This window comes from Anomalospiza imberbis, chromosome 5 (assembly GCF_031753505.1).
Source record: "Anomalospiza imberbis isolate Cuckoo-Finch-1a 21T00152 chromosome 5, ASM3175350v1, whole genome shotgun sequence".
Taxonomy (NCBI): domain Eukaryota; kingdom Metazoa; phylum Chordata; class Aves; order Passeriformes; family Viduidae; genus Anomalospiza; species Anomalospiza imberbis.
In genome coordinates, this window is record NC_089685.1 from 38,528,627 (window position 1) to 38,816,984 (window position 288,358).

The 288,358-nt window shown below is 37.1% G+C and overlaps 5 protein-coding genes across 5 annotated transcripts; all 5 read left to right on the forward strand.

Annotated features, from left to right (window-relative positions):
- The first annotated feature begins 25,025 nt into the window (after positions 1-25,025).
- On the forward strand, positions 25,026-28,833 carry RPS16 (ribosomal protein S16). The gene is made up of 6 exons (XM_068190303.1): positions 25,026-25,125; positions 25,206-25,261; positions 25,991-26,092; positions 26,732-26,828; positions 28,453-28,500; positions 28,635-28,833. Exons 2-6 carry the CDS (start codon positions 25,214-25,216, stop codon positions 28,778-28,780), a joined length of 441 nt encoding a protein of 146 aa, XP_068046404.1. The 5' UTR covers positions 25,026-25,125; positions 25,206-25,213; the 3' UTR covers positions 28,781-28,833.
- A 5,190-nt stretch (positions 28,834-34,023) lies between these two features.
- OTOGL (otogelin like) lies at positions 34,024-124,401 on the forward strand. Its single transcript, XM_068191963.1, has 59 exons — positions 34,024-34,102; positions 34,829-34,862; positions 35,072-35,111; positions 36,147-36,245; positions 38,348-38,405; positions 40,113-40,211; positions 40,847-41,001; positions 43,728-43,849; positions 44,985-45,190; positions 47,907-48,034; positions 48,650-48,756; positions 50,799-50,905; positions 51,607-51,732; positions 52,436-52,544; positions 52,782-52,828; positions 54,174-54,319; positions 55,844-55,967; positions 57,597-57,774; positions 58,520-58,644; positions 60,439-60,648; positions 61,487-61,652; positions 62,780-62,854; positions 63,384-63,436; positions 64,116-64,278; positions 67,352-67,459; positions 68,501-68,639; positions 81,403-81,562; positions 81,798-81,820; positions 81,962-82,135; positions 83,795-83,914; positions 86,099-86,215; positions 88,969-89,125; positions 89,665-89,691; positions 91,121-91,288; positions 92,859-93,137; positions 93,754-93,871; positions 95,107-95,186; positions 96,078-98,884; positions 99,568-99,745; positions 100,580-100,722; positions 101,784-101,807; positions 101,947-102,039; positions 102,660-102,849; positions 105,078-105,292; positions 106,355-106,496; positions 106,819-107,004; positions 107,519-107,731; positions 108,608-108,712; positions 109,021-109,128; positions 109,508-109,609; positions 110,852-110,956; positions 111,045-111,085; positions 112,068-112,131; positions 113,079-113,257; positions 113,543-113,647; positions 114,458-114,577; positions 115,988-116,033; positions 120,159-120,238; positions 122,716-124,401. Exons 1-59 carry the CDS (start codon positions 34,024-34,026, stop codon positions 122,914-122,916), a joined length of 9,873 nt encoding a protein of 3,290 aa, XP_068048064.1. The 3' UTR covers positions 122,917-124,401.
- A 4,449-nt stretch (positions 124,402-128,850) lies between these two features.
- On the forward strand, positions 128,851-252,278 carry PTPRQ (protein tyrosine phosphatase receptor type Q). Its single transcript, XM_068190305.1, has 62 exons — positions 128,851-129,045; positions 131,479-131,616; positions 132,231-132,366; positions 133,409-133,663; positions 134,641-134,858; positions 138,159-138,345; positions 138,478-138,762; positions 139,074-139,358; positions 139,935-140,204; positions 141,322-141,582; positions 143,099-143,229; positions 143,408-143,537; positions 144,984-145,134; positions 145,633-145,739; positions 146,213-146,310; positions 149,024-149,186; positions 149,859-150,119; positions 151,834-151,994; positions 152,938-153,049; positions 153,735-153,961; positions 156,109-156,178; positions 158,173-158,372; positions 159,747-159,996; positions 161,154-161,282; positions 162,032-162,178; positions 164,277-164,449; positions 166,768-166,981; positions 168,662-168,814; positions 168,930-169,109; positions 169,887-169,994; positions 172,392-172,673; positions 173,416-173,598; positions 174,277-174,378; positions 176,664-176,784; positions 180,442-180,602; positions 182,167-182,312; positions 189,130-189,295; positions 189,766-190,056; positions 190,292-190,567; positions 191,384-191,535; positions 192,667-192,808; positions 194,411-194,680; positions 204,277-204,609; positions 211,122-211,243; positions 214,888-215,074; positions 217,297-217,541; positions 218,158-218,224; positions 218,801-218,959; positions 220,170-220,392; positions 220,841-220,914; positions 226,285-226,384; positions 227,155-227,283; positions 228,516-228,560; positions 235,540-235,621; positions 239,917-240,007; positions 241,416-241,492; positions 243,899-244,033; positions 244,150-244,275; positions 246,487-246,635; positions 248,408-248,543; positions 251,707-251,830; positions 252,120-252,278. Exons 1-62 carry the CDS (start codon positions 128,998-129,000, stop codon positions 252,155-252,157), a joined length of 10,182 nt encoding a protein of 3,393 aa, XP_068046406.1. The 5' UTR covers positions 128,851-128,997; the 3' UTR covers positions 252,158-252,278.
- Positions 252,279-273,686: 21,408 nt separating this feature from the next.
- MYF6 (myogenic factor 6) lies at positions 273,687-275,427 on the forward strand. The gene is made up of 3 exons (XM_068192005.1): positions 273,687-274,242; positions 274,485-274,575; positions 274,783-275,427. The coding sequence occupies exons 1-3, from the start codon at positions 273,727-273,729 to the stop codon at positions 274,899-274,901; spliced, it is 726 nt and encodes a 241-aa protein (XP_068048106.1). The 5' UTR covers positions 273,687-273,726; the 3' UTR covers positions 274,902-275,427.
- A 5,980-nt stretch (positions 275,428-281,407) lies between these two features.
- Positions 281,408-283,034, forward strand: MYF5 (myogenic factor 5). The gene is made up of 3 exons (XM_068190306.1): positions 281,408-282,001; positions 282,488-282,563; positions 282,698-283,034. The coding sequence occupies exons 1-3, from the start codon at positions 281,495-281,497 to the stop codon at positions 282,889-282,891; spliced, it is 777 nt and encodes a 258-aa protein (XP_068046407.1). The 5' UTR covers positions 281,408-281,494; the 3' UTR covers positions 282,892-283,034.
- Positions 283,035-288,358: the final 5,324 nt, after the last annotated feature.

Genomic DNA, 288,358 nt, shown 5'->3' on the forward strand with positions numbered 1-288,358 from the left:
AACATGCAGATATTTTTCTTCACAAAACAGATGAATACATCAGTCAAGGATTTCTTAAAAAGCAGTGTATTGCTCCAGTGACAGCTGACCCGTAGTGCTTTTCAGCAGAAGAAATTCAGTTGTCTCTTGACAGGAAGAAAATTAGCAACCTCTTAATTCACCCAGCAACCTGCAGCTTATACCAAAAATACTATAGGCTATGTATACTATGTAAGAATTCACAGTATTTCACAAATGCTATGTCTCTTACCACTAGGCTTACAACTGGGGCAAAAAGAAAATAATACAAACTCACTATATAAAAATACGTTCTTGCTATTTCTACATAAACTTTTCAGCACAAAAGCAAGATCAGAGCATCCGAGTGGTGAAGGGAGTGCCCAGTGTGGTACCCAGGCTGTGCAAAATTTGCTTTAGTCCAACTTTATTTTCTCCTGGTTGTGGAACCCTGTTGGGGCTGGTGTATAGCAAAGAGTTTAAAGGCTAGTGTAGGTGCCAGCGGTCTAAAAAGGGTTATTTTAATAGCCAGGATTATTGGGGCATAAAGGAACCACAAAGCCCTTCCTCACTGACTGCCTCATGCCAGTAACACACAGCAAGGGAGTGACAGAAGATGCTTATAGGATAGGAGGTTTTCACTGTTCTTTGGGAAAATCTGTGTGACAAATTCCTCGGGCATCCTGGACTCATGCAGGTGTGCCCTGGTTTACCCGTGCAGAGGTGTTACGGTTTTGGGAGACAACTGAAGTGCTTGCTGAAGGTTACTTTTTAAAGACATGACACTGACAAATTAAGTTCAAAGTCTAAGCAGGGCCCTTCCAAGTGGCAACTCTCCAGGCTGGACAGTTATAGCATTAACTTCTATAAATATTTTCAGGAGTTTCTTGCACTTCAAATACTTCCAACATTTCATCATTCCCCTTAAACAGGGAAAATTGCGGAATCCTTTTTTGGAGGCCAGAATAATTACATTCTCAGAAAATAATAATAACTTAAAAAAGAGGAGTTGGAAAACACTACAGGCATTGGAAAACAGACTATATGATAGAATTCAGTAAGTATCACAGTAAATACTGGCAAAAATGTTAATACAATAGCTTTCTCAGATTCTATCCTGGAAACTGATGTTAATACAAAAAGGTGCAAAAAGAACTTTTAAGATATTTGTTTAGGATTCTTCTTTGTAGCCAGAGAATAGTGTAATTTCAGCTATAAAACCTCTGCCAAGCTGTGTACATATCTCACTGTAAAGTGTGCCCTTCTTTATTTGCATGTCCCAAATAAAACCAACTGGAGCAAACGTTTTTGTTGCTTTACATCGAGTGCTTTTTCCTTCATCACATTTGCTTGCTACTTCTATTCCTGTTAATTAGCATTCTGGGATATTTGGGAGGAAAAAATGGGAAAATGAGTGTCAAAGAATTCTCTTCAGCAATAAAACTGATCACATTATTGCAGCAAGAAACTCACAAGGCAAAGTGAACAATGTGCTCATGCAGCTGGATATTTCCATGAATGACTCAAATAAAGTATCAGTTGTTTAAAAATGAAAACTCTTCAGTGAACTAACACTTTACAGTAAAGCCTACAATGAAGGTGTGCTTTCCTTTTTTTTTAATGCTGTGACTAAAGTTATTTAGATAAAATTTGGTGTCCACCCTCACATCTCTATGTAAAACTAAAGAAGTAAGACAGAAGCTGGAACAATGTTATATGGATTCAGAGAAAGAAGAGACTCAAACTGATAAAGATTCAAAGAGAAATTGAAAGGAAATATCAGTCTGGAAAACTGAATAAATGAGATGCACTGTGTTTGGACCCTGTTGGACTCTGTTTCAGACTCTCAGAATGCCTTCACTTGGCAAGGCACTACACTGCCTAGCACTATTTTTTGAGCTGATGCATGATATTGGGTTCACACATTTCTTAAATAAATTAATTCATCTGACACAGAGTCCTTTCTGTTTGCTACATGGATAAAAGGAAACAGATTTAGTGCCATTTATACCACAGGAATTGAATGCTCATACAAATGTGCTACTGGATTTATACTGAGCTTTCAGAAAGTCACAAAAAGAGGAGATCCAAAAGACTACTGGATGCAAGAGACTTTTTCTAAAACCTCAAGTGTTGGAAGTTCATAATTTCAGTTTAAGGAACATCTTTTGAATCCTGTATTTCCCAAGAAGAAAAATTTAAATGTTAAATTATAGTAGTCAGCTCTTGAGCTGGAAACAACTTGGAACAGGGTTCAGCTGAAGAATAAGAAAATAATTTTTTAACTTAATTTGCAGAAATTTTAAAGGCTTGGTGTACAGAAAAGCTAAAGTTCCTGAAAAACTGCATATCTCACAAGAGCATAGAGGGAAATATGCTTCTGGAGATGGATTAATGAGGAAAATTGAGACAAGGACCAATCACTGAGCATGCCATTGGTTGGTTGACATAGAGTGAGACAGTGGGGTCTGGATGGATCATGGTATGGCTGATCATGAGGCCATACTGTCACACTCTTTTACACACCCAAGTTAGTTAAAACAGGCTCAGACTTGCAGGCTAGAAGTGTGCAGGCTGCAGGGGTTCATCTACAGGAGGGCTGGGTGTCAGGGGTGGCACCACAGGCGCTGCCGAGGAGGCTCCCGCTGCCACTGGAGCAAGGACTGCTCACACTCAGTGTGGCTCATCCCGCTTGTCACACGGTTGTTTTTCTGTATGGTTACATGCTGTGTGTGCAGGGAGGTGTGTCAGGGAAGGAAGGTTATCCTGTGTCAAGAAGAGCTGTGGCACTGCTCTGTCCTTTTGCACTGGTCGGATGCACAAGCAGGGCCAGGCTGCACCCTTGGCATCAGGCACTGCAGGGCCTTGAAACCAGCCTGGGCACAGGGGGTGAGCTCAGCCACACCTATCCCTAGTGTGAGTGGCAAACCTCAACTTTCACATCAGGCTCCTGGACCGGAACAGGACTTTGGAATGTATTCCAGTGGCTTTCAGAAAGTGGAGCATCTCATATCAGCAAATATTTAAATGGTTATTTTTTAAACTAGATTTATAAATTTATATAAAATATTCATATATTTCTAAATCTATTATAAATCTATTTTTAAAAAAGAGCTTTTTAATCCTAGGTACTTACATCCAAAATTAATTTAAAAACTAATTTATTTAAGATAACATACTTGAATATGTATAATTAATATCTCATTTTTTAAATATGATTTAAATTTGTAAATCCAGAAATAATGGGATGTGGCAATTGGCATCCCAAAGCCATAACTGAGTAATGACTTCGTTGTGATTTCAAAAGAAGTCTGTTCCTAAACATACTGACCACATTTTCATGTACATCTAGGAAGCTCAAAAAAAAAAAAGGCATCAGTGACAAGACCCTGAAATTGTGTCAGTGGTCACAGCCTGACTGAGTTCAAGAAGAGTTTGGACAATACTGTCAGGTACACTGTGTGACTCTCGGGGATGGTCCTGTGCAGGGCCATAAGTTGGACTCCATGATCGTTGTGGGTCTCTTCCAACTCGGCTTATTCTGTGATGATAAGGTATTTTCATAATGATCAGCATTTGCAAAAATGCCATGCTTGAAGACTACGTAAGGTTCTCTGTATGTTCTAGTACTTCCATAAGCCTCGGGGGCCACAGGAACAGCTTAGACAAGATAAGTATTTTTCTAGCATCAGTACTTCACCATCTGTTTCCTCCTGCAAACACCATTCTCAGCAGGAGCCAAGCAGGGTATGTAGCAAGCAGTAAGAAATGACACAACTATAAAGTAGGAACACAGTATAGGAAAACATCTACTTATAGAGTGGACTGTCACCAAGGGAAGTAATTTTTGGGTTTTAGTGTAATAAAACAAAATAATTGTACCATATTGAACCTTTCCTGAAGTTTTAATACCAGATGCTAAAATATGAGGTACCTGATAATGTTTTTAAGTTAGATACAGTTTTTGGCATAAAATTAGATTGGACAAAATTGTGATTAAATATAATACAGCACTGCAGATTCAGGAATTCTTTTCAAGATCAGTAAGCTAAAGAAGAAAGAAGTCATGCTATTTTCACTCCTTTCCAGTTTCTATGGCTACTGAAAACCAAGCTTAGAAACTGAATGATGCATATGTCTAACTTGGCAGATGAATTAAAGTCTAAATATCACTGTAATAGTGTAATTCTGGACATTATTCTAGCTTCCTGTATTTGAGTTTCCTTTACATGAACTTGAGATGAGATAGAACATAATTACTTGTTAATTGCTTTTCATATAACAGACGGCAAGAAGAGATATATATATAGCACCAGGAAAAGTTAACAGGCATGAGAATATTGGTTTATATTCAAGCTGAACCTTCCACAGCACAATAATATATTTATGAATATCACTTCACATGAACTAAAGGCCCTGCATCTCTCTACCTGCCATTTGAAAACAGTGCAGGTCTCCCATGGATTTTGTGTTATCAGCTCTTATGGGTGGCTTAGATACTCCAGAGCTTCTCAAATAGCATCAGGCTCCCAAGTTAGGCAACTACAGTGCTCTCGCTGTGACTGAAATAGCCTTCAGGCTACTAGAACAACAGCTAAACAAATTCTGGGTTTATGCTCAGACAGCAGGTAGTGAACTAAAGGAATTACGCTGGGACATGCAGATCGCATTGCGGATTTAGTAGGCAATGAACAGAAAAATTCATCTGGGAAGGAAACACAAGAAAAGTACTTCAGGAAATGATGCACTGAACACAAAAAAGAGACATAGGTTTTGTGTTCTGATAAGATCGAGACAAGTGATGTAACCTGCATGCCTCTTGATATATCAGATCATACTGGTACAATTTACATGCACTGGAATGATTACCTGGCACATGATACTGGAAATGATTCAGTATTTAAGTAATGTAGCAGGCAAAGCTCCTTTTTCCTCATGGAAAACCTTGGCTCTCTGAGTATTCTTTTGTACGTATACTTTGTTCCTTTAAGGTGCTGTGCAAGCCACACTGAGACTTCATTAAACATGTGCGATTTTTAGTTCATAGGATCACATACAATTTCTGGATCCACGAAAAAATCACCCCAATATATAATTAATTGCTTAACAATTAATGCAATTTGATCTCATCTGGTTTGGCCCTGCTCTTTGCCGCTCTTATCCCTAAAAGGCTGCCACCCACTATTTGCTGCACAGAGGTGTTCCCCCTGCTCAGCTCTATCTATTGGTTCCCACATGTTTTGCCTGGAAAGACTTCATCTCTATTGGCCTTGTAGGGCAACACTACACTAGTACCACAGCTGCACATGGGGGTTTCTTCCAGTTCCATTCTGTTTTCTCATGGATAGCATATTTCTCCTTTCAGTAATTTCCAAGTTTCTCTTTTTTCTCCTTGTAAACAAAGATCTAAAGTAGCCACATTTTCTCATTTATTCTCTCTCCCTCTCTTAGAGCTGTCTATTCATCATGCTGGAGACAGTTTCAAAGGCAAACAGATTGTCACACTAATTTTCATTTGGCATTCAAATTTACCTAAATGAGAGGGGCTGACTGTATTAAATAACTTCTAAAACACTTGAAGAAGTTTGTAAAATGCTAACTGTTTTGAGTTCTTTTGAGGACAGAAGGATCTAGAAAAGAAACGTTTTGAGCAGCAGCAATCTGGATTAGGAGAGACTGCCAGTCAAAAATCATATGAAAGGAGCGTGGTAAGGAAGCAAGAGAAGTCCTTTCAGAACAGCTAAAGAAATATAAATATCCTCGATCCTTCCAGCTTGTGCTTCTTACTCAGCTGCAGACTCAGAGAATTTGGGAAGCAGCTGAACTGGTACTAGTGGCTTCTTCCCTGCCTTGGGGCTAACAGAAAACTGAGATTGCAGAGGTTCTTCTACCTACAGTTGCCACTGCAGTCATCTTTGCTAAGCAAGAGCAGCATTTGATGAAGGATTGGTACTTTTCCATTAAAAAACCCCAACAAATTACAGTTCTCGCTATACTGTCACTGCAATTGGCACCCCTGTAATCAAGCTTTTCACCAATGAATGGTCTTGTTTGGGTATCTTTCATTGTCAGTACAAAGCTAAAAGTGGAAAGAGTTTAACTAGGACACAGCCAGCCGATCTGCCAGTGGATATTTTTCTAAGGATTTTTGTCCACATGAGTTCTGAGTGCAAATGCCAAATGACATTCAGAAGAAAAAAGATTTAGCTGATAAAACTGCGCAACAGGGCTTTTTCTACTATTTTGGCTGCCTGTGGTACACAAATTACATTATACTTCTTGCTTGATTAAAAGGAAAGGAAGTAAAAGTGAGCGCTAACCTTCCTTTTTAATTAAACTGATTAAAAAGGATCATCTGCGTGTTTGTCTTTTCATTTCATATTTCACTAGCCAAATGGGTTCTCAAACAGAGCTGTGGTGCAAGATAGAATATCTCTAATGAGTAGCAACTTTTTTTTGCAGGTATCTACTTAGTTTATCAGGATGCCTCATTGTTAATAGTCTCCTCTGCCCAGGCAGCTGTTCCTGTGATATTAGAACAACATGTTCCCTCCAGGACAGTGTGTGGAGTTATTTCATGTCCAACCAGAGATAAAATGTAAGCTACTCAAAAGGAACTTACAAATCACCCTGTAAAAGGAGACTGCAGAGAGACAAGTTGCTGGTAAGAAGTGAGATGAAAGGGTTATATTAAGCACTTACTGACCATATTTCTCTTTCGCCAAGCCACATTATGCAACCTGTTATATGCAGAATACTTGCATTTTCTAAGAGCTGAACAAGCATTGCAGATATGTGCAGAGCAAATATCTGTATTGAAATGACATGTCAGAAAAACTAAGTCATTTTGCATGGAAGTCAGGATGTAGAGGGAACAGGTGGCAGATACAGATATTTTGGAAAGGAGTATGCAAGAGAATAGATTTAATCTGCATTGTTACAGGGGTCACTGGATATTTCCCTTCCTTATTTACACATATTTACTGAAAAGAGAGAGAGACCACATGGTAATATATTTTTAATCTTACATATTCCTGCAGGGCAGGGCTGTGAGGAGCTGGAGACCGGCTGCAGCATCACAGGAGCAGGAACTGGTAGTCCCAGGGGGTTGAAATAGCATCCTGGCTTGTGGGCAGCACAGGGGGAGCCCTGGGAAAGGGTCAGGGACCCCTAAAATAAAAAAAAAAAAAAATGGTTTGCAATGGGTGCCAAACTTTTAGTTAGCTACATTTAAATGAGGTAATCTCCCATAGCAGATCTAGGATTATTGTGTCTAAAGGTTCAGGATGAAATTTATTGGGAGACATTCTCACTAGCTGATTTGGAAATCGTAAACTTTCTTAAGTGCTTGTTGCTTTCTTTACCCTAGTACTCTGCCTCTTGGGTGATTTGTGCTAGGCAAATTGTAGCAGATGTCCTCTGCAGAGAGTCCTCTGACAAAAAGGCATTAAACACTTTAGCCTTTTCAGCATCATCTGTTTAGATCTTTCCTCCCCTAAATGCAGCAGACCAAAGCTTTCTCAGCCTTCCTCTTACCATTAGTGCAATTACAGAAGGATTTCCTGTTACTCCGTACAGGCATGGCCTTTCTACTGCTCCCTCCCTAACAGTGTTTTTCTGCCTTGCTGTTGCAGCCGTGCTGGGGTTTTTAGTGCTCTCCTTCTGAGCCCAGGTGGGTAACAGAGCCTTCCACAGCAGTAGCTTGCACTCCCATCCTCTGGTCTCACAAATTATTTGTTTCCCTCTGACTTTACCTGTCACTCTTTGAGGCTGGTGAAATCTGTTTATTTTGAGTATCTATAGCCTCATACTCTTTCTCTTTACAGAAAATAGGGAACTCCAAAACTTCACAAGTAGCCCAGGCTGTCCCCATCATGATCTCTAAAGTTGTTGAATAGTTAATTCTTGTGTATTATTTTCCCAAGTAGTTAAAGTACTTCATTACAACTCCTGTCCTCTGAATGCAGAAATGTAAAAACATTCAGAAATAAAAAAACCTTCACATCTCTTGCTTTTTTGTGCTGAAAGTGTTCCTCACTGGTACATTAGCATATGAAGAGGTCAGAAAATTTTATTTTATTTTTTAAAAATATAAGTCACTTCTGATACAATATAGTCAGATAAAGGTAAACACAACTCTCAGGTCTTGCAGTGTAATTGAGCAATGTGTTGGAGACATGAAAACTGCAGATAGATTTTAAAGAAGTTGTTTGTAGTTTAATTTTGATTCTCTTCAAAACTGCAGAATAATTTAATACTAAAGGATCTCATCTGTATTGCAATGAAATCAAGAAAGAATTTCTTGTACTCGTTGGTGGATTTTAGCTACAACTGCAAATACGGAGCAAAATGAGATGTTAAATGTTTTAAGTTAAATCTCAATAACCAAATTTGGGAGGAATATTTTTATTGTTTATGCCTACAGTATTATTATGCTTAAGATTCCCATGTTCTATTTTATTTGTTTTATAAGAAGCAGAGAGTCTTCTTAAAAAGCCTCACATGCAGAGACTTTGCAAAATGCAGATTATCTAAAATATCCCTCTAAACCACCAATAATAGCGTTTTAGCATTTGCTTTATTTAGTTTCACTACCTTTTTGAGTAATCCATACTGCTTTAGAAGCTTAACAAACAAATGAAAAATTATGATAGTCAACAAAATACCAAACTATTGGTGTAAGCAAACCTGTACAAGCATAGTTCAGATCTAGGGAAAGATGAAATACAATCCAGGAAGTAGTGTGGATAGCATGTCTAAATTATTTTTGTCTCTTCATGAGCAAGGTAGAAAACCACAAAAGATGTTTGAAAGAGAAGGCAAAGTAGTAGTTTTATCTCCTGCTCTTCATTTTCTTGGCAGAAAAAGCATTACAATCAAAACATGGACTGACATCTCCAGAACAGCAAAAATTGGGTGAATATTTTTAAGTGCAAAAGCACACTTTTCATAATGACTAACTGGATTAAAAAGTAACTACATCAGTAATTTTATGAAAGGAAGACACTTGACATCACAACAGCGAGGGGAAGCAAAAGTTATTTCTAATACTCCATAAACTGCTTGCATTAGATGTGCAGTGGCAGGATATGCATTAAATATTTTCAGATTCTTCCTTTTTTATTTTTCGGAGCACTTTGCAGATGAAACTTGCACCATTCTCAGCAAAGATAGGGCAGACTATGGTCCTGGGATGCTGTACAAAACCATTCTTCTGTTATTGGAAAGAGACACAGCATTTTTAAAAGACAAAGTGACAGGTTGATAAGGGTTTTGTTCTGAAATCACAGAGCAATGAAACATGTCAGAGAGGTGTGCTTCTTCCAACAGGTCTTGATTTAAAGCAGAGAGAAGCTGGGGGCTGAGCAGCCCAGCACCTATTCCTGGGAGAATGTGTGTTGGCATTCCAGCAGCTCTTGTTCCCGGACAAAAGGAGCTTTCACTTAAACTGAGAGGTATTGAGTAATGAGCCCCTGCACAACACAACAAACCCAACACAACTATCTCAGCAAGGCTCTGTTAAAGCATGGGAAATTTGCCATGGCCCCATGATTTTTCATTTTAATTGGAATAAGAAAGATTTCATCAACAATTACAGAGCACAGCAGCAAGAAATCTGTTTTTCTTTAGCAGCAGATATTGTGCAGGATAGACAAAGAGCTAAGTTAGGAACAAAACCCCTTTTCAGTGTAAACAGCTATCTAATCTGCAGAAGATAAAACATAGAATCAAGATCTTTCAGATACCAAATATATTGAAAAAGCAAAATCATGCCTTTTCCACAGCCCTAATATGGCTATAGCCAGTCTTCCTTACCTCTTATGAATTACTCTGCTAATGCTGAGGCAACTTCTCCCAGCTTCTTGGCATATTTGGACAAGGGTTTTCAAAGAGTCATTCTTTGACCTTCCCAGGTGCTGCTCATTTACAGTTTCATTTTATAGGTAGTAAGTCCAGTAGGGGTCAATGAGGACCACAAGCATTAAAAAACAGAATGCAGCTTAGGATGCTTTGTTATGGACCTAGAATTTTCACTATGTGAAACTAAGCATTTAAATAATATGCCTCAAAGGTGGTATAAGAGGCCATAATAATTAATTTTAAAGTTATAATTTTAATTAATACATATCATAGCCTACCAGCTATGTTGTCCAATGTCTCATAGCCTTTGTGAAAATGACACACTGTTAAGCAGAGGAGCACAAGACTCAGAGCAGATTAACTTGGTTCAAACGGGTTTTTGCTGCCCAAAAGACTATTAATGATCCTCTGTTTCCTAAACTGAAGGTCACTATTCCATCCTCTGAATGCATACCCATTTCCAAGCAGGCAGTGTAAGATTTGGGACCTGGGCATCAATGTGCAATACAAACCTATATCTGGAAGACAGGTGTCCACTTTAGGACACAGGGAGATGCATGTATATCTAAAAGTAATCTAAAACATACCTAGCAGATATTCAGCTAGAAATGCCTGCAATGACCAAAAGCCAAATTAAATAAAAATTTACAACCGTGCCACCGCAATCCAAATGTGAATACTGCAAGCAGTGGCAGGGATGTCCTAGAAGTACACAACAGATACTGGCCAGCTCCTGCGTGGTAACACCATATGGATCAAATTTTTTCACATTTGAAAGATGCATGTCAAAAAGATATGCTGAGGATTTACAAAAAACCCTTGGTTGGGATTAAAAAGGTGAATAGAATTATTTCTTACAATAAGAGTGGTGAATTAAATGAAATCAGTAGAGAACTAACTGAAAACAAATAGATTAATTCCTTTTTTAAATGCAGAATTAATTGAAATGAAGATTTTGGACTTAAAAGTTCAAAGGAGCTAAGAAAAATAGGTGAGATAAAATCACGGAATGTAGGTCCAGTGCTGCCTATTAAACAGGACAATCCGAGTGCAATTTATATGGGAGGAAGAGTTAATTGCTATTTTTTGTTGTTGTTTCCTATAGTTGGAAACAGCATTCTGAGATGTTTCATTAGCTGTACATGAGTTGAAAATAAGAAGTTAAATATATTGATTGAAACCACTATAGAAAGAGCACATTATTATCTTCATTACAGTTAAGAGCACTGATACCACACAGCTGATGAGCTATTTTGAGTGATGAACCATGCCTATTTTGTCATCCTATACCCTTCCCTGTTGTAGCACAAGAAAGAATAAGTTCTAATTCTCAAAGCTGAACTTACTGCCAGGTCCACATTAATTGTGAAAAACATAAGACTAATTTGGTGAAACAAATGGCTTTTGATTAAATAATGTTATGCAGAAACACCAAACAAATTAAACACACTATTTCCTAGAGGTGCATTCCTCTCTAGTCCTGGTAGGGATTGAATTTGAGTGTGCAATATATCATGTTTACATTCACTTCTGTTAATAATTTCATCAAAAATACACAGAGACTGGTAAATAGTAGGCTAAAGGGTAGGACACTAAGAGTGGCTGTCATGGGTTTGCTAAGCGGGAAAGCAGGAAATCGCCAGACCTCCCTTTCAAATTTCTCCCATGCACAAGGGACAGAGAAGAAGTATCTTTTTCCCATGGAAAAAAAACCCAACAAAACAACTTAAATTCTAAACTACCTCCTACACTTTCCTGAGAGTTAAAACCCTAGCTGCATGTTGACCAGCTCTTGGCTCCTCACAGTTACCCACTGTCAACCCTGAAATCTGTAGCACATTAAGAAAGCACAAGTTGAGGACAGCCCAAAGTAAAGTGAATTAAAATTATGACAAATAGTGCACAGAATATTATTCCCTTTTTATTCAGTGCTTTGGCAGAGTTTCTATTCTGAGATGCCAGAAGAACAGAGAAAAAAACCTGAAGGAATCAGGGAGAACTCATGTTAAAATAGCGTGCACCTTGATTTGAGCCTTAATTATCTTCTCTTCAAAAGGCAACTCTGCAAACAGCATGAAAGTATAAAGTGTGGTTTGAGGGAAAAAAAAACCCCACAAAACAAATGAATAAAAGTAAGAATGTATCACATCAGTCAATCTCTATTTCAGGAAGTGATGCGAGCAAAGTCCGCAGCAAAGTGGGCCTCCCAGAAATACTCTGCCACCCACAGCATTGTGAAACCTTCCTTTGGTGTGAAACACGGCTGGGCTTAGCTCCTGCTAGCAGCAGTTAGCTGCACCCCATGCAACCTTGCTGAAAGTTAGACAAACAACAACCAACCACTGTTATTCCTCCCCCACCCCTGCAAAAGTGTGTCTGATTAAACTACTGTTACAAAGCCCTAAGCCAGCAGAAACGAGTCCTGCAGTTTCTGATAGGAAAACTGCCTGCTCCACATCCCCCCAGAGGGAATGGAAAGGCTGGTTTACTTGAGAGCTGTTCATGTTTTGGATCTCGCCTCTTTTTGGAGCTCTTGACCTTCAACTTTATTGTCTGGGATTTTTTCCCACTTCTCTCATTTTCTCTCCCATCAGCTAATTTTCTTTATTTCTTTCTAGTTACAGTTTCCAAAACTGAACAAACAAGGAAAATACATGGTCAGGTAACAAAACTCAACACCTGACAATAACATTTAGGCAAAATTCATGCAACAATTACAGCTGATAAATTACTATACCACATCAGTTTTAATTTGGCTGCCACCATAGTAAGTCTTGCATGTAGAATTTCCCACTGCACTACCTCAGACCCAATACTTTCTAAGCATATCGACATGGACTATTTCCTGGCAGAGTAACGGCTGCCTGAAAGCTATTGACTAAGCAAAGTAGGACTAGAAGAGAGCACATTATTTGACATAATCTATCCTGCTCTCAGGATATTTGGTTGGATTTTTTTCTCCACTATTCCTTTGAGGCCACAGCTTTCCACTGCTGCTGCAGCAACGGTTCATCTGCTATTGCTTTCCTGCTTTCTGAGCAGGGCTGGTGGCAGGAAGCCACAATTGCTCCTTGTGTTTATCTCTCCCCATCTCGCAGCCCTGACAGAGTGAGTCTATTTGGATAGCAAGAAGCTGTGGTAACTAAGCAGCCACAAAATTTAAAAGGGACATTTCCAGCTACTTGCACTCCTAACAGTAAGTGCAAAGCAAGTATTTTATAATAGAATATTTTTTTAATGTGAATGGAATGACAAAAACAAATACCAGGTTTTGTGTGGGTGCCTTACTTACATAACCTTAAAGTAAATTTTCCTGCTTAAGAATAAAAAGCTCTTCATCCTAGAAATGGTTTTTGCTGACAAACATATTAGCAATAACGTCATATTCCAGTTACAATCTCTATGTATTTCATCTTGAGCCTTCCTGTGAGAAGTTCAGAGCCATGCACAGCCCACTTCTCTTCTTTCTCTAGAATGTAGCTCCCATTTCCTGATGGAATCAAACAGCCAGATCCACTTAACCCCTTCCTGGAATATTTAACACCCTGCCTCTTGAAGAACTGTTTCAACCAAACAGTAAGAGAAAACATTTGAAGGGGTAGGTCTAAAATGCAAGCTTCAAGCCCAGACCTCTGCTTTCCCAACAGAAGTAGTGCTCAGATCTAGGACTTTGGTTCAAGGTCAGCCAGCAAGTCAGGAGTAGACTCAGCACACATACTGGGATCAGCAATGCCTCTGGTCCTTCCTCCTGTGCTTGGACTACTCCTGTTGTTTTTGTATAGAAAATAATGACTGCAACACTCTCCAAGAATGACTAACAGAATGGTGATGAGACTGCTAGCAGTAGTTATTCTTCTAGATGGGTCACTAGAATTAAAGACAATTTTTTTTTCATCAGCGATGCTCCTGAAAAGTAAGATTTGATCCTATAAACATCACCACAGATTTCAGGTTTTTTGTGTTCATGCATAGTCCAAGGGTTCGATGAGATTAGGGTACAATTTTTATATCTCAAGCACCATCTTTAGTGGGCTTCCATTATAAACAATGAAAAACACATTTTAAAGAAAGGGCTATGGCTGCATTTTTTCAAAGGTAAACTCTGCCTAATCTCTGCACATGCCTGTCCTCTGGTCATCCTGCTGCCAGCACAGCCCCGCTGGACCTGAGGTGATGCTCAGTGCTGCTGCATGGGGTGAGGGCTGGTTTGAAGAGGTTTGTGCTTCCTTAGTTTTTCCAAATGATGGGCAAGATTTCCCAGTGCACTCTGTCTGCCTTTTACTGCTTCAGGGATGCAGAGTGGTCATAAAGTTTAATTGCTCAATTAAGCAGGCTTTACAGTTGCTCTGTGTTGCTGGAGTGCCACAAAGCAGATTGTGCAAACTAGTGAAGCTGGATCATAACTGTGTCGAAACCAAGACACACATATTTGTGTGTGTATGAGAAAAACATTCAATACCTGGGCTAAAGTATCCTAAATACAGAAGTGGGTATAGATTGTACAGGAAGGCACATGTTTCAGTGTTATGGAGCGAGTTACAAGCAAGAACCCTAATTCCCCCATATCTCTTTACAGGATGGCAGAGGGAGCCCCCAGTGTGCAACTCAAGCTGTCACAGCCAGAGTTCTGTTGAGGCTGCAAGCTGGAGGGGAAACACAGCAGCTGGGGCTTCCTTCCACTCTCTGGTGGCAGCAGAAATAACCTTCTGTGAACGAAGCACAGGAAAAAGGGAAAAAAATGCACATAAGCGTCCATGACAATTTGCAAATGAAGGAATCTAAACTCTCATGGGGAGTGGAATTCAGTGAAGGTGGCTGTAGGTGAAGGCTCAGACCACCTCTGCTTCTCATCGTCTGCTTGTCCTTTACCAGCTCCCTTTGGCAGCCCCACAGCTTTTGTCCCCACCCTCCACTGGCGGTTCCTGTGTCTTTTCAAGTCTCGGTTGTGGGTGATGCCGGATGCGTGTGGCTAAGGAGAGAAGGACAGCAAACACTTTAGGGTGGTGGAGGCCTCTAGAGACAACTTCACTACAAATAAATTCTTTGGTTATCTTAATGCCAGCAGGCATCCCAGTAAAAGTGGTTTCATGTTCAAGAAAGGTGCCTGCTGACTTCCAGGTTAATAATTTTTTTTTAATTAACAAAGCAGTTTGCTCACAACATAAACTATTGGCTAGAGCAGTGCTGTTCAAACTGCCTGCTATGGCTACCGAAGGAGCCATGGAACAGTTCAAAAGGGCTGTAGCTCACAAAGAGTTAATCAATCCACTATATTTTTATATTAAACTGTCAACAGTTCAAGCCAGTAAGTATTTCTTTTGGTAAGTGGATGTTGTGCAGGGCTTGCAGGATTTTCAGAAACAGACAGATCAAAAAGCAAGCCATGCTTGGAAAACCAAAATAATATAAAATCGTGAAATGGACAACAACACCAGCCTCCAGCTCAGACCCCATAGGATGGTGCCCATTTGGTGAGGCACTGGCCTGTGCTGGGATCACGTTCAGCTTCTGACTCTTCCCAACTCTATCCCAGTCCTCCTGCTCCCTGACAATGTCACATTGAAAAACATTGCTTTTGGGATCCACATTGAAGTTTATCACAATATTTTTTCAAGCATTGAGTCCATGACAGTAATACAAATCAGCTGATTTCTAGTCATTCTTTAGTATAGGTAAGTAGTGACAGATTTGATTTAGTACAATCACACTTCACTGTAGTTTTTCCACTGTGTTTGAGGTGCAGGTCTTGCTTGGTGGTGATGGAAAAGCCACAGGAACATTAGCATTCATTCTCACGGCAGCTGGCATTACTGCCAACCCGGTCTGCTCCCACTCTCCATACCACAAGGACACTCACAGCTACATTGGGCAGCACACTAGCCAGCTTCGCCCTCCCCATCTCCTGCCACCCACACACATTTAGATCAGTACTGAGTCTGTTCCACACTGCTTGTCACAACTCTCTGACAAAGCAAAGAGAGGCAAAGGGATAAAGGGTTAGGAGAGAATTAGCAAGGAGGGAAGAGATGGAAGGAATACATATGCGGAGTGGAATATGCTTAAATAGATCATTGACTACAGTTTTCAGTTGTGTTTCAGTAGAAAGCATTCTACAGGACTCCCAGCAGATGACACAAGTTGCAAAGGTCACTTTAAGTGAACTGATTTCAAATCTAGATCAGATTAGAACAACTGGAGGTCTGATCACTAGATGGTTATGCAAGAGTCACATGTGAAATCATCAGCTGCTCCTTATAGTGTAGCTTGAGTGAAACCCTCTGCCCAGCCTTTCCTCCAGAGAGTTAATGCAGGAATAACTGAAAAAAAATGCATTTTGAGATTTATTTTTCATTCTCAGAACATCCCATAAAGTGGTTGCTTCTTTCAGACATTTGGGAAAGAATAACTGCATATATTCTTTAGAGTACTATTATGTTGTTTGGACCAAAGCTACCTATTGAACAGTTGTCACATCATAACTCAGGGACATATGCCAACAAATTTGAAATCCAAACTCACAGACATTAACAGGAAGATGAAGAATTTAGATAAAATGTGCATTCAACCTCTAAGCAGGCAAGCCTGCACTGACATTGCTCTATATAAAGCAAGATTTCTGTTGCTACGGTTTCCAAATGGCCTCATTGTGAGCAATCAATAAAGGCACTGAATGAAATTGTTAAATTAAAACTGCAGCTCCTGATGCTGAAGGCAAGGACTCTGTGCATGTTCAGTCACAACTATAGGTTAGTTTGTTTAAGTCTTTGTGTTCAGAGGATTTGATCACTGCATAGAGCAAATTCATGCATGCACAGCCTGAGATCACACAGAGATGGTCTCTTTTTCTTTTTGCACAAATGATGGTTTGACTTTTGTGCTATTGAAAGGTAAATATCTGTCAAGATCATGACATACAACTAGCTGCAGAATATTTTGTTCAAAATGATAAATTGCTTTATCACATTTTAGTATTTTATTAAAGCACTATTAATATTATTTCTCTTACATATGAACTGTATGATGACATTTCAAAAATTAATATGATACAGAAAATTTCAAGTTTTGTATGATTTCGGTGAAAAAGGTATAAACACCAAGTACAGTCAAATTGAACATCAACAGATCTGAAACTGAATGCTATCTATGGATAAAAAAGTATTTATATCAGTTCAATATGAAGTGGCAAAAATATATAATTACCATTAAACATCATTTGGGATGACAGAAGATTGTGAAAAATTATGGTTTTGGCTTACCTATACAAAATGCTGCTGACCATGGAATGGAATTACATGGTAGAGATTATATGGGACCTTCTTTTCAAAATATTTTAACTCTTAAAATAAACAACTAGCAACTGAGTCCAGAACGCATAATAAACAGACTTGAAGAACTTTTAACCCCAATCTTAAAAAAAAAAAAAAAGGAAAATTGTTTATAAAAGAATAACTAAGAATAACAGTTTAGAGCATCTTTAAATCCAATGGAATGAATTTTTTAAACCCTTAATACCCTGATGTAATTGTCCCAAGCACAACCCTGGTGTGTCTGTGAGATACTTGACCTTTCAAACCCCTCAAAATAATGGAACTGGTAAAACAGAAAGGTTTGCTCCCCTTGATACAGACAGCATGCTAGATGGAAAAATAAATGTTCCAAAGATTTCCAATGATGATGAACAGAAGTCATAATTACAAAAGGTAGAGGTACTTTAAAAAGCTTAACTTTCAATTAGATATAAACTATGAATCTATGTCATTCTGCAAACAGAACTCAGGCTCCTAAGTTGCCTAAAGGCAAAGGTTTTGTATTCCTTTGAGATTTAGGCATCTTAATCACATATGTATCTTAAACATTTTTGAAATCTGGCATTCATTTCCAATCTAACCACTGATTTTTGTGTGGTATAAAATCACCAGAGTTAGTATTTCTATACTTGCCTTACTCTCCAAACTCCTTCATTTGACAAGACTTTACAAGCTTAGCATCAACAGTATTTAATGTATAAAACTAGAGGCACCAACCATAAAATCACAGAATCATCTGTGTCAGAAAGGACCATTAAGATCATTGAGCCCCACTATAAACCCAATACTGCCAAATCCAACACTAAAGCATCTCCCAAGTACCACATCTATACCTCTTCTAAACGCCTCCAGGGATAGTGACTCTGCCACTTCCCTGGGCAGCCTGTTTCAGTGCCTAGCCACCCTCTGGGTGAAAACCTTCTACTAATATCCAACCTAAACCTCCCCTGGCACAACTTCAGGTCATTCCTTCAGGTACTCAAAGAACAATGGACTACTGGATGAGACTTTATTTGTATGAATGGTCCAGTCAATCATCATAGGACATATATATAATTATTTTACTTTGTGTGTGAAACCTTCTTTAGAAGAACAAAGTACCTTACAAAATGTGAACTTTGTCTTCATAAATAAAAGCATCTGGTTTGCTGTCTAACCATCTGGTTTGTCTAAAGTTTATAGTCTCCTGAGTGTTATTCACAGGCCCACATATGAGCAAGCCTCCACAGACATTTTTATTCGGTAAAAGTTTTCCCACAGTCCCTCATTTTTTTCTATCTGTTTTTGATCTTGTAAAAAAATGCCACTTTAATACGTGTGTTGTAATACTGCATATGTTTGTGTTTCTGTGAACTAATCTGTGCAGATCTCCTAGTGTGTAGATATTATGGGCTAGATTCTCTTGGGAACATTGGAGGAATGAACTACAGAAGAATCATTTGGAGATACCAGACTGTATGACTTCTGTGCGGTCTCTGAACAAAGGCCTAGGTGAGGATGGATAGATTACTTTAAAATGCATCAACTATTAACATGTAACAAGGCATTGAGAATTGTTTCAGTTCAATAGCTACAGCTGGTAATTGGCAACAACCACTTTGTCAGACAGGTATTCTGCTGTGTTTGACAATTCCATGATTCCTGACAGCACGCAGCTAGCTGTGTTCAGCTCTGTGTCAATAAAATGTGTTATTATTTTCCCTTAATTCTACAAGCTGAACAGTCACTACGTTTCTGCCTGCTCTCTCTGTTCCATAAACACAAGATTTTCCATCCAGAGCCCTTAGAAAGCCTTGCCAAAAGGGTTCATTCTCCTTTAGAGTTCAACTGCTCCAGTTTCTGAAGAAAATGTCTCAGTTCTCTGGTAGGTCAGTAAGTACACAACAGTTCACGAGCTCTGATACTTCTGCCTAATCTGCTCTCTTACCACAGGCAATGGAAAATGTTTCACTTGAAACAACAAACATTCAAAATCAGAAATAGAAATTACCTCAGTAGATATTAATATAACTTTAGAGAAGTCTATCACTTTGCTGAAACATCAGTCATCATTTAGAGCAGAAAGAAAATGTTGCATATTTTTCTCTAGTTGATAACAATGATTGCACCTTTTTATCTATTAGAAGTCAGCAACTTTATGTACTATGTCAAACGTGTGATTTAAAGAAGTATAGACATATGGATTATGGAATGCAGTACTATATTTGCAATCTGAACATAATTAAGCCAACTGGAGCAAAACACTTGTATTTTAAGTGTGAAATAGGTGTCTATTTTTACAGTCATTCTTCCTCATATTTCTTTAATATAAGAAAGTAGAAAGGATCCAAATAGCCCTGCAGAAGTTAAGACCCAGGACTTCTCTTTCTACAGAAGAGTTGAGAGAGGGCAGCTGGATCCCACTGGACCCTGCTGTGTTTAGTTTCTAAAAATGGGAACTAAACTGAGAAGCAGCCTCCAGGGGCAGCAAAATACAGCAGGAAGCTTGGAGATGCTGTTCTGTTCTAAAAAAATAAATTGTTTCATGTATGTGATTCTATTTACTTCTTTGCTTATTAGTGTAGCTTGGGGGTGCTGGGCTGTTGCCAGGTCAGCTTCTTGCAGCTTTGATTCCTGTTGACATACAAAAGTGTGAGTGTGTGAGCTCACGCACACATACATAAAAGCAGCTTTTGTGAATGCAGAGAAGAGTTTTAAGTAATTCTAATTTGCTGTTAATAGATTTCACTAAAGCCTTGTATGCTGCAAGAGAGCTGCACCATATATTCAAGTCTAAATCCTAGATCATTCAATTTTAGCCTCCATCATATAGACAGATTCTAAAATGAGCCATAACTTTCCATCTGGAAAGTTAGTGTGTTAACTGATTATACAAACTTCCAGCCATTGTAAATAGGATGCATGTTGCAAATTTAAGTCACAACTTTTTTCAGATTTCAGCAACCAGCCAGGTAACAGAGCTAAAACAATGAGCCTTATTCTTTGTCTGTATGTTCAGATACAAGATGGGCTTTGTATTTCTATTGTTTATTGTACTGAAAGCCCTAGCTTATTCATTCAGAATGAAAGTCAAGACAATCATTAATTGTGATTTTTCCCAAGTAGCAATGCTAAGCCTGGTCCTAAGTAAATTACTGACTGTATTGCTAATTATTTACATGCATTGAATTTCAGTGTGAATGAGCCTATCACATCCTATCAATTTCTACATTACAAATCATCTCATGTTTTCAATCTCAATGCAAGATTAACACTTTTAACCTGTGAATGGGAGACAGTAATCACACCAATCAGGACAACCCATATCCTTATGTTCCAGAGCTTATGCTACAGAGCTTCATTTGAGAAGGATAATTAAACAAAAAATTTTGCTTAAAATTTTAAATATATTTTTAGGAAAATATATTTATTGCTATGAAAATCTTGTGTGACCCATATTTGTTTTCAGACCATATTTCCAAGAGCTGGGAAGATTTGTTTTCTGGCATGCATCAAACATTTTTCCATTGGCCACAGCATTCTTGCACTAATTGAGTTTAGAAAACCCTTCAGCTGCTGCCTGGATGAATACAATCCGTGAAAAGCAAGCCTCAGAAATAATGGGATCCATTAGCTACTTACACTTTATTATCAAACGTGAATCAGTTGCAAACTGTAATATGAGAACTATATTCTGGTATCCCAGACCTTTTAGATTATGAGATCTGCCATCAAAAAGGGATGTCAGTATCTTTCTTCCAAAATACTTCATACTTCCCAGTGAAAGAATCCACTAATTTTCAAAAGATACAAAATTGTACAAGACGAACACTGCATTCTGAAGAGATGATTTTGCTGTCTGAAGTAAAAACGTCAGAGAATTTGCTTTGTTTATCATGCATGAAATCCGAACAAATCTGTTCCCCAGTTAAAATTATCCACTCTGCTAAAAAACCACACAAATCCTACAAAGTAAAATCAATTACAAATTGAGACATTTTGGAAGAAGGCGTGGATCTTTTAAAATGTGATTATGGACTATGTAGAAGAATGTTTCTTTGTATTTTCCCCAAATGTTCCTTTACTTTCACAATAATTTTATTTCCTATGACAATATATGTAGAAGTAACTGATTGTATTTTGCCATAGCTCTTATCTTTCTATTAATGTTTTAGATAATACATGAGCAAGATAATCTCACTATTTCTCCCATTATTTTTCCACTGAGACCATTTTCTCTCCTTTTTAAACACGAGGAAATTTAGAGCCACGTTACAGCTGGCCTTGTTAACATACTGACCTTGACTCTTTGTTGCCTTACACTCTTGGCAGCTACATAATTCTTTGCTAAGTGGAAGCTAAAATGCCATCCTCTTTGAATGTTTACCTTCTGAACATACATGTGAATTTGATTTCAAAGAGGACAAGATCTGAGCGGAGAACCATCATCATACTTTTACGTCGAAGTCCAGTCACTTGCTGTTTTAAATTCTGAACTACATAAAATCCCAGAAAAAATAAACCCCACACAAGCACATAAGTCACAAAAATCTTCAATATATTTGACTCCTGTGTTGCCAAATAAATTCTGAGCATTCAAGTAACAAGTATGTTTAAATTTAAAATTCATGGGTTGCACTGGATCGGCCTGACAGTGCTGGTGGGCAGTGAGTCCACAGGTTTCCTACTGCAGCTTTTGGACTGCAGTGTGGTACTATGCTCTACACTGGCAAATTTCCAAAGAAAGATTCATTGCTGCTCTCCTTAGCCCAACTCACTGGCTCTGCTCAGCTCACCTCTGTCCACCTCCTGCCATTCCCTTCCAGCCCTCCTCCCTGTGGAGCCAAGTTATATACACAAGGTTTGTGCTCCTGTCACGAAGTGAATAAACAACTGGAGATGCTGTCAGAGACATTCCTTACAGTGCTACATCCTGCTACCATACCCTCACTGTTTCCAGAAAACGGAGAAAGCAGCACTGCATGTGGCTGGTCTGTGGGAGATGAGCAGGTCACAGCAGCACCTTATATCATAGCCTGCAATGAGGTCAAAGCAGCCCCAGTGGAGGAGGTCAGGTAGTGAGACTCTCAATCCCTTAAAGCCTCACTAAATGCCCATGTAAAAGATTTAGTAGTTGTATGAATCTTGTTGCTATAAAGATACACAACACATCATCTGTGTAGAATAGAATGACTGTGAAATAAAGTACTTACATTTCAGTAAAATCCAAATAGTTTTCCTTCTATTAGGAAATAATAAAATGCCCTATATGTAGTTGAGTACAAACCTGCCAGCTTTTTATGAGATGTTCTTTCTGCTAAGTGTGGTTTACCAGCAAACATGCCTTCATTTCTCTGGGTCTGATTATTCCCTATAGGAGTCTTTACACTGGTGCAAAATCAGGTTAACAAAAAAAAAGAAGGCCACCAAACAAATGCCTTACATTCTACAGGTGCAATTATTTCACAAATAAAAAGGAAGTGAATACAAGAGTTTGTAAGTGATGCTTGCAGATTCTTACCATGTATTCCTTTTGAAGTCTGAGATACATTACCATTTTAAAGTACTCTGTGCTCAGTAAAATTAAATAGGGATATTGTTAGTGCTAGGACTTTTTGTAAAAGTATAGTATCTTAACTGAGGGGTTTATTTTCCATTCTGATATAATTTTGGTGTTTTTTTTTTTTTTTGCTTGTTTTGTGCTAGTCATGTTCCAGTTAACTCTTACAGTGTTACAGCCTACAACCTCTTAGCTCTTATTCCTGTTTTTATGCTAGAAAGCAAATGGAACAACCAGCACAAAGCCTTTAACCTTATCTTCCAGGCAAACTTATCACTATATGTTGGTTATTGTCTTCTTTTGCTAATAGAAGGCAGAACGATACATATATGTAGGTACATCCCTGGTTTTCACACAGGCTCTTCTAGGATGATAGTTTTCAGTTCCAGAAAGAGCGTGCAGCAGATGAACACCCAAATGAGGATGAATTTTAAAGGACCTAAGAAAGCATGCTCCCAAAATGCAAGTTTTATACATGTTAAAAATACCTATTTAATGGTATACTTCATATTGAAACACAGGTTGTCAGTACCAGACCTTAGATAATGCCCACAGAGGAAACAGATTTAGAGTTGCTTTCTTTTTCTTTAAAAGTTCCCTGGACACCCAACAAAACTGAATTGCTAATGGCTCACCTTTGGGTTTATCATGAGCCTTAGCTGAACCTTTTTGTCTAACTGGGTTAATTAGGTATTATGTTTTCTCTTTTTTACCTAAATAGATTTTATAATGTCTTAATATTCCAGCTCCTGCAGCTGCTTTCATTGTGCAAGTTAAAGATCTCTCTCATGCTGAGCCACCTATTTTCACCAAACATGTAAAACCTGTATTGGTTCTGAAATTTCCACTCATCTTCAAGAACTAACTGAAACTGGCCAACAAGGAGGTGACCATTCCCCTTCCTCCCATGACAGGGAAAGACTGGAAGATAGACCCGTGTGACTGCATAAACACTGTTCCTTAGGAAACAGCCTTAAAAAATTAAATCACTTTTTGGATCACATGTTAAAGCTTGGTACAACTGAGGGTTTGGGATGTGCTAAATCTTACACGTTCTGCACAGTCCCATTCACTTGAACAGAACTAATCACTCAAATTGCATAAAGCTAAGTGCTTGTTTAAATCCTCACATGACTCATGACTAATGTTCACTATTTAAAATCCTGTCCGAAGACAAAGGAACTGATTGTTTCATTTGAGCAGTCAACTTTCTAATCATCATAGTAATTTAAATCTCTATCATTTAAAATGTCTAAGAAGCGTGAGTGACCTCGCTTCATGAACAGATTCTCCTTTTGTCCTTCCAGAAAATTTTGCATACTAAATACTACCGCATTAGATGTAAAATATTTTCAGTCTGAAAGCGACTTAAATTCCATGCTTTACGACAGATATTAAACAAGAAAAAAACTGAGACAGAAGATAAATTTGATGGGGTTCTTCGAGTGCCCTAAATCTAAAGAGAACTCTGACTTGATCTTACAAAAAACCACCACTGCGTATTTAAGTGGGTATAAGGCAGTTTCTGAATATGTCAGTGTACAGTGCTAGAAGCGAATACAGGATTTACTGCTTTATCTTCTCCAGTTTACCAGAGTTATAAAAGCCACGGAGTTTGTCTCGTTGCATCTCCAGGAGGTTCAAAGAGCAACTCTAAGCCTTTCGGGCATGGCATCATTTTGTTCTACTTAGCGCAGAAGCCCACCTAGGTTCCGCTTTGTGACTGGGGCCCAGCAAAGCGCACTGTGGTGTCAGCAGCGGAGAGAGCCCCTGGCAGCGGCCCGGGCTCTCTCTCTCTCTCCAGCGGCCCGGGCTCTCTCTCTCTCTCCAGCGGCCCGGGCTCTCTCTCTCTCTCCAGCGGCCCGGGCTCTCTCTCTCTCTCTCTCTCTCCAGCGGCCCGGGCTCTCTCTCTCTCCCCAGCGGCCCGGGCTCCCTCTCTCTCTCTCTCTCTCTCCAGCGGCCCGGGCTCCCTCTCTCTCTCTCTCTCTCTCTCTCTCTCTCTCCAGCGGCCCGGGCTCTCTCTCTCTCTCTCCAGCGGCCCGGGCTCCCTCTCTCTCTCTCTCTCTCTCCAGCGGCCCGGGCTCCCTCTCTCTCTCTCTCTCTCTCTCTCTCTCCAGCGGCCCGGGCTCCCTCTCTCTCTCTCTCTCTCTCTCCAGCGGCCCGGGCTCTCTCTCTCTCTCTCCAGCGGCCCGGGCTCTCTCTCCGCCGCTCCCACAGCGCTGCCCGCAGCCGCGGCCGCGCCCCAGCTCGGGCCGGGCCCCGCCCTCCGCGCTGCCGCAAAGCGCGCAACACGGGGCGGAGGCGGCCGTGCTCTCTGTCGCGCTGCCGGAAGTGATGGCGTTGTGCTTTGCGGCGCGGCGCCCCTGATCCGAGGGCAGGAAGCCCCGTGCGGCCTTTCCGCGGAGCCGCCGCCGAGGACGGGTGAGTGTCGGGGCGCTCCGGCCGCGCCCGCCCGCGCCCGCGCCCCCGCCCGCGCTCACGCCGCTCCCTCTGTCTTGCAGGAACAGCCATGCCGGCCAAGGGCCCCCTGCAGAGCGTCCAGGTCTTCGGACGAAAGGTGAGGCGCGGGCACGGCGGCCTGCACCATCTGCTGCTCTCTGCCGGGCCGGCCCGCGCCTTTGGGCCGATCGCGCTCGGGGTGTCTCGGCCGCAGCTCCGCGGCGGGGCCGTGCGGCGGGGCTGGGCCGCGGGAGGGCCGCCGGGGGAGGGCCGCCGGGGTGAGTGCCGCCGGGGTGAGTGCCGCCGGGCAGCCCACGTGTCCCGCTCCGTGGCTGCCGGAGCGCGCCGTGTCCCTGGTGCGCTGCGGAGCTGCGGGGAGGGCTTTGCTGCTCTCGGGGGTGGGTGTGAGTGGTCTCTCACCGGAGTCTTACGGAGCGGCCGCCGCTGTCGCCCCAGTCCACAGCGGTCTGGCTTACCATTGTCGGTATCCGAGGGGCACGTTGTGAGGTGGTGTCGGGAAGGTAAAGTTCGCCCTGTTGGATGGAATGCTGCGTCTCCAATAATTCACGCTACCAGTCTCTTGTGAGAAAACGAACCACAAAACTACGGTATTGTAGAACGGAGGGGTATTTCCTTCGTATGCTATTAAGTCTTGTAACTGTAAATCAAACACTGAAACTTTTATTAAGATTCTGTTTTAATACTGTGATTATACCTGGAGGTGTAGGGAGAGATACTGTTTTGTGTTTGTCTAAGACTAAAACTGCTCTGTTGTTAAAATGAAATTGAAGTTCCTGCTGCTTGTGCAAAAATAAAACGCTGTGTTAATACACGTTTGGATTTTTAGAAAACTGCAACGGCTGTTGCCCACTGCAAGAGAGGGAATGGCCTCATTAAAGTTAATGGAAGACCTCTGGAAATGATTGAGCCCAGAACTCTGCAGTATAAAGTAAGCATCCATTCAGCTTCTGCCCTGCATCCCTTTTTATACATGTAATTGCTTCACACTGGAGGCAAGGGGCTTGTCCTACTGAAAGTGCACTTCTGTGATGGGGGGGTTTGCTTAACAGGTTTCACTTAATGTGAAGTATTTTTTGCACTTATCCACTTTCTAAACTGAAATGGGTGACTTAAAGCCCTCGTTTTAAAGAGGTTATTTAGAGCTTTATACAATAGCTGTTGAACAATGCTGACAGAATCTGTAACTGTCTGGGTAACTATAAAGTATAATAAGTAGTGAAGAAAACTACCTACATACTATTTCACATCTTCACTTTTAATGAACTTGACTTATTTTTTGTATATAGTTATGACATCCTAGTTATTTCTCTTGTTCTTAATTCCCATGTGCATATGGTTTGCTGCTAAGCTATTTGAAACTTAAATAAACCAAAGACTTCAGTAAACATGTCTTATGACAGCACTAGTCGACGTCAAAGAACTCTGCCACACGTGAACTTGACCTGGTTGTGTGCTTTTAAAATCAAGGTTCCATTTTTCATAGGATTCAATAACATCATGTTTGGTAAAGCTACTACAAGCTCTGACCCTCATTACAAATGAATTTTCTTTGTGTTTCGTTTCCCAGCTGCTTGAACCTGTCCTTCTCCTGGGGAAGGAGCGGTTTGCTGGTGTTGACATCAGAGTCCGTGTGAAGGGTGGTGGCCACGTAGCACAAATCTATGGTAAGGTTTTTGGTGGGATTTCTGGAGTGGGCTGGAATGGGTAAAGCCACTGTGGTGAGTTGACACTGGCTGGATGCCTGGTGCTCACCAAGCTGCTATATCACTCCTCTCCTTATCTTGATGGGGAGAGGGAGAAAATAAGATGGAAAACCCTTGTGGGTCAAGATGAATGCAGATTAATAAAGCAAAAGTAAAGGCTGTGCACTGAAGCAAAGGAAAACTAAAGGCTTTCATCAGCAGGCAATGTTCAGCCACTTCCCAGGAAGTGAGGCCTCAATACCTATAGCAGTTGCTTTTCCTTTGGTTTTACTGCTGAGCAGACATCCTCTGGTATGGAACATCCCCTCTGGTCAGTTTGGATATCAGTTGTCTTGACTATGTTTCCTCCAAGATCTTGCCCACTCCTAGCCTAATGGTGATGGAGATACCTTGTAGGCACAGCCTTGATGCTGTGTGAGCACTGCTCGGCTGTAGCCAGAACACAAACCAGATGAGAGCTGTCACAGGAAAATCATCTCAGCCAGACCCAATGCAGCCACATATTTAAGAGGCTTAAGTTTGGAATAGTGACTGGCCAAACTGTTCTTTCTCCACTGTGCGAATGTAGTTTCTCATAAGGGCATATTGATTATATTTTATCTTCAAAGCTGTAGCAGAATAAGCTGAGTGAAGCAAAATGAAGTTTTGATGAAATGCACAGGAACTACCTTTACATTGTGAAGTGACAGGATAGTTTAAATGCGGCTGAGCACAAGGATTTTAAGAGAGGTTTAGCATTAGAAAGTATATCCTTAGTTGTATATTTCCATGTTGCTCAGAAGCATCTTTCCTGTATGACCAAAGCTAGGCAGTTTTCCCCTTGCAGGGAAGGCTGGGAATATAATTGCATTAGCCGTTCCTAAGAGCTCATCTTTACAAAAGATAGATTTGTTCTGTTCTTAATTTGAATGTAGTTAGTAAAGTGGAGTTAGTAAAGTGTAGTTAGTAAAGTGGTTTATATGGTGCATATAAACCAGGCAAATTTCAGGCCCAAACTCAATACCATTTGTTTTTCAGTTCATATTTTCATCAAAATCCTGATGTTAATATTTTGACAGATAAGTGTAACAACATCCTGACAGTTAGTCCCATTCTCCTGGTTTGAGTTCTGGTAACTGTTACTGTGCTAGTTTGTTTGTATTGCTGTGTTCTAGCACTCAGACCATCCTGTTGTCCCTTTTGCAGCCTTAGTCTTTCAACACAGAATCAATTTTATCTTTGTTGAAAGGTATAGACATTTCAGAGAACTGTGTTTCTAAAGATTTTGAAAGTTGACTGCTTGTAGATAGAAAATGAACCTACATTAGTACTTGGGAGAGAAAGTGATCAGACAGCACTTGTGCAATTTCTTGGCTAGCTGGCAGCTGTCAAATCAACAAATGAACTGTGGGTGGCCTCTTGGCACAGATTTCTTAAGGTTTGCCAAAGTAAGGGTCACGTGGACTATGTGGGAGGGGGGATATTAAGGGGAGAAAGGACAATTTGGCAGTGAACAAAATAGCACATTTCTCAGATAACTGGCACTTTGTGTTTAAATTTTAAATAGATTTGCAATCGTTACTGATCTTTTATCTTTGTTTAACAGCTATCCGTCAAGCTATTTCCAAAGCTTTGGTGGCTTACTATCAAAAATGTAAGTAACTCTTAGTGTTTTATTAGCTTTAAGTGGAAATGTATGGCTTTTGGTTCTATTATTGCAAAAAGTATTAATATGGATTTGTTCCATATGGAACAGCTTAAATGAAAGATTTTTTTTTTTTTTAACAGATGTTGATGAAGCTTCCAAGAAAGAGATAAAGGATATTCTAATCCAGTATGATAGGACTCTGCTTGTTGCAGATCCTCGCCGTTGTGAATCCAAGAAATTTGGAGGACCTGGTGCTCGTGCACGCTACCAGAAGTCTTACCGCTAAAATTGGTCTCTAGTCATGTTGCAGACAATAAACAGAAAGAATTTGATAATTTTCATGTTTCTAAATTGCCTTTTCTTGGATGGGTAAATAGATGTTTTCACTGTGTTTTAACATTGATACACAAAGGGATTTGTATTGCAGTAGTATCAGAGCGCAGTTCTGTTTTTATCCTTTCATAGCAATTCTGAGAGGTAAGGTCTTAGGAGTAAAGAAAAACTTATTTTGAGGAATGTGTGGTTATCCAAACATGAAGAAGGCTCACATCCTGGATTTGGCAGGCACATGCAACATAGTGGTTCATGGACCATTTCAGTCTTTACCCTTCTGGTAGTTAACATCAAAACGAAAATAATTGCAAGGGAGGGAGGTGTGGAACTCTTGCATACCAGATAATTCAGCGGCTGAGTCCTGGACTAGTACATTTAAATGTAGGAAACTTAAAATAATTAAATATATAATGTTTTGTAAAAATAGATCAAGGATTTTGTGTTTTAAGATTAGGTCGGAGTGATTAATCCTTCAACCACGTGTTCACACAGTACAAGCCGAGAGGAGTAGCTGCTTATGTTACGAGCTAGGTGAGGCACTTTGAAAGCCTTGGAGGAAGAAAGGGTGAAAAAAGTGAGTTGGAAAGTAATTTTCAAAATTTCGGCTACAGGATGTGCATATTAAATGTAGGAGAAGTTTCAGATCCTGTCCATTTACCCAAGGACAAAAAGTAAATTCTGAGTAAATGTGGGATGGGCCAACAATAGTCTTTCAAAGACTCATTCTGTCCTTTGGAAGAGATGCAAGTTACAGAGTGAGGCTGTGGGTACAAGCTGAACCAACCGGTGTGAGTACAGCCCTGAGCTGTTTCCTGTGTTTGTAAACAAGTTTGGAGTGGAACTAGAAGAAATACTGGAGACCAAGACACTGAGAGCCCAGCTACTGCTCTATTGCTCTCCAAGCCTGGTATTTTAATGTCTATGTATGCTTGTATGGCAGGACTGGAATTGTCGTAAGAGCACCTTGGCTTGAGATTTTTAAGTGTTGGGCTTTTCTCCTTGCATGTTATTCTAATTTGCTTAATGGGAAATTTTCTTCAGTGTACTCAGTCAACACAAACCAGCTTCCCTTGTGTGTTGGGGAATTGGAATGAATAGTAAAATCTACCCTTTCATTGTAGTTTAATAAAAGAAGTGCTTACAGCTTTTTATTAATGTTAAGCATTTGTCATGTGGTCTCTGCTTTTTCAGTAGAATAGCATTAAAGGTATCCTTACAGTTATTCAAGAGTTAAATGTGTAGCAAACAAATTCCTTCTAAAAAAGGAATTCTGCATCCATCATCCCATTTTAGCTGTCAGTTTCTGCCATGAAATAACTGCATTCTGTAATTTGAATAGAAGTACAATGCTTGTATTCAAGCCTCTCATGCTCCTGTTGAAGCGGAGGAGACTTTTATGTTCTTTCACCAATTCACATACCTAGGTTATTTGGTTTTACACAAAGCAAATGGGATACTCCATCTCAGACTCCTGTCTGGCAAGATGCATGGTCTGCTTTCCTCAGTCCCCCTTTCCTGCACTCTAAGCTCTTGGGCTGCTGAAAACTGCCACGCTCGTCCTCCTGGCTTGGTTTTCCAAGGAAAAGATGCTATGCAGAGCTAACTTTGAGTCTGATCACTTGAATTCCTGAGTTTTGTGAAAACTTGGGTCTTGATGTTAATTAGCCTCAGCTGAGGGAAAATAGTCTCTAGTTGTTTGGCTGTGTGACTGAAAAGCAATGGCTCACTCATTGCTTAGGAGATGCTTCCTGGTCTGCCAGTTGGCACATACATACCCTATGCTGTGGCTTGTCCAAAACTGATTCTTGTCTGGCTGTTAGATCTGTGGAATGGAGGGGAAAAGATGATGCAAAGTTGTGGTGGTGTGAAACTTAATGAGGCAGGGGGAGATGGAATACCTGATGCCAGGAACCTTAGAGGTGGATTTCACAGTTATGAGGAAGCCTGATGAATCTGTTTTTCTGTTCACAGAACAGCTTGTAACAATTTGGGATTATTGTTTTACTGTTCTTTTGTGGAAAGGCTGAAAATAAAACTTGCATTGCCACTAATATATTCAGAGATGATATCTGCATGTCATTTCTTCAACCAGAAGACTTAACATAATAAAAATGCTTTCTGAATGGAACTCCGATCCTATAAAAATGCCCTGTTAATCCTGCAGAGTGATGTAATTCCCACACACTTGCGTTCTAAATGAGAAATGTTTGTAGAATTGGGCTGCTGTCTGCCTGGATGGCAGAAGATTTTTATTCTGAGAGGTTGCTTACTGATCACCCACTAGAGGGCTTAACTTCACTGGGAACTGTAACTACTGTAAAGTTTGAAGGTGTTTGTAAAAATGTCTCCTTTCCTCCTGTCCTGAGTCTGCAGGGATGGTAATCAAGCACTTGGCATTGAGCATCCACTCTGGCTAGAGAAACACATCCCCAGAGGAATAGTAAGAGTTTGGTCTTCAAACTATTAGGAAGGTTCTTGAGCAGCTGGAAGATGGTTCTCAGAAAAGAGAACCGCTCCCCTCTTATCATCCAGCTCTTTCATTAGTTTCACCAATGTTAATCCTTAGGAAGATCATCTGTGCACAACAAAATGCAGCCTCACTTGAATTCTCCATTGAAAATACCATGTTTTGTTAACAATGACAGTGGACCCCCTTTCAAACCAGGGTAAGCTTGTGCCCATGGCACAGAAGGCAGTTATTTCCTTATCCATTGTTACAGTGATGAACATTGTGACCTGTATATAAATTTAAGCCCTCTCAAACATTGTTGGAAAATTTTGAGAATTTTTTTTTACTTCAATGTACAAATATATTACCACTTAAACATTTAAATTTTATTTTTGAAGAAAAAAATCTGTAACTTAAAAATGTAACACTGGCATTTTTAAATGTGGACAAGTGTGTTCTATATTGTGCTTGTTTTCTTACAAAAGCAATTATTTTCTAGTGCTTTTTTTTCCAAGTTTTTCAGAAGTGCCAGTCTGGGAATATTCTAATACTTGTGTAGATAATACATGTCATTGCCTTGATATAATTTGATTTTTTAATCTCTTTCTTAATATAGTCCTCTGAGGTACAGTTCAGAGTACTTGGTTGAATAATTATTTTTCCTTAGCTGACATCGTTAATGCGCTTGGGACTTTGCTGTTTCCTACCTTGCCTTGGGCTGAAATGTCTAAACTTTATGAAGCCTATTGCTTTAACTCTCACAAAGTTCCTTTGCAGATAATAAGGCTTGGCCTATTTTTAAATATTAGAAATTAAACAACTGTGAAATACTACATATACCAACTTTCCTATAGAAAAATGGTTTAAAAAATTCCAAAACCAAACAAAGCTCACATAATTGCTATTTTGGATAGCTTTTTTTTTTCCTGTTAAGCCAAAAGAGTTAATTTCTATTAATATTACATTAATTTAGTTGTGAAACTGCATATGAAGCATAGTGAGAAATACACTCTTGAGAAAGGGAGGAATACCAGATCAGATTTCTCAAAGGAGATTGAGTTTTTAAGAGTTTCTAAACCAGACTTAGCTTGCCAGTAAGGTAACAGAGAGACTGGTAATGGAATTTGGAAGATGTAATTCTTGGTTTCATCTCTAGAGCAGTCTTGAAAGTCTATTTTCTATAAGTTCTCACATAAGAGTTAAAAGTCTGTGAGTGACTATATCAATGTTTCCATATGACGTAGGTATTCACTTTTTTTGCTTCTGTTTGTGGTGTGGAGTGGTTTTGGATCATACTGCAGGTACACATACTGCAGGTGCACCTGAGCTGAGATATGCAGTCCACCTGCAGACAAACAGCCAATCCATGGGAACAGACCATAGCTACTCCCATAGAGGTAAAAACAAAGCAACAAACTCTCTTGAAATGCAACTATGGAAATGTCAGCTTCTCAGACCCAACAGTAATAAAAATAGTTCTTAAATACTCCACACAGGGTATGTAGTAGTGTTACGCATCAGTTTCCAATAATTAGCCTTGCGCCATCAGTGATCCCAAACCATCACCAGTGCTGTTGGCTGCTCTGTGGACACAGGGTTTTGTCCTTATCCGTGCTTGCAGAAGCTGAGTTTTTATTTGCTTTCTCTTGTCCATATGTGGAACAGGAAAGGGAAAGGGCTGGAAGAAAGGATGGGAGAACTTTTTACTCAAGAGAGGCCATCAGCTTCTGAATTTTATTTGGTCCAACCACAGCTTCTGTAGCATGCTCAGAGGGTCTCACAAAGCACTTCCTAGGAAGAATGGAAAATAGGCAAAAGATAGGCTTTGCAAAAGAAAATGAGCAGCAACAATTTTGAGTAGCATTATAAGTGTTTTTAAAGCTGTGCTTTTCGATGATTCTGTTTACATTATGGCAGAGCAAGTAAGAGATTTTTATTTTAAAACATGATAATTTTTAATTTTTGTAAAATTATGTTTTTATATTTTAATGAAAATTAGAAATTAAACCTTTGGCCCTGTTGACTTCTTTCTCCTTTTTCCTAATGTGAAGTTTCCATGACATGATTTATTAAAACTAAAATATAATTATCCTCTGAGAAGCCTTTTGTGCTATAAGCAAACTATACCCAGAAAGGCATCCAGAATATTCTTAAAAAGCCAGATATATTATTTAAAAGAAGTGCATCTCTCTCCTTTCAAAACAGAGAAAAAGCATTAATATCTTAATATGTAAAACCATATAGTTATAATTATACAGTGGTATTATTTCAGGATCTTGCAAAAAATGTTGCTGTACTAGAGTAGAGAATAGCCCTCAGCTCAAGCCTCAATGCACACAAAGGTGTGTGACGACAGAAGGATCTCTCAAACCACCATGACATGGCAACATTTCTGTCATTGTCTGTGTTATAAAGGGCCAATTCAATTCAACAGGGGAGTAGTACTCGCAGGTCTGGTGGAAGTGTAACTAATACAGACTGTGCTGAGGCGCTACCATGCATTGCTAATGAGAGACATGAAGCCAGGAAGTTGTACGCAACACTCGCAAAGCTCCTGAAGCTGCATGTAGCTACCAAGCTTGATGTCTCCTGCTCTTTTGCTCTTTTACATTGCCTTCTTTAAAGTAATGAGTCCAATTATCTAACCTCCAAAGGATTTAAACACACTGTAAAATACACAGTTGTAAGATGCCCTATACTCAAAGCCCTTAATTTGGATAAATTCCCTTTTTCCAACTCATACTGAAATGAACATTGTAGGAAAGCTCAGTTTAATGTTACCATGGAGTATATTCTTACTTCATTCTCTGCTATCCACTTTGCAAGGTAAGAATTTTATATTTTTTTTTTTTGTAGTAATACTAATTTTTACAAACTTTTTCTAAATATTTTAATATTACAGCTAGTTTTAATATTACAGCTATATTTCTATCATTTTTTTGTGGCCTCTGGAATTTGTAAATGCAATTTAAACAAGTATATATCACCATTCTCTCTCACAGGTGTAGAAACTAAAATATAATTCTTTTTAAGAGTAGTTTTTTACGTCTGAATTTGTTAGAAAACAATTATTTATGAACAAAGTCTAACTTTCTTGCCTTTCTTTCTGTTATTGTCAGATGAGTAGCCTTTAATGGTTTTCAATGAGTTAAGATTTTATTTGAAGAGACTGCACCTGCAGTTTGTTTAAACATTTTTAGACTGCTAGGGTAAATAATTGCTCTTCTAGTTATAGAAATTGTCTTACTTTCTATGTAATGTGACTGGATCTTATATATAGTTTCCTTGCTACAATTATAACGATTTCTAATGTAATATTAAAAGGTTTTTGTGGTTTTGTTTGATTTTATTTGCTGGCTTGTTTTAATCATGGACTCATTTAAAATTATTTACAATTCAGTCTTACAAGCAACAGTCAGAAAATTATTTTAACTCTGGAGGTTTGATTCTGGAAAGCTCTGAGTACCTGTTCTGTTTTACCTGTTTACCTGTTCTATTTTTTTGTTCTGAGCCTCTGAAGAACTATGAACTCTTTTTTCTTCTTTATGGTAGCGCATACCAGAACGACAGCCATGAAAACCTGCAGGTAAAGACTGTGTGAGAGAATCAACTTAGGAAGGAGTGCATATAGTGCTACATTCCTTGGATACAGAGTTTGTACAAAGGTGCCCTGGAAAACTCAGGATTGTTAAACCCTAAAATTCAATAATGTTGTTTTAAACTTGACATTGCTTTCCAGAGGGAGAGTGATGCTGTAGAAAAAAATGTTTAACTTTGTGATTTTTTAATTGACAGGATCTTATTGCAAGCCTCCTCTTTTGAAAAGAACTTTGAGGTAAGTTTTTATTCCTTATATGTCAAGTCCTACAAACAGAGCAAGAATGAGCACATGCAATGCAGTGCAAATTAGAAAGTAAAATACAACCTTGAATTCAACGTGTAAAATGTCATCTTCATGTAGATTGGATGTAGAACACACTTTCAGAATGTTTACAACTCTTTCCCAAGTATTTACATAATGGGCATGGGTCCTCTGTTTGAAAAATGGAGGTCCTTATGAAAAATGGTACTTCTATGGTCTCGAGAAAGCTTAGAGGAATAATGGAATGAAAAAAGCATGAGATCATGATTTCATGACTGGAAAAATACATTAATTGAGTATCCATCTACAGTTTTAACTGCATGATAAAATCCTAGCTGCTATTTGAAGCACAGAGAAGTTAAGTGCTGTACAGCCTTAAAATAAACATTTTCAATACTAATTTTCACATAGAAGCTGAAATCCAAACAAAACCCAAACTAGGCAATGTTCCTGATCCCATTGAATTAAATGGGATCTATGCCATCAATTTCAATGGAAGCATCAAGTTGGACTTAGCTTTGTGTGTCTTATGACTTCTAATACATCTAGCGGATACACAGACATGTCAAATGATAAGCCATCATGAAGTGTTGATAGAACTAAGTGTGTTTTATAGTTTGATGCCTTTGTTTCTAAACTTAATCACAAATTAAAGTTGGCTCCAGCTGGAGAGTCATCTCTTGCTATCAAAAGTACCATCAAAGTATATTCAAGCAACACTCTGGGGAACTTGTAGCCACTGACATGCCGCATGAAGTAAATATGAAGCTGGTTTACAATTTTGTATCCTCTTGTGTAAGTCTGTTTTGCCTATTTATGTCTCTCCAAAGCTCCAGGTACCTCCCTGTCCAAGCAGAGAATGGAGTGCTGCCCAATTCTGTAAAATGAGACACTGACCCAAAAAAAAAAAAAAAATCACCTTTTTAAATGTTAACCCAAGAAAGACCTCTTTGATAAAGTGATTGTAATCAGAGAGAAACACTTCTCTCGGGGGACTTGCTTATTCAGGTTGCTCCAGGGACCTTTGATAATACAAGATCCTTTTTGTTTTCTTCCAGAACTGAGTCTAATGCAACTCGACAGAAAAGAGATCTTGTAACAGCCGAGGTAGGTTATACCTCCAAAAGCAGGAGGGTGGGGAAACCCTCCTCCCTTTTCTGCTCTGGGCCTCTGCCATCCTTACAAATGACCCTTTGTGGGGAGTTGGGCTGTGGTAACAGGAGGACAGTGAGGAGGAGCAGCTACTCCTCACCTGCTCATCCCACCTGAGCCACGGCCTAATGCCTTCATTCTCCCTCAGCAAAGCACCCAGTGGATGACTGACTCTGCCAAGCCGACTGACACACACCATGGGAAATAAACCCGGGGCGCCTCTGTCTTTTGTGGGGGTGAACAGGACCTGGAAATCTGTTTGTGTTTGTGTTTGTGAGAGGCACAATGGCCGTGCCACTGGCAAGGCTCCTTCCTGGACATGGTGCCCTGGAGGCTCCGGCCCAGCCCTGGTTCCCATCACCCTGGCCCCACGCTGCCTCAGTGCTGCATCCTAGCGATGTTGTGCTGAAATTCAATCCTAAATGGAGGAATCTTGTTCCCCCACTTGTACACACTTGGGCGATGGAGCCCAGCCAAGGGTTCTAACCCCTTTGAAGGGGATAGGCAGGAAGCCAGAGGCAGTCCCGCCTCAGGGTGTTCCAGGGAGCTTGTGGCCGAACCAGAGGTGATTTTCTCCAAGACCTTTGAGATCTGTGTGCCGCTACAGAAGGCAGCTGGTGTGAAACGCTGCACTGAGGGAAATCGAACCTCTGAGAGAAGCAGGACTGGAGGTGTCCCCAGAGGGCCTTCAGCAGGGAAGTGCTGTTGCACCAAGGACGTTCTGCAAAATGGCGCAAAGGCCAAAAGCAGCTTTTGTGAGGCAGGTGGCTTGGGGTCACTATCAGAAAATATGGGAATGGGTCTTGTTGTGCAGGAAGGGAAGGGACCCTCTGCAGCTAGCAATGGAACATTGGCACCAGGAATAATTTTGGTACAGGGGCCTTCCAGGTGGTGCTTCAATGAAATCTATTTCAGGTTGATTTTAAACAGATTGTACTACTTGGAAGCATCCCACAACATATTTCCATTTGGAAAAGGGAGCTGTTAGAGGCGTTGGCAAGACTAACCCTAAAATGTTCCTTGCACGGTGTTGTTAACTTGAGATCCATCAGTTCAAACTTGAGATGTGGAGAATGAGTGGAGTCAGGAGGGAAGAAAGAAATTAGCTTACAAGCAAAGACTAAAAAATTTCTTAGCTGTGCAGCTGAAAGCTGGCACTTAAGTCTGTGGGGACTGCAGAAAGGTAACTGTTTTTTCATAGAACATCAGATAAGAAATAATAAAAAACAGAGGAAAGAAGAGCTATTTAAGCAAAAAGGACCAGATTTATAAAGGAAGGGATTTAAACTGGACATGAATAAATGTAAGTAGGAAATATTTAAGTACTCAGCACTTCAATCCTGGTAAACTTTCCAGTCAGACTAGTGGAGGCAGAAGCCCCAGACTGCTTTCGGTCTGGAATGGGATCAGTTCTTGGAAGGGAAAATGTGATATGATGAGCTGCAATGTCAGAGTGTTGGGCCAGATGCAGGGCTTCCTCATAGTGTGAGGCTCTCTGTTCCTAACCAGGAGGCAGGTCAGGCAGATCTGCTTTCTCTTTTGTTTGGGATGAACCAAAATGCAATTCTGAAGGATGTCAAGGAGAACAAAAATTGCAGCTAGATTGATCATAATGGGATGATCTGGGTACAGCATGGAGTATGAGTCAGGGGAGTGGAATCAATAGAGGGAGCTCTTCAACTATGGGCATTTGAGTGAAGTGAAAGAGGGAGGTTGCACTCTCTCCCCTTCCTTTTCCTTCCAAATTTAAATGCAAAACTTCCCATGTGGAACCTTAGTGATTCACTGGAACTGGAGGGCGTAGATGAGAAGCCAGTAGTGATCTCACATAACAGCTGTATCTTTCCCCAATCTCCTAAAAAGCCACTGTGCTTCTCCTTCCCAGGCTACTTATCCCTCCAGCAGCACCTATGACTGTGCCATGCACTGGCTGAGATGCAAATTGCTCTTCTGTATTTAAAGTTCCAACCCAGTGTTTGAGTGCAAGGCCTCAGGCTTTTATCAATTAATTTGTAAACCACAAACACTCTGATTTTGCTTTTATGTTTCTCTGACAGGTTCAATCTGCCTCTCGGTTGCATCATCATGGGGCCCTGATGCGGAGTCCACCAGCAGGTCAGTGCTGTGCCCCTCACCTGCAGGAGAAGAGAGCTCTGAAAATGCTGCCTTCCTTCCCTGTGTTACCATGGGCTGTGGAAGTCCTCTTCTTCATGCCTCTACAAAACTATGTCCTGTCTTATTTTCTCATTTTATCCATGTTAAATATTAAAAAAAAAAAAAAAATCTGCTAAAATTGTACTTTCAAAATAAGGCCTTACAACCAAATCTGAACAGCTAAGGAAGCCAATCTTTTGAGATTCTGAGGGTTTTTTAAGCTTAGTTCTATTACAATTTTTAATTTCTGCCACTTTTTTTCTGGCCTTGTCTGAGGATGTAGCTGTATCAGAGAGGCTTATAACTGGTTGTGCAAAGGGAAAGGAGTACTCAGGCCATTGCCTGAGCAGCATGAAGCTGCTTCTGTAAGGATTTAAGCATTGGACAAACATGTAAAGAAAGCTCAAGTTTCCGAAATTGTTTTATAGAAAAGTTCACTGTACGCAACTTTGATTGGAATGTTGGTATCCTTCTTGGAAAATGCCTAGGCAGGTGCCTTCTTTTGCATTTTTTAATGTAAATGAATATATGCAATTTTACAGCTCAAAATTCTAAAAGCAGCAAAAGATTTCCCCATTAGTGCTGTTATAGAAACAATAGTTTTTGCTTTGTTGGTATTTTCAGAGTATCTATGTATATTTGGAATGCAGTTCTTAAATGGAAAAAATTCAAAGCTAAGCATGGAAAAGAATTTTCACAATGACAGATGATATTCCTAACCACTGGTAGCTTCTGTATCCCCTTTACTGTAAAGGTCCCATTTTTTCTCATTTAATGTTGCTAGCAGCTTTGCTGTGCCTCATTGGGAGAGAAAGGGCCTGTTTATTTTATTTACTTGCCGCCTTTTGCAATGCTTTTTTAATATCCATCAGCAACAGTGGAAGCTTTTGTTGCTGCTGTTTTAATCCTACTCCAAGAAGGCAAACAACTATCTGCAAAAACTGGTGAAGTTTTGCTTTGGGACTAGCTTTCTTCTCCACTTTTGGAGAATGATGATTTAGACCCACCTCAATGAATGATTAGTAAATGACAAGGAAGTCATAGACCTCAGACCAAACAGACTATAAAACTGTTTAATGCTTTTGGAAAAAATTACTAATTTAACATAAAACAAGCCATTCCCATGGAATCTAAAGTCTCTGACTCCAGTCACCTCTGAAGCAGAAATAACCTTTTAGCTGACTTTTTTTAGAATGCAAGGAAGGTTGTTTAGGACTGGTGTTGACTCTAAAATATATATTCTGGCCTGTTTATAAACTGAATGTACCCTTTGCATTAATGTTTAGGAGGATGAAGCTGAATATATGTATAAATTATGCTGAATTTAGTGAATTAGAATGATCTGTGTCCTGTATATTTTGAGATTAGCAGGACTGGGATTTGATTTCTTTACATGGGAACTTGACCTTTTGTTTGCTTGGAGGAGGTTGACCTTTTGCTCCTTTGTTAGTTTATAAGTCTCAAACCAAATGAGAACCTTGCTTCTCTTTTAACTAAGGAACACGAAGGATTAAATTAAGCATATCTTAAAAAATGGAGATAGTTGTTGATTAATTTTCTCAGCTAATATAGCTGAGAATGATTTAACAATAAAAAGATTTAACTGGGATCTCTCAACCTCTTTGCAAAATACTGTAGCTACTAAAAGGCTGGAATGCTTCCTTGCAGGTTCATGTTCTCAGGAGTGCCTTAATGGAGCAGCCTGCACAGGGGCAGGTGACTGTGACTGTCAGTTATTTCAGGCTCAAGGAAGCAGGTGCCAAATTGGTAAGTTTTTTGGGCCAAAATAGTTTCGTGTCAGCTTTCAGGGAGGTTTAGGAAACAGATTTTGAAAAAAATACTGATAGCAGCATATTTGTGATTCTTCTGTAACAGGACTCTAATTTGGCCAGTAGTTAGGACAATTAAAATTATATGCATTAGGGACATACAGAAAGCAACATCAGAAATGCCTACATTTTAGCACTTGGGCTGTAATGATATATAGATACCATAACAAATAGACCACAGTTTAGTATATCAGTAGCCAGACAGCTTTTTTTTTTAAAGTTAGATGAAAAACCAAAACCCACTGCATTTCTTTTAACAAGCAGTGGTTTATTGCAAATTAAATTACCTACTATTTAAATACACTAGTTTCTGGAATCTGCTGTGTGTAGGGATCAACAAGAATTGTCTTCCAGGATGTGCAGAGTATCTAAATCCCTTGCCTCTACTTGTAATTAAAATGTCTCCACTAAAGCAACTAAAAAACTTAATGATGATTGCACATGGCTAAAACTGCAGACTTAAGACTAAAAAAGAGTGCCGATTTTATTTAAAATTGAAGGCGTACGTTTATCTTTTGTACTTGCTAATTTTTGATGACCATGCTTCTTGTAAACTCAGTGTGTTCTCTCCAGTACCTAACACTGGTAAGGACCGAGATGGGATTTGCAAATCATGGGGACAGTATAATTTTGAAACATTTGATGGCATCTACTACTACTTCCCAGGGAATTGCTCCTATATATTTGCAAAAGACTGCAGTACTCTTGAACCTCAGTACACTGTTTGGGTAAGTATGTAAACATACTCTAGAAATAAGTATGTAAGTAAACATAAAAGTAAACAAGTAAGTATAGTAAGTAAATAATAAGTAAGTAAAATAAGTAGAGAGACAATAAAGGTACCAAACTGGGCATTAATTACTTATAAATATAATTTTTATTTCTACAGTTTTATTAAATATAAAACTGCGGAAATGTGGAAAACATCTGGAAAAGCCTAAACCTACGTGCAGTAACTCAAAATACTAATGAAATTATGATCAAAAGAGTCAGTATATTAAAAATAGTGTTTCTTTTTCCTCCAATCCTTAATAGGATATCTGCTCTCTCCATTCTGGGAGCAAAATGGGTCTTAAACAAGACCCCAGAAACTTCAATAAACTTCAGCTATCAGGCTGTAAAAAAATATTGAGTTGCTGAGTTGCTGAGTAAGTGCAAACAGCTTTTACTTGCCTAATAGCGAGGAACACGAATGTGCTAGGCCCTAATTCACAGCTATTGGCATGCTACGAGGATCTGTCTCCCTGGCCAATGGGATTTGCTCCCCATCCCCTCTAGGGATTTGCATTCTAATTCTGGATTACCTCTATGTCATGCAGAGAAGATTAACTGCTCAAAAGCTTTCAACTTGACCTATGTATGGAAGGCACTCTTTTTAGTAATTTCTTCAGATTGCTGAGTATCCATGGTTAATGACTGTGGGTCAGGGAGATTCAAACCTATAACCTCTTTGAAGAGGGATGCCCTATTTGTCAGGCTGGTGGTTACTGTGGGGAGACGATACAAGATCATTCTATTACCTTGTTCACAGTGGTTGGGATTTGGTGCTCATTGGGCAGGGAAGAAGAGACAAGAGGGGTCCTCATTTTGAGCCCGTGTGCGTACAGTGGTCATAGGCATGAGGGCAGATCTAGCTGCTGATTGCTGCTCTGAGGACTGTTTTTCATTTATAAACAGATTACCTCTTCTTGCCTCAGATAACAGCACTTAGTGAAGACACATCTACCATTAAAACTGCCATTTCTACCTACTCAAGTTACAGAGAGATGCTGTTACACCTGCCTTTCACAATTTTATTTTAATTATTTGGATTCTATATGCATCTGTGACCTCTTAAAGGTTTTCAGGAAGTGCTGTAGCAAAGTCCAAGATTATATTAAAATCTGGAATCAATATGTCAGTGGATTCCAGTGGCTCTGGAAAGAGAGAAGGTTCTATTCAATTGTTAGAACAAATGTCATGTTTTACTAAAAACTGAAAATGTTTACTCAGCAAAGTCATAAGTAATGTGAGACTGTAGACAGACTGGGCAATGGAGAGACAAAAACCTTGCCAAATCCTAACATTATGATCCTTCTGGCTTTAATAATCCACCCCTCAAGAGGAGAAGAAAACATAAGAATTATTTTGATTTTCCTGTATTGTGTTTCTGTCTTGGGATGGGTTCTGTCATGGGATGGTAGAATCCATTTGTTAGGACTAATAACTTTTATGTTGTCTTTAATTATGATTATCTTTATACATGTAAAAGCTCCCAATGCGTTTATTTCACTCAAAGAAAGAGTAACTGGTTTTTACTTTCAGATTTAATGTCAGTCAAGGAAGACTAATTCAAGCATTCATGAGCACTGAATGTGTTTACTCAGAGATATTTTCTTCAGAACAGTTACATTTACAGCCTCCATCACTCTGGTGGCAAAATATTTCCAATTACAAGTTTATTTAGTTTAACTGGTAATGTCAAGTAAACTGGTAATGAAATTCCCATCCTTCTCAGAGAATGATGACACACAGAGTCATATTTGAGTTATCTAAACTCTGTCTATATTTTAATCTGTGTAATGATAGGCATCTAAGATTCAAAACACATTCCCCTCTCTCTTCAATGGTGTCTAAAATAAGCTCATGGACTTTTGGAGCACATTTGGACATCCTACAGGTTTGGGTGGCTCATTCCCCCTGAGATTAATGAAAACTGTAAGTTTTGCTCAAGCACAAAACCACAGTTTTCAAGTCCTGAGAGTACTGTATTCGAGCAAGATAAGTTGATATGTGACTAAGACAATGCCCTGGCTCATATGTATAATGGAGAGAAGCACACTTCAGAAAAGTCTACCTTTCTCCATTAGCAGGGCTGGAAAGCCAGTGCAAAACAGATTTTAATAGATCCATGTAACTTAGATGCCTGCCATAATCTGTGGAAGAACTTCAAAATCTCAAAAGAACCTGAGTGGTTCAGGAGGGCATGCTGTAATTTATCTAGTACCAGTCTCAGCTGGCAGGAAGAGTGCTGCTATTACACTGAGATTCTGTATGGTTTGTAATCCTGTTTTATAGATCAGATCTCTAGAAACAGAGAAGTAAGGGTGTTTCTTCAGTGTAAGTAACAAGCTCCTACTTTGGCCTCTATAAGCTAGCTCACTACAGTGTCCCTGAAGTTTGTCAGTGTAAAATACTTGACTCCTTTATCCAGTATTTAGACCACTGGCCTGTGATGCTATGCACTATTAAACAGTTGCTGTATTTCTCAGTAGTATTGTGCAGTGTGAACGTTGAGTTTTGCATATCTTTGTAATTGTGACTTTGCAATATTCTGGGTATTTATTTTTAAAGCTATTTCAGTAGCTAGATAATAAAAAAATAAAATATCATATATGAATTTAGTAAAAAGGGTGCAAAATTGTTGAGGACAAGCATTTATTCTTATTATGTGTCTATTTTTTTTCCCTCAAAGGTTCATAACAGTCCTCATTGTTATGGTTCAGTATATACTTGTCATAGGTCTATCAGCTTATTTTTTTCAAACCAAGAAGAAATAATGATTTCAGGACATGAAGTAAGAAAAAGTGGAATCAGGTAAGTGTTCTAATGGTGAGTTTTAATATTTTATTGCAAAAAGATAATGTGGAGTTTGGGAAACTGATGATTCTTGCACAATCCAGATAAAATAAATTGATCTGTACCTTTATTGATCCCTTGCTGTTCTGTATTGAGGTTGATAGTGCTCTAGTGTGAGCAGCTGTGACAGTACTGATGTAATAAAGTGAGGATAGAATGCACTCCTTGCATTTACTGTATTCAACTTCTCAGCTGTAACCTAACAATTATTCATTCCTTCTTTTTACAGACAAAGTCTGTGTCAGGCGGTCCCAGCTAATCCCTGGTACATACTGATAGCATTTTGAACAAGGCCATCATTATTTATTCTTGGTAGCTATAGCTAATATAAGACATGATCTTCTAGATGAGTCTGAACTGGTTAAAACAAAGATCTAAAGCCCATTTGGGGCAAAAATTCCACAAAATATCTCTGAGATACATCAAACCTCCAAATTTACCTTTTTTTTTTGTAAGTAAAAGGATTCGCCTAAGGCTGTCATAAGTATATTTTACTGGTTGATAAAGTACGGAATTTTAAAGAAAATTGTTGAGGTGCTTTTGCCATTCCTTTTATAATGCCTTTAGTATCTGAGAATGGTAGCTACAGTAATACTGTTCAACCCAACAGAAGCAACTTTGCAAGACTAGGATTAGATCTGTGTCTATTATTGTCCAGTGATCTTTCACCAAAGGAGGAAGAGTTCCAACTTTGTCAGTGGTGTTTTCTGTACTGCAAGTTCCTCCTTTTGCTGATGTCTAACCCAGTGATGACCCAGTGCCCAGAGGGCTGCTGGTGGTCTGCTTGCCCTACGCAGCATGCTCGTGTACTCAAGTATTCCTCAATGAGGTGTGCCAGGCTTTGAAAGCAAAGATGCATTATTCTTTCAAGCGTATAATTGGTACAACTGATAGGTCTATACAGCAGAAAGCACTCATTCTTGATGGTTGATATAGAGAAGTAAACATAAGATAGGAAAAACCTGATGAAGAATTGAATGGAGTGACTGTGTACACTCAGGAAAAAGTGTTGAGTTAGAAGGGGATGCTTTATGTGGTATTTTTCTAGCATGAACCTCATCTGAGATCTTTGATGTAGACTATATTTTTCCAGGTTAATATTGCCTCAGACAGTTGGAAATGCTTTCATTGAGAGACTGGCTGACTATATTCTGGTGAAGACTACCTTTGGTTTTTCTCTTGCTTGGGATGGAAACTCTGGTATTTATATTAAGCTGACAGAAGATCATAAGGGAAAGCCTTGTGGCCTTTGTGGAAATTTTAACAGCAATAAATATGATGACCTGATACTTCAAAATAGTAAGTAAATAGCTTACCCTTTCTTTGTGTGAACAGTTTCCATGTTCACTTTAAATAAAATGCTATATAAATATAATGCTGTAAAAAGGCAGTCCTGTTTCAATTATTTCAGTAAAATAGTATATCTGCTCTACTTTTACTTCTCCTCATCATTAAAGATGCAAAGGGAAAAGGTCCTAGTTCAACAAAGTATTTATAAGTGCATTTAAACCTCTTGCTCAGCAAAACACTTGGGGTATGTTTATCCTAGCTGATGAAAATACCTTCAAACAATGAATACATAAACAAATGTTTATGTTTTTCTCTGTGTTTAAAGATGGAGAGAAAAGCACCATCTCGAGTCATTCTTTTATAGCAGCATCATAAAAATCCTAGTTGAAATAAGTAAATTTTCAAGCTGTTTCCTGGGAGTTCTTTGTATCTCCTTGTTGGTATGGTGGACTAAGGGCCTCTGACTCCCTTTTAGAATGAGGAGCTGCTTTGTGCTGTGTCTGAGGAGGAGATGAGTTTTTAAACTTGTATTCTGTAGCCTAGGTAGGGAATACTCCACGGGGACTTTTGTCCTACTTGAAACTAATGTGGAAAAAAAAAAAAGGAACAAGAAAAAGCTTGAAAATATGAGGGTTTTTCTCACTCTCTTATACAAACAAAATAAGATTATCTTACTGTTACCATTAACTGCTGAGAGAATCTAGTCTCATGGCTCTGCACGTTCTTAAATCACAAAAGGTATCCCACAGTAACTTTTTTCCCTTTATTTATGGTTGGTAGTGGAGCTTTTAAACTTCCTTGGGGAAGGAATGCTCACTGTATGCATCTTTGCAGAGTTCTTAAAAATCTGCTCAAGAGTAAATTTTACATACCTTTTCTGCCAAGAGAGCAGTAAGTTCTGTGCAGTAACTTCTGCACACCAGAGTACAATATGTTTAATAACCAGTTTAGTCTGCTGGTGTGTAATAATAGAGAAAAATAATATTTGGAGGAAATAATGAATTCATGTGATCTCTAAAATTCAGTAATTTCAGTATCTTTAGATGTATTATCTATTATGAAAGATTTCCAGCTCATATTTGTCTTAATTTTCAGAACAAAATTTTTTCACCATAATCATATCATCAAGCATTTTTCTTTATCAGAAATGATAGCATTATTACAGTGTACAACTGAGAGCCAAACGAATTACTTTAATCTTGAACCAGTTGTATAACATGGTGCCTTGACTCTGCAAATACAAAGCATGAAAATCTGAGATCTCCACAAGAATAGATTGCTAATTCAGATCTCTTCCAAGCTGTAACATTTTTCTGAGAATTTCTAAATCTTATCAATCATTTGATAAGATGATGTAATGATTTCTCTCTCCTAGATAAACTACTTCCCTGAGTAGTGTAATGGTAGCTCTTACATCTATCCTGAGTCTACCAGAGTCTAAATGCTTATCATCTGTAATGCTTAAATAAATAAGCTGCTGAGAGGCATATAATATACCATTTCAAAGTATAGTTTGAAAACAAACCTGTTTTCTATTTCCCTATCTTCACCTTTAATGCCATCTTTATATTAATTTAATATTCAACACTGTATCTGTGTATAAATTGTTTCAAGGACAATGATTTTATTTTGTGGCATTTTTAAAGACTGAGAAGTTTTGTCAAGCCATGTCAAAATGTACATGAAGTATTTTTAATGTTTTTGTAAAAGCAGAGTTATATCAACAGGTTCACCTCTAGATTAAGCCCCAGCCTTTTATGTTTGGGAAGGGTTTTCTGCATAAAGAACTACTCTGTCAGAGAGGAAGAAATATTCCCTCAGTCTTAAGTAAAGCAAACTGATGGTTAGGATCTTATAGTCATTTATATGTGGAGATCCAAGTATATATATCTCATTAGTGTGCTTTGTGGCTTTCCACATTGCAGTGTCCAACTTTGTACCTCTTGTGCTAGAAGTTAGATTAAGTCTTCTATAGTGCAGCTCTGTGAAAAAAAAAAACCCTCTAGCTAATTTCATTTCAGTATCTTGTCTCCTAGCGACGCGTGGATATAGATAACCATAGCACTGCCAGGCTCTTCAAAGTGGAGGCAATATATCCTTTTTAACCTAATTAAGAATGTAGAGAAAATGTGATATTTAGTTCTTGCTGCAAGTATACGGGAATTTTGTGTCTGTTTTTTTTACTGCCAAACTTCTTGTATGTTCGTGTATCTAAGCCTGTTGCCATGACTTCCAGTCATGCATCTTGTTCATTAATTCTTCCGTGCTCATGCTGTGAGGAGAGCTGGGCATCTTGTGTGTGTGTGTTGTAGGGCTTTTCTGGAATAAGGGAAAAGGAGGGAGATAATAGCACTAACTGACCTTTGTGAAACATGATGAAAGACTTAAATTGCTTCAAAGGAATGTATTTTTTTTAAGTATTCAATGCCTTACACTTGTCATTGTTTGTATATTTGTTATGAAATTATCAGTGATTGCACTTAAAATAACCCAAGCCAACACCTTGGCATGTGTTTTTTTCAATATTTTAATTTAAATGTAGTATAAAATGCAACCTGAAATAAAAAAAAGAAAGATATTACTTTTCTTTATGACTCGTACTTGGAAATCATCTGTAATTGCAGTAATGAACATATTGAAAAATTACTAAAATTTTCAAAGCTGTCTTATGTGTTTGTATTGACATTTTTTTTATTGCTGGTCTCCTAATGTTTTTATGCAGTAGGTGAATATACAGAAGACATTGCTGAATTTGCAAATAGCTGGGCTGTGCAAGCCTCAGATGATATAGCTTGTGTCCCTACTCCCTCAGATTTTTCCAGTCCTTGCTCAGCCAATGCAGAATCCACTGAGGTAAATAAATTATATTTGATGTATGTACATTGATACATGCATAGGTATACATGTATAGTCTTAATCTTCCCTGCCTACTGATGTTACAAGACTCTAACAATATACTCAATGTTGAGGCTTCGGGAAAGATTCGGATCAGGGCTGTTGCTAGGGAGTGCCTGAAGTTCTTCATATGTTTAGCTTAAAAGTACAAAGGCTCAGACTGGATGTGCCAAGTGTCACCAGTCTGCTGGCAGAGCTCTTCATTACAGCATTAAACTTGGGTTCAGTTTCCAGTTCTGGCATCTTGCACCTCATTATTTTAGTGATTGTGAAATACTGCAGAAATAGTTACAGGTCAGCTACTGTATTGACACAAAATGCTTTTCTTTGTCATTTCACACTTTTTCATCCCAGGTGGTTTAGGACCAGCATGTAGTCAAGCAGGCCTAGGCACAGAGGAAAAATTTTAGGAAGAATAATGAAGGAGATATAATAGTAAATTGAGAGAGCACCATGCTCAAATTTTAATGGGGATATAAAGGACCTTAGACTAGGGAAACAAAGCTAAAGAGAAAGATGCCTGTTCAGAAAGTATTGGCTAACTTCCATTTACTGATTCTCATTAATGCACAGGACATATTCTTCAAGTGCCAAATATTCCTACAGTTTCCTTTTCTCAGCTGTCATGAAAGTATAGATCCGTATTCTTATATTTCAAGCTGTATGAATGATCTTTGCAGGTAAGTACTGGAATTCTTGTGTGTTTAATCTTGACACATGAAATGAATGCTCAGTCTTTTGTGTGGGATCAGAATGAAAGAACATTGAGGGAAGTTGGGAAGAACCAAGTTCAAAATGAAAGAGACGGGGTTTCACAGGGGGTGATTTGTGTGGGAACAAAGGGCACAGAATCAGCCTGACAAGGGATATTTTGATTGCTAAGGGCTTACACAGATTCAAGGAAACACTAGACAAGTAAGTGTAAGGTAAATTCATGGAGAATCACTCATGACAAAAGATGAGTTGCTAATCACAAAAAAAACACGAAACTTTTATCTGGAGGCCCAGAAACAGAACAATGTGAAGATGATACTAGGAAGAAATCTCAGCTACTGGAGAGCTGGGCCATTTGTCAGACACAGTTGGACTGGTTTTTTATGAGTAACCACCATCATTCAAATTAGTAGAATTTTTACAAAATGGTGCCATTTACTTAAATTCAGAGCTGCCAAAAGAAATTCAACTAATTTGCTTTGATGGGAGTCACACCCCCTCAGCTGCTGGCATTGTAGGCAACCTGGTATCCTGATTAATTCTAGTCATGGAGTTAAAATTGTACTCCAGTAATTGAAGAGATAATTGGGCAATGTACCACTTTATTTTTAGTAAGGTTTTCAAATGAAGAAGTAATTGTCAGAAATAGGATTTTTTCCAGAGTATATAATTCTCAGAGTATCACCAGTTTAATCAAAAGCACACAGAAAGGATCTCAAGACTAAACATAAGGATCACTCAGTATAATCCATTACAACTTGTTAGTTCCATTTCTGATGAATGTTTAGTTTTCTGATTTACCACAGAGTCAAGGTAGAAGAATTTGTGTTTGTAGGCAAACACTGGTGTTGCTCAGAAAAGAGACGAGTTGCCTGTGTATGGTCTCTGTGTAACTCAGGAATTTACTATGACTTTTGAAGAATAATGAAAGACATTTTTTTCAAGTAGGATATTGAATCAGTGCTGTGGTGTTAAGGAGGGTTGGATTTTTTGTGAACAATCTGATGTGTGTTGATGTGAATTTTGTGAATGTTAAAAACCTTGAAGTTAGATCTCAGAAATTCATTAATTTAGGCTTATTTTGTTTATAAAAGAGACCTCTCTTCTTGTGGCTTAGTGTCAGTTTATGAAGGTTTTTTGTGCAGCCATAGAATAGTCCAAGTATTCTTTCTATTAAGACCCATTTAATCGGATTAGATAAGGGGACTTGGAGAGACTCTGATCACTGTAACAAAGAGTGTAGTGGTGTTTGATTTGATAAGAGATGTGTTGAAAGCAGAATACAAACACAATACAACGTATTCTTAAGACAATTAATTTTGGAAGCATGATCCTCTGTGCTAAGAGGCGAACTCAGTTGATCTGTCATAAACATGCTTATAATAGAACTGTTATGTTACGACTAGTTTATTTTGGCATCAAATCTTCCACAGCAAATGTGAGTTGTTCGACTTTCACAGTAACAAAAGTTTGGTGGTATTTCACCATATGTGGCTTACATCTGAATAAAACTTGACCTTGCCTAAATATTGATGGATGTCTTTTTACTTGATTCTGGTAAAAATGCACTGTACCACTTCTGCTGTATAGACTAAGGCAGAAATCTTGTCTTTGTCCAAGGCTGTGCTGTAAATCAGTGGATAATACTTCTGACTCTGAGAACTTCAGCACAAGGTCAGGAGTCCACTAATAGGGTTCTGAGATGGGGATCTTGAGACTGTTGAGTTGTCCATTGTCTTCAAGAAAAGGTCCTGTTTCTCTTTCACTTCAAGCAGGTCTTTTAAAAAATAATAGATAAGTGGTTTTGTTCATTGTTGAAACATTAAAATCAAATTATAAACCCACAATAGTATATTCAGTATAGCTCATTCCTTTTTATATTTTCCCTGTATGCCTTTATGACCGAGTGGTGTCAGCTATGCGTGAAATATCCTGTGCTGTGTCACATGGCAGAAATTTTTAGATGGGATTTGTATTCCTTGATTATTCTCTTATTTTATCATTTCAGAGTGGATGATGATGAAACATACTGCAGGGCAGTGACAGAGTATGCTAGAGCATGTTCTCACGCTGGGTCCCCGGTGCGGGACTGGAGGGATGACTTTCCTGCCTGTAGTAAGACTCTTCAATAAAGCATACTACATGACCTTTGAGATATCCCATGTATTCAGTTCAAATATTCCATCTTGAAAACATTTTCCCTTGTAGAACTCAAACCTGATACTCAAGCTGATTAGCCAGTTTCACTCTTGCTGGCAAACAATGAAGTCAAAGACTTGCTCGAGGAATAATTTAATTCCATTGTGCTATGATTTAGATCCATACAAAATTCATGTTTCTGTGGATTTCTTGAAACATTATATGTGCTAATCATATTCTAGGACAAAGAGCAAGCATCTGTGGAGATTTGTTGTTGCTCTTTGTCCCAGAAGACCTCTCAGCCTCTACTGGCCCTAGAACAGAATTAACGTACTTAATCCAGCTCCTTCTTGTTGTCACTACCACCCATCAATTGCAGCTCATTCTCATGCACAGGGCTTAGAACTGGCTGAGATATGAGCACATTCACAGAATGTCACAGATGATATAACTTATGAGAGAGATGATATAAGGATTTGCTAAAGAAAGACTTAAACATTGACAAGAGCTTCACCATAGTTCATCAGTTAAGACTCTTCCAAAACATCCATTTTATTTGATCTGATTACCTATCTATACTAGAAGAGCTGGACAATGTTTATTTGACAAAAATGGATTTTCTAGCATGGAAAAAGAAATTGCACTAATGTTCAGTATACTATGGGGTTTTATTTTAGCTGAGAAGTGTGAAGACACCTTTGTTCACCGTGACTGTATCAGTTGTTGTCCACCAACTTGCACATTTGAAAAGGATTGTCTTGGCAGCAATCTGCACTGTTTAGATGGCTGTTACTGTCCAGATGGTAAATATTGACAATGTTATTTCAAAAAATATGTGTAAAACTAATATCCAACATCTGTAATGATGTCTAAATATACTGTGGTTAAAGTTAATGCCTGAAAATTATGAATATTATAAATTCTGCCCTAGATGTTGTTATTGTCACTGTGATTCTGCCCTTTATTGTGTGATAACATTTATCTAGAATATGAAGGTTTCTCAGCATGCAATCAGTTAAAATCTGGAGCTGTTACTAGTGCTTCCTACAATAAGGTATTGCACAGATTTAGCCTACTTTATTTGAATTATTTAAAAATCTATAGAAATTTTGCTTAAACAGAATGGGTCATGCTCTGTACAAGAAACCAAAGTTTCTGAAACCTGTATGGGACAAAAATTATTGACTGGACTATGAACCATCCTAGTTCTAGACAGACTAAAGATAGTGGGATTTCAGAATCTTTTCATTTTTGAGTCTGTACAGTTTTACATGCTTAAGGCAAACATTTTTCATAAGGCAACGATTCAGAGTGACAACTTCTTATTAGGGAGCTGAGCTCTGGGCTCTCTGCACTCGCTGGGCAAATGTTTTTGCTGGTCCTTGTTTAAGACTGATAACATCACCTCCTGGGAGATTGGAATGTTTGAGTCAGATGGGGAAAGAGCAGTGATCTGGGGTTTGTTAATTTGTTTTATATCTCATTAATTAACTTGTTTCCCAACAGGTCTCATTATGGAAAATGGAACTTGTATCTCTTTGTCGAATTGTCCTTGTGTTTATCATGGAACTGCTTTCCCTGTAGGCTCAAAAATTGAACAAGAATGCAGCAAATGGTATGTGAAAGCCTGTGTGTTTCGTCTCTCTAGGACTACTGTCCATAGTTAGTTTAACTTAGTCACACTTAATTTTTAAATAATAGTTACTGATTATGTTTTACAGTCTGAGGCCTGTGTATCATTAAAATATACAGGGTATTCTGTTTGAATTCAAGACATAATAATTAACTCAAATCTACTTATTTTGTTAACGATCGGAACATTATTACTCTGTTTTGTGATTTTCCTTTTTAGTATTTGTGTTGGTGGCATTTGGAACTGCACTGATCATGATTGTCCAGGTATTTGTATTTCATTACTCTTTTCTCACTTTATAACAAAAATGATAAACTTTTCTAAAGACATCAGAACCATATATGATCCAAGGCTTTTGGCTGCTGGTTTAGAAAGAAAGATTAAGCAGGTGGATATTGACAGTAGCTGTGGGCCAGCTGGAATGAAGCTGTTATTTGCCTCATCATACTCATCCTGCATTTTCTCACATGCTTCCCCCACCTCTGTGTGTTGTTTTCAATCTCTTATTTATGCTTAGTGTTATTTGCTACAGATGGTGTATTTTTACTGCCTGTGTAGTACCTAGGCCAGGTATAAGGATCTTCTCACTTTCAGGTGCAACTTTATTGTAAGTGATAAGAAAACCATCATTCTGATCCTGTGGGCTGTATTTTCTCTCTTGTAATAGCAGTTCATGTTTGAATAATCATCCTTATCTTTAAAGATAGCATGTCTCTGTAATGAGTTACCCAGAGGAACATGCAGCAGGCAGGTGGTAAAACTCCCTTAGTTTTGTAGCTCAAACAAAGTTATACTATAAACTTGTGAAAGATTTTTTTTTTTACAAATTAAGGAGCCCTCTTTGAATGAGGTAATAAGGCTTAACAGTTGCTAAACTAGGCTTGAGAGTATGGATCTGTAATCTCAATTTCTATTGAGAAGCACTCTCTATGTCTTGTGTGTGCTGTATGTGCACGTGGGGGGTTCATTACGACTACTTTGGCCTGGCCCTAGGGACAGAGTTGCTGTTAGTACTGGGAGCAGGTGAGATGTTCTCCAACAAAGCACCTCCTGCAGCCAAAATGGATCTAGTTTGTGTGCTCTGATGCTATCCCATAGTGTGAATGAAAGTGCGGTAAGTGGGGATAAGCTGGAAACTTGCTTCATTCCTGATTTGAACTGGAAAAAAACCCAAAAATGTGTGCCCTGATGACACCTGCATCCCCTTCATACCTGTGGTGACAAGCAGTTCCATAATACCTAGAAGGATGGAGAAAGAGGCTTGTCCTCTTTCATACTGAGTCTTGGGGAAAATTGACAATTAGATTCTAGGATACTTCTGAATTGTTGTAAAGAGAAAAGTCCTTTGTATTTTAGTCATAGGCATCTCACCTAGTTAGAACCAAAAGATGCTGCACATGGATGTGTTCATTATGAGATGAGATGTATTGGAAATAGATGTTTCTAGCATAATTTGTTTCTAAATGCCTTTATTGCTAGCTAAATTAAAGTTAGCCTGGCTTTTATACTTAGAAATCAGGAGAAAGTTTCTTTTTTTTCCCTCTCTTACATGATTTGCATAATAATGATACATTGTTATGTAAGTGAACATTCTTTATACTCTCTCTCAAGCTGAGTGCTCCATCACAGGCAGCTCTCATTTCACGACATTTGATGGACGTCATTTTACCTTTCTTGGGATTTGCCAGTACATTTTGGTAAAAGGCATTGGAAAAAACAAATTCACAATCACTTTACAAAAAGCACCTTGTGGACAGGTAAGCCAAATTTTTTTTAAATGTTGAAATAATCAGGTCCATCCATATTTCAGGCAATCTTCTATAAGTTCTACTGTAAACTACTTGGTAATGTTAAATAGAAAATATAAAATGAAACCATCTTACAGCTTTTTTTTGTAATTATTTGTGTTGCTACATGTTATACTGCCCTTTGTAAAAGCTATTGCAACTTTAGAGGGATCAAGTCTAAAGAGTTACTCATTTATGCACATTAAAGTGGTGTAAACACCTTTAGTTAAGGTACCAACAGATGTCAGGCTTTGGAAAAGCTGCGTTTGGCAGAACTGTAGGTTTAATACATCACTATTTAGGCAAGATTTTTTTTTTGTAGCTTTAATTTGATATAACATATTTAATTTGTTGAAACAATGCCTTTTACAAAACCATCTATGAGACTGTCTGAAAATATTTTGGCAGACATTCAACAACAGGCTTTAGGAATAAAGGTGCTTATAAAGAGTGCTTACCTGTGAGAGTGGATTTAATGATGCTGTTAGGCTCTCAGGAGAAGGAGCCTTGAGACTCTGACTCACAGCTGACCATGTGCTGAGGACAGGGATGTCTGAACACCTCAGCAAGGAGCAATGCCCTATTCTGGGACTGTCTCTCATGTCTGCCTTTCAAAACCTTGATATGAGCTGGTCCCTCTCTGCCTTTCTTGTAAGCACATCCTTCTCCTGCACAGGTGTTGAGACAGCTGTTTCTGCATTTGAGGTGGTCTCAAACATGAAACATTTGGTTAGGTAGCCACTGAAAAATAAGGTTGCCACTGGTAATAACCCTTTGTAGAACACTAGGCACCTTGAAAAATTTCTGGATGAAAACAGAGGGGTCCCTGGGGAGCATAAGATGCTTGGTTTCAGCTAATTCTGTGTTGGCTTTTGTCCTGTATTTAGGTTCATAAATTCTGCCTGGACTGCACACTAAAATGATGCATGTGACATGCTTTATAGGTCACATTTTTTCAATAGTCAGATATTTATAAATTATTGTAATATCATACTAGACAATTTATGTCCTTTTTGTCTGTAATCAGAGATATCACTATATTTTATGTGTGCCAAAGTTTCTTTTTCCTGCATTGCTGCATTTGTGCTCTGATTGCAGCAGCTTGATTTAGATCAGGTCAGACTCTTGCTTTACCAATGGCTAACCCATCAATGAGCAGTACCCAAGGTGGCCATGCAAATATGAAATTTTCAACCCAGTATCAGTGCCTGGGGACCTCTGTTCACTTGCTATAGTAGTGCCGTAACAGCTAAAATGCATTCTCCTAGCATATGAAGATTATGCATAAGCAATGTTTTATGATGTTGTACATACAATTTTGAGCGCCTTGTTTAATGCTTTGAGTGATAATATACAATTGATTTACTTGTTGACAGTTCTGATATTTCCTTTCTATATGCTTTATCCTACCCCCCCCCCTTTGTTTGGTTCTGTTTTCCATGGTAATATTAATGTCATTACCTCTTTCTGATGGTGAAACTTGTTCCTACTTAGAACTTTGACCACGCCTGCATTGAGTCTATAACACTGGTTCTTGAAGATGATGTGAGGAAACAAGTAACTCTCACAAGATATGGTCAAATCCAAACTGTCCCTAACCAAGTTTTTAACCTCAATGGTAAGAAGTACATAAAGAAGAATATTACCAGAGTTCACATGCTGTCTCTTATATGCTCCAAAACTTTTTAATAATATCAATCTATGAAAAAGGAATTTCCTTAAACATAGCTTATAAAAGCGTACAATCACTTACTTCTTAGAACATTAGTAACAATTATAGAAATTTACTTTTATCGTCTGTAAAATAGTTCTTCATTATGGCTTCATTTCTTTGCATTTCTTATCTTACAGAGTACCTAGAAATTCCACTCATTTTGTTTGTATTTAGGGGGAGAGAGGTAAAAAAAAGAAAGGAAGTGAAGGGACCTTGATGCTAAGGTCTAGCTTGTTTAAAGCTTTTTAGACTAAATAGAATGGAATAGAATCCATGTGCTCCATAGGATTTATATTGATTTCACTGCTGACTTATGTTGTGATTTCAGACAGGTTACTTCATGGTTTTGGGAAGGATAGTAAAATAAACCAGTCTTAAGAGAATGTTATAAAATTAGGCACTGAAGGTAGACATGATATTGCTAAATTTTGAAATTTACAGTGAGCAGTTACTGGAATATTACTCTCTTTCTAAAAGAGTAAAGTGAGAGTAAAGTTCTTACCCAGCCTTCAGCAAAACAGATTTTTGGGAGTCCTGTGCTGGTGATTGCAGTTAGGTCTTTTCTTCATTGAATTTGTCCAGTCACAGTACTGCTTTTGGCATTCAGTTTCCTATGGCAATGAACTTCATAGCTCAGTTATGCTCTATGTTGACAGTTCTGCTTCATAATTTGATGGATAACTTAATTTTATTTCTTTTGAATTAGTCCCTACTCACTTTCTTGTCTCTTTCCACAGTCTGCAACAAATATAATCTATGAAAAGTATTTTGGTGTCACATTCTTGATAATTGTGTGTATCTAGTAAGTCTGATCCCCTACGGACATCTTTAAGGATTTTATCCTCCTCTCTTGGTTTATGCACCTGAGTCTGTGTGTGTGTGCATGTGTAGAGGCTGCTTATGAAGGTAGATCTACTTTAAGCCTTCAGCTGCAAGTAGACCAACAATGTGTAGCAAATGAATGCTGACTGTGACTGTGAAATTTCCATTTCCTCACATAATGGATTTTCTGGGAAGGAAAGCTGGGAATTTGATAGGGGCTCAGTTCACATACAGTCCAAGGAAGGAGCTATACTGATGTCACATCAATAGTGGTAAGAGAGAACCTGCTATCTAAAGATTCAATACACTGTACAGACATCTGTTAATTACTCTTGTAATATCACTGGGGACTAAGAAACAAGGAGTTTCTTGTCTTGCCTTCTCATTGCCAGAGGCTTGCAGTTGCATTGCTTTCTTCTAAAAAAAAATAAAGAAAGGTGCAAGCAATGGTTTCTAGACAACTCGCAGGTACAGAAAGGTGTGAGTTGTTTAAACATCAACAGTAGCTGGAATTCCTGATTCATGTTGTTATTGAAAATAAGCTCAGATGGAGAATAGGTGAGGATATTTGGCTGATGGTGAGGTTGTGCATAGTTTTTCATTTTATGTCTAAGTTTTCAAAATTTTTTTTTTTGTTTAACGGGCAAACCAGTACGACCAGGAAGTTGGGTTTCAGTGACTTTGTTTTTCTTTTTCTTTTGCTGTGTTCAGGGGCTATTGAAATTCAGAATATATCTTCTTTCTTTGTTCAACTGAAAACTAGTTTTGGTTTGAAGATACTGTTTGCTAAAGATGGAGAGAGGATCTATGTTCAAGTTGATGTCAGATGGAAGAGAAGAACATTAGGACTGTGTGGAACTTACAATGGAAATTTAAGAGATGATTTTCTGTAAGTTTTATGATGTGCATTTATATTGTGCTTAATAACAAGTGAAAACTTAGTTGAACATGACCATCTGATTATTTAATTTCATTAACATGCTCCAACTTTATTAAACTAAACAGTATAAAGTGTCTTAATTAAAATGGCAGTCACTTTTATAAATATGAAAGTCAAAAATTTAGGCGTTCTAAGATATTTTGCTAAGTAATTATAAGAAGATACCGTATTATTTTTAGAAGTTAATGGATGATGATATTATTTGGATGCACTTTTCCCTTTCCTGTTGCTCCCTTATCTTCAGAGCAAATATATGAGCAATGAGAAAAAGAGTGGATGATAATACTTATATCAGCCTCACATGGTTGACACTTACTACTGGTTGATTTTCCTCCCTACGTGAAGTTTTAATGCAAAAAAAAGTAATTCTGAACCACAGGAATATTTCAATTAGAAGGGCACACTATCCTTACTTTTTAACCTTATTTCCTCCAAAGTTCCTCAAGCTATAATGTCACAAATCTTGTCTGCATAACAAACTTGGAGTGTGGGAACATTTTAACATGAACAAAATATTGAGGAAAAAGTTCCACATGCCCTCTCTTCTTTTATGCCTCAGAGACAGAAATTCTTTTTGGCATGTAGACTGTTCAATGTTCAATACATCTAAGCCTTTTCAATGAACTTGCATCCTCATCCATGTACACCCTTATGTCAGCAGGATGCTGCTCAGTGTTGATATTTTCCTTTTCAGATCTCCAGCAGGGATGATAGAAGGGACCCCACAACTTCATGCCAATGCATGGAAGGTTTCTTCAGCTTGCTCCATGCCTGTCAATATCCCTGTGGTTGATCCCTGCAACGTGAATCAGCAAAATGGTATGTTTTCACATGGGAGTCTGCACTTAGCTGTATCTTAATATTATGGGACAGTTTTTTTCTTTTCTCTGTGAAAAAGTTGCACATACAGGTATTTCAGCTTCAGGTTTAGATGTACACTTTCTTTTCCTTTTAAACTTTTTTTTTTGGCATAGGCAAAGAACATTTTTCCATACATTTAGTATGTAAAATGAAGTAAGTACTTGATAAATAAAAGCTAGTTGGTCATTTAGTGCTGGGTGTACTGGCTATGAGCACAAAATTCTGCTGTCTACTATACATGGAGATTTTTAGCTATGGTCTTGTAAATTATGCTGGTTGAGAGGAAAGACTGATACATGTTTGTTAAAGAAAGTACAGGAGACAGTGTTGAGATCAAAAGTCCTGTCTCTGGCTTCTCCATGCCTATTGCATTAAAAGTTCTTTATCCTCCATCTATGTTCTCTGACAAAAACTGATGCAGACAATCTGAGAGCCTTGAATTTGTTCAAATTCCTGGGCAAAGATTTAGTTTTGGCTGGTTGGCGTGCCTATGGTTTGTGTTGAACTTTCACTGTCTCTTTTTTACATTGCTGTTCTTTTCAATTAATGAAAACAATGGGTAGACTGTAGTTGCCAATTCTGACAGAATGTAGTCTAATATTTTTAATATTTCAAACATCATATCTCACTAGAGATGTGGGATTTATTCATATTTAAAGCCTGTTGAAGCAAGGCTAGAATAACAGTAAATCTCTAACAATGTGGGGAATTCTAGGAGTTTTTATACCCTCCTTGTTGTCTGTCTTCTCAAGACAGCCAGATCTCTCAGCCAGATCAGCTCAGAGCCTTCATGCCTCACCCTCAGTTCTGTGCTAGCTCAGTGAAAGTGAAGTTTGGCATAAATGTGAGCTGCTTAGAGCAGGAGGGTGGACTGCATGACTTTCTGAGGGTCCTTTCCAGCCCGAATTTCGCTATGATGCTCTAATAATCACAGTGAAAAAGCAGTGGAGAGTGAAGTGATCCATACCACGCTACCAAGCACAGGCACCTTTTCCAGGTCTGAGATGATAGTGACCTGATTAATGAGAAAAAAAAAAAAAAAAGAAAAAGATTGTTTGTTTGGTTATTTATTTTGTCAGGTTTTCAACTGAGTTAAGTTCAGTCCTTGAATCTAGTTTACTGAGAGAGTCCAAAAAATGTGAAATTCTTCTGTCAATGTATGTATGTGGAAATGAACATGGAGGTTAAAGGAGATGTGCATTCTTTTAGCAGCAAAAGTGGCTTAAATATAATCCACATCACAGAGTTCCTTAGCTATTCCACCACTTGTGTTGGTAGTCTGCTTCAGTGGCCGGAGGAGGGTTTGTTGCTGCTAGAAGGTGTATGGCCAGTTTGGGATTTGCATGCCCTCAAGCTCTGCTTTATCATACTTCCCGAGACCACATGCCAGGAAGTACATGGCCATTGTTGATGTTAAAGCTAAATGAATGTCAAGTAGAAAAACCATATTCCAAAGTTTTTGGGGACACTTTAACTATTCTTTTGAAATATATTATTTTGACATTTAAATTTCCTGTGCTATAAGAGGGAGGCATAACTGTTTTAGTACAGTTATTTTTATCTTAAGTGGAGTTTGCTGTTGAGGGAGTTGCTTGTAATATCAATTTTAAAATATAGAATTTTACAGACAGATATGGTATGCAAGTGTTTATTGCACACCTGGCTATGTTTGATTTTCATATTCTGTGCTATTCATTTGATTAACTGTTATATTAAAATGGATCTGGCTAAAACAATGTCACCTTCTCTTAGCTGGGTATGCATCTCACTGTGATATCATCAACCAAGACGTGTTTGCTCCCTGCCATGCCTACATCAGTCCAGGGCTGTACTACCAGCTCTGCCGCTTCGATGCGTGCAAATGTGGAAGCAGCTGCCTGTGCAATGCTTTGGCGCACTATGCATATGTCTGTGGCAAGCACGGCATCATCATTGACTTCAGATCTCATGTTTCTTACTGTGGTGAGTAACATTTCCATAATGGAATATCTTTTAGAAATGTGTAAAACTACAAATTTCAATCACTCCACAAAATACAGGGGCTGGCTTCTTTTTCCTGGAAACTAGAATTTGCACCATGGCGTAATGGTGTTCTAGGGGAGAATGGTAACAGCCTTTAAATTTGGCAACTGAGTTGGAGTCCCTGAGCTACCTCACAGGGAGTTTTTGCCCTTTCTATTGGTCACAGAAAGAAATGGAATTCTTTCTTTGAAGGCCTAAGTCATATGGAAGCCCCTATCAGGATAAAGTAGTTAGGGAGTGGCTGGAGTAGAGCCATTCCCTAAGGAAAGGCAAGCTAGGCTGCCAGGGGCTCCCTGGGTGGGCAGGGTAGGGTGGGCAGTGATTGGACAAGTAGGATACCGTAATGATTTAAAACAAAGCATTTCACAGAATCTTGGAGTATCATGAGTTGGAAGGGACCCACAAGGGTTATTGAAGTCCAACTGCTGTATTTCTGGTTCTAAGCAATGCCTCAGCCTTAGCTAGACCATTCTTCACCTCTTGGAAGCCTGAATTAGTAGATGCCCAATTTGACATATAGAAAGAAAAGAAAGCTACTGTTTACAAAATAGATGATTCCAGTCAAAGAATTATTTTAACAAAAACCGACCTCAATCTAAATACTTTTAACTTAAGAAATTGGTAAAACAGCATATTTTTCTCATGCTTTTCAACTAAACCCAGTGCAACAAGAGACCACCTTGCTTTGATTTTTTTTGAACTTCCAAGATACACTACTTTGTTTTCCATTTTTCACATTTTAAGACTATGCTGTTCTTTCTCCCTCTCTTTCCTCCAGCTGTGATGTGTCACAGTGGTATGCTTTATCATCAGTGCTCTTCTTTCTGTAAACATTCCTGTGCTTCACTTTCTATGGTAAATATCTGTGCTGATGACTGTGCAGAAGGATGTAATTGTCCTGATGGGAAGTATTTTGAAGAGTCGGTCAACTTTTGTGTATCAATGTAAGTAATAAAAAAATAGAATATATGTATGGGCACATTTTCCTCTTTCCAGCAAGATTTAAAGTAGCTTTTCTGCTGTTTCCCTCAAGATGAAGACTGCCTAGAGAAGATAACACACAATATGTGAAGATTTAATATTCTGTCTTACTAATCAATACTGAGGCCTCATCTGTTTCTGTGTGTACATACATCTGCTTCATTTTAGAGCAGATATGTCAAACTGCTTTAGAGAAGGGTAGTAAAACTTTTTAATTTAATGGAATAGCATTTTCACTTGAAAAACTTGTTTTAACATTTGAAAAAAAAAGCGAGAAGGAATCTATTAAGCAATAATCCAAAAAGTAACGGATAGTATGGGAAGAGTGGCTAGAAGTGTCTTTTTTCTGTCTCAAATTGCAAACCTCTTCAGTTAATGGGAGGAAATGGTCAGTGAGAGAAAACAGTTTTTGTATGTTGCATACCCAAAATTTTACAGCTTACCACCATGGGTAGTTACAGAATTATTTCTGTTTATTGCAACATATGCTTTGAAAAGATCAGTAAATTTCATAATATAGGGATAAAGACAGTTTTAAACTATTCAAGAGTATGAACTAACTTCTTATTCACGTATTTTTACCTGGTTTCTAGGTAATTCTGTTGCTACTTCTAGCCTGTCTGGTTCTTATAACAGAATTAATGGATTTTGTTATATAATTGCTCTACCTCATGATTTTAACAATACTTTGAATGGGAACTGCATGTTTTCATTCTACTCCCATAATGGAGAAGAAAAAGTCCTTTCTATTAGAATAATGCACATAAAATTTTAATATTAATTAAAATAAATAAAATTTTATTTTCTGTTTCTAATATTTAATATTGGAAACAGCAAATAAAAAGTACAGAGATTGAGGAAAATCCTGGCTATGTTGAAGATGATAAAGAGTTTTGCCACTGACTTCAATACAGTCTGAGTATCATTAAGATTTTGTCTTTCAAAGATTATTGTAAATATAAGGATTTAATTAATGAATTAAGTTAATGTTATGATGAGACCTGCATATCATAACAGCTTGATAAATATAGGGCCCTTAAATCCCATTTCATTGCTTTTCAACCTAAATGCATGAATATTCTTTTAACAGATCTGGCTGTCATTGTCATTACAAAGGCAGAGCACTCCAGCCTGGAGAAACCCTTCCTACGCCAACAGGCTCCTGGTAGGTTTGAATGCAAGACTTTTATCTTTCTTTTATCACAGCTTGGACACATCTTTAAGTGGTTCGAGAATTTTTTTCATGTAGATTGAAAGTTTATTGTATCAAGATTTTTTTTACACACTTAGTAAAAGAGAGCCTAGTATAAATTGAATTATGTATCTGATTATTTTAGAAAATACCTGGAAAATTCTGTAAGCTATGGTGGATAAGGTTTTGTGTTATACTACCTGCATCCTAAATCACCTGGCCCTTCATTCTCACAGGTGTTGACATACTCAGCTTTTTTTTATTTCAGTGGAAGTTAGGAAATTACATAGAACATAAACTATGAATTTAGGCCCTCTTTACAGATGAGGAATTAGAAACCACCAAGAAAATACTGAACGTAACTCAAGTTTTTGGATTTTAATCCTCTTTCTCCTTCTAATTTCTGTTGTTCAAATTAGGTTGAATTGTATAATCTTTTTTAACATGGTGGCTACAAAACATTTTTTCCTTGAATAAACATGAGTTTCGTTTTCTTTTCTAGTCAATGTTTGAATGGAACAGTGAAATGTATTGAAGCCACTACAGAAAACATAGGTAATTTACCGTCTTATCCCATATGAAAGTTGCACAAATAGAGAATTTGATATTGAATAGTAATTTGTTTTTCTCCTCACATGTATTTAAATGATGAGATACATTATATCACAAAATATTTAAAATAGGAGGTTAGGAGTGCAAATAGTCTTGGGCGTTTTTCCCTCTTTTTCTGTAGCGCAAATTCTACTACTCAGTCACTTGGGAAATTAAAAGAAATAAATAACTGCATGTGACATCTAGGTCAATGTGTTCTCATGAGAATCCTATAATTAGACTCACTGTCCATGTTTAGGAAGCTTTAAGATCTTGATTTCTAGAAAGTAAATTTTTAATGCATTTCTAATGGATTTAGAAGAACCTCGAAAATGATGCCACTTCTAAGGGTTTTTTCAGCCTAAGGTGTAATGGCTCCGTCATTAAGAATGGACTGTGTGAGATCCAGGATGCATACATCCAGATGCTTAATATTATTGGTTTTTACATTAGAACATATATTAATTTTATGTGTCGGTAATATAGATTATGTTAAAGACTGCTATTCCAATTGTACTCTCATATGAACTGTAATGTAACCTCCCTTTGTATCCACATAAATAGATTGTGAACAAAAACAAATAGAAAACCTTCAGTGTAAAAGAGCAGTTGATCTTATTTAACCTTCATTTTGCATTTGAAGTTCACATATGCCCTGAAGGAAAAATCTACTATGACTGCAGATCTCCTGTGCCTGGGTTACCAGCGTCGGGTGTGAATTGTGGGATCTCTTGTGCGAACCTTGCCATGAACTTCTCCTGTGTCCCCTCACCACCCTGTGCAAGTGGCTGCATTTGCCCCCCTGGGTAAGCTTTGTTGGAACAACCTGGAGCACAAGCCAAATGCATATTTTCCACAGTTCAACTCTGCAATTTTTTTTGCTTTTTAAATTCCTGTGGTATCACACTTCTAATTTTGAAACTATTGTTCTATAAATTGTTGCAGATGCACAGTAACAGCTAAAAGGCCATCAGATATCCAGCTTACTACCATTCCAATTGGCTGGAATTTGGGACTATCTGGGCAGGAGATGTCTTCCACCATTTCCACAGTTTATTTTATTTGAATAAAAAAGCAAACATGAGAAAATATTTTGATGTAAACCATTTGTGCTCCTGCTTACTGCTGCCCAAGTCTTTGTCTCACCTAGTTTTCTGCTCAGGCTTACATTGTCGATGCCCAGCCTGGGGCAGGGAGGGCAGGTGTATGGACTGGTTTCTACCCTATTTCCCTTCATTCTCTCTGTCCTTTTTTTGTTTTCTCAGCTTGTGTTTTTGGATTTGGTGCCCAGAAACAGTCTGTTGAACTTGGCAGAGGTCAAATCCAAGTATAAAATCTAAAAACCTTCTATTCTAGCTTGTGTCAGGATCAATCACTACTCCTTCCATTTGTTTCCATTTCCTCCCCTGACACCTCCTGTGTGCACTTTCAGATTGAGGAGTCAAATATGCAGTGCAAATTTCTGTAATTGCTAATCATCTCATGTGGAGTGCTTGTTTTTCTTTCTCAAGTTTCCATTTTATTTCACTGTGTATGTAGCCAGTGGTGTCCTGACAGTGTGCCAGTTGTGCACAGATCAGAGTATAAATGAAGACTGTCACCACTCCCCTTCCAGCACCTTGTGATGTTCATAGATGACTAAGCACTGGTGAAGGTAGAGATTTCAGGCATAGCTATTTAAGATTTCACTAGTTCTTGCCTGGTATTCTGTAGTCCTTTAAAACCTCTGCCTCAACAGAACTTAGCTTTCAGGACCATTAGTGTTATGGGAATAAACAATTATTTTCAGCACAAAAAGTGCATGGATCTGTAAAAGTAATAAATTGGTAACAAACTGAAACATCACTGTGTTATTTGCATGAAATTAAACTAGTATTATTGACTTCAAAGTTCATTTGAAAATTTGAAGAAACTAAAAAGTCAAAAAACAGAGCTAAAGCCTGGCTTTCACAGTCATACTATTTTAAATGGAGTATTATTTGATTATTTTCTGAAATATAACAGGAGCAATCAAAATCCTAAGTTTTTGTCAAATAATAGAGTAAAACACATGAATTATTTTTATTACATAAGAGAATAAACAGTCTTTTTGCTACGAGGTTGAAAAATATGTGTATAACACTTAGTGCATTTAGTAATGTCCTCATTGTTAAATTGTACTTAATTATGAATTTCAGCCTCATGGTTTCAAAAAGTGAGTATGGCTTTTAACTAGGTAGGGGCCAGCTGTATTATCTTAAAAATTAGTTTCAAAAGGTCTCTTTTTTATGCAAGAAAATGTTAAACATGTATCTCCTGCTATTAAATCTAAGTGGACAAGTCATTAAAAACTTGTTGTGAGACATTTTACTGTAAGGTAGTTTATAAAATTTTCTTAAGTTGCCTTTCTTCTCTTTGGTTCTACTTTTCCACCTTATTTCTACTACTACCTATTGTTCAACTGAATGACCTAAACTTTTGGGGTGGAATCCTGAATTCCCCTGGAGACTGGCACTTTATTCTAGCACCCTGGGTATTTATGGTGCATGTAAAGTAGAGCAGGTTGTGCGTGGTATTGAAATGCTTTCCTTTGGAAAACCATGAAATGATGGACTCCAGTATGCAAAAGAATGGTCTTCCTAAAGTAAAAATGGTTTACATTTTCTATTGTTAAAGCTTTTGCACAACAGTTTTTTGTTCTTTTAGTCAGTAGTTGAAGAGGTGACAAAGAATTAGAAACGCTGGAAGTCTCTGATATACTTTAGATGTTGAATAATGTAACAGCCCAATTTTTCATGAAGAAATGAGCTGAGAATGACAGTAAATTCAAAGATACCCAAAGATAGACTGAAAGTCACCCTTATACTGAGCCGGAGAAAGGGACTTCATGGGGCTAAAATAATCTCTTGCCTTTCGGCAGCACCAGCAATACCCTTGCTGGTGTTATTCTTGGGAGACATTTAGTTTCTATTGACAAAGACTAAGTACCTTCCTAAGCCATCTGTTCTGGTGTTTTCCTATCCTTGAGAAATTTTCTGAACACTGGACTCTTTTACTTAAAGCCCATCACTGTTTAATGAACTAGTAACGGTTTGAAGAAAATGAAACCATGTATTCATTTCAACCTCCAGTGAAACAATCTCTAGATTGTACTTTGAGCCATGTGTTGCGTGACAGCTCCAGGATTTTTTCTCCTAAAGAACAGCACAAGGAGTGTCAGTAAAATTTTTGTTAAGAAAGTTAAAATTCCTAAATAGGTAGAAATGAGATAGCAAAATTGTGGTTGACCATATATCTGGGTTGCTTATTGATTTAATTAGATTTGACACTTTTTGCATTAAATGCCTGTTTTGTCTTAACCTTGTTAGTTGTTTGAGCTTCCCTTGTATAGGCAAGTAACCTCCACCACTGCTCTTCATAAACTGTGCAGCAAGTGCAATAGGCCAGCTCACTGTTCCGCACTCAGAACAGGACAGGCACTGTCAGTGCAGAGGAGCAGGCACTCCAGTCCAGCTGCTTTCCTGGCTCAGCAGGACAGAACAGCAGAGAGGGAAGGGCAGTCTGGCCGCAGCCTCAGCAGCTTGCGTGGTACCCAGACTCTATGGAGTTTTCAGAGAGGAACACCTACCCTACCAGCACTCCTGCATGGGAACTGCAGCCCACACCAACATACCCCTTTCCAGACAGAAGGAGAGCTACAGCTATGGGCTTGGCAAAGTCTCCAGTTGTGCTCAGTGGAGGTCGTTTGATTTGGACAGGTTTTGCTGATGAAACAATTTTACTTAGCTGGGTGGAAGACAGTTTGCTCTTGGTGGGGTTTCAACAGTACTCTACACATTCAGTTACACTGATCTTCTTTTGGATTTACTCTTCCATCTTAATAATTTTTTTGTTTTGAAGAATGGCTGAGCACAGAGGGAAATGTTATATTCCTGACAGTTGTCCATGCACCTGGAAAGACAGAGAATTTCTGTCAGGAGAAGTGATAGCTACTCCATGTTACACCTGGTGAGTTCATTTTGCATACTTTCAAATCATCTGGATCTAGACCCAAAGTGAAACTGATACAGAAAATGTGTTGCGTACTTTGAAAATCAAAAATATATATGCTTGTTTATTGATAGTTAGAGGATATATCTTTTATTAGGCTTACTGATAGGCTTGGATAAGTAGGAAGACTTTGGGTTGAATGCCTTTTCAGATCTGAAAAGGAAGCTGAAGGTATCCAAGTTAAAAAGCAGTCAAGAACAAATGCTTAATTTCACACATATATGTTAGTCTCTGAAATGAAGATGTGGCATTTTGCAGAATAGATTGTAATGAAAGACAACCAAAGAGAAAAAGAGAGATATGTTAATTTCCTAGCCAAAATATCTATAATCAGTTAAGTGCATATTTAATAATGAAAAAAAAATGGCATGGCAGCTTTTAATCAGTTAAAAACCACACTGGCAAATCAACTGAGGATTTACACTTACACAAGCAAAAATAGAGAATGCCAGTACTACTTTCTTATAAATTTGTGTAAGCCACTGAATGTAGCTGACAGGAAAAGTAATCTTGCAAAATATCGGCATTAATTTCTTAAACTCATTCCATATTTGTCTGATATCCTGAAATCTTACAGGTAGCAACTGGAGGTATTTTCCTTTGAAAATTTACCGACCTTTATCAAAATTTAGAAAAAATAGACTACTGATGTCTTATGAATGAGCACGTTGTGGCATTGTGCCTTATCTACACTGGAGGCCGTGATGGAAATATTTTGCATAAGCCCTGCAAAGTTTGAGATTTTGCATTTATTTTTAATGCATTTTTATTGTACAGATGGGCTAATAGCAAAATGTTCAGCACTTTCTTGCCATGGCATCACCAGTATCCTCAGAAGCGATTCACAGTATAGCTCTCTGTTTCAAGGTCTGAGAATATTATTCCATTCCTGAATTTCTGTGCGATTTGAAATAAAGAACACGAGAAAGCATTTTCTTGAAAATATACAGCAGAAGACTGCCATTAGGAGGAGATACTGATTGTTGGCTTTACTTGCAGTGTTTGTCAGAGAGGTGTCTTCAACTGCACCAGTTACCCCTGCCCTGCTGTGTGCACCATTTATGGAGACCGACATTATTACACCTTTGATGGGCTGGAGTATGATTATGTCAGTGACTGCCAAACTTATCTGCTAAAGGTAAGAGGATTGGTCATATATTTTCTTGTGTCCTCAAGAAAACAAGTGTTTTGAACATCAGGAGTTATTCAATATAAACAAACATTAAGAAAACAGCTGTAAAGCAGATGTGGAAGAAGAACCTGTACATGACATTTTGTGCTCATCTGTTTGAAATGGTATGTGGGTGTGTTCTTGCATATCTCTATGGTTTAGAGAAAAAGAAAAATCAATGTTTTTTCTATCTTAACCATGCTTTTGTCACAATGAGCAAAGAATAACACAACAGAAACTATTAGAACTAGGTATAATCCATAGATTGATTTAATAATTATCTATAAACCTTGCTTGATCTAGGTTTAGTAAAGAGCTCGGGCTGCTTGGAATTCTTCTTGAACATGATCTGCATCAGATCTGGATTGTATATATATAATAATATCAAACACAATGATTTCATAATTCAACAGTGAAATCACTCATTGAGATTGTCTGGCAGCTACATGCTTATGTTCCTCATAGCACACATTTAGAGTACATTGCTAGCTTTTTGTTTAAAAATACCATTACTTTGAAAACCATGACATTTAAAAATATAGTCTATTACTAAAACCACTATTGTTTATTATAAATGTTGCTATTTTAAGATTGTCTGTGTTCTCAGTTACAGTAATATGCTTAGAAGAATACTCATTTTCCTGACTGTCTAAGCTTAAGAATAAAGCATAGTTTCCCAGCAAAGACTACTGCAAATAGTTTATTTCAAGTATGTTTTAGTAGAGTATTCACAGCTGTGAAATAAAATACATTGGTTCCAGATTTTTTGTGTGTGTTTAAAAAGAAAAAAGAGAGATTTGAAAAAGAATAATACCTCACAGCATATTCCTGGCATGTATCATATATGATCAAAGAGCTCTTACTCTTAGAGATATATGAACCTTTGTACAAGCCTTCCTTCTTTAAGATGCAAAAAATAGGGGTTACTTTACCTGTAAAATCATCTATCTTGCCTGTATGATGATGTGGAAAGGTAGGTTGTCATTTCTTAATTCTTGTGCCATTCATTCAGAGAGGTTTTAAAGACAAATCTGTGCTCCTTTTTCAAACTTTAGTATGATACTGGAATATTTGGCTTTTGCAATCAAATATCACTTGTCACTACTGTGTAAGAAAGCGCCTATCTGGAAAGAAACCATGGGGGCATTTGGCATCCAAGAATAAAGCTGGCAGCCAGATAATTAAGGCACGCGGCACATGGCCAATAGGCCATTCTTCAGGTGAACATGACACAAATGATGAAAATGCTGCCTATACAGATCTGCTTTTAAGACTTCTCAGACTTTTTTTGCAGCTTTTCAAGCTTAATTTTTTCCCAAACTCAGCTAATGTGAGACAGTATAGTCTAATTTGTTCACAATTTTTCTTTCTTTAGTATATGGAAAGCTTTCATGACCTATATTGAAGGATTCTTTAGTACATATTAGGCACTGCATAATTATGTCTGGAACAGAAGATGTATCTGCAGGCTGATTTTTGACTGGGAAATGTTTAGAGAATTTTTAAGGGGAAAAAAAAAAAGAAACTGAAACAATGGATGGGATTTTATGGCATATGCCCCAGAGTTTTGAGGGAACTAAAACACACAACTGATGAGCTATGTGACATGCAACCCTGGAATAAGAGGAATGGAAGATGACAGGATAACCAATTATTTTGAAAGGACTTAATGACTAAATTTGACAGGAATAGAACAATATGTCTGTTTTATATATGAAGGAACTTAATAGAAATTTTAATAAAGAGAAATTGCAATGGGGGAAGTGTTTAATCACCCCATTTTTTTTTGTTTTGATAAAAGAAATTCATGCATGATGAGTCTTCAGAGTTATTCTGTGAAAGTAATATATGGATAAGGATAATCAAGTTAATATGTGTGTATTTTAGCTCAAAGACCTTTTGAAGAAATATTTCAAAAATATTTTTATAAACTACTCTCATATAGGATGAGAATGAATATTCTTTGAGACACAAATTCACAAAATCACAGAATGGGTCGTCTGGTCCAACCTCTCTGCTCAGGCACATCCTAGAGCACATGGCACAGGATTGTGTTCAGACAGCTTTTCATTATCTCCACACCTTCTCTGGGCAATCTGGTCCAGTGCTCAGTCACCAGCACAGTAAAGAAGTTCTTCCTTACATTAAGCAGAACTTGCTGTGCATTTCTCTCTGCCCATTGCCTAAACTGTGCTACCTGTTCTATAAACCATTTTTTTTAACACAGTCACAGAATCATAGAATAATTTGGGTTGGAAGGGATGTTTAAAGGTCTTCTAGTCTTCTGCCATTGGGGTGTGTGCTGTATGCTTCAAGTTTTCTGCCTGTACGGTATCACAGATCATAGATTTCACAGCTGCTAATACACATTCCATTCATTTAATGCTAGTTTGCAGTGCTGTTGCAAGGCTGATTTTTATGGATAACGTGAAATGCTCACCAGACTCCTGAAACTGAAGCAGCTACAGTGGTTGTATTATTGCATATACAGAACTGTAATACGACTGTCCTTTCCCTTTTATCTTTTATCCTTTAATCTTTTTCCTGTAAACAGTGGACTGCTTTACTTCTACTAACAGAAGTACCCTAAAGATGTTTTAGCAGGGCAATAAGGGAAGTTATAGCTACAATCAGTTTGTTGGCATATGAGCTCTTCCCAGATATAGAACTGAGTGCAAGAATTATAATCTGAATCCATCATCCCCAGAGGCATGATAATGTTCTGTTCCCATCCATGTTACCAGTCCTCACTGTTTGATTTGGCTGTTGGCCTTCCTAAATCTGATCTGTTTGAACAACTCTTTAATTTGTCATCGTATTCCACTGTACCAAACAAAGAACCCATCCTTACCTTTATTATGTTTTTAATAAGGAGCCCTTGTGTTCCTGTGGGAGAAAAATCAAGTATAAGCTTTCAGCCAATTATGAAACTTACTTGTTTTCAACATCAGTGTCTCCTGTCAGGCCTTTTTGTTTAAGGTGACTGTAAGTGCATGAAAAAGCCCTTTATAGCTAGTTCAACAGATTTGTCCATTGGGCAGAAAATGACAGAATAGATTTAGATCAGCAATTAAGAATATTAGTGCAGTAAGGTGTCATGAAATGATAAATTCACTTTTCTAAAGGAATTAGGAGTTACATTACATACTGAGATGTAAAGTCCCTGTATAGATGAATGACATTCACAGAGAAGACATCAATATTTATTTTTAACATTTTAAAATTTCTGTTATTTTGAAGGTTAAAAAAAACCTTAGCAGACCAACTCGTTTATCATTATCGATCATGTAAATACTTCATTTTGCTAATCTAAACATGAACAATAAAATTAAAGTCAAACAGTCTCTTATTTGAAAATATTTAAATATATTTTTTTCTTCCTTTTTCTTGCTTATTGTCTTATTTTGCTGTCTTTGGTGATGCTACATTCTTTCCTCCAAAAAAATGGGGTTATTTTTTGGGCAAACTTTTTACTAGTTGCTGTCTGTTTCTTCCACTTACCTGTTTCATAGACTTCTGCTCTTACAGTAAAATTAATGTCATTCTATGACAAGTGTTGGCCTTTTTTATTTCTGTGGTGGTTTTCAATCCTGCAGCTCAGAATTTTTATTAAGTCTTGAAGGGTCAGTGCACTTGGAGCCCCTCAGACATGTTCTCTTCTGTGAAACAGAAGAAAATTTTTTCTCAGAAAAAAATATTCCCAAAAAATTATTAGTAGCATTTCTCAGAAAAAAAATATTTTCTCGGCTTTGGGGCAGATTTCAAGCAGGAGTTCAGAGGGATAAATTACCCATCAGAATATTCTCAAATGAGAGGGTGCTCTGTTGCAATGCTCATCTGCCTTTTACAAAACACCCCAAAACCCCCACTGAAGTATTTCCACTAACCTTAGGTTTCCACTAACCTTAAGTTGTCAAGAAGGTCCTAAAGCACAGAAAGGGATGGACTTTTTTGATCCCGTATCTTGAAAAATGAAGGTCAGCATAACTAAGGCCTCATCCTCAAGTATTCCTATTTAATAGATTAGTCTTAAATTCAAAGTATGAGGTAAATATTTTCACTCCTTTTCACCTGCCATTAGAGGTTTCAGCATTTTAAAGCCACCTTTTTAAGCCTTTTTGGCGCAATCATGAAAACTCTTTTGAAGTCAAAGTTGGAGGATTATGAAAGCAACAACCATTTTGAGCCATTTGATCAAATAATCAGACCATGCCAATTAGAAGCACAGATGTAACTCTTTTGGGTCAGCAGACATTACATAAGAGCCCATTCAAGTTAAGTTCATTTAACAAAACATACATCAGCTCAGGAACCACCACTACAGTTTCCCAAATGATTCTCCTATGGCTGAGCAGTACCCAGAGCTAGATACCTGGACTGCTCTGGGCAATACAGCCAAGGAACTCTTCTCTTGCATTCCCCTTCTTTTGTAACTTGAAGCAAGTTCAAAGCTCTTAGTAAATTATACTTTTATTAGACTGCTTATATACAGAGGTTGTTTGATATACTGATAATCCTTTGGCCATTATTTGCTGATATATTTATCTTGAGTGGTAAATTTTTCAGATGATGACTGGGCATAAGCTGGGGCAATCACACAGAAAGCAAAAATTTTTCATTTACTCGTTTGACACATCTGAGGAGTCAGGATTTATCCTATTCTCCCTTATTGAATTTTTTGTGTAATTTTTCAAGCAGCTCTTTTTCAACATCATTTGTGCCAGGTAGCCAGACTGTAGATCCATTAAACTGGCAAAGCTATAGAATTAAATATTTGGCATGGTCTCTCTCATAGCCTGTTTGTAAAATAAATACATTCTTCTTGCTGTCAGTCACCCTATAGAGGATTAAAGCTGCAGGTTCATGGTTAATCAACATTGTCAAACTGACTATTCACAGTTAAGACAGATAGTTTCTTATAATAGATTCTGGAGATTTTAAGGGGAAAGTAAATAATGTTGAATTTGAAATTACAAATGTTTAAAATTTTACACCAGACTCTACAAGCAATGTTCTTTTTTTTTTTTGAGGGAATAAAACTGTACATGGGGTTTCAATCAGCGTGCCTTTAAATTTTTAATTAACATATCTAATCCTCAAGCCATATTCCCTTGTGTAGTTTCGTGAGTAAATGACATACCAAAATATTTCCACCTAAAATACTTGTCAAATAACTTATAGCAGCAGTAACTGCATAGAGATAACGATGTGTTGTGTGAAAATTTGTGCCCAAAAAAGAAAGAGACTACATTTCAGTGAACAAACTATTTACTGTGAATAGTTTGCCCTGCTCTAGTTGCAAAGAATACCAACAGTTTGCTTTTCATTAATACCATGATTTCAGAGGAAACCTTTCTGGATGCCCTCTTTTTTTTTTCTGGGTCTCTGGAAGTCCTGTAAGGGTCAAGAGCAAGCTCCCTCTGGGAGACATCCCTTTCCATCCTGTCTTCAGATGTACCTGTTTTTCTGTTTGTTCTATTCCTTCTGTGAGCAAAAGATCTGATTACAGTTGGCAACGGATTTATGCTCTGGTTCTATTTTGTTCAGATCAATGATTTCAGACTCAATTACCTCTACATGCCTTTCCGCCTCCACCACCTGATTCTCCAGACCATTAAATTATGCAGTGAATGAATCACTTTTATTCTCCAACAAAGGAAAGATTTCTTTCAATTTGTGCAGATTAACATGGAGGGCTTCCAGGAAAGGCTTGGGGAAAATATTCTTACCACGAGAATGGCAATTTGGAGGTGGTGTGTTCATAGCGTGATTCAGAAGTTGGATTCCCTTACTGAGGCCTTTGCTATTTAGTGACCTTTTGCCTTGAATTTCTGATTTTGGGATAATGTTCATAATCCAAAAGCCCTTTGTCTATACTGACTCCAGAATGTTTTACTCTTATGGTTACCTGAAAAGGCAGTTCACAGAATGCCTGCTTGAGGGCCTCTGGTGGGTTCAGCTTCATGAGCTCTTCAGCTTCATGAGCTGTTGATGATACAGCGCAGTAAAAGATGAGCAAAGCCCAGAATGATGTGCTGCTGTTTCAGAGCTGTGTGTGCAGCAGTAACACCCAGCTCTTCTCTGTGTTTGGAGGGGTTGGATGCTTGGGCCAGTCACCTGCAGGTGCTGCTTAGTTTATGGCCTCTGACTCTGGGTGTTGGTGAACTATGAGAACCATGATTTCAATTTATTCTGATTAAGGTCAGGATATGAGGTTTGGGGTTTTTTCTGAATATATAAAAACTAAACTTCAGCAGTGTAAATGAACACACTTAAATTTTTTTGTTATATTGAAAAACATAACAGCTATGTGCAAGTTTCAGCTTTTTAGCATCTGCAATCATTTGATGGAGCTCCTGTCCTTTATTTTCCTGTTGCACTTTATCATTACAACCAACAACAAAATATTAACATTTATCATGCACTTATTAATAAAACAATACTAACAGGTCTCACGTAAATACATGTAAATACATGCTTAGATATTAAAACTAGCACCACCAACTGTACTGCTGATTTGTAATTCAGAATAATTGATATTACAGAATGGTCACTTGGAAACAAATATTCAAATATTCCCAAATCTTCAGTCTTCAGAAGGTCTCATTTTTAATTAGAAAGGTATTACAGTAATATGACCTGTGCAAAAGCTAAATCTGGTACACAAGCAGGCAAAGTTAAGTAAATGAAACAAAAGGAAATATGCTTTAAATGGTTTTTTCTCAAACCTTTTAATATAGTTCTATTAAAATGCAAAAAAAGAACATCAAAGCCTTTTCAGTGATATCTCTCTAGTGTTTTCAAAATTAAGAAACACTGAGTTAGAACAAGGTTCTATTTTAAGTAGATAAAGTAAAATATTTGCTGTCATGTATTTTCATTATTATTAGATTAAAAAAATTATTTGGATTTTATTGTTGACAAAACTTCAGAATAGCCAACAGCTCTATATTGCAGTAAAATCTGCTAGAAAAAACCTCTATGTATCAAGAAAATATTATATAGTTATATGTTTTTCCTGCTGCTTGTATATATACATACATATGCATAGTTGTCACACATATTTTTGGAGTTTTTTGAGAGTTTATTCTGCCTGAGATGTAGCCTTTTCAGAAGTCATTTTTAAAGAAATAAGAAAGAGTTATCATGGATGCATTTGCAAACATCTGGAAGTTGTTTGAGGATAATTCAGTGGCTGGAATAATCTCACTCCTCTTGAATTTTCATCAGTGAATCTACTCAGTCATGTTGCTCTCCTCCTGTTCTACTCAACTGTGATTTAAAGCTAGAAATATCTTTTATCTTACATGTGTACTGCAACCTCCTTTGCCGTATTTTGAGTGAAAATACTCTGCAGCCATGTAAAAGATGTAAAGGAAAAGAAAATTCATGTGCATTTGCATAAGCTATTTGGTTCTCAGGTTCTTAGTTCCTAAATGTTTTTTTTTTTTTTTAATTATTTTTTTATAGTTGTATAAAAATACCTAACATTGGTTGGGAAAATAGTGGTATTACAATTTCTTTTCTCTCTTTTCTCTGTCGTGTAAGAGGATCACCTACTATCTTTCCCATAATATTTTTTCCCAACTTTCCTGTGGATTTCTTCCCAAACTGAGACAGTGTGTTTCAGTGCCATCTGTTGATTCCAAGCAATATTGCTTCATTGTTTAAATAGCTGTGGGAACGAATATTTGCTGATACAAATTAGTACGGGATGCGAAAACAGGTATCAAATAAATTTACATGGGCTGTATATGTAGTTCTGGGAAGGTGCAGAAGAAATTGGGTGCAGTGGCAAAAGAAAGGAAGCCTTTCAATAAGACATGCTTCTTAGTGTCAATCAAAATGAATTTTGCATAATTAATGCATTTTCACTGATTATCTGGAGATCAAGTCCACAGAAAAATGTCAGAGGAAACTAATAGAGCAAGAACAAGTTCGATGCCAAGGCATTTGTCTGCTCCCCAAAATAACTTATATATTTATGCCCAAATGCTCATTAAATCTGGGCTAAGATGTTTTACTTCTCCTGGATCAAGCTCCCTAGAAGTAATAGTTTCAAATGTTAAGTTCCTTCAGAAGAAACTCAGAGCAAATAAACCATGACCAAGCTAATTCTGACTTTCCATAAAATCTCCTGAAATATTAGATCTGAACAGAGATAAGGAATCTCTCTGAAAATATGTAGGAAGAAGAAAACAAATTCTACTTTTTAAACTATTTTATTTTTTTTTCAATATTTTTAGAGCTTTTTGCACTTCTCTTTGTGGCTATGTACGAAAACACCTAAAATATCATTAAGGCAAAAGAATATAGGCCTAATCTACCTCTGTCCCACTCCCAGGATGTCCTTCTATGCCTTTATGGCCACCTTAGTTTGCAATTTTGTAGGGAATAAATCAAAAGTAATGGCTAAATAAGGGTATTGAGAATGGAAGAAATGAGTCTTTACATGGAACAGTTAGAGAGATTTTGATGAAACTTTCAAAGAAATGAATCCAGCCAATTAAATTGTCTTCTCCCAGGCTACAATTTGACGATGTAAGCACACTACACAGAATTGTTATTGGTTAAAAGGGACAGATTTCTAAGAGGATATTGAAATAGAAAGTTTCTAACAAAAATAACTCTAGCATTCCCAAGCACTGCTAAAAAAAACCCCAAACCAACACCAAACCAGAAAAAGGAAAGCAGTGATTTGCTTTTTTGACTAGGAAGAAATATGGGAAAAAAAAGTGCAGTGAAGTCTAGAAAAAGAATGTCCTGAGAAGTGGGACTGACAATGAGCTTTTGACTGACTGCCCAGAGCTGTGACTCTGTCTTTTCTGTTGCTTGGCAACTCCATGTTATCACAAAGAAAGTGATATTAAGTTGGAACAGGCTGGATATGGTAATTTACGTGGGAAGATACTCTTGCAGTGGGAAAACCATTTTATTTCTAGTTTCTGTCAGCATAAGTAGGTTTCACATGATGAACTGTAGTACATCCCCTGCTGGGTGCATTTTACCTAAAAAGGTAAAGACTGACTCTGCCTTGGAAAGAGGCTGTGCAGAAAAAAACCCCAAAAAATCCCCCACCTTGTTATTCATTAGACCTGCTCCTAGTGTCTACTCAGATATTTCTTCTAGCAGTAGTGACAAAAGCTTGTTTTCATATTTGTTTGGATTTAGTGCAGATTAGAGAGATGGAACTCGATCATTATCATTTATACCATCACATTCTCTAAGAACTCTTGAGATTTGCTTAAGACCTCCCTGTCTTATATAAACATCAGAAGATGATCCTCGCTTTATCTGAATAGTCTTCTCTTTTGCATTGGTAATAGTGAAGTTTCAACTGCACTTTATTTCTTCCTTATTGAAAGAAGACACTGCATGTGCAGCAGCTGCAGAATAATTTGAAGACTGTGATAGAAACTGTCATTCAAGTTTGAATTTGTCTAGTACTGTATGGCTTGGAAAGGTGTCTATTGAGCTATATGGAGAGAACAGCAAGAAAATAATTTTGTAAATGTATGTAAAGCAAATAATTTTGTGAAAGCTTAGAGCCAGAACAGACGTGTAATCCATAATATTTTTGTCTTTGGGTTTAGATCTAAGATTTAATTAGGAAAAGAGAAAGCACAGAAGATTCAGGATTTAATACAAAGCCCTTTTTTCTTAAAAGTGTGATTTACTCATGACTCTGTTGAACTACTAGCACAGTCTCTCTGCATATCCATTCTGCATCATTTCTAGTAATTTTACACCATCATGCAGTCCTACAAGTAAGGAAGTACTTCACATGTCTTCAGGACTCCTTGTTCTGGCTTTGGTCAGCAAAACACTTCCTGGCTCCAGGCTTCTCTGTACTGCAGAGTTAACTTGAAATATAACTCAGTTTTTGCTCTTGGCTCAAATCCCAGCAATATACAAAAACTTCTGACTTGAGTATATTGATGCTGTTCAGCTGACAGGATTGGCCTGTACTGTCAGAAGGCACAGGCAGCAGCTTCAGTTAGCATAGAGAATATAGCTACCCGCTGCTGCCTCAAGGACTTGTCTTCATTGCCAAAAAAGGTGTATTTTTACTGTGGGATAATTAGCCTGATTTAACTATCCTTATTTAAAATCAAGATCTTAATTTCTTTTCTTACAGGGAAGACATTGCTTCCCTATTAACTCAGAGTGTCCCTTTTTGCTGAGGCTAAGCTAACTGAAAAGGAGTGACCTGTGCAATTAAAAGAGCTCAGAATGTCCTAGGCATCAAATAGACCCAGAGACTGCAAGCAAATCCTTCTCTGCACTGAGCCGTGGTGGGGAGTAACTCCTTTTCTCACTTTTCAGTTGCCCAGCACAGAATGTATCAGCTTGCATCCTATCTACCAAACTAATGAGATTGTCTCCTTTTTAATTTACCACATCACATCCAATAAATCAAAAAATGCTCTGGGCTGTTATCTGACTTGGAGAGGAATAATTGGTACTCACTCCAGCAGCAGGCTTGGTTTAATTAAAACATAGTCTATTTCCCAATAGTGACCAATTTTATTTTGAGTGCCACCTGACACAAATTTACAACAGAATGGAACAGATGAACTTTACTTTACCTTGAAGCTTTTAAAACTTTTAAACTGAGTTCCCTTGCTAAATCATGGAGATCTGATTTCCTACACCCCCTTGCCACTAAGCAGTTAGTGAATAAACTTTACCCACTGTAAGTGCTGCCTTCCAAGCTAACTGCTGGCAAGTACCATCTGTTTCCTAAGCCCTGTCATTAGGGTAACATAGGGCTTGCAGGCAGTCTCCCACAACTTGTGCTCGTCACATTCCCAAGCACTTGCTTGCTGTAGTGTTTTCTATGCCAGATAGCAGCATCCTCTGGCTTGTGGGCCATGCTAGATTAAGCATAGCAAAACAGTAGCACCTCCTCTGTGGGGCAAAAAAATACCTCTATACTTTCCATCATCTGGGGTTGGGTTTGTTTTTGATTTTAGATTGAAAGTGTTCTTTAAAGGGTTTGGTGACTTTTACTAAAAAAAAAATGACTTTTGACTTTTATTAAGAAAAAAATACACAAACTGCTTCCTATAGAACCTATGTTTTCTGCATGCAGTATTTCTCACTGATGAGGAGAAATTACTGATTTTTTAATTCTTTAATTCTGATGAGCACAGAATAAATAAGAGTACAAATATGAGACCGGCAAGAAAGAGTTAGGAGTAAGTAGCCAGCAACTTTCGGGGGTACAATGAGCAAGGCAGTGGCACATTGACCACAGGAGGGAGCAAAGCTCTGGGGGGAGATGCTGTGGGCAGACACCAAAGCGAGGGATGCCTCCTGTTTTGGCCAAGTGGAGCTCTTCAATGCTCTTGAATGCTCCCAGCATTGCTGGGAGCCAAAAGTAGTTCCCAGGAATGGGGAGATACTGAGAGCCACTATTTCCATCTTGCACACCATGCCCATTAGCACCTCCAATTAGTTTCATCTAATCATAGTCTCAGAGAGTATGTTCAAAAGAGGGTGGGAGCCAAAAGAGTTTTAGCAAAAAGTGAATAGTTTTGTTCCCGGCACAACCCAAGTGTCCCATATGAGACTACATTAGTCAGTGGGTGTTATTTGCCACTTACAAGATTTTTTATTTCATGTCTGTCTCAGGTTTCTGATGCATGACTGAATTTACTCAAAAATTGAACCAGATTCAGAAACAGTGTCTCAATATTAACAGTGGCTCATATTAGTGTTATGAAGTTAACTTTCTCAAGTAATTTCTATAAATATGGCTGCTTATTGATTTGCAAGAATGGGTACAGAAAAGAACAGGAAAGCAAATTAAAATAGGAAATAATAGGAATAACTCAACTTCTTTTTTTTTTGGTGGTAGTGTTAGCAACTGAAAAGACAGTTCATCTCCTTTATTCAAGTAAAATCTTAGTACAGGAAATTACAAGATGCAGATGTGTTTCCCTCAGGATACAGAAGAACCACAGAAGCTGTAGGTGAATAAACAGATGTGTTGAGCCAAGATGCAAAGGTGATTTTTTTGTGCCTAGAATGCAAAAGTAATGAAGGGGCTGTAGAGCTAAAAGATGTGGGATTGGGAAGGCAGTACATTTAAGTTTGAAGTACTTAAACACCAATAAATCAGGACAACAAAGTATTCAAATCTTCTAAATGTTAATATAACCCCACCCTCCAAACAAAAATATTGGCAGAAACCTTTACCCCCTCCAATAACATTAAGTATGACTCATGGTTTTGTGAATTTTGATGTGTGGTGGCCCAGAAACTGTTCTATCTATTACTGACAGATAGAAGGTTTCTCGGTTTTAGAAACATGAAAACAACTTGATCTCATGTACCTTGGTTTAAAAATAAAGCTCTTTTTATAGCATGTCTCAATTTCATCAACCACACTGTGCTGTAAATATTAGATTCCAACTATAAGCATATTTTAAAAGCCTAAACCAGACTCTTATTTTAGGGGTAGCCTGATCCTCTGAGTTTGTAAAGTCTTCAGCAAGAGGAGTCACAGCTGTACATAATGGCTTCTTGAGTTTAACTCCAAAGTTTGTGGGTTCAATTTTGAATTTAAAAATGCATTTCCTGATTTGGTGACTTGGTTAAATTTAGTTTTAAATGTGTGTAAATTCTAAACTATCCAATTTTTTTTTTTTGTGATGGTAAGCATAGAATAAATATGAAATGCAATTCAATGTCTAAGTAAAATGATTTCTTCTTAATGTTGCAGAGCACAGATAACTCAAATATATCTATAATTGCTCAGAACAAAAAGTGCTTTGACAATGATATTGTTTGCTCAAAGAATGTTTTCATCACTGTTGGAGACACTGAGATTTATTTTAGTGAACCTTCTGAGAAGCAGGTTAGTTATTTTCTTTCCTTTTTTGGTTGCCCTTTAAGATAAGCACTGCAAATTTACAGCTCTAAAGGAGCCTGTTTTTGGAAAGCATCTCTCAGTCTGAGTTAATGTAGTACAAGTGTCTAGGCCTGGGTAAAGCAGCAGGTCCCAGAACACACTTTTTTTTTCCTTTTTTTTTTTCAAGTTGTATTTGTCATACAAAGAAGATTGCCCAAAAGTCTCAAGGAATTGAAACATACTGGCATTTATGAGTTTCTTTCCAGTTGATTTAGAAAGAGAAACCAAAGTATGAAGCAAACTTCAGTGACTGAAAAGACAAAATATCAAAGTATTAAACAACAGTTCTACTAATATTATTGATTCAGCTATATGCTAAAGTATTCTTCAATATATACTCTGCTGTTATGTGGTAGCATTGCTTTAGTAGATCTTAATAAATATTCATTTGTGTCAAAAGACCCTAGGGGCACAAGAAAACAAATCTAACTATCAGCTCTGGAAGGCTGGATATTATACTGTGATACACTTTCCAGAACAGGACATTACAATTCTGTGGGATAAGAAGACAATGATGCATGTAAAAGTTGGACCTCGATGGAAGGTGAGCTGAAATATAAACCCAAGATTTTGTGTAGGTTCTCTATATTGCTAATGTGATATTTTATTGAATAACGGTGATAGTCTTTTCTTCAAGGCTACCTTTCCCAGTGGTACAGCTTGTTCAGCTGCTACTATTTCCCAGGTAAGAAGAGATGGAGAAAGCAACTTCTGAAGAGAAGGAGTGGTTTCTACATGTATGCTCACTCTGTTGCTCGATACACTGCAGCCTTGGAGATATGCAGTGATTCAGCTCTGACTCAGAGATACTTTGGGGGCTGGAAGGGAGGGGTAGTTTTTGAGTTACCCAGCTCACTGCATGTTTTCATTGGCTAAAGGCAATGTAAAAGACACTTCCGTGCCCAGTGACATGGAAGATGGCAAGTTTGTAGTAGAGATTGCATTAGACTGATATTGGAACTGCAACCTGGGATGTAGTAGAGGCTTCTGAGATGAACAGATGGAGTCACATGTTGGCTTTAATTTAAAAAGACAAAATGCAGAAAAAGATCTAGAAAAAAGCTTACATTTAAACCTAATGGATATATTGTGACAGGATTCAGTAATGATGCAAGAAAGAATTCAAGGCTCCTTTTTTTCCCAATTGCTCTTCTCTTTTCCATTCCTATATCATCATCTACCTTTGTGTTTCTGCAACTCAGTTATTGGGTGCTGGCAGAGTAACCATATCAGTGCAATTCAGAATTACATTACTCTTTGTTTCAAACATGAACACATGTATGAAGATGGGGCTTATTCAGCAAAAGAAAAAAAAACATGCTAGGCTAGAATACAGTATCAGATTTTTTGAAGTGTAAGTCAAAGCTATAATGACCATCTAATGTAGTTTTAAAGCAAAATTATTAAAGGCTTCTGTCCAAATAGGCATAAAATACTTAATTCACCTACAAGTTGATTTATCAGCCATGAATACACATAGAGAAAAAAAAATGTCTTCTGTTTTTGAGTAAGCTAGCAGGCAGCTGACTTCTACAGGTTGTATTTAGGAACACAAATACTTCCAGTTCTTTCTCTTTCCAATGACTGTTTCCTCCAGAGGCTCCTGTTCAGTAAGATGTCTGCAGTAGACCTTAAGAAAAAAGAACTCATTAGTGTGAGCCACAGCACCCTAAAAATCCAACTCTACTTTTTATTGTTGTGCAGGAATGTCTATTTTCCAATATATTTATATATGTATGCACATATACATAGTTTTTCCGTCAGCAGCATATACCCAAGGAAAGAAAGTTGCAGCTGTCTCTTTTATAATTGCTATTACAAATGTTCTAGCTATTGTGAACTAAAATTAGAGGCAGCATGTTTTAATGACAACAACTAGTCGGGCTTCACAATTATGAAATGATTCACCTGAACTTTTGACTTTTGGACTGGAATCGCTACTGAGCTTTCAGAAAAAAATATTACTAGATTCCAGTCCATTTTCACAGGCAGGCAGTAAGAGGTTCTGGAAAATAAGAAGAAAACCACTGATTTCTGTTAAAAGATATTTACAATATGGTACTCAGGCAGAGCAGAGGGTCAGATATTTTCAAAGGATAAGTCAGATTTACATTCACAGTTTTTACTTAAAATTTTTTATATTCCACGTGTGTCATTTGTGCCCATAACTGACTGCAAGTTTATGGATAAACTTCTCTTTCAGGGTAAACTAGCAGGCTTATGTGGAAATTTTGACAAATATACTTCAAATGATCTGACTACATCAAACAACATGGAGGTGAGAAATGCACAGGTGTTTGGAGACAGCTGGGTATTAGGACAGGTAAGTCCCATGTCCAATAAAAATGTATAGAAAAAAGATGTGTAAAGAAGCACATTATAAGCACATGATGTACAGATATTTTCTAAAATTATGGTCACTATATAAGAGGATATTTTAATTTTTGTGTCTGTAGATATGAAATGTGTTAATAATATTGTATGTCATAGCAAACAGACACAGAATTTAAATGATACCAAATAATGTCTTTAGGGAAGGATATGTTTTCCCCTATGTAAGACAGGGGAAATCTGGTATTTTTGATTCATCCCAGTTTTAAAAACAATTGTAATTTCTCTGGGGTTGGAGGCATCAGGATAGTGAAAGTAAGCAGAATCTGAATGCTGGAAAAAAGAGGCCTGGAAGAGTTTCTTTCTGAACACTGAAACTGAAATGAAGATTTGTTTTAGTGGCACTTTGTAAACAGAATAAACTGACAAAGTTGAGGTGGCAAGGGATGGGCAGAAAAGGCTCAGAACAGCAACAGGGACAACCCAGTATGGAAACGTGCTTTCTGAGGAGAAGGTAGGAGGATGCTGTAGGGAGTGAATGGTTTATAACACCATTTGGTGTTATAAATGGTTTATAACACACATTTATGGTGCAGCTCTGGTTTATAACACAGGAGAATAGGTATATCATTAATTTGTGCTGAGAAGATATACATTTTTATAGCCTTGTGGACCTCCTGAAAAATCATTATTTGTAACGCATTCCCTTTGGGTGTCTGTCAGGACCAGTTTTTAATCTGTTCTCTCCTTGACACAGTAGGAGATTGACCAAATATCTCTCACCTCATGGAGGAATGTTTTTGAATAAAGATTTTGAGGCTCCTCTGTCTCAATATCTCCCTTTGGATATATTTTATTCTGCATAAAATGTTTAAATTTCATAAACAAGCAAGGCAAATGTGTAGAGTTATACTGCTCATCTAGAAGGTCCTACATAAACAAATGTGTGAATACTTTATATCAAGTTCATGAATTTTTCTTTTTCAATTTATCAATTCAGCAGCTCCCTTAAAAAAGTGTGTAGTGTTTGCATAGCACATTAACTTGTAGGATTTTATAACTTTTGCTTATGCATCTCAGACTTGCACCATAATTTTTGGTGTAGATACATATCTATAAAATCTCATGTCATCTCCTGATGTCTATGTTTGCCAAAGCACTCAGGATCTTATGTTCAGCCTTGGTCTGGCTGGTTGGCTGTGCTCAGACAGACTTGACACTTCATCTGCCCCTGAAGTAGACCTTCAGGATTTTTTCAGAAAGGACCTTTGGCCTATTGTAAAGATGTATCCTGGTCACCATTTCTGAAAAACTGAAATACTGTAAATGAATATTTGATAGCTGGAGGCCTAGAACCCAGCTCTGCTACTGGGAAATGTGCTTGTATTAGCACTGTGAAGCAGGAGATGCTTCCAGGGCTTCTCCTTCCTGGGAGTGTCAGCACATATCCTCACAGCAGTCTGAGCACCTGCACAGGAGGGTAGCATAGGTGGGTGACTGCACTGCAGCTAAGGCTGCTGTGGGACACCCCAAAGATGCCTATGCATTCATTGTCACACCCTCCTGGTGCATTACACCCACCTTGCCTGCAGCACCAACACAGCATGGTTTCAGATGAACTCGTGTTCTCTGAGTGTCCCTTTCCTATATTATTCTGTTCTTTTTTTCTTTTTGAAGAGATCCTATAAGTGATGTTGTATCTCACCCATTTTTGAGTTATCATGATGATCTTTGACTCTATATTTTAATGAGTTGCTCCCTTCCTACCACTGCTTCTTTATTTGAACTTACAGGGCTAAAGCCATCTGTAGTATGACTCCATTTAAAGTCAGTGAAAACCACCCAGGATGGATTTGGACCACGTATTTGTTTGTGATGTTACAGTTGGTTGCTCTGGTAATGATTATAATGTGTCACAAAGAAAACATTTTGTCTTTATGCACTGAGCAGACAGCAGGAACATTTTAGTGCTTTAGAACAAAACAAAAAGATTCTTTTTTGGTGCAAATGTTTACAATTATAAAAACAAATCAAGGAAAGAAGATGAAGAAGATAGAATTGAATTTTTTTTTTCTGATTATGAAAGTATTGAATTATATGATACTATGGTGTACCTGAGTCTGTGATAAACACACCTACCTATAAAATATTTGTGGGTTTTTTGCTTGTTTTCAAGTGCAAGAGTCCAAATGAAACACTGAGACCATGTGAAGTACATCAGAGCAAGTTCCCTTATGCAAAAAAGGAATGCTCAATTTTATACAGTGATCTTTTTGCACCTTGTCGCAATGTGGTAAGTTTATTAAATATCCAAGATTGCTCTCATGAAAATAATAAAATTCCAGTAATTAATTTCTTCTTGCCAGTACCCTCAGTCTGAATGTGAGGATACAGAGTAAAGCCCTGCAATTATCTCTGTTTGGGTGGGCTATATCTGTGCAGAACTCCTTGTTCCTTTCAAGACTGGAATCTAAACATAAAAGTGGTTACAAAGTTGTAAATTAATCTACTGAATAATCAAGGTTCTAGCCTCTTTAGGTTTTATTTATACCTTTTGCTATGTAGGTAGCTAAGTTTTGCATATTGTAAATTTATATAAATTGAGGGATTCTAAAGTAAGTGTATGTATAATGCATCTACAGCTTAGTTCAAATGCTTTTATTGTGTTGTGTCCTGCTTTATGTAGAAAGAAATATGAGAGAGCAAGATTTCTGCTTTCAGGCTGTTGGTATTTTTAATTGTTTGGCAGCTTATTGTCTGGTTTTATCAAAACTCTGAGGTTTGGTATCCTTGTTTTCCCAATACCTGGCTGAGTATGAGTTAAAAGAGTTACAAGAATGTCCTTCAGTTCAGCCTAGACAAGATGGGGACGACACTATTTTGTGTGGTAATCTTTTATTTCATTTTAATCCACCCACTATCAATGCAAGACATGCTTTATACATTTTTCCTATTTCTAATTTTAGCTTCCCTATGGTATTTAGGTGCTTCTGTACACCTGAACAAGCAAGAACCACTATGACATTTCATCTCAGTCTCTTAATTTCTTCATGGGTATTAATACTAAATGAGATCATTAGCTGTCTCAGCTGAACCTCCTGACTTTCAGGACCGAAGCTGGATATCAACATGGTTAGGAATTTGCCTGTGAAGGAGGTTGCAGTAGTTTAACCCAAGAGATTTATTAATGTTGACTTAAGTTACTATGTAAAGAATTTTTTGAGCATGTGCCTGAGAACATAGTGATGAGTGTATTTTCGAAGTGGCAAATAATAAATAAAAATAGAACTTCTGAGAGTCTTTAAGAAACTATATTATTATAACAACTTAGAAAGACCATTTCTCTTAAATGTTCATTTTGTTAATTTTCTATATCTTATCCATGTTGTGATTAGAATTTGCAAATATTATGCCAGAAATTTAGCATAATTATGTTTAAAAAAATCTATGCCAGGAACATGTAATTTAATTTGTAGTCAAGTATTTCCACACATATGCATCTATCTTGTATGGGAGAGTAACTTCTTTCATGTGTTTTTAGAACCTATTAATCAGCATGTGAAAGTACAGCTCCTGCAAATGTAATGTAGAGTGACCTCCTATCAAGGGCATGCACAGCAGACTGCTGGGTGGGGAGCAGGGTGCCAAGAAAAAAGCCCGAGCAGAGGCTGACACTGGGGCCACTGAAAGAACAGAAAACATGGATGGGGGTTCCAACGTGCTTATTGTTGCTCCTGTTATGTGCGTAGAAGATCCTGCAGTGCATGCAGGCAAGCTCCTGTCTTGTGGGACAGGCGGCCTCGCAGTTCAACTCAGGCTGCAATACCAGTTTGCAGGGAGGCAAAATCTTGCATCTCTGGCTGGCAGCAGCTGATGGATTGCAGTTACCCAGATAAGGACTGAATTCAGCAGGGTCTGAGGACCGTGACCACAGAGAAAAAAGCATCTTCCTCCTAATTCCTGAACTCAGCAGGAACTTTGGCCCAAGGCTCCCAGTTTGTCACAAGAGCAGGATATTGCTTACCTATGGAGAGATGATGTTCTGCTGGCATGAGAGACAGATTGAGATATTTGGTGCCAGTTTGCTGTTAGGTGATTTCTACAAAGCTACTACTGACACTTTCAATGGAGCTAGTTCTCATGTGTGTCCCCCACATCCCCAGTGGTATCCCTGTTTTCAAAACAAGAAAAAGAATGAAAGCACAAGAACATCTCTCTGCCCTTGATCCAGTCCCTGCCAGCTTCTAGCAACTGCCAGCTGAGAAGCTGTCATTGTAATAGATAAGTACTGCTTTGTTACTGTGGCGGTATTTCTGTAATCTGACGTGTGCCATTTGAGTGCTTTACAGCTGAGCTAGACCAGAGACTAAGCTGAAGGAAAGCATCGCTTTAAACAGTCCATGTGTTGAGTAAGAACATTGTTTTGGAAATGTTGCTCAACATTACAAAAAAGAGATTTAAACTCAAGAAATAGTGTATCATGCAAAAGCATGAAATATTCTGATAGATTTTAGAGAACGTGGGTTTCTGATGTAATGGTGTTTTGTGGGCAAATTATATTAAAATCTTGATAAGTGCAGATTTTTTTTTTTTCTGCACAATTTTGCCAGTGGTCTTAAGCTTTCTTCTCCTGGGAAAACCCCCCTGTATAAATGATTACTTTAATTACTTTGTAATCAGAGTCACACCTATGATTTTGTTGTTGTTCATGCAAAACTGACAGGATGACTACAGATGGCAGTATTTGCCTTATAAAAGCAGAACTGCCAGCTTCAATAATTCTTTAAAATCGATGAACAGCGAGTGTGTGGACGAGCTTGCTTGTTAGTAATCACTGATTGAATTTTTTTTTTTTACCTTCAACTTAGGTATAAGCTGATCATTTGAAGTGTATATTTTGTGTAGGAATATGCCCAAATACCTTTGGAAAATATCTCATTTTTGTGTTTAATTCTTTCAGTCAGTCCAGAAGTAAAACTCCTGCTGCAACTGGAATTTGTACAGCTCATGCAATTAAGTCACCTGTTTTTGTTCTTTCCCCCCCAGATTGATGTGACTTCTTTTATCAAAAATTGCCACACAGATACATGCAACTGCAATCTTGGTGGGGACTGCGAGTGTTTGTGTACCAGTATTGCAGCTTATGCCCACAAGTGCTGCCAGCAAGGAGCAGCGATTCACTGGCGATCTCCTTTGCTCTGTGGTATGTACCTGGGCTGGCCATGCTCCAGAGCCCATCTCACAGGCATCTCTGACTTTTTGCTGCCCAATTATACAGATATGACAGAAGCAGGTGGATAATAATCATAGTTTACATCTCTCAAGCTGTCTCTGTGTTAGGTGTGTCATCCTTATACATCCAAATTTACTGTCTTTCTGAAAAGGGCTGGCTGTGCTTAGGGTGTGTTAGCACAGAGACTGTGGAAAAGGCACTGGTGGATGTCCAGTTTTTTGTGTAGGGCTCCAAAGAGACCCAGTCTGTTCTTTTCATTGACAGCAAGAAGGGTTCTTAGCTGTTTACTAATTCCTGCTTCAGGTTGGCCGTCACTGGATGAAAGTCTAAGAAAATAAAATCACTGACTGAAATATCTTGTGGGACCTGAAACTTCCTCTCCTGAAATGAGCTTTATATATTTGGGATGCAGAGATACATGGATTCTCTTGTTACTTTGTAATAATAATAATAGTAATAGTAATAATAATAACAGTAATAATAATATGCTTGTTTTCTTTTTCTTTTAGCTTATGACTGTGAATATTACAACCAAGGTATGTACTATTTGATATTCTTGTTTAAAAACTCAATTAGTTTATGGGCTTTTTCTTTGACTTGATGTATGTAGTTTTAAAATTACTTTTATTTTTAATGAGTGAAGGTTAGTGGCCCAGCTGTGTTGAATGATCCTAGTAATCCCTAATGCCTCCATTAACAAGTTCATAATGTTCAGTGTGGGGGGTGTGGATTGATTCATCATCCTACAACTTATGGTAGCAGTCAGAGAGATGCTCTAGAAGGACATTTCCTTGTGTTTGTACTGTAAATTTCAGAGCTGGGACCTACAATATTTGGACATTGATAGGCTATTGAATTTTGTGCATAAGTCTAACAATACTGTACTGTAAAAATAACAGTACCTTAGAATGAGAGTGGTATTAATTTAACAGAACTAATTCCTGTCATCCCCCTAATATTTGGATACTGTGCACATACTTTATAGGGAGCAATAGATGTTGAAAAGGGAAACTTGACTAATCACAATGAATCTGACTTTTAATGTATCCTTTTGATGACTAGGATGACTTGTGTCCTATAATGAGGATCATTATAGAGATTATTTTTTTCTCCTCCAGTCTGGCCTACTATTGTAGTAGGATGTAGATCTTGCTAGGTATAGCTGACTTCCCACAATTTGTAATAGGGAATTTTATCTCACTCAAAAAGGTCTGAGGACATGGCTTTAATGATGAACATCACAATAGTGGTCTTAAAGGTCTTTTCTGACCTTAATTATTCTATGATTCAATGAAAAAGTAGGAAGGAGTACTGGTTTTGGCTAATTTTCTCCACATAGTTAACATGAATTTAATAATATATTTTGTATTTGTGATGACAGTGGTGTTTTAGCTACTGCTTACATAGATTAAGGCTTTTCCCAGTTCTCATGCTGATCCATCAGTAAGCAAGCTGGGGCTGCACAGGAGGTTAGAGGGAACAGAGCTGGGACAACTGACTCTAGCTGACAAGAGGGATGTTGCACAACACGTGATGTTGAGTTCAGCAATAGAAGTTGCAGGGGCAATTATCTGCGACTGGCATTGCTTAGGGTTCATCTAGATGTTGGTCACCTGATGGTGAAGAATTTTGGCTTTTTCATCACTTTGTTTTCTTTTTGCAATTTTCTTTGGTTTCCTTTCCTTTTTCCTTATTTCTCTACAAACAAAACTCAATCCAAAACATGATTTAACTGTCTTTATGTCCACCCATGAGTTTTTTTCAGTTCTTCCCCTCTGATTCTTTTGTGATGTGTGTGGTGAGTGACCAGGTGTGTGGTGTTTAGCTGCCTGCCAGGGTTAAAGTCAAGGACAGAGTTATGCATGTTTCCACTACCAACTGGAACCAAGTGGAAAATTAAGACTTAAGCTTTGTATATTATGCAATGAAAAAATTTACTTTTCTGTTTGATTTTTCTTCCTGTAGGTCTTGGTGAAGGACCCTATATTTTGGCAAGTTTTGGAGTGAGTGACACAATTATAGGGGCTAATGTATCCAGCAGAAGGATATTTCCCTTGCCTAGAACTGGAGCACATGGAAATGTAATTTTCAGTTTCATGATAACTCCAGGTCTTTTCAAAGATAAAGATTCATGTAAGTGTTCTCAACAGTTTTGTTAATGGTGACAGATATATCTCAAACTATATGAATGATTTTTCCTGCATCTTCTAAATGTCCTCAAGTAGTCTACATATTTTTAGTTTTTGGAATAAGTGGCCAGTTTCAAAATGAATAAGGGATTTAAATTTTAATTTTTTTAATATTAGAAAACCTCAGTTCCAGCTTTAAAGTTGACTTTTCAGAAGTAATTTTAGAAATATTACAAAATACAAGTGAATAGAGTAAATTTGTGAAAAAATCCAATTAGTTTGCATAACTGGAAACTGGTGAATTTTTCACAAGTATCTGGCAAATATCAACACTTAAGGTCAATGCAGGACATTTTTGTCTCCAGTAAAATTGCTTCTACCTTGTGTTTCCACCTTATTTTTTACTTTTCCTGACCTAGAAAAATGTGCAACGCAGAATGATCAATCTATTTCTGCATTGTTAACAAGCAGCATCTCTATGCAACATAGAAGGTAATTTCTTAGGTGAACAGCTAATTCTAAACTCTATGTTTTACTTATCAGAGACTTACCCAAACTATGCAACAAAAATAAACCTGTTTAAATATTTTTCCTTTGGTATATATTTTTCTTTCTTCACATATGTGAAGATTGTGCCAATTAAATCAATAAAGATTTTGTCATTGCTTTCTCAAATAATGTAATGTTTTGGAAAAATGACAAACCCTCAAAAATCAACACAAACAAGGGCTCTCTCCACAGAAAATTATCAAACTAAGTTTACAAACATTTGAATGTTTATTGCCATGGGAAAATTAGGCTTTTAGATGTGATTTTGAAATGAAAAATACATACAACCAAAGAATTAATTCAGTGTTTTCAAATCCCCATGTAAAGTGGAAGTAAATAATTCATTATATCTGTGCAGTACACAGATGACTTTCATATGGAAATGAGGGATGAGATAATATTCCTGTAGATTAAAGCACTTCAGGACCATTGACAATCAAGTATGAAGTCAGTCTTCTTATAAAGCCTTACATTTTCAGAGATTTTTTTCACTCTTGATTTGTGGCATGGATAGAGCAAATGGAGGTCAAGTCTCTTATTTGGCCATAGATTTTCCTATAGTATTTCTGGATATGACTGCATATAAAAAAAAGTCTGACCTCAATGTTCTTACAATGTGATATAATTTACTAATGAAATTTTGGCCTTGCTAAGCTGTCAGACATTTGCCCAAACTTGAGAAAAACTCCCAAGATATGCAAGTTCCAGTCTGAGACTGCTTAGGAATCATTTTTGAAGGTTAGTAGCAGTCGGCTGAATGCAATTTTGGTCTGACTGATAAGTTCCCTGGTGGTTCTGGATTATATGATCTTTTGAAGTCTCTTTTAGACCCTGCACTGTTTTTCTAACTCTCTTTTTTGCAATATAAAGCTGATTTTTTTTTTTTTTTTTTTTTTTTTTTTTTTGTGAAAAGACGGTTTTTAAAAGGTCCCACTTAACAGCCAATATATGGTATTTAATCTCAATTATAAGTTGTTTTCTGTGAAAATCTCACAATTTTTATTATTTTTTTTCTTCTGTGGAAGCTCTGTCTCTTGTTTCCCTTGAATCTGCTGAAAGACCAAACTACTTTCTGTATGTACATGACAATGAAACCATCGGGTTGGAGCAGTGGCAGGCAAATGCCTCCTTTCAGAGACGAGCCACCTTCTTCCACCACCAGGGTCTCTGGAATCCAGGGCTCAGTGCCTTCGAGCTGCACAGTAAAAAAGGTTTTTTCATCATTCTCACCTCATCCAGTGTTAAAGTGGAAAAGTATGATGGTTCAGAAGAATTCAAACATTTCAGTAGCTTTAGTATTGAAGGTAAATTTTGCATAATCCACAGGGATAAACATTATTTTTCTGCTTGCCTTCAGAGCATTTTCTTTCTCGTATTTCATCAGCAATAGTAACAAAATTTTTTATCTTATTTTTAATTTCTCTCTGTCTTCCATTCCATCTCAAAATGCTATTATTTTTTAACTTTTGTAGATAGAATGGTAACTTTATCTTTGAACTACATTTCCATTGGCTTACTCTTTCAAAATGAAAGTGACATGTCACAAAACAATGTATGTTAATATCTCATTAGTAATCTATAGGTATCTATTATTTTAAATGAATTGAGTAATTGTATTGTCTGCAACCAACAGTATCTTCAATATATTTAACTGATCTTTTAGGTTATAAAACAGAGTATATTGTAAAAATGAATAGCTGTTTTTATTGTCAAAGCTTGAAGTGCCTTTTAGCTTGAACAAATTTAAAATAATCAAAACTGAACAAAATCTCACCTATTGGAAGGTTCTGAAAAATTTGTCTATTTGGTTTTCATTTTTCATTTATCTGACAATCCCAATGTACTTTATAGAAAAGGTTGTAAATTTAAATTGTTTATTGACTATTGAATCAATAAAAAACTCCTTTCTTTCCATCTCAGAACTCAGTGCTTCTGTGCCTTACAGAAAGATGTGTGAATGGCGATATGAATCTTGTGCTAATCCTTGTTTTAAGACATGTAGTGATCCTGAAGGAATAGCATGTAAATTTCTTCCTCTGTAAGTAAAATTAATCTCATATTGCTACTGTATTGGTTTTTGTAATAAGCACACCATATGCTTTCTGAAAATCACTGCTGCTGCAATATCCATTTAGTTTTACTATCCAGATTTCAATATCATCCTTATGAGAAACTCTCACAAGTCATATGAAAACATTTGTACCAAGCCTCTCATTTCCCACAGTTTGTATTCCCATTTAGATGCGCTCTCCAGCACCAGAGTAAGAGGGTTTGTATTTAGCCCAGAGGATTAGCTTCTGGTAGTGGTTAAGCAGAAAGCTGTTAAATTAAATGAAGGCTATTTCCTTCTGTGGATTTATAGTTACATCCTAAACCAGCACACCATGATGCTAAAACGACTGCATCTTTCTGGTGTTTATATGACAGAGATCAAAAATTGTAGGAATAGTAAGGGAGGAATACGCCCTCTCCTGTAAGAAGAGGGAACTTTTATACTGGGAGATGCCCATTGGCATGAAGGGAGGGATTTCAGAGGCGTGATGGTAGCTTGGGACTTACTAACAGATTTCCTGTCTCAGTGGTTCTCCCCTGGCCTCTATGAAACCACAGCAAACTAAAAGGAAAAAATACCTAAAAGCTCAAGGCATAATGTGGTGGAAAAGAAAGGATAGTTTAGATTTCAGACTCCCTAGGCATATGCAATTTACGATTAGTAATACCACTAATATGATTAATTTTCTCTGTTGGTATTCTTAGCTTTTTCCTTGTAGGAACACTGGTTGTTAATGTAATGATTTTCTTATTGAAAAGTCCCCCAGAATGAAAAAGACATGGGAATATAGTGACTTGTCTCCATTCTCCTGTGTTGAAAGGACACAAGAGAAAGGCTTTATGGAGTCAATCTAAATATTTTAATATCTCAAATGTACATATCTGGATAATGCAAAAGTCTTGTAGACAAGTTCATAATTCTGTGAAAAACCTTTCTGTTTAGGGATTTAAACTTCCACCTCGTTGTGGAAGAAAAATGGTCCAAAACTATCATATTCATCAGCCTATGCAAATAATTATTAACAGTTTAGAAATAGAATTATGATGCTCAATAACTCTTTGACCTTGAAATGCCTCAAAATGCTATGTTCATAATTTCATTGAAAAGTTCTCAGAGCTCTGATAAGACATTCTAATGGTTTGTTTAGCCAAAGTAAAATAATTTAAAATTAACTTATACTTCTACTGTGGCTCTAGAATTGACTATACAATATTTTAAAGGGTTGAAGGATGCATGCCATACTGTCCGAAAAACATGATCCTTGATGAGGTCACACTTAGATGTGTTTATCCAGAAGACTGTGAGTATACTTTATTCTGTTGATCTACTGTTATAAATTACTCTAAGATCCCAGGAGAGGATTAATCAAAAGCATTTTTTTTTAACTAAATGCTTTCTCAGAACATATTTCTGTTGAAGAATGTTTCTCTGGGACATAGACTCCATTCCCAGTCATCCAAACTACAATTTCTGCATTCAAAAAGTTGTATTTTACATTGAATTCTCATATTTCTCAAATAGTGGGTTATATATAACCTTTTGTGATTATGTTATACTCAGAGCAACTATATTTGACTATATAATGCTAGTATATTACACATCTGTAAGGGAGAGATTTCAAATGAAAGAAATACAGCTGTAGCAAAAAGTTCAGTCTTTTCAGAGGATGACACAGCACTAACAAATTCAGCTCACCTATTTCATAATTTCTGGTGTGTAAAGATACCACATTAATTCCTTATTCTGTGGGATAAAGTATTATTTTTACATTCAAATTTAATTTTAATACTGTATCTTATTTTATTGTACAAATTTTGAATTAGATACATTATGCTTGATATTTGCTAGTACGTAATTATCTTGTATAATATCTTCTAAGGATGTAATATACTTATTTCAAATATTTTGCCATTTTGGATTTACTGAATTTTCTATGGAATTGCCTTGATGCTTTGAAATTGCCCTGCAAAATAAAGTTTTTCACCAATAATAAAAATTTAACTACTTCATTTGCAGAGAAAATTAGAAAACATTTTGAGTCAGCTGAGTTCCTCAAAGTAATCTGATGACCTGGAACCATTGGCAAGATCTGATTTGCTAATATTTAAATGGGATTTGAGTAGAGATGGATTTTTTTTTTTTTTTACTGATAACCCATAAAAGACAGTTAAACACACATTTTTGCTTTTAGGCATACCTGTGACACCTACAAAATCAGAAATTGGACTGAAGCCTTCACTGTTAATCTCTCACATGGGTCCTACCACGGAGAGATTTCCTCAGACACTCCCTGTGTTTGTTACTTCAGGGAACAAATCAACTCTCATCGGTGTGACAGACAAAATAACCATAAATGCAAACACAGCTTCAAGGGGAATGGATATGTCGGCACAGTCTATTACAGACTTTTATTCATTGGAAGCTTCTAATGCAGCCACCTACTCAACATTTTCATTACCAAGTACAGTGGAGCCTTCTGATGTACTTCACAGCACAGCCAGCCCTACTGTCCTTTCCAAACCCATCCCTTCAACAGATTTTCCAATTCTTTTTCAAGCCTCAGCAGTCACATCACGCACTGTCCGCTCTAATGCATCTATAACTTTACCCATTACAGTACCAACTCCAACAACCCTGCTCAGTGCAAGTCCTATTCCGACACATTCTGCATTATTAACACCCACTTCCCTAGTGGTAGTTCCATTTTCACTCGAAACATCAACCACTCAGCTAGGACCAGTTCGACCTTCCTCAGCACTAACAACTTTAGCCTCCAAGATATCTTTGGTCACTACTGAGCTGCCTGCAGGGATTGGGAAGAGTAGGAGTCCTTCAGTAAGTCGTTCTAAGGGAGCAGAAATACACTCTGAAGTGTCTTTGTCTGCCTTGAGGGCTGACAGAGAAACTTTCACAAGACCTGTATTTCTTCTAGGTTCACGATGGACACTGAACACATCTACTTCTCCTATATCTACTTTCTCTGTTAGAACTAGGTCTGGCATTAGTCAAACTGCAGTTTACCCAACACCCAGTTCTGTACTGGCTTCAACTGCTCCTCAAATTCCTATGACTACTAGATTTTCTAGCTCTGAGACAAGTGTTCCTCAATTAATCACAGTTTCATATTCCAAAACAGGAAAACCCTTGTCTGAAACTTCTCTGATATCATTAAATGTTAGCTCATCTACCAGTTGTTCTCCAAAGCCACTTTCATCTTCAGTGCAAACTTCAACAACTGATCCCAAGCAGACATCTGCATTAAAAAAGGGCAGTATTTCTGCTGCTCTGCCAATAATAACTGTATCTTCACCTCAAGTTGTTTCTCAAAACCCTAAAAACACTTCTTCAAATCCTGCAACTTGCACAGTATCTACACCAGTGCATTCTCTGTTTACCTCCCTGAAGCCCAAAGCTATGGCAGGTGCCACTGTGGCCTCCAAAAGCTTTTATACAGTACCTTCTAGTGCCTTCACTCCTCTAATCAATACAAAAATCTTTGATAGGTCTGTAAGTAAAGCCTCAACAGAAAATAAGCAAATAATGCACACTGATTTCTTTTCATTATCATACATTTCTAAAAATCCAAAGAAATCTGTTACGTCTACAGCCTTCCCTCTCAGGACATTGGTATTACCCCTAAATTCTACATCAATAACCACTTCAGAACTTACAGAGTACCCAAAAAGTTCAGATACAGAAATGAAAACTGACCCTGTGGCTTCAGGTATTTCCATTTCCAAAAATCCTTCTTTTACAAGGTCATTATCTTTACTTACAACCGTGTTATCGACATCAGAACCATCTTATGTGACATCTCAGACTAAAAGTTCTTCATTGATTCCCATAGGCAGTAGCACATCATCACTAACACAAAATACAAGTGCTACCCAAGCATCAGTTTTATCTCCAGGTACACAAGAAACATCAAAAATTCCAATTATAGACCTTGCAACTTCTGTGTATTTTTCTAAATTCACTTTAAAAATAAGTCTCACTACCAACTTTTCAGCAGCATTAAAAGCATCCATTGTAATGCCCTCTTTACTAATGTCTAACACCTCTGAAATCACTTTAGAAAGCCAGCCCTCTGTGCCCTCACCTCCTCCTAAGACCACTCATATCTCTAATGTTTCTCTAGGAAAACAGAGTTCTTCAGTAAGCTCTTCAGAAGAAGATGGAACAATATCAGCCATACCAGCTGGAATCACTCAATCCACTACACCAATGATCACAAACACAACAGTGAATGCTACATCCTCAAAAGCACCTTATATTTATGCAAAAATGCTACCTAGCTCTTCAGCCAGTTTATTAGTTACTTCAGGCACCACCACCCTAGCCTCTAGGATTACTACAAAAACTGCTGATTCTTTTGTTGTCAATTTGGATTTTTATGTGGCTTCAGCTTCAGTTCCTACCACCACAGAAGCAGACAAATCTTTATTTACAACTGCAGTAACTCAAGCTTCACAGAGCACTAGAGAAACTCCAAAGATTAATATAATGGAAACAACTGGCACTACAAATCCATTATCACAGATAAAGAGTACTTCCTACATAGCATCGGAAGTTAAATACACAAATTCATTTGAAAAAACTGTGGATATTTCAGAAGATGGTCAGGCATCACGTGAGCAAAAAAATGCTACCAAGACAAAGACAACCACAACTGACAAATCTTCCTCACCTTATTTGCCAGTAACTGCACTTCAGAGTCTGCTTTTTTCAAGAAATTCAACCTCAGTCAAAAATATCTCTATTTCTGGAGTCCTGGATGTAACAACATCAGATAGGTCCAAAATCCCAACACAGAAACCCATTACACCTTATTTTAGTGTAACAGAGGCCACAGAGCTGCAAACCAGAGCTATAATAGATTTATCTCTTTCTAGTGGTGGAATGGCTCTGCCTTCCTCATCAGAAACGATGGCTGTAGCTGACAAGGCTTACTTTGGCACGATGATGCATACACTGATATCTACATCTTCTGAGTGTGTGGTATGATCAGTCTTATTTTCCCCTGTATGTTAACATATATATTAATTTTCAATCCATTCTGTTATTCTACATATGTAATACCAGAGATTTATAATAGTTCCTATTTTCTATTTAATTTGCTTGTTTTAAAATTCTCAGTTATTCTTAGAGGATAGTTTAGTTGCTGCTCTTACACTGTCCTGGTATATTCTGCAACTTGGATATATTGCTCTGAAAAAGATGCTTTAAAGCTATGTGAGTTTTCTAGATAGCTAAATATATTTCTGAGGTGCCAAAAAAGCCATAATCCTTGGAATTTTGATGTTTCTGCATGATCTTTCCCTGGCTTTTCTTCTTCCACATGTTTCTTTGTCATAGATTTTAAAATGATGGGAATGCATGATTTTTTGTTTCTTAAAATGCTTCAGATTATAACTGATTAAAACATGTACCCTCAATGTATAATGCTTTACATAGGGTATTCCATCAAAGCTGGATGGAACAGGAATGGTGTGGGTGAATGGACATGTATCATTGTCACTGGTTACAACCACACAAATACAAGTCATTCCAAAATAACTGATGAAGGGCAGGTAGACGTGCTGATTGTCTCTCAGAGCTGTGGGATGGACAAGTCATCGCTTGGACTTCATAAGGCCAATGAAGTTAAAGTTGACTCTGGTTGTTTTTTCCTTATGTGACAGCCAAGATACCTCGAACCTGTTGACAAATGTAGCCAGTATGTATGTGTTAATACGGCTTGGATGTTATACAATCTTTCGAGGAACTGCCCTAAGGATGTGCAGAAGCCAGATTGTGGTTTTCGAGGAATGCCTGTTCAAGTTAACACTGATAGCTGTTGTCCAGAATGGGAATGTCCCTGTAAGTGTCTCTTTTATTTTTAAATAAAATACGGAACCTTGATCTGTAAATGTCAAGTAATAAATTAAAGGGTTATTACAATGGGAATATGAGGTTAAATACTGGAATGAATTAAAAATAGCTATTCATCAGCAAAGCAGAATAAAATATACTGAACATTTTGGTACCTTTGAATTGACATCCTGGAGAATGAAAATATTTTTCTTTTTTAATTAAAACATTGAAATGACATCTCCAGCATGAAGGCCAGTATTTTTCAGCTGAGACTTTTCAGAATTTTTATTAGTAGAAATGTTAAGATTTCAACATTTTATGAGGAAAAATAAATTAAATGCTAGCTTTTCTGAGAGACAGAACCCCTATATTTCATTAACTCTAATTTCAGTTTTAATTCCTGCTTAGACACTGCAGAAACTGGCAGATGAGCCTGCCAAAGGAACAAAAAGGCTAAAGAGAAGTCATATTTAAAACCTTGCAGCATCAATGAAACTAATATTGCACTTTATATTTTTTCAAGTAAAGACAGAGAAGTCCCTTGTCAGTATCTCAAAAAAAAATATTTATGCATATATTTTATCTCACATCATGCAGATTCATTGACCTTGCCTGTAAAACATTGACTTAAATAAAATTTTTCACCAATTTAAGCATTTTTCCCTACCCTGGGCACACAGAAGCAGGTTAAGGTATTTCCACTGAGTAGCCTAAACATTTCCTTAGACTTATGGCTCAGTATGTTGTCTGCAGAACAAGGTCATGCTAGAACTGAAAGTTTTTAGAAATTCCCTGTATTTAATTTTGTGGTAACCTCATTAAATGACAGTTCTTTTTTAGGTCATTGTTCTGTACTGTCTGAACTGAGTGTTATTACATTTGATGGAAACAACATAGCCCTCTGTAATATGGCTTCCTATATTTTAGTCAAGTTACCAGGAGAAATTATTGTTGCTCATATTGAAAAATGTCCTGCTAATCAGGTAAAGTTCTTGCATTTATGCAATAATTATAATTGTTCCTTGAATTTTTTTGCATTATAGGTTAGAAATTATGCAAAAATATTTCAATTAAAACTTATACATAAAAGCCACACTCAATGAAAAATACCAAGTTATTTAATTTTCAAGAAGAATGCTTAATAATGCTGTCTAGATAAAAGAATTTAATCTTGAGTTAAATAGTAATTGTTGTGTTATAAGGAAATTCAAATGTAGATGCCTTTTAAATTATCAGAGGTGACATAACTTCTCAACATGCATTGCTTCTTTCAGGCTCTCCACACAGAAGTGTTCTTGTAACCTTGAATTTATACTTTACAATATGGTCAAAATAGTAAAATGTTTTTAATAGTCACAAAATATATTTAGTAGTTATTTTAGGAAAGTATTAATGACTTTGTGATGAGTTGTTCTTTGCGATTGTCTGACTCTGCATTGTCCATAGAGGGGATCCAACTACTTTATTTTTAGATTGCCAGTTTAGGTCGGGTCAGTCTCATCCTTAAGAGTCTGTACATACATTTCCTTTGCATTGTCCATAGCCCTGATTTGTGCAGGCCTTGAGCAGCTGGATTGAGTCCATCTTCAGTTTGTGGGTAAACCAGTCAGTGATGAGGGGCTTCAACAGGCTTCTTTCCTTCCCATCTCTTATTTATTCTCACTGGGCAACTGTACACTTGAAATTTAAGGCTGTTAAAGGTAACAGTCTTGCATTGTCTTAGATGTTTTCTATTAAATTGCTCTCTCATTTCCTGGTTGCAGTCTAGAGGTGGGAATGCAGAACATATATGCAGATGAGCTTTAGAAGTCTGTAGTTTTAGTTCTTTAAGAAATATAATTTGAAAGGACCTTTCAGCATATGCACTAAATTAGCATGAAAGTGTGTATTTTTTATTATTTATACAGAATATATTAAATTAGTTTAATTATTTAGCTGATTGTAGAAGAACATTAAAGACAAAGAAAATAATAACTTACTTTGCTAAATAAAAATGCTGCTGATTATTATTGCACTTCTAATTTATTTTTCATGTTTTTTCCAGAGTGCAAATTCAATAAGAAAACTAGTAAGTACTCCCTTATTTTGCTGATTTTAAAATGCACTAATAAAAAAAAATATTTAATTAATATAGAAAATTCCAATAAAACTGGCACAGAATTAGAAAAATAATAGTAACTAAATTTCCTTGTCACTTTTCTTTCAAGGTGCCACCTGCAAACACTTCAGGCCTCTGTTTTAAGAAATTAAATGTCACAACATACACTTGTCAAGTACTTATCAATCGTTTAGCAAGAAAAGTAAGTATATATCAACAGCATGTGTAGTCTTAAAAAATAGCTGGAGAGCTGTTCTGTTGTAAAATGTGATAAATCATTTAAAATAAAACACTACAGGATTAGGATTACTTTTGCAGATTAGGTTCCCAAAATTCATGGTGTACTAGAGGCAAAACAAACAATTTACATTTCTGGTACCATGCTTCACTTAAATGTAATTTTCCCATGTCACTTTAAAGTTCTTTTGAGATTTTAATGAAGCTGCAAAAGCAGTTATGCCTGAGACTATGCTTCCAGAAACCCTAGAACTCTAGAAGTGATAAATACTTAAGCTACTTTTCTTGCTAGTCAGTAACAAGTCACAACAGATGACTTTCAATAATTGGAATGAGGTTTTTGTTTCATCATATGATATGTGATAAATAAGATTTATTCTTTCCCTAATTACAAAAGATTTTTTTCCTCACGTCTACTTCATTTGCAGTTTTTGGAAGTGGCATGTGTGGGAAGCTCTCTAAGCACTGTGACTGTTATGTGTGGCAGAGGCTGTGAAAATAGTCTTTTGTTATAAAATAGAAATACATATAAAATACATCTTTGCAATCTGGCTTTATCTCTAAAATGTGTTTGGTTTATTTTAGGTAGTCGTGGATTCTGTAATTCAGTCATTACCGTTTTCAAAAGAAGGACTGAGTATTCAGGATACTGGTGCAATGTATGTGGTTAATACCCCAGCTGGTATTAGCATCAAGTGGGCTCATGTTACAGGCATCATAGATATACAGTATGGATTATACTCTAATACAACGAGGGAGACAGAAGGACTTTGTGGTGAGGCTATGGTGGCAATTTTTTTCTTATTCAAAAACTTACCAATTGAAATTTGCAACTCCCTTTTGTATCTGTGACCAGCTGTCCCTATAGCTCTCATTGTGACCCTCATTAACTCTGCTGGCAATCCTATGTGAGAGCCTGTGAAATACTATTAATTAATTAATAATAAATTAATCATTCTGTTTGAAAGTACTGTGTGATAATAAAGTACTTTCCAGACCAAGTAGTGATCAGCACATTGTATCTAAATAACTTCTAAAAAATTTACCTATTTATTTTACTTATTTCTGCCTGTTTTAAGAATTTTGCTGAAGCCAAGTAAAGAAAATTTTTAGTGAAGAAGTGGCTGCTAAAGAAGTTCAGGTAGTGATAGTATATTTCAGTGATTATGGAGGCAAGAATAACTGATGTTAGCAGTGGTAGCTTATTGCTATGGAAATACTGACACAAACTGTATCTTGGGAAGGGTCCAAGTCTTGTGAAGACAGTTAATTAAGAATCTGATTTTAGACCTCTTGAGGCCGTGTCTAAGGTCCAAAACTGTGCTGAGGTATCTCAGTCTTGAATTACAATGATAGTAAATGTAGCATGTTTCAAGCTCACCTGAAGCTTTTTTTATAACTTTGCCAGCGTGAATGATATGGAAAAGTGTAGGCAGGTGATTAAAATTACTTTAATTTTATCATAAATGTTCATTTCCCAGTGGTTTTTAATTTTACATAATCTACTTCATATTGAAAAGGAAAATGAACTTCTTACAGTTTTTTAAACTGCTATTAGTTTTAAAAGCAAGCAAAGCAATTCAGATATGCTTTAAGTGTTAATATAAACAAATCAAGTCTTTAAGATCAATTGCTGTCTTCTGCTTGAACAAAAGGAAAGTTCTCCTAAATCTACTGAGAAAAGGTGAAGGCTGGCCCTGCATCTTTTCCCAGTATCATGCCATCTTCTCTATGCATGCTGAATGAGTGGGACAAGATGAGGTCAAATGTAGAGAGAACTATAGAATAGTTCTTCTTTGTGTCATGAGAACATAAAGAGGAAGACTATGCAGACAAATCCAAACTTAGCTTAAAATGTTGCGCTATCTGATATTTTGCAGTAAAGTCGGAAATTTTCTTTAGTGCTTCTTTCCTGTCCTCTGCTATTTGTTCCTGTCTGGGATTCTGCAATCCTCTTCCTCTCATACTAGAAAAAGTTGTGGGACTATGTGGTAAATTTGCTTTATTTTTAAAGCTATATTGATTCTGCAGTTATGTAGTGTGGCCCTACAATTCTAATGCCAGCAGTTTGTGATCTGTGGCAAGAAGCAGAAGACCTAAGAATACTGGAAAGTGGTGCTACTAAAAAACATTTCTTACTTAAATGCCATCCTCTGTATTTCTCCATGCTGTCGCCACACCAAGCTAGTCCAGTTCTAACAAAGGACCCTGGAGAGCATCAGGCTGCAGGGCTGAAAACACGAGGGCAAGGGCTTAGGGTCTTTTTAACAGTGCAGAAGGAAAGTGAAAACAAGAGAGGAACTTAGCCTGATCAGTTCCTGAGATGTAAAACTAGTATGAAGATTAAAGTTTTGGCATTGCTCACTTGTTATGTGCTTAAAGAGATCATATATTTTAATTTATGTGTCAATAGAATAATGAATTCAGGTAGACAATGAATGCCAGAGGTCTGGGAAGGTAGTTTTTTATAGTGGTTTTGTATTAATAACTTGATTAAGAACAATATTTTCTCTAGATAAAGCAATTTGTTCATCAAAAGATTCTTTTAATAACTTCTTGCACTTAGAATGTTCAATTAAATCTCAATACAGTGTGAAATCATAGGTGATGAGCAATTAATCTCAAAACCATCTACTATTATTCCCAAGGACCTGACTGCCATTCAGTGGAATAAGATCAGAATCTAGCACCATGTCAGTGAGTTAGTTGCACTCAACAGCACATTTTTTGTAGCAGTTTTTCTCAGAAGTTAATTTTTGTGAAAGGTACAATGAGTTGTATTGTATGGTCTACTTGTTTTAGTAAGCCATTGAGCTGAGAACTAAAATCACAAGCAGGAAGATGGAACTACAGTGGACATACAGCTGCTTTAATTTATATGCTCAGGTGACTGAGTTTCACAGGTCAGCCTGAAGCAGTGTTGATCATAACTTATCAGGTCGCTTTTCTCTCCCAAATGAAGGCATGTTTGTGTGTGCTTTGAATATGATTCTCTGTCCCCAGGGGTTTGTAATGGAGATCCTAGTGATGACCTGAAAATGCAAAACATGACCTTAATTACAAATATGGAGGAAATTGAAATGTTCATAAAGAGTTGGGAAATTGAGAAATCACTTGATGTAACAACCAGGAGGCCAGTAAGAAACTGTACTGAAGATAGCTGCACATACTGTATGGAACTGTTAAACAGAAGCATTTTCATCCCTTGTCACAAGAAAGTGAGTATAAGGATCAGAAAAATTGCAGGACCAAATAACATAATAGTTGTATAATTAAGAAAAGAGTGACTTATACATGCACATTTTTCATGTTTTGCTTATTTTTATGATTTGACAATGGAATGGGTGGCTTTAATACCCCTGTCACGTTGTCCATTGTAAACACACATCTATACTGCTCCCTGTGCTATTATGCTATTTTTAAAAATTACTTAATGGGCATTTCTCAAAGGAGACACACTGGATCATCACGTCAAGATAAGCACATTCCAGAGATGTTATTTTTATTAAATGCTTCATGTGGATCACTAGAACAGAAAGCCTTATGCTTCTGCTGCACATAACAGTGATTCATGCAGCTGCAGACTTATTGGACTAAAGAAATTTCCAGTTAAAATATTTTGACATAGTCAATATTATGCTAACAATTTTGTAGCATTTCTTACAGAAATCATTATAATTTTCTTCTACAAATTGTACTTTCTCATGGGGATATAGCTGTAGCATGCAGCTATAGAGGTGGGTAGACCTCTATAGGTCGCTAGAGGTGGGTAGTGCAGCACAGCTACTTTCCATAACAGAAAATGAGGAAGCCCCAAATCTCTGAGGTCTAACTGACTTTCCCAACTTAATTAAAAAAAAAAAAAAGATTAATTACTCAAGTGGCCCTTTCTTTCTGAGAGATAGATGTTTAAAATAGGCTATCAGGTCCTACAGGCACAGAAACAGAGTAATAAGTAATTCATTCACAGCAGGATTGTATGGAAGGTACAGCAGCAATGTTTAGCTGAGATTGTTCACTTTTAGTTGACAGGGCTATGCTGAAAAGTTCTTTAAAGTAGTGTGACTCATTAGGACTGCATTCTCTGTCTACTGGTCAGCATAAAAAATTCTGGCAGTTTAAGTTCTGCAGAATGAGTGTTCTGACAAAAAAGATATTTTTAAATTTAGACACTGCCAGTGATTTTTTTCCCCTTGTGGCTGTATTCTCTTAATTGCTGATTTATTTTAGTTACAGGAAGTCCTTATACTTGTTAATTCCCAATTTCAATATGTTCCTAGGTGTCACCACAGGAATTTTGTGAGAAGATGTGGATCAACAGTACTAGTTTTTGGAACTATGAATGTGATGCACTTTCTGCATATGTGTCATTATGCAACAAGCACAACATCTGTATTAAATGGAGGACACCTGATTACTGTTGTAAGTAGACTGCCATATTTTGTACCCTTATGTGGCTTTAGTGATGACATTTTTTAGTGATTGTTCAGTGATAAGTTAAAATAATATTTCTTTCTATTATTCTTTTAAGTAACATCACAGCATTGGTAAATCAGGGTACAAGTTCTTAAAATGGGAATACATTATTTAGTTAGTCTCAGTTGAATCAGTTGCCTACCTAAAGTACTGTTTAAAGTATAAATGTGTGCTTTCTGTGCTAACTCACTTGTTATTACTACCTATTTAACCAATGAAATGCTAAAGGAATACAGAGGCACTCAATGTCCTTTTTTATTCCTTGCAGCATTGAGCTGTCCTGAGGGCAAGGAATACCAGCCTTGTGTGCAACCCTGTGAAGCCAAGACATGCTTGAATAAATGGTTTTATGAAGATTCTCCCTGTTCCTATTTAAGGGAAGACTGTGTGTGTAAAAATGGCACTATTCTGCATAGAATAGACTCTGACCTCTGTATACCAGAAGAAAAATGTAGTAAGTACAGTAAGACAGAGTAGTTTTGCACTTATGATAGTATTAACCACAGTTATATTAACAGCTCATGGTAAGAGATAAGCTTAAGCTCTGTGTCAGTCCTCAGTAAATATGAATCTGGTAAAGGTTCCTCCAACAGAGGGCCTACCTTCTTCTCAAGCTACAGCAGTTTGTGCTTTCAGTTAACTTGGCTTTAAGAGCCAGTGCTGATGTACCTCTGCTGGGTGAAAAGTGATGGTCATTCTTCTATAGCTTCCAGGCTTTCCTCTCTTGAAAACTTTGGAAAGAATAACATGGGCAGGTTCTGTCCCTTGCCCTTACCCACTTTCACCCATAGAAAAGCATTTGTTCTTTGGGGCTTTTAAAGTCATCCTCCTTTCTTGGATTCTTTTATTCTAATGCTCCGCAGCTGTATTATTTAATGCAATGATTTTATGCAAGTTATAGATGTTTGCAGGAAATGGGAGCTGTCTGCTTGTTGAAAGGAGAGAGTTTTTTTTTTTTTTCCTTCCAGCATGTACAGATAATAAAGGACAACCCCACTCTGCTGGGGAGATCTGGAATGGGTCCATGAGGGGGTGCTGCATGTATGGCTGTTTAGAAAATGGAAGCATTATTGCTATAGAACCTGAGTGCAGTGAGGATCCACCACCAGTCTGTGAAAGAGAAGGGGAAGTTCTACTCCATGTCATTGAAGAGAGAGCTTGCTGTCCCAAGAAAGTTTGTGGTACGTACCAACTTGTTTTCTGTAACAGAAGTATGAAATAAGTGCTTCACATTCACAGGCAGCTGACAAACTTTAGATTCAAGGTAACATTTTTTACAATTAATTTTCAAGTAGTTGTGGCTGGTTGGGCCAGGAATTGAGGCTTCTATTCTTTATAAGAATTATTAACTGAAATATTTCTTTCTTAGAAGTCCACCAGTTGAACAAAACTTCTGTTAAAAATTATTTTTAAGGTCTTGTATGGAATTCAATAAAAAATTTATGTATATTCAATGATAGAAGTTCAATAATAAATTTATGTATATTCAATGATAGAAGTACCTTGGTATTTGAGGACGTTGTCAGAGATTGCTTGCTTTTCTTTCTAGTGCTTTGATGTGATGAGCAGTGTCCTCTGATCTACTGCTGTTTCCCAGAAGCTGCTCTCTGGGAGCTGATCACTGAATACTAATATTCTGCCTAGCCATGGTTGTTAAGAAAAAGAATAAGCTTATTGCTCCTAAAACATTAAGCAAAATATATTAATTTCTTCATAACGTCTTTAAGGAATATGAGAACATACGGTCCAGATGACGTGGTGCTTTTGCTTACTAGATGCCTGTTACCAATGCTGTATTGTCCATTTGCTCAAGGAATATCAGTGGGACATTATATTTGGCTTCATGCATAGGGAGCAGAGCAAGTAAATACCAATTTGAAGAGGGTTATAACTGCTTGCTTGGGTTGAGCTCAAAATGATGGTATGGAGTGAACTTTAAGCTGACTTGGGCTGCTCTTGTTTTGTGGATCTCTGTATTAGATGGTATAAATAGCCTGAACTATAGGATTTGAACTTGTACCTGTTTAAAGACATCCATATTGTTTTTTATCCCACAGAATGTAACATGTCATTGTGTGATGCTGTTATTCCAACATGCAAACCCAATGAAAAATTAGTGGTAGGCTACCACCCCCTGTCCTGCTGTCCACAGTACCGATGTGGTAAGGAAAATACAAAACCACAGTTAGTGGAAATTTTTCCATACTTGTATTATATGTTGGAAGAAAATTTGCATTACAAGTTAACAGATTGTTAACGGAACGGGACACTGTAAATAGCACCAGGCAATGATGTATGTTTTTTTAAACATTCTCCAGTATTTTTTTGTCTTTGTCTCTGTGTTACTTCTGATTTACAGACAGTTTGGGGTATTTTGTTTTACTTAGCACATGAAGAATATATTTTCTTTATATTTTTCATATTGTTTCAATGACTTCTTTTAAAACAGTGCTTGTTTCACATCCTACAGAATGTGATCCTTCAGTTTGTTTTAATGCCTCCCAGCCTGACTGCAGAGAAGATCAGTTTGTTGTGGAAGCAAAACAGGATGATCCCTGTTGTTTCTCTCATCTCTGTGGTAAGAAGCCTCTAATATTTTTTATGGAGAGCTAAGGAATAGTCGAGTATTTACAAAACCAGACTGTAATTCTAAAATAAATAACTCAAGGCAGGATTTCTTGGAGTGAGATTTCACACAGATCTGGCAGACTGGAGCATCATTATTCTTGGATTGGGGGATTTTTTTTTCCTACATAATGTTGAACATCAAAAACTTTGTTTAGCTTTGTTCTAGCTTTGTTTAGCTTTTATATCCATAAAATCCTTAGAAGTTCTTTTATCTGAGTAACAAATGCAGTATCGCCTTTTATATAGTCTATTAGATGGAATTCACATGCACTAACTTTTTAGTATTTAAAACTTTTTACATGTCTGTTTTGCTTTTTTTTTAAATTTAGTTTGTGAATCCTGTATTGAACCTGTTCCCTTGTGTAGTGAAGGGGAAATTCTCACTGTAGACCTTAATACCATACACTACTGCTGTCCTCATTACTACTGCGGTGAGTGTAACTGTTGTGAGTTTGATATGTCACCAAATTCAGTAAAAATGACAGTGCATGACTGTGCAGGGATTTGTTTAGGTTTGGCAATTAGAGTGGGCTTCAGGTATAGACTGAGAGGTTGAAATGAGGATGTAGAGGTTCCAAATTTGACACAAAGTTCTTGGTATGCCCAGTGGTGGTCTAACAAGCCTAGTCAGTGCAGTCCGGAGAGGTTATTCAGTTCTACAGACAGAAATATGGTTATCTTCACAGTGATTTAAATACCAGTATATTAATGTGGCATTAAATCCCATCCTTGGAGTACAAATATACAATTGTTCATACGTTAAAACACATTTAATAAAACAGCTTCTATGTTGGTTTTCCTCTGTTGTACATTTCACTAATTTAGGCAGTATCTTAGCACTTTTAGCTCCTAGGGGAAGGAGTAGACCAAGGGTTTCAAATACTGCTGGGTTGACTACTTTTCAAACAATGAGCAGGGAGAAGAAAAATATTTGCAGTGTAACTTTAGTCCTTTTCATAGTCCCATAAAACACATAAATTGTGCTCTATATTTTAAAGTAACATCTACAAGTATAACTGCCTAATTTAGAATAATTTGTATCCTATTGCAGTCTTTCAGGGTAATTTCAAGTAATTAACTTCCATTAAGTTTGGAGTATAGTAATTTTTACTTCAGTTGTTTCTGTATTTTGGTCCTTTCCTTTTCCTAGCAGTTTTACCCAGGTGAAATTTTCTGCAAAGGCCTTTGGCATTTTCCCCCCCATTTCTGGCAGGGAGAAATTTAGATCTTAGTTTGTGATCTTTCACAGTCGCAGAAAGCTGGTTCTGATAAGGGAGACAGTATTTTCTTATTAGCATCATACCTGGGAGCTAGTTGCTCTCTTTTATGTTACAGAAGTGCACTTTACAGTGCATATCAAGTATATGTTTCCCAAAGAGTATGGTTTGAGTTGTCTTTGGTACTGGTTATTATCCTGAGTAACTCTGAAGTTGGAAGAATATTAAGTGATTCCTGTTTGATGTTCTCTGAAAAATTAAACATGTTCTAAGACAACTAAAATCACTTTTGAAAATTTTTGTTTAGTTTTTCATTCCAAGTATAGTTCAGATGCTTAAGAAACACAATAACATTTATATAAAATAGTTTTATTTTTAAAATAGTTTATCAAAATTAATGTAATCTGGAAAACATGAAGGAAAGTTGAATAAATTCTCATATGTCTTTTCATTTAGTTTGTGATGAAAATCTTTGTTCTGAGCCTCCTATGATTTGCACAGATGACATGACACCTGTGAAGGAAAAAATACTTGGGCAATGTTGTCCAGAATGGCACTGTGGTAATTATTGCTTTATTCCTTAGTCACAACTGTTAACCAAAACTAACAGTTAGCTAATTGATTAACACAGATTTCTTTATCTCCTCAGAATGTAGCTGTGAGAATGCTACCATGCTGACCTGTAAATTGGTAAGTGGTGTCTTTTAAATACTGTTAGTAATGATGTCGAACTGTCTTACTCCTCATTTACACTCCTTGTTTCAGTTAGTGGTAAAGAGTGAACAGGGACAGGGTGGGATTGCCCTGCAGTCCCAGCTCAAGCATGTAATTCCAAGTGTCTGCATAGTGTTGTCAACCATTCCTTGGAGAAATTTCACTTTGCGTGTTGTAAGGTGGAAAAAGAAAAAAGCAATTGTAATTTTATCCTGTTCAGTGTTGTCATGAAACAATATGCTAGTAAGGCTTTCCACATAAATAATTCACATTTAAAAAATAATTAATGAAGTATAAGCTATATGATTATATGTATCATCTGAAGAAATATGTCATTTTGTTAATAATTTATGCTTTTGATTAAAATGATTTAACATTATTGAATTTTGCTGATATGAGAAGTCATAAGTATTTTGGTCCTCATGTAGTTTTTCATAATAGGGACTGTGATCTGGAAAATAATTATGAGTGAATGTTCAAGCTCCCATTAATACCATAGTGGCCATATTTTCTTATCCAATGCCTGAAGTTTTTTCCTCATGTGAAGACAGCATTAAAAAGAACCCAGGCAAACAGGTTAAATGTAAAGTCTATTGAGGAATTTTAGATTTAAATAGCTTTCACCTATCTTTTGGAAGAAAATACTTAGGAGGCAATCTTTTGCTAATATATTTATTATAGAAATAAATTTGTATCTCAGGAAAAAATGCTGTTTATTGACTCTGCTATTTTATGCACCCCTACAGAAAATGAAGTGCTGTTTTCTGTTTTAAGAGATAAATACACTGAATAACTCTGAATTGTTATTGTTTCTTGAGTACATTGCAATTTTACTCTTTTATGAAACTAGAGGTGGAAGTGATGAAAGCAATATTTTACATTATTAGAGAAAATTTGTCTGTGTAGCACTACATTTAATTGTGCATGACTTTGCAAACTTTTATCTTTCTGTACTCAGGGAGAAGTTAAAAAAATAGATAGCAGTGTTTCCAGTGCTTGTGGATGCATTCACTACATTTGTGGTAACTTTTTCATATTCCTCATTGTTGTGTTTTAGTTTTTAGCTAAAAGGGTGTGCAAAGAAAGCAGAACTAAGGTCATTACAACCTTCTCAAATGTAAATGCTGTTTTATCTTAATTTGATGTGTGCCTAGCTAGTTATGCAATGATACTCTCGTTTCTGAATATGGTGCTTTGCCTGATAACCCATCCATTTTGTGTCTATTCTGGCAGAGTGTGGGAGTGTTGTAGAACTGCCCATGCTTTCAGAGTCAGATACAGTCTCTCTGGTGAGAGACAAGTAGGAAGCAGGCTGTGAACGGTAACTGAGTGTGAGCAGGGCAGCTGCTCCTAGTCCGCTTTCAACACAAATCGGACAACATCTTGCACAGAGCAGCAGACCTGCTCAGCCAGCACAAGAAGAGGTAGCCAGTCTCCAGATCAGAGCTCTGCTCCCTTCCCTCACTCAGCTACCCATGTAGAGTAGACTTCAGCTGCACTGTGCATGGGGGTGCTGAGGCAAGCTGCAGTCCTGGCAGTAGCCCAGGCTGAACTGCCTCCAAGAGCCAAGCACATATTTATGGTACAGCTTGGGCAGATTACTGGACCAGAGGTATTTGCAGACAGAGTAGTTTAATTGGCAGGAAGGCTACATTTTGTGATGTGCAGAGTAGCTGAATGTTAAATATTAGAACACTTTTAAAATAAGAACAACAGACTTCTTTTACTTCCATAGCAGGAACACTATCAGTTTTAGGCAGTTTTGCATTTTGCAGCATTTTCTAAGACTGAATGATCATTCCTCCCACTCTTGTTTGGTATTTAAAACCACAAACCAATCAAGTCTATAAGATAGAATACTTTTACAGTGAATAGGAATTTGCCCTACTTCTGTATTACCAGTGGTTCTGTTAATTTGTTTCATGATTCTTTTTTCCCCTCTGGTAACATCTGTTTCTTTTGGTTTTAGAGAAGGATGATGTGTGCATCTTCCAAGAGGTCACACTACTGAATCCTGGACAGTCAGTGATTCAGTATCTGGATGGAGACCTTTGTTATACTGTGCAATGTTTACAAGAGAAAGATCAGAACACAGGTTACAATGCCATGCATTTCACAATGATGAACTGTTCCCAGCAATGTGAAGCTGTGAGTATTCTTAAAATACAGGAATGATGCAATTTGTGAACACAGCTGCACAACTAGGATGAAAGTTTTAGTAAAGACTTTTGCTAGTCCCGTTTACTTAGCAAGAACTTGAGAATTTAGCAGTGATGATGTATATCTTGTGTCTACCTAAGTATTTTGAGAGGCAGTTTCTATCAGCCTGTGTAAACAAATCTGTCTGTCCGTCCGTCCGTCCGTCCATCCATCCATCCATCCATCCATGTTTTAAAAGTACTAGTTTGTCTTTTTCCTTTCCTTTCTTCCCAGCATCAAGTATATATTCCTTCCTTCAGTCACCATACTTGTTGTGGTACGTGTCAAAATGTGTCCTGCTCTTTTCATACAGATAATGGAACGCTTATTGTGTATGAGGTAAGTGCCTCTGAACAGAGATAAGAAGCAACTGTAATGATACAACAGAAAGGAGTCTGACAGGCATTTCTTAGTTAACTTATGCTGTCATTCTTGCTTCATACTTCCTTACTGCTGGTTAAACGCTTAGAGACTATTAATGATGTATGATTGGAAAGGGATGTCTTTATCTAAAGACCTGCCATTTCACATATGTAAATATCTTATTGCTTGTAATATTTCCTGTGAAGATCTGCAAATGTCATTATTTACTTAAGGCTGGATATGCTCTGACTGCAGAGCTGGGTTCAAATTGCAACTCTATATTAGGTACTGTGATTTAGATGTGTTGAGAGCTTCTAAGCCTACGTCAGGACTTCTATGTCCCCATCTTCTGAGGGCCACTCTTCTCTTCCTGTTAGTTACTACAGAAAGGAAAAGTGCAAATTGAGGCTCTGGGATTCAGGATCTTGATGGTGGGGTCCAGACTCCACATACACAGAAATTTAGATGTGGCCATGACTTGGTTCATACTTCCAATTGATTTCAGAGCAAAAGAAATTATTGAACTGGCACAAAGTCCTTTCATTCTGCGGTAGGACACCCATGCTCAGCAACATGCTGGAGAGGAGAGCCATGGCTCCACGGAGGAGTAGCCTCTGGTAGTTAGAGGATGGTCTTTCCTTTTTGCCACCCATGGGTGCTCTGCAGCAGACTTTCCACTCCAGTAGATGCTACAGCATGAGGGCATTACTTTTATAGACATTTCAGGTTGGGGATAAAGCTGAAGTGTTTGGCTTTCCTAACAAAGGCTTTGTTTTATATATTCAGGAAGGAAGCACCTGGACCTCCAACTGCACCAACTACAAATGTGTAAAGACTGCTGTAGGAGCTATTGTACTGGGGTCAAGTGTTGTCTGCCCCCCATTTAATGACACTGAGTGTACAAAGGTTTGTACTTTGGGTAAGGTAAGTGACAATAATTGCTCTGGAGTTTAGCTTACACTCCACAATGCAGGCAAACTTCATGCAATTTCTTTAAATTAAAAAAGTGGTAAGTAAAAACATGTAAATGAGTAATTTGCAGTCATTTGCTATATTACTGTTTTCTTTCCAACTGACAAAGTATCTGTGAGTGTAAAAGTTTGGCTTGGGTATTGTTGATGACTGCTTGTGGAATTGGAATCATGCATGACACCTCTATAAAAAGTGCTAATCACTATGTCTCACCTTATTTTGGAATAATACTTTGCCATGTTCATAGAACACACACAATAAATAAATCAGATCAATAAATCCAAAAATTGATCTGATTTTTTCTTTGAAGAACATGTATTCTTCACAAAGATTGCATATTTATTTACAGTTTAATTTCTAATTTAATAATTCTCTTATAATACTTGTAAAATTTTTCAGTTGCAGTACATTCTATATTTAATATGAGCTACAAATAATAATAAATATATGTTTAGAAAGGGTAAGTACCATTGCTGCCTTGACTACAGATTATACATTTAGTAGTAGTCCTACTTATCCCTTCCAATTTTTTAGAAAAGTTCCTATTTCCTCCAGTCTTGAAGAAGGTATTTTATTTAAACATAATGCCTATACTACTTTGAGTTAATGCTTGAGTTTCTTCCTTGGAACCGTTCTGACACCATCTATTAGGTTAAGATTTTTAAGAATTGACCCCTAAAATTAACTTTCTGAATCAGTCTGACATGTTTTTGAGAGACACTGAACATAGGCTTGAGCCAATAGCTGAGAAGAAAACTTTTGTCACAGGCAGTTCAGGATAATTCAGGAATATTTGAGTTTAGGTGCTCTTTTAAGAAGTTCTTGAACAACATATTCAATGTAACGAGGTAAAAAAGATATGCTCACATAAAAAGATAGAAGCTGAAAAATGTCTGTCTTTTGTCTGTTGTTATCCTAAGATATTATTAGCAATAGATAGCATCTATTTATCTTCTGTGGTCTGCTTGATATGCAGATCTGGGCTACTCACACGAATTTTTGAAACTATCCTAATAAATCTCCATGGTGGGGAAATAGATGGTAGTCGATTATATAAAAAACGTGGTTATAGAAACGAAGTGACTTCTTCAAAGGAAACTAGATCAGATATCAACTGAACAAAATTGAACTTCTCATCAGTGATGAGTTAATTTTCAGTTTCAAAGGCTGTAAAGAACTTGTGAAACAAACCTTCAGCTGATACATATCTGTGTAATTCTGTTGATTTCAGTGGCGCTAATTTGTATTAGTTTGATATCTTTAAAATGTGGAATGTCTTGAGATACAATTTCCCTTTGCATTGGGCCCAGACTTTTTTTCTATATTCTTCTTTTATTTTCCTAGAATGGAGGAATTGTGCAGACGTATAATGATGGCTGCTGCAAGACCTGTAAGTGATGAAGGCTGCAATATGTGCTAGTTTGGCTTTGGTTTTGGAGGGCTTATATTTTAAGCTCAGTTGCTGGGACCTAAAGAGGGAAAAAGCATGCAGTTCTCCCTACAAATCACATAAAATTTTTGTAGTTACCTAACTACTCTTATTAAAAGATCTTGCTTAATTTGTCTGCTGACTTGGTGATTTTTAACATTATTGTTCTGGAGTATAATCAAATCTCTCCAAATATAACCCATGGAAGATTAAAACTGTCTCAATTAAAACAATTAAAACATTCTCTTTATCATTAAGTTGGTTCTCAAATAGTGCCTATATGATCTTCACCTTAAAAGACAAGAATTTTTCCTCTTAAAAGTGATTCCTGATTCAATGACATTTTGCAATACATCTTCAAACTTAGCAATTTATTCTGTATCCCTAATATGTATTTTTAGGTCCAAAATACTGGGATGTTTTTTATTAAATCCCAAATGAGGAAAAATTAGAGTAATACTGATGATAGCAATGCTTGTATAAAATCAGCCTTTTAATATCTTGTAATACATTCATATTTTCTGTGTGTAACTTTAAAATATGATTAAATGTGACTCAAGATGACATAAAGGTTTTACAATTTATGCATTTTTAAAAAGATTGAGAACAAACTGGTTTTCTCTGCCATTTTGAAAAAAAAATTATCTATTTATATAATTATGCATGTGTGTATATATATAATACACTGTTTTGTAAAACTAATTCTGTAGAGCAAGGACATGTTCAACATTATAGAAAATCTTAACCCTCTGTTTTGGCCTTTTTTGTGTTCAACATTAGAGAAAAAGCAAATTAGTCTTTGGAATATTTGTATACAAACATTTACTTAATATTATTGAATAGCAAGTTGCAGACTTATAACTATATATTGCACAGTTATTTTATAAAACTGAAGTGCAATATATTGAATACAATTTGGAGAAATAAGAGGAAGTAGTGATATTTATAAAATACAGACCAATACCAAGTTTCCAAGCTATGTGAGTCTTAGAAAGGAAGCTGCAAATATTGTTGTTCCATTATAACCAAAACATGGAAAATGAAAGGTATTTTAATGCAACAGAATATGTTTTATTATTGAGAATCACTATAGAGAAGTAGCATACCAGAATTGTACTAAAATCTTATTAATCAATAATATTTCTCTCATGATATAAACTGTGTGAAAAAAGAAATCTGCCCCCCACCCCCAAAAAAAATTAGGTCATCATTATTTAGAAAATTAATCTTAAAATTATCAAAATTATTGACTGCTGGTTCTTTGTTGACCAGGAAGATTTATAATTTTGGCCATATTCTGTGGCCTCAGGAAAGGCATTGTTATACTTCAGAAATACTTGCTGAGGTGGCTGCTAAAACTGCCAGATATCATTCATACAATTAAATGCTATTTTTTCTTATTTTGTTTTATTTTTAACTAAAAGCATGTGCCCTGTGGTGAAGCAGTTAAGATAAGAGTACTTATGAATAGAGCTTGCAACACATTGGGATTTTAATGGGAGAAAATAAATTTTCTGAAAGAGCTTGATTTAATGCATGCAAAGTGAGTGCATATATTTAATTCTTACCTTGCCATAGACAGACTAATTCCAAAAGTTTGGTTTAAAAGGAAGCATTCCAGTTTTGTGTTAACCAGGAGAGTAATAAAGTATAGGCCATCTTTAGTGAGACTCGAAGCAGCTGCAGAGTTTCTAAATTGTAGAAGACAAAGAGGAAAGCTCATCATCTTTTGCTAAAAGAAAAATTGCAGTTGGCAGTGTAAGAATTAATGAAGTATAATTTATACAGAAATGTTTTTATTTCATGAGAATCTTCTATTCCTAATGATTCTGCCAGGTTCTGGATTGGGTCTATTACCCTTTGCCATTAGTCCAGTAGTGCCTACTGATAGTATTAATTGTGAACCAGGTATTATTTTTAATAATGTATTTTCTTCCTTTTTTTTTTTTTTTTGAAAATAATATAAGCACTGCTTGATATGTGTGTCATAGCTGTCATCATTGTTGGATATTACCATACAGTTAATGGTTCTGGGCCTGATACTGAGAGATGCTGATCCTCTGCTGGCCTCCCAAATCAGTGGTTTTCTAAAGCCCGGTTAAGATTCACTGCTCAGCACCTGTCAGAATTAGGTTCATCCATTTCTGGTATATGCTGTTGATGGTTATTCCTTCTGCTCATTGTTGAATCTGGTTTTATCACATGAACTTACTGTATAGGGTAGTTTTAATGAGAAATGTTACTTTAAAAAAAATCATAATTCTGAATACTGTTACCAAGAGATTATAAATCAGATCCCAGGTCTCTAAATTTAATGATGGAAGTCTTTTTCCCTTAAAATAGAGAAACAGTGTGTATTACTGTCTGGTCTCTCCTTTGCAGATATGGATTTATGCTGTATTTCTTCTTTGTCACAAATAATATGTTTTGTAGAGTTACGAAAGTATTGAGGGCAGGGGTGGGGAGGGGGACATAACACATACAATTGCAACCCCATGGCAATATACTCTTTTTATACCAGATATTACAGAATGTTACAGAACTGTTGCAGTACACTCATAATTCTTTGCTTTTTAGGATAGATGAGTCACAAAAACTCCAAAATGCAGATCTTTACAGTTCAAGGTTGAAGAGAGGAAAGTCTAGCAGCAGAGCTTTCATAAGATATCAGCACTTTATATGCTGAAATGTTAGATATACATCTCTATATGACTTGTAGCAGTACAAAGATTGCACTGTCTACATATGAGCTGGCAAACACTTTCAGATTGAATCACAGAAATTTTTAAGTGTTTCTGAGGAAGGAAAAGCAAGATGTTATAGTCTAACAACTTCTCTCATACAGTGATCTGCTAGTTCAGTAACAGAATTTTGTTTGATTCTTCAATGTACCTCTTAAAATCTAGCTGTAGTCTGCAGCCAACTTAATTATTCAGTACTTAATGGAGATGTGGTTGCAGAATATCTTGGTTACTCAGAGATCATTTATCTTATAAAAATACTCTCAAGTTTCTGGGGAGCAGAAGAGTTGTTTTTCTGTACGCCCAACCTTGAAGGAAGGTCAAGAAACTACTGAATAGTGCTTATTATTTTATATGCTGTATGTCCAGAATGGTTACACAGCAAAACTAGCAGTTCATTTTGATGGGTAGTGGATGAGGAGATCTAAATAACTGCTGTTACACAGATAGTAATAATGGTCTGATACAGAGTGAAGCATGAAAAATTATATGTTTAATTGTTTCAGTATGGTATTATGACTTTGACTATGTTTAGAAAAATGGCTTTTCACTCTACAGCTTTATTTTTTCAAATTAAAAAACCCCAAAACCCTCCTATCAATATCTCCAAGACTGAATATAAAAATTCAGTACTTCCCTCATCCTAGATCTGATATATGCTGACCTCATGTGCTACATGCTTCAGATCTGGTGATAAAAAATGCACCGTATTTAGCAAATAAATGCATGTCTTTCTTTCAAAGCTTCCTAAAAGGACATATTTCTCAAAAATATATTGAAATAATATTAATTATATTTAATTTTTAGTCATGAAAAATAGCATGAAGATTGTAATCACATTCACACCTTCACCTTGTTACATGTTAAGTTTTAATACGTTTTTAAAAGGCAGGATCAAATCCTATTTGCATTCAACATTCCATATAAAACAGAATTAATTCTAATACTATTAAAAATTGGGGATACAATACATTTTTTTCTAATTGCTTATATTTCTCTTGCCATACATGCAATTTAAAAACATATTCATAGTTTAGTAGTTTATAGTTTATAGTTTTATAAATTATGAAGCATATTAATAGTTTAAATTTTAAAAAATTTGTATAGCTTTTTTGGGGCATTTGATGCTCATATGCGCCCCCTAAAAATAGGTAATACTGCACAGCACCTATGTATTAATATATTATATTTAAAAAGAAAATTGTGGAAGTAAGAGTTTCTGAGTGTACATTAATGAAAACAAAATATAACTATTTAAATTATCTTAATATCTTTAATTTTTAAGAAGCTAATACATTACAGAAGATGTATTGATTCAGTATGCATTTTTTTTGTATTTTATCAGGCAAAAAGGAAGAAAGGATATGCCAGAAAATGACAATCAGGACAACCATAAGAAAAAATGACTGTATAAGTCAAAGCCCGGTAAGCATAAAATTTCAATGCTGGGCCTATGGCATGACAAGCCAAGCATTAGACAGTTGGTTATAGCTAACAACAAGCAACAAAAGATGCTGCTTTCTTCTCAAAAGCAGACCCTTGACTCCAGTAATGTTATCCTACCATAAATGGAGTAAAACTAGCTATTTCTATTACCGAAAGACTGAGCCCTACCTGGAGAAACATCTGGCTTCAAATGAAAAATACTGACTATAATTACTTTAACTAATGAAGGCACTGAACTCTTTAGTGTGAAATAATATCCTGCTTTAAAAGAGGAACAGAAATGTTTCAACTTATAATGTGATGAAACACTGCTGCATTCCTCTTTGAAGACTTTTATGCTCTCTGTCTTCTCCCTCACATAGCATAGGTTTCCATATCATAAAATCATAGTGCCATTAATTTATGGGTCTGCTTAAAACATCCTATTTCTCAGCTTTGGTGTGGCCCAATCTACAGACCCCAGGAAATTTCTGAGCAGCAAATGTGCTACTCATGTAGCACTTGGAAGGGAAGCAATTGACAAAGTATCTCAAGATTTCCAAAAGGCCTCTTGCCTCTGGCGAGATTTGGTTGAGAACCTAAGCAGTCATTAGGGAAGAGGTAAAATGCCAGCATATGTTAAAGGCCATCCTGATAGAAGGTCAGTGGTGACATGTTCAGATTTTAATTGTAGGAGTGCATGGCATATTTATTTAGTTTTAGAAGGATTGATAATGAGGGAGCATAAATATGGAGATGAAATTAGAGTATTTTGCCATAGTTAAGAGATGAGTCGGGAGAGCTTCAGTGTGACTTCAACAACCTAGGGTAAGAGACAGCAATACAACAAAATAAAGACATATTAAATGTCTAAATAAAGAATATTAAAATGAAAGATTTAATCAAACCTTATAGATTTTTTAAGCCAGGTGTAAAGATTCTTGCCCTTTATTCCAGTTCTGTGACCATCTCTGCTCTCCTGCAGACAAAAAGGCTAAGAGCTATGGCATTCAGGCACATGGATAGGCAGTGGAAACAAGCTCATTCTAGTGTCTTTTACGAATCAGTGTTGCAGTACAAGAGAGAGCTCTGTTCAGCTGTGGTTGCTGCAGAACTAAAGCATTCAGAGGGGAGCAACAAGAATGTTGGCCAGGTCATGTCTTGAATGGCACAACAAATGAAACCTTCCTTTTCATCATTCTGTTACAAACTCTTTATCTTTTCTTCCCTCTCTACCCACCTTCAAAAAAGACCTACCACTATCCCACCTTTATCTGTATTAGAGCCCCCTTTCCCAGTATCTCCTTGTTCCCAATTTCCTTGCTGGCTGCACATCCTTCACACAGTCCAGAATCCCTTACCCTTCACACAGAAGTACCTCCAGATTTTCATGTCCTCATACCCTAAACTCCCCTTCCTTTCCTCTCCAGCTTCCCCACTGTCACTCTTTTTCCATCATGTGATTTTGGCCATCAAATGGTGGTATCTGCTGTGACTGCCTGGGAACTACATATATGTTCTTGGCCAGACTACTGCTGTCAAACTTTGCATAGGGCTGAACATGATTGCATTTTGTAATTAATAACTGGGATTGCTAGTGCTTAGGACAAAGTCTTTTTTTTTACTCCTGTCAAATCTCAGGAAATTTCAAAGTTGTAAGAGTAATCTTTTAGTCTAATTTGTATGGAAATGAGATGTTTCATCACAGGCTTGGGAGTAGCTCAAAGCATCTTTCATATGCCCCTCCTGCAGAAGAAATCAGATTTAAGTCTGTCACAAAGAGAGCTAGACCTTGTATAGCCATCCTTGATTTCCCAGCATTTGAACTCTGCTTAAGTTTAATTAAAAATATATTTTTTCTTTCTGTCAACATATCAGCTAGGAAAATTCTTCACATAATGTAACAGTGAGAGACAGCTTTGCTCTGGTGAAGTCTAGAGCACAAGTAATTTTCTACCTAGTATGTGCCTTAGCTGGTTTGTTATTGCATCTACTTTTTGGATATATTTCTTTAAATGATAACACAGCCCTCAGTCACAAACAGTATTAATAACAAAAGGAAAAGCTTTTGCACTGATATGCTTTTTCTCTTTCAAGGAGAAAGATAAATTCCTGTCATTTTACTTAGAAGAATTTAACTTTTTATCAGTGAACATGAAATAGAAGTTAATTCAGCTGTGCTGTTCCAAAGTTATTAATTTTTAAATGGGGATTCAATTTTGGTATCCATAGCACAAAGTTGAAACAAAACACATGATTAAACAATAAAGAATAGTTTAATTTAAAAAATATTTTAAATATGGCTAAACTTAGAATGAATGAATTTTAGAAGATAAAATAATTTTTAAGACCTGAGTCCTTTTCAAATGTAAAAATGGGTTTAATCACAAAGAAGTTTGAAGTGTAATATTTTTAGAATAAAATTTGTGATTTCTAGTTTTAATTCTTATTCTTATTTTCTTTTATTTTACTCATAGGTAAATGTGGCTTCTTGTGATGGAAAATGCCCATCTGCAACAATTTTCAATGTCAATATTGATAGCCATCTAAGATTCTGTAAATGTTGTCGAGAAATTGGAACACGAGTCCTGACTGTGCCCTTGCGCTGCTCAGGAAACGGCACCGAAATTATGTATGTCATTCAAGAGCCTATAGACTGCTCATGCCAGTGGAACTGAACGTTGCTGTGGACATGATTTAGCTTTCACCAGACACAGTTTTTTGGTCATGGATGGATATAGTATTATGCAGGGAAATAGAAGAGGCATCCTTTATGCTTTATAATGTAATTTTTCTCAAATTTAGCAAAGATGTTGTTTATTCTTCAAATTGTCCTCAAAAATATTGGCAAGAATAGAAAGAAAAACATAAATCCTTTTGAACAAATTGTAGTTTATCCATCATTTATTTCTACTCAGTGGTTTTCCGATGAGGTGGTGAAAAAAGCTGGTTAGTATTTCCAGTGTTTTAAAATTTTGCATCATAGCTACCTATAAAACTTGAGAATTTCTCAAACCATTTTTCAGTGGTTCATTTACTTAGAGGCCTCCAGTTGAATACATCACCAGTCCTATGTTTAAATGGGAAAGAAGCATATTAGGATATTGAAAATGACTGAATTAGTTTATTTTTAAAATAGTGGGTTTAACTATAACATTTTTTTACCTTGCTCAAAAATCTATCTTTTGTGCATTAAGCTGTTGCCAATGATTGGATTCTGCTTACACTGTAAGTCACTGAGAAACAACATGACTGTGATCTGTAAGTACTTGTAGGAAATCTCCAGAGTATAGAGCAGAATCATAATATCTTGAAACCTTAGACTTAATTAATTATTATGTATATTATAAATATGAAGCATGACTAGGCAAAGGCTGAAGAGTGATAGCTTTTGTGTGTTAAAAGTATCTGAAAGCCATTTCTGCTATGAAGGTTTCCACTTTATATCCATTTTTAAAATTTTCACAGAAAAGAAATTGGCTGTTTGCTACTATAGAATACGATTATATGTATATATATTTATTAAAAGCCCCACAATACTGCACATTTAAATATTCATAATGGGTTTTCTCTTTGTTTTCCAGTCTAAAGATTCATGTTCAATATATTTTTAAACTTTTTTTTTCAATACAGATATTTAGACTATTGCCTGAATTTAGGATTCAAAATTTTTGAGTCCTGGAAAAAAAGTCAGGTAAAATAAATGTTTTGAAGGACTTAGGTGAGTTATTCATGCTCAATCAAGCTGTAAATATCCATGATTCAGCATCTTAAGGTGAATATCATCTCCCTTTTACTTGACATACTACATAACCTGCTTTTAAAAATAAAGGATACAAGTTTAAGCTTGTTTTTAGATTACTTTGCTTTGTAAACTCACTGAATAAAAATTATATTAATTATGACAGTATTTTCCTTATCAATTTTCCTTTTAACTGTGTCAGAATTGAAATTCTTGTCTAAAAGTTTGAAAATCTTCTGACAGTTTTGATTTCAAGTTGTCATAATTTAATTATGAAAAGATTGGATTATCACATGGGTTATTACAGTGAAATAAAAGCAATTAAAACTGCCTTAAACTCCAAGGCTATTTTTCTACTTTGTGTGACAAATCTTTAATTGTTTGCTACATTCAGTTTGATGGCTTATAAAGAAAAATAGCTTATACAGAGATATCTGTTGTTATTACAAGACTCATCTACTCATCCCTATCATTAAAAATAGTGATTTGGTTTAAAAATTAAGTAGCACTCCATTGTAAAGTATTAGCAAAATATTTAACCATTATAAAAAAAAGATCAACTAGTGATCAAAATAAAGTGAGACTTTGAGAAAGCCTATGGTTCATCTGCATGTTTTTATAAGGCAGATATTTCAAGTTGTATTATATACCAGGGTCTAGAAGCAAAATATTCTCTGATATTTCTGTCAGAATTTGTGCATAGAAACTTTCATGCAGGCAAGAAATAGAAGTTAAATCATAGTTATAGCTGTAATGCTGGTGTACTTGTATGGCAAATTAAATGACAACTTTAAAAAAAATCCCATACTTTTGATTTTTTTGAGATAGAAGTAGGTATCCCATACTTGCATTAAGAGATTTTTGACCCAAATCTACTTAATGAATTTAGCATTTGATAAAAAGGAAGCTCTCAAAATACAGCATTTTTCAATATAATAATCAAACATTTTCATTGAACAGCTGTGGTCTTTTATAAGCCATGTAAGCCATTTGCTTTTCTATGATTTAGAACTGTGTTTGTAATTGAAAAGAATTTAATAAACATTATTTTGCAGAGTGATAATAAATCAGTATTGATGCAATTAATTAAGCTTTGCCACTAAGATGAATGCTAATGCAAAACCTTAGGAAAGCCTGGAAATTAGAAAAGAAATTATGATTAAAATTAACTTCATGAAAACCTGCAATAAGATAAATGCTATTAAATTATTTTTTCCCCCTTAAATAATTTGTTTCTTAAATGCAACAATCAGTAGGGACTGTGTCAGGATTCTCCGTGAAACCTACAGCAAAGTCTTACATCTTCAGCGGAACTGGATAGGGTGGCTCTAAGATTGTCTTTCATTTTGCAGTTAAACTTCAAACTTGGACTGCTTTGGCTTTGTCAGAAAGCAAGCGTCTATTAAAACCCAGGAACCATTTCCTGGAGGGCCACCCAGCCCTTTTACCTCCAGGAAGGTGACACTGGCGGAATGTGATGTGTTTTGTGTAACGTGAATGAGCCCTTGCAATGAGCCCTTGCAGGCCTTGCACCAGAGAGAAGGTTTGAATGAGCCTGCAGTGTGGCAGGACTGTTCTGCTCCAAATGTTTTCTCTGTCTGCAACCTACATGTAACCACATATGAAGTTTATGGTTCTGTCTCAGCTTTCTCATGTCTCTTCAACTCTGCATTCCTGCCTCAAGCCCTATCCTCAAATTTTGTGTAACTCTGTCTGCACAGAGCTTGTGTCTTGTGAGCTTTGGAAAGCTGATCCAACTCAAATCTTATTTAGTTAAATACCAAAATTAATTAGTCTGTTTATTATTGACCAAAAGAGCTTTAACATCCACAGAGTTCCCTCCCTTCTACCTGCTCTGAAGCTAAGGCTAGCATAATTTTTACTCCCCTAAAAAGAAGGCTGGGAAGACATGCTCTGGAAACTCCCACACTGTCATTGAAAAATGCAAGGAACTGTGCACGATGCAGTGAAGGCTTTGTGCTGCAGTCCCACCATGACCTGTAATTTCTCCCATTTGTAATTGCTTCCAGGGGCTCTTTGTTCCTACATTTCCACTGTTCTCTTCTCCTACCTGTGCTTGAAAAGAATTCCTACAGTATAAAGGCTTAGCCATAAAACTGTGCAGATATTTAGGGATTAACATAAAAGTATCCCTAAACTTAGAATCAGACTGTAACTTAATGTGCTTCTATAAAATGGTAAGTCCATGTTAATTATTTTAGACTTTTGTAATTCCATTGCCTTTTTATCAGGTAATTTGTTAAGACCAACTATACAGGCAGCTAATATTCCCATTTTTAGCTAGCCAAATCTGTATACTAAAAATGAAAAGTAAAATGTAATTCCTTTTCATGATTTATTTCCACATTGCAGACACAGCTCTTCCCAAGTACATGCACCTGTATATTGGTGAAATTTTAGGGCAGTATCAGGCCTGAGGTTTGGTGTTTGAACAGAGTTACAAGCCACATAATGTACTGAGGCAGAGGCATTTTCAGCAACCCACTCTGAGATTACAAATGGTCACTGTGTTGTTCACAGTGCTTCAGAAGTGACAAAGTTCTGTTTCAGATGTGGCTCCTTTCTCCCTTCTTTCACAATCCATTTTTCCTGACACTAATTTTTTTTTTCTCTGGAACTTCTGCTCTGCTGATAAACTCAGCTTACAGCAACTGTAATTATTTTTTAATATTTATTTTATTATTATTCATAAGTCTGTATAATTCTTCCCATCTCTTTTACTTACGTCTTGCCTTTTACAAGAATTTAAAGGACAAATCCAATTTCCATAAACTACAGAGATTCACCTTTGTGTAAAAACTTACTGCCAAATAAACATGTAGCTATCACTCAGGAATACCATGGCAATGGAAAACATTGACTTCAACTAATTTTTTCAAGTTTTGTCTCATCAAAACCTTTTTCAGATGTTACCTTGAGATGTTGCTGCTGCTGTAATCATGTATGGGTATATGTCCAACGAAAAATCCCATAGGAGTGGTTTTAGGGGACAAAACATAAATGAGTTGTCACACGTGACCATAGGAATATATCCATCATGGAGGATAAAGCATGAAGGCCAGAACATTAACAGAAAATTTGTACAGTGTCACCTCCCAACTATTCTCTGGAATATATTTAAAAAAAAACCATCCACAACATTTAATTAAAAAATCTTTTGAGGGGTAGACTTCTTAATGCAAGAGAAAAAAGGGGTTTTATTGAGAAAAGGTTATGGTGGAGATGGTTTGTGCATAACAGTGTCTAAATTTTGTCTAAACTTTCTTTAAATGCCAAGTGGAATGTGAAACCTGCTTATAGAATAAGAAAACTTTAAAAATTATCTCTCCATTAACAGGTCACCAGAGTTTAAGGAGGAAAGGTATATTCAGAGCTGAAGGACAGTGGACTGTAACAAGTAAGATACATAGACTTGGCAGCCATATACTGATCATTTAAGAACTGTCATTTTTGCCTATTTGGAAAAGTAATTCTACTTATAGACCAATTAGGTGGTCCTATATCTACTGGAATCAGTGGTAAATAATTCCCTAAGATGAGAGATTTGAGAGTCTTGCTTCAAGGAGATAGTCTGAAAAAAAGTCTTATATGTGTAGTTTCTAGTTTTCCGAGTAGTTTTTGTATGGGGGAGCTTGAAGAGCTGCTTCTGTACTGATGTCACACTCTGGAGAAAACCAGAATGGTGCCACGACTTAATCACAAGAAATGCTGAATAAAAGGAATGTGTTTATGTTCTGGGGAGTGTTCTTTTGATTAAGGTGGAATGTGCCATGCACACTTAATTTATTGGGGTTAACACAGAGAGGACTCCTGCTGGTGTCTTGAAAATCACTTTGTTAATAAAGTCTCCCTATGTGCCTGATGATTACAAATTGCTCTGGAAAAAATAATTGAGCATGTCTGCTTTGCAAAACAGCTGAATAGGCAGTAGCTTACTTTTGTCATTGATAGCTAAAATAGCATTCAGCTGATTAGACCCATGTGCTCTGCTGCTCTGACAGAGGCATTTACTCAGTGTTTTGAGATCAGGGGTTTCATTGCAGTGACTTTTGTTTTACTATGTGTGTCTTTGAGTCTGGATAACATAAAAGCTCCAAAATGGTATTTTTCTTGTGAGAGTAAGCCTGCCTTGTTTACTGCAAGTTCTAAATAAAGCTTTAGTTGAAAATTTTATTCCTTATTTCATGATTCACAGTTCAGTAGGTATAGGTTTTAGTAAAAATTAGGAACAGCCCACTGAAAAACAAGACAGTATGTCAAGACAAAAGTATGATGTGATGATAGCACCTAAGAAAATACAAAGTATATAATATGATTGTTGCTCTTTTTTATGATACATGTATACCATGGCAATGATTTTTTAATTTATTTTAAAATCTGTAAACAATTTTTATCAGCTTATTAAACTGATTTAATTTCAAAGACACAGTGGAAAACAAATTTTTTATTAAAAGTTTTATTTGTGGAAAGGCTAGGGCACTGGGAATTATATTGAGGTAAATTCAACTTACCTTTGTAAAGTCAGAAGACATACCAATGGTTCTGCAGCTGTGCTTAGTACTTCTGCAGAAAATTGTTTTCAGGCTTATTTTGTACACTGATCACAGAATATCTGGATAGAAAGGTGTACTGTAGAAAACAACCAGAGTCTGAAGGAAAATAAGTAAAGGGTAGCACTGATTGCAATGAATTTTGAGCTGGTAATCACATAGAAACTAATTTTTTTACACGGAGGGGTTTTTAAATGACTGTGAACAACATGCACAGTTCACTGAAGTTAAAGGATCTCAGGAAACTTGATATGAAGCTTGGGAAGAGGCAGGGCCAGAGCAAAGACACACATCTCGGGTGCACCATTGGCTGCCTCTGTATCTATGTGAAGTATAAATGTCTGAATTAGTTTTTCCCTTCTTAGGGTATTCTGACATGATTTTGCTTTGTAGCTGTGGTGATACAAGCACTTAAGAGATACTGGGACTATAACATTTCTTTCTCTATGGATCAACCAATTCTTCTTCTGCTTTTATTAAAATATTTATTTAAGGTAAGGAAAATACTCTGGTTTTGGGGGCTGGATAACTAGTCAAAGTTGATGGTTTGTGATTTGGACTGGATTTTTTTCCCAGTGTTCTAGCTCTCTGTTCACAGGGAGCTCTCATTTAGTGCTACTGAACATTCTCAGGCTTCTTTCTACTTAAGTAGTTGGAAGCTCTTTTGAGATCTTTAATCTGCTTTATTGCCTGCTGCTTTGGGTTTAATGTTTTTCCCCAGAAGAGGGAAGAGATCCTAGCATCTTTAAGTCACCTCTGAGACAAGTATGGTATGAATTAAAAGCTCTAATGAGTTCATTATTATAGCTCTGACAGTGATAAAAAGCAGACCCTTAGGGAGGACTGAAAGAATAGCATAAGAAAATTACCTATACTGTGTGAGTTTTCCACCATTTGCAGCTCAAGATCTTCTTGAGATTGGTGTATTTGTAATGCCATTTGTGAGCTTCGTTGTAGTTCCCTTCTATGAACTTGAACTTCTGCAAACATGAATGGGCCTCCTCTGACACCTCTTGAAACTTTTAGTACTCATTTTAGTACTCTTGTCAGACAAACTACTTATTTTGTGAATAACTGTCTTTTTTCTTTCTTCTTTAAATCTGGAGCATACCAGCTGTGTTCATCCATCACAGCGCTTGTACTTGAAGAGAAAATGAAAATCAATCTCTGCACACTTTTGGCTACTTAGGATTTTATCAATCTCTGCTGTATTTCCCCTTAAGTGACTCTTTTTCAGACTGAAAAACCTTCTTGAGTCTTATGTTGAGACACAGTTGATAGCAAGAGTCAATAAGTTGTTTGTTGTTTAGGTCTTCTGGCTCCTATGTAGCTGGCCTGAAGAGAGATTTGAACCTTAGGTCTTTTTGCTCAATTTAATAATTTTGTTTTTATTTTAAAAATTGTCTTTAGATAAGGGCCTAAAATGTGATGGCAAGGCGCTAGCAACAAAAAGGAACATTCTAAATCCCTCTCATTAGGTATAAGTATGGAACAATTTTTGTGTACACTTGAAAATGCATTTCTTGTTTTTTAGGTCTAAGTAGGATGTATTTATGCATAGTAAAATGACACACAATTGCTGCTGGTGGAAAATTATCAAAAATAGTTAATTCAATTATTGCCAAATATATATTTTTTATCTTTAAAAACAGATTTTCCTACCCTTTGAATTGTGTTTTCAAGGAATGCAAGCCAGCTATACACCCGATACACTGAATTAAAAATCTTAAATTTTCCTGGAAAAATATTCCTTAAACAGTTTTGTGTATGCCATCAGTATTATAAGTCCATTGTGTCAGTTCATTCCAGAGGTGATATATACCATCTTGTAAAGGATTTATAGACTTTAAAGGCTTTATAAGCTTTACAAAGTTTATACTTCGCAATGGATAATCTAAACTCTGAGATATTGATAGATTTAGAGTTGTGTTAGTTATTCATTAGTTAAAGGAAGTAATGTTAAGCCAAACTGAATTCCAGAGCAAATTATACTTAAAAAATATAAACAATTGAGTATTTTTGCTTTTTATGGTTTGGATTTGGTTTGGTTTTTTGTTTTGTTTTGGTTTTTTTTTTTTTTTTTTTGGTTTTTTGTGCATGGTAGATTGCTTTACAGGACAACACAAACTAATTTAATAATAAAACTCCTAACTTTTATTTTAGTGTCCTAGGGGTTCATATGTGATTTTTATTTTGGTTTACTTTTTTAAACTAGATTTTAAGTTCATTACCAAGATGGCATTTATTTGTCATCTCAATTCATTAAGAAAGCAACAATGGACCACACAAGACAGAACTTCAGCATTTTATAAATATTTTCTGATAGGGATGGGCATCACATGCACCGATTTCTTTGAATGTTACATGTGATCCAGGTTTATCTTAAATTAGATCAAAGCAGCCCAGAAATGAAATTCAAAATGAAATTCAGAGAAGGAAGCTGCTTCTCTGAAGTGTTAAGCCAAAGTCCATCAAAGGCAGGTAAAATTGTCAGAAAGGTACTGTCAAAAAGGTAGAAGAATTGTGTCTAGAATGAATTCCCTTCTGAAAGAATCTGAAGCACTGAATGAAATTTGCATTGCCATGGCAAAATTATATTGCCAGGGAGGTGTTCAATAAATTCTTTCTTTACCTCTTGAAAGTGGTTGTGTATTATTCTGAAATAATTGAAAATTTTGAAAATGATGTCGCTAAAGTTTTTTAAAGAGAGAAAGAAAACTAGAACCTGTACCTGCAGAACTTGTAAAATATTAGGAGGTCTCTGTGTGTCACACAGTAGACCTGCTGTTACTGGTCCATGTAAAAACTATTGCTAGCTGGCAAGTTCTAGATAAAATTAATTAAAAATGACAGAGTTTAATTATTTAGTTACAGTTATGTTTGATGCATTTTCTACTAAGTTGCATTCATGTATGTTTGTGTTACAGGGTGCACAGTGTGTAGACTGTGACCAAGTGAAAAAGCCTCCTAGAATAGTTTTGATGGAGTGGACTGAACTGCCCAAAGGAGAGGATCCAGACTATTATATTCTGACATACCAGCCAGCAGATGCTTTCAGTCAAAAAGTATATTTTATCAATCTAAGCAATAAGTTGTTCCGTGTTATTTAAGTTGAAGGTAGCAGTATTTAATAACACCATGTGTTTGTTTGGTTTGTTGTTTCTTTCTAAAAAAAAATAGCAAATAAAGAGAAAGTTTGGAAAAAAATTATTTGATTTTTTAATTAATGTCATTTATGTGTACTCTTACAGAGTCCTACTGGAGCCAGTGGGACTCAAAAGACCCTTGAATATCCTGTTGAGTAAGGATGGATAGTTATATGCTCAAAGCTAAGAATATGCAAGTTCTTCAAGGTATTGTGGTTTGAAGGAGGAGTTTAACTTCTTCAGGAGATGCACAGACACTGCCCCTAGATCTCAGTGGGAAGGCATTATTCCTATTTTGAGTGCAGGATGTCCTGGAATTCAAAGAAAATATGAGTATTTTAATATGAAAATGTTTGTTATTTATGTGATTTCTAAAAGGCTTTGTTTCAAATGCATCAGATATTTTGCTGTGTAATTGCAGCCTCAAGTTTGGCACGCAGCAATATAAGCTCTCCTTCTAAAAGCTTCACAGATCACTTATAAATTGTGTTTTTATTACTCTCACTATATTCAGAAATTCTTTTAACTTGCAGAATGTAAGAAACATTTCTAAAGTTGAACGGAAACCTGTCAGTACTACAGTTCTGCTCGAGGAAAGCAGGAAGTATGATATTACTATAGAATCCCTGAAAAATGGCCAAATCTTAAGCGTAAAATCATTTAAAACACGTAAGTTGAGTAGCACAAAAGTATTTTGGTATCTTTATAGTTATTCTAACACCGAAGATTAAAAAGTAGGGGTTCAGATCCCAAGATTACTCATGTATTTAGAAACTTTGCATTGATATATGTTTTCAACCATGAAGTGTTGAAGGAATAATTTTATATAATGTGTTTGAGTCATGTAACAATTCTAAAATATGAGACTGATGTAAAAGTTTGTGAGTTTTTAAATATTACAGGTTTTGCTATACTACAGTAATTCTAGGAGAAGAAATTTATAAAAGAGGATCATGGAAAAAGTTGCCTAAAGCCTGGCAATTTTATAACAACATAGAGTCATTGTCATATAAATAAAAAAATTGTTTCAACTTTAGAACAGTCTCTCCTTAAAAAGGGTTAATAAGTATCTTGAAAATCTTAGCATTGTGAGTAACTGGGACAGACTTTCAGTATAAGAATGTATGAGTTTAGCCACTGAATTTATAAAAACATCATTTATAGCTGCAAATCTGTTCAGGACCACAAGTCCCACTGGTTACTAGAATGAAGGGGCTTTCCAGTCTTAATTTTGTCAATGAAAATAGCTTATAACATTACCTTTGTACACTTTGCAAGCTCATACTATTGCATATCTTTGCAATACAGACTTGTATCTGAATTCAAACAACATAGTTGGGAAAAAAATAGTAAAAGCATTGCAGGAACCCTCAACAGATGAAAGAACATTCAGCAAGCTACAAAACGTGGTTATGCTGCTATTGTGTTATTGCACTTAGCATCTCTTACTTAACTGATAACCTATCCATATGTACTTTTGCAATTAAAACACTCCTGGTAGTCTGCACTTTTATCTCTGCTTGCTTTAGACACAAGTTAACAAATAATGAAAATAAGAAAACATGACTTTCTTAAATGATGCTACATTTCCTTCTCTGTTGGGTCTATGCCTCATCCCTTTTCAAAAGAAGAATAATATTGATGAAATAAAACTTGGAGTTAAGAATTTCTTTGTGGCAAACACAGTATTTATTTTTTCATTGTCTACTAGGTGGAATTTCAGAAAATGACATCAAAACATTTGTGACAGCTACTACAGTGTCTTTTAATTGGAGTATGATGATCAAAGAATTTTCAGTTTCTCTTTTCCTGAATGGTACTTCTCAGATTATAAAAAGACCCAGTGGATTCTTTGTATGGAGAAATTTGACACCTGCTACCATTTATACATTTAAGTTTATATTTGAACAATTAAATCCTGAATTTGTAAATGTGTCTCAATCACTGGATATTCAAACTGAAACAGGTATATATTAGAGTTTCTTGTATTCATTGTGAATGCAAGTTAGTACTGCATATTTTCTAAAAGGGTTAAGAGTAAATTGTAAAATTCTGTATTTCATTTTACATATTTTAGTAGATATGGATGTTATTTCTAGAAAGAGGAAATAAATTAAATGTTAATGACATGGGGGTTGTTTCTAGTTAATACTTCTCAGTGTTTTAAGAGCAAGAATTCAAATTTGCATGTGCAAATATTTTAACTATATTTTTGCAGTCTAAAATAGAGTGAAGTCAATATTGAAGTTAAGCTTTGTAATTACTGGAGTGTATGGGTTGAATTTGCTATGTAGTTTCAATGAAAAGGCAAAGAAAATCCTGAGTTTGGTAAGAATTTGGAGCACTTTCTGAAGCATTCAAAATGATGGTGTTTTTATTGTTGAATGGCAAGCTTAGCTGTGCTGTTTTGGTAGAAGTGCTGTGAGGGAGACAAGATTCTGAGGATATTATGGCTTGGTTGTGTATCCTGATTCCTTTAAATGTGCTACTCTCATAATGCAACTTAGAATCTTTACAATTAGATACACAAAAGAAAGAATTATATGCAATCAAATTCAAGGAAATAATTTTCTTAGACGCAAGAAGATATTAAAACAAATTATTTGTTAAATTCATTTTTATAATTTAAAAAATTGAGTCATCAGAAACTAAACTTAAAAATTAATTTATTTTCTAGAGTAAGATAAAGATTAATGGATCTCTTCTATTTTTTTTTCTTCACTGGGTTGCAGTTGTAGCTTTTAATTCAGTCAATCTGATTTTTTAAAATAAACAGGGCTTTGAAGGAGTGTTGGTTTATAATCACTGAATGTTTTGGGTGTTGAAATAATGACTTAATTAAAGGCTATTGTCCTCAAAATAATGGTGTAATCATAAGAAATGAGCACCACTTCCATGAATAATACAGCATGTCTTTAAAATCCTGTCCTTGTTCCTCCATAGGCACCTGTACCCAAGGGTGGGTGGCATTCCAGAGCAGCTGCTACCAAATGGGTAAGGACAGCAAGCCATGGAAGGTGGCACAACAAACCTGTGAAACCTCTTCACAAGGGGCACATCTTCTTGACATAGAGAGTGAAGAAGAACGTGGGTTTGTGTTGTCATATCTCCAGAAAATTAGTCGAGTAATCATGTTGTGGACAGGTCTTAATGACCTAAAGGTCAGTGTATTTTATCATCTTTGCTATTACAGATATGGAAGCAGGAGAATTTTGAAACAGTGGAGCCAATCCTTTGGAATAAAAATTACTAAACAAAAATTACTAAACAGTATATTGATTAATTATTCATATAATTATTAGCAATTAGACAAAGAATCATTGTATCTTCCTATTTAGAAATACTGAAAATATTTAGAAGGCCATAGCTGCAGGAAAAAAAACCCATAGCATATACTTAACCTGTATTTTTTTTTCTTTTTTCTTTTTTTTTTTTTTTTTTTTTTTTGTGTGTGTGTGTGTGTGTGTGCGTATTTGCCGGGGATATTATTTTGCCTGAAGGTGGTGCTGCATTACCAGATTTTAAATCAGTCTACACATTACAATGGGTATCGAAGTCTGGCATTGGCTTTCTCAGTTTTGATGAAGGTCTGAAATGTTGAGCGTTGAGCTTAGTGAGGTCTGTCCAGTATAGATGGAGCAAGGTGGTTCTTGTAAAATATTTCCTGTTCCTTGTATTTGGGATATGAAAGTTCTTATTGCCACATCTGCTGTTACAAAATGATTCAATATGGTGTGGTGTGTGTGGCTGGGGAAGAAGTACAGACATAAATGAAAGTATTGGGAAAGCTCTTGGAAAGATGGAGGTGCCAGAAATGTGGGACCCAGGTTTCTGTGATTTGGTTTAGTGAAAACTTACTTTGTGCTAAGTGTAGAAGATTGGAAGAAAACAAGTGGTTTTTGTTTTAAAAAATCTGCAACCTGAAATTTAATTTTAATGTTGTTTTGGTAAAATTATTTGAAAATTATTTTACTGTGCAAATAGTAAAACCAAAGAAAACTTTATGTGTAAGAGCAGGAGTGGTGTCACATCACATGTCATAGAGATAGAAAAATTCCTTTTTGCAGACTGTTAAATAATGGGGCTACACGAAGAAGTCAGAGTGGGATAACATGCAGACTGAGGAAACAGATCTGTCTCAGTTAGAGAAGCACTGTAACCACCCTGGTTAGTAAGGCACCAGGAATAGATGCACTTTACATGTAATAATATTTTGTTAATGTGATTCCAAAGTTACTTCTCAAATTGCTGTAAGTTTTACACCGTAGTGATATTCCTTGTAGCCACCTGAGTATTTTAGAAATAAAGTAGTATTTGTAAGAGGCTGTTAGAAGCATTATAATTTTTCAAGTTGGAAAGAGTCCTAGAAAGTTGTTTTTTTAAGCTCTGATTACACAGAAAAGAGTCAATTGCCAATTTGAAATTTGACTGTTAGTCAACTGCTTAATCATTACATGCATTTTTATGTTTGTGGGAGTCAGTCAATTAAATGAACTAGATGAGAACCATATTTTAAGAATAACAAGATAAAATAATAAAATGCTTGTTTTACAAGAACTTCTTTCATAAATACTTGTACTTATTTAGTGTGTTCAAGTGCTGTCTGAACATGTTTCCATCTGAAACGTCACTGTTGTCATCTGTTCTCATCCTGTGAGAACTCTGGATTGTACTTGCACCAAATTGCACTTACCTCAGCAGTTCAAATATCATGGGACATACAGTACAAGTTGCAGGATTTCTTTAAAATCTGAGATTTGAATTGCAGATTCAATTATTTTTGCTTTCTCATTTGTATTTGAAGCATTATGAAGTTAAATCTCTGTTTTCAAAAAGAAATTTCAGAATTTCTATTTTACTCCAGGAGCCCCAGAACTTGAAATACTTGCTGAAAATGAGCTGGGGCTATAACCTACTCAGAAGATTCAGCAGCCTTAGGAAAACTGCCAAGCACTGTACACTGATAAAAATTAGCAGCACTGTGAGCAGGATTAGTTCTGTAGCATTTGTATTCTCACAGTTTCTCCTTCTTTAACACTACTTTGATCTATATCTGAATTCAAACCCCCTTTGATGAGGGTGATCATTCTGTGGAATGCAACAGAGAGCCTGGAGGTGTAGGTTAGTGCATGAAAGAATGGAGTGCTTTGGTGACACCCTCATGTCTGTCCTGACACTCGGTGCAGTTTGCAGCTAGGAAGTGCAAAAGGTAGCCAAAGACTGTTCACTTTGCTTTCTCTTGCAGGCCTTGCTGCAGAAGTTTGTGTTTTCCTGTGCTTGTCATTAAGTCTAGTGTCTAGGACGACCAGTACATTTAAAAAAAAAGCATTGATCTGTGTAGCATTTCTGAAATGGCAGACGATATGTACAAGTCCTCCTGAAAGACAAGTTCAAGTATTTCATACCATTGAAGATGTTCTTTGCTCTCTTGGGAAGTGAAAAATATCACAATATTTTATTTCATTTTTTCAACACAACAAATTAATTGAAAAAATAGGCTTGTTCTCAACAAATGTGATTTATCATTTTCTCGGAGAAATGAAAAAAAAAAGTTTTTTTTCTCCCTCTCCCCTGTTCTGACCATCTTCAATAAAAGAATAAACAGAAGTTTTAAAATTATGGTGGTACCTCAACTTTTCTCCATTGTAGTACTTAAAGCACTCACTTAGCCTGTAGGACCACAGACTTGCTATGTCTGAAAGCAGTCATGCCCTTTTACCTCTGGAGAGTGCCTCAATGCTATGCCTAAATGTTCTGGGTTTTCTATTAATCCCCTGTAGATGTTAGAATATGTTAGTGTAGTGCAGATTGAAGCCAGTGTCCCGCTGGAGGGCTCTGCCTTGCGATGCTGTAAGCAGATTCTGCAAGCATCTTTCCTCCAAAATGTCATGTTGTGCCACCCTAGTGTTTGTAGAGCTCTGCTGGAAAAACAGAGAGTACCTCAAAGGTTAGAAAGCTGAAGTGAGGTGAGTGAGTGTCCTAACACCTGAGAAACCAGAAAATAGGAGAAGGGGGAAAGATAGATAGCATTTCCTCATCTGATTGTGAATCTAGCTATGGCTTTTCAGCTAAATATTTTTGTTTTCAGACTCAATTTATGAGTATTTTTGACTGAGTGATTCTTTAAGTGAATACCCTTTTTAGAAAATTATCCATACAATATTATTAAATTATTAGATTAATAATGATTTTTAAAGTCTTGTTTGTAAAGATAAAACACACTCATGTGGCTTATATTATATTATGCTATGTTATATTATTATCTTGTAATCTTTTGTGATAGAAGGAATGGAATTTTAGATTGGAACCTTTATTAAAAATAGATGTATATAATTAACTTGTATATATGAAGTACATAATTTTTGGATATTTAGGAAAACGCTTGCAATGAGGGAAACCTTAATAATTTATAAATATTATCTAAAAATACCTGGGTTTCAATTTTATTTATTTCAATCTAGGAAGAAGGTCAGTTCTTGTGGACAGATGGATCTCCTTATCTTCTAAAAGATGGTATCTCATCTCTGTCAATGATACCAGAAAATCAAACTGACTGCTATGCCCTTCAGAGAGATCCCACTGGCCCAGACTATCTCTTCACAGGATTTTTCTGCTATGTACAGCTACCATATATTTGTGAATATGAATGTAACTATATTTATTCAATCTTTTGCATTTATTCTTAAAAGCCTTGCCCTGATTAAATTTATATTTAAAATATAAATATAAAAATAAAAGGCTTTAAATATTTTTTTTTTCATTTATGATGCTCTTTTTCAGTACCTCTGGTACCAGAAAACTTCATGTTTGATGTGCATGACGTCAAGACAACTGAAGCTGTATTTGTGTGGAGCAGTATGGACACGTGGCTTAAGTCAGGCTTTGCACTTATACTTAAGTACTATTTTAATCAGTGGAAACCATATATTCTGAACTTGCCTGTGAATACAACTCAAACAAAAATTGGGCAGCTGTCTCCAGGCCTTCGCTATAGTTTCTTATTAGCAGCAAGGAAGCCAGAAGGAGCACAGATTAGCTTAAGTCCAATTCTGAAGGTAGAAACAAGTAAGTTACAAAAAATAAACAGCAATAATAACCAGATAACCATACATATTTTACACTTTCCCTTTAATTTCACTGTTTCCTGTATTCTCTGTTTATCAATATTCACTGTCACTGATGCACTGTCAAGGTTGCTTTGTTAGATTTGCTCTAATAGTATATAGCCTGCATGTAAGTGTGCATTGTTAGATTTTCAAGCTCTATTTCAAACAAACAAACAAACAAACAAACAGGCTCAATAAAAGACCCCACAGTTATTGATTAAAGGAATGAGAAACTATTATCGTATTTCTGTTCCTAATCTTATTCAACAGGGCCATTGCACTCGCAGAAGTTAGAGGCTACGTATGTTTCATCTACAGAAATACATTTAAAATGGAACTGTCCACAGCATTCATACAGTGCTTCTTTTCATTATTCCCTGCTCAACATACTGGATACTGAAACCAACATCTGGGAACAGTTACCAGTTGAAAAAAGCAAGACTTCAATCGTCATACAAAATAGAAAACCTTATCATCAGTATCAGTTATATTTACAGAATGTAGCAGAGAAAGGAACTCTTAGCTGCCATGAGAAGCCTATATTAATCACAACAGGTGATGCATCCATTTTCTAGTTGTTTCATTTCACTAGACAGAATCTAAATTGAAAATACAAGGCATAAAGGTATTTTTAAAGCCATGTCAGATTGTGGTTGATGGGTTATTCTTCAGAACCTTCCAAAACTGTGAAAGTACCAATCCCTTTATTTATTTATTCATTTGCCCACTTGCTGCATATTAGTATGGACTAGAGAAGTGATATTCTGCTTGATAAGTTCTGATTTATAGTTTGAATCTTTAATTTTATCAAAGTGCAGACATTACCGTGATTTCTCAAAAATTTTAGAGCAGACTGTGTAATCTCTTTACTCCATATATATTCAGTGGAATGGAATGGAATATGCTTGCAAAATGAGTCCTTATGTGTTATGAGAAAACAGAAAATAGAATCTGCCTTTAACAGGTAGTTACCTGCAAATTATTTTAAGAAATAATTAAACTGAATGGTAGATTTAAAATAGTGAAGTTTTGGAAGAAAAAAAACCCCAAGAGACATTATTGTAAAGTGATTGTAAAGTGATAGTAAGTTTGATGTATGGTTTTATACTGACATCCTTTTCTTTGATTAAGCTGTCAGTCCACCTACAGCTGTTTATATTCACCCAGACGATGTAGAAGAAGAGAGTGTAATCCTTCACTGGAAGCTGCCACAAGAGTGTCAGGAATCCTACATTCAAGTGAAACCTAATTCAGGCATCAGTGAAACAAAAAAGTTTTTATTAAGTAATAAAGAAGAATTAAAGGTTGACGACCTAACTCCTGGAATGGCTTATGAAATAGCAGTGGCAAGTGTGAAAAATGGAACTATGAGCGAACTGAAGGCCATTCAATGCACTTTAAGTAAGACATTATTCATGGCGGAAACTACAGACTATAATACATATGTTAGTCTCACTATTGTTGCTATCACCTAATACATTTTGTAGATGAAGTCAATTTGCTTAATAGCCAAGGATCAAAACTTAAATATGAAATGTAGAGATACAGTCCTAACTTTGACAGCAAAGTTAACAATTTTTGCAAAGACAGTGCAGCCTTGGAAAACGTATTGGTACTATCTGTGATGGGGATCACAGCTGGAAATCCTGTTCCCACTGGCAAAAGAAGCTGGGTGAATCATTGATTTGCATTGAAATAGGAAAATATTGGAATGGTTGAAACAGATTATTGATTTTTGGAGATACATTAGTTGTTCTGGGAACTGTGAGAAAATATTGCCCTACCATTAGTGTGAGACTGCTAGGAAAGAATTAGAAGTAACAATAGCTGAAAATAAAAGCTTTGCATTGTTTGTTAAAGCATCTTTCCCATTGATGGGGAAGGGTTTATTGAGGGGTCTTTACCAAAATGTTGATATCTTTTTGGTGCAGTATAAATTTTTTGCATATGTGAAAGGAGTGGGCAGGATTTACTAATATATGTAATATATAAAGGCTGCAGCTGTCAGGTTATAGATTCATGAAATGCTGCATTGTCATTTCTTTCTAAATGATTACAGTATTTTGGAGGATAACAGTCTTAATTCTTTTCCAAAATTTTTAATATAAAATTATATTTAATACCACATTCACGACACAGATGGCAAAATTCTAGATGGGATCTTTCACAGCTGTCAGAGCCAATTGTAAGGGAAGAAAACTAAACATGTCAATGTTGTATCCATCAAATGCATCTCATTCTCCATGGTTATCTCCCTGTCCACATCTACATTTCTGTATAGTTTTCCAATTAGCCTGCTTACCTTCTTGGTGCAGTTGTGGTTGAGAAGGAAATTTCAGTAATAAATATTTAAAAGATCAGGTTGTTTATTGTTTCTGAGCAATGACATGCTATGGTCGCTGTTCATTTGCACTCGGCAAGAGTATTTCTCAAGGTAATTGCTTCAGATGCGTTATGTGGTTTTCACTTAATTTGTTTTCAGCTGGTTTAACATGTGGCCATTTTTTTTTACTTCTAGAGCCCAAGCCTGTTCAAATTGTAGTTCCTTATGAGCTCTATAGCAATGCTGTGGTACTATTTGTTCGTATGCCCGATATGGGAGTATTTGACGGCATATATGTTACAAGTAAAGAAGGACCTAATGCAACATTTATTTTAAAAAGTGATGGTAAAATAACTATTGAAAACCTTACTGCAGGAAGAGAATATGAATTCTGTGTCTCCACAAAAAGTGGAAAAATGCTGAGCTCCTTTTACCATATAAATGGTGTAAAAACATGTGAGTATTTTAAGTACTTATACAATTGCACAATATAAAATCTTGATTTTTGAACCTCTTAAAGTATTTTTTTATATTTCAGTGGAATAGAAAAGACATGCTATTAAAAAATCATCTTGATATATTTATGTAAGCAATCTGCAGTTTTACTAAGACTAGCTGGTTTTTAAACACGACCATAATTATCCCTTATAATTTCAAAACTTGCTAATTTGTATTTTTTATATTGTGTATAAAATGTCTAACAAATATTTCAGGGATTTAGGCTGTATTAAATTATTGTCCTTGTGGGAGACAAGATACATATTGGCCACTTAATTTAAACAAGTAGATGAGTATCAATGGGGTTGCTTCTGTGCCTTGAAATTATTATGTTTGTTCCTCCTGTTGCATCTTTAAGCAAATAATACATGTGTTCAAGTTCTCCAAGGTGATAAATTAATTCACAAAGACATTAAAAGAATTGTAGTGGACAGGACACCTCCTAGCAAGGTCTTTAGAACCACAATTTTAATAGAAACCTAAAAAATGTTTAAAAATACCTACTGAAAATCTGTGGTTTTACTTTCCTATTTTTTATTGTTTTCATACTTCCATAAGTTTTTCTCTTTCCATTTTATAATTTTCCTTTGAAATTCTTTTCCTACTCTGTTTCTTTCAGAATAGAAATGCTATAAAAGGAAAAGTTAAGATAGGATCTAAAGAAGTAAGGAAGAAAGAAGAGGAGGTTGAGGGCAAGACAGAAAATATCGTCCCCAAATACAGAAAACCTTGAAAGCTGATATTTCTTAAAATATAGTTATAATAAAAACTTGGGGTTTAATCAATCTTCTGACAGCATTTCCTAAATTTGGTGTGAAACTGCCTTACAAAACCTAGTCTTATTCTGACTTTTCTAGGGCCTCAAAAATTTGGAAGAAGTAAGAATCCTGACACCACACATGTATACAGATTTTCCTTAGAAGAAGTGTAAATTTTGGTATATTCCAGACAGAAATTGCTGTGATGGGGATGAAAGAGATGTAGAGAAGAGTGGAAATTCTCCTTTAATGTGATCAGAATTGTACCTAACAAGACTATACTACTAAGGGATAAATTGTATTTGTCTAGCCTGACCTACCCAGTTTTTCTGAGCCTTTTGACAAAATTTATGTGCATTCTGACCACTATAGTAGTGCTATTGGAGGGATTAACATTATCCCAGAGAACTTTCCCAGGTGGGAGTACCAACCCTGCTCTCAGGTAGAAATGTAATTTCCACCTCAAGTAATTTTAAGATAAAAATGCAAGTAATTTTCCTTAAATAGTGGTGTTACTGTATCTTTTTTCTTACTCTATGTTTTTTTCTTTCTCTATTTTGGAATTGCTGTGTGTCTGCATGCCTGAGATCAGATTTTACTCTCTGTTAGTCTGTTACTGATTATCTTCACTTCTATGTCTCCCCAGGAGATAAGAAAAGTGTTAGGTTGAGCAATGCCTGGGACTGAACAGAGAGGTGTTTTATGTTCCTCTGTAGGTCTGGCAGCTCCCCTGAATGTACGAGAGGGTCACGTCACTGACACTTCCATACAGGTCATTTGGGACCGCGCTGCTGGAGATTTCGAGCAGTACGAGGTTACCTGTACTAATTGTGCAAGTGCTTTCAAGGTATGCTGTGTGGAGCACCACTCATGCATATACACTGCAGCTATTTTTAAGTCTTCTATTTAGTAGTCAGAGGGTGAATGAAAGGCTTTATTTCCCATTAAAATAGTTGGATGTGCGGTTTATATACGATAAGCGAATTTTGTAAGCAGTTCTGTGAAAACTGTACTTGGTTTTCTAGGTCCAGAAGGTCAAGCAAGAAGCAGCAACATTTTCTAACCTCAGTCCTGGTAAGCTGTACAGTTTTGCAATTCGAACAGAGAAGGAAGGTTTCAGAGACAGTGTTTTTGTGACAAAAGAAATAGATACGGGTAAGACCACAAGGTTGTCAAATATAGTGCTTATTTTTCTCCATCCATATCTCTTGCTTTCTTCTTAAATTTTATTTTTGTCGCAAACAAAGAAGAGTAATTCAACCATCTTTGTAATTTTCTCCTTATTCTCTTTCACTACTATTTTTCTTATTCTTTGACTGCAAGAGACCATTAAGAATCTCAATATAGCTCCTGTGTGCAATGAGATACCAATGCTAACTTCATGTTGATTCAAGCAGCTCTACAGTCCAGTAACTGATACTTGCATAGTGTCTGGCTACCAATATTAGAGAAAACAATTATGTTTTCTTATACTTCTCTTTAATGCTTTAATTTATCTCTTTGTCTATGACTTTGAACATACACTTAAATGACCATAGCTAAATTAATTTTATCATGTTTTCTCATTGGCCTCCCCTTACATCACAAGTAAATTTGGGCTTTACAACATTTAGTTTTACTTTGAGTTTGGACATTTGATTCTCAGTAGTGTAGTTCTCCTCTATTCCAGTACTTCTACCTGGTGGACATAACCTCTCAGGCTATCAGATCTGGCATGCTATAGTTTCTTCTAAAAGGTCACTAATGTGAAAAAATCAAGCATAGTAGATGTGATTGAAAATGTTCAGCATATGTGATCAAAGATATGTAATGTTTTGCATTCAAGGAACCACTGAGTTAAAACTAATACGGGAACAATGTAAAATCATTTGTGAGAGAAGAAATAATAGAGGTGATTGTGGAGCAAGTAAATCATGGTTCTCTGACATTTCCTTTTCAAGAACTAAGGACTTGAAATTACAAAACAGAAAGTAGAAAAGGAACAAAAGCAGATGGTTGTTTATCAAATCTGTAGATAAATTGCAGAACTTCTTGACACAAGGTATTTTTTCTGATGATTGTGATCATAGGTTCAAGTGGAGACCAAAGACATTCATAAAAGAAAAATCTGCTGAGATTTACTACATAGAACCTTTGGTTTATGAAATCCTTGGGCTCCGTACTGCAGTCTGGGGGACTACTGAAAGGAATTATCACTCTATGCAATTCTTGCTTTTTCTGCAGATATATCCTTTTGGCCCCTGTTGAATAAAAGATACTGTGCTAGTTGGGACTTAGGTGTCTGCACAGTATGTTACCTCTTAGACTGACATTTCTTTTCTAAAAAATTGTCCATTTCTGAAGAACTCCATATCAGTGATGTCAGAACTGTGCTAAGCAGCATTACAGAGCAACAAACAGCTTGGTTCTGGATTTCCTGGATAACAAAAGTCACTGTACATGTTTCTGCAGTGGTAGTAGTCTGTATGTCCTTGAGACAAGGAAGAACGTAACTCATTTATGTGGAGTTTTTATTGCTTTCTGATGATGAGAGGCCTGTCATAAAGAAATGTGTTTAAGATGTATTTTTGAATCAATGCATTTTGTTTTATTGTCACACAGCACCAAGTGCAGTCAAATATCTGAACTGTAGCAGAGACTCTGAATCAGTAACTCTTACCTGGCCCCCAGCCCAAAGTATGCTTGATGGATATGTTCTTTCAATAAACAGTAAGGTCTTCAATGAGAAGAAAATGTTCCCTTCTGGTGTGAGGTATGATGATTACATTTTAAAAATAACTGACATGAACTCAAAGCAGGTGTTTCCCTGGATATTTAAAATAAGTAACCTGTGTTGTTATTTATATGCTATATATATTTGATGGCTTAGTTGATATACATTGCTATGCCCTTGTATTTTAAGAACTGCATTTTTAAATCAAATTGCAATTCTCATATGATGTGTTTAAGCAAAGAAGAGCACACAAAATACTGCATTGGGGTGAGCACCAGTAGAATCTCTGTGCCACTCTGGATATTTAATTCAATACTTTAAAACTTTCTAGTACTGGAACTTGCTGTGAACCATAGTGTAATGCACTCTATTTAAGGTTTTATAGTATTAAAATATTTTTTGACTCCCAAGATACAAACATATATACACACACATAATGTTTAAATAATATCCATAAGACTATAAAGAATTAACATATGAACATACATATTGTTTTAGAACCCCAAAGGACATAATCTCTTATTTTGATCTTTGTAGAATGCACAAATTTGAGCATCTTCTGCCAGGAACTGATTTCTTAATCAATATTGTGACAACCAATGGATTAAAAAGAAGTCGCCTTACTGTCCTCAAGATTAGCACCTGTAGGTTCAGTTTATTAATGACTTTTCATGGCTTCAGATAATTAAGGTTTTTATATTTTAAAGTATTTTCTAAGAAAAGCTATTCCTTATTATATCCATACATCATAACAATGCTTTTAAGTTTTTCATTTCAATCTAAACAACTTTGAAAGTGACTAAGTATATAAAAGTTTTTGAAACACAAAGTTTCCTCTTCATTAAGTGGGATTTTGCCACTAACTGAATCAGCAGTAGTGTTAGGATGATTAAAATTTTCCATAAAAATGAGAAAGTTGACAAAGTTTGACTTTATTTCTAATTCTGTTTCTAATATTAGAAGTGATTTTCATTTATTTGAAATTCTTTTTAAGTACAAAATGAAATCTCTTTCTAGATGGAACTATAAAATAATGAATTAAAGCTATGTATTCTGTAGATGTCAATGTCCTTAAAATAAATATAGATTATTTTAAATCTAAATTTTACATCCTCAGATCCTGATCCACCATCAGATTTACAAGTGTTTGGACAAGAAGAAAATGCAGTCTATATTTCTTGGAAACTACCAAGAGGAGGATTTGATATGTTTCAGGTGAGATGAGAATGGGAAGAAACCAATGCAATCTTTTTTTTTTTTTTGTAATTTCTCAATTAAATTATCATTCTGTGGGTGATGCAAAACCAGTAATAAATATTTATTTTTATAACCCATGTAAGTATTGGAAGGAAGTACTGATATTCAAAAAGGTCAGCTAAATATGTACTTACTATTACATAACAATTAAAAAAATTATACTTTTAATAGCTCTCAAAAACTGATTTTCCAACTAGTGTGAAATAAAAAAGATCACAGGTCAAGGGTTGAATGTAACTGCAACATAATGTTTTTTCTTATCTTTTAAAATTTGTACTGCAAATTAATTTAACTGAAGTGAAAAATAAAAAATTCCTCCCTTACAGAAGAAGGTAAATGTTTTGTTTAGAAAGTTAAAGAATAATTATGGGGTTTAAAAAATATATAGCAATTTATTAGACAAAACTGCAAACCTTGAACACCTGCCATGTCCTTCTGGCCTTGGGCAGTAAGTAGTTTAGGGATTTCCTGAGTGAAATTGGATAAACATAAAGAAAAATGGGGACTATTCCTGATTTTCATTTTGTTATTTATACTTCACAATTTTGTTATGCCCCGTTTAAAAAAAAATAGTACTTCCCTGTTCACCATACCATTTATGATTTTATAAACTTCATTTTTTTTCAATTTCTCATCATTCCTTATTTTAGTTCTCTGTCAAAAATGATCCACAATAGCATCTAAATAGCATGGATCATGTTTTGCTATGACACGCAGCCAGTCTCTCTTTTGTATCCTGGCTTCTGCAGTCTGTCTTGTATTACCCTTAGCATTTTGTAGCCACTGTATTGACATGTGGTCAACAAAACTTAGTATATTGCTGTTTTAATACATCACTTGAATCAATATGGATTGCTAGGTATAATCCTTCACAGTTAACTTACTTGAACGGGATATTCTTTGGTATATAACACTACCATGAGTCAAAGCATGTTTTGCAAATCATGTGTTGATGGTCTACATAATTTTTACCCCGATATTCAGTGCTCAATTCTTTTCCTTCTGCTCTTCCATTGCTCCAATTATATCCTAACCTAAACCTGAAATCTGAATATCCTTAGGATAGTTCCTTGACATTTCTTCTCTCTTCATTAGTGTAAAGCTGCATTGATCTCAATGGATAAGAGCAGCCAGTTAACCTCTCACACTATTTGCTGGTGAAGCCTGGAGCATGTTTGCGAATTTTAAAATTAAATTTAATTATCTTGTTCATATTTTGAACAAATTCAGATCCACTTTTGAATGTGATAATGCTATTTTTGCCACTCTGTGGAAAATAATGCTCATGCGTAATATTGATCTTTATGTCACGGTATTATTGTTCAGCAGCTCATAGAGCAATCAGCCACATTAGACAGTGCTTTGTCTGTATAAATGAGCTTATCTTTAAATCTTTAATGAGAAAGGCTTTCGTAGACTGGTTGCTTAGTAAGGTGCACCCGCATAAAAGGGATCGTTTTACTAATCATTTAAAATTAATCATCCCTGCTCACCGACTTTCTATGCAATATATTGTAGTTTGTAAAGTGAAGAGTGCACAAAAGGTACTTTCCTAACTTCTTTATACTAGATGTAAATCTTTCATCTATAGCTTTGCTTCTAGCATCTTACAGTGCTGTAATTCTAATAAGGTGATGACAGTTTCCAAGATTTTGTTTGCATAAACAGGCACTGTGCTGGTAAAATAGAGGGGAAATGGATCATTCCTCCCCAAATGAATAGCAGGTAACTAGCTCCCTGGATGAATAGCAGCTAACCCCAGTGCTTTCAGGTCACTACCATGTGTACAATGTCCCCTTTCTGCTGGAGGAAATGACTCGTGGCAACTGTGCAGGCAGTTGCAACCCTACTTGGTTTCAGTATTAAGAGCCATGCCTGAGAAATGTGTGGTGTTTGTTGGAGGTCCAGTGCCCTCCTCTGCAGGGCAGGCATGGTCTGCATCTTGCCTCTCACTAGTGTAGATAGGAATCAGTCTGCAGGGACACTCATTTATGTCCACAGAAAGAACTGCAGGAATTTTGTCACCTTAGAATTGTCTGGAAGGTCAGAAGGAATCCTCAGCCTCTAGGAGTTCAGTCCCCAGATTTCAATGTCTTGATATCTCCAGCCCTTTTACTCTCTGCAGTGGCTCTTAACAGATGAATTTGCAAGGTATAGCAGTGAACAGAGTTGAGTGACTGATCCCTTGGGAGTCTTTTCATAATCTCATCTCTGAACACTGCATGGGTGGATTTTTTGGTTGAATGGTTTTAGGTGTTGTTTGGGATTTTATGATTTTGTTTTGCTATGGGGTTTTATTGTTTTGTTTTCAGGTTTTTTTTTTTTGCCAGAAAGGTACAGAGTTACTTAATTGTTCAGTTTATCAGTATAGTTGTGAGACTGAACAGTCAGAGTACACTTTATTATCCTTCCTCCAAGACCAAAACCTGTAAGCCTCAACTTCACTTTGCTTATTCCATCTACTTTTGAAGTCATTGCTTTCACTACTGGGCTGTTAAGGAATGCTGGAGTTCTACATTGGTGGAACATAATATAAAGCTCCTTGATTATTTTTTATTTAAAATGTGGAAAGTATTCTAAATATTTTTATAGTAACAGGTAGTTGCCATCTCTGAGCATTACTTTTATGAACTTTAATAGTCTAATACAAGGACTTCTTTTGCTTTGATAGCTTTCATACTGTCTGATGAATAATGAAAAGCTGCTTACCAGAACTATTTATGACAGCAGAGTTGTAGTGAAAAATCTGACCCCTGGGACAGAATACATTTTTCAGTTAAGAACAATTAAAGGCTTGGATTCCTCTGTGGCTGTGAAGAAAAAAGTCATCACAAGTAAGGAAATAAAATTATAAATTGTCCTTTTGAAAGCAGGTAAATGTTCAGAGACATTTAGATCATTGTTTGTAAGTAACTCAAAAAGGTCAGAGAGCTCAAAATGAAACTTCAACTTTGGGAGGAAAGTTGTGCTTCTCCTTGTGAGAGTTGTTTAAATAGGAGCCTTGTACATAACTTGCTGGATTGAGGTTGAGGGTTTTAGACATGGCTAAAAATAGCTCTTTGAAAAAAGCTTCCAGCTCTGACTGTGTCAATAAGTGAACAGATAAATAGTTTTCTAAAATTAGGTGGCATATAATGTATTAGAAAACTTTAGAGACTAAAATCTGTACTTCTGCTTACAAAGTGTTCCATTCTCATCCTATTGTACCAGTGAGCAATATGGTCTTAGAGAAGACCTGATAAAATTGAAATTTTCTTCCATAAATTTCATAGTGCACACAGGAGGTACATCCAGAGGCTTTATTTAGCCTGTGCAACATGTGGGCACTCTTTTCTGTATATCCATAAGAAGAGTTCTAAAATTTGCATCCATATTTCAGGATGTTTTGAAGTCTCAAAACATTCATTTAGGTAAAAACCATTTATTTTTAAAAGCTGTTATTTTTTTATGTTTTAAGTACTAGGGATTAACATTTTCTTTATTAACCTCAATAATTTCTACCATAGAACCTGCAGGGATATGTGGTCTGACATTAAAAATGGTAAATACTTCCTCTGCAACTGTAATGTGGAATCCAACCAAGACTAACTTCACTTCTTATAAAGCATCTTTATCAAACAACACCTTCACAAAAAAGTTCAGAATTCCAGGAACGGTGACTGACTTCAGTGTTACAGACCTGACGGCTGGGGGCATTTACAATTTCACACTGAAAAGATTTAAAGGAAATATTGAAGGAGCTTCTGCTTTCCTTGAATTTGTAACAGGTCTGTATGGTTTCCTGCTTCTTCAGCAAGTGAATGGTAGCTGTCCCTAACAGTACATGTTTATCAGTGTGCATCTCACTTGAAATTTCAAGAGATCTTAGGTGTAATAGTTTGCTGTCGTCGTGGGCACATCTTACTTATACCCTATTCAACCTGCATGTAGTGATGTCTGTCAGAAACATAATGTCTTTAGCTGTGCTGCATTTCTTTTGACCATTTTTAGTATTTTGGATCTTATCTTGCAAAGAGATACACACAAGCTGAATTTTACCTTACAATTATTTCAATAGGTTGTTTTCTTACAGTGAGTGAAGTTAAACTGGTTTAGAAATGTTTGTAGAATTAAGGCTTTAGATTGTAAACTACACTCAGAAATTTATTGTGGGTCTGTACAAAAAGACCTCTATAAGCATAAAATCCAGCTTTAATGGAAGTTGAGATCCATGCAAATGATAGGACCAATGACAGCAGTAGGACTCAAAACTTATTAGAGTATACTAAGAGGAAGAACTTATGCTCTCAGTTAAACTTGCACAAATCCACATATATTATTAATATATTTTTTGTTCTGTTAGTGTTAAAATAAAAACATGAGCTAAAAATCATACATATAAGACAAATAAAGATGGAATATAAAATCTAAAGTTAGTATTTGGATATATTAATATTTCAGATTATTTGATGGCAGAACTGGAGTAATCTGAAACAATTATGTAACTTTGCATAGTCTGTAAAGATTTAATCAAAGATATATAATCTTAGCAGACTCACAGCAAATAAGAAAGGAATGGAAATCTTTCAGAGTTGAAGCTATACATTACTCAGACTGCACAGTATGACACTAATGTATAAACTACTAGAAGATTTGGTCTGAATTCAGAAGCACCATGTTAGAAAGGCAGAGAGAGGACTGAGTGCAAGGCTGAATCTGAAATGAGGCAAAGAGCATCACTGACTGGGCTTGCTCTGAGAGATGAGCATGGGGAAAGCTGATAGTTGTACATGAGTTCCAAAGTAAAAAGAAAACAGAGGAACATGGCCAGAGATTGTACAGGTGAACAAATTATATATGTAGATAACATTTTAATGACCTCCTGAAGAATTTAAAATCTGATTCATTATTAGGCTTAAAGTGAATAATACTTTAAATTTATATACAGTAATTTAAAGGTGCATTTAAAAGCAGAAGAAAATGGGATGTTGTGGCATGAGCAGGTGGAAATTTGGCTTTAATAAAAGAAGTAGGCTACCCAGATTTTGGGATCTTAACTGACTAGAGTTCATGGAATTACTGGGATTCCAAATACATGAAATGTATAAAACAGTTATCAACCCCGTGGCTTGCAGCACCACAAACACTAACTATATCTTGAATTTCAACTTTAGCAGTAGTTATGTCAGGAGTAGTGCTAACTTTAAGGTTGAGGACAGCAGAAACCCCAGGACTGTGCAGAGATTTTGTTGTTAACTGAGCACTGTGCAGAGACACTTGAGCTTGCTCTCTGTGAACAGGCATCCCAGCATAGTTGGGAGGCCATCAATGAAATCCCAGAGGTGGTGTAGCAACTGTAGGATCACACGCTGCCATATCCAGGCTAATCCTTTGTATAGCAAGTAAACTCTTCTTGGATGCTTTTCCATTCAGCTTTTCTACTAATATATTTTAAATGGAGTTATCTAAGTTAATGTTTTTTATTCCACAATTCTCTTTCAGAACCTGCAAAGCCAGAAGGTCTTAAATTCTTCAATGTTTCATCATATTATTTTTCACTGTATTGGAGACTACCGTATGGGCTTGTAGACAGATTTCATGTGGCTCTTGTTCCTGATCATGCTTCTGTTGTTATCCTAGATCTTGGAGTTAGGGAGTATCAAGTAAGTGCTTTTATTACAGGACTTGCAGGGCCAGCTTTTCCTTATTTGCTGTGCTGATGAGGAATTCAAGCTTTCCTCCTTAGCTGTTTAATGCATATATGAATATAAAAGTATTAATGAAAAATTGGTGGGATGGGAGCAAATTTCAACATCCACAGCTTGCTACCTAACAACAGGTAGTGAACTTACATTTTTTTTTAAATCTACTAGAAGGACACAGACCGTCATCCAAGGCTTCATTAATAGTTTAACAAGGGAAGGGCAGAGCTATTGAGTAGTACAGACTCATTAATTGTGTACTTGCCAGGAAGATCTCTGCTTAAATCATTAATGCAGGCAACATTTCACTGCTAAGCCATCAAAAAGATATAGGAGCACTTTTTGATTCTGCTGTCTGGAACATATAATATTGACAGAAATAATGGTTGTTCTGGATGTTTTGTTTTTGTTTTTCATTGGAACTGCAAAGATACAGGTATTTTATATAATTTCTTGATTAAAAAAATTAATAATTATGTTTACTGAAGAAGATGGGTTAGTTTAAGGGTCAAAAACTTATTTTTCAGGTTGCTTTTTTGTTCATTCTTTCAAAAAGGAGTTTTATAATGCTTGATATTTACTTTGATAATGATAATACAGAAAAACCTATATAGATCCATTGATAGGAGGCTCTGGGATAAAATTAATAGTTAATTTTATTGTTCTTCAATATTGTATGTTGTACACATCTTATGAAGTGTAGTTGACAGCAAAATACTATAGCTAACAGATGTAGAAAACTATTTTTAGTTATAAATTGCTCAAAATTGATTGTGTTTTTTTTTGTGCTTTGTTTTGTAGGGGTATTTTCTGTTTGTTTGTTTTGGGTTTTTTTTTGAGGGGAGAGGGGCTCATTTTTGTGGTTCATCATAAAAGGCTTAAATAAAACAATGTCCTATTTCAGGCTGATTTTTCCAATACTATTCCTGGAACAACATACAATGTTACAGTTTCTGCAGTTTCTTCTTCAGTCTATAGTTCACCTGCAAGCAGAACTGTGACAACAAATGTGACAAGTGAGTTAAAAATGACTGATGAAATTTTGTTCATTCTTTAAACTTAGCTTTCTTATGTTTATTATGTGCACAGTAATGTCCAAGAAATTATAATCAGTTTTGAACCGTCGTTAAAATTTTTCATCTTCTTTTACTATTTAAATATTCACTGAATCAGAAGTGTTCTATGAGAGCTTAAGAATTTACCAACTTTTGAAAAATTTGCTATTGTGTCATGCAATAATATCCAGACTCTGATTTATACCTACAGTGGTACATAAAGAAATGTTCAGAGCTATTTCCAACAAAATGTAGCCAAAGCAGATGTGTTTTTTTAAGAGAGTATAGTAGAGTGCTAGAATATGTCAGATGTCAAATTGGCATTAAACTCTATTTTTTAACAACGTTCTTGACCAATACATTTTTTACATTCTTACAGAAGAATGTTTCTGGTGTTCCAAAATTAACCTAATAATTTCTAACAGGACTCCGGCAAGAAAAAAATATTTTTATTCAGAAGTACATCAGTTTTTAGTAGTTTTATGAGGTTATGATGGCAGATGATTTAATTTCTCTGTAGAATCTGTGAATGTGTCTCCACTCTCATGAATCTTAATTAAAAATTGTTTTAGATGTGTGTGCTTGTGTGTGAGTATGTGTGAGTGTGTGTGCATGCATATAATTTTGTTTTAATGTTTTTTTTTAGATCCTGGGCCACCTGTGTTCCTTGCAGGTGAAAGAGTGGGCTCTGCTGGGATTCTGCTGTCATGGAACACACCACTCTATCCAAATGGGAGAATTCTCTCCTATCTGGTTAAATATAAAGAAGTCTGCCCATGGATGCAAGCAGCTTATACACAGGTCACAACAAAGCCAGATAGTTTGGAAGTTCTTCTCACCAGTCTTAACCCTGGAACGACTTATGAAATTATGGTAAAAGCTTTACAAATACCTCTTAGTATTTTGAATTCTGATTTATTGTAAATTGTATGAGTTTATAGTAGGTTCCTGAAGAGTTTTCTGAGGGACCACGTTACTTACTGTTACCATATAACAAAATATATTTGCCAGATATTTGTTTAGTTGAGTTTATTTGAGTAATGTTTTTGAAATCTATTTTAAAATATCCCAGTCAAACTTGCACTGAAATGTACCTGCTACTGATATTCATATTAACATATGGCATTATGTGGTAAAACATAAAAAGCAAAGGGTAGAATTTTTGGCCACATCTAAATCTTTCTTTATCTTCATTGAGATTTAATCTTTCAAGTTACTGGGTGACAGGTGTACTTTGCATATTACATGTAGATTACTAAATCATCTCAGCCAGATAAAAAAAAAACATGTCTTCCATACATGGAACTTGTTTGCACTCCTGATCCATCTCTGAATTCTTCAACAATAGATGACTTCAGGTGGGCAGAAATTAACTACTACTCTCTTGACAGTATTTGCCAAGCAATTCTTTGCCTGCTTTGCTCTTTCATAATAACCTTGTAACGTTCCTCTTTTCAATGCCAAGAATTAAATGAGGCCACGTGTTGATTTGCTTCATTCCAGTCTGTTGCCTTGAAGTGGCACACATGAGATAGGAGTTTCCATGTCTGTCTTAATACTAGTTTGATTTCTGACCTCTTCCTACAATACCTACCTTGAGATGAGGTAATAAAAACAATGTTTAGGTGAGGACATAGCTTAAGATTTACATGGTGCAATTTAAATACTGTCAGAATTTCAAACCCCTGAAGATCTCCAGTCAATTTCCTCAGCTATTGCAATATAACTGTAGAATTTATCAATGCCTAAGGATGTTTCCTAAGTCATTGCCCCTGTGAAGCATAAGTAGGTAGGGCTGGCTGTAGTCATGAGGTGGGAGTGCATGTATTTGTGCGGCTTAGGAAGGAGCTAGTCAGAGACACAGGTTCTTCTTGTCATTGTAGATTAAGTCTTCGATGCTACCTTGTATTCCTTTACTGTGCTTGTCTGCTGTAGCTTTGTCCTTTTGTTTAAACTTTAGTGTTTGAAAAGCCCACTGCTTAGTGCCAAGAATTGATTAGAACAAGTTTCCCTTTCTGGTCTGAGGCCTTCTCTTTTCTTTTGTCCTTTGCTACCCCCTGTGTGCTGTCTGTCACTTCTACATTGATCCACACTTAGTTTTTGCATACCTACCCCTTCTCACCCTGCCTTCCCTACAGTCTGCACTGTCAGCTCCCTAACCCCAGGGCCACAACCTTGTTGCCTTAAATTGCCAGCTATAACCTTGCTGGAGAGCTTTTCACTTTGCTTCTTCTTTCCCACACCTCTCACTGTCACTGTTGGAATTTTATTCATGTTTACCTTTTGTTGTCCCTTTTACTTCTTTTCAAAAAAAGAAGTTAGACTTCCTCTTTCTTTGTAAGTACTGGATGCCATGGCCCATCACTGAGTTGAATTGTCACCAAACCCTATATTGCAGAGCAAATGGTATTGTTGTTTTGTTCATCTCCATAAATTTTACCAAAGTCTCTTCTGTGGGAAGACTCATCCATGATTATGAGCACTGAAGCATTTCATTCATAAAGTGCATCTACACTCCCCCTGACCTATTGCCTTTCTACAAAAAGTCATGCTTTCCTTGGTTTCTGCTTTGAGGAAGGTTCACCTGCTCTTGCTAGCCTACAGGACACAGAGAAATAAAAGGCAACTTATACTCCTTTTTACCCTTTTAAGTTATAGTAAGTAAAATAGGAATGCAGAATCTGGGTTAAGTGTATTGTGATAAGAAAAAGGAGTGTTACTAATGTTACACTTGCTGTTGATTTTGTCATAAAATAGGGATCCTCTTTTTATGCGTGGATATTCACAGGTGGTTTTCTCAATTTCTTATGCTGTTACATACTTTTTCCCTTTTAAGTTTTTACATTTAAACATTGAGCATAAATTATACAACACAACTATAAAGGGCACATTCATCTGTATATTTATAGTTTAAAAGCTAAAAGTTGTATCTCTGTGTATCCTTAGGATTTTCATATTCCCTGAAACTGTATATACTGTAGATTTTCTAATGGGGATCCTTTATTTTTTTTTTCCTGTAGGTTGCTGCTGAGAACAGTGCTGGTATTGGAGTGTTTAGTGATCCTTTCCTTTTCCAGACTGCAGAAAGTGGTAAATTTAATAAAGCTGTTAATTATATTGATTAAATTTGCTCTAATTTGTTCAAATAAATTTCCACAATAAATTTCATACTTGAACGAATTCCAATGCATTTAGAACAAAATCCTTATTCTTATTCTGTCACTCAGTGACAAATGTTCATTTTGTTCTATTTGCTATCAACAGGATTTAGGGTGTGCCCATAGGGGTGTTTGTTGTAGACAAAGTCTGTTGGAGTTTTCCTATGCCAGTTTCTAGGTAGGCAGCTTCCAGAAAGCAAGGTCATAGCAGAGCAGAACTACCTATCAAGTGGATCCATCTGCTGTTGCCTGCAACAGTTCTAGGAGACAGATTTTGTTGTGGGATCATCTCTGCCATTGTCTGCTAAGTCAATCTGTATTTGTTTAGTGATGGGTTCTAAGAACTTCAGCACAGAATGTATTTTATTAAATTTTTATGTATTGATTCTGAAGGTAAAAAAAAATCTGAAATGAAAATTTGATTTTGATGGTTTTGAAGATTAAAACACATAGTCTGAGTTGGCACAATCTTTACTAATTTAATGTTTGTGATCTTGCTCATGCTCCAGGAGCAGTTGTGCCTTGGATGACAAGCTCATACACTTGTGAACCAGTCTCAATGGAATACAGAACTTGTGCTGCCAAGGCAGTGACCACCCATCTGTGTTTAGGCTGCTTTCTATTTCTGTGCAAACTGCAGAGTGAGGTATCTTAATTAATGGCAGAAATCATCACTCTGCACAAATAATGCAATAATTTATGAACGCAATATAAGGAGGACTAGTAAACTTGCTACATGGATCTATGTGAGATCATTATTCTTTATTCTTGGTAAAAAACCTTATTTCTGTGAGCTTTATTATTTACTCATGTTTGACAGAGGACAGCACTGGCATTTCTCCATATAAGAACATAAGCTTTTACTTTTGGAAGCATTTCTTTCTACATTTTTATTAAACCTAAAGTGCCCTACTATAAATGTAATTGGAAGGTTTCTTCAAATTATAGGTAAATTATGTGTCATCAGTATAACGTTTATACTTTTACTTTCTCAACTGTTTTTTGTTCTAATTCTTGCTTTGATGGCTAAGGAAAGCCAAACATCTTAATGAACATAAAGATGGGAAATTTAAAGTGAGAAAGTTAGCCAGAAGATAAAATTATTTAAATATAAAGGTTGTGGTTTGGGAGGAGGGGAAAAGAAGTAAACAATCTGGAAGAGATTTAGCAGGACTGAAAGCACTAAATATGAGACTTGGAGAAGCTGTCTCAATTCACCTGTGGAAGGTCTGTAATTGTGGAATGTCTTTGTTTTAAGAGTGTGAAAAGCCTTTTCTCCTTAGTACTAAGACAGCTATTGCAGAACCTGCTGCTGACTCTTCCACGTGTGAGCAGCACTAAGACAGGGCCACAGGTCTCTAATGCACAGGAGAGTTCAGCATGTAAAATAGCATGTAAAATCTAATTAAGATTCTGCATCTCAATCCTTTGTGCTGTGTTTAATACTGATGCTCTGACGAAAGGCCACAGAAACTGTGACTGATACAAAGAGCAGTATTTATGCAGTAATAGCTAGTATTCCAATTAAATTGAGTTACTTAAGCTATGTGCAGCAGAAAAGATGACACAGGTAAAGTGAAATACAACACCCAGTGTTATCAGATGTTCTTAACCAGAAAAAAAAAGGGCAATTTTTTTCTACTTCTGGAACAGTAAATGACTTGCTTCTAAGAAAATATTTTTAAGTTGACCAAACCAATTACTATATATTTTACGAGACTGAAATTACATTTCCCACTTAAACCAGACTGAAAAATATCTGGTTGTATATCAGCTACTTTACTTGTGTATGTGAATGTTTTTAATGTTTTTGCTTCAGAATTTGGAAGCTAGAGATGGCATTAAAAAACAAAGAGAAGAATTTGCTATTTTTCAACACTGAGAAGAAAGGTTTATCTCACTGCTTTTGTTTGTTTTGTTTTCAAGCTCCAGGTAAAGTAGTGAATCTCACAGTTGAAGCCTTAAATTCTTCAGCTGTAAATCTGATCTGGTTTCTCCCTCGGCAACCAAATGGAAAGATAACTAGTTTCAAGATTAGTGTGAAACATGCAAGAAGTGGAATTGTAGTGAAAGATGTCTTGGTTAAAGTAGAGGACCTTCTGTCTGGGAGGTTACCAGAATGTAATGTAAGTGCTATAAACCTTTTAAATTAGAAATAGACTCAACCCACAGAATAGAGTTTTACATTTTAAATTTGAGACATAAAAATGTGGAGGCTTGCTTTTCAGAAAGATTCAAAAACCTTACAGACTTTGTCCCAAGATGGGATAAAATGGATGAAGAAAAACCTTTCTGTTCAAAGTAGTTTAAATGGAATACTTTCATTTGAAAAGTTCAGTTTAATCAAAGTAAAAATGTTACAAAAAGTTAAGTTTGGCATACTTTTAACAGAAAATCATGAAATAAAAAATTTCTGGGTTTTCTCAGCTTTCAATTTTTAATTTTTTTGTTTTACACACTATTCAATTAGAAAAAACCAAGAACTTACAGGGGTTTTTTTGTGGTCAGTGAAGACATATAGTATCGTAAATTACTTATTTTCCATGTAGTATGATAATGCTTTTTGTATTTTAGAAATATGCTTTATTCTGTGTAGCACATTTCAATATTTTTAAAATACTTCTCATATCAAAATAAAAATTGAACATGATTAGCAGAGTGATTTTCAATAATATGGTTTCAGTCTGAATTGTTCTTATTGTTGAATTCAGACCTGTAACCATTGTATCCTTTTGGAATTTCTTGAAGAAAATTCTCTCTTCTAGATTTTTTTTCTCTTTTTCCTTCTTTGAGTACAGTTTTGCAATTACTGAAATGTCAAAACGTCAAGTAACCAAACATTTTTCCTTTGACCTTTTTTTTTCTAATTTCTTACACTTAGTGCTTTAATGAAAATGATAGTTTTAAATTACATAAATTATCATAAATTTGGTTTCAGTTTTTATTTGAAAGATCATCTTAGACATTGCAAAGGTTCCTGACACCAGTCTGGTTTGACTCAGCGCTAAGAAGGCAGGCTGCCACCTACTGAACCATAAGCATCGGTCACCACAATGCCTAGCAATTTTTCAGAGTTATCTTCTGACACGATGGATTAAGAAATTCCTGTCTGGTTTTATCCATGGTGTGTGGATATATGTATGTTATGCATGTGTATGCATATACACACATACATGTAAATGCAAAAGGACCTTGCTAGGGAACTTTTTCAAGAGAGAGACTGAATGTTGAGAAAGAAAACTGGGAATAATTAAATGAATCCTAGAGAGATGCTTCTGTTCAGTCAGATTTGAGATCTTCTTGAATAAGGCAGGAAACTATAACACTGTCACTAACAGGATGTCCTAGCACAGTCTGCCTAAATATGGAAACTGAGATACAAAAAGGAGAACCAATTTAGGGTAATTTTTTTCAAAGATGCTCTGCCCTTTTAATCTACATTTATTTACAATTATTGGTTAGAGATGTACCTTATTATGTTTCTTATTTTGTACTTATAGGATAAGAGTGAATCTTTTTTGTGGAGTACTACCAGTCCTTCAACTACTTTTGGGAAATCCACAATTCTTTCACAGACTACAGCAACTCCAAGTACAGAGGCAGCAAGTCAAATGAGCTCTGTTTGGAGTGAACCAATTAGTTTTGTTGTAACTAACCTCAGGCCATACACCACCTATCTTTTTGAAGTCTCTGCAGTTACCACTGAAGCAGGCTACATTGACAGTGCTATTGTCCGGACACCAGAATCAGGTACATTAAATACATATGGCTTTAAAATGGAAATAATGTTTTCAGATTTATGTGAAAAGCTTCAAAATATAGGTTTGATTTTCTGCTGCAAGATACTTCTGTCCTAATCTGTCTTTATCTGTTTTATGCTTTTGTATTTTCAGGATTACTTAATTTTACCTGATGGAATCAATTGAAAATGTATATACATATTTATGTATCTAATAATGTACAGTGAGTGAAAGTTCTCTTGTTGTTAGGAGTCAAAGATACCAAAATTTTGCTCAGGATAGATAAAAACTTATGAAAAATGAGAAAAATTCAAGAACTGCAAATAATAGAATAATAGTAGAAGAATTGAAAATAAAGATGCAGGGTCATAGCTGTCAGGCATAATATTGTAAAAGTATGTGTTTTGTGTACACAGAAATGCACTTTAAGCTTCTTTGCCTTTGTTGAGAAACAAGCAATAATAAACTGTATTTTTAATAAACTGTACTTATGTGCCAATCTGCACCTATTGCAGTAAGTCATTGAGTGATGAAGAAATCTTTAAGTACCAGGTGAAGTTGATTTTTGGTTACATGCAATGCACTGAGAAGCTGGAATTGGAAGCAATGGTCCATGAGCAGCACTTTTAAAATGGCTTAGGTAGAGGGAACACTTAATAGATCTATACAAGAAAGGCATTCCAGAGGAATGTTATTCTGGCTTTCTGTTTGCTAGTGCATCATTCTTTTGTTTGAAATGGTTTGATGTTACTTCAAACATTCATACATACAAAATAGATAGCACTGTCCAGATAAAAAGAAATTTCATTCCCTCCTAGAAATGTTCAGTTGAATTGCTTTGAGAGAATTTCAACAGCCTTAGTTTGCTGCTCTGTCTAGGGTTAATGAAATTTTGGTCTGTTTCTCTTCTAATGATTTCAGGGCTAATTTCCAGTTTATTTTTCACCTTTGTCTCTTAGAGATTATTTTCATACTATCAACACTCTTAATACCTTCCCTGAGAATTACATTAAACCATAAATTAAGTAATTTTAATGATATGCTTCTATGGCTTCCCTTCAGAATATTTCATGTTTATTGTTTGAAATGAATTGTCTGATATGGGGTTCTTGGACATCCTAATATAGAGTATTTTATGTTCAAAGACTTTTTCCAATATTGTTTAAGTTCCAGAAGACCCACCACAGAATTTTGCCAAGAGCAACATTACAGCAAAGTCTTTCTCAGTAATGTGGGATCCACCAACCATAGTAACAGGGAAATTTAGTTACAGAGTTGAGCTGTATGGACCATCTGGTAAGTCAGAGTTGATGCTACCATTTCTTTTGATTTTTTGGTGATTATTTCCTTACACAGTCTTCTGGGCCTGCCAATCAAAAATGGATACTCAAAAGCAGTGTTATGTATCCCTTTTCACTATTATATGTTTTAATGGTTTGTAGATTAATTTTAAGGGAAAAGTCAGTCCATCATGAGGAAGAGTATAAAGTTAAATTCACATTAGCTATTCCTAGGAATGGAGAAAATCAACTTCTCCTCAGTCATTCAGGAGATGACAGATTAAGCACAGCTGAATTGCTGTGTTTATATATCTAAATCTTTACTTTTTTCTCTTTCTGTTAAAGATTTCTGGAGAATTTTCTTTCTCATGCAGTATGCAATCATCTCTTTAAGTCTGTTTTGATGTTTTTGCATTTTTTTTTAACTCAGACATGTATAGATACAGAAATTATAGAACTGCCTGTAGTTAAGTAAGACATAAGCATAAACTGTATTCTAATGTTTTTATGGGACCACACAGGAAAAGTATGACACATTTTTAAAAATATCTTACTCTTAAAACTCTTACCTCTTTGAAGGGGCTTGTTTGGTTGGTTGGTTATTTTGTTGTTTTATTCCATATATATTCAGTATTATTCCACTGAAATTGATTCTCAATTAGCTATTCCCCAAACAAATTTGTCCTTTCATTTGTTCATCATACTAGAAAGTAGCCACAGACTGTTTCTCTTTTAGACCTAAAATCTCTTTGTTTTTAATTCCAGGTCACATTCTGGATAACAGTACAAAAGACCTTAAGTTTGTGTTTAGTAACCTTGTGCCGTTTACAACATACGACGTGTACGTCAGTGCTGAGACAAGCGCTGGGGTGGGGCCAAAGACCAACCTTACAGTTTTCACTCCTGCAGATGGTAAGCTAGCATAGAGAGACAAAACAAATGGATTGAACGTGATAAAGGGTTTCAGTTTTCCCTTCAGAGCCTTAAAGGTACTTTGCAAAGGAGAGATTGGATGTAAGAGCACTACAAGAGAGGAGAAAAGATTACAAAATACTAAAGAAAATAAATCAGCTGAATATTATGTCATTTATTTCTTTGTTTTTGTCAAGTTCATACTCTGTAAGTACATTTATCCACTATCGAAGGTCTTCAGAGATTGTGAAACAAATTTCACAGAATTTTCTAGGTTGGAAGAGACCTTTAAGATCATCGAGTCCAACCCATGTTCTAACACCTCAACTAGATCATGGCACCAAGCGCCACATCCAGTCTTTTTTTAAACACATCCAGGGATGGTGACTCCACCACCTCCCTGGGCAGATGATTCCAGTATTTGACCACTCTTTCTGTGAAAAACTTCTTCCTTAAGTCTAGCCTGTATCTCCCTTGGCGCAGCTTGAGACTGTGTCCTCTTGTTCTATCTGTTGTTGCCCGGAGAAAGAGACCGACCCCCAGCTCACCAGAGCCACCCTTCAGGAAGTTGAAGAGAGCGATAAGGTCACCTCTGAGTCTCCTTTTCTCCAGGCTAAACAATCCCAGCTCCGTCAGTCGTTCCTCATACGGCTTGTGTTCCAAATGTAGTGTCTTTCTAAACGAAAGCAGTTAATTTTAGGAACAGTAATGAAGTTGCAGCAAGACTCCCGTTAGATCCCCCTCTCCCCCGTTAGATGGCAGCAAGAAGAAAAGAAAGCCAGCGCAGATTCCCGCTGCTGGCTCGAGCAGCCCTGTCGTTCCATATCAAACCTCCCCTGTGACTCATCCTCAGCAAACCCAAGGCCCCGTCTGCGGTGGAGCCACCCTCAGCAGCGAGGCAGGTGCCACATGGAGGGCTTGTCCCGGTACAGCCGCGTGCTTGGCTCTGCCGCTCAGTCAGTTCTGTGCAACTCTGGTCCCAAATAGTCAACGCACCAGGTTAGAGGCCTTGGCGGCAGGGAAATGCAGCTTAGTCTCACACGTGGGTGCGATTGTGCGGGACTCTTGGCCAGCATTTGAGGATACAAAGAGGAAAAACTGAGACTTGATGTGTAATAGAGAGGCGGTCTCGAGACTTACTTCTGTCTTATGTTTATGCCACACAATACAAATTTAGAAAATCTCTGCCTCAGGATTGCTGGCGATGTTTGTTGTCAAGGTGTAATGCTTGTCAAAGTGTTATGGGAGGAAAACCTATCTTTATTTATTTGTCATATTCTTTCCTGAATGATCATCTTTTGGCAGCTCTCAGAGACAATTTCCAGAGATGACCTACCTCAGTACAGGTGCTCATCTTGTGTTGAAATGCACTGACAGAAGCCAAGGGAATTTTGGTGGGTTTGGGGTACTTTTAGCATAACACAGAATGTCTTATTTCAATGCCAAATCTAAAAATCACGCTAATACAAGTAATTTCAAAACTGTCTTTTATTGAAGTGTATTAGGAAAAACCCCCCTCTTTTTGTATCAAATCTGAATATCGTTCTATTGAATATAAATGTTTTTTACCTCTGGTGATCCTATGGAAGTGGCAATATAATTAAGACAAAAGTTTAATGAGGAAATTATATAAACAATATAATTTCTATCTATTATATATATATCTATATTTATATACACATATATGTAAAGTATATAATAGAAATAAAATTATATAAACCTTTTGTAAAAGGGAAATTAACAAGCTAATTAGATCTAACCTTTTATTTTTAAGTATACTTAGAGGTCCATATAGGAAAATAGCAAAGGTCTGTTTGATTCCAATCAAGTAGACCTCAGTAGAGTGATCCTGGTTTACATCATCTTAGTCTCTGACCATACTCATACACATCTTATGTGTTAAAAAATGTGTGCATGTTTTTAGAACTGTAACTTGTTTGTTAAGGAAACATGTGAAGTAAGTCTCTACTCTGCACAGGGTCAGCTTTGTGATAAGGATGTGAAAGTGGATTGTCAATTGTACTTTGTATACAGTGCTGAAAAACCTTGTAATAATCACAAGTGTTTAATGAACTGAAATTTCTTCTTGAATATTTAGTCCCAGGTGCTGTATCAGATTTACAACTAGCAGAAGTGGAAGCCACATATATAAAAATTACTTGGAGGAAACCATTACAACCAAATGGAATCATTACCCAGTACAGAGTTAAAGTACATGTGCAGGCAACACTCGTCATTATGGAAAACACTATTCTTGGAGATAAAAATAAGGTATTATTTTCTTTTTTTTTTAATATGGATTTTATGCTAGATTAAATTTGCTCTCTGCCTTATCTGACATTTATAGAATGAACTAGATCCCACAGAGAAGTTGTCAATTTTTTTAAAAGCCATCTTCCTCAGTCCACTCTCTTTCTCTGGCTGGCTTTCAAAAAGATTCCAATAATGCTGTTTCCACAACATGAAAAATTAAATCATTCTAGTAAAATGATCCAGCTGCTGAAGGCAGGAAGCCACAGCCCACAGTCCTTGAGTACTTTGCAGCACAGGGTGGCCAGACTATTAAGAGTAAAACTTTGGGTGCCTGGATTGATACACAGCCACTCTGTCAAACCTCTAGAAGTCATGGGTATGAACCCTGTGAATTCAGTAGAAGTGTCCAAAGGCTATCTAAGTGTTTTACTAGCAAGGCAGACTGGCTTAGACTTTCTGCCTCCTTTTGTATCCTTAAATTCACATGTGTGATTCTACATGCTTAGCTCCATGCTGTGGTTGCATACTAAGGATATCTGTGCACATCTATGGGATCGTATCTCTGAGGGAGCTTAAGCTGTCAATCAGTCTAGCTTCTGGATTTTGGGTGCTGATGTGCTTTACATGCTTAGAGCAGCTCTGAGTATGCAGCACAGAACTGTATACTCCTAGCAAACATTCAGCTCAGGATTAAAATCTTTTTGAGGTAGGGCTTTTTGGGCTGAATTTTGAAAACAGGTGCCCAAAGTCTGTATAATTCCTTGTTTTTTCAGACAGTGATGTCTTTCACTGGATCTGAATTGGAATCTAACTTTTTGATGTAGAGCTCAAGGAAGAAGTTCACTTTCAAGTTGAATGATATACATTAAATAAAGCCCTGGAGTCAAATGTCAAATAAGGAGCAAGGGGAAAAAATTAGGATAAGGATCCATTCATTAAACCAGGCAAGCATCCTTGGAAAAAGAAAGTATATAACTTTGTAATTAAAGATTGTATCATAATCCAGACACAAAAAATTAAAGTAGTCTGCACAAAAATGTTTTAGTGATGGAATTTCCTAATTTTTGACCTCTTAGTGCTGTATCATTGCTGCTTTATTATCATTTATTGAATGTAATCTTCTAATTAAAAACCAAAGCAAATAATAAGCAACCTTGCTTTATCTAGAACCGCATTGACCACAGCTTAAAGCAGCTTCAGGGCTTGAACTGGCAGACCCACTGTGCTAATGGTACTCAAAAACCAATAGCAATAAAAAGCTGTTGTCTTATATATGGAAAATCCTCATAAGCAAAAAGTATTTCCAATTGGCCTTCTATTTTGGTATAAAATGCTGGTGAAGATGAATCATACACAGGTTTTACCTCTTGGTACTTAGTACAAGAGGTACTTAGTACCTCTTGGTACTTAAAGGAGTAAAAGTGGCTTTGCCCTTTCTGTGCCCAGAGTCCATAGGGAAAGGACTAATGTGTATTAGTTACATCACTGTAAAAACATGTCTTTCTGGCAAGGAGGGGCATATGTATGAGTGGGGAGTGTTCCAGATAACAGCAGAACAATTCAGAGATACTCAAGTCCTGGATTTGGTCCAGATTTGGAAGGGGCATGAAGATCCGGTGCTAAGACACCATTTTGTACCTATGCTCTAGCCTCTCTCTCTTTTCTGCTTTTGTTTCTCCTCTCTTTGTTGTTCTTGCTCCACTTATATCTACTGCCCTCTATTTCCAACATTTGTTCTTTGCGTCTTCTGTCTTACAGGCCCCTATATCACTTACCTCCCTTACACTCTCCCTTTTCACATATATACACCCTTACTTTTCCCTCCCCTTTATTTCATTAGCTTCTGGTTTTCTCTCTCTCCTCTTATTCCCTCTCAGAGATCTAGTCAGCCATTTCTTGAAAGGGCCATCTGAAATCCTCTTGTTTTCAATGCCTGCTGCCTTCTTTCAGGTTATAGTTAGTACAAATAAAATCTCCCAAGTTCAAATGAGCATCTATTCAATATAGCTCCAAAGATATAGCTGTAAAATTAAAGGCCTTACTTTAAAATTTCCACATTAATATAAAATATGTATTTTAAGATTTTTTTAAGTGGTGTTTGATTAAACAGTAACCAGAATAAAATGTTGTAGGATACTGGCAGCTGAACATTTTTATGACAAAACTTATATTTTTAAAATTATTCTAATGATCAATAATCTTTGTATGCCAACATTTATATAGTACTATATGCATGCACAAACATACAAGCATCATTTCTATATTATATACAAATTTAATTATCTAATTTAGTGATGACTAGCTTTGTGATTTCTTTTTATATTTCTAATTTATAGTATCTAATTGATTCTTTGGAACCATATGCAATCAATGAAAATATCAAACTTTCTTCTCCCCCTTGGAATTCAATGGAAGCAAACAATGATTTATATGAAGGTTCAGCTGAAATGTTTTCCAGCATTCAGACAGCTTCCCCAGTAATATTTACAAGTGTATCTGGTGATAATTTGCCTGATATAAATGGAGCTACAGAACTACATTCTGCTTTGGGTAAGATATTTTAGGGTATTTTTCTACCTGCTTCTTTGTGCTGAAGGACCCCCATCACTGTCCCAGATATGATCTTTAGCACATGGTTCAAGCAAATTATAAATGGGTCATTTGCTGGAGTCAGATTTTTTTTACTACCAAATAACCTTCTGAAGCAAATGGGAATGCCACACAGGCAGGAACTAGCCCCTTGTCACCCAGCTGACCTTCTTCCTAGTGAAAGGAGCACCCGAAAGCCATCAGCCAAGCTGCATAGACAATCAGTTATTACAGTTGCCAAAGCAGGTGTGATTGTCAGGGATTAACATATCTCCAAGCCCTTCAGAGACCTTGATTTTTCTAAGCCTTTTGACTAATAGGTTTTCAAATGTCAGTGACGGTAAATAGGTCAAAAAGTTACAACTTTGCTGTATGGGTTACAAACAGGTGGAGATGACCCCATGACATGGTGATGTCATTAGTGAGTACACTTGTTCTGTATTATCAATGGACCACTGTTTCTTTACCAAGTATGGATATTTACAAATCATTAAGCAGCCCTCAGCTGACAGGCAGGGATTTCAAATATCACTCTAAATTTTTACAGTGTTTTGAACAGTGTGGAGAAAAGAATGGTTTTAGGGGTTTTTTTTTATGATTTAATGAAGTCACTGAATTCATCTATATGCACCAGTATCTAAAACAAGAATTTAATCCTTTATTTTAAATGGCAGTGGATGTTTTCTGTGCTATGTTAATCCTGAAGAATCTTCTTTGTCATACACAAGAAATGTACAGCATTTTAAATATAAATCTTATTTTTATGGTCTCATTCAGTTTGTGGTATTGAGTTGATACAAGATATCTATGTTTGAAAATTTATTTCAGCCACTGTCTGTTGTGATCTACCATCCAAGTATTATTTTATAGGAGTTATTATAGTAGTTAAAGCTCTTGGCAGCCAAATTTTCAGCAGGGTCGGCTGATTTTTCAATGCCTTCATTTTAATGCCCTTCTCATTGAACTCTGAGCCTGATACTCAGGTATGTGAAGTGCCCACACCTTTTTCATGTTGGACTGGCATAATGACTTCTTTATAGCAGATGGTTTTGGCTAACACAGTTGGATTGTGGCTGATTTTGAACTTTATTTTAAGTGCACCAAACTCTGCGGGCATGCACGGCTTCATCATTCTACTGACCACAACTCTTCTGGTAAAAATACCAGCATGAAGGGATCTGTGAAGGCAGCCTTTTCCAAGTATTGTTGTTCTAGCACCATTGGGACAGCAAGGAAGAGGGAATCTGTCTGTCTTGATTAAAAATATTTAAAACCCCTCAAAAGCTCTATCAGTCTAGGAGCTGCTGTTCTGAAATCCCTGGAGAGACTAGACCTTATACAAAAGTATCCTTTCCTAACTTCTAGGGGATTACTCACAGAACCTCACAATTCTACTTGTTGCTCCTTCATTATTTCACCTAGGCCAATCTATCTATTGTACACATGAAAAAGGACTCTTCTTTAGGGAGTTAAGAGGTTGAATGCAGACTTTTTATTTTTATATTTGACATGTAAATTCATTCTTTGAGAATAAAATAGTTCCAAGTTGCCATGCCAAAGTGAGTTTAGAATGCATAATAAATCAAATAACTATCAAATAACTTTAAGAGTCAGCAGCTATTTCTCTCTATTTACTCACAGATGATCACTATAACATCAACATTTTGGCTGAAGAACTGTCATATGTTATAAAGGGCCTCACACCTTTCACAGATTACACAGTTAGTGTGTCTGCTTTCACTGCTGTTGGAGAAGGACCACCATCAGTTCTTACAGTAAAGACACGCGAACAAGGTAAATTCAAACTGGTATTACCAAAGCTAACATACATGACTTATTTCACTGAATTTTTGATTTTTTTTTTTGTAATTTATTTACTTACTGTTATGTTTTTATGTTTTTGTTCAAGTCCCAAGTTCAGTACAAAATATATCTTACAAGAATATTAGTTCCTCCTCTGTCTTGCTGTACTGGGATCCTCCAGCAAATCCCAATGGGAAAATCATTCATTATACTGTTTATGCAATGGAACTGGATACAAAAAGAGCATTTCATGAAATAACCTCAAACAACAGCTTACTTATGACAGGTACAGTGTCATTTAATTAAAAAATATAAAAATTTAAACTTGCAAGTACATTTTACAATTTTATGTAATGTAGCCATTTGAAATATATGTGGATCAAATCTCACACATTCACACACATCCAGACACACAACAAAACTGCACGTAAAAACAAGATTGGGACACTACTCAGACTTGTCTACTATGGAGAAATATATAGGGTATGCGAGATGGGAGAAGTGGGCTGGTTAAGATAAACAGTAATTTTTGAAATGGTACAAGCAGTAATCTGTAAAATGGATTTCTACTTGGAATTTTTGCCTCAGTCTCCTCTTTCCCCATAAGAAAATATTCCTAAATTGTCAAGTCTTTTTCAGGTTTGAATTTTTTTCACAGTATTTGTGTAATAACAATTTTCTTATTTTAAGGTGGTATTTTTTATAGTAATTTAAGCAAACACATTCCTAATAGTGTTTCAGTTATCATTGATGTTAATCAGAATAATGCATACAGACTAAACCCCCATATTTGGATATTTCTATAGGCATCCTTTGACGTCCTTGACAAATTCTTTAAGCTATTTACAGAGTTGAAGCTGGTTGACTTCAAAATCTGCTGACTTAACTGCATGCCTGTTTGACTTTCACCAAATAAATGGTATTGTACATATTCTTTTAGGGTGCATAAAAAACTCTCAGAACAGTATCCAGTACTGTAGTTTTATAAGTAGCTATGACAAAAGAAGTCAACAATCTTGTTTACGAAGTTAAGAGTCAAAATTTTTTAAATTAATCTTTTCAGGTTTAAAAAAGTACACAAATTATAAAATGAGAGTCGCAGCGTCTACTGCAGTTGGAGAAAGTGCTTTGTCTGAAGAGAATGATGTGTTTGTGAGAACCCCTGAGGACGGTAATACGTTGTTTGCAATGATGATTTATTTTCTGTACTGAACTTTGTGTTTGTTCACAAAGAAGACTAGCACACACAAAAAAGGGGGAACAAAGTGTATAGATAAAACCAATGTTGAAATTATTAGCCTTCTATCAGTCAGTGACTTAATTCATACTATTTTTAGGTAAGTGCTAAAAAATAATAATGAAAGCTGCGGCATGACCTGCAATCAACTAATTTCAAATGTGATAGAAAAATGGAAGGAAAGCTGCAGAGCTGAGGCTCCTTCTCTCAAAACAATGTCCCTAGCACCAATCTAAATCCTAATCTTTGTGATTCCTTTTTCTCTTTTTCTTTTTGTCATAATGTGTAAATTAGGTTGGTTTTGAAGCATATGGGCATTTCAACAATTCAGAGGCTATATTTCTATTTGCAGGCAAAGATGCTGATAAAAAGTGAAGATTTTTAATGATGAATATAATAAGCAGTTGTTTTTGTATAGGTTTTATTAATTTTAAGACTGGTCAATAATTTTAATGCCAGGTATAATACTACATTACAAAGATTTTTGAATCTTCATTTTTACTTGCAAGGCAGTTCCAACCCATGAAGGTACTGGGGCAAGAGTTGGAGTTGTCATTGGCTTCTGCAAAGAAAACATGGGAATTTGATTTGCAGAGCAGAGCCATGAATATTAGTCTTTTCTTTTTTGTATCAAGTTTGTATTTTCACTGGTTTCAGCAGGTATTTCCAGGTTTACTGAGGTAATGCAGAGGGTGTTTGCCCAATTTTCGTTTATCTCTCTCATTTTCAAACGTACTACAATAGAATAAAAATAATTGATTGTCAATAAAGGAGAGAAAAGGACTACAGGATTAAAAATTATGGGTATTTATGAAGCTTAGGTGATTTGAATTACCACATAAAATATCAGATTAAATCGTGAAACTTAAAATAGTTACAAATCTTTTTAAAATTTACATTCTCCTATGCTTTTAGTATTTTTACAGAGAAAAGGCATATCACAAGAGAAGAAAATTACTTATATAAGTATTTTTCTCTCTGAAAGCTTACAATCCCTTGTCTTTGAGTGTTAAAGAAATATTTCATAGTAGAGTTTCTCTATTCACAGCCAGCAGCCAACTGCTCATTCATTCAGAAAAGAGCTGTGCAAGGCTTGAGGAAACTAGTGAGAAACCCACCAAGAATTCTTGCTTTTTTATAAGGCTATGCATAATTGTTTATCTTCTCCTTCTTGTTGTTTAGCTTTCCTGAAGTAATTCAGGCTGAGATTCATATATCCTAATTTTAGCCGCCCTAGGAACAGAGATTTGTTTGACTCTTGAAAGGAGAGATGTCTCCAAATAAAAGATTCACTACAATTGTCTTAGATAACTTCCATTAGGATGGAAGAAACAAGGATGTTGCATTTAAATATTTTACCATGCCAGATAAATGGCAAAATAAATTTAAATTAAAAATTAAGCTTATTCACATGGGAAATATTCATGCGGGTAGTCTTGTCATCCAGAGAGCAGTGATCTGTTACAGTTAACACTTTCATGTGCTCAGAAATCAGGAATGAAAGTGATTTGTAGAACTTTTTAGGCAAAAAAAATCATGATGAATTCTGAAATATCTGCAAATGGGTATTTGTGCACAAACTGAATTCTATGATCCTGAGTAGGTAGTATATTTTTATCTTGATTTTACAGACTATTTCAAGAGTGAAGTGGTGAAGCCTTCAGGGGAACCAAAGTTGACATTCAGAGCTGATTTTACTCATAAGTGCAGCCCACACACTTCTTCAACACTTCCATGCCTTATTAGCTCACTGGAGTCACATGAACTCATACGTTGCTAATAGATTTAGCCACACACCACCCTGGAGCTGGACTTGCTTTATGCATGACCTTCACACCAGAGTGTGCAAGATTTACACAGGGTTCACTAAATGGAGTTTAGTTACTGTGCATGCAGGCCCTCTCTTGGTTCAATAATTGATTGAGTGAAGTACTGAGGGTTGTTTACATAGAAAGCAGTAAGAGGACATTAATCCAAGTTTAAAGAACTGAATATGAGGAAGACAGTGCGAGGATTTGCATGAGACTGGTAGAGAGAAGAATTTTTTTTTCTTAATAAATGCAGTTTCAGATAGATTTAGAAGTGGATGAGAAAAGAAATTCCAGAAAAGCTGAAGGGTCATAATGCAAAAAGATGCCTAGTTTTACGAGTAGAAAAGAGACATACCAAAATTAAGTAAGGTAAAAAGCGGTAAGGCTTTGAGGAGAGTGAGAAAATGAGTGTAGCTCTTTTGGAACAGTTAGGATCCAATGCCAGAATCCAATAGGTTTATGATCTCAGTTCTACATTCAATTACTTGAAAAGGCTTTTTTTCTGATTTCTGTATTGCAGAACCAGACTCTCCACCTCAAAACTTAGAATTAATAAATGTAACTGCAACAGAAATAAATCTGAGATGGTTACCACCTGAGCAGCCTAACGGTCTCATAACTCACTATGAAGTTCTGTACAGTGATTCCAACGATTATTTTATTAAAAATGCCTCATCTACAAGTATATTACTAAGTGAAATGAAGCCATATACTCTCTACAACATCTCAGTTAGGGCATTCACCAGACTTGGTTATGGGAATCAGTCATCTTTTCCGCTTCTGGTCAGAACTTCTGAAACTGGTGAGTATTTTTTAAAAAATTAACATTTTTGACAAGAAGTTGCTTTATGATAACATTTGATGGCCAGAAGATAAGCTTCAATAATTTTAAAAGTATTTGCTTACTTTGCAAGGTAGTGAGTTTGAATCTTCTTTTTCTCTTTTATATATGAAGAAAAAGAGCAAGGCCAGGTGCTTTGTAGGGGATCAGGAGCCAAGAGCCATGGGGTCCCTGGGCCAGCTGAGCAGAGGCCTCGCTAGCCAGGACTTGTCTCACCACCCTGCAGCAAAGCCCACGGGGCAGGCAAGGCATGGCAGCCAGGGCCAATCTGGAGAGCCAAACACCTCATGCTGATGTGGCAGGTCTGAGGCCAAGCCAGGAAAGAAAGTTCACAGGTTCAGTGACAGTAACCAAGCCAGACAGAGCCACTGGGCTCTGCCAGTGAGGCAGGCCTGCAGTGGAGGAGCCAAGCTGAGGCTGGGCTGCCATGTCAGGCAGGGACTGGATCAGTGGGTCCATGGCCAAGCACAGCCATGATAGCAATGAAGCTGAATTGATTTCTGTAATTCTTTAATGATCTTGTTGGTACTGTGTGTGTCTAAGTAGCTTTTATCTTCAAATTCAGCCTCTTTTAAAATTTATTTCATAAAAAAATAGGATACAAATCCAAATATTTACAAGGTATTTAATTGAAACTGGTTTATAAGAATTCTTTCCAAATCAATGAAACTGACTGAAATCTTCTACAATTTTTTTCTTCTAGTTCCTGCTTCTGCACCAGAAAACATAACCTATAGGAACATCTCATCCATGGAAATTGAATTATCATTTTTTCCACCATCCATTCCCAATGGAATCATACAGACCTACACAATATATCTCATGAGGACTAATGGGACTGAGGAAAGAGTTATAAACACTACCCTTTTGACACTACGTATTACAGGCCAGTATATAATGATCTGGAACTTATGGCAACTGTGAGTTTTTCTGAGAAGTGTGCAACAGACAGAGATGTAATAATTCATTGATTGGACCTGATCCTTCTTGCCCTTACCAAAAGTTTTTTGCTCCCTGTCCTGAGAAATAACTTGTGTCCTGTCATAATGTGGTAAAATGGACATTGAATGGTATAGATTCTAACATATATCTCACTGTGTTTTAGATGTTTTAAGTACAAGGAACTTCAATAGATATCTTTGCAGACCTATCGTTGTGACAAAGTAAACCCTCAAGTCACCTAAAAATCTTTCTGATCTTATTCTGGATAAAACTTCCTTTTCCACTCACCTTTTCATCTTTTCCTAAGTTCTTATTGCTGAGGCATGGCACAGCGACTAATGCAGAGAGCTCAGTACCTTCACTGCTACATTTTCAGAGTACAGCCAAGGACAAACTGCAAAACATTCTAGGAATATGAAGTATAAACTGGTAATTAGGGCTTTGCCCCTTCTTTTGCAAAGTATTTTGTGTTCCAAGCTTTCTCAATACTTATTTCAGTCTATAATGACACAGATCAGTGTGACAGGCTTATTCACTACTTCAAAAATACTTGCAGTCCATTAAAAAATAATTTGTTCCACTGAATGGTTGTTTTATTGAATTATTCTTTTTTGTTGTTTAGATTTAAATAAATATACAGACTATACTGTAGAAGTGTCTGCTAGTACCACAATGGGGGAAGGCGTTCGTAGTTCACCTCTGCATATACTGACTGATGAAGATGGTAAGTCAAAACAGAAGATTCAGTGCATCATTTTCTACCTGCATTCTTAGTTTACTCTTAAACTTCATGTCAGATGTTTTTAAGTTTTATGCACTTTTGTTGGCTCTTATTTCTCTCCATTTCTATCTGTACCTATGTATCTACACACAAGCATATTTATCTATCTATCCATCCATCTACCAATATATTTATCAGAATAAGCTGTATGAAATGTTGCAATTGCTGTGCATGGACTTTTGATCTTGCCAATATCTTATGACTCTGAAGAATCTTAATTGACTCATATTATTTTAATCTAATACATGACATGGTAGAATTAAATATTGTATCTGGTTTTTCAGTCATGTGAGAGCTCAGGAAAGGGAAAACCACAAAAAGGCAGTTTGAATGGTCCAGGGACATTTCTGTGGGGTTTCTTGGAGGGACATTTTTCTATTATTCTAAACAGATGCATGTACAGGTACACATAGATAGATATGAAATTATTAATATTATGAAAATGCCCAGAGTCCATCATCTGTAGACTGGACTTCCAAATTGAGCTGGAGCATATGCAGGCTGAAGGTACAGCACAGTTGTTGCTACCCCTGCTAATTTTTACAGTAGGTCACAAAACAGTCGAGGAACCTTAAAATTGTAGTTGCACTTTCAGTACACAATGTTGTAGTGTGAAGTTATCATTGGTCACCTCTCTAGTTTCTGCAGAGGAATCCTGAAAAAAATTCATAGCAAAAATTTTTACTTAGGTGCTGTGAATCACATTTTTGAAAAGGCTGTGCCTGTTCCTCTCCTTTCCTTCAGGAGGAAATCTCTGGGAACCTATCTAAAGCAGCATTGACACAAGCAACTCACCAGCCACACCATCAGTGAAAAAAATTTGCTTAAGAGCTATATTGCTGGAGCAGACTGAAAAGAGCTAGATTGGATAAATCCATTTCTTTTTAGCAGAGATTATTTTTATTTAGAGTAATGTAGTTTCTATTCTTTGGCCAAAAAAAAAAAAATTCCCTGATTAAGAATTGTAGAACTAGACATGTCAAAAACATGACATTCACCATATGATAGATCTTTTATTGTATAGCCATTGAGGATAATATAACAAGTAAAACACAAAATACAGCTGTTAACATTTTTCACCAGTAAATACACTCACTGAATGCAGTGAACCTTTGTTCATGAAAAATATAAAATAGTTTTTTCTATAATATAAGGAGTTATAAAACCTTTATGCCAACTTTCAAGATAGTGAAAGAAACAAGGACTGAAAACCAACAATATTTATAATACACCACATGTTCCATATTCACAGGAACACAGTGTTCCAAGCTTCAGACCAAATGTTTCATAGATTTGCTAATAGTTATGCTCATATTTTCAATTTTCATGCATGACTACAGCTATGACCTGAATTTTTAGTGCATGATGCTCTTTGATTTAATTTGAGAAAAGAAATGTAATTCTAATATTACTTCATAGTGATGCATAAGTCCATGAATCAAGATGCAGATAAAGATTCATTTCTCAAAAACATGCTGATAATAAAGCAGTAAAATTTATGCATACATTAGTTATTTCTCCTCAGTAAAATTAATAAGAACTTTAGAACAAAGTCAAAGTGGTCTAACATTTTCATTTATTTAAAATGTTTCCCTGCAGAGTTGGGATATGGTGTCATCTAGGGATCATCTTAAAATTAATTTTAAGGATCTCAATGGATGCCTGTCTTTTCATTTGCCCATGTGACATGTAAAATCTATGAATGTGGTCCTTATCTGATGGAGTGAATAGATTTTACCGCTGCCTAGTATCCCACAATTTTATCATCTCTCAATGCCATGCTTATCCACTTTTCCACCTTTTGACACTTTGTCTAAATCTTTACAGCACCTTTTTTTTTCCCTCAGGGGAACTATTATGCTGTATTTTACATGTTTTCATATCTATAAAGCTCTTGCTTTTATTAGAAGGGAAAAAAATTACAGCAATGTACTTGGGCAGTAGGTGAATCACTGTGACCTAGCCATTGCTCTGTTTTCTCATGAAGTACTTTTTCCATTGAGTCACAGAAACAGATGTTCTGACAACACCATGCAAAATCTTCTTTTATCATCTGTCAGAAAAAGGAAAAGAAGCTGTGCCTTAACATTCGCTGATGGATACTGTACCAGTGTGGTACAAGGTTAACTTTCTATCACAAATAACTCAAAGCCTATTTAAGGATGTTGTGTATCCCACCGATCCTGGCTGTTTAACAAGGTGTTGTGTCCTGTTGTCTCATTTTATAGCTCCAAGTTCTCCTCCACAAGCCCTCTCTGTAAAACAGTTGTTGGGTGTCACTGTGAAGTTGTCATGGAAACCTCCGCTGGAGCCAAATGGAATTATCCTCTATTACACAGTTTATGTCTGGTAAGATTTTTCTGGAAGTACTTCTGAGGATAAATGTTAATCTGTAACCTATCAGGAATGTTAGGTTTTTGTTACACAATATGTTGAATACATGTTTTGGGAGAACAAATATCCATCCAGTACTTAAAATACTAGACTTTTTTATATGCAAATTCAGACTAGCCACAAACTGGGGTAACAATTTCAGCATTCTGTAAGCATTTTAAACATTTTTTTCCAAAGGTTATGCTATACTAAGTGAATTCAGATTTAAACTAGACTATAGTGCCTATTTTCATTATATTCTGATTAGGCCTGCTGCAAGGCAGGGTGCAAACCCATGCTGAATTGTCAAGGAGATTTTAAATAGGCTTAAAATAGAGAAATATTGTCTCCTTTTATAGACAGTGTGTAAGAGCCATGTTCAGAGTTTTCATATGTGCTATCAATTATGTCTACTCTTATATTTTATATCTATTACATTCATAGCAAATATGCATTTTTAACAGATACTTTCCATTTATTGTGTTCTAGTTTTTTTCTATCTAACATTTCTTTATTATTTTTTTCCTCCTGTCGTATTTTTTCACCTTTCCAAAGGAGTTTTGTCATTTTAAAACTTGCAGCTTCTGTCCTATTCCTTGCAAAACATAGTTTGGTCTAGCAATGTGGCATCTCTTCAAAGACCTGTAACTTCTACTGGGAGTGAAAATGTTTTTTATTGATCACTTTTAATATACTGTATTTATGCTTTGCCATTTTTTTGCCACTGCTAAGGTGCAGGAATACGAAATACTAAAGTGCATAAGACGCAAACCAGATGTGCAAATCCTCAGTTGTTATGGGCAAACTACTCTTGAACTTACATTATTTTATTGTTATTTGACAGTTTTGGGGTGGGGTGTGGCCTCAGTCACTACTATTTTTTTAATGATAATTTCTGTTAAGTTGATGATAAAGTGAAGAGGAGAAAGCTCTTCTTTCCAGAAAAATTGAATTTGTCTTCTCTTGTTAGTTCTACTCTACTGTCTGTTGCTCTTTAAAATAATGACTGTCCTCAAGCTAGGGAAGAGTTACTTTATTATAAGGGCAATGGTTTTGATGCACACTGTGTTCAAAGACTTGAGGTTATGCAACTTTTCATCCTTATGTTCCCTTATAACTTGCTGCTTTTGTTACTGTGAGAAAAGATTTAGACAGAATTATTTAAAAAAAAGAAACAACTCTTAAATTGTCCATCTTTCTAAATACTGCAATTAAGCAATAACACAACTTCTTGCTATAAGCCTTGCACATATTCTTTTTGCTCTGTCTTGTCTTTCCTTACTGTGCCATACCTAAATTTAGAGAGGCTTTAGGTATCATGTTAAGGCAAGGACATTGGAGAAAAACTCCCTTTGCCTTCAAAGGGGTCACAACTTCACTCCTTCCTTGGCAGGGAGTGAGGGGTGTGGAGGAAGGAGAGTAATTTTAAGTATTTAAAAGAGTTGTCTATACAGTTTCATCAAATGCATTGCAGGGGGAGATTAGATAAGGCAAATTGTCATGCCATACAGTTGCTGCTCTTGGGAGGTATTCAATATATTTTGGAGGAGACTGTTAATCCCAGTGCTTCACAATATAGCAGAAAGAAGGATACTACAGTTGTTAAATAAACGTTCCTTCACTTAAATATTTTGCAACAGTTATAGAGAATTTGGTAACCTTTCTTTAGCTGATTTGGAACAAGAATCCATAATCAGTAGAATAGAAAGTGTGATATTTGCAATGTTTTCAGTTATATTTTATGGAATTTGTCCGAGGACAAGGTGCTAGCAGGTAGTAAAGCAAATTTCTTCTCTCCTTGAGCCCAAAAACTCATACTCCTTAAATGTAATTTTAGAGTATTAAAACTGCAATTAACAAAATTGCTGAACTTGTATGTAGCTATTGTTTTTTGGAATTATCCTTTTCTGCAAATTTTTGTGAGATACTAATTGACTAGGTCTATTTTGAGGTACAGTTTTTTTAAGAAAATATGGTACCTGTCTTTGTCAAGTGGAATTATGCAATTTCTTGGAATCTCTGTGGTCTGCATTTTTGAAAAATGTGATTTAAAACCTTTTATTATTTTTCTTTAGCAAAATTTCTTAGCTTAACTTATTCTGCTAGGTACTTTCTCACTGTTTGTGAAAGCTGCACTCACTTTGATCAGTGTTTTCTTATTTTTATTGCAATCTCAGTTGTTTCTAAACAGAAAATCAGCTTCCCTTGAAATACCCCAAGTTTTTGTTTTTCTTTTTCTTTCTGTGCCTGGTTGTGGAAATGTTTTTTGGCAACTCAGATGTAAGAATGCAGTTACTCAGAGTAGAAATGTTAGCAACACTAAGCTATGGATTTTCTTCTTACTTAAATTATAACCAGATACGTATTTCCATACTAAGAATACATTGGGCAAAGATCCAGGAAAAATGTCTTTCTTTGTATAGAGTTTGATAACTGCAGCTGCAATCTCTTGTTAATTTTACTGACTATTAAAAATGTCAGAAGTTTGGGAAAAACCTCTGTTACCAAGTGTGTTTCCCATGTCAAGTGACATTCCACTCAAAATCTGAGGGTTAGGAAGGATTTTTTTTCATTCTCATACATTTTCTCATTCCAGTTGTTTGTTAATGTAACCTTATTTCAGATAGATTAGATGGTGATCTTTGCTAATGGGACAGTCACTCAGTTATCAAAGGATGAAAGTCTAGTAATTTTGAATCCCTTTTTTGCTTTTTTTTAGTATTAGAACACATTGTCATTTGTGAAGAGTTTCACGGTGACTTCTGGAGCAAGATATTTGGTTTTAATTATCAAATTATCATCTCTGTATGAAATCCTATTAGAGACACAGGACACCTACTCATACAGAAATCTTTGAAGGAATGGAATGTTAGGTTTTTATTTTACTCCTATTTTTTTCTTAAAAGATTACATTAAATTTACAAGGAATATAAGACTTTTTGTATTCAAGTTAGTTATTTCTGTACCTTATTTTACTTTCTGATAATCATTTCATACCTATGCTAATACCAGCATTTTATTAATGTTACATCTTACAGTCTTTCTAGGCGGGTTTTGACCTGACTGGAGTTCCATTCTGATCCTCTGCTACATTCCACCAGAATTAACTCAGCACCAGCTAATTCCTGTTCCATATCATCTTCTATTATTCCATTTATAACTTCAGCCTTCTGACCAATTTCACAGAGTCACAGTAGGGCATGCTCCCTGCTATAATCTTTTTATATTTCACTATTCCTGTCCAGGGAGACAGTTTAGTTATGCCTTACTGTGTCCTTCCCAAGGGTACCACATAACCATTTGAAAGGAGCTAATAGATAGATATACTCCTCCTTAATATTTCAAATAACCATTGTCTTTGTTGATGTAATTTACAAACATATTTCTGTGGGGTTTTGGGCTCTTATTTTTTTAAGAAGCAAAATGAAGAGCCCTACTGTGATGCCATGGTACGAAAGTTAGGTTTTCACCATAAAAGAGAAAAAGTTTTCCTAGCTTCTTTTAAAAAACTAAACTACTTGTATTTAACATTATACTACATTTTTAATTTTTGCCATAATTTTATATAGATAGATAGATAGATAGATAGGTAAATGGTGTGTGTATACAATTAATAAAATACTTTTTTTTTAGGAGTAAAATGTCAAAGAGGAGTGTAAATGTAACGGAAACATCACTGGAATTCACAGACCTAGAATATAACTATGAGTATAGTGCTTACCTAACAGCAAGTACAAGATTTGGAGATGGCAACATAAAAAGTGATACTATAACATTCAGAACTTCTGAAGGAGGTAAGCTTATACACAGTATGAACCTTTATTTTCATCCAGTCTTAAAATTCTGTCAGCCTTATTTAAGTTAATAAAGCCACTGTAGTAGAAGTGACATTTGACTTGTAAAGGACAGACATTCTACCTGTCTCTGTGGCTCTGTCTTTATGTATACATGTATCTATGGCTCTATACAATTATGATAGGTATTTCTATTAATTTACTGATAAAAAAACTTAGCATTTCTCTTCAGGATAGATAAGATCCAAATAATTTCATTCTAAACTTTAAGATAAATAATATTATTTTTGTAATATATTTTAATAGATCCTTACTTTAAGCAGCTGTGACGCAACTTCTGATAGGGAAATACTCTACTTAGGGTATCCCTCGCAAGTCTGAAATATTTTTAATTTGAAAATGAACACTGTAAGTGTACATTGATTTGTTTATTCCATTTTAATTATTTTATACTTCCATCATGGAAAGTGACATTTATATGATTGTATGATATACTGTGCTTTGAAAGTCATTCAGTTTAATTTTTGTTTCTGGTTTTCCATCAATCATATTGCTATAATCTGTTCCAAAATAGATAGTATGCAGGCATACTTCAGAATCACTCTGCATAGATGTGAACAATTCCCCAATGCAGAACCACTTGCAGGATTAGTCATCCCTCCAAAATCTGTCTACGTCATCAGGTTGTAGATATTCATAGTTGCTATTGAAACTGGTATGGGAGTATGAATTGACTTCATAGGGACAGACTTTAAGGAACTGGTTCTGGGGTTCCCCCTCCAATTAATATTTTAATATTTTACACAAACTAGATCAGCACAAAGCAAGAGAGATAAATAACTCATAGTCTTCAGTACTCTACCACAAGTTCTATAGAGCACTTTCTTGGATGATGAGAAATATGGATTTAAATTCTCCTAAGCTGACTTAAGGAATTCAGTTTAACTCTCCTACATCACTGTGTTACTGAGAAGAACCACATGCTGCTATTCTTTAGAAACAGCGGGAGGGACTAATGGAGGAAGGCTTGCAGAGGAGTTCCTGCGCATTTAATAGGATGAGAAAAGAGGGAAAAAGATAAATTATCATACTGTCCAAGCTTAAGTATCTGGTTTACCTACATGAGTTGGGAGCCTAAATTCTGTTTAGAATCAGAGAGAAAAAGGCTTTAAATTTAGGTTTTGTGAAAAAAATCCTTTTTTTTCCCCTGCTAACTGTATTTGGAGTATAGATATGTAACTCAGTCAACTTCCATGTCTGCAAATTAGATTTTCTGTGTGCACAAAACAGTAAATACAGGACAAATTTTGTAAGAAAAATCTTATCTGTTTACAAATGCAGCTAAATACAAATGTGGTTGAAAAAGTGTTTAAAAAAATCATTTTACATATACAGTTTTATTTCATTATTTTGTGAAGCAGTTTCTACACCATAATCAGAAATACATTTAATTTGCCATAGAATGTTGTAAAATCTACTATAGTGGATGATCCTCGGGTACTAAAGTGTATAAAACCTTGAGGTACAAAAGCTTTAGGTATGCTAAAACTTAACATTTTTCCAGCACCAAGTGATCCACCGAAAGATGTTACATACAGAAACCTTTCTTCCACATCAATAATGCTATTCTGGTCTCCTCCTCAAAAGCCTAATGGAAATATACTGTACTACTCAGTTTATTTCAAAAACAATTCAGGAATATTCATACGGGTAAGCTTATTTTTATATTCTTTTGTAGAAGTCAATGAAATGTTCTAATAATTACTTAAAGATTAAATCAGTTTTATAGTTTTCAATAAATTTGTTTTTCATAGTTCCTTCATCATGATGTAGTTTTTAAACTTACAAAGACAGAAGCACATCTTATAATCATATATGTTACATTGTGCATCTCACTGAGCATTCATATCATATAAGCATTAATGCCAATAGATTTTGTGTAATATTCCATTATGCAAAGTTTATATGTACATATATATATAATTGCATATATGTGCACACATACACCTAATATACATCTACACACTTAACATATGTAGTGGGTAGACTCAAGACCCACTACATGCATGGCACACCCTCAAGAGTGTTTCTTTTAGTCTAATCTATCAATTTGAGTAAATTTCTGATTCTGGTTTTACTTTTTAATACATGTTTGTACAGTATTGAAAATATGAAGTTAATGTGAAAGTAGAGAATGCATTTTTTTTCATATTTTTCTTACTCTCAAAAGGAAATTACTGTTTAGTATATTGAAGCAAAGATATTGTTATTCTGAAGTTAAAGCTTAAAAGATAAAATCTTATAAATAATATTTTGGAGATACACTTTCATTTAGGTTTTTTTGCTGTTGCTGCTTTCATCCTTAATTATCCACTACACTTATTAATTGTATATAGTCTTTCTATTCTACTTTCTGTGAATATCTTATGGTACAGAAATAGAATAAGAGAAATAAGCTTCCTTTACAGTTTCTGTTCACAAGTTTTACATGTGTGGAAGAAAAACAAGAAATATAAATTCATTTAGAAAATTATGTATGGAAAATAACCTCGACTGCATACATTTATGATCAAGATATGTCTAAGGTGAGGTATGCACGTTTTTGAGGACAACTAGAAAAAATATTCAAAAGTGTTAAAAATAGCTGTGAGTGAATAATTGCTGACACACTTCAGTGTGTCTCTGACTTCTGTGAAGGTATGTAGTTGCTGGGCTCTGCATAGTTTCAGGTGCAAGCAGGACTGTGCCATCAATACACATTCTGATGAGATTAAAATCAGGACTACAGTTCAGGTCATAGACTCTGTTTTCACATGCTGCTACAGCAACAGCTTTTTTCTTAAATCTCTGGATAAACTTTACATCAGTGCATCATCTGAGAGACCTCATCCTATGAAGGACATTTCAAGCAATTTTAGAGGAGTACTGTGGATTTGGACTATTCCTGCCTTTAGGCAGGTACAGCTCTGAGATGAGTGAGTAAGGTGAAGCTGACACACTGAGGAGAGAGAGATAAAACCACCCGGGATGTGCCCAGGACTCTGGAAAAAAAGGAAGAAAATAGGGAAGATGGAGCACAGTAGCATTGGCCCAGCAAGGTGAAGGTCCAGTTTTATTATCATGTGATGTAGTTAGGCCAGGAATGGATGGTGGCACAAGTGGAAGTTGGTACGCTGCTTTGGCATATTATGTGTTGTCAGGAGAAAAGTGCTGACAGTAGTTCTACCTCTGTGTGTGGAACCTACCATTTTCATCCTTTTGACTTTGATTTTTATCCCATTCCTTTTGCCCTCAGAAGACAGGTTTCAGCTGCTGTTGCATCTGTCTCTTACTGCCCATGGGATATGAACATTAATCTCTCGAATCATTATAAAATCTTAATCTGTCTATTCTCTTTAACTCCTTCTGCCCTTCACATCCTGTCTGCTCACTGTTTAGCATGGCAACTACCATATCTACACTGCAGTCATAATCTGTACCTTGGCATTCCTGTGGAGGCAAGACAGATTTCAAACAGGTGAAAAAAGCCAACTCATTTCTGTCAGATATTTTATATTACTCCTTTTACAACAGAGAAATGCATGTGTGAAATTCAGCCTGATATGTGACTCTATATATATATATGTGTGTGTGTGTGTGTGTGTGTGTGTGTGTGTGTGTATACATATATGATATATACAGACAGTTGTAAGCTGCATGACTATGCATACCTATAGCTTAAAACTTTTTGTAACTTAGATAACTTAGAAGTATAACCATGTAATTGCAGGGTCTGTTGCAAAGTTTTGTACTGCACACATTTGGAAAGAAAGAATCCTTGGCTGAAACACTCTGTGTCAAGGTCTTCATTCTGCTTATGTTTAACCAAACTGTATTTTCAGTTTGCGAAATTACACAGGAGAATTGAAAAAGTGGGTGATCTTCTCACATTTCACATTTTCACATCGTGGGCAGCCATTCTCTACCAGTCTTTCCTCTGCTTCTTTGTCAGGACATAATGCCAGAGGTCCAAGTCTTAAAGCATAACTTCTAGATGCCTGAATAAACACACTTGCTGAAGAATATCAAGCAGATTAATATCTCCCAATGCTCTCATAATCTGAAATAGATACAGAAGTCATACTAAACTATTCTGTTGTCTCAATTTATCACTGTCTGTGCTATTCTGTTTTCTCAATTTATCACTTCTCACACATTCTCAAAATGCTCAGGCATATTATGACCTAATCAATATAAACCACTGACTATTAATATGTTAAAACTAGGAATGTAGTAGTTGCAGAGTGAAGCATTTTGTTTAGGGGAAAAATGCCCAAATACCAAAAAAGACCTGAGATAAAATATACAGTTTACTCCTTGACATGATGCAGAAATTGAAGTTTGCTGTCAAAAAGGGAAAATTTATGTACTTTCATCAGTCAAAAAAATAATGTATAGTTTCTTTGCTTTACTGGTCTACATGAAAAATAACACTGCAGCTGTCCAGTCAGAAGGCCTGGGATGCTCAGACCCAAGGTTCAAGAACAGAATAGCAGAAGGAAATATTTAGTGATGGAGATTAGATTTAAGGATTTTGGTAGATGAGCGGGCTGTTTCTATGGGGATGCTGACAGTTGTAAAAGAAAATGTGTCAGAGAGGGAGGAATGGCTGGCAGCCAACTAGAATAAACCATCACCTGCATTAGGCTAGATTCCAGTTCAACTTTATCTTTCATCTTCTGCTGTCATAGGTCTAGGGAAAATGCTACTTCTTGGTGTATATATCCAGTCCCAGTGCAGTAAAGATATGACATGTATGCTGACCAAGAGTACTTCCTTCATAGATGACATGACACTGTACCTCTTCTTCATATCACTTCTCTGTGACACTGCTGGGTCCCTAAAGGTCAAGATTTTGCTGTTTGCAAGTTTTGCTCCATGATGCCTTGACTGGTGCTTGAAGCAATCATAATGCCCACATTCTCAGTCCTGTCAAGGAAATAAATCAAAGACTCAATGGAAGTAATTGTCTCATGACTAAATATGAATCTATGAAAGATATCATTGGCTTGAATGAACTCTGTTATTCAATCTCTATATACTTCTATTTTGATTAGCAAGAAAGTGGAAAGGTGCTAATTACAAACATAAATATATGCTTCAATAAATTTCCCCAGTGTAGGAATTTAAGTACAGAGGAAATCTTCCAAACAGGGGAACCAGGGGCAAGGACTGAAAAAAAGCCTATGATCCTTCTAACAACTGAATACCTGACCCCAAATCATCCAGCCTCTACCTCAAGCCAAGCAAAGTGAATATGACTTGATACAGTTCAGAGTGAAATTCAACTTGTCTACACTTGGGATCCAGACAAGGGATGCAAACAGTGTGCTGTATTACTTAACAATCAAACATTTTCTTTCACCAGTATGACCAAAGTAGGGATAAAAAGGGGAACTTTCCTACAATATGCTGCAAATTTTTAAAAAGCTTTTCTCAGAATAGTACAGCAGACAAAAAGGAAATAACTTCCCTTGGATTGTTACTGAAACAGCAAATATTACACCCCTTGAACGATGGTTTGGATTAGCCTTCACAGTGTCACCACTCTCACCTGATTCCCAGAGTCAAGTATGTGATCCTATGACTCAAAATAAGAATGCAATACAATGAACCTAAAGAAGAAAACAGAACAGGGGTAAAATGTTAGCAGTGAAGAAGAGCATCACCATGTTTTCCTTATACAGCTGAATACAGCTTTATGCCACTGGAAATATCTACCACTTCCTGAGGTGAAGAAGATACTAGTTTCTGCTGACACTTTCATTGTTTGAGTGTATTGCTTACACTTAGCTGCTTTTAATAATCTGATACTTTGCTATGTCAAAACTTCTTTCATGTATGGATGAAAAAAGGAACAGAAGGAAGAATTTCTTCAGCTGTAGCCAAAGATCCTAAGCTGTTTGCTTTCATCTGCAGCTACAGTTAATTGTAAAACTTCCTATAGTGTTCTATCCCCAGGGTACAATTAGCACAAGTTTCATCTTTTCTCATTTTGTACCCACACAGCTCTTCCTGCTCACTGTTACTCTTAATTATGTGCTCCTTTTTTTTTTTCCTAATATTTTGTTGTATCAGTAGTTTGAGAAATCGTCACTCCTTGGGCTGCTCACAGTAAAGGAGCTACCTCTTAAAATAGTTTTTGTCGACCCACCAAAACCCTGTTATTCATGTTGGTTCACTGAGTCCTTAACTGCCAGACAGCTGCCTAAATTGTAAAGGTCTTTTTAAATTAAGAATTGAATTTTCAGCTGTTCATACCAATAATTCCCATTAAATCTAGGAGCAAAACTTGATGTGTTAGCCTTGACATTTTTACCTTGAAAACTTGGGTAATTATTTAAGGTCTTATTTAAAAAAAATCTCATTATTAATTGTTGTTATAAACTACTAATTATTGCTAATAATAATAATAATATTAACAACAAGAGGGTATTAGAATGCTTCTCCTGGGCCAGATGATGTTTTCTGTCATACCCTGCTTGAGTACCAGAAAGTTTACTAAATACCTTAGAATCTGATCCACTGTTTCCTCTATCTTAACTTACCAAATGTAACACAAAGCTCTTTCCAGCCTTTTTCAGTTAGGTATGAAGCTAGTATGAAGTCCAAACTACTTCTAGGTGAAATTAATATATTAAGGTGTTTTTTTTGTATTTTGACTGATGTTGACTTAACCTAATCTATTGGCCAAAACTAACAGTGTGCTTATAGTCAGTTAATAAGAGTGGATACAAAAATTTATACTCACAATTTGTGCAGATTCTGTTCTGCATTCCAAACAAAGACTTAAATTTTCATTGACAAACTGTTTACTTATTTATGTTATGTCGGTACTAGTGACTGCAGGCAAAACTAGGTGTTCAGATACAGGCATAAAAATCTCAGGGAAATAAATTAGAGTGTCACCTATTGTTTTCTGCATAAATAAAAATATTTTGTCCGTACAAAAAATTGGTGAAGCATTGCATTAGATAAATAAATTGATATGTATTGGTGACAGACATCAAGATCGCATGCTGAACTATCATTTTGCACAGTACTGATTCAACTGTGTGATAGAGCATATCACCACCTTCTGAAGTGGCTTCTTCAGTAGGAACTCTCCTCATGAGAAATATAATACATTTTTCAGTATGCAGTTTTAGCATGCCTGTGCTTATATGTGGTATTGCTGAATTTTTATGCCCAAATATTTCTGTTGCCTTTCTCCTGCTATAGTAAGTTTGCTCTCATGGCCTCTCTTTTTCAGAAAAACACTTACTTGAAAGCCAACTTGAATTTTAATGAAGTGGAAGGTGTGGATTTGATCTAATACCAAAAATAGGGGGCAGGCCAAATAGCTGGAATTCATCAGGGGGTTGGGCAAAATCCAGCCTACCCTGAAAATATTGCTATGTAGAAAAATTAGGATTTCTTTGGTCCTGAGAAGTGCTGTCCATGCCATCTGCTCAATGGGGCAATGTGGCTGCTGGAGAGAAATGCTACTGGCTCTTTGAATCAGCAGTGAAGATTTGACTTGCTACCCAAAGCTTGAGCTGAATACGCTTATGGGCTAAATAACTTCTCAACAATTTTCAAACCATGAACCAAACTGTGTTGGATCATCTAAGACAGGTTCATATAAATCAGTGGATGATTCAACACATTCACTTATGTGGTGTAGCTGAACTTGCATAAGTAATATGCTTTATATTTTTCTTTTCATCTTCCAAAATTGTTGATTCTAAACAGGAATAGCCTCCTTAGAGGTGCTGATCCGAAGCACTAACTTATTGTTGTAGTCACAGTATTAATGACATTTTTTTGTATAGTTCAAAAGACAGTGGGACTAGGTTCTGCTGCTATTCTTTCAGTAGCAAGTAACTGTACAAAGGAAAAAAAATTCTGTTGATGTCTTCAGTTTAACATGGTGACTCACTATAGACATTTCCTTAGAGATAATGGCATGGTGTTACTGCATGGGACAACTAGCAAAAGCAACAGTTTATCAAGGGGTGCAGTGAGATCTCTGCCACTAAAAGTTTTACGTTCAAAAATCTACTCTCATAAAAATAGATTAAAAAGAGAGAAGTCCTTTGATTTGATTAGCAATGATCCACCAAGGCATGAGTGATTCATGTAATCTATAAACAATTAGCAGATGCTGGGTTTTTTGGGTAATTTTCTTGATGAAATATGGATAAACACACTGCAATATTGCAGCTTTAATCCCTGAATTGGCATTCAACAATTACAAACAACAGAAGAAGCCAATTATGTACTCTGTAGTACTTACAAGGAGTATAAATAGACATCATACAATCAAGTATTTCAGAAAAAAATCAGTACTCATTAGGTGTCAAAGCATAGGTTTATGTCTTCTGAGTGCTATGATGAATGATGTCTGCTGGTGGTGATGGTGATGGCTAAATGGGGAACTGGAAAAAGAAATCAATGAATCAAAAACATTTTAAGTGGTAACATTTTCTTTTATTTCTCTCTTTAGAATTTCACAAGTTATGGTAATGACAGCAATGTCAGTGTGTCTCCTTTTGTAGTGCTGGATGACATGGCAAAATACAGCCATTATACTTTGTGGTTAACTGCAAGCACGGCATTTGGAGATGGAAACAAAACCAGTGAAAAAATAGATGTGTATACAGATCAGGATAGTAAGTTAATAACTTTTTTAGTGCTCATTGTATATCAGTGATTTTATTAAATATTTATTAAATATTCTCTAACAAAATTATTTTACTTTTATGATGGCAAAGTTAAAATAAGACCATTAAATTTGGTTTTTGATGCTGCAATATTTATCTTTACAAGGAAGGCATTTTGATCTGAGTCTTTGAAATACTAAGAACGTAAAGCACAAGCCTCTGTGGATACAAGCAATAACATTATTGTCTTAAGCTTTCATTAAGACTCTTTCTAAACAAATTTGACAGAAATTATTATTAATATATACCTTCAACTATTTTGCTTTTGATATTGAAACACAAATTATTTTTAAAAGTTGTAAATATTACAACTGACACTTTCACTCTAATTATATTTTGAACAGTTATTTCTTGTTGGGGTTTGTACATTTTATTACTGTAATCCATGCATTTAATTTTTTGCTTATTATCTCTCATAGTCCCAGAAGGTTTTGTTGAAAATCTGATCTATCAAAACATTTCCTCATCTTCTGTAAATGTAAGCTGGCTTCCACCATCCCAGCCAAATGGCTTAGTCTTCTTTCATGTTTCTCTAAGTTTAATGCAACTGGGAACCAGTAAGATATTATCTTTCCTTACTTACAACACAAGCATAATTTTTGATGATCTGGAGAAATACACTGATTACATTCTGAAAATCACACCAGCCACTGATAAAGGATCTTCTGAACAGCATGCTCTAAGTCTTCATATAAGAACTGATGAAGATGGTAAGATTAAGATATTTTATTAATTCCTAAGGAAATGCATAAAAAAAACCCAAATAACTTTCTAAAAGAAAAAAGTTGTTTATTTTTCTTGTTTGACTTAAAGTGTTTTTGTTATACAGTGACACAAACAACTACTGCACATTTCTATTTTAAGACTGTGAAATAGAATTTTTCATTGTAACTCATATTTTTCTGAGATTATCCTTGTTTTTCTCTTTCTTATTTCTTCATATAGTCCCAGAATCAGCACCTGTAATGAAAACGTTTTCAAATCTCTCAACTACCTCAGTTATGCTTTCATGGGACCCTCCCGTTAAACCAAATGGTATTATAATACATTATGATTTAAATCTATTTGGGCCAGAAAGGAATAACTCATTCTCTACCACCAATAATTTTATCATTTTGGAAGACCTTCTGCCATTCACATTGTACAGCATTTTTGCAGCTGCCAGAACAATAAAGGGACCTGGTCCATCCGCTATGCTTCAGTTCTACACAGATGAGTCAGGTGAGCAAATTCAATTGTAAACAATTTCAAAATATCAGCCCTATGTTACAGCATCCATCTTAGATCTGAGCATCAGACCTGTTGATATGAAGAATTAATTTTCCATTGGTCTGTGAGTGAAGACCTTTCAGACAAAGGAAGCACTTCAAGGTAAGTGTTTCCTGAGTGCTCCTCCTCCTGCCACAGTGCTTAAGAGGAGGTCACATTCTGCATAGGATTACAAAAAATAACTCCGTGAAGAAATATATTTTTTCTTTGTAATGTTTGTGGTTTGCAAAGTGTCTGGGATTTTGAAGAAAACAGTACCTTTCTCTTCATCTTGCCATGTAATTGAAAAATGATAAAACATGGAAATATTTCTGACACATTCGCACAGTTCCCCTTTACATGGACCTCCTTTCCCCTGCATGGTAAATTGCACATCTATTAAATATATGATGAGTTGTGTCCCATATATGGTGTAGGAAGCAAAGTATATCACATTCCAGTTATATATGTAATATGACTTTGTTAAATTAATCACTTAAACATCCCTACTGTCAGAACCTTAGTTCTAAGGTTCTGACAGTAGGGATATTTAAGTGATTAATAGATTTGTTAGATCTCTAAGAAGATCCTTTGCTGACTAAACATGTATTCTGGATTAATGGAATTTGTTTCATATCAAAGAGGAAGAAAAAGGCCTGAAATAGCAATGAAGTACTTCTAGCTTGAGTTTAGATAGAAATGTTAACAAAAGTACCTATGTTCTCCTGCATGTATTGTTTTACCTGGAGTATTTGTGATTTTGTACTCAATAGCATTTTTCTTTTGCAGTGCCATTAGCTCCACCCCAGAATTTGACCATTATCAACTACACCGCAGATTCTGTGTGGCTAAAATGGGATCCAAGTCCCCAGTCAAATGGTGTTATTATGAAATATAATTTTAAGATTTATCAAAACAACACTGAAAAATTATTTTTCTGGGTATGTTTATAATTAAGAGTGTATAGTCTTTTAAAGTATTTTTTCATGCTTTAGGAAAAAAAAGATATGGCAAATATTTCAAATGTCTGTTATGCTCCTAGAATTATGGAACACCTATAAATTCCTATTTGCTGAGACAGTTTATTTTCCTTCCCATCATACCTGTAATTCAATTTTTCAAATTAAACAGGAAAAATTGTTCAATTTTAGTGTGCTTTGAGCTTCTAATATTTCATTAATGGTGAGATTTATTAATCTTACTTGGTATTTTAGTGTAAGCTTAATGTTAGAAAATTACAGAAGTTAATTGTTTTGTGGCTACCTTTGTTTAACTATTTAGTATCTATGGACTTTCAAGATTCAAAAAATGTTATTATCTCAAAAAATAGTAAAAACTGTTCAGAGGTCTTCATTAAAAAAGAAAAAAATCAACTGATAAGAACTGAGTAAATTGTAAATGTTCAGGGGCAGGCTGGGTGAAGCTCTGAGTAACCCAGTCTTAAGGAAGATTCCCTGCTCACAGTATGGGGGCTGGAACTGGATGGTCTTTAAAGGCACCTTCCAATCCAAGCCATTCTATGAATCTATAATTTTATGATATACAAAATTTGATCAAGGCTTAAATCTGATTGCTTGGGTAGCCTCCAGGAATGCTCCGTGAACTGCAAAGGCAGCAAGCTGGGGTCAGGATTGCATCTCAAGCTTAGAAACTATATAGTGAGCCCTGTTCATCTGAGATGCTTGTAAAAAGCTGCAGGAAAAAGTGCTGCAGTGAGGTCCGCTGTTATTCCCCATTGTGGAAGGAAGTGCTGGCATCATCCCAGTTTCTTCCATAATGCCTGAAGGCCACGATGCGCATGTGAAGGAGGAACTGCCAATTCTACAGCCAGCTACCTTTGGAAACACATTCTCTGGGTACTCGTAGAAACCACCAAAGATCTGTAAGGAAGTAGAAGGTGAGGGGGGTTGATGTGAAACTAGAAATAGTTTTCAGTATTTGACTGAAAGCTACTCAGAGTGGAAGAGGCAAAACTGTGGCTGTAAATCTTCTGTTCATTTCAGTAAGTTCAAGGTGAAGGCTATAATGTTTCTAGAGATTAATTGTGTACTAATAATATTTCCTGCCTTAAGAACATTTCAGGTTCAAACCATGAGGCAAACATTGCTGGATTAGAACCATACAGCCCCTATTTTATCAGTGTCTCTGCGTTTACCAAGCTTGGGAATGGCAATCAGTTCAGTAATGCTGTCGAATTTACAACGATGGAATCAGGTTAGATATGATTTTTTTCTAAGCTGCAGTTCTGACAGTTTTAAATATATTTATATTTATTTTCCTTGTATGGTTGAACAAAAGTCTTCCTCTCTTCTCCAAAGAAAACATAACGTAACACTAACTCATTGTCTCTTGCCTGTGTAGTACCGATTCACATTCCTGTTGTAGACTAGGTTTGAAGTCTGATTTCGGAAGTGTAGAATTAAAAATGTCCTCATCTGAAATAAGAGGCTTACATGGCTACTATAAATCTTTTAATAGCAACACAGATAAAGGGAGGAAAATTAGATAGGTATCAGTCTTTGAAGATCAAAGCAATAATTCAGATCCCTGTGAAAATAACTGAAACATTAGCAGTATCAAAAGCAGCTGGACAAAAGATTGGCAAATGAACTGGAAATTATATTAGACAAATAGAAATTTTTAAACTTTTTTTTTTTTTTTTTAGAATTTATTTTAGATAGGAATCTAGCCACTAAAAGTGAAATACATAACATTCACTAAAGAGAGCCTATGGGTTTGTGAAAATGGCTGCTGTGCCAAACTGTATCTCCTTTGCCAGGTCAGAACAACCCCCAGGCTCTGTAAAGAGCTGTCACTGCCAGGGAACAAACATGGGTTAGGGGGCTCCCAGGTTCCTCTATACTGTTAGCAAAGGGAGCAGACCCCAAAATAAAAAGATCCCATATGATGACTACAGGTCTGGTAAGATCAGGCTTCTAGTGAAGATTCTTTTCAGAACCAGTAAAGAAGAGTTTCTGGGGAAAAGTTTTGCTGTTTATTGTACAACACCGTCAGAAATCTGGACCATCACTGAGCTGGTTCAGTTTGGCTGTTGGACTCCTGCAGCTGAAGGTGGTCCTCCTCAAAACCATGATCGTCCATCAGTTATTTCATTTCATCACTGACATTCCATACTTGTGGTATTTTCTTAATTTCTCTTTAACCAATTGTTCGTAAATAATTACTCTATTTTCAAAGTGACTGTAGCATTTTCTACCTTCATTATTTTTTTATGAACATTTTAAAAAAGTTCTTTTGCTACAGCCAGCAAATATATGGGAAACAATAAGTTGAAAGAATTTATATGAAACCTCTGAAATCTGCCCAGTGACTTCTGGACAGAGAAATGTAATATAGTGCCTAAAAGAAGTAAGGTTGACAGATAAATAAGAAAACAAATAAGGAACTTCTGCTGTTGATGCTGTTGCTATGTATATGAAGTAGGTATATAGAATATGTATACTGTGTATGTTATAGTACACTGTGTTTAAAAAAACATGGGGGGAATATGAGCAAAAAGTTTTGTTGGGGAAACAAAACTGAAGCCCACAACTAGGAAGAAGGTAGATAGATAGATGGACTCTTCTCTCTCAAGTACTAACATCAGTCACATTCACAGCAGCTGGAAATGAACCATCTAATTAGAATAAAGTCATAGTTTTGTTCTTTCAATGTGTTTCTTTATTAATTTATCTGACACTGCAATGTATTACTCTTGCTATGAACACTGGCTCTGCTTCTCTAATGATACTGTTCTGTGATTATAATTTTAGTTGAGTGTGCATGTTAATCTTTGGTGCCTGTGTATCCTTTAAGTGCCAGACGCCGTACAGAACATTCGTTGTATTGCAACAAATTGGCAATCGATCCTAGTGCAGTGGGACCCTCCTGCTTCAGCCAATGGCATAATTACACATTACGTCATAGCAGTTGAAGGAAATTCTACAAATTTTTCATCTTATGGTACACTGCATACTTTTAGAAATCTGCTTTCCAACGTTACTTATCAAATTAAAATAAAAGCTGCAACGTCTGCTGGAGATGGTGAAGAACAGATATGCAATGCCAGTACACTTCCAGAAAAAGGTAAATAATTATTCAACTTAATTTTTTGTTTAATTTAAATTATGACTATGAAACAAGCAGGCTTGAAAAAACTGCTTCAATACAGTTAAATCATTCTGTTGTTTATATTTCTTGCTAATAGAAAAACAGGGCTTCCTCTTTCTCTTGTTTTAGAACACACCTAGTGATGAGAATAAATTGCCATTTTTAAAAACACAGGTTTTTTTAAAATAGTTTTTTAATTAATTTATGATCACATATTATTTTTGTCATATAATATCTGCCTTGTTCCTAGTTTATTTATCATATTTGAGACTGTATGTCTGAAAAAAATTTTGGGAGGGAAATTGTTGTCATTTTGTTTTTACTAACTGTCAGTGGTATGAATTCAATGACAATAAAGCTGCTCAGAATTCAGGAAATTGAGAAGAATTTAGCCTCTACAAGCAAACTTTGTCATAACTTTTCATAGGCAGGATTTTTTAAAACAAGAAAGAAAATTGTGAGCTAGATCCAAAGAAAAATGTAGACAGGTTTTCTGGCATTGAAGTAAAAAATTGTTACCCAAAGTCTGTCTTCTTTTTTCTCTCCACACACACACTTAACACTTCACCTAATCTTGGCAGTGCTTTCACTTGACATGTGAAACATGGAGATGATATTCTGTGCAAAATATAATTAGTTCTATGTGAATAGCTGTGTACCTGTCTTCTAAACTGAAAGTGGAGAGGAGCTCAAATCTGAATCCAGGAAGCAAAGGCCTGTTTCAGTCCCCCAGTCAGGGATGATTGCTCTCTTGGGACTATTTCTTGGGATTGTTTTCTTCTTTTGTGATAGTTAAATATAAAAATTAAAAAAAAAAAAGTTAAGTAAGAAATATCCAGATAAGATTTCACATTTCTACTAAACTACAGGAGAAATTATTGCATTTTGCTCTTTTATTTGTGTTCTCTTAGGTGACATCAATTTATGCAATGAAGCTGAGGAGGTCTCTGTTTCAGGATAATTAGAAAACACAGGGGTGGGATGGAGGAGCACTACTGTACTCCAGAGGCTTAGAAGCCAAACCTAGCTTTTGTAATACTTTATTACTAAGTTTTTTAATAACTTAAAAGATGAGTTGCAGCACTCATATATACTTCAACTAAAAGAGTGAATTTTCCCAGATCTGTCAAATAATAAAAGAATCTGTGTCAGCAACAAGGTGTTGGTTCAGAATGACAAATGGAGGGGAGCAGCTCAGTTATGCACACTTGAGTCAGACACTGAACTTGGAGGAGATCAGACTTACCCTTACTCTTAGACTTCTTGTTGCTAGCTTCCTGAGTGGCATGCACCTCCACTGGATCCCTCCTGTCCACAAAGCCTTGGGTCCCATTATGAACTTTGATTTCCACACTTCTTAAAATTAGACTTGTGGATGTGCGTGTCTGAATGAATCTAGACCACGTCTGTGCTGTCAGCTGAACTGCTGCTGTTTTGGTTCCAGATCAAAAGGATGAGCTCCAAATGAGGACAAGCCCCTTGCTGGCATATTTTGGCTAACATTGTGAAAATAGCCAGGGTTGTACTTTGATGCGTGCCCCTCCTCATGATGCAGTCTATCCCACTAAAGCCTGGCCACACATGTTATTTGAACTATGATGTGGTACATTCATACACATTTCTGATGAAAGTTTTCTGTCTAAATTGGCTTCCTTGCCAGCAGTTCCCTTACAGATGCTGCCAGTTTGTGAACCCTGATGGTCCCCTTCTGTCCAGAACTTTGGCCTGGTTCATCTGTCCTCTTGTTTGCTCAGAAACTTCTGTTCATCAGCAGGGCTCAAAATCCACTTTTGAAAAGACAAAACATTGTTTAAATATCAGACATGAGCATACTCTTACACAACATTTTACACTGTTGGCTGGAAATAATGTAGTGAGCTGAGCTGCCGTGCTCGATGTTAGATGCGTGTGTTCCTGCATTTCTGGATGTTTCTCAAACGCAGTCAGAAGGCTCAAAGCTTTCTTTTACACCATGGTTGCTGAACAGTCAACCCTCAGAGCTAGAGCAAGACTGAACCTGGGCAGGCATAGAGTTCAGACTTGGAGATAGTTGCATAGAAGGGATGTTACCCTCTGGTAACAAAGGAGAACAGTAGATTTCCAGGTGCTTCACATCTTGGAGGATGGGGGAAAAGCTTCTAGCAGTGTTAAAGAAGCCTGACACCTGAGAAACTTAATTGTTGGGATTTCTGAGAAATTTGGGATTGGATATTAATTAGTCCTTGAGGAAAGACTGAGAAAACTGTGGATTAAGCTTTGGCTTTAGGGAGCAACTGGTGTTGTCTTATGGTCCATGTTATAAGGAGTTGTGCTAGCAGGGAAAAAAAACAGTCTTTATTTTGTAACATTTGTTTTATGTGTCTTATCACTGGGAGTTTTACTAAGTGAAGGATTTATACTACAACACGTGTACTTTTTGCCACAAACTCTGCACTGACCCTCTCTTGCTTCATTGTTGCTTAGTCATATTTACAACAAACTAGTTATAATTAGGACATTTCCTTAGCTGTGTGTTTGCATGAATTGTTTTGTAGTGACTGGATACTAGGAATTGGAGATTCATGGATGGGAATGGAAACAGTTTTATAGCTGTTGTCAGCTTCTTATTTATGGTGGTCTAAGATTAGTCACAGAATATGTAGCCAGCACTGAGTCACTGACAATGCATTTATTTCTGACATGAAGTGAAATCGAATTTGGCTCAGTGTCTCACTGCATAGCATTTGACCTTTAAATTCTTGGCAAGATTGCCTTTTTTGAGGTAAATTTGTTCGTATCTGGGTACAATTAAACATCAATCATGGAGCTTAAATTTATGAGGAGATTAGTAGTGTTTTTTGTCTAATCTAGCTCCATTGTCATGGTAAACCACCTCTGCCAGGCTGCAGTATGTTACAAAAGCTGTCAGCTTTGTAGTGGTGGTATTAGTTTGTGATTAAATACATTATAGGGGATATGAAAGATAATATAGTGTACCTACACATGCATAAATGAGTTAGGATTTTATGACTGAATATATCCTTGGATTATTTTCAAGATAATGCACATACTAAAATGAAATTTCATTAAGGTTGAAAGAATTTTTAGAAGCAAGAGACAGCCATAAAATAGTAGGAAACTTCTCCAAAAGGCACACTAAAGCTGTGAATATTCAGTTAATTCACAAATCTGGGATAAGTGTGTCAGTCATTCAGTTTACAATAAAAATAGAACAATTAAAAAGCCACTTGGGGGTATCCAAAGCTTGAGTAATAAAAAGAAAATGGTTTCTGCTTTAATTTTTTTTCATTTCGATTTTTCTTTATAGTCTTTTCACTGTTTTCTGAGAATATCAATCATGTTGATTGCATTATTAAGACACAGAGAGTAATTTCCCCACTTCTCCCCCTTACTGCCAGTCATACCTGATATTATACCTGAACACAGTCTAAGAAGAGGTTGAGGCCCCCACTGTACTCTGGTGACAGTCCTTACCATTTGTTTTCTGCTAAACAGAGATGCATTCATGATGACATGCATTTAAAAGAAATATGGTTAGAAATTTGCCCAAGAAGCATTTTTTCATTTAACCTGGGCTTCATTTTCTAGGCCATTAACTTGTAGCTATACACAGAAGTATGCCTTGTGAATAAAGAAGAGTGGTGCCTAAAGGAATTGGTGATGGGAAAGTTTCTCAGGTCTTTTGGTGTGGAGGCGGCAAATTAGCATCATCTTTTGTTACATGTGCACAAAATGTATTACTCCATTGCACAAGGAACACTCTAAATGTTCTGGATTTGTATCTCCAATATGGAGGTTCCCACTGGAAAATGTGGGCTTTTTTTAATCAAGACCTTTGAGAAACACAAAGCATAGTGTTTAAAGCCATCTTCACATACAAGGAAATGCTGTTTCCTTCATCATAAATCCTTTTGTCAGGATCTGGCAGTTCATGACAGCTCTGAGCTGGAGTTACATGATTTTCCTCATTAAGTAGTGAAGAAAATGACAGATGACCATGATGCACTGCAAGAATATTTAAACCCATGCCCCCAAGTTGTTCTTAGGGCTGCAAGTAAGATGTGCAGTGCAGATGGTTTGCCCTGGTTGTCCTGAGGAATCAGCCTGCTGAAAAGCCACTGTATTGGAAATGTCCAAGCTTCAGTGTCCCCTGTCACTAATGAAGAAAAGGGCTGTGTGTTTCACATGTTCACTCCCTGCTGCAGGTTCACATTTTGTAATTGTATTAGAGTAAAATCATCCAAAAAATTGCAGAGTGAAGTAGGAACAAGAATCTTTGAAACACTTCTTTCCAAGATGACTAATTTTTTTCCCAAATGTAATTTTCTTTATGTAATATGGACTTCTTTGCGTCTTATGATTAGTTGTTTGGTCCAAATTTAAGTTAATGGCTTTGAGGCTGATGGGAAATCTTCAATAGAAAAATGCAGTGTCACTTGGTTGCTGCCAATGAAATTGTACTGGTGTTATTTTTATAAGAAGATTGATAAAAGTAGATTATTCATATTGCATAAGATAAAGGCATTTTTGTCTTTTTTGTAGGGACTAGGTCAACTCTGCATTAATATGTAAGAAATGGTGATGACATATGTGGAAAGCTGACATGGATCATACAGGTCAAATACAAATGTTTACTGAATAGCAGACAGTGTTTTAGTCTAATGGAAAGCTGAACATTTAAGACTTGAGTACAGGCAGATTTTCACTACTCTTTTTTGCTTAAAGAAGTGCATTTCTCTCTAGATTTGCATTATTTGATTTTTCAGTTCTTACATCCCACTGTTGGATACTGAGTTTTCTGATGGGCTAAGAACTGAGAAACATGGTCCATAGAGGCTCATTTAAGACATGCTCTCAAGTGTGCAATTTCCTTTAAACCATGTCTGATAATGTCAGTCCAAAGTCATGGGAAAAAAATCTACAGTTTTTTTTACATTTTTATGTTAGCAAAATAATTTGGGTCCTATTCATGATGTACTTATTCATACTGAGCAGGACTTTATATCATGATGAGTCCCCTGAAGTTAACATTCTATATTCAAGTAGTATTTAGCATGATCAGGGTTATCAGCTTAACCCATGGAACTCATTTGTGTAACTAAACTTTCAAAATTTAAGAGATGATCAATACAGAGTATTTATTTTCTTTTCAGTTATTTCTATTTTCTGAAGACTTTTTTTGGTTTGTGCCCACTGCTGTCGGTTCTACTTTGTTCTTCACTTTCCTCCTATTGATGCTCTTAATACCGCCCAACAGGCTTCTAGGCTGCCGCAGTCCTTTTAATCCGAACTCCAGCTACAAGCAGCTGTTCTGTAGGCAGGCTTTTTTTTATTAACTTTGTTAGGAACTATGCCATATCATATTACTGTCTTCAGTTCATGGCCCATGCAGCTGTAGTTGCTGCTTTCCACAAAAGTCTCCACAGAAAGCCATAACCTCTCTTTTCTCAGTAGATTTGTGTATGTGTCCTTTGCTGCCCTTAGATTATCTTTGCATTGTGAGTAAGGTTTTTTCTGCCAAGTGTTTTTTGTTAGTTTAAACCAGTTCTAGTGGCCAATTTCAACTGATATAAGTCTTTACACTGTGCTAGTGCTTTTTCTACCAGGAATTTCCTTTTATTTATGTTATCAAATAAAAACTTAATCTCAGATCAGTCCACCATCTTTGGAAGGGCTGATTAGCATTGTAGCCAGACAAGTATATGGCCAAGGTCTGCCAAACTAACTTCTGTTTGGGAGTTTAATTTTCTGTCAACTTCAGTGAGAGCTCAGGCATGTAAATAGGTTTTAGGAGCTTAAAATCTCATGTAGATCTGATTTCAGTTGCTTTTCATTGAAATTTAGGCATCATATGAACAATGGTAGATGAATCTGAAAATACCTCATTCCTCTTCCATTCCAGAAACTGAATTCACCAGCATTTCATGGTTAGCCTCTCTGCCAGCTCCCCATCTGGCTTCCAAAAGCTAAATTAGAAGCTATTAAATGAAAAATTAGGTGGAGGACATTGCACCAAATGTTTCAGACTTAGAAAAACTCCCTACTCCCAGAGATAGTTGAATTATAGCAAACATAATACAATAGGGAAAGACTGAGATATGTGATGAGACTTAAGGGATCCTGTGTATGATTCTTGGGAAATTTAAGCTTGATATTAGGATGAGAATGTCCACTAGCTAATCAGAGCACAGTCCTCAGCAATTAGTGTCTTACAATACCACAATCACAACCTTTTTCATGCCTTTTCTTTCAGTGCACCTTCTGGAAATTTGGATTAATAATACAATTCCCATTAGGTACATAGCAAATTGTCAGTGTATAAGAATTGAAAATAAGTCTTTATACAGTTCCGATGTAACCTGAAATAATAATTGAAAAATATGCGGTTTCTGACTTCCAAAATTTTTAGTGTGAACAGTGATACTTCATCATAGTTAAAATTTCATCATGTTCAGAAAATTTAGACAAGCTGCATGATTACTCTAGGAAGCATGGAATGGTTTCTTCAAATCAGTACCATCTGTGGAGAGAAAAAGTTGGGGGAATTTTAGTCATTCTTGAGGAATGGAAATCTGATTCTCCATGCTAGAGTAATTGTAATCCTCTTTGTATCTGTAACCCAATAGCATAGCTGTCTTGAAATTGCCTCTGAACACAATCACCAAGTTCAAGAGACACTGTGCCACTGGGTGTCACTGCTCTTCACTTTGGCCCTAGGACCAAACCACTTTGATCTGCTCCAGTTTCAGGTCACATCTTTTCATTTGTTCTAATGAGTTGATTACATTTATAGTTGATTTGCCTATGTAAGGAAGGAGACAAAATTAACTTGATTTTAAACTGACTAATGTTTAAGGCTCTGATTCCATTTTAAAGGTCTGTCCAGGGAATGACAGAGAAAATTTTACTGTGAGTTCTGCTGACTGACCCTTGATTTCTAGGTTCAAAATATTTTGTTTATATGGGTTTTCATAAACTGAAAAAAAGACAACATGAAATAGCTATCAAAGCTTTTTTGTGAAAGAATAAATGCTTGTCTGATTGTCTGCTATCAGGATACCTGCAAGTTTATATTTTAAAATGGTAGTTTTCATGTAGTGTTATTGGGATAATCCCAGGTGTTACCTTCAGCCTTGTGAAGATAGTGTGTATGGGCATCCTCAACAGTCAGTGGGAAAAAGGACAGATGAAAGAGAAACATCATTTCTCCACCCTGCATTCTTCCCCCACTTTCAGGGAGTTTGTCTCTTTTCCAAATAAAAGGAAAGCTCATAAAGGCTGGATTTATTAGAATGTTGTTAGTCTGCCAGAGAGCCTCCAAATCAGAGCCACCATCATTTTGCCTGATATAATTTCTAATTATATTAAAGCCAAGCATCTTTTCCTTCTTTACTGCAAAAATGCTAACACTCGGTTATTTTGATGTCATCATGCATGTTGAAAATAAGGGAACCAGGTACTGTCCTTAAGAAGGAAAGGCCACCATGGTGTCCAGACAATGAGCATTGCTCTTCCTGTATCTGTGACCAGCCTCTGTAACCTGCCTTGTTTTAGGTGCAGAGACTGCAGTTGTGCCAGCCAGGGCTTAACCAGCTGCACATTTGAGCAAATGAAGGTATATATTTCCACCTTCCTACTAACACCCAGTAACTAAGCAGTTACTATCTGCTTTATGGCAAACCCTTGTAACTGTATTGGAATATAGCCCAAGAGTTAGTTTTCTATTCTAGCCCACATTTTATCATTATTCTATTTGAGTGTGTAAGAAATCATATTTTTGCAGCATCTTAACAGATATTAACAGCTGACATTACAACAGAGTAGAAGATTTATGGAGGAAAAATACAGGTATTTTCTTCTAACCATGTAGCATTTCTCTGCCTTTATTTTCCATAAAGTAGTAGTCAAACTAGGACATTTCTTGTAATTTATACAAATAGCTAATACAGTTTATAGAGCTTTTATGACAATATTGCAGTTATTTATTTTTTTGAAAGTGTGCAAAATATTAGATCTCCAAATCTGAGCAAGCATGAATGGTACTGCATGTTTCGATGTTTTTTACTACTCTCTGTACTTATCTTCATGCTAATAACAACAGAGAAAAACAACTTTAATTTTGATATCATGGAGTATAATGATGGAAGTTGTCTTTAACAAAGATTTTTTTAATAAAGTTTGCTCTTATTCTATGTCTGGTTAGTGTGTAGCAAGATGGGAGCCTATGGGGCTGTTGCATGTTGTGGTGTTGTGTACTTGTGTATGAGAGCTCAGTGGAAGAACAGGAAGGCCCGTGGTTCTCTGCCTACTCCCTCTCCTGCAGACTCCACCTGCTTTGGGTTAATTTGAAGGGATTTTAATTTCTCAGCCTTTTCATCAACAGAGCTTTGTCTGATTCAGAATTTATATTTCTTGTTAAACATCCGTATTTAGTGGAGAAGTTTTAGCTTATTATATTGTGATGATCTTAATAAAAAAAATGTTGCAGACAAAAGCAAAGATCAGATATTCCCATGAGGCTGAAAGAAAATGAAAAGGAGTGTTTTCTCTTTCTTCCCCAGTAACGTTGGTCTGGGATCCTTTTCCTCTTTATGTAAGCCTTGGGACTTCTTCAGTTTCAGTTTGAGGATGTATCATGTGTTTTTCTTTTACCAGTGATACCTCTCACCCCAAAGACTCTAAAGCACTCTTTTAAGCTATGTGCACACAATGATTTCTGAGCTGATTTTTCTGCACAGTTTTTTGCCATAGAGAGTATTAGTATTATCTTACAGAGTCTTAGAGATAATATTAGCTTTCTCCATGTCTATGTGATATAGCACAAAACCATATGTTGCAACTAGTCTGTGAAATCTGGGAGTACACTGCTGACTCAATATAGACAGGGTAAATGTGTGTACATGTATATGCATGTACATACATGCACTGCTTCTCTCTCATGGACATGAATATAACCTGCATATAAATAAATGGAATCAAAGTTTGTGGGAAGTTTATTTTTTATCTTTTATTCAGCTCTTTCTCTTAATGTTCTTCTAAAGCATTTCTGTAATGCCAGACAAACATATTGCATGTGTCGATACTTTTCATTCAGAAGGTGAAAAAGGAGACTTATGAAACTTACCTTGATGTGTTGTGTGAGGATTTCGTATATTAACAAGAGAGAGGGAGACACATGAGTATTTCTAAATGAGAGGTGAAGAACCCCAGTTAGAACCCACAGTAAAAGATGCTATGGGTAGCATAGAAAAATAACTTTGTGTAATATTCCCTCAATTAGTGGAGATATAGCCCCAAAAGTAGCAGTAGAAATGTCACACCTCTCAAAGCTGGTCCTACATCCCATGCCTGAAAGAATTTTTCTCTATTTCAAAAGCTATAGTAAATGTATACCACCTAAATATTTACAGTATGATTTATGCCATTGGAAATATTGCTTATTAAACATAAGAAGTTGAATCTTGGTCTTTAGATATGGTTATTAAAATATGTTTTCAATAGTGGATAAATGTCATGTAGTGCAATCACTTTTCATTCAAATTAAGGTATCTTACAAGTGTTTTAATCTGTAGTTCCTAGTGCTCCCAGGGATATTGTTTTTTCCAATGTGCAATCAACAAGTGTGACCTTGCATTGGAGAGCACCAAAATCTATCCTTGGCTACTTTCAAAACTACAAGATTACCACACAGCTACAATCCATCCACTGCAGTGACTGGGAAGCTATGGAATGTATTGAATATGAGATGCATCAGTATTTATATGAAAATGTCATGGATGACTGGATAGAAGACACAGTGTATGGACTGAAAAAATACAGATGGTACAGATTTGCTGTTGCTGCCAGTACGAGTGTTGGTTATGGCAGTTCTTCACCTTGGATTTCAACTCAAACCCTTCCTGGCTGTAAGTAAGGATGTCTGCCGTGTCTCATAATGCTATAGCAATGTGATGTTCATCTAAATAACAAGAAATCTTGTTAGAAGTTATTTCTTCATAAACCTACAATACTGATGAAGTCAAAAAGGATTTATAGCAACTCTTGACCTATTTTATATATATATATATATATATATATATATATATATATATAATATATTATATATATATATATATATGATATAGATATAAATCGTGTGGTAGCTATACATACCTAGCACTGATTGATATGATTGATATGTCAATGTATTTTGTGTACAGATTTATATTTACTGCTTACCTAACAGCATTCCAATCCTCAGCTGTACTACATGTGTAGACTTGGTAAGTCTGAATTTTTGCTAGTGTGAGTTGATATGTCATTTTTTAGTACAATTTCATTTTTTAGTACAATTTCACCTGTGGGGTGTGCCAAAGAAAAAGGTATTTTAATTCCTTGACTCAAAGTCTGTTCATTAAGTTGTAAAATTTTCCTGAAATTCTGTTGTGTGTTTTTGGCAATGGAATTTAAGCAGTAGTTTCAGAGCAATTAAGATTTCTTTCCAAAACCATATCCACCTACAGAGTTTACTAATCAGAGTAGCCATGTAACATGTAAAGGATTGCCATGACACATATTAGAACTCTCATGCCTCAGCTGAGGATTTAAGTTTCCAAGTAAGAGAAGCAGTAGTTGTCATAAATAAGTCAGCACTAAAGATTTGAGAGAAGAGTACATGAAACATAAATTATTTAGGCAGTTGTCATGGGAATATATGACCTTCCCTACCAGCCATCCCAGGACACAGAATATCTGAGAGCTGGCCTCTGTAGAACAACTGAGAATCACCACAGATTGCCTGGCTTAATCACAGCTCTTTCAGTCATTTTCCCTTTCAAAATAATAGTAATAATAGAGCCACCAGGTACTTAAACAGCTGTGTACCAAGGACTACTCAGTGGTCCAGATATTTACCTTGTCCCACTCATGGTTTTATAATCATGTGATGTGAACACAGGAGGTTTTGGGTGCTGTAATAGTAAACATCATAGCAGCCTGATTTTTTATAAAACTCAGAAGTAGTCCTTTGAATTGAGAAGTTCCCAACTCAGCTGCAGAGTCATTTTCATGTGCACTTACTTTCTTTGTCCAGTGACTCATGGGGAACCTTTGCCTGTAAATCAATGCAACATTTTAAATTAAAGAAAAAAACCCAACAAACCCAGATGGAGCAGAAAATAGATAACAGAAGTTCTGCACATCCTGAGCAACTCTTGAGCCAGCAGCTCTGGGGAGATTTCTTACTAATAAATTGATAGAACTCAGCTGCTGATGTATGCAAATACTTTTGAAAAAATTGTTGCTGAGTTCAAAACAGTTAGGGATTTTAACTGGAAGGAGAAGCAGATAATGAAAACATATATAATTGGATAAAGTTAGGATACTTTTTATGATTTCCTCTTCAGACAGTGATGATTTGTTTTAAGAGAGAGCTAGTTTCCTATCCAGTCCCACTGAGAAGATGGTAGTTAAAAGTATAAACATCTTAATAGACTGCATGAGCCCTTTCCCTGCCAATTCAGTGTCCTTCTTTGCAGTAGGTCCTCTGTGTGTTCTATTAAATAGTTTAAAAGTGGTGGGGTCGAAGGTATAAAAGTTCCAACAGTTCTTCCAGCCCAAGTGTCTGGGGCTGCTGACCTGTATCTGTGGTGATGGAAGTAGGCAGCAATGAATATCCTGTGAGTTAAACTGGTGACACATCAGGAGATAAGCTGCCTATAAAAGACACTGCTGTGGAGTCAAGGAAGCATGGGCATTATTCCAAATGTCATGTCTGGGCACTGGTCTTTTTCCTGCGGTAATGGCAATCAGCTGAGGAGGTAAAAAAAAGACGAAGGTGATATGATACATCTGGGTAGACAGCTGGCAGCTCCTGCTTCAGCAGTACTGGGAGCCTCCATGAGCAGTGGCTGATCTCAAGCAAGGGCAGGTTTCTAGGTACCTCATACTTTTCAAAGCCTAGTTTTTAGAATTGCTGTTTAAAATCCCCTCAGTTCTGCTCTTTCTTTTGCAAAGGTTATGGCCTCTGTCAGGAAAGAGAAATCCAGAATGCACTAAGCAGATTCGGCACTCTGGGCAGCAATGTAAAGTGTATGCAGAAAACAGGTGTTGATCTCCCTCTCCTTTCCCTCGTGAACAGGGCCAAGCATCCTCTGGATTAGCCTGGTGATACATAGCCAATATACATGGTCTGTTAGGGCTTAAGAGTGCTTAGCTGCTATGTAAAATACCCTGAGTACTTAGCCCATAAAATCAATGGAAGTTGTGTTTGCACATTTGAAGGCAGAAGATAGGCACTGTTTCACTTGATTTTCAAGTGCCTCTGTAGGACATTGTTTCTACCAAAGGTAAAGTTACTTTTGTTGTGAAATAATAGTTAAAGGATTTTTTTTTCTTCATAATTCATTGGGTTCTCAGAAATCTGTGTTTCTTTCAAGCCTAAAGAAAATATTTAAGTATTATATTCAGGAGGTTATTTATTATCATATTCAGGAGGAGCATATAAGGTGAAAACTGTTAGACTCATTTCCCAGAATATAAACAGAAAAACCTCAAGAGCAGAAAATTTACATAAATGAAATCCTAAATATTTTTGACACGTTCTGAGGATTTGATTGTTGTGCTAAAGCAGAAATTCCTAGTAATTCTGACTATCCAGTGAATAAGGTGAGGATCTTAGCTGTTTATTTCAGTTGTTCATTATGAAGACAAATGTAAGGGTATAGGAATTATTTTCAAGATTAACTCATTTGCAAGTTTCAAACAAAAAATAATGGCAGTGTTCTGTACTGAGAGTGGTTCTAGAGTTACTCTGGGAAAATATTATAGATTGTTAGTACAGCCCAGTTCTCATATCACACAGATAAACTGTTCAACCTTCTGTCTTGCAGATTATCCTCACAGGAATTGTCTTCCTGTCTCATAAAGTAGTGTGATGGCACCATTATTACTTAACTGATTGATTGCCCTAGAGCCAAATCTATTCTACAAGATTAAATATTTCCATTGTTACTTAGATTTATATAGTTACCAGCACAGAAGATCACAGTGTTGTGTCACAGTAAGGGAAAGGGCAAGCAATGTTTTCCATAGCTATGGAAACTTTGTTCCCTCACACCTACACTTACCCCAAGTTTCACTATTACATTTATGATGAGAATAAGATTGGCTGAACTTAGGTTTTCTGAGAGAAAAATAGCCGTGGAGGGTCAGTGTTAGATGGAAAATGAATGACAGTGAGATCACTGACCTCATTTTGGATCTCATACAGTTACACAATGCACTGTTTTTTGGTAAACTGCCAAGTTCTCCAGTGCCAGGATACACTGAGGTACAAAGGAAAATCCCAGATGTTCGAATGTCCCATGAAGGCCAGGGCATAGAAGCCAGACATAGAAGTCCCATGAAGGCCAGGGCAGAGGGTTGTGCTTCTCTTTTCAGCGCCTTCTTTCCCAATCCCTGCTGATAGCCAGTTGCTTGGTACTATTAAAGAAATGTTTCTGTGTGATGAAAAGTAATGAGATTTCACATCTTGTTATGTGTTCTTTCTTCTGGAAAGCTTTGCCTGGGAGAACTTGTTTTTCTTTGTTTGTTACATTTCCTCAAAAGTAAACATCTGAAAATAATTATGGGCTAATATAAGATATAACTGTTTAAAATTACATAAAAATAACCTAGGTGATTAGAAATAAAATAACTGAAGCACACATTTATATATATATATATATACTGGTAAGCATGAATTTCTGTTAGAAAACTGGAGTATTCAGTCTTATTTTTGAAGATTATGCTAAATGATGGACTATCCAGACTTATCTTCAAACTAACACACTTAACTGCTGCCTTAGCATCAGGACACAGATGGATGGGAAAGATGACCCTGACCTCCATAAGACCCACATTCCTGTGCAAGGATAGAAGCATGATAATCAGGAAATGATGGTTATTAGTTACAGAAAATGCATTATTGTGAAAACCAGGAGAAAAGTGCTTATGAGAGGAAGTGATTGGATTATGGGGGAATGAGAGAATAAGACTAGGTCATTTCTCCAGAGTAAATTACTGTGATTTATAAGAGAAAGGGGGTAGTGACATCATGGCTTCATATTGACCAGATTCATTTCACAAACAGACCTAAATCAGAATGCAGCAGTTATCCACTGAATCAAACACAGTTTTAAAAAAGATGTCTTTTAAGACACAAGACATGTCAGATAGCTTTCATTTTGTGGTTTTCTCCCCAGTTATACATGTAATTTCAGAAAATATTCCTATATTTCAGTATTATTTGGTTTTTGTCTGATATTTTACTTTGCATAATGAAAATAAACCACGTATTAATATTTAGACATACTTTAGATAAGTACCTTAAATATAGCATACTCAATCAGAATTTTCTTGCAAATATCTACAAATACATCAAGTATAAACTGCATATAGAAATTAACCATATAAGTAACTGCAGACTGTATAATTTGTAGATGAGATTATGCTTTAAAATTATTTCACACCATCTAATCCATACATGCAGAGTCCATTAATTCTATAAAAAGCAAAGGAAAATCTTCTTTGGAAACTTGGTTGGTTTGAAAACTAAGGCCCGAGAAGCTATATATATATAATTTTATGCTGTTTTTCAGAAATTTCCTTTTGCAATAAAGCTAGTAAATATCATTGCCACAGTTACTGGAATCATTGTTTACACTGAAAGACTGTTTAGTAACAAGACTGACATGCATTACCTGAAAAATAAAATTTGTGCTTATTCTAATTTTCAGGGACATACTGGAATCATTGTTTACACTGAAAGACTGTTTAGTAACAAGACTGACATGCATTACCTGAAAAATAAAATTTGTGCTTATTCTAATTTTCAGGGACAATGCTTGCCTTTTCATTTTGTTTTATCTGTTGTAGCTCCCCATTTGACAGCCAGCCTTCTCTAAGCACTCTCCTCTTTTAAAACCCCTCATGTGCACTCACAGTTCATTCAATTACATTCTCCATTCAGTTGTTCCATGCTCTTCAGTATTTTTGGGGACTGCTTTCAATGGTTGAATTTGATCCTGCCTATAAAGTCTTGCATATTCCTGCTAATCCCAGCACAGGAATCTAATTCCTGTATCCAACACCCTAAACTCATTTTAGCACCTTACCTAATCCCAAATATTTGTGTTTTATTCTGCAATGATGGCGCCATATTTTCACCTCCATTGTGCAAAATTTTATTATTTTCCTCATTAATCTTTCACACATAACTGCAACAGTTACATACTTCTTTCCATGTTCTTTTCCTTTTCCTACCCTGTGTTCTTCCTGAAGAACTAAGTAGCCTTTTATACCCTCCATTTTTTTCCTCATTTAGCCCTCTTACCTAATGATTAATAGTGGCAAACTAAATATTCATGTGTTAATCTTGTTTGAGAAAAGAGACTGCATCTTCTGCTTAGCACAGGTATGATCGCTTTAGTAATTTTTTATAATGTACTATTGACTGGTATGGATATTTTTGTGATAGATTGAAAAGAAGGCACCATAAAGTCAAGTTCTGGAAATATGTACAAATATGTTGTTGTTTTTTAACAAGATGCTCAGTGATACTTTCCACAGTTATCTTTTTTTTGGTAGTACTTCCAAAAACAAGGTGCCCTGGAGCCAAGTTCTGTGCTTATCTAAAAATCTGTTGTCATTCTATTCCAAATTTTATTTTCCTGAAATTTAAAAGGTTATTATGAAAAAAAAATACCATTTACTTAGAATTTTTGAGTTTTTATTATGATTTCATTAATTTTCTATTATTTAATAAGAAATAACTAGGTTAATTCACATATCATCTCAACAAATGGAAATATTAGGGAAATCTCATTTCTTAATGTGAACATTCTTGCTCTCTTGTAATTCTTACCACTTTTTTTGTTTGGGTTTTCTGTATTTTCTCAACATGCTAAGAATAATTCTAAAGGAAATTTAGAAAATTATTTCTACTTGTACTATCCGATACTGCTGGAAATTTTTTCTAGCATGCAGAATTTGATGTCTTTTCACAATTTCTTGTTCTTTGAATGATTCATTTGACATAAGAAATATATTATACTTGTCTATTTGTATAATTATTTGCATATATTATGCTTATGTCATGTGAAATACTTATAAAGAACTTGTAATTAAATAACCCTATAATCTCAATTTAAGATGAAGTTGTAGGCAGTCTATACTCTAGAAAAATTGTAGTTGTTACCATAAAAGATGTATTTCTAAACCACATGGTATGACTTACATACGAAAAAAAGAGAAAAATTATAGATATTTAAGCAGTGTGTAATCTTAATTGTGTGACAAAGTTTTATTTTCAAATCTCTGCTGGCCATTAAAATTATACTGGGATATTTCTTGTGCACCTTGTTGGCCATGATTCACATACACATTTTTTTTTCTACAGCTCCAGATGGTCCTCCAGAAAATGTGACTGTTTTAGCTACATCTCCTCACAGTGTTAACGTCAGTTGGAGTGAACCTGCCATCATTACGGGACCAACAAGCTACCTCATAGATGTTACCTCAGTAAGGCAACCCTGTTTTACTCAGTGGTTATACAGATGTTTGGGGATATACCACAGCACGAGAAATTGCAGGACAGACATAAGTGGGTTGAAAACCATATAATTGTGTCTATTTCCACAGAAATTCCACATAAGAATTAGTTGTACATTTATTCATGGGAGATAAATTAATTGTTTCATATTAAAAAACGTGCTAATAGGAGGTCTTGGAGGAAAAAAAGTGTATCTATAAATGTACACAGGAAAGCAGTAGCTGAGCTTTGTGGAAGTGGACCTCTTCTTAACCATAATGCCTTTTTCTTTTTCAAAAGGAGGAAAGGTTCATCGCAGTGATTTTACAAACCAAAGTGGAGAGCCTAGCAAAAGGAAATGACTTGTACAAAGTTACACAGCACCAGAGGGCAAACTTTAAAGTCAAGCTAGATTTCCCACTTTGCACTTGGTGGTCTGTCCATCAGATTAGCTGTATTTTGGTAGCACAGTAATAACACTTCTTTCTCCTTGATTTTTATAACTAAAAAAAGCTGACATGAGAGAAAAACTCTAGTGGCTTTTCTCTTTTCATTCTCTACTGCACTTACAAACTCCTTAAAACCACCATTAATAAACCCCATTTCCTACCCTGTGGCAAGACAGGCATCTTTCTAAGTTCAAGCACATGAGAAGTAGAATATAGCATCCATGTTCTGCCAGGAATTATACAAACAGGGCTGTAAGAGAAAATTGAAAGTAGTTTACTAGATGCTACCTAGGAAAAAATGCTGTTTACAGTTTCAAAAATTTTGAATCATTCTGTTAGTAGGAAAAAAAATTAAAGTCTACTTCAAACTTTTTAAGGCCTTTAAACAGAAAGTTGAGTTTTCTGTGAGTAAGACTATGCATGTATATTTAATTTTTATTAATCTGTCATAAGAATTACAGATCTGATAATATATTAATGCTGAGATATTTCTGCAATCAAAACATCTAAGGAGATCAGTAAAAAAAACCCAAATATTTTTAAGCTACTCAGAAAAGTTACAAGAGAGATTAATGTGTAGTCCTGTAATTTTCTCTTCCTCTAAGTTCATTGTACAACATGCAGAGAGAAATCAGCTCAGTTCTGAACATGCTTACTGCAGCTCCATGGCAGGATGAAGGATGTACAAGGGGAGGACTTACAAGGGTGATTGCTTGGCCCAATGGGTAGGTCACTAAAAACTACATAGCGAGTTTTATTTCCACTATAATAAAGTTAGAGAAGACATCTTCCTTGTGAAAAATTCCTGTCATTTTTGACTAAGCAGCATTTTAGTGCATCAGCAGGAAAACATTTCATGGTTTTTATAAAACTTAAAAATTCATTTTTCAAGGCTTGATTTTTTTGAGGGGTTTAATATTTTATCCATTTACATTGAAACAATTTCCTCTCTGTCTGATAATTCCAAAATTATAAATTATATAATCTCAAACTACACTCTAACAATATCATAAATACTTTAACAACACAAGTTATAATAAAACTCCTGAAGGAGGATGATCTATGGAATGCTCCAGGTGAACTTGCCAGCATTTGAAAGGAACTTTAAAAAACTGTTTTAAATCTTCAGTTTGGAGGACCAGTTTTGTTTTTACAGAGAGAGTTTTTTGGGGTTTTCTTCCAAGTATGTTTCAGATAACCAGCTTTATGTTTATGGATTCCCTGTAATTAGATGTTGTCTGTCTAATGACCAGTAACTACAGGTGCCAGTACTGGAAAATTTTAGTAGACAAACCTATTCCTTCTTTAAGACCAGTAAAGCTGTCCTAATATTTTTCAATGAAATTTTTAGTATATATTTTATTGTCCCCGCGGGAAAGTTTTATGAAGACTCCAAATTCCACAAACTTCCAGTATGTATAATTTTACTCATTTTTATTCTCAACTGAGTATCTTTAAATATTTATAAAAATAGCATCATAGAACAGAATAATTCAGGTTTCTCCTCTGTTATATACTAAAAGTTAATAATTAGTATTCATAACTGAATGTATTAGGATTCTGCTTAAATTACTAGAATGTGCCTTGCAGCTTTAAGGATCAGAGAAGCTAAAAACTGCTCCGTTATTTTTCCTCCAAGTCATATTTTAGTTTGCCGTACTATAATTCTGAATAAGTACTTCTGAATAAAATATTCCTGGAAATGGATAAGGAAAATGGAACTTAACCATTAAACTTCATGGAAAATAGAAATACATTTAATGATGTAGTGCTGTGATTGTACTTTAGCTGTTGGATAAATATTTATATGCCAGATTTTTGATAGTCAGAAAGAAGAAAATGTTTCAGCTCTTGATGGCCATCCCAGGAAATGAATGTCTGTGTAATTCATCAGAAAGTTTAGTTCAGGTTAATTCTCAGTAGGGATAAATGCCAATCTGTCAAATAAATTGTATGGTTGAGCTATTCTAATGTTTTATCAGCTGCATTTAATACAGATTTTGTTCAGTGGGAAAACTACTGTACAGCTACCTAATTCTCTTTTCAAATTACACACATAAGAAAGAATAATAAAAACATTATTAACTGAAGCAGTGGTAATATACATAAATACAATTTTGTAAATTATACTTGATGAAACACTAGAAAAGCACACATTTTTTCCTTTTTCTTGTTTTTGAAACTACCATTAGAAGTGATTAATTGGAAATAAAGTCCAACACTGGAGATTTTTCTTTTTTTGAGATGTAAAGATGAGAGGTATCCACAATGTAATCCAATCTGTAGCCTGTTCTAACACAGAAACAAATGTACCTAAAGTATTCCTTAAAAATTATTCATTATCTTTTTCATATAATATCTAGTGCTGAAAATTGCTCAGCAGCCCTCAGTATATTATTTTAGCTTATTACTAAATTAATAGTCAAGGTATATCAGTGCAGATTGTGTAATTTTTAATTCTAGTTGGGTTTTGTGTAAGTAAAATTTCTATGTTTATATAAATATTCAATGTGTATATAAATATGTCTATATCAATATTCTATGTGTATTGTGAACACTGTAAACAGTGGGTTATCGTCAATTTATTTACATCCTTTTTTGTATTTTAAAGTAATTACTAGGTCTCCTATAATCCCATTTTTAGATTGAACCTTAAAGCTTTCCAGGCTTTCTAGTGGGAGAATTAATCCTTCCCAACTCTCTCATAAAAAACAGCTTCTATTAATATATCCAAAGAAGAATTGCACTTTCTGCTGTTGTATCAACATTATGTATTACTGCCCAAATTTCTAATTGTGTTCCAAACAATCTCTGCTATATAGCTGCTCATCTCCCGGATCTTTCCCCAGTTTGATGCCTGTTTCAGGTCACTATAATTGCCCAGGCCCAGTGTCTCCAAATTGGTTCATGATTGCTTGGTGTGAGACAGCACCAACCAAAGAGCCCATTCCCTTAACCACAAACTACATGAAGTGCCAGAAAGGCAACACATGGGTTAGATGGGAGTGTATTCCCCAGCACAGCTTTGTACACTTGGTATCCAGAGACTTCTTGTGAACCCTTCTATATAACTAGTTAGGAAAGTGGAAGAATAAAGCATAAATAAGATGTTCAAATAAATATTTCCTGGTTTTGCTGTTTCAAGCCTTGTAACAACTTTCTTTTTACTTTGCTGGTTTTTACAGGTGGATAATGACAACTATAAAGCTCTGTTTTTGAAGACAGATGAGGAAGATAAAGTCTTAGAAATTTCTGACTTGAAAGCATTTACGAGGTATTCTGTAGTGATCATTGCCTTTACGGGGGATGTTAATGCTGCACTCCTAGAAGGCAAGGCTAGTTCCCCTGTAATTGTCTCCACTTTTGAGGCAGGTTTGTAATGTTTTTCTACTTTATACAGATCAAAATTCACAGTTTTTCTTTAATTTGAAAAATACATGAGTACTTTGAACACAAGGTGGGCTTTTAATACAGATTTGTCCTCACAATATTTTTTCTTTAATATTTAAAAAGGTGTCACACAACAATAAAGGGATGGTTATAAATATTAGGATTTACCTCTAGTTACGTTGGGATCCTACCTTGCTCCATGTAAAATTTGGATATGTGGAATGGCCAATGAAGAGAGAGGTTCTTTCTATACATTAGCACATATATATGAGATACCTGTCTTAGGCAGGGATGACTCCTTTGTGGAGGTACCTGTTAAGAGACTGCTGAAAACTTCATACAACATCCATGGTTTTGGTGCAAAATTTAAACATAAAAAATTAAGTGAATCCTACCATTTATAAGTGGTATCTGTGCAGACTTGAGGACATTATCTGTGTATTCTCTGTGGAAGGAAGTTGCTAGTGAATGCCCATAGGAAATTCTGCTTGAATTAGCTGTTCCACAGATTCTAAACTATCTGGAGAATGAGCTAGATATTAAGGTGACAAAAGTAGATGATGCTGTTAAGTTAGTCAGTGAAATAAAAGAGAGATGAGATGTTAAAGAAAAGTAGACAGGATTTGCATTTGCTTAGAAAACTATAAATAGTACAAAAAGATAAATATGTACACAGGGAAGATTTAGTCCTAACTTTACGTACATACATCATGGTTATGCTCTGTCTACTCTCTTTGCTGGTTTTGAATTGTTTCCTGTTGTTTAGACAAGCAAAACACTAGAAATATTTTCTTAAGTGGTATTAAAGTTCTGTTTCATTCAAACTAATTATCACCTGTGAATAAAGCATAATAACCTTATCTGTAGTGGATCTGCTGCAGAACAACTTTTTACTTACATACTCAAGGTAATGTCAGATTTAAATATACTACACAGTGACTTTATTTATTATTTATTTTTCCTTTGGTGTATGAAAATCCTAGGTCCCTATTGATATGATATGGTATGTACACACACATGTACACACACACACACACACACACATACGTGTGTGTGTGTGTGTGTGTATCTACTATGCTTTAAATAAGATAAATTCTAAGGATTTAATGACCTATTTCTATCCCTGGAAGATATGCTCTTTTGCTATGGAAAAAGATGTGGCTATGTGGTAACTGGGTCTATTCTGAGACAGATAGCATCCTGTGATACCCTTTCTGGTAGCCCTTTTCTTTATATAAATATGTGATACATTAGGAAGTGCCGTAACTTTAGAGAGGAACAGGGTTTTTTTCCATCTCATTTCATCTGGTTTGTACAGCTTAGCATATGGCTTTGTTAGGATCAGTTGACATAGACTTACTCCAGAGAAGCCTCAGTATTTGTTGGCTGGTATAAAAAAACCTGGGAAATAGGACAACTGCATCTAAATCCTTGGCTGAGGGAATGTGTTTACCTTCCATTGCTTGATTTCACTGTTTAGAGGTCACACCACATACTTGTCTGCTCAGGTAGAGCAATAAATATTTAGCTGCCTAGAAAGAATGTTACAGCCTTTTCTTTCAGATAGGGACATTGGGAAAATGATTTATACCTTTGCTGTCTTAAGAATGAGCTACTGGAATCAGCATTTGGCAAGATACTGCCTCCAGGAAAAATGCATGATTGTGTCTGCGCATCAGTTAGTGGAAAAATTTTCCTGAAGATTTAGTTGTGATAAGCAGAGACTCTTAGGAGCACAGTGGCTTGTTTATATGTTGGAAGGGAATTTGCTGTTAACAGAGGAATACTCTGCTGTATTCACAGAGGAATACTCACTGACTCTTGCTTCTTGCTTGTCAATTTGTGCAAGAATTTGTCTACCCCAGATGTATTTCAAGGTATAATGATGCTTTCAGGCTTTTCAAATAGATAATCAGAAAAAAATTTTCTGAGTAGCGACTACTGAGTGTTATCTAACCATTATTTTAAAAGTTTGTAGCATTCAGTGCCATCATTAAGAAAAGGATTTCAGTAGATATTTGACTTTTTATTGTGTTTATGAATATTTGCATATGCAATAAGTATTTGAGAATTTTTAATAAAATGCAGAAAATATCAATGAAATAATACTTATATACAAAAAATATAATTTTAGTTTTTCATGTTTTATTCTAATAATAATAGTAGTAAACTGATTAAGTGGGTCATTGAAATATTTATTTCAGTGCCTGAAGACCCACCTAACAACATAACTTTTCAGAAGATACCAGATGAAGTAACAAAATTCCAAGTAACATTTGTGCCACCATCTGAACCAAATGGAAATATTCAAGTGTATCAAGCTGTGGTTTACAATGAAGATGACCCTGCTGCCATCCAGATCCACAACCTTAGTGTCATTGAAAAAAAAGATCAGTCAGTCACTGCCATGATAGAAGGACTAAAAGGAGGACATACCTATAATGTCAGCGTAAGAACTGATACATTTGGGGGGCAGGGAGTATTTCCTTTTCCTTGAAAAAAGTGTGAGATTAGTTTGAAATTTTGGCTGAATATGAGATTGTCATGCCAAGGATGTTAGCTGAGGTGCAAAGACAGGCAAGTCTGAGGAACAAGGGGAGCAATGAACAGGATAAAATGAGTGGGAGCGGGATGCACCACTAGACTGGATGACCAGTTCATGAACTTAGCAAAGCAATTTGTGACACATAGTCACAAGCACAAGGCTAAAATTCTCTCTTAATTCCAATACTGGCATTGCTCACTGGACATGAAAGGTCCAGTTCTGCAAGGGGAGCTTGCTAGAACTATGTGCATGAAGTGCTTTCAAATAGTCAGAGACTGGGACATGTGAGGAGGAAAGATCATTCTTTAAGTGAACTTGCTTACTTCTCTTTTAAGAGCTACATTATAAGCAATTAAGTTTTACCACACCTAGGATTTCAAAGCAATGTAAAGTAAGTTCTAACCTAGTGTGAATAACAAAAGGAGTGTTTCGGCATTTATTGTTGCTATGGATATATCCAGAATTGGCCAATATGAAACTATTACAATACTCATTAAAGCAAATGTTTGTTTTTTTTCAGGTGTATGCAATTAATGGTGCTGGTGCAGGGCCAAAAATTCAATTGAAAATAACCATGGATATCAAAGGTATGTCCCATAAAGTACACTGTATCTGAAATCTCTATAAATTCTGAAGAAGTTGCTGTTCCACCTGTGATTGTACAGCTGTGTGCCTTGACCTATTATTTTGGGGGCCACGTAATGCAGGAACAGTAATGTATAATTGATCCCCTTGAATTGTAATGTTCAGTTTTGCTGATCATTTGCTATTTGTATCAGAATCATACTGTCAAGCACATGCAGACTCACTGAAATAATCATATCAAGTTCAATATTTTAGTCACCATCAGCAAACAGCTTAGAATATGACATAGAATAGCTATGTTTGCAGTATCACAGTTGTCAAAATAAACTAAGTAATTGATTGATATTAATTGAAAAATTAAAACTCACTCTTTTTATTGTTTTTTCTTTTAATTGAAAATTATATACGTAGACGTTTATCAGAATATAGTTTTTAGAGGCTTTAGACAGTAAGTAGAACATTAAGTAGTCCCTGAAAATATGCTGGAGATTTTTTTTGCTTAACTCTGCTGTGTGCCTGGAGCTGCAGTGAAAATATTGTAAAATAGAGCTCTGTGGTATATCTTTTCTTAAAAACAGAACCGCCAAGGCCCAAAAAGAAACCAGCACCAGTTTATGATACCAATGGAGCATTACTCGTCACAGCTACAACAATTACAATCAGAATGCCAATATGTTATTACAGTGATGATCATGGCCCTATCAAGAAGATACAAGTTCTTGTTGCAGAAGCTGGAGGTAGAGTTAATAAATTCCCTTGAAAACTGTTTTCAGGTTCAGGCTGTTTGTCTTTTTCATTTGTTTCTTGGATTTCAGTAATTTCATTCTAGAAGACGGACAACAAAGTCACTTCTGCTGTAGCAACCGCACTAAGGGCACACAATACCTGTGGGCTGGGTACTGGATTCTGGGAATGCTTTCCAGTGAAGTGTCTTCCATGCTGTTTAAAGCCAGCAATATTATTCAGTCCCTAATTTTATCACTGTAGTTCTTTATTTTCTGTTTCCTTGAAAAACACCCCAACATTTGACATTTGTGAGTATAAATAAATATGAGACTTCTGGGGTTTGGCAAGGTTATTATTCTGTTGCTATTAATGTTGCCCATAAAATAATGCAGCCATGTGCAGTTGATATTTCCATTTCATTACGGGGGCAGAGAGTTATATAAATCCCCTCTGCAGACTGTGGGTAAGAATGTTTATTCCCTTGTATGGGCTGATGAACATTTACTTGTGTGAACAGTACTGTGAAACCTTTTGAGTAATTGCTTACCAATGTGAGTGGGAGTTTTATGATAGGACATCTCATGGTCAGGCTTACTTTACCTAAGAAGGACAGACTCCAGGTATTTAAATGCCTTATTTTACTTGGTTTCAAAGTATAGAAGCAAAGTATGCACATTAAGTGAACGTACCTTAAGTGTCTTACCTTTTTCTGAATTATGCATTTTTGCACTAATCCTAATGACATTTACTTCATAGCTATTGCAGTGAAGATTCTCTTGAACTGAAAGAGAAACAAATACCATGCTAAGCAACACTGTGAAAATTTTTCTCATGAGCTGCTGGGCACCATCCATGTATGGAAACCTAGTAATTTAATTTATGAAATAATTGTTACTGTATTCAGACAAAAGAGTTTTTACTGGCTTTGCTAGCTAGCCATGCTCAGTTTCAAAGTCAAGTGTCTTGTGACAGAACTGCTACATGAAATTGCCCCTCAAATTTTCTAGATGTGGTTTAGTTGGCTTACTCAGAGTTGACAAAACATAGATAGTGTGGATTGTAAGGAAATTTGGGGTTTAATGCAAATTCAATTCTAGGCTCATTTGTGTAAATTGCACCATTAGTGTGCTAAGCTCTTAAAAATAATTTCCTACATAACTTCTTTAATTGCAGGCTGGTTAGAATGTAAATTGTATCCATTACTTCTTTTCTTGACAATAGCTCAGCATGATGGGAATGTTACAAAGTGGTATGATGCCTACTTCAACAGACCAAGGCCATATTTTACAAATGAAGGCTTTCCAAACCCACCATGTATAGAAGGAAAAGAAGATCTGAGTGGGAAAGAAGAGATATATGTCATAGGTGCTGATACTACATGTCTGATACCAGGCAGTCAAGACAAAATATGTAACGGCCCACTGAAACCAAGAAGGCAGTACCTGTAAGTACATTTGTCTCCATGTTTGTCCAAGAAAAAGATTATGTGCAATACAGAATTATACAAACACTCAAAACATATAGTTAAATTAGAAAAGGAAGAGACTGAACTGATTATCATACGTATCTAATTTTAATTTTCTTGGCTGAGCATAGATATGGGATGCAATCTTTTTTACAAAATTTTCAAGCAAATGAAGATGCTTATTGAGTTCTTAAATTAAATAAATCCAAATTCGAGATAAGTATTTCACATTGGGGTTTTTTTATACATTTAAGATTTTGACACTGAATTCTTGATGTCTGTCATAATGTCACTTTTGCAGGTGAATAATGATTTAAAATTATGTTATACTAAAATTAAATATATTCTTTTAGTTTGTGAGTGAAACCATTTTTAAGAAAATGCATATAAACTTTATTTCATTACTTTTCCTGGTTTTCTTTCACAGATTTAAGTTCAGAGCAACTAACATTAAAGGGCAGTTTACAGATTCTGACTATTCTGACCCTGTCAAAACATTGGGTAAGAATACTGTAATTTACTAAAGTATTTCTCTATTTCTAAAGAGTCTACACAATTCCACGTTTCTTTTTAATACAGTGGTTTCTGGGAAGTCAATAATCTCTATGTTTATTGGATGTAGCTTAATTAGAAAGGCTGAAGAAATATATCCATTGCCTTGTATGTCCTTTTGAAGTAGTCCAGGGATTCTATGTCAGCCTGGACTGTTAAATGAAGAGGCAGTATTGATGAAGTTTGTTTGCAGAGATTCAATTATACTGATAAAAATGCTTCCAGGATGGTTCATCTTGTTTGGCAAACTCTTGTAGCTATTCTGTTTGTGCTGTTTCTTTCTGTGTTGGATGTGGAACAAGTACTGGATGCATGACAAATTGGCTGCATGGCTTAGCCCAAAGAATGGCGGTTAAATGCAGTTCATCTGGCTGGCAGCTGGTCCCTAGTGGAGTTCCCCAGGGCTCACTATTTGGACAGTCCTGTTTAATGTCCCAGTTGATGACCTGGCTGAGGGGATCTAGGGCACCTTCAGTCAGTTTGCAGGTAACATCAAGTTTGGCAGGAGTGTTGATCTGCTGGAGGGTGGGAAGGCTCTGCACAGGGGTCTGGACAGGCTGGATTGATGGGCCAAGGCCAGCTGGATGAGGTATGACAGGGCAAAGTGCTGGGTCCTTTGCTTGGACCTGTGCAGTGCTGCAGGCTGGGGACAGAGTGGCTGGAATGATCCCCAAGGGATAAACGACCTGGGGGTGCTGGTCAACAGCAGCTGAACACGAGCCAGGGTGTGCCCAGGTGGCGAAGAAGGCCAATGGCATCCTGGCCTGGATCAAGAATATTGTGGCCAGCAGAGACAAGGATTGTCTCCCTGTACTTGGCACTGGTGAGGCCACACCGCGAGTCCTGTGTCCAGTTCGGAGCTCGGTACAAAAAACATTGAGGTGCTGGAGTGTGTTCAGGGAAAGGCAATGGAACTGATGAAGGGTCTGGAGCACAAGTCCTGTGAGAAGCAGCTGAGGGAGCTGGGCACATTTAGGTTGGAGAAAGGGAAGCTCAGGAGAGATCTTATCACTCTCCACCTGAAAGAAGATTGTGGCAAGATAGGTGCCAGTCTTTTCTCCTAGGTAACAATCAATATGATAAGAGAAAATATGGTGACAGGGGAGGTTTAGATCAGATATAAGGAAAAAATTTCTTCACAGAAATAGCATTAAGCATTTGAACAGGTTGCCCAGGAAAGTGGTAGTCACCATCCCTGGAGGTATTTAAAAAATGTGTAGATGTGGCATTTAAGGACAGGATTTGTGGTGGTCTTGGCAGTGCTGGGTTAGCAGCAGGACTTGATGATCTTAAAGGCCTTTTCCAACCTAAATGATTCTATGATTATATTCCAGTGAGCTTAATGGCAGGTCATTTGAGGGCATGACCCTTTGACCGCTACATCCTTTAGATATAGACAAAGCTCCATATGAATTAATAAATTAATATTGTCTAATAGAATCCATCTGGTTCTAAAGTCACTAGCAAATAGGCCAGCAGTTATTTGGTCTGAAATCAAACACAATTCCTTCTTGGCCATGTTGATATACCCCCAAAACTGGGAATGGCATCTCTTGTAGCAGATTGCAATAAGATCTGTAAGTTCTTTTAATATATTTGTAAGTCAAAAACTTACTTAGCCTTAGCCCTGAGTTTCTGAAAATGGATATCAAGACAACTGGATGAGTACCCAGAAGAATTTTAGTGGGCACATATTTTTCATTTGGCATTCATCTTCTGTGATATGAGCTCCCATATTCATCTAATCCATTTTAGGAATTTGCTACATGATCTGATACTGAAGACCCTGAAATGCTAATTCATTACCTGAATGTTCTGAAAGGATCTGGCACTATTTCTCCAGCCCAGAATGCTTTGGAAAGTGCAACATAAAAGTTCTCTTTATATGTTTTGAGTTTAAAAGTTTTAAGCAAATGAAGTAAATATTTTTCCCAGTAAGGGAAAGATAGTGTGTCCAATCAGGGAAAACAAATTTACTGGAAATGAGTCCAACTGTATCCAATCTTCTGGGAAATTTTCTCCTTTCTAACAGAAAAATCTGCAATACTTAGTGGATGGCAATAGAGTAATTCATTGCCTTATGCACTGTTACTGAAAACTTTTGACATTTTCTACCTTGTACAAGATATATAAGCAAGATCTGTTTGTATGCTGAATAAAATGTAATAGAGAAAATACCAAAACAGGGATAAAGTCCTCAGATATCCATGTCTACTCATACCCATCCAATGCCTTCTGTGCTAAACTTTAACATCAAACATTGCTTTTTGAAGTCTAAGGCCAGACTACAGCATACTTTTGTCTGGTCTTAGCTTCTAAATTTCAGAGTAATTCCATCTTATGTGGAATAGATAATCAAAAGCTCTTTGCATGCTTTCTTAAAAGTGCCGGGAAATTAACACCAAGTTGATATATCACAAGTACTGCAGTTGAACGGTCCTGAAGATAGAGCACACTTGAGACACATAGCATGAGGAAATTTGCCCAAGAGTTTTCTTAGAAAACTTGCTTGGTTATAGGAACTTCCAGCTTTGTCTAAAAACATGACTCAGAAAACATGCCAAAAAGTCAGCTTTTATTAATCTTTGCAACCCAATTACTTCTGCTTCACTCATAACATCAGCCGCTTCCCAGGAGAAATTTATGCTGCCTGAAATCTGAATTGCAATTTGATTTTAAATCAGTTTGCTTCTTTATTAATAATCTCTGAAATCTCTGGGTTTCCAACATTACACTTTCATTTTATTAGCTGAAACCTCAATTTGAATTCTGGCAGAGGTATTCATAGCAGTTAAAAAAACCCTCTGGTTTTTAAATCCACTGATATAAAAAATATTTGATCTGGAAAATCAGCAAGTTAACCTTTTGGTGCAATTTAATATTACGTGTTTGAAGCAGAAAAAAATATGGAAAATCTTGAGAAATCGTGTTGTGACACATGTCAGATGCTCTTGTAGATAATGGGAATTTTGTTAGGGAGGAATACTGAAGAAGAAGTCATGGGAATATACAGCTGGAATAATGTTTTTTAATTATAGTAAAGGATACATTTTAATAGGGCCCACCCACCCAATCATATTTGGTGTACCACAACCTTCCTCTTGACCTGGAGAGGTGGAGTTTCTTCCTCACAATGCATGACTCTCATTGCAAAGTTACTGTCCATACTACAATGAAAGCTCAACGTTTTTGCATGAGATAATCAAGGTACAGTGATAAATACTGTTTAAACTTGTAATACATTAAGGCAGCTTGTACCCTTTTTGTAAACTCCCATGGTTCTGTAAATCACTGTGGGGCAACTGGTAGTCCTGTGTAAGCGTACCTTTTCCATGTTAAATATAAAGCTGATGAGACAGGAAATAATCAAAATGGGATTTCCTGACACTGTCTTTTGCATAGAAACCAACCTTATGGGATTTTATTATTGCAATTTTTTATCATCATGTATTGAGTGCAGCACTTCAGAATTACATGTCATGATATTCACTATTTTGTTTCCTGTTCCATACCCGTGATTATCTCTACAGACATGTCTACAGAGATATGTTTAGTCCTCCCCTGTTCCAAAGAAGCACGAGAAAATGTGGGGTTTTTAAATTCTTGGTTGGTATTCTACCAGCACTCTTTTGTTTAATAACATCTGCATTTTTTGGATTTATGTTAATTGTATATTTTAACATAGACTTCAATGTTCAGTGCAAAATAGGTAGAACTTTTGTAAGAGGTTCCCTTGAATATTCTTCTGTTCTTTCGCATTGCTAATACTTTTGCCCTATTACAGTGAAAAGTGAGTGGCAGGAACTTTTTCATTCATTTTCTCATTGAAACGTTTGTGTTTGTACTTGCTTTTCTATTCCATTATCTTTACCTAAGATTAAATTTTTTCTTACTTTGTAATGTCCAGTGTTGAATCTAAAATTTTACTAAGGCAGTGGAAGGATTGTTTCAGGGGTTTTTCAAATGATACTGAATTCTGTTGTCTGTCACTTCATACAGGTCTGATATTGCTTATTCATTTTGGTGTCAGTTTACAACAATCTCACACTTTCTTCTGATAAATTTCTACCTAGCCTATTGTTTCCTATGGTGTATTATTGTAGCTGATTATTCCTGCCTACATGTAGAACCATGCATTGTTCTTACAAAAGTTCATCCCACTGTTTCAAGGTGACTTCTTCAGATAAATCAGGATCATTTTGAATTTTACTCACATTCTCTTGTGTACATCAGTCCAGATCATCTGCAATATACTCTCAAATCCAAAAATCACAAAGCCAAGACTATGGTGTTCCCCAGTGTTTCTAGTAGGGAGGATGTCGTTCCTTGTCTGGGAAATAGTTTAATTATTAGAAGCAGTACATTTTCTCCTTCTCCTTGAGACTAAACAGGAGCTAAGTTTTTCTACAGTGGGCCAGCAAGTGGAGATGAATGTCAACAAAAAGAAACAATACCAGCAGTAGAATTCCCTTGCTTTTCTTATTTTCACTGTTGCCTAAGAGAAAAAGAGGGTGATTTTTGTTTTAGGTACAGGATTACAGGAAGGGTGTGAAATTAAATGAGTCCCAGAAATTTAGCATTATAGAAGCTCAAAAAGAGGCCTAGAAACTACTAATCTAAATAGTTTATCAATTTCTGAATGAGCTTTCATTCTCACCTGGAAGGACTGATTAGAATACCAACACCTTTACTTTTCTGTCATAGAGGCCTTTATGATTACTTTTGACCTCCTAGAGGTTATTCCTAACAATATCACCAATTCTCACATAAACCAGGAGCATGAGTTAATGGTCAGTGAAGCAGATTAATCCAGAAAGCTCAGATCTCATCATTAGTTCAGTTCTTTCAGGACTCTTAAAATGCCTCTAAAAATAGTATGTTATACATTGTGTCTATGAGTGGCAGCTGCAAGTCTCGTTGCTTTAGAGTTGTGCTCTCCCTTTTCCACTTGAGGAGCTGGAGCAGTCCTGCACAGAGGCTGAAGCAGGAGCTGAACTCGGGCCAGACTGATGTTACTGCAGTATAGATTGACCTTAATCTGTTTAGCAAGTAAAACAGAAAAACACCAGGCAACACCTGCACATACAGGTGTATTGAAATAATGTGTTGGATAGATCAGCAATGCTTAGGAGCCCTTACACGAACTGTTTCTGGTTTTTGTTATACTTTTCTTTCTGAAGCAGCTCTTCAACAATCATAAAATGGGTGCAGTTATATGGAGACTAAAAGTGTCTTTCATTATTCCCTAATTTCATATTGTCAGACATTTAAAAATTCCAAAGAATCTATGATATATTACCTTTCCACTTTCTGTTGCAGGTGAAGGACTGACAGGAAGATCTGTAGAAGTTGTCCTTGCTGTTACTTTGTGTATTCTTTCAGTCGTTCTTTTGGTGGCTGCAGTATATGTTTTTGCAAGGTGAGATTTATATATCATTGCCATAGCTGGCTTGAAAACACTCAAAAATGGTTTAAAGAAGAGTTGAAAGAGTGGAACTAATCTGTAATTTCAAAATGTCTTGATTTTTTTTTTAAATGTAGATCTTTAGGGAGAGACTCACAAAAATTTTTGTCTAGTGAGGGTAACCTCCATAGATGAAGAAAATCCAACTTCTCCAGAGGGAAAATCAGAGTCGTAGCCTTTCTTAACCTTTCAGAGCCACTTCTCTAGTGACAGATCAGAGTGTCAGCTGGTTGTAGTTATTGTGATGGCTAATACTATCTACAGCTGGGTATGAAGTAAATACTCTCAATTATATTTTCTGTCTTCCTAATAAATTTATCAGTTAAATACATTGAGTTCTCACATGGGGAACACAAATTGAGTTTTAATTCAAAAAACATCCATGTGAACAAAATATCCATGTAAAGAAGCAGGCTGTGTACTGCACACATGATGCTAATTTTCTCATTCATCAGTTCTGTTCTTACTCAGTTGCATTATTCAGGCATTAACAAGGAATTTATGTAGGAAAACTAAAAGAATACAACATGTAGATTCTCTCATTTGAATTTTAGACAAAATAAATTTGACTAAATTGCAATTACTAAATTGCAATTTGACTTAATAAAAGCCAAGGAAGGATTCTTGGCAACCATTTTTCAGTTTCAGCCTGTCAAATCAAAGTATTGACATATGTGTCCTTAAATATTTTGCATGTGTATTTTTCACTATTATTTTCCATTTAGAATTCGGCAAAAGCAAAAAGAGGGAGGCACATACTCCCCACGAGATGCTGAAATTATTGACACGAAATTCAAACTGGATCAGCTGATCACAGTGGCAGACCTGGAGCTGAAGGATGAGAGATTTACACGGTAAGCATACTCCGTAGGCAAAACAGTAGTCCAAAGGGTCTGTAGCCATGACCCCTTTCTGACCTTTGCTTGTTTGGGAGTGTTTGTGCTGTTCTTATTTACACAGGTCACTGAGATCCTTTTTCAAAGAATGACCTCCATCCTCAAGACACTTCTCACTAGCTTTTAGAAAATCACTTAATCTTTAGCTCTTTTTACAACAAGATAAAAATCTAAGTGCAAATCACTGTTTAATTGTTAGCCAAAGAAGGGTTGCATATTTTAAACATGCAGAATTTCTAAGTGTTTTTAATGGCCCAATTTTTTGTTTAGGCTGCAAACTTACAAAAGCTTTCTGAAAAAGCCAGACTCCTAGAAGTCCCTGCCAACTAATTCGAGAACAAATCAACTAGCTCAAGAAAAAATATGTCATTGTTTAATTGACATTTTGAAAACATTTGTCTTTTTACAAAAGGGATTGGCATAACATCTGGGTTTCTGTGGAGCTTAGCACACTGGCTATCGTAACATCTACTCATTTAAGGTGCATGCAACAATTCACATTTTGTATCTGGTGAGAAATCTTGTCACAGATATTTATCAGAATAACTGCTTTTTGACTGCCAGAAATGTTGATATTACACAACAGATGAATATAATGGTGATTATCAATAATATATGACATCCAACTGTGTTAGAAATATTTGGTGAACGTTCCTCAGCCGTTTGTATTTTCCCTGCTGTCTCGCAGATGAAACACTGTGGTAGGCATTCTCCTTAAAGATGAGAAGCCTAAAATAGTCTTGACCTAGTAGCCAAATATCCTACTGTTGCAGATTAGGAATAGCTGGAAGATGAAAGGTTGTAGTTGTTGACCTGGGGTTTTTGTGTATGTCTGTGTGTGGTACAGAGTAAGTTGATTGCATGTACAAACCTGTTCAAAATAGAGCACAAAAGAATGGCTGCTTGTAACAGATGAGAAAACATACTGGGAATCATCTGGAACTCATTGACGTAAGGGCTGGGGTATGTCCTGTGCGTGGCACTTGTTCAGATAGCAGAATTTAGTACCTGCTAATAACAGAGCAAAGCATCCTCTGAAGCAGAACCATTGCCAATGCACTGCAGTAACTGTGCCTCAGATAAATGATCTTGATGGATTTTCAAAATTACCTTGTTTACACATCGTTAGCTGAATAAGAATAGTACTAATGTTGTTTATGTACTAAAGTGTTAATGGATTTTAATTCCAGATACTCTTCATTTTTCTTTAGACGCAAGGAGATTTTTGTCATCCAGTAAGTTTTTGTATTATTGAAGCAACATGGTGTGTTTTCCATTCTGTTCTCTTAACCTGTGTGTTGTCGTATTATATTGAATGATATAACTAATCAAAATGAAACATCAATCTTTGCAGTTATTCTAATGGCAAACAATGGTATTTTTCATCATGAAATCATGTATATTGTTAGTCCCTAATGTTGAATTATAGGACTTTTATGACTATTTTCAAATAAACCAGGGTAATTTTTAAATGGAAATTATAACACAGTATGGCAATATAGTCCTGATATAAACAACCTATCCTTGAAACAAAGGCTGTGTAAATGTGACATAAGAAACATACTGTTTCTTTCCTTAGGACATTAGGATATATACACTCAAGAGAAATTTGATTTTTTCCTCAACTATCTTTTGTACTTACACTGCAGCTGTTTCATACTATGTCCTGACAACCTCAGCAACATATCCACACAGTCAAATCCTGTGTTGGTTTGCAGATACCATTCTGCCACTTTTCTGTCTAAATTATTGGTATTTTAAATTTTTATAGTCTCAAACTCTAAAGGGTAATTGAAAACTATAATATTTCATACTTATGTATGCTTCATTATGTGATTTATGCAGAGCAAGACCTTTACTGAACAGTGCTTCAGTAGTTATAGTTACATCACCCTTATTTTAATGAGTCAGTCTCACTTTTTGGTTTGCAATTTCTTATGTCCTTCCATTTCTATTTTTCTCTTCCCACCTTCCAACTGTCCTTTAATGGCCAAAAGCAAAAACTTTCTACTTCTGTCACTGTAAGGCACAGGATGTAGCTGTTGGAATTTTGGATTATTATTTTTCAAACCATAGTGGCACTGAAGCTATAGTAGGCTCCTTGCCCAGGTCCTTCATTGAACATTATGATAAACTGATGAAGTGCAGACATGAATTGAGAGCTCCTCAGGACAGGATTCATGACATCTTTTCATCTGGAAGACAGAAAATGTGCCCCCAAGGAACTCTCATAGATAACATGCATATAGTAATGAGGGGCAGGATCTGCTTTATTTGCTCAAAAAATTTTAGTTCATTTTGGCTTTTTTTTTTTTTTTAAGCTTCAAAGAATCTTTCACTATGTATAATATTCTGTTCTGGTGAAGTCAATGGCCAAAAGGGACATTTTTTTCATGTCTCTAGTGCTGTCTTTAATCTAGTTAATCCTTCCCGGTAAGGAAGGATTGACTAGTTATATCAGGGAGCTGGCAGAAGCATGGCAGCATGTACCAAGGCAGCTTACTGCAAAACCTAATGACTAAAATGTTTTTGTTTCCTGTATTTAGATTTCCACAGTTGCATGAAAGAGCTTTTGTACCTGTTGTCACTAGGGAACAGCTATGCTGAAGTCAATCACAGTTCCTGTTCTTGTGTTGACCCTAGCATTCTCATAATTTGTGGCTAAAGCAGTGACATGTTAGTATCTTTAATTACAGTATGTAATGCTGGTGACTGCAGTCTGACCTTCACAAATGTCCCATGCATTTGGAATGGGCATCACTGCATCTGCACTATCTACATTGGCCACCTTTAGGCAGCTATCTCAGCTGCGTTTGCAGTGCTTGCTGTGTTCCAGTTTGTGGCATCTTGCAAGTGTATGAGGAGGGCAGAGATGGGCAGATTCCTTTATCAGACTGGCATGTTTGTATTTTTCAGGCAGCAGTAAATCTTCTGAAATCTGGTCCAGCTTCACCCTGAAAGGGTAACGGGGAGTTTGTGTGAAAATGTGAAAATCCTAGGTGAAAACAGAACAATATAGATTTGTTCCTTCCGCCTACTAATCATCCCATTCAGTGCTCATTTGAAGGGGGTATTCTGGAAAGCAGCTTTTTTTGTCACTACTCTGACATTATATTATTCAGCTACTATAAATCAGTAAAGGCACACACTTGCAGCTGACAGAGTTCATCCACAGAATCAAAATACTCCAGCCTGCTCCATGAGTTCCTTCTTGCCCATCTTTCATCCATTGTCTCTTGAGATATTCTCTCATACTTGGTGGATCGCGGCTTCTGAACTTGGCTGATATTCTCAGAAAATTTTTGCTGCTGGTATCTCATGAGAAAAACAATAAATTAGAAAAAAAATTTCTGTTCTGTATGAATATGGCTGGAAATACTTTTCACCATTCTTAGATAAAAAATTTAACAGCTTGAAGCTCAGTAAATGTTCAGTATAGGTTAATCAAAACATTATATTTCACACATTTTTATAACTTTTTTAATTGAAGTATTTTGCAGTACAAAAGTCAGTTTGAGTAGGAAAAGAGAAATTTAAAAATTCTAAGCATTCCATTGCAATAATTTTGAAAGTTTTTTGGGATAAAATTTTTTTTTGGACCAGGGAATTAAAAGAAAATCCCAGTAGTAGTCATTCAACTTAATTAAAATAATTTAAAAAAAAATTATTAACAAACTGCAGTGGCTAAAATTACTGATGCTAGCTAGTACATATACACTCACTCTCAGCAAGTCTTTGTTAAACATTTGATTAATTGGATGTCATTTCTGAGGGCATGCAGGGAATTAAGTCCTACTGCAGTTAGTGGAAAATGAGATCTTTATGAATCCCAAATGTTAATTTTGAATGTTTGGGACATATATTGCATTCCATGATGGTGGAGATGGTGTGAGACAACAGTAAAAACCAACATTGTTCAAAACATACATAGCCCATCAATCTAAACTGGATTAAACACTATTTCATTAAGCTCGCTGAATACATATATACTGGATGTACTCATTACTTGCCTTACAACAGTTCCACAGGGTTTGCCAAATCATTCTTCAAAGCAGACACTAATCTTCTGTAAACAGATTCTATCCTTAAATTTTCAGTGTGCACCAGGTTTGGTGAGATACAAGTAACTCTTCCCTGTTCCAGGTGCTTACCTAGGAGACAAATTCTCTAGCACCCTACTTTTGCAGTGGTTTCCACAGCAAGGATAAAGCCATTTAGATGCCTGTTTATTAAAAATCTTTCCTTGAGAATTTGAACCTTGTGGTTGATTCTCTGAGGCTTTTGTTTCACTCTATGTGAGACAATTTGTCAAGAAAGCAGGGTCAGAAGAAATATTTCTGCATTACAGACACTGTAGCCCCTGCAAATGCCAGGTAATTAGAACTCCTTATGGAAACGTATTGTATAGAAAATGATTGTCTGATCTTATCTTTCCTATATACTATGCATTCAGTGGGTGTCTATATTTGAGGTAACACACATTTATTTCTATAGACCAGCCTGATATACTTTCTTTGTGTAGACAGACGTGTCTTCCTTTGAGTAGAGATAGGCATGGCTTCCGCCTTGTCTTTTTCTTCAACAGGTTTCCCTTTAGTAATCAGCTATCAACAATAGGCTTCCTGAAGTTTGTGTTCCAGGAGGACAAGGTTTATGAATATATGTGTCCTGGTACAATGGAAGAAATGACCATGTGTTCTCTTTCCTTAGGCCTTTAATATGTAGGAAGGGTTAAGTTCAATATTGCTCTCAATTAACTTGTTAAAAATTAGTTCCTCTGTTGGTCCTAGGAAGTGTCAGTGGTGCTTATGAGTTAAGCCTTTTGCCTACATAGTAATTTCTGTAGTTTTCTGGTTGGACGAAGTTTTAATTCCCTGTGGATTTCAGATGATTGACCCAGAGAGAAAGCTGAGTCTGTGTGACAATATGTCTTCAGTTATCACTGCCAACACAAATAAATGGCTTCTTTCTAGCTCTATCATATGTAATCTGAGTGGGATTCAGATTTTTGATAGTCTTTAAAAAAAACCCCACACATGAAACAATACCCTGTTTAAAAGAAAATCAGATTTAAAGCTATAAAGCATTCTTTATCTTAGAGAATGTTTTTGTTTCCTCATATCAAAGTCAGGCAAAGTGGGAATCTGAAATGGTCCAGCTGAAATAGGGAAATTTTCAAATTCATGGTTGATTCTAAATTGTGCTCATCAAGATCTAGTGATACTTATATTTTTAAGTTTTATGTAAAATGCTGGGAAATGTGGAGGACAAGATTACAGATACATGTGTTTTAGTTCATATATAAATACTTTAAGATTATTACTATGTAGTCCAACTCAAGAAATGTAGAAATTAAAAAATACTATTTTTTAAGCCTAAGGATGCTGAAACTGAGAATTGCTGGAAGTCTTTGGAAGTGAGAACACAAAATTCATCCCTTCTGAAGATCCTTACACAACAAAGCCAACACCTTCGCCACAGTCAGACAAGTTAGACATTAACTTTCCTATAAGTACTTTTAAGTAAATAATCTTATTTTCTGAGCTGCCAAGCTACTGCTATGTGCACTTGCTACTAATAAAAGTGTGCCAGTTCAGTAGCTCTAAAAATCCCTTAAATTCCTACTGATAGGTTGAAGTGTCAACCCATAGATGCCTTACTTCTTAAAAAAAATCTTACACTGTTGGATCCATGTACCATCAGCACTGAAACACTAAATGGCCTACCTGGATTGCTTACGTACAGCACAGAAGTAATTTTTATTTCCTAATGACCAAATTGCATTTTCATATTGCAAATTACATGCAGTAAGCCCTTCATTGCTAAAAATTTGAGAGAAGAGTATTTGAAAAATTACTGGAATATCAACTGGGAGATAACTTTTTTCTGTTCTTCTGTGGTGGAGATAGGTGAATTCAAATGAAAAAAGTGTAACTTCCTATCAAAGTCTGCTTAAAATTTTGGCCTGAAAAAAAGCCTACAAAAAGTTTCTGTTCTAGCCAAAGACAAATATATATTTGTGTGCAGTACTTTGGTACAGCTATTAAAAGTTTTTTTTTTTTTTTTTTTTTTTTTTTTTTTTTTTTTTTGTTAGGAAACTTTAGTTCTATAATGTTGCCAGTATTAAGAGAAGGTCGTTTCATCTGCTACATAATGCAAACAACTTATGTGATATAATGAGCACAAGCTACATGTCTAAGCATTCTGAATAAATTGAGTGGCACGCTTTCATATCTTATTGCCTTCTTTTTCACTCTAAAGCTGTCCTTCAGTTGTCCTTCTTAATAAGCACCTTTATTTCTGTGAATACTTTTAATTCCAGTGAGACTGATCTAGTGAGGCTTTCATAGCCATTTTGCTTTGTTTCAGGATAACTGCTCTAAAAAAAGTGTGCTTTTGAAAGTAACTTCTCTGATGCTTAATAACAAATTATTCAAGAATTTTATTAATCTCATGTTATTAGCTCAATTAAAATTTAATCTCATGTTATTAGCTCAATTAAAATTTAAATAATTAAGAATAATTTCATAAACTATTTTTAAAGCAATTTTTCCTTTTCTACTAAAATTAGGACATCAATACAGTACCCATTTGTATTATAGTATACTTTTAATAATATTTTCTGTAAGGATGTATATTTGGAGGAACAGACACATAAAAGGGGTACTTAGAGTTTTTTGAAGGAGCAGGTTATCTTTTAAACTGAATTATTACAAACTTTTTTACTTTTTCCTTTAGACAAGCTTTCTGAATCTGAGTGCTGAAAATTTGGTTTCTAAATCCATTCAGAGGCAATGTGACCAAGTTTCAAGGCCATCTGAAAGTCCTTTGAGAATAGATGCCCATGTTTTGTCTTCATGAAACCTGCTGTGAGATCAAGTTAGAGATTTAATATGTATCACAGTTTTTAAAATCAGCATATACAGAGACAGCCGTGAACATGTGAAAAATGAAGATAAAACCAGGACACTAATTTTTAACATCTTCAGAAAACAACCAGAGTTGTGGTTTCTGTAGAGGCACACCAGTGTCATGATTTATCTGCGACTCATTTTAGATATCTGCTTCAAATGAGATGAAATACACCTATTTCTCCTCATTGACTGTAAAAGATATCTAGAGTGACTGAGAAATAGGTGTCTCTTTTCAGTCAGATTGATCCTAGACTGATGCTCTGAAATGGCCCTTAGAAGAATGATATTGGGTAAAGAATGCAAAATGAAGCCTGTCAATGTGTACGTAGTGGCGTGCAGCAAGTATGGGTTTCCCAGGGCCATATGAGCCCAGAGCACTGTAAAGTGATCTAATGAAAATGATAGAAACTGCAGCTATCTAATTAATATCTGCTGATACCTGAGATAAAAACTAATAAAGACAATCACCAAAGGTATCTGAGTTTGAATCCAGAAGGGAAACCAATCTTTAGGTACATGGTATTTAATCTAGAACCTGTTAAAATGCACAAAATTGGTTAACTCTCAGCTTGCTACATTTAACAAAGATCTCTATTTCAGGTTACTTAGTTATAGAAAATCCATCAAGTAAGTTTACTAAAGATTTTAATATTGTGTTCATCACTGAGTCTCAATGTGTGGTTCTCTCCTCAATGTTTGTTAGAAAAAACCTCCAAGCTGCGTATAAATCATAAAAGCATGACTAATTGCATGGTAACTGGAGAAATGCTTTCTCTCTCTCTGGGGTGAAGCCTGCATGTCTGTGTTTTAGCTTGGGAAGTAATACAGGGTTATTTAAACTCCTCAGGATTTAAAAACCATGTCATTATGAGAATGAGGTCACTGCAATATTTTATATGTCTAAAACCTTGCAATGTGTAAAATGTTTTCTGTCTGACAAAGAAGTATTATGTACTTAAAATGCAATAATAATTTTACATATTTAATGTCAAAACCTTGCCTTGAAATGCTGTTGCCTATAAAAACAATGATAGTCTACAGTACTGTTAACATTAGCAACATTAAAAATTTTGTGAGAGGGAGCAACAAAGAGATAAAATGTTTATCTTTTAAGTGATCAAGAAGAAATCAAATAAGCATGCTGTAAGCAATTTATAATTTTCTGCCTATAAGTATCATTTTCATTGAATTGGAAAATAATGTTTATTAATAAACTACAGTTATAAAACAAGAATATTCCCTTTGTTGTATAACAAAGATATTCCCTACGGGTTTCTAATTCTTCTGTCCTTACTTTCAGGCCAATAAGCAAGAAATCCTTTCTACAACATGTTGAAGAACTTTGCACAAACAACAACCTAAAGTTTCAGGAAGAATTTTCGGTATGTTGCTAGCAGTTGTCACAACATCGCAAGACCTTCAGTCATTTCATGTGTCACATTTCATGTCCATTTTAAGCAAGTAAGGCCATGAAGGACTCTGGCCTTGATAATCAATACCCAATTACCAGGTTGATTGTTTAGAAAGTAACAGTACACTGATTTGGATTCTGCAGCCTATACTACAACCTCGTCAGAATTATTCACCTTAGTGTCAGCCAAAGATGATCTTCTTTAGTCTCCAACATTTCAAGACCACCATATTTATGTTTTTACAAATCTAGTGTTGCATATGTAGGTTACCTAAGAACAAGATATTTAGAGTTTTCTAACATATACACAGGTATATTTAACTGCTATAAATATGTTTGTTTTTCCGAGTGGTGATGACTCAAAAAGCAGAGTTAATGTTCATTCTGTAAAATTTTCAGGCCTCAGTCATACTGCCATGAAACTCAGGAATGTTTTTCTTTCATAGATTTTAGTGCTGAAAATCAAAGGTTTGTACATGGTACTTTGGTTTTTGTTCCTCTACAAGTAATAGAGCATATTTCTTATGCGCTTGAGAATAGCTTCCATATGAATAGCCTCCATTTCCTTACTTGAGCACATGAAAATAGCAAGCCTATCCTTTCTGAAAGGGGCCTCATTCTGAAAATATATATTACAGATAATACAATACATGTATAGTTTCAAATTTAAATCTCAAGGTTTTCACTGTTTTCATTAAGTAATATTTTATGGTTATTTTATTTTTTCTCAACAATAACTTGTTATTTCAGAATCTTTATCATCATTATCTTTCTTAACACATACAGTTGTTTGCGCAAAAATAATTTGTCAGTGTCCAGTGACTTTATTATTTTGGATTTAAAAATCTACCATGAATAATTTACCAGTTGGGTTAACAAAAATGAAGACTTGACAATTGGCTTTTCTTCTGCTAGATTATAATATTTCAGTTTCCAAAGAAAGACTAATAAAAGTATATAAATATTAATGGTATTTCCTACAGGTTTTTTGTTATGCTCATTAGGTAAAATTGCTCTGGATTTAATAATAAAAAGCACCATAAAATTCTCAGAGCAATAAAATAGAAGTGTTATTTCACTTGAGCAAAAAATTATTATAGTTACATTATGCATGACTGAACAGATGAAAAGTTTTAATATCAATAACACTTTTACATATTAACATTCATAACTAGAAAGCCTCTAGTATTACTTTCTTTAGGTGAGACCCACATTGGCTATGCCTTACAGCATTGTAACGTCTTAAATCTTAAACAATAGTGTTTTATCAAACCAAAATCTTTGCAATCTGCTTAAAATTTAGGGAAAAGGCAGGAAGCTGAGGTCTTCTTCAAAGAATTTATATAGTCAACCTATAATAAACAGTTTTATATATCATTTAGGTTTTCAGTCTTTTTTCTCTCTGAGCTTCAACTTCCATGTTTCAGAATGTAGTGATATCTTCCCAGATGACTTGTCCAAGGGCAGGCAGAATTTCAAGGTAGGTTCAGTCCCTCAATATGAGTGTACCTATGTTACTTGTAGCACATGTTTTAACAGATAAACAATAGGATTAGCAGTGCACTTGAAATGATATCGGTAATGACAATGCTCAGGAGCAGGCAATGCATGTAGTAAACAAGCAGACGTCATGATCTGCATTGTTTTTATCCACATGCATTATTCTACTTTTACATAAATGACTTGAGGGTCCTGCAATGTGTGTAGGAAAGATTAGCTCAAGATATAAACCCTTGAACATGATGTAAAGCCATATCTGAAGCACACAACTAAGTGGTGAAACTGGAACAAGTTCCCATAGAAGCTGTGAATACCCTATCCCTAGAAGTGTCCAAGGCCAGGCTGGATGGGGCTTTGAGCAACCAGGTGGAAGATATCCTTGCCCATGGCAACATTGGGTTGGACTAGATCATGTTAATGTCCCTTCCAACTCAAATTGTTCTATGGTTCTATGAAAAGCACAGTGCTGAGCTTGCTTGGGCTCTCGGTCTGTCTCTGGATGAGTAAATTCAAGTTTACTGGGAATGGAATATGAGAATTTGATAATTTACACTAATAAAGTGTAGTATATTCCCTGTGTTGTATTTAGATTGTTTCACCTAGCAGTCTTCCTGGACAATTCCAAGATATGCTTTGGTAGGTAAAGTAGTCTGGGGATAATTTGCAATAGGCAGTTTGTAGACAACAAATATGGTTTGGAGTTTTCCAGCATAAAGATGTGTCTTTCCATTTCACTTACTCTTCTAATCTATGGACATTCCCAGTTTTATCTAATTTGCTTGACTGACCAAACTGCAGTGCCAGGACATCTTCCAGGGTCAATCTTGGTTCACATGTGAATCTGACCTCTGTGTAAATGTGATGAGAAGGAAATCTGAACCTCAGAGTGGCCCTGGATCCATTTCTTGTCAGAAAAGACAAGTTTAAAGAAACCATAGGGAGCCAAAGTAACTGATGACAGGCATCACCTCACTGCTATTCAAACTTCCAGCTTTCCAGCTGATTCCTGCATCTTTCAATACATTTGGGAACTTATGCTTTTCTAGTAACTGGTAAATTACTGAAATAGAAATACTTGCTTAATGCTTAATTTATGATAAGTTCTGCTCATGAGTAAAAAAAGTGAAATCCTTCAAAGGGTCACCAGTGTCCCAGATGTACTACAGTAAACAAAATGCAAACTTTTTATTTCTAAGTTTTATAACTTTGCAAAGGAACATGATATCTGTGACAAGTTGTTGCTGAGTCTGGGAACCCAAATACTCTTTCCCCAAATATGAAAATAATAGACAAGACTGAAATCCCTACTAATGGAGAGAATTGGTATGAGGCTTTTGAGCACTCGTTCGGTTATGGAAGCATCATTATGAAAATTACAAGATCTGCTTCTCTATTTCCTCTCTACTACAAAGTGCTGTATAATGGTGCTACTTCTACAGTAGTTAACTGGCAAGCTAAAACTCAGAGGAGTGAAGCAAATGAGGGACGTTAAAGCTCACATGACATGGCCCAAAACACTTGCAAAATTCAAAACAGGAATTTTGTGTATGCCCTTCCTTCATGAAAATATTCAATGACAGAAATTTTGTGACAGTTTTAGCTTTCTGAATGAGAGGAATTTTAACATCTCCACCTTTAACTGTTTTACACACCAGGCTGACCAAAATGTTTGAATTAACAATGAAAGAAAAGGACTGAAATAAAGCATCCTGGTTTTCCATTTTTCATTACCTCTCTAATTTATTTATTTATTTTCTAGGAGATACCCATTAAATTTTATTCATAAAAGACAGACTGTCTCAAATACCTCAGCAAAGGGTATAATTGATAATTGAGCCTGATAGCAAGACTGCCCAACTTTTGGAAGTAGCCCATGAAGATAGTAACCACTAATATTAAAGGACAAATTTGAAGGGATTTCAGCAAAATTTTGTATTGTGATCATTCAAAGCAAAAAATAGACCTCAATTTATATCTTAGATAGGTATATATAAAAAACAGACTTGTGTATTACATTTGTCAAACAAAGCAAAATTCTATTGAAGTTAGCAATGTATTTAGAATTCTGCGTTTTCTGCATCTTCTCTTAACACCAAGGTCATCACTTTAACATGTTTTCTCCATTAACAAGTTCTGAAGTTAACTATTTTAATCAACTTTGTAAATTATACCTGTTTATGTACACAAACATCCCCATCAAATAAGTTCCTCAGCATGAAGGATTTATCCACCTCTGTCCTCTAGTAGTAGAACAAATGGCCAGTTATGAAGTTGCAGTACAACCCAAAATAACTCTTCCCACCCCTTTCACAAACAGTCTCATGAACAATATCTAATTGCCAGTTGTCTCAATTAAATTCTCATCAGTTTTCATGTTGTACCACAAACTCTCCCAAGCTACAGGAGTCAGGAAAAGGCATTATTCAAGACTAAGTCTGACTCAGTAGGGCATGGTAACCAAGCATGTGACTTCATGAAAAAAATCAGAAAATTACAAAAGGTGATAGACTGACTTTATCCAGGCTTTTAAAGGTGAAAGTTCATGTAAGCTTAATTGTTCAAGTTGACAGCATTGTCTGCAGTGCTGCATCTAACATTGCTGATTTAACTGGTGTTGACAGTGAGGTGGGAAGCTCTGTAATGCTTCCAGCTGTTCTTAGAAATGCACTGTTGCAAAACTGTAGAGTTTTTCCTCTTACTGGGTGATTGTGTCATATTTTAAATTCAAGTGGAAAAGTTTTCCAACAAACATTTATTCCTTTGCAGGAGCTTCCCAAGTTTCTTGAAGACCTTGCTTCAACAGATGCTGATCTGCCTTGGAACAGGTCTAAGAATCGTTTCCCAAACATAAAGCCATGTATGTGTGTTTACTGACCAACTCCTCCATTTTGCTCTTTACTTTCAATAGTGTAACAGATATTTGGAATGCAAGGGTATTTTTGTTTGATCTGTCTTTGAAATAGCAGTACAATCATGTCCACATTATGAAATAATTTTCTGTCAAGTAATCCGTCTTTACTTTGAGGGTTTTTTTTTTTAAAGACAGTTTTATTTGCAAGTAGCTTTCAACTTGCTCTCACAAGCTTTAATATGCAGGTGCAAGAAACTGTAGCCTCAACAGTTTCTTGGCTTTGTAATTCAAGCCACATAGCAAACTCTTTAAAATTCTTCCTCATTGGTTTTTTTTTTTTTCCCTTTAGTAAAAAGTAATTTTTTAAACATATAAAATCCACATGTTTGTGCATTCACCTACCTCAGGAGTCTGGATATGCTTTCTTGTGGATATGTGTACATGTGCTACAAAGGTTCCACAGAAGATCAGAGTGACTGTATGATAACTTATAAGCCCAGGCTAGATATTATCACAGGAGACAGGAGTCTGTCTCTCTATACTCAACACTGCTTCATTTTTCAGTTAATAAGACAAGAAATGTCATTATTATTTTAGGCATTAGCTGTGATGTGAGATGGAGTGCATAGCATTCCTCGGTTAATAATGCTACATTCTACTAACTTTTCAGAGCAGCTGTTCCTGCTATCTACTGCTTTGTTCAAGACATATTCTAAGTCACAGTCACTAAAAATTTATCTTCATCACAGACAGTAAGACATAAACAGATATGTTTCATAAATACTTAACTTTGTATTCTAATGTTCTTTACTAGAGTTGAAGACCAAACATCAAAATTCTGGTGTTACACACATGATATGTTTCTTGGATTTTGTAGTTTCTGTATATGTACTGTGGGACCAAATAAGAAACCTTAACTTTTTTTTTTTTTTAATAATGACTTAACCTTATTTAAAAAAAAAAAAAAAAAAAATATATATATATATATATATATATATAAATGCCAGAATCTGGCTCAGTGACCTGGGCAGCAAGTATATAGAAAAATCTATCAGATCCTTGACCCTGCCCTTTGATTCACACAGAAGTTGTGTGTGCTAGGACAGCATAACTTGAAGTACACAGGGTCCTTTTAGGTACAGAATCCTCCTCTATATATATAAAATTGGAGGTTTTGGCTCATTCACCACTTAAATTAAAAAGCATTATCTACAATATGTCTGGAACATTGAAGAAAGACCATACAGTAATGGAAAAAGGTTAAATTACCTTTGTAATTAGTGTTTTGCTCCATCAAATATTGTTACTGTTGATAACAGTATTTTTGATTTCTTAGCACTCCAGGAACACTTTTTACATGTTTCATGGTTTTTGAACCAATATTTTACTTAACTAGACTTTACTTCCATGATAGATAATAACAACAGAGTAAAGCTGATGCCTGATGCTGGTATTCCTGGATCTGACTACATTAATGCCAGCTATGTGTCTGTAAGTAGAAAGTCTCTCACAATTTTACTGTATTTGTTTTCTGGTAGAAGAGTAAAAAGATAACTCACAACAAAAAACAGTATTCTAATTTTTCTTTCATTCACTATAGCCACTGTTGCTACTTTGTTCAAGTGACTCCTGTGGCACTAAACATGGCAAGTTAAAAAAATATATTTGCCATTTTCATTGCTAAGAAATTATTTAAATTATTTCCAAAAATAATCAAAACTGTGTCCAGCAAGTTGCTTTTTATAAATTATCTCATACCATTTTCATAAATGGCAACAGGGGAGCTCCCACTGAGGTAAATTGTTTAGATAGGTGTTATTCGGTCTTTTGATTCAGGAGTTAAAGTTGTTGTATATGAATAGGACAATGCAAAGATAACTGAACTGAAAACTTTCATAGAAATGGCTAACAGTTTTGGGATGCTCCTTCTTATTTTGTGAAAGTTGTGATGGAGGAAAATGAAAGTAGTCTTCTTGAAGAAGAAAGTAATACTATATTTTTCATCCTCATCTTTCTTCCCAGACTTTCCAATTTTCTTATTATGTAAGTAAATTCTTCATCTATATTTTAATCTCATTTTTATCCTGTTGAAGCTCAAATTGTGAATTATAGTTATGCATCTAATCTCTTCTAGCAGTGGCTGGTGATCTTACATGAGGGCAAGATTTTATTTACATTAAATTCTTTTCAAACATGTAGCAAGACATGCAGAGTGTAGTCAAAACAGATGACACAAAGGAAAGTAGAAATAGTTATTTGCAGGTAACTAAGAGACATTGCAGACAATAAGCAGTACAGCTGAGAGAATCTTCCTTTCTTATGAGCAAATGGTATTTATTCCCACTATGTCTTTGTTGTGAGAGTTAGCAGATAGGAAGAACCATGCCACATGATGCTGGGACTACACAGAATGACTGAAAAGGAAAGCAGAGGCATCTTGGAGCATGGTCTAGTCTTTACCCTTCCTGTTACTGACAGGCCAAGTCTTAGGCAGAGAACACTAACAACAACTTCCAAAAAGCTGCAGCAAATGCCAGCTACAGAGTGTTCCCTGCTGAGATTTTGCTTGTGTGCATACATTTGGGATGACCATTCATAAGTGAATAGACAATTCCAGTATTATGGTTTCTCAAGGCTAAAGTTTTGCCCTTTATCTGCTCTCACTTTCCATGTTTGTAGATATACAAATATATAAATGCATATAGTTGTAAACATGCAATATGTATGTGTATTTACATACCTGATTACCTAGGCCTATTTACATATGCACACTTGTAAAGAAGTCTTGTACATAGTTTCAACAAATGGGAACTGTGCTGCTACTTTGACTTTCATTGGTTAAACAAAGTCAGTAACTGAACTGTGAGCTTTGCATCCCTGAATTATAGTTTCTCACCTTGCTGTTAAACTAAGGAGGATTAACATAGTTTCCCACTGCCAGCTGTTCTTTATATTATAGATGGAGTAAGTAACAGGCAGCTGTGAATTATAGGGCTATAATTCCAACAAGAAGCTTTAGTGGTGCTATAAACCACTGTGTCAGTTGTTTTGAGCAATAAGAAGAACTCTGTGATATTATGAACTGCTAGTTCTATGGCATAAATTTATTGCTATTATTGCTATTGTTGTTATTTTAGACTTTCTGTAGTGCATAATAGTTCCTGTAGGTGTACTTCTTTTCTGTGAGGAACGAGATCCGTGTGAAACCATGCACTCAGAGTATCTCTAGATTTTTTCAATAAACTTCCTTCTTCCCAAGTTTTACACCAATTTATAAATTAACCAAAGAGCAAAAGCCAACACTAAAATAAAAGTCAACACCTTCAGTAGGTTTCTTGAAAACCTTTAATTGGAGATCATTTATTTCAATGAGCTTCAGCCCCTGAGCAGATCTCAGACAATCACCAAAGAACAAGGTCATTAGTGTGTGTATTACTTGCACTAGCTCTCAGACTGCTCCTTATTTGTTTCCCTGGCTCCACTGCTCCTTAGCACTATTTGATTCTCCTTTGTTGGTCACCTTTTGATTTAGTTCTTGGTGGTCTCTAGCTGGATCTACAGTAAGTATAATATGAAGGCTTAGATACTTTTAAATGGGAATTGATGACCTGATGTCCCTGTAATATCTCTACTAAATGCATTTCTATTACCATGGCACTTCCCATACTTTAGTAGAGTAATTGGTTCATAACTGGACTACCAAAAAAATCCATTTCTTTCTTAGTTTTCCAAGGCAGCTTGCCATGCAGTGTCTATTCAGGCATATGCCAATTTGCTTAGTATGTCTGACAAGCTTTTAGCCTTAGGCATGGCAGAAACAGGCACAACTATGAGTCACATGCAAACTCTTTTGTTTCCTTGCCAACCATTATGTATTAAACATTTTCTCTTTCTTAGGGCTATTTATGTCCAAACGAGTTTATTGCAACTCAGGGACCATTACCAGGAACAGTGGGTGATTTCTGGAGAATGGTGTGGGAGACAAGAGCTAAAACACTTGTGATGCTCACACAATGTTTTGAAAAAGGACGTGTAAGTTACCAGTGAACCAATTAAAAGCATTTGATATAATTGGAAATTCTGTATGTAGTTTCCATCAGGATTATGACATGATAATTGTTAATTAATTAGTAATCATCTCCCTCCAGATAAGATGTCATCAGTACTGGCCAGAAGATAATAAACCAGTGACTGTGTTTGGGGATATAGTGATTACTAAATTGATGGAAGATACTCAAATAGACTGGACCATCAGAGACCTAAAAATTGAAAGGGTAAGCCAGCGCTGGAAGTTGATTGAAAAAAATTCATCCAGCACCCAAAAGAACATCAGATATGCTATATCCCACCCAACTACTCCCTCAATATTTTTCTTTTAATCTTTTGGTGCATATGCATTGTACTGCCTGATTGTCCTGTATTTTATTTTCATTCATGTTTTATTGCCTGAGAATTTCTGTCACAAAGAGCTCAGATATTTGTCCAATATACTATCAAGGGCCTAATAAGGTTACTGTACTTCTGGTCTGGTGGGAGGTGAAGTTTCTACTTGGACACATTGGTGTCTGTTCTAGAAAGGAGTAATCCTAACCATTCTGGGATCAGACAAATCCCTTTGAATGTATCCCTCTCAGATAAAAGGGCAAGATTCTCTGGTGCAGCTGTTTTGCATTGTACCACCAGCCATTGGCCTCCACCCCCAGGAGATTCACCCAGTATGAATGAGAATGATCAGTATTACTCCTACTCTTTGTGCTGGGAAGGAGGAATAGGGGTACAGCAGAGGTCTTCTCCTTTGTCATGACCCAGAACTACAGTTTCCATGAGTTGGAAAAATTATAACCCAGCATTGACTCAAAACAGCAGGTGGGCTCAAAATGCAATCCGGGAATAAAGATCCAAAATTAAGTCAGCTTTCTGTGGCGCTCCCAGAATTGATTTGTGTTGAATATAGTGCAGCCAGATCTTAGGGCCTGAAATTGTCCATGCTAATGCAGGCATTACCGTCCTGTGGCATGTTCATATGACAAAGGGCACACAGCAAGTAGGGGCTGGTCTCAGCAGTCACCCCAGAGGGATGTGTTGTGAACATAGTACAGAGAAACTGAACATTTAAAAATGATTGAGGGAAGATAAACCTTTTTTTTCTGCTAAAAATAGAACATAGAGAAACAAGACTGGAAAAAGGACTATTTAGAATAAAAATGAATTCCAGTGAAATGCCAAGTCACTTGTGTTAACGAGGGTGAGGCTGAAAAGAAGATAATTTGAATTGACTAGGTGATTCATTTACTGTAGCTGAACTACCCTGCACAAAAAGCTATGCCCTTTATAAGCATGTCATAAAATGTGTTATATTGCTGGTTTTAAGACTGTACATCCATTCACAAGTGGGTGAATGCTTGATGATCTTCCAGTGAAGATAAAAAGCATATGTGAAGCAAATAACTCAAAATCATTGCCATTGTGAATTTCTCTTCCATTTTTATGTTGATCAGTTTAAAAATAATAGTACAACTACAAAGTAGTTGCTACACATAATTGTTCACTGTTGTTCATTATTTCTTGCAATATGAAAGAAGCAAGTGATTGGTTCAAAAGCAATTTGAATAAATAGAAACTGGTTCATTACACAACAGTTGATTAAACTGTGGTACCCCTTGCTGCAGGATATTGTGAAGGCAAAAAACTTACAGGGATTCAAAAAGTCTATATAAATTAGTAGAAGAAAATAATGATGAGTACTATTAAGTTTCCATTTACTGTCTTCCACTGAGGCAGTTCACAAGTCACTAGTCAATAGTTCTTAAACCATTAAGAATGGAAAGGATATCCTGGGGAACTACAGCTACATTTTTGTCATGCTTTACAATGTTCCCTAACATTTTTTCTTGACTACTGTTGGAAAGAGCATATTGATGTAGACAGGCCTTTGGCGTGATCCAGTTCTTTCATTTTTATGTCCTTCAAAAGTAATCTGGGTATTAGATCATAACCTCTTTTTTGAGGTTACTGTTCCTGCTGCTCTGACTGAGAGAACGTGAAAGAAAATATATCTTAGTTCACCCAGTGTGAGTGTGTTTGCCTTTACCACACTGGATCAGTCTTAGAGTGCTTTTCAGGCTTTTTCCTGAACAAATTTGTCATCCCAGCTCACTAAATTTCTAAATGAGCCATAGAAACTTCAACCTGCAATCTACAAATTATAGATATATACATACACAAATTATATAATGACTTAAGTCAAATGAAGAGTCACTACCGAAATCACTAATACTTCCTGAAAGATGACTTGATGCCATCCCTCAAAAAACATGCCAGAAGTTCTGTGCACAGCAAATTATCTCTTCGTGTCAGTAATCTTATAATTATTATGCTATTCTAACTTCATTTTCTACATGAAATTACTGAGAAGGTTACATGTACTTTACTGAACCTTCTGTAGCATTTCTTCTGTAAAAACTGCATTATTATGTATTTTTCAGCATGGAGACTGCATGATGGTGCGGCAGTGTAATTTCACTTCTTGGCCAGAACATGGAGTCCCTGAAACTACTGCACCAATTATCCATTTTGTAAAACTTATCCGTGCAAGTCGAGCACATGATAACACACCAATGGTGGTTCACTGCAGGTAAGTATATTCACCAAATCATCATTTGGTAGCTTTGAATCTCAAGTCCGTAATAATGCACGGGGAAGTTGCCAGAAGAACAACCATGGAGACTGAGTGCACAAATATGCAGTTCTAGCAGTTCTTCTTACTTCTTTCCAGAAGGTAAAATGCCAATGTCTATTCTTCTGTTTATGGAAATTCATTGAGGTGATGTCAGGGAAATAATTGCCTCAAAAATTACCATAAAGTACTGCTGGATTTTTCTCCATTTTCCTATTTAATCATAAGAAGAGGAATAGCAAATGATATGTATTGGTTTAAATTATTGTAATTATAGCTCTTCTTAAGAAGCAAGTATTAAAAATTTATTTTAAATGTACATGTCACATATCATAAGGAAGAAACTATTTGAAGAGAGAATGACAAATAGAAATAAAGGTTTGCATAGGCCAGATTTCAAACTTGGATGCCTGTAAAAGTTAAAACCTATATTTAGGCTCTTAAATAAATGGTCTGGTGGTTAGAGGTGTTCAGCTGTCATAGTTTCCACTGGTTTCATTAACACCCTTAAACTTCTGTTTGAAAGAGTAAGTGTGTGGGGAGGCCTAAGTCTTAAGGAAACCAATGAGTGTGACCTGCATTTTGTGCAGGTCAGTGTTCCCACTCAATGAGTGGGCAAGCTCCATAAAAGGGATCTGAACTCATAGGTCTGCTACTGAGTCTTTGCCCCATTCTCACTTGGTGTGAGTCTGGAAATAAGTGGAAGGAAAAGATGGCTTTGATGCTACAAATCTTTTCCACTTTATCATGCATGGGAGTTCTTTTAATTTGTCCTCAGCATCCTATGGGTGCCACCCACAAAGGGTAGTAAAATCTTACTTATTTAATATGGTTGTCTTTGATGAACATTTCCCTCTACTGCAAGGACCAGAGAGACTATGACAGGAGAGAACAACACGGTCCTCATGTTTTCAGGACATTTATATTCTGTGGGGACTCTCTGCAAGGAACCCTATATTTTTTCAGAAGGGAGATATGTAAAGGGGCCAGTGTGGGCCTGATACTCCACCTGTGTTCAAATTCCTGATGCTTATAAAGTATTACTGTGTATTCTTATATCCAGAAAACTCATTCATTACTTTTTTCTCATTAGATATTGCAAGCTCAAGAGTTCTTCTATATATCTCTTGATTATCTGCAGTAATACACCCTGCATTTATTACACCAGTTGCAGAGAAGCCTGATACTTATTTGTAAACGATCCTATTCATTATAAGACCTTGAAATAAAACACTACCTACCAGCACATCTTGCACACTCATCCTCCTTTCAAAACTATTTTCTGTTACATTTTTTTCTAGATCCCATGTTGTTTTGTCTCAAATACTAAAAGTATTACAGAATCCCAGTGTGATTTCACAACATCTTGTGATTTTTTTTTCCTCTCAATTAATGAGCTCTAGAAAACTCACAGAAAAGCTGTAAGAGTTATTTTTTTCCACTCAAACAGGTTTGGGTCATATGAACATATAAATGAGTAATATCTCATTTATCTGATGAAAATGAGAAATCAAAAAATTATGAAAATGTGAAATCAAAATTAGAAAATGGCTCAAATCCAGATTTCACTTGATCCAATTCAGAAAGAAATTCACAAGATGTAGACACTGAAAAAAAGATTTAGGTTTTGTTTCAAAAGTTTTTCTTTTCACAATAAACAATGTATCCAAAATATTCTAAGAAAATGCTGAAAGCATTAACATAAAAGCTTTATCTTACCATGTTTGCAGTGCTGGTGTTGGAAGAACAGGTGTTTATATTGCACTTGACCATTTAACCCAACATGTAAATGACCATGATTTTGTGGATATCTATGGACTTGTAGCTGAGCTAAGAAGTGAAAGGATGTGTATGGTACAAAACCTGGTAAGATTTATCTATTCTGTTTTCCTGTTGTTGAAAAATTAGTCATCTCTTCACATGACCTAAAAAACAAGACTAGAACACTCATAACAATCTGCTGTATAATACATTTTCTACCAAATCCTACTTTTATTTATTTCAAGCATTGTGGAAGTATATTGTCTGTATCCACCTAAGTACATTTAGCCAACAAAGTCTTGACAATTGCTGAAAAGAGTGCTATTTATTTTTAAACCTAAATAATAATTTCTCAGTCTCTAAGAAAGTTTATTTCAAGTTTTGGGTGCAGAACAATTGTTATATTAAAAAATGGATTCACTTATTCTCCACTTAATTTGACTTTATTTACTACATTATTATATTTTTTTGGTGTTTGCATATGTGGCATATCCATCAAACCTTAAAATATTCATCTACCCTTGAACTCATTATTGATTAATTGATTCTTTTTCAATTGCTTTAAGTAAAATAGCACATATGGATGGATTTAATCACAGATTTCAAACTGTTCAAAATCAGTGGTGGGTTTTGGGACTAAAAAAAGACATTTCTGGCAGATTTATTTTGCATCTGGAATTCTGAGTATATGTAAAGGAATAATAGAAGAATTTTAAGCTGATCCTAAATGCCCAGTGGAATGGAAATCAGCTTTATTTGGGTAAAGCTTCTGGCATAAGTCTCCTGCTGGCCAGATCTAACCCAGGGCAGCCTGAAGCCTTTGAGTCTACAACATGACTTACCAGCTTCTCAGTATGGATGACTAGTTTCAGGATGAACTTCAACATGACTGATGGATTTAAAATTATTTTAATGTAAGGAGACTTGCTCTGTTTGGAATGAAATTCTGCTATTCCATATCACATCAGACTACATAAAAAGTTTGTCAGAATACACAAAGCAGTTAATCCTTCTTCAGAAGATTTTATGGGACCTTCTGGTGATATTCTGACATGATGTATCTTGTAAGGGGCAGTCTGGATACCATAGGCTCTAATTTTTTCCTTTTGAAGTTTTGATGCAGCGAAACAATTGCCAGTACTTTCCTGTGATGATGAATTCTGGGAACACTTTTAGGTTCTTGTTTTACTTTTTTGACTAGAAGTAGAATAATCTAGAAATAAGTCAAAGGCTGGAGCACTCCCAAAATAAAATCTTTAAACAGTGAGATATTCAATAATATTATTGTATGTTTTTAAAATAGGCATCATTTTTGTATATCTCTTCATTTGAATGTTTTGGCAGGGGCTAGGAAAAGGTGTGCCAAAATGCAATGCAAGATGATGATGTCAGAGTCCAGGTTTCCTAACAAATCAAGTATCCATCTGTATGCTAGCTGCAAAATTCTGAGATAGCCCATTGTCTGTCCAGGTCATTTCTAGCTCATATTTGCAAGACTACAAAAGTCAGATCAGCAACAAAAGTTGCCCAAAGGGAATCGGTCTTGTAAAGTTTTATGGTCGATTCAAAAGTCAAGCTGTTCTGAGAGTTTTGTTATAAAACACTGTTGAGTTGCCTATTAATCAGATTTTATGTGATCAGCACAGAAGATATAAAAGAGAGGAGCGATTCCTTCCCAGAACTCAGTACAGAAATCCCTCAGTCAAAATGTCTGTATGATCTATGAATAAAACAAATAAAATCTGATTGCTCTCAGACCTGTATTTTTCTTGTTTATAGCTTCAAAATAATGCTCCTTTTGCTAACAGAGTCACAGTCTGTTACTGTAACCAGTGGATGAGAATAGTGAAGACTGTCACTGTTTCTAACTGAGAAAATAACTAGTTACACATAAATAGCCAAGTTAGTCTGCTTCACTCTCCCCTGGCAAACCCAGAAAGATTTTCATTGCTACATCATCAGAAGTAGCTGTATGAGTGCAAGAGATTACAGAGCTTTCAGAGGCTGCATTCTGAACTGGAATAACCAATCTAAACTCCACTGAAATTTAAGACTTTCGTTCTAGAAATCCATGTTTGTTCAGCAGACATATCAAAGTTTATCTTCCTGCCAAGTACAAAGGCTAGTTTGAAGTAATGTCATGCTATTATTTCAGTAAGAAAGTTATTGAAGGGTGTAATGGTGCTGCATACACCATGCACAGAAGGCCCGTGAAAAGCTGTTTTAATTACCCACAATTCTGGAGCTGTGACAGTAACTCTTATCCATGTAAGCAAATTTCTCTCATACATCTGAGATGTTTGAATTCCAAACTGATAGCAGTTCCAAAACAAAACAACAATTACTGAGTGAAAAAACTACGTAAATATTTTTACCTGTGCAAAAGTCAAGGGTTAAGAGTATGATTTTGGTGTAGGTATTCCAAATCCATCTCAACAAGGTCCTCCTGGTGCAAAATGTTCTATCTAACCCAGCTTGAGCAGTGGGTAGTTGCACCAGGTGGTTTCAAGAGGTCTCTTCCAATCTGAATGTACCTGCCTTATTTTCTGCATCTACATATACAATACTTTTCCTTTGTGAATATATGCTTAATCCATTTATTATATTTCATTCTGTTTTCATTCCTCTATTTCATTCTTACATTGCCTTATTTTGTTTTCTTCTTTTCACACTTTATGTTCTTGAAAGTGTCAAATTAACTTTAGTTGCCCACTCTTTGTGCTATCATATGTTAAAAATGAGGCTACAGCTCGGGAAGTATCACTCAAAATACTGGGTTAATTTGCTCCTAGCACTGGTGCAAGCTCCTGGAACATACAGGTTTAGATTTACTTGAACTTCTGCATTTGAGTGCACCCTGCTGGTTTTCTCTGTGGTAGAAAGAAGAATATTTTCTTATCTAGATATTACATTCATGTGGTTCGGTTTCTTCAGTCTGCATCTTGTGGCAAAATGTCTTTTCATAGAATGAACATTCACAGAAAATTGTGGAGTAGTCTACTAGTCTCAGTAATGGTTAGACTAATTTCTTATATCTTACTTATATATTTTAGGATTAATATGTTTTGGCAAATTTAAAGCAGTATGTTTCATAATAATTGAAATCAGATCAGGCATATACGGTATGGTCACCAAAGTACTGAGATTGCTGAGTTAAACTGCAGTTACTTTGAGATTTTCTAGGTGTTGCCAAAAAAGTTAAAAGGTTTTTTGGTATTACAAGTAGATTTTTCTTCTAATCAAGCATCTTTAAATTCACATCTTGCAGGCACAATATATATTTTTACATCAGTGTGTATTGGATCTGTTGACAACCAAGGGAAGTAGTCAGCCCTTATGTTTTGTAAATTATTCAGCACTGCAAAAGATGGACTCTCTGGATGCCATGGAAGGTAAGGAGATACGTACTGTGTCAAAATTATTTTTTCACAGCAGGTGCAATGACTTTTCCAGACTAAGAAGCAGCAAAAAAGTCCTTTGACATGCATTTTTTTGCTTCAAAAGTATAAATATGTAGCCTTTTGCTGCTATTTATTCCCCCTCACAATAATGGTCATTGCTCAAGCTTTTCCCACTTTTTTCCATGCAAGATCTTTTAAATTAAGTGAAAAATAGTTATCTGCCACAAGTTATTATTTGTTTACAAGGTAAGTTAATTTAATATATCTGTTTCTTCTGCAGGTGATGTGGAGCTTGAATGGGAAGAAACAACCATGTAAATACTAGGAGTAAATATTACAGAAAAGGAGATTTTGAAAATCAAAATAATATTTTTATAAGCACAGGGGCCAAAGTGAATTCCCCTATTTTGTTGATTAAAGGAAACACAGATGATTGAGACATCTTTTCTTCTATCAATGTGCCTTCATAAATAAGTTTAAGTATTTTATTCAGAACACCGAGCAATAATGGTTTGGAATACTTTTGCACAGACTGCGCTTCTGGTATTATATAAATAGTGCATTCAGTATATATTTAAGGTGTATTTGAACACATTCCTTTTTTCCAAACTATCTTTGTAAAAGAAAAATGAGCCAAATAGGATGTAAAAAAATTAATATTTCCATTGAACATACTTTGGTGTGAATTTGCTGTGTTCTGTATGTTTTGGTTTTAAGTAAAAGCTAAGCTTTCTTTACTCATTCTTGATAGATTGGCTTCAGTGTTGTCAGTTCTTGCAGATTAATTCCAAGACCATCACAATGATCTTTACCTAAGTGTACGTTCTTGTGTTTTGAATATTTTTTTTACAAGTGGTAGTACATCAGCTCATGATCCTGAACAGCTGAAGAGTCACCTTCTGACACGGGGAGGATTATTCAGCTTTTACACAGCACACAGTAGCTCTTCAGGGACACTTGGGGCTATTTAAACTATTTTATAATCAGCAGGTTGGGTTTTTTTAAATACATAATTATGATTGCATATGTTCTGTGCAGAAAAAAAGTGTTTTACATTCCTGCTACTTTTTCAAGCAGATAAAACAAGATAAAACTATAAATTTATTCTCTGTTAAAATGAATGCTAGATTGACTCATGTCATAGAATGTTTAGAATTCTTTCATCTTTCTTGAATATAACACTATTCAACATTTTGAAAGGTTGCTCAAAATTTAATATCAATGTATTTTATAACATGGTAGTCAAGTAAAAAGGTTTTTGCACCTTCTTTAGGTTTAGCAAATCACTGCAGACACTGAAAATTATGGAGCTAATATCTAGAGATTCATTAAAAGAAAACATCTTCCACTTCCAATGATGATGATGATGATGATGTTAATTTTTATTATTGGAAATAGATCTGAAACAGGAGTAAGAGAAGGAGGAAGCTTGTATCTGAGAAGAAAAGCAAAAATTAGAAGATTAGGAAGACTAGAGACATAATGAAATTGTGTGCCCTGGTTTTACATTGAAGTGACAGTATTCAATTGATATTATTGGGTGGAAGGGTTGATTGCTAAGTTTTTCTCTGGTAAAGAAATATATCATCATTCTGAAAAACAATGGAGCTATGACCTTAATATGAGATGCAAAACATAATAGCAAAGAAACTTTGGAACTGCCATCTCATATTTTGTTTAGACAGAAGAAATCAAAGCTGTCTTGTTGGGGCATCAAGCTCAGGGAAGTCAGACAAAACTTTTTAGAACCTTGAAATATGTATGTGAGGGGTTGTTCTTGTGTGCACACACTGAACAGAATAGCCAATGCAAAAAAATTTCTGTTTCTTCACTGTAGCTTCCAGACAGAAAATGCTATGCAGAAGGTAACGTGGTATTTTTTCAGAACTAAATGATGGTGTTTTTAGAAACTGGAAAGGATGGTACAGTGAAGGCCCTTTGTAATTTTGCAGAAAATGCCAAATATCTAAAATGAAAATCAAAAGACAGTGGTCTACAGAGATATTTCGGCAACTGTCTTTTAGGAAGATCAACGGTATTGTAAACATCACCTGTCAGGCTGAAAAGAAAACAATGCCTTTTAAAGCTTGATAGGGGGAGAGAGAGGTGATGTCCACAGCTGTTCAAGTCTCTGGCAAAGCATTCGGTGCAGCTCTAGTTTCATTTGGTTCCTATGAAACATGTGTTCTTCATTTATTATACATGTACTTTAAAGTATTCTGACAAATTGCTTATAGGGACTTACAGATGTTTTTCGTGATTTGTGGTTGTACTTGGTAGCAGTACAGGGAGCACTGTGATAAACTGACATTACAGAGTCATAATCTTGTATAGTCTTATATCCACAATGGTGGAATATCTAGAGGAAAAATCTAAGCCTTATGCGACTCAGAGATGAACTCCAGAAGTCCTAAATGTGTTTAAGTGTTCTCTGGCTTTTATAAAATACTTAATGGTGAAGATATATATATATATATATAAACTCCTTTAGGGGACCTGCCTATGGTTACACTGTAGGTTACACTGCATTCAGTAAACTCCTGCCTGACAGAAAATGTGACTCCCTTTTCTCTATGAAAAGTAATTCAAGTACTTTACTGTACAGTTTGACATAAGCAATCTGATATATGCCACCTTGATGCATTTTCTATTGTCTCCAGGGTAAAAGATAATATTCAGCATAAACTGGCCACAGCTCGTAAGGTACATAGTCAGGAAAAGAAGCATCTCCAAGCAATTCTCTGCAAGTACTGGGTTTTAGTACAAATACAGCAGTAGTTTGAACCTTACTGTGTGTCTGCCAATGCTTTACAGGGATAGAGGAGCATCCATATATCAAGAGATTCCTCCAGACCTCAGTTCAGTTTTGAAGGAAGAATTTCCACTTAGTCTTTTGTCTTCCATCCCTCCTTCCCTTTTGAAATGACCCTTCCCTATGGTGGTGCTACTGACAGTGTGGCAGAGCTGAAGTCAATTGCTATTTTAAGAATATATATATATATATATATATATATATATATGAAGTGGCCCATCCATTCATTTTTAACATCACTATTCAATTTTCTACAAATTCTTGGCACTACGAATATAGTAAGAGTGTACTCTGCCCAAATTATAAATGGTCACATTGTATTAAATTATCAGGGAAATTTCTAGAGACAGGTATATCTCCATACAAAGAAAAAACAGTATTTACACATATATATATATATATATATATATATATATATATATATGTATTTATAACCATTTCTGCTGGACATCCTTACAAGAGACTACTGTCAGTACCCTTAAAATACTGACTTGTTCTGTTCACAAACTTAACAGAAAGACAGCAGAACATTAAGTTCATGTTGAATTTAAAACACTTCTTATACTGTTAGAAGAGTTGATAAAAATAATTGTGAGTTCAATTGTGATTTTACTGAATGTATGGAGATATTCAGTAATTTAATTTCTTGATATTATGTGAAAGATTAATACTGTGAATTAATCTGTGTTGTACCATCTATATATTGCTGCAACATAGAGTACGATCATAAGCAGTTACTAAGAAAATCAGCAAAGAACAGTGAGTCAATCATATTTCATACTAAGATAGCATGACAGGGAGCTGTCTTAGTTGCATACAGAAATTGAAAAGCAACAAAATGTGGATATGAATTTGCTGAGATTCAGGGTACAAAGCCCTGTGAAGTTTGTGAACAGAGGAGATTTTTTCTGAAAATGTTTTGACAGCAGGTTAAAATAAAATTTGAGAAGTACCTGTTTCAGAGGGTTACATATGTGTTAAGCATAACATAAGATGATTGTCTGTCCATGGAAATATACAGTAAAAATAGATCCAAAATAATTTTTCTTTTAAGACATATGACAAGTATTTCATTAGCCACTGGTTTAGAGGATATACACATGGTAATAATGAATTCAGGGCTGTTTTATAACTAATTTATGTGCGCATTCAGTGCTGCAGTGCACTGAATACAGTAGACTGTAACTGGCAACCATTGACTCATAGCACTGAATAAATCTTTGTTGGTTTTGATTTTAAGGAAATGAGTCAGAGAAAATGTGCTGAAAGGTGATGCTCTGTTTCAATCTTTTCTCTGAGACTGTTGTGTCACCACTCTATGGTTTTGAAAAAACACAATTCCTTCCAACATTGTTCTCCATGTTATCTTCTCTTTTCTAATGTTGTGTTTCTTATCTGTATGTGACTATGTTAGAAGGAATTGCAAGCAGTAAATGGGTCATCTGAATTCCAGTACTGCAGGCACAATCTGCAGGTAGTGGTCTTACAGATGTGTAGTGGTCTTCCTGCAAACCTTCCCTTCATCTCTTTCCCATGAGTTGATTTCCAGATGACATCATGGATGTCATCAGATGAGTTGATTTCCAGATGACATCAGCAAAAACATCAGCCACGTTTTTGCTCTGACTCCTGTTCAATACATTTTTCTGTCCTGTCCTCTCTGTGGCTATGACTACCAGGCAAGTGCAAAGCTACTTCTGTGGTTCCAGAGCTGAGCAATGTTACCAGTGGCACATCTTTGCAGCATCAGCTCTGTAAACAATTGTAAAGGTAAGCTGATTTCCTATCCAGAAGTTCTCCTTACTGCTATATTAAATTCTGGTATAAATTTTAGTACTGGTCATTGTTCAGTGTGAGCTGAAGAAAGCAGGATGGATTCAGTGTTTGATATTTTGCATAGAGATTCTCTTTTACCAATAACTTTCCCAAACAAAGCTGAACTAATTACTAATTTTAATTGTTTCTTCTCACAGCTCCCTTATCATGTAGGCTCTTTCTCAGATTCTATGTAAACTAAACTGAAAATCAATGGCTTTTCACCACTGAGTGTATAACACATTTCATAGATCCCACATCACCAGGCAGCTTGTAATGAATTTGTGAGTCTGTATTTCAGTTGAAAGAAAACATTTAGAAGGTTTCAGATATATTTGGATCATCTTACTCTGCTTGTTGATTGGTGTTACTAGGGTGATCTTTTTGTAGGATGACAGCTGCACCCAGCTATCCACTGTAATCATGAATAAACTGTTCCAGTACTCCTTACAGTCAATACTGTGAGAGCTGGGGGAAGTTTTACAAGGATGTTCCCAAAATATTTTGGAGGAGATGGAGTTCTGAATGATATAAAAAGAATACTTGGGTACTGGAAACCTAATATGCAGCTAAAGCTGTACCATTCACAGCTACATTCCGTGAAGCCTGCTGAGCAGGGGGTGTGTCCTGGAGCACACAGAGCATATTTGGGACAATATAACAACCTTAGTAATGCATGGTGCAGGGAACTCTTGCCATCCATGCAGGAATGAACTTAAATAAGCTTTACCATAAAATGTCCCTGGATTACTTGGAAAACACTAATGCAGGTAACACCTATTATGACAGCTGGTAACATCCTTTGTGATTCAACTTAATGCAAGGAACAAAGGACTCTATTTAGTCATTTCTTTCAGTAATCTTAAATATAGAAACAAATACTTTGACACCACAAGTGTAGAACATGGACAGACTGTATATAGACAAGGAAGATTTTCTTCCACTCATGGAGGCACAAACATAAAATTAATTAAACCTGTATGTCCCTTTCTTCCCCTCAGACTGCTATCTGCATGTGTTCACCAGTTGGGAATAATATTCATTGACGAAATAACATTAATTCAGTTTTAATTTGATTCCTGTGTGGGCAATCCCTTTCTCAGAATCCAGCATAAAGCAGTTACAGAACTGTGCCTTTTCATGTATCAGCCTTCTGTTTGGATTCACAATAGCTCCATCTAACTATTTTTCTTATAGAATTCTACTAATTTTCTGTCAGTATTACAGGGAGACAGAGTGTGAATCTGGGCTTGCATATTGTGCACAGAATTCTTTACTGAGCTGCACTAACACAATATTGCACTCCACGCCTGGGCAAGGAATTGACCTGAGGAGAGTGGCTGTCTAGCATGTAATCCTACTCCCCTTGAGAACAAGATAGTTATCTGACAATGCACAGTCCCATTCAGGGAGTCCAGAAAATGTTCTCAAAGCTGTCTGACATTTATATGTAGGAGTTTAATCTGATCCTTTCTTTGCAAAGGATGAACAAGAAAATTCAGGTCATTCTCATCATCATCAGCAACCCAACTTTGTTGCTTAGGACACCAAGAAGCAAACCTCTTGTTTAACTGGTATTAATCGTGCTTTTAACTTATAAAGACTTAATGTCTTCTTCATGGTTTGCACTTAAAGTGCACTTAAATTTTGATACATTTCTGTCCTTTATATATTTTTTTCCTCTTTCAAAGTGGGGATCTGGAGATATGACTTTTAAATAGTTACAGGTTGTCTAAGGAAAAGAGTGAGCTGTCCTGATAAAACAGCCACAAGGAGGATACTTTGATACAAAATGTTCTATCATAATGGCCAGTTTATTGTAATTCCTAAAAATACTCCTACACCCTGTGGTGTGGCTGTTATTGTAAGAAAACATATCTACTAAATATCCTGTACACCAAGAGTGTGACTGAATGCTCATGAAGGCAGATACATCAGTCACTTCTTGATTTTTCCCATTCTTTTTTGCCCTTCCAGTTCCTATTATCCTATTCTGGCACTCCAAAGCAGGTTTTGGGGACGTATCAAGTTACTAGTTAATGATGAGCTATATTAATTCTGTCAAAATTTAATGAGACAAGCATTCCCCTCATGCATACTGGTGTGCTCGTTCTGAAACCAGAAGGGATCCCTGGCATCACTACTAGTGCCAGCTGGCAGTCAAAAGAAGATGGTACTCTGCTAATGTGGGAGAAAATCTGTTCTTAGTTCTAAGCTTTCATGGACTTTGCATGTCTGAAACAGATCACTTAATTTCTATATAAAAAATACCTGTCAAACCTTTTTTCCTAACACTTATGTGTCCTATGTATTTGTATTTGGAAGCTCTGGGGGAAACCAGTTCCTCCCAAAATGTCTTTGTGCACCTTCTGTCACAACTAAAATTACCATCTAAGTAATAAATTCCTTCTCCATCCCAACCAAACAAATGGCCAGAAGATTGTTAAGCATCACTACAGATGGCATCACTGCAATACAGTGCTTGTGCTTTGCTTAGCTTTTATCATCCCTTCAGTTCTCTTGTCTTGACAAGGAAGAACCTGTGATAGGCAGTGGCTCTCAAGATGAAGGGCATTAGCTAAGAGAGATTTTGCATAGAATTAACTTCATCTTTCTGGAAAGATTCCAAATCTGCACTTCAGGAGTACAGCAGGTAGTTATCAACCAAGGCATCTTCTTTCTTTTTCAGTGTTTGGGAAAAAACCTCCCACCTCTGTGTCTGGAATACTAGAAAAAAAAATTACAAGAATTAGCTGAAGATCACTTTTTCTAGTTTGTGATCATTATTACAATATATCACATCCACACATCCTTTATTAGCTACGCATGCACAAGCAGCTACTCAAGCTCTTGAAACTAAGAGCACATCTAAATCAGGTGATGTCTAAGTCATGTTTCAGTCACATCTAAGTCCGGTCAGGTTTGACTAGCTTGTTTTGGGGCCATTAAGTCTTGAATCTACAGAAGTAATTGATTCTGATTTTAAAAATAAACTTTGGGGTGTCATAATATTTGGTTCTCCAAAACCAGGAAGAATGTTCAGCAGTGTTGTTAAGTAGACTTTGTGAAACAAAATTTCTCCAACAGCTGAAAGAAGAAGAAATCTTCTATTGAGATAAAACTAACAAAAAGTGTCAAAATGGACAGCTGGTGTCAATTCCAGAAGGATTTAAAATTTAGACACGAGCTTGAAAAAAACGTGTTAATTGAGCCAATATCTGTATGAAAAGAACCTTGTGCTTAACAAAAGTACATTGAACAATGTGCTTGAAATACATGTATTAAAATGCTTAGGAGAAAAAAATACTGCATTAATTAAATACAGAAATACTATATTCCTTTGATATCCAGCATCATATGATGTGTTTTGCTTTTTCCTGAGAGAGAAATTCCAAATAAAAGTCAGGGTTCGGGGTTTTGATGAACTTGGCTTAAAGGTCCATCTTTCAAATATGTAAATCTATGAGCAAGAGTTTATGGTGTCATTTTTAAGAAAATACAAATCAAATTAAATTATGTTTTCTATTACAATTTCTATTCTTAAACAAGTCTTGGTAATCTATATAGGATATTTTCAATCACATTTAGGAAATCAATACAGTATATACTGTAGAAGAACTATGCACAGTTCTTTCTGGAGAAGGACTGCAAGAATAATTTTAGGCTCCGTATTTCAGCGGAGGCTAGCCTTGTGCTGCACACAGGTCACAAACAATTCAAATAAAGTTCCATGCCAAAGAAATAGCATGTGACTGGCAGTGAGGGTCTGCTGGCATTGCTGGGTAATCCAAACCCTGCTTTTGGGAGGAAGTGAGTCAGGGGAAGCGGTTGAGGCCAACAGCATCAGAATAGCCCAGGCACTCAGCCCAGTCATGTTCCACAATGAAGCAGTGAGCACACAGGACAACCAAAGCAATCTCCTGCACTCTAGCCTTTCCAAATGTGTGCTCCTCTCCTGCTTCTCTGTGTACCAGAAACACTGGTGGCTCTTGGGCATAGGAAGTTTTCAGTATACAGACCAGGTACATTACAATCTGCTTCATATTCCATGGATTTTTTTTTTTTTTTGCATGTGTGAAGGTCAAAAAGAAAGCTATTAAGAAAGGAGTAATGACATAAAATAGGAGATGGGTTGTGTTCAAGAATTTCAAGGACATTTAAATGTTACAGTGCTTAACTCTTGGGCAGAATCCTTAGCTGACAGGTAAGTGGCCAAACTCAAAGCACTAAGAAAACCAGCAACTCAAGAAAGGAATTCTCAGAAATTATGAATGAGACTTAGGAAAAAATAAGGATTGATGATGTAGACAAAAATTGTTGTCTAATTCAACTGGAATTGCCAATTCTGATTTCTCCTTCTAAAAAGTCCCGAAGTAAACCACTAGGCTTTTATTTTAAGCACTCAAATAACACACTGATTTACTTTCATCCTCTTCTTGATTCAGAACAGGGAACTGTTTATCCTTGTTTATCACATCTCAGGGAATCATCACACTAGGGAATCACACGTGCATTATCTGTCTTGTCCCAGTAGTGCTATTTTCAAGAATATTCAGATATTCTTTCAGAAAGGGATATACCATGAGGGGGGCAGGCTCTTACATGAAATGTGGAAGACAGCTGTTCAACACCTGAAGTACAGTAATAAAAAATTACAGGAGCCTGGTTGGATCTTCTCCCTCCCCGCAAGAGCACTGATATCTTGACTGCTTTTCTTCTTCTACCTTTAATGCTCCTCAGTTATCCCCCTCCAAAAAAGTAGAATTCTTCATAATAAGGAACAATTATAATATATTTCATAGCAAAATAGGGCAAAAAAAGGAATCTCATTGTCCCATAGTCTGCATATTTTGCTTGAAGGCAGTGTCACTTCTAGCAGAAGTTGATTTGCTGCTTCTCTGCCAATAGCCAAGCTATCTGGGTTTTTCTTTCTATCAGGACACTGACATAAATCTGCCTTATTATAACTGATTGCATCTATTTGTTTCCATCCACATAAACACCAGCAACATTTTACTCTGTTCCTCTTTGCAGCAGTGTTTACTGTTTGTTTGATCACTGCCGGCACTTTCCCTTGACTTTCCTATACTCTTTATCCCAACATTCATTCAACATTTACACAATGTTTCCAAGCACCTCACCATTCTTGTTAGCATTTCGTCTTCCCATTCTGTGCTTTCTATAGCTGTACCAGCTCTCAGTTCAGATCTCAAAACAATCAGTTTTGAGATGCAGTGCAGTCCCTGAAAATGGACATGGAATTGCAGCTAAGTCTTCCCAGCCTGGAACAGGAGGGAAGGAGTACCTCATGTGCCTCTGACCTGTTTGTATGTCCTAGTGGGATGTGTGGGATTCTTTTCTGAACAGCATGATATATGTTCATCTTACAACTCACCATAACTATTAGTTTCCTTCTTCTGTAGAATTACCACTTACCTAGGTACTCAGTTTATATTTCTGCAGTGATCTTACCCCCTGAAGTGCTCATTTGTGCCCTGGTCCTCGTCAAATTGAGGTCATGAACAATTTGAAATCTACAAAAGTCCTCCAAAAGTTGATAATTCAAGATGTCTCTGTGATATCTGCAAACTTGATGAGCATATTTTCAATTCAACCAGATGAGTTATTAATTAAAACCAAAGTTCCTAGAGCAACACTCTGGGAAGTCCCTCATTTAAGAATTCTGCTTTGATGAGTTTACAAAGATTTGACTATGCATATTAGTTTCATTACATAGTCTTCATTTTCACAGTGTTCATATGAGGATGGCATGTGAAAATGTAGAATAAAACTTCATTTAAATAATTTCTGCTTATTCTCCTTATATTCTGCTATATTTCTGCTTATTGCATAACACAAATCCATTTGGCACAGCTTAGTCTTAGGGATTTTTTAACAGGAACAAATTTACTCCATGTTGGCATTATTCACCCCTTTGTATTTTTACAGGTGTACACAAATATTGTATAATTTTCTAGTATTTTCACAGAAACTTAGGTTGAACTCCTCATCTACAAGTCCCATTCCTTCTGTTTCTGCTTTACATTTGCCCATCTATACTCTTCTGCAAGCTCACTCATCTACCAGCTGTTCTCAAAGATGTCAGAAAATGGCAAAGATAATTTCAGGCAATTCTCTAATTACACTGAGGCCAAACCAGTTTTAACATGTAAATTAATCTAATAATTTTACCTCTTGGTTTTTCTGTCCTGTCCTGACACCTTCTACTTTTGTTATTAGTGCCAATAATTTTGTTAACCAGCTAATTGCACTTCATTTTTTAATAGCATTTTGAATTGATAGAGGCATTAAGCCTAGCATCACCTCTAAATGGCTTTCTCTCTGTTCAGGTCTGCTTTGTTTTCTTGATACTGCAAATCAAACCTTAATAGAAGTTCCTCCCTAATTTTTATGAGTTTTGATATTGATTTCTTGACTTGTCCCTTGCCTTTCTGATTCTGTCCTAACGTGTCCATGCTATCCATTCTTTCCCAACATTTTTTTTCCTGTGTTGCTTACGACTGATCTTCCTCAGCTTTAGAACAGAGTATTAGAGAAATTTAGTCTGGAAAGGACCTGGGGAGGTCATCCAACCCAGGTCCAACTTCAAAGTTTGATCAGGTTACTCAGGGCCTTGGTATGTGAAGATGGCCATTTATCTTGTGGCTTCACTAAGAGACAGTTACAATCTCATCAAGAATGACAAGTACTGAACTGCCACATAAAATGTCCTTGGCTAAGATGCATTTGAGGTTCAATCTAGAAAGTGTGTTCTGACTTCATCTATTCTAGGTCCTGTCAATATGTCAGCACATGAAAAATAATGCCCCTAGCTGCTCTGCCAAGCCAACAACAAATGATTTCTGCATCCATCCAGAAGATCATGTTTAGAGACACCTGCAAACTTACTGATGAAAAATGCAGCACATATACCTTTCCAGACATCTCTAGGGTCTTGCAGCAGCAAGGCTTGAAAGTACACGTGAATTTAGGCACTCAAATTGGGGCACAGGCACATAAATCCCATGTGGAATCAGGCCCTTGATGGCATTAGTGCTAACTGGCATGTGCTAACCTATGCACTCCCTGATGTCTCTTGGCAGCTCTGAGACCCTTCTCATGGTTAGTCCAAGGAGGATTATCTATCTAGATTTCCTTTCACTGGTTTGTCCTTTGGGACTTGATCCTGCAAGCCCTATCAGATGTAAGTAATTGCAAAAAATACTTTGGGAGGTGAGACACTTTTGGGATGTTCAGAAAGGGATTAGATAAATTGATGGGCAACATATCTGTAAACAGATACTAACAGAAGCAGGCAGGGATGTGCTCTGTAACACTGAAAGTTGGAAGAGTCACACTTATCCATTAATTATTTCTGTAAGCTCACTGTGTCCAAGAGCAAGTATGCGGATGATGGACATAGACTATATGTGACTGGTGTGATGTCTGTGTCATATTTTTTAAACGATGTCATTTAGTTCAGATCAATAGTTGCTATCACATATTAATTCTTACGGCAGAACAAAATGTAAGGATGGCTGAGTCTAGTCCAATCTGTTCTTAGTACTGCATTTCCTCAGGTACAATAGAGTTAAGATCATGAAGATCTAAACTAGGATTGCCACTGTGTTGAACCAATGGTAGCAAACTGGTCAAGAAGTGATATGCAGGACAAGAAGAACTTGTCAAGTCATATCATGCAATCTCTTTCAGAAATATCTGTTAGGCAATTTCTATCTTCACCAGAGTTCAGCACAACTGTTTGTTGGGATCAACAGTGTGCACTGACAGCTCAAGTGAAAAAGCTGTTGGTCTAACTTGGACTCTTCAAATGAAAATAAATTCTGTTATCAGTTACTATAAAGTTGCAAATAAATCACAAAGAATTCACATTTCTGCCCCAGGTATTTTTTATTAAAATAATCTCAAAGAACTTAAAACTAAATCAGCTATCACAACCAGAAAGCTAATTCCTTCCAAGAACCTGGCACAGTTGATAAGACCACTCTATATCATGACTAAGAATTTTTGGGGCATTGGAAAAGTCACATAAAGAAGTTTGACTAACTTTAGTCTCATTTTCAACTCTCTATATACATCAGTTTGAGTAACAGGCATTACTATTGTTCTGTGCATGCATGCAGGTCTTGAATGTGCTATAACTAAGGTGACTCGGTGACTTTCTTCAGAAATAAAAATGCAGCTATGATTTCTTTTTATTAGCTAGCTCATGTTGGTCAGAGAAAAGAGAATTATTTGATGACATCAGGCAGTGTCTCTACTGATTGTAAAATTCGTGTCTGACTTGCAGTTCAGGGACATTGTGAGCACTTATTTATCTCCTCTCAGAGAATACCATACATCTCAAGAAAGTGACATTGTTTTTTCTAGTCTTGTATTTTCGCTTCTTACTTCAGATACATGACTTCACAAACAGCTTAGAAGTTCCAAAAAATGCTAAGCAAGTTCACTGTTAGCTAAATCAGGACATAAATACAGTACTGAACAGCTGGAATTCTGGAAAATAGTTTATGTGAAGTGTCACAAAATTCCTGGGACCATGGAAATGTCAAATTTGATATGCTTGACTAAGAAAGCTCCACAATGAGAGGTGATAATCCAAGCCTCTGCAGATTCTTTATTGTTTATAAACTGTTGCTACTGCCTGTATAAAATCATCTTCAGCAAAGACACATTCTCTGCCTGTAAAGACAGCTAAATATCAGCAGCCATGAGGCATTGATGCTGTTTGAGTGTGTTCACATACTACTTTTCAGCCAGTATGACAAATGATACAGTCTGTAAAGTTGGTGCCAATTGTGATCATCTAATAACTCCTTATTCCATTAAATACTCAGGCCTAGCATCAGCTGGATCAAGACTATATATATGTATATATAGTCTTGATCCACCTATATATATATAGCTGATTAAGAAAGACTATATATATTACAGAAAGTTTATAGATATAGTCATGTACAGCATGTACAGAAAGACTATAGTTTATATATACAGCCATTTACAGAAAGACTATATATATATATATATATATATATATATATATATAGTATTTATGTAAATTTACATGACTTTTGGATCCAAATGGAGCAATCCTAGTGATCCAGAGCCTTCAGAGGATTCTCTTCTTTGAAAGAAATTTCAAGTAATTAGCTATTTATTAATTAATGGGCAGTCTTTCTTGGTAATTCTTCATTAATGATATTGAAACCTTGGAAGCTGATTTCTAATTCTTTTGTACTAATGAAAAGTGATTTCCTTGGGAAAAAAACTGTAGGAAAAGTGTCTCTAAGGCTTCTCATAATGTCAGTCTCTTTACCACAATGTCCTTGAGGGTTGTATATTGTACAGGATGGATTTCACAGGTTAAAAGATGACAAAAGATTGAATCTCATCTCATTTATACAGTGGGCTTTTTAGAAGTCCAAAGCACTCAGCAGCTCCCATTGAACAGAGCATGACTAGGCCACTATGAATGGACCTATAAAAGTAGAATTAATTTATTATTGGTCATGTGGAGTTTATTTAGGAACTGCTAGTGCACAATAACTTTAGTACATTCTATTTCTTAGTTCTTATAGTAGTCAATAATACTTCAAAGTAATAAATGAAAAGCTTACACTTCCAGGAAAACACATATATTAGGCTGCTCTAATGCATGAATGCTGTTCACAAATAATGACATTACAGGTTGACAGATTCTGTTATTATCCAGCTGGTTTACACTTCACAAAAATTTTTTTTCTCACTATTTTTCTCTAAGCATAGATATAAGTTGTCAGTTACCACTTTCAAAACACAGATCTGAGATTACTTTTTCAGGGATTGTTTATCTAATCAGAATAGATTATGTTTCTTCTTCTAAATTTTTCCTTGGTGTTTAATTTTCAAGTAATTTCCCCAAAAAACACAATCAATACACTTTCGCCAAAAATCCACATGCTTACATTAATTCAGGTGAAGCCTTATTTTGGATGATTTTTTGCAGGCCAAGAGGGTATCTGGCAATCTTTTAGTCTGTGCAGTTTCCCTGAAATGTTGTCCAGAATAGTCTGGAGGAAAATGAAATACAAGTGGGTTTTCAGCATGGTTTTTTGAAATCTGATTAGAATGAAAAGAGTAAGACCCATTTTGTCATATAGAATCTCTGAATACTATCCGACTTTCATTCCTGTCTTTGTATGTGCCAGATGAACTGCACGGGGAAGGAAGAGTATCAGCTCAGCCAAGGTTCTTTCCATACCTTGAGAAATGTCATGTTCTCTTTTAGGAGAGACCATTAGACTGCTTTGGATTTTGGAACATCACCAAGGTGTTTTAACATGGCACAGAAGTAGTCATCAGAGCCATTTAATTATGTCAAAAATCTCTAGAAATAGATTTGCAGATTTTGCTTTGTGCCACATACCCATGGCACATTCAAGAAACTATGTGAAAACATCTAGATTCCAGTGTACTTTAGGAGTTTTTGAGCCTTCAGGAATACCAAAGTAAATGAAATCTTAGTATATAAACATGCAGAAGTTAGTAAGTGAAATTATGAGACATGAACGGAATACAGAGGTAAAGGAGTACAGTATAGACCTCTGTATTTCTTGGAGTGGCAGATCACAGGTAACCAACCTTGTATATAAGCATGTACCTTAAATGTCACATAGATGAATAACTGAGTGACCTTCACAGCCCAAAACAGTTTTGCAGCTGTGCAACAAGTTCCCGTAACAACAGGATACAATATTCAAGGTCATCACTGCTATTTAATACAGTGCAAATTTCTTTCCAGATGACTTTATCTCAATAGCTGCTAGTTCCGAAAACAGCAGCTATTTTCTTTTTGAAAGTGAATAATTCAGCATAATAATTTCATAGTTTTGTGATTTGCTGTTTTAAACAATCCCTGTGTTATTGCTAAGGAGAGACCTTCCTGCATTCATTACCCTCAGTGCATCTCCACAGCTTCCACCCCCAAGCCATTGTCATACCAGTTTTCCATGAAGGTCCATGGCTCTGCAAAAATCCCTTGTAAGAGGCCCAGAACAGTGAGCTGTCACTTTTCCACAGTCTGAGCACCAAACTCTTTTTTTGTACATTGACAGCAGGGATGTGATCAGCCTGTGCTGGATGCAGAAACTTGCTCTTCACATACCCTTTTCTTCCCTTCACTTGCAGAATTATGGTTTGACTATTGCCCTTTGGACTGAGATTAGGTTTAGATGTCACAGTCATCATGTTCGGAAACAACATGGTGTGAAAATGCATTTTACGCTTCCAACAGTCTGTAGTGTAAACAGACAAATCAGCATATACTGTAAAAATAGCCTTTTGCCTCACTACAAAGTACATGACAACAACAAGTGATTGCACAACATGTGATGTGTCTTTTATTTATGCCACATTTCATGTTCCCCATGTTTGCCTAATCACAAGTAAAAGACATCTGTCATTATTACTCCCTTTCTTCCTGCAAGAAATCCCTGCTTGTGGATAGAACCATGGAAAATGCTTGTTCCAGCCAGCAACAGTGCAATGGGCCTCCAGTTTCTGATAGGCACTCCCTCCTCCCCAGGAAAACGTCTTGTAGTAAAATAAATGTGTTTGTGCAGTGGTGACTATTTGTCACTGTAGACCCTGACACAGGCATTAAAGCATCTGCCATTTAGAACTGTGTCTCATAACTGGCCAACATGAGAGCTGCAATGAAACCCTATCTTACCATATTGAACGGAGAAGTCTGTTTAGTTAGCAAGGTTGCACCTCTCAGATACTAACAGGACTGTAACTGATATGAACACTAAAGTCCATATCCAATCAAAGGCAAACAGCAATAATTTTGAATAGCTATACAGTCGAGACCTCTGTGAATAAGAATTTTTAAACCTTCCCCTACAAAGACTGTAAATTTATACAAAGTTGTCTTTTCCAGGTCTCTGCCTTTCTGGCTCCCCAGCTCCAGAGCACACTGTTCATTCACTGCCTCATTTGTAAAATTTACATTTGAGGGATGGTTGCTACCATGTGCTTTTAAATTCTTTAAAGTGTCACATACTTATATACGAGCATTGGCATGTACAGTACACACACTTCCTCTAGTCAGTTCCTAAATCTCCAGTGAGAATGCATGTGATATTGTGGATATGCAAATAATATCAAATCCTTGGACAAGCAGAATTTTAATAGGGTCAAATGAACAAAAAATTCTAGGTAAACAAAAGTCAGGTAAGTCTAACATCATATAAAAATTAAAATCAAGAATTAAAGCTGGGCTGTGTTATTCCTACAGACCCCTGTGAAATTAATTTTAAGGCAAGAAGAGATAATGAAATTCAGCTAAGAAGTGCTGCTACATACCACATGCCAGGAAGCTTGACACACTTTGTTCCAGCAGCAGGACATATTACTATTATTATTACTTCTGGGAATGTCAGAAAGGTTCTTTTTGCTTAAATTTTCCATAGGTCATAGTTAACATAAAAAATGCTGTCCCTCGTAGAGCCTCCATTGCCCAAACTTTGAAGAAAACTCATGGAAAATCTCTATTTACCAAACATTTCTGTAATATTTTGTAGATTCAGGAATAGATACATGCTTTTTAACAGACAACCAATCTTTGGTGTGCCAACTCTCCCCTTACACATCTGTCAGCCATTTCAAACATCCTACAAAGCAGATGCTTAAAATATCCTTCTGAAGGGAAAGGAGGGATGAAGTTTCTAATCCTCTACTTGCAATCCTTAGCATAATATTCTATTTCAGCAGCAAATCACACTTCTCTAGTTGTTCCCTAAGAACTGTGACTACAAATGTCAGTGGATCATATAGGAGAGCCAGGTACAGATCTGTCAAGCCTGGCAGTGCTGAAGACCCAGCATCCCCTTAACATTTTAGGGTGCCTTCCCGCTTAGTTTTTCATGAACAGAACCCAGATGACACACCTTTGAGAGCACCCTGTAAAGAGAGCAGAAAGTGCAGTAAGTCAGGGCTAGTCAGAGATTTCCTTGACAAAGGCATTCCTGACAAAGTGAAATGAGAATGTAAACATATCCTGTGTGAGTATCTGAGTGTACCTAGTGACACATCATGAAGAATGACAGACAATTAACCCTGTTAACAGCTTAGACTGGTGTCCTAACTATGTCACTACACAGGCTACTACTAGTGACAGCAAAACATGGGCAGTAACACATATTTCTAGAAACACCACCTACCCTTACCTGAACAACCTACCTGACTCAGGTAAGAAAGCCTGTGTGAACTGGAATTGACAGAGAACACAAAAAGAGCAATAGCCTAGAGGTTTTCAGTAGCAAAGAGGTTGTCAGTACTCTAAGTGCTTGCCTGGAGACAGTAATGAGGAGAGCTTTTTTTTTTTTTTCTGTTGAGAAATTAGATGAAAAATTATACAGTTTTAAAGGGTGTTATTTTTCCTGTGGGGAAAAGAAAAAATATGTTGGAAATAGCAATCAGTAGAAGATATAAAGTAAAATGTGAGAGGGAGTCCAAAAACACATTTAGAAGAATATAAATAGTTTGAAAAGGCAAAGGCAGAAGAACAACATCTTGTATTAACAATAAAATGCTGAAAGTTTCTGCTAAGAAAGAATCTGCTGAACATCAGTGTAAAAGGAAGAAGAGGAGAGTGAGAGTGTAACTAGAAAGATTTCCATTTCTGAAGTGCAGAAAAACTCTGAGAGCCCCAATATGCCCGCAGCTGGACCTACACTGGTAACCTGCACTTCACAAGTCTACCAGAAGCCATTTAAGAATAATTACCCTCGTACCAAAGTGTCTAGTTATCCCTCAAATCAGGTATTGTATGAGTAGAACAGGGCTATAACTAGGCCTGAAAATTTCACCTTCACCCAGGTTCCCTTTCACAGTGACACACAGGAAGGGATACGATGGATCCTCACTGATTACCAACACGACTTCAATGAAGGGTCAAAGAGATCAAAGATTTAAAATGCACTGTGCCTGTGGCTGGAAGAATCTTGAGAAAAGCGAAGGAGAAAAAGAAGAAACATGGACTGGTATGAAGTGTTAAGTAAGTCCTAGCTGACAAAATACTTCTTAATAGTTCCGGACTAAATTTCTGCTTAAGCCTTAAGGTGTCAAGAGTGACCCAGGCAGTTCCAGGCTTATTAATCAACCACAGTTATCCAGAAAAACTGTATGTGGCAAAGTGAATTTAGAGGGATCTAACTCCTGGAGGCCAGCTGTGACTTAAAATGCCGTGCATCTTTCTTGTATTTGGTCATCCTGACCACTCATTGAATTTACAACTCACTGACTTTCTGAAATACTTCTTTGGTAAAGATAATAGACCTTGTAAACAAAATACAACACATCAGAGTTTTACTTGTATAAATATCTTGAAAGTATATTTTCAGTAGAGCTACCATGCACAAAAGCATGAACAATAGAATTAAAACTAGCTTCAAAGTAATTTTTTCTGTGAGGTTCTACCAAGTCAACTGAAATTACAAGCAGTCTTCAGTAGTGATCCTCCTTTCAATTCTCTGTCCAGTTGCTCTTATTCACGTGCTTTTATTTCCTCTTATGTCTTTGTGCTTATATCTGACATTATAAGGAATACAAAGCATGAAGAGAAAAAAGGCCCAGACCAACTTTTGAATCCTCCACTTGATTCAGTTTTGCAATGGAGAGCATTTCTGAGAATATTTTATTCATACGTGCTAGGGCTGTTTGCTAGCTGTGTTAAATAAACCAAGGAGCTGGAGTGGGAGATGCAGCAAAATTCAAGTTTCTTATATGATGGGGAAACTGATAATTTTCATTCAAATGAAAATTTATTTACAGTTGTTAAGAGTTTTGCTCCTATCAGTTATTCCTACAAAGGACTAATTATGTTGTGCCCACATTGCTGTGAGGAACTGAATCTGTTTCCTCTGTCACTAAGTGCTGGGAAGAAAGAACATATTTTGTTTCCTGTTAAAAAAAAAAAAATCTGTTGAAAGCAGCAGGAGCATCTGGCTCCTAAACTTGCAGTTTCCCAACTTGCTGAGTCCACTTAAAACTCTTGAAAGGACAACAACAATTTGGTAATTATCACTCTCTCTTAAACTAAATTTTCATCTGAGTACCTTACCAGTAGGCTGATTTTGTCTGTCTTGTTCCAAACATTCCCAGGGTAGTAATGAAGAAACAAAAGATTAAAAGGAAAAAAATGAGCATAGTAAATGTGGGGGAAAAAATAAACAATCAGTGCACTTTTGGTTTGTGGAGTTTGGGGTTTTTTGTTTGTTGGGGGGGTGTTTGTGTTTGGTTGGTTGGTTTTTGTTGTTGCTGCTTTGGGTTTTTTTGTTACTATCATTACTAATGCTATGGGACAATGACCCCTATAATATCCAAAAGCATGTAAAGGAGTAGCTTTTCCATGGATAGTCAGCAAATTAAATCAGAGACACAACGGATGGGTAAAGGTCAATATTACATCCCTCTTTAAAGGTGGAAAATTAAATCACAGGAAAAGTAAGTGACTGGTCAAAGGTCAAAGAGAAAGCAAGTTGCAGAACATGGAAACTGAGAAACTGTTTTGTATGTTCTTAACTGCCAGACTGTCCTTTCTTTAATCTGAAGAGGGAAGAAACCTCAGTGGTGGAATAGTATGAAAACTAGTTTTGCTGCGAACAGTCTGAATTTCTCTGTCTCATCCAAAACTGGATATCGTTCTGCCTCATTAAAGCAGAAATGAGATCCATGCCAACAACACTAATGTGGTGAAAACAAAACCACAAGTACTCTTAGTGTTAAAGATTTTTGTACTCCAAAAAATTGGTTTGCAGTTTTGGAGAAACAGTCAAGTCAATGATTAATTTCATTGTGGCTTTAGAGAAATTAACAATACCACCACACTTGCCTACAGAAAGCTGAAGTTTGTAGCTATATTTGAGAGCTATAAGACCATTGCAGGTGCTTCATCTTCATGTATTATTGTTTCTACAAAAAGCTTACACACGTGTATATACATAAACACACAGGAATATACTTACTTATCCACATAAATATACATACATGTGTGTGGGCATATAGATATGGATGCACAGGCATTCTACACATATACATATTTACATAAGCATAAAGACATTAGATGGTATTTAAAGAACACAAGGCACAAAGAGGTCATTTTCCCAATCCGCTTTCTTTATGTGAGGCAGTTCCAGATGTGATGTGACATTACAGTATAAGCTAAGAGAGAGTGGTCACAAGCTCCATTTTTGTCTCTGTGTCTAGGAAGCTCTCTCTACCCTGCCAGCCCCAAGGGATTAAACTTCAATTACACCATATGCCTGGGCTTTGCTTGCCCTAAACAGCGTCAAGGACAAGGGCTGTCCAGCGAGCCCCATCACACTGTAACCCAGTCACCTGGAATCACTCCTGTCACCTCATGGGCAACGTGGGAAAGTTCACACTGAAAGGCTAAGCCGAGGTGCACTATCTGTGGGTGCCTCATCATCGCAGCACAGCAACCTTGGCAACCTTCCCCGTGTGTGTGGAGGAGCAGCGAGCTTGGCTCCTAACCTTGGGCTGGCCCGGGTGGCTTGGGTCACAGGAATGGCATGCTGCAAGGGGAAGGTGGCGGGGGGTGGAAATAGCAGGGGCTTCTACTGAAAATATTAACCCGTCTATTTGGAAAGTGATGGCTGCCTTTGAAATCTCTCCTTAAACATCTATACTTAGCCCCGGCGAGGGAGCGTGCGCCGGGGGTGTGAGGGGTGGGCTGGGGAAGGGCTCCCTGCGCAGCCCCGCGCCTTTGTGCTCCAGCCGTGCCCCCGAGGGCTCGGCTGCGGGGCCGGGGCCGCCCGCCGCGCCGAGACGCTGCTCCCGAGCCCCCACCTCGCTGCGCCCCGAACTCACGGCATTTCGGGGGAGGGTGCAAAGTTGGGTTATACTTTTTTCCGCTTGTTTTGGTTTTTTTTGGGGGGGTTTGTTTTGTTTTTCTTTGTTTATTTTAATTTTTTTTCTAATTTGTCTCCCACCTCTCGTGTTCCCCCTCCCCATTTAAATAGGAGATATTCTCAGGACAGCGCCTGGAGACGGACTGGAATCAGTTTTGGAGGGTGATACACCGCGACAGCTAAAAGTTGGATAGGGTTTCAGCAGCTCCTATATAAAGCAGGGGGGACTTATGTCACTGCACTAATTAAATTCCATCTGAGTTGTTCCTCGGGGTGTTTTTGAGATTGCCACCCAACTCAAGCAGGCAGAGAGGCCCAGGGACAGCATGATGGACCTTTTTGAAACTGGCTCCTATTTCTTCTACTTGGATGGGGAGAATGGAGCCCTGCAGCAGCTGGAGATGGCTGAGGGATCCCCGCTGTACCCCGGCAGCGATGGCACCTTGTCTCCATGTCAGGACCAAATGCAGCCGGAGGCCGGCAGTGACAGCAGCGGAGAGGAGCATGTGCTGGCACCCCCGGGACTACAACCCCCTCACTTCCCCGGCCAGTGTTTGATCTGGGCTTGTAAAACTTGCAAGAGAAAGTCGGCCCCCACGGACAGACGGAAAGCAGCCACCCTGCGGGAGAGGAGAAGGCTGAAGAAGATCAACGAAGCCTTCGAGGCTCTGAAAAGGCGGACTGTGGCGAATCCCAACCAGAGGCTGCCCAAGGTGGAGATACTGAGGAGCGCCATCAGCTACATCGAGAGGCTGCAGGACCTCTTGCACAGGCTGGATCAGCAGGAGAAAATGCAGGAGATTGGAGGGGACCCCTTCAGCTTCAGCCCCAAGCAGGGAAATGTAAGCACTGCCGCTGGGCCCCTCCGCCGCCACGGCAGCGCCGCCGCGCCCGTCCCCTCCCTCCTCCTCCTCTTCGGCAGGGCCGCTGCGGGGGCCGGGAGGGCTGGCGGGCGCGGAGGGCGCTCCTCAGGGAACCTGCCAGCCCTCGGGCCTCCAGAGGTCCGCCGGCCCGGGGAGCCGCGGCAGCCCCACTAACACCCGTCCTCTCCCCGTGTCTCCCCGCTCCCGCCTGTGTGCCGCAGATCCCCAGTTCGGACTTCCTGAGCACCTGCAGCTCCGACTGGCAAAGCGTTTCTGACCATTCCCGAGCCCTAGGAGTCAGCCCCAAAGAAGGTAACTCGCCCCGCGGGCCCTGCTCCCCTCCCTGCCGGCCCGGCTCGCCCGCCGCCCCCGGGCCCGAGCCCCCTTCCCCCGCCACGACGGCCGCGCTCCCAGCGGTCCGGCTCTCACGCTCCCTCCTTTGCCCGGGCTCTCCGGCAGCCGGGAGCCCCCGGCGAGGAGGGGCGGTCTGCTCTTTAATGCCTTTCTCTCGTTGAGCAGGAGTCTCCGTTGTCGAGTCGTCGGCCTCCAGCAGCCTTCGCTGCCTCTCTTCAATAGTGGACAGTATTTCTTCCGACGATCCCAAACTGCCCAGCGCGGAGGAAGCGGTGGAGAAATAAACCTGGTTTTGTGGTAGTATATTTAACGGAGATGGAGCCTCCACCCTCTCTCCTCTAAACCAAGTAACGAAGCAAATTCACACAGTGGAAAGCCCAAGCAGGGCCCTTTTAAAAATCTAATTAAGGTACACCTACCCCAAAGAAAATGGCTCCCACGGACTCGAGCCAGACAGACTTCTCCCTTGCCTTTTTTTTTCCCGAGTTTTGTTTTCTTTAAATTGTGTTGCATAAACCACCCTTTTTTTTTTTTTTCATTTTTTTTTTTAATTTAAGATACTTACCTGTGTACCGGTGATCCGCTTTGTTTGAGACTCACCGGGAAGTTCATTCCTGTCTGAGTGAAGCTCTTGGTTGCATTGCGTGTGAGTCATATTTAAGGAGTCCCCGCCTCATTTCGTTCCTGTAAATAATTTCAGTACTGTCTTTTCTTTTGTAAACATAACATATATATTTAAATGGCGGAATGTGATATTGTATATAAGAACAGATGGATTTCTTGGATTGTAAAATAAAGCTCTTTGTGTTACAGTGTTTTCCTTCCGTCCTCTTAATTTCACAAATAACCCGATGCCGGAGTTCAAACCTGCCACTGACTTCAGTGAATGAAGGCCTGAAGAGTCAGAACCATGTAGCAGAAGCACGACCCGTTTGGCTGGAGGGTCAGATTTTTCGGGACAGACATGGGACAGATTTTTCCTTCGTTTAATCCTCCAAGGTTTCCCCTTTAGGGCCGCACCCGCGGTGTGAATCACCCGTGTCTCCGCGGGCTCTCGGGGAAGCCGGGCGGGCACGGGTCGGTGTATGGACAGGACCCGCCGCTTCTCTGTCCGCCCGCAGCGCTCCACCGCCCCGTTCCTCGCCGTGCTTGCGGAACCCAAGTCCCCCTGCAAAGCGATATTGCTCCCCTAAAATGTCCAACAGTGCCGCTCGAGTACCTTGATAGGCAAAGATGCTTCGCCGGCATTGCCCTGCACGTGGAAGGTGAGGGTAGAAACAGGGCATGAAAGAAGATACTCCCGCCCGTCGTCCTCCCCACTTCCCACCCCACCCCGACCTCCTGCCGCGGTCTTTGAGCTGGGAGAGGCTCAGGGCGTCTCACCTTCTCTCGGCACCGAGGACTTGAACGCGGGGCTTGTCTGTGGCAAAACTGACGGGCCTGCTGCACTAATGGGGCAGCAACTGGAGGTGACAGGAGTCCGCTCCCTCTGGGGCTGGAGGGAGCTGTAGTTTCTTCCCAGGAAAGGTAACTCCCCTTGACTTCCTTGAGCCTGAGGGAGAAGGGAATGGGGTCCTTCAGGGAGGAAAGAGTTAAGCGACCGAAAGGGTTTGGGGGTGGGGGGTTAACAGCATATGAAGCGTTTCACTCAGTGATGTAAAAAAACACAGCTTCTTTGAGGATGGTGAAACGGAGCTGCTCACAGTCAGAGCGTTACGGTTTATAATAGATCGTACCCCCGGGAAGGGGCGACCACCAGGGAACAGCGCATTCTGCCACTGGCACACACACAGGGCTCTCCGGACAGCCTCCACAAGCAGAGGACACTCTCTACCTGCGTGCGGTCTCCTCGCCAACTTTAGCCCTTGATTTATTCTTTATTTCTGTGTTTTGAAAGGTCACAGTCGTGTTTCGGGAAGGTTTCCCCCTTCATGGCCATCTGGGGCACGGGTACACCCGTCTGAAGTGGAAACTCTGGGCAGAGCCTGCCCCGAGAGCTGGCTCTCCAATCGGCCGTGCCTTCCTGCCACCCTTTGTGCGCCGCCCTAGCCAGCCGGGTTTTTAAACCAGTCACGTACTACCTCTAATTGCTCTCTAACGAGATACTCCCTTGCAAGGACCAATTGCGGCGGGACAGTGTGGTGAGCACAGTGATTCAACAGGTTCCCCATTTTTTAACTCTTTTCAAATTAAACCCCGTTGCCTCGGGGAACCCCCGGTCTCTTCAGAAAGTGGTGCGCGGGGGAGCGCGGAGCCCTTCGTGCCACCTCTGAGACCTGGCACGGGAGAGGAGACGGTGCAGCTCGCTTCTATGGCGAAGGCACTTGCCCAGTAAGAGAGTATTTCAGCTCGTCCACTTCCTTCCTAAGTGGTTTCAAACCCCGCCGAGTCCGCGGGAAGGGCTACACACAGTTTACACGGCGATCCGAGCCCCGCGAGACCCGCTGCCCGCATCAGGGGGCAGCACGGCAGGAGCCGTGCTGAGCCACCGCTCAGAGCCACAGTGTCGCGCCCACACCGGGGCAGCCGACTGCCAGGTTTACCCGCAGCCGGGCAATCACCTCAACAAGCCGCCCGTCCGCCCGGCAGGACCCCCACGGCAGCGTCTCCTCCAGCAGCAGGGTAACTTGAGCGATTGTTTGGAGTAAGTTTGCCTAAAGGAGAGTTTTTTCATTAAATAAAGAAAATACCTCCCGAAGAGACTCTCCGTGACCCCCGCGGCTGCAGCTGACATGCCGGGCTTCCCAGTGAAGGTCGTCAGTGTGTTTGCAATTAAAATGTTTGTGTTAGATATTAATAACGATAATCTTTACTTAAGTCCCCAGCCAAAGCAAACAGGGACCTGGAATCACAAAATCAAAGGGCAATAACTGGGTAAAGACGAGAGGTTTGTGATTTAATGAAGTCTTTTTCCGGAGGGACCACGCAGAAAGTCATCGAAGTTTCTACGCAATTGCAAGTGCCCTGCTGGAAATCCCATGCTCAACACAGCTTCCCTCGCCTCTGCCTGTTCCGCTCCCCTGAGAACCAACCACCTGCTCATTCCCTCAGGAGCGGAGGGATGCGGGGCTCCGCCGGCCCGCGATGCGGGGTGCCCGGCCCGGCGTGGCACAGCTCCATCGCCCGCCCGAGGTGCCTGCAGGGCCAGGAACGATGGGAGGAAGGCGGGGGAAGGTGGGGAATGGGTGCCTGTCTGCAGTGCGGCCGCGTTGACACCACTTTCCTCTGAAGTGACGCCACCGAGGGTTTAAAGCCTTGTTTTTAGTTTGAGGCTTTTCTTTTTGCATTTTTGTTGGTTTTTTGTTTTGTTTGGGTTTTTTGGTTGGTTAGTTTTGGCTTTTATATTATGCATCTTTATTTTCCTCGGTGAAACCGCTCGCAATCCAGGGAGGGAAGCTGACAGCCAGCAGCAGGCTTAGCTCATACTCTGAGCTCGGAGTCAAGGCGCTGAAGAGGCGACACAGCAACTATTTCCACGGGAAAATTCCTGCGTGGACCACTTCTGCTTTGGGGACCCCGTATGATTTTTCCACAGTTTCCGTCTTTCTGTGGAGGGCGAGCTAGGGATGGGTGTAGGGGGCAGGGAGGTAGGAGGCCGAATAATTGAACCATGTGCTCGCTGGGACGCCCCTCCGATAGCAGGAACTAGCGACTTTTCCCAGTCTCAAGGCTGCTAAAAACCCCCTCGTGTCTCTTTGATCTCTCCTGGGAGTCCCGGGGAGCCATCAGAGGCCAATGCCTTCTTCAGCTGTCCACTATACAATTCCCTCTGGCAGGTACTAATGTGTTTACTTAGGTGCGCACGGTTCCCAGCGCTGGGGGGAACCAAACGTTTCTCACACGGCTGGAAGCGCCCGGCCTCACTAGCCCGACTGGGAAACAATTTTGTTGTTGGGGCATCACGGAGGAGCACTCGCTGCCGCTGCCAGCGCCCGCGGACGGCGGGAGCGGAGCGGAGCGGGGCGGAGCGGCTCGGCACCATGAAGTTAGGCGCTCTCGCCGCCCGCGTGTGCGCTCCGTGGAGGCCGGGGCCGGGCACAGCGCAAAGGCGCTCCGGAAGGCCGGGGCTGGGGGTGAATTCGGGGGTACCGCAAACACCTCTCACCCCCTCAATCCGGTGACTTAGGTTTCGGTAGGATTTTCTTCTCTTAAATAGAAAGGCGTGGGACTTGGGAAAAGATAGCACACTGCAAACGGTGCCCCCACGGGCTGGAATCCCTCCAGGAATAGGTGCGGCACGACGATTCCTGAGGAGTGGAAAGGGCTGGGGTGAGGAACACTATTTAAAGGGATCCTGACACGTTCGTTCACCACTTTCTCTCTACCAGTCCAGAGGAGCAGACAGTGTCTGATGCTAAGGCTGTTCCCGATTTCCAGACTTGAGCCTACTGAAATGCAGCACTATCCTCCCCCTCCCCCCACCCCGCCCTTCGCCAGCAGCCTCATTAGCCAGTCTTGTAGTCCGTATTTTCTCCCCCCTTTCTTTAGTTCCACTCGCCTACTGCATTTTTGCAAATTTGTTTTGAGATCACTTTACCAGAGGAGCCGGGGGCTCCTTAAGGGATACTAATTACTGATTTTTTTTCTTCCTGAGTGACAGGCTATGGTTTCTTCCATTTCCCCAAAAACACTCAAGGAAAAAGGAAAGAATTTTTTCCTGCTCTTCAAATACTTTTGGGGAAAAGCACGTTTCTTAACAGCCTCAGCTCCTCTGAGTTAAGAGTCAAATCTGCGAGCTAAAGGTCTGCATGCCAGGAGAGCGGGACTGAGGCCCTTGGCGTTGTGCACCGGGAGATCTACAGTGCATGCTTGGAGAGAACCCAAGCATGCACCAACACAGAAAGGTGATCGGAACTGCAACCGGCACTTAAAGATCAAGTTTATTTGTGCACGAAGCAGAAGTATGTAAACAGGTCTATTTTAGCCAGCGCAAACACGGTAAATGAAATTGTGTGTATGTCTTTGTGTGTGTGTGTCTGTGTGTGCACGCCACAGCCCAGTGAAGAGTTCAAGTTACTGCTGAGCAGAACCCCTCCTGACTGATGCTGTCTTAGGAAAACAATAGGGAGCTGTCCTGTTTCAGATGTGGCCCAACAAAACAGCAACCTGCACCTCAGAGCAGCAGAAGCCTGAAATTTTGAGCTTTCCCATTCTGTAACTTTACTCCTTTATCAACTCCCTGCTTTTCATACAGTATTCATTTCAAAGGGGGCTCCCCGTGTTTATGACCGCAAATAAACCAAAGCATTGTAGCTATAGCTTTCCCCAGCTTTTAGATAACTTTGCATCTTTTCATAGGAAGAAGGGTGTGTGCATGGTTGCTTTTAAGGAAAAAAATTTAGCCTAAGAGTGGAAATCCGCCTTTGGGGACTCAAGGGTGGTGGTAGCAGGGAAACAAGGATGGGTTCCCTCCAGCCCCAGCACAGGCCGAGCTGCTTGCCTCCTTTCTTCGCCTTGCCCGTGCGGATCGGAGGGGTTCCCGGCGGTGTGCGCTGCCACAGGGCATCTCTCTCAGGAAATACTTCACTACCGGCCTTGCTAACTTGATCAGCGTCTCCTGGAGACAAGCAGCTCACCGTGCCACCACATCACCTCTTCCTGAAGAGAGGCTAACTGAAGGCGCCTTTTTCCTGGGCACACAAACTGGCTCCGCTGCTGGGTCATTTGCTCTCCGTTTGAGTTAGCCTAGGTCACATAATTTTATTCCCAGGTAGGGAAGATTTCCTTTGCCTTCTCATAATATTTTCCTCAGCTACAAAAGCCACCTGGATGAAACCAAAGGATTCCAGCGCGTTAGCAAATGCCTGTTAAATGGCTTCATTACCACTCTAATGACCCTTGCACCGCTCCACTCGGCTACTGCTGCGGCTGGGGCTCTGCAAGGCTTTTGTCCCCTTGTGTAAAGTTACTTAGGGATTGCGGGGTTAGAAATTTTACACTTCCAGGAGGGGTTTGTTGCACTGGCAGCTGGGACGCATCTGTAACGGTACAAGTTTGCCTGAAAGCAGAAAATTAGCAAGCCCAAGGCACTGCTTGACTGTTGTGTCCCTAGCAGCTCCAGGTCACAAGAGAAGGAGAAAGAATGGGAAGGGGATTTGTCTCGAAGCAAACACGTACACTTTTTTTTTTGTGAGTACCTTTCCTTGTGATCCGATCCGGCAGCACTAAAATCTGGTTTCCCTCCTCGTCTCTCCAGGCCACAAGAAGCTGTGCATTGTTGTCCCCCAGTCTGTAAATTTGAGCGGTTGGTGGCACAACTTTAATTACTGGGCAAAGCGCTCCTCGAGATAAAAAAAACACATCTTAGGTCTAAGAAGAAGGTTATAATTTTTCAGTTTAGACCTGGATCACGGGCTGTGGGAAATAAAGATATGCAAGTAGACACTGTAGGTGTCCTTCCCGCAGAAACCTGTGATGGGAAACGGGAGATGTGAACACCGAGAAGAGGAAGGGATCTGTAGGAGCCACTGACAAGCGGTTCGTGCGCGCCCACTGCCCCTCTTTCCACACCAAACTGCAAATTCACAGACTTGTTTGGAAATTAGGAGATGTCGCAACCAGTGCTTGGGAGGTCGGTCGTTAGAAAAGTGTTCATCTCTCGGCGCTCCAAAGGAGCGGTGCGGAGCAAATTGTCTCCTGGGGACTGGAGGGGGCTTGCCCAGACAGCTCCCGGCAGGGGCTGTGGTGGGATATGCTAATAAAGACTGGCCGCTGTGGACCAGCCTCCCTTTCCATGTATATATAAGGGCCCCCCGCATCAGCCGAAGGACACTTGGTCTCGGGTCCCTAATTACGGAGGAAATTGCCCCAGCGCGCTGCGGAGCGCCTCGCCGAGAGCCGGTGGCCGCCGTTCCCTAGTGACGCCTCCGCAGCAGGGATGGAGGTGATGGACAGCTGCAAGTTCTCCCCGTCCGAGCTCTTCTATGACAGCTCCTGCCTCTCCTCCCCGGAGGGCGAATTCCCCGAGGATTTTGAGCCCAGGGATTTGCCTCCTTTCAGCGCCCACGAGCCCCCCGAGCCCGCCTGCTCCGAGGAAGAGGAGCATGTCCGAGCTCCCACTGGCCACCACCAAGCTGGTCACTGCCTCATGTGGGCTTGCAAAGCCTGCAAAAGAAAATCCACCACAATGGACCGGCGGAAGGCAGCCACCATGAGGGAGAGGAGGAGGCTGAAGAAAGTGAACCAGGCTTTTGAGACCCTGAAGAGATGCACCACTGCCAACCCCAACCAAAGACTCCCCAAAGTAGAGATCCTGAGAAACGCCATCAGATACATCGAGAGCCTCCAGGAGCTCTTGAGGGAACAGGTAGAAAACTACTATCACCTGCCGGGACAGAGTTGCTCCGAACCAACCAGCCCCACTTCCAGCTGCTCCGATGGGATGGTAAGACAGAGGCAGGAGCCATAGGGCTGTAGGGACCACAGGACGGCCCGCGGGCAGGTGCCTCTCGGCCCAACGCCGTGGGACCAGTCCCATGGGTGTAGGTCGGGCCGAACGCATCCGGACATCAGGAAAAGGCGGGCGGTTTGCCCTAGAACAGGCCCCTTCCCAGATTTTCCGCTGAGCACGCACGCGGGCTTTCCGGGGATGCATGGGGGGCGGTAGCGCTGCCCGAGGGCACCCTGCAGCGCCCCGGCTCCCGGGGTCCCCGTGTCCCTTCTGCTGTCCCCTTAGCGCGGCCTTAGAGGGGTAAGGCTGGGGGCTGGGGGAGAGGAGGAAGGCGCTGCCCAGGGCCAGCAGCCTGGTCGGGGGTCGGCTGCTTCGCTCCCTCCCCGCCGGCCTTTATGGCCCTTTCCCTTCTCGGGGAGCGTCCCGCTGGCCCCTGGGAGGGGGCGGCAGGGTCGGCACTTGCCCCTCGCTGTCTTGCAGGCCGACTGTGGCAGCCCCGTTTGGTCGGCGAGAGGCAGCAGCTTCGACGCCGTCTACTGCGCCGAGATGGCCCACGGTAAGCCCGACTGTGCGCGGCCTGGGGGTAGAGGCGGGGCCCGGCACCACCCCGCTCCCCGGGGCATTGCGGGAAGGCAGCGCGGCTCCCCGCGGTAACGCGCTGCCGTGTCCCCGTCCCTCCCCTCGGCGCAGGGTACGCCGCCGATCAGAGCAGCGCCCTGTCCAGCCTGGACTGCCTCTCCAGCATCGTGGACCGTCTCTCCCCGGCGGAGGAACCAGGGCTGTCCCTCCGCGACGCCGACTCCCTCTCGCCCAGCGCCAGCATCGACTCGGGGCCGGAGACGCCCGGGACACCGCTGCCCCGACGGACCTACCAGGCGCTATGAGGGGCCGGAGGGCCGGCACCCCGCGCCTGCCGCCGGGGCCGCCTCCCGCGCCCGGCCGCCCCCTGCAAACGCTTCTCGGGTGAGAGGGGCAGCCCCGGAGCCCCTTGGGCCGCCGCTTCCCTCTGGGGCTGCAGGCAAAGCGCCGCGCCGGCCCCCGGCCAGGGATTTCCCGCACCCCGGCAGGGCGGGCAGACCCCGGGACTCGGGCCACGCGCGCTGCCCTGGAATCCCCGCTGCAAATAAAACACGCTGTGAGAGAGCTGTCTGGCCGGCTGGTTCTTTAAGCGCATTCCCTGGCATGAGGGAGGGCAGCGAGACTCGGCTGCGGGGCGCCCGCCAGCATCCCTGTTGGGCCCCCACCCAACCTCGGTCGCCCCTGGGCTCCTGCCTGCGGGGCACCCCCTCTCCCTGCCCCTGGGGCCTGGGAGCTTGTCTCTCCTTCCGCCAGTGAGTACTATTCTGAGACCACTCATGCAGCAACAAAAACATGGATGTTTAAATTCTCACACTGTATGTCCTGTTACGGGTAGAGTTTCCTTTATTTTCTGCAAAACTAAAAATATTATTTCACAGTCATATTTTTCTATCCTCTCCTCCCTGCCTTCCCTTCCCATCCACCCCTGCAAAGCTCGAGTTTCTTTCACTGAAGATGGACTGTGTATTCCAGAATTTGACGCTAAAATTGCATGGTTACTCTGTTCTTAAAGCAACTGTATGATCTATCTCTGATGCTGTGCTGGGGAATTTTATTTGTTGCTCTGGCAGAGACAAATTTAGTGAAGTTAGTAAGAACAAACCACATGTGTCTCTTTCATTAGCCACGAGGTATATTTCACAATATTCGGAAAGCAATATAGATTTATTTGTTCCTAATGACTTTGGTCTTAGCAACCAGGATGCAAATTCATTACTCTACATGGCTCTAGAAATAACCAGGTCAAATCTTCATGTGTTTTCAGACTTAACAAGTATTTCCTTCCAGGTGTTAAATTAGGTCTATCTACCATGAAAAATTCCCATCATTTTGCACTGCTCTAGATATAACTCAAAGCTTTCTTAGCCAACCCTCCCCACCCCCCCTCAAAAAAAAAAAAAAAAAGAAAAAAAGAAGAAAAAAAAAGAAAAAAAAAGATGAGATGGAGATCTGGACTCTTTCAGTTAATCCAAAAATATTTCATATGATAAATACTCAGAGTGGGAAGGGATATATACACCTCACTATTGTGGGATAAGGATGTATTTGCCATTTGTGTTTGTGTTGCTAGCACTCGGTGGCCAAGGGGCCTGGCAGTGGTATTTCACCTCTGATAAATCTTTCACTTGAACCCAGCCCAGCTGAGTCATGTCACCAAAAGTTATCATCTGACTAGCCTTTGGCAGCATCTCTGAACCAAAGATAAAAGAAGCTTTTGCTTAGGGATGGCTCTGTCCCTGTAAGCACACTGAGGGTCTCTGTCCCCCCACAAGGGGCCACAGGGAAAGTGGGGTGGCACCTGCCTTCCTGAGCCTGCAGCACAGCAGTAGCAGGTGTGTATCTGACACAGGGCAAGGCCGGCCCACCCTTTGTGCAGAGTTTCCCTCAAAATTACTTCCTGCCCTTGCCCATAGCCTTGAGATAAGTGTTCTTTTCTTGCAGAATATTTCAGGAGAAGCCTTGATCAGAATGGGCTTTCTGTGTATGCAGATATGTCTGAACTAATCAGGGAGTAGAAGAAGTGGTTTTAAACCCCTGAGTTGCTGTCGTGCAGAGGTATAAACAAGGTATTCTCACACTCCTATCATTGCAGATGCTTCAGCAGAATGCAAGTGCCTTAACACAGACATAGTCTTGGTTCTGGGGGATCACTTCTCAAGCCTTCTGTTCACAGGAATCCTTATGCAAGACCATGAACGTCACCGTTTTTATTTCCTGGCTTCTCACACTCTGCTGCAGTGTTGCAGTGTTCGCTCCTCTCAATCAAAATTCTATCCCAAGGATACTTATGCCCAGGATTTAATAGAGTGCAAATGATTTGAAATGGTATTTTAAAGTGAGCTAAGCTAGAGAACTTTCAGCATTTTATTCTGCACAGTGCTGACCTTGGCAAGCGATCTCGGACAAAGTATGCAGAGTAACACTAGCAAATCACATGCTGGTAATGTACACCTCTCTTTGGCTGGCAGACATTTTAGGAGTCGCAAAAAGGTCAGTACTTCTGAGAAGTAGATTTTCAGTGTGAGGAGAAGCATTCCGTCTGTGGAATGTCTGTCTGTAGCCTCCTAAGTCCTACTACAGTAGTTTACAACCTGTAGGTTTTGCTATACACAAATGGGAAACAAAATCTTAATTACAGGACACCTATGAAAAAAAACTCCCTTGAGACAAAAAGTGCAATAATCCTTTTAAAGAATGGAAGTGAGCGACATGAAACTGCCTTGAGTCTGTGGATTGGGAAGAACAAAAAGGCTGTTGGGAGATACACCATTCTGGTCAGATTATACATATTTAATAATAATATTAATAAATGCAACTGAAAATAAATATTTGTATTCTATATGAAAGACGTTCATTTAAGGAAGGCTGTGCCCAGAATTAAATAAGAAGGTGATGGTCTAGAAAATCTGAGAATCTGAGCTCCACCTATCCCAACTCTTACTAAGTGTCTGATTGCTTAAGGCTCTGGGGCAGCATGTAGTGGCCTCACAGGCAAGCGGGCAGGTGCAGGGATGCCTCATAGTGTCAGAATAAGGAATATAACACAGAAGGTGTGTTACAGCAAGTTTTCTGACTACCACTCACTGCAAGGAAGGGCATAATTCTGTACACATTTTAGAATACAATAATATTATTTTACCTTTGAAAACCATGCTTATTTGGCTTAAATTATGACTGAGGGAGGCAGCTGAGCTTTGGTTTTTTCATGTGTGAAGTCTCTTGTATCTTTTGTTAATAAACCAAACAGAGATCTTTAGTGAAATACATATTTTAAATTCAGATCAAAAAGGACATTTGTACATTACAAAACTAACATAGAAACCTGGAAAAATATCTCTTAAATATAACATCAAGACAAAACTACTTTCCTAATGTTCAAATTTCTGGAGCTGCTTGTGTGGAAAAACACTAATTTTGCATGTAGGAAAAGATCAAGTTCTTTCTTTTCCTGTGGTAAGGCTTAAAAGTGATATATTTTTAGTAATTAATTCTTGGAGGATGAAGGGAACTTTATTTGTAGTGCTTGTCTAAATATGCCTAGGGACATCTCAAATTCATAGCTACATTTCAGTGGAAATTCAGCATCTCTTCTTCCCAGTACACCCTGCTTATTAGGAGCAGTCAGGTTTCACCACAGCAGGCAGCTCACCTCTCCCCACCCTAAACCTCCTCACTCACTCCCTTCTTCCCTGCTTTCCTTCTCCATCTTATCCTCTTCAGAACCCTTGACTCGCTCATCACTTCTCCCTGCTCTTCTCAGATGGACCTTGGCATGCTGGAGGACTCACAGCTGGCCAGCTGACATCTGACCTTTGGCAGGTGCTGCATGGGGTATTAGCCTTACAGCTGGCCACAACTGCCTTCCTGGCAAGTAAAGGCCTAATGAGCTTGGCCAGCTGGAGACTGGGCTGGAATCCTGCTGGCTGATTTGACCCTGTGTGAGGGATTGAGGGGTTCACCCCCAAATATGGAGGGAGTGAGCAGTGCATCTGTCTATGTGCTGCTGCCCCAGGGCATTAGAGCCAGGCTTCTCCTACAACCAATTGGATTACTGGGATGACTAAAAAAAGAGACAGCAGAGATGTTTTTTCTTATGGGTTTCTTTTTAGTTTTCTGCTGAGTATTAGGCTTCATTAGTGGCTATTACCCTCACTGCATCTCATGGTGTTCACTCCACAGAGTCCAAGAGATACTCTAGACCAGGGCTGGACTGAAGGAGTTGTTCCCCTTCCCAAACACAGTGGAAAATATTGTCCCTTTTTCCAGCAGGTGCCCCACTTTCCTATCTCCAAGAGGTTATGCATCTTGGACACTCATAGATATATCATGCATAACATTGTATTGCTACTTTCTCAAAAGTCTCCTGCTTTCCACTCCCCTGACCAGCCGAAAGACATCATTGATCCACGGAGACTGTTTACTTCTTGAGCATTAGTAACATTTATGAGCTGCCTGACAATCTGCTGAAAAATGTTGCTGGCTATGATGCCAAAGGCATTGCCCATCTGTGCTTGAAAAAGGTGATACCATGATATATGAGGGCCAGCAGACACAGAGAGAGATCAGAAAGGTGTTTCAGTATCTGCATTAAATCAGGTGAATTTGGGTCTGACACTCTCTGAGAGGCCCTCAGACCTGGAGTAGCAGCAGAGGAAAAATGTGCATTTTTTTCTCATTATTTTGCTGATCTTCTGTGAATAAATGCTTTTGAACTGATACTATTTTCTCTTTTAAAAATCCTTATAACATGAATTGAAAAAGTAACTTTAAAAGCATTAAAACCCCTTCCAGTTGGCTGGAGCGGAGTCAGTCTTCTGGAGGTGGCTGCCTTTGCTCTGGTCCTCACTGTCGTGGTTCTGTCTCCTTTGGATAGTATCAAGCTGATATTGGGAGCAGACACCACAATCCTCCTCTAGGTCTATGCCTACCAAGAGCTGTCATTCTGAGCCTAAGACTCATACATTTCATTAATATTGTCTTGAGCAGCTGGGAGTCCTGGCCTTTTTTTCCTCATGTTGTATATAATGCTGTGAATTCCCAAATGGGAATAATTTGGCTGTAAAACTTCTTCGAATGGATAAGCATCATCCTCTTGGATGCCTACAGCAGTGAAGACTTACACAGCACTGAAACAGTAAGATTTGAGCTCATAATCCCTGCGTGATTAAATGGGGATTTTTCTGGGCCTCATCCTAAGTTTAAGCATTCACCCTCCTCTTCCTTGCAAGCTCTGTGCAACTGTTCACCTGGCCACAGGTAGTGTGTGACCTCCAGTGAGGAGTTTGCTTCTGTTGTGCAACTGGCTGAGGAAGACACATCCCATGAAGGTGCTTCATGCGGTGGGAAAGCAGACACCCCACTTATCTGAAGCTGTTTGATTGCTGGAAATATGGGTGAATTAACACCCGGTCTGGGAGAAAGTACCTGTCTCATATTGGAAATTCCCTTTGGAAGACACACCTGGTGTCAGAAAAAGGGGGTTCCTGCTGAAGCCAGGAAGGTCAGCACAGAAAGGGAGGGCAGTGGTCACCCAGCTGTATATGCAGCTACTCAAGTATGGAGTTAAGGGACGGTGACTCTGGGCAACTGGGAAAAAGTTTAATAACTCTAAAATCCCTTACGCTGAGCATGAAGTAGAGGAAAAACCAAGTAAACAAGGGCTGAGGCAGCTGTATCCTACCAGTGCCTGAAACACACATTTCTCACAGGGTTTCATAAATTTCTCACGTTTATTTCCTGGGTGAAATACAAAAATGACTGAACTTTGAAACA

What these genes read in the sequence shown, in the direction of transcription:
- RPS16 (XM_068190303.1), top strand. Translation starts at nt 25,214, where the DNA reads ATGCCGGCCAAGGGCCCCCTGCAGAGCGTCCAGGTCTTCGGACGAAAG. An exon ending in TCCAGGTCTTCGGACGAAAG is followed by an intron (nt 25,262 to 25,990) that starts GTGAGGCGCGGG and finishes TTGGATTTTTAG; the next exon opens with AAAACTGCAACGGCTGTTGC. An exon ending in GGTGGCTTACTATCAAAAAT is followed by an intron (nt 28,501 to 28,634) that starts GTAAGTAACTCT and finishes TTTTTTTAACAG; the next exon opens with ATGTTGATGAAGCTTCCAAG.
- OTOGL (XM_068191963.1), top strand. Translation starts at nt 34,024, where the DNA reads ATGAACATTGTAGGAAAGCTCAGTTTAATGTTACCATGGAGTATATTC. An exon ending in AGCCACTACAGAAAACATAG is followed by an intron (nt 63,437 to 64,115) that starts GTAATTTACCGT and finishes TTGCATTTGAAG; the next exon opens with TTCACATATGCCCTGAAGGA. An exon ending in ACTGTATAAGTCAAAGCCCG is followed by an intron (nt 120,239 to 122,715) that starts GTAAGCATAAAA and finishes TTTTACTCATAG; the next exon opens with GTAAATGTGGCTTCTTGTGA.
- PTPRQ (XM_068190305.1), top strand. Translation starts at nt 128,998, where the DNA reads ATGGATCAACCAATTCTTCTTCTGCTTTTATTAAAATATTTATTTAAG. An exon ending in TTTGACACTACGTATTACAG is followed by an intron (nt 173,599 to 174,276) that starts GCCAGTATATAA and finishes TTTGTTGTTTAG; the next exon opens with ATTTAAATAAATATACAGAC. An exon ending in GCAGTATATGTTTTTGCAAG is followed by an intron (nt 226,385 to 227,154) that starts GTGAGATTTATA and finishes TTTTCCATTTAG; the next exon opens with AATTCGGCAAAAGCAAAAAG.
- MYF6 (XM_068192005.1), top strand. Translation starts at nt 273,727, where the DNA reads ATGATGGACCTTTTTGAAACTGGCTCCTATTTCTTCTACTTGGATGGG. An exon ending in TCAGCCCCAAGCAGGGAAAT is followed by an intron (nt 274,243 to 274,484) that starts GTAAGCACTGCC and finishes TGTGTGCCGCAG; the next exon opens with ATCCCCAGTTCGGACTTCCT. An exon ending in AGGAGTCAGCCCCAAAGAAG is followed by an intron (nt 274,576 to 274,782) that starts GTAACTCGCCCC and finishes CTCGTTGAGCAG; the next exon opens with GAGTCTCCGTTGTCGAGTCG.
- MYF5 (XM_068190306.1), top strand. Translation starts at nt 281,495, where the DNA reads ATGGAGGTGATGGACAGCTGCAAGTTCTCCCCGTCCGAGCTCTTCTAT. An exon ending in CCAGCTGCTCCGATGGGATG is followed by an intron (nt 282,002 to 282,487) that starts GTAAGACAGAGG and finishes GCTGTCTTGCAG; the next exon opens with GCCGACTGTGGCAGCCCCGT. An exon ending in CTGCGCCGAGATGGCCCACG is followed by an intron (nt 282,564 to 282,697) that starts GTAAGCCCGACT and finishes CCCTCGGCGCAG; the next exon opens with GGTACGCCGCCGATCAGAGC.